The sequence below is a fragment of the Platichthys flesus genome, chromosome 21 (genome assembly GCF_949316205.1).
Source record: "Platichthys flesus chromosome 21, fPlaFle2.1, whole genome shotgun sequence".
NCBI lineage: Eukaryota > Metazoa > Chordata > Actinopteri > Pleuronectiformes > Pleuronectidae > Platichthys > Platichthys flesus.
The window spans coordinates 11,298,638-11,572,479 of NC_084965.1; the positions used below are offsets into that span (position 1 = coordinate 11,298,638).

At 43.6% G+C, this 273,842-nt stretch overlaps 4 protein-coding genes across 7 annotated transcripts; all 4 read right to left on the minus strand.

Annotated features, from left to right (window-relative positions):
* Positions 1–2,907: 2,907 nt before the first annotated feature.
* Positions 2,908–125,505, minus strand: sema5a (sema domain, seven thrombospondin repeats (type 1 and type 1-like), transmembrane domain (TM) and short cytoplasmic domain, (semaphorin) 5A). Of its 2 annotated transcripts, XR_009912012.1 has the most exons (23): positions 125,116–125,505; positions 92,022–92,234; positions 81,240–81,339; positions 77,836–77,881; positions 68,456–68,518; positions 65,288–65,386; positions 60,799–61,012; positions 58,923–59,208; positions 57,501–57,636; positions 53,210–53,414; positions 49,246–49,453; positions 47,330–47,447; positions 44,488–44,669; positions 43,167–43,310; positions 39,155–39,302; positions 29,300–29,525; positions 15,531–15,740; positions 13,169–13,339; positions 12,754–12,909; positions 10,339–10,383; positions 8,403–8,614; positions 4,785–5,026; positions 3,154–3,288 (listed from the first exon to the last, which is right to left on the minus strand). XR_009912012.1 is itself a non-coding variant. In XM_062379912.1 (22 exons), exons 2-22 carry the CDS (start codon positions 92,167–92,169, stop codon positions 3,169–3,171), a joined length of 3,237 nt encoding a protein of 1,078 aa, XP_062235896.1. In that variant the 5' UTR covers positions 92,170–92,234; positions 125,116–125,503; the 3' UTR covers positions 2,908–3,168. The 2 variants fall into 2 exon arrangements, 1 of the variants encoding a protein (XP_062235896.1); XM_062379912.1 differs by lacking the exon at positions 4,785–5,026 and having other exon boundaries at positions 2,908–3,288; positions 125,116–125,503.
* Positions 125,506–144,076: 18,571 nt separating this feature from the next.
* si:dkey-118j18.2 (uncharacterized) lies at positions 144,077–154,563 on the minus strand. 2 transcript variants are annotated; one of them, XM_062379242.1, is made up of 5 exons: positions 154,184–154,563; positions 153,834–153,910; positions 153,552–153,711; positions 149,350–149,482; positions 144,077–146,787 (listed from the first exon to the last, which is right to left on the minus strand). In XM_062379242.1, exons 2-5 carry the CDS (start codon positions 153,851–153,853, stop codon positions 146,567–146,569), a joined length of 534 nt encoding a protein of 177 aa, XP_062235226.1. In that variant the 5' UTR covers positions 153,854–153,910; positions 154,184–154,563; the 3' UTR covers positions 144,077–146,566. The 2 variants fall into 2 exon arrangements, with proteins under 2 accessions (XP_062235226.1, XP_062235225.1); XM_062379241.1 differs by having other exon boundaries at positions 153,834–153,934.
* A 1,221-nt stretch (positions 154,564–155,784) lies between these two features.
* On the minus strand, positions 155,785–158,098 carry timm21 (translocase of inner mitochondrial membrane 21). The gene is made up of 6 exons (XM_062379766.1): positions 157,549–158,098; positions 156,998–157,060; positions 156,649–156,746; positions 156,468–156,541; positions 156,165–156,270; positions 155,785–155,999 (listed from the first exon to the last, which is right to left on the minus strand). The coding sequence occupies exons 1-6, from the start codon at positions 157,850–157,852 to the stop codon at positions 155,907–155,909; spliced, it is 738 nt and encodes a 245-aa protein (XP_062235750.1). The 5' UTR covers positions 157,853–158,098; the 3' UTR covers positions 155,785–155,906.
* Positions 158,099–159,234: 1,136 nt separating this feature from the next.
* Positions 159,235–224,823, minus strand: neto1l (neuropilin (NRP) and tolloid (TLL)-like 1, like). 2 transcript variants are annotated; one of them, XM_062379767.1, is made up of 12 exons: positions 224,661–224,823; positions 223,883–223,939; positions 223,633–223,767; positions 222,967–223,215; positions 182,335–182,376; positions 181,968–182,095; positions 174,582–174,664; positions 173,760–173,905; positions 167,363–167,476; positions 163,390–164,011; positions 162,456–162,530; positions 159,235–159,466 (listed from the first exon to the last, which is right to left on the minus strand). In XM_062379767.1, the coding sequence occupies exons 1-11, from the start codon at positions 224,686–224,688 to the stop codon at positions 162,470–162,472; spliced, it is 1,665 nt and encodes a 554-aa protein (XP_062235751.1). In that variant the 5' UTR covers positions 224,689–224,823; the 3' UTR covers positions 159,235–159,466; positions 162,456–162,469. The 2 variants fall into 2 exon arrangements, with proteins under 2 accessions (XP_062235751.1, XP_062235752.1); XM_062379768.1 differs by lacking the exons at positions 159,235–159,466; positions 162,456–162,530 and adding an exon at positions 160,742–161,462.
* Between the last annotated feature and the right edge of the window lie 49,019 nt (positions 224,824–273,842).

Here is a 273,842-nt window from a genome sequence, read left to right on the forward strand (position 1 = left end):
AGACATGCAAAGGCACACTCATGCAGGTAGGGAAATTGAATCTCTGCTTTTGACCCATTTTTGGGGAGTAAGGTGCCTTGCTCAGGGGCACTAGACAGGGTAGGGAGACTCTTGGACAGATCAATCCAGGTTCGTCTTTTGTTGTCTCTCCGTGGAGTCGAACCAGAGACGAACCAGAGACCTTCTCTGCCCATAGTCCAAGTTTCTGCCACTAGACCACCGCCTCTCCTCATTGTGGCCAAATCATCTAGTGGTTGAGTTCTGAAGATTATAATAAAAAAAATCTGTTGATCAGTCGTTATGTTAATCCTAAATGTACAGCAGTCCTTGACTCCTGACAATATCCTGGATTACAGCATCATTATTATTATTATTATTAATATGATGATTATATTTATTTTTGCAGATTATAGGACAGATTAAAAAGGTTTCCATATCAAGGTATATGAAAAATTATGGGCACACCCAGATTTGTCATCTGTTCCTGAGGAGGCGAATATTTGTAATTTACTATATCTCATTCAGATATGCTGAGACCTTTGTTCAATTCATTACGACAACACAACGAAAGGCCTCACTTTCGGGGGGCAGTCATGTCGCCTGTCTTGACATAAAGTGCATTGTTTGGACTCAGGTGTCAGACCAACACTGTCTTTGCTCTTCTGCAAAAAAAAAAATTCAACACACACTTACATAAAAAACCTGTTCCCGTCCTGCGAGATCACATCTCATGACACTTTGACGTCTTTGCAAACAAGCTCTCGCCCTGTCCATGTCTTTGAGGGCCCCGCTCTTGTGACCTTTAGCTGTGACCTTTAACAGGCCCCAAAAGGCCACTTTTGGAAAGTCATTTATTGTCCTCAGTCCTGCTGTCAAATCCGAATGTCACGTGTCTGTGCGACACCGAGCTGCTGAGCTCATGTTGCTGGAGAATTCGCAGAACGATGAAAAGTGCTGACGAGAGCTCATTTGCTGATAGTAGATGGAAATTTACTGTATGAATATTATATAGGCCTCCGGTAACGATTCATCAATCAGCATTTGGTGGGATCATTATGGCGCAAAGGGCTGTTTTATATGTCATACGTGTCGTTTGAAAATGCATTATGAGCACTTTCACACCACTTTCCCAACAACCGACCATCCACCCGCTGTCCCTATAGCCCCTGCACAAAACCGTGTGTGCATGCTGCCGCCTCGCTTTCCAAAATAAAGTCAAGGTAAAGAGAGATTGATTTTGCCGAGTCGGACATAGCTCGGGCTGCGCATCGAGCTGGATCAGCAGCCCCCTCCTGCCCCCCCCCCCCCCCCCCCCCCCGGCCTCAACTGACCAAACGGCGGGGGTGATTAATAACTCCCCCCTCCGCTGCCCTGTGCACACAGATGGGACACGTCAGGTTGAAGGTTGATGGAGAACAGCGGCGCTACCCCCCCCCCCCCCCGTAATACAGATTAGAGATTGGACATCAGACGGCACCTTTACCCTGCTGCCTCATGCGATTTGTATCCTTCAGGTATCCTTCCACCATTTGTCACTGCAGGGCCCCGCTGAAGACTCCTTTAGAAATGGGTGGAGACTGGAGGGAGTGTTCTACTCTGCTTCTGAGTGATTTATGAAGTGCTGCTGCTGCGGCTGTGTATGTCTGTGTGTGTGATTGTTTTTTTCTGTGCTGTGCTCGAGGAAATTCAGAGTCTCCAAAGTTGTCAGAGTAAGCCACACTGGACAGAGGTGCGTTATCACTGTCTCCTCTCATTCAACCTGAAGCCATCTTTAGGCCTTTGAGAGGAAAATAAAAGTTTACCACCTCAAAAATGTGGAAATCAGTGCAACTCACACTCTGACAAGTCGTTTGTGTACGAAGCAGTTTTTAATTTATGCACAGAAACACAAGCAAACATGTAAAAAGAGTTAGTTACAACTGAACCATTGAATAACCCTTATATTCGGTTATACACTCGGGAAATATCTCAACTTGATGAATGGAAATATCTCAACTTGATGAATGGATTCCATCTTCTGGTATATGGGTAGCACTCCGGTCGGGGGTCCAGGAAAATAATGTTTGCTATGTTTCACCTGTACAGTTAATGCCGTCAACATCCTGCTCTCACAAATACATATTGAACTTAGAAGCCAAAGGAATTGCGAACACTATCAAAATTCAAAAACATTTCTTTTCTTTTTTTTTTTTACAAAAAATATAAAAAGGTACGGTGACAGAGACTGAACGTGATGCAGGTTGACATGGATACCCGCGGTTACTTGCCAGAATTCACATAAACAGTTATTTTTTCTTTCCAAAAGAAACATCTTTAAACACTTAAGAAAAACTAAAGAAAATAAGGTTTGATCTTAACCTCCTGTACAAAAAAACATGTCTTTCAAAGCAAAAAACGGAAAAAACATAAAGCTTTTACACAGATTTCGCTAACTGCTAGACCCCGAAAGAAAATCAAAGACAAAAAGAAAGAGAAAGACAAACTTGACCAAAATAAATCAAATATCTACATCCTGATTCAGGGACTGGGTTGGATATTGATCTGTCTGCAGCAGTAAATGGTCGACGCCACCAGACATCCCCGCAGCCTTTGTTTTTCCATGACTTCCGATACCGGCCCTGAACCTAAGACCAGCGAAGAGTCCCCCAACACCCTGGAATGCGCTCAATCATGCAAAACAAAACAGAACAGCAGAGAAAAACACGCCCGGGATGAAATCATGCAAAGCCAGTTTTGTGGTTAATTCCCTCATTACAAATACAAGTCAGTTGGCGCCACAGGAAAGTTAAAAGGGAATCACGTTTCCCACAGTCACTTCAGAGTTTTTACTTTTCCCGTCTTGTCCATGTTGGGAAATCCAGCTGTCCGTTTCCCAGCGAGGGGCAAGGGCAAGATTTGCCCCCCCCCCCCCCCCCCCCCCCCTCCACAAAAAAAAAAAGAGCTTTTCAATTGTACCCCAAGGCACCTGAGAGAAGGTGGGTTTCCCTCTGTGGGCAACAACGTGTGTCTGTGTTTTCATTACATACCAGCTGCCATAGAGTCTCAGAGTGGGACCGTCCCACGCAATGGTGTCACGAATCTCAATACAAAGCACAAAGAAAAGAATACAGTCGAAATGGATGATGAGGTCGGTGTCCCCCCCCAGAGTCTGAACTGCAGAATCTAAAGTTAATAGTCGTCGTAGGTGTTGAGGTCGGCGAAGTATGCGTTGGTGTAGGTCTTCCCGGCAAGCTGTGGGTTGAAGTACTTATTTCTTTCCTCCAGGATCAGGTTGTTTTTGTTGAGGGCCTGTGGTGAGAAACGGGCAGAAGAGCAGGAGAGAAGAGAAGTCAGTGTCGGGTTGTTCGTGACATGGGGATGAAGTGATTATTCAGCCCGGATGCCAAGGTAAAAGCAAATCCATCTACCCACCCCCGGCGAAACAAAGGGAAAAACAGGTGCAACACAAATCAATGGGAGGCCAACCTCGGTGAATGAAACACACATTTCACAGAGCAAGGTCAAAGCATTTGTGAACAGGCCGGGGAAAATAAATGATAAGCCATCACAGGGGCGAAATTATTTCGATGCAAGTCTGTATGTCCAGCTCTGTCATCTCTGATACGTGGCATCAGCAGTTTTGATGGCCCCCCCGATCGTTGGCCCCTTGAGGACAAATCGGAGCCGTAAAAATCGATCGGAGCCGAGTTGCTTTTCTGTTAAACAATAAGGAAGAGCCACGGGGGTGTCTTCTCTGTCCCCCTGTGCCATGGTAAACATGGAATGAGCTTCTGAACTGCTGCTCAATACAACATCAGCAATTTGGCAAATGGATGTGTTCATATCCCGTGTGGTGCATATAGTGTGTGTGTGTGTGTGTGTGTGTGTGTGTGTTTGTGTGTGCCGGGAGTCCCTCGGGGCAACGTAATTGAACGCTTGATGATGCTGCTTTTGCGGTTGATGGATGTTTCCATCTGACACTGATAGGGAGCGACTGTGCTCGACAAAAAAAAACAACAACAACTCATATTCACTCATTTCCCGTTATGTGATTTGCACACAAAGGGAATGTAATGAACGCTCCCATGGCCCCGGAGACGGTTATGTGTCTCTGCAGGTGGCTGCTTTTTAAACAGCTGTGCTACAATACTTGTTCCCGTCATTTGCTTTGTCTCCTTGTCTTGAAAAAACCTCTTTAACTGGCTGAGGAATGATCCCATTTGAGTTTTTTTTCGGAGCTGTAAACAAAATTTGCCTGAACTGCAAAGAGCAATAAGTGATTGAGAGGTAACAGAGGAGCATAAACAAAGAGGGTCATTATGAATTTGTTCTCTAAAACGCATTAAATCAAGGAAAAATATATATAATGCCCCCCCCCCCCTCATCTGTATTCAAGAGCATGGTCTTCCAGTTTGAGAACAGGGCTCTAACGTACGCACTTACAAGGGCTGGGCAATTTGATTTGTTAGTGCTAAAGAGAAAATGCCAGAGCAGATGTGATGTAATCCAGTGTGATCGCAAGAGGAACTTAAGCTGGAGCGCAGGAAATCAAAGCACCAACAGGGTAAATTTGAGTGAAAGCGTTACAAAGATCCGCTCTCAAACTGGAAGACACACTCTTCAATAAAGGATAGGACAAAACAAACCCATAAAACACAGGACGAAACAAGTAAGACATAAAAAACATGCAAATGGAGAAACTTGTGAAAGAGAAAAATAAAGAAGGGATACACTGCCTTCTCACAAGTCAGAGCAGGGGGGTGAAGGGGTGAAGGGATGACGGGGCAGAGAAAGAGAACGCCAACCTGCCACACACAGGAAGTGCCACAGGAAGCGGAAGGGCAGGGCACGGTGAGGGAAGAGGAAGTAGTGGCGGTGGGGATCAAAGAGTTGTTGTGTAGGGGGGGAAGGTCAAGAGGCGGGATGTTGAAGAGAGGTTCAGAGGTTAGTAGAAAATCTCCAGGCCGCGCATGGACACCCCCATGTTAGCAGAGAGAGGCTGGTGCATGGCGGGGTCGTCCAAGGGCAAGAGTACCGACACGTCGGGCTGCAAGGGGGGGAGAGGAACGGGCAAAAGGTCATCCTCAAAGAAACCCTCAACCATTCGCTGTCTCACAGGAAGTCTGGAAATGTAAAGACGAGCACGTGAATCTGCAGCCGCACGGCGACTTCCTGGAAAACTGCATTGAAATACTCCATTTGATGCTAAATAATAACACTGACAAATGTGACATCAGGGTTTCAGCCACAAAGAGTAAAATATGGTGTCAGGCGTTCATCACTCCATCTATAAACACACAACTCAGGCATAATGGGCTTCTGCAAACTCAATTCAGCGCCACGTCTGAGGCTCTCGGGCTCGGTGAGTGACGCTCGGAGGCACGAGGCAACGGCCATTCGTCATGCGGCTTCTTTTTGTGTTTCCACGTGCTCTGTCTTTATTCACACCCGCCGCTATTTGCAACCGAACTTAACTGAATTATGCTTGATGCTCCCGACTCTAATTGCGTGAAGGATGAACGGTCCTCGCACCTTTAATCTGCAATTAAACTGCATTTGGAGACGGAGGATCCGTTCTCACTCTGTGGCCCTTTTAAAAAAACACTTCTGTGAAGGGGTTTATGCTTTTATAATGTGCAGGCGTCCAAAGTTTAATAAGTCCACATTGAAAATCAAAATATTTTCACATAAACCTGGAAGTGGTCAGAAAGTTGGAAGATTCAGGAACATTTGAAAACATTTGAAACTGCAGTTGTGTGCCTCCGCCAACCAGTGTTGTTTCACTCCCGCCATGTGGTCCTCACATTTTGCCTTCACGATAATAGGGTCGCTATGACCCTTGACCTTTGACCACCCAAATCAAATCAGTTCATCCCTGAGTCTAAGTGAAGTTATTTTCAAGCTAACGTGTTTACAAGGCGCAGTGACCTTGACCTTTGAGCTCAAAATTCGTATCAGGTTATCCTTGAGTCCAAGTTAATGTTATTACCAGATGCAATTTCATCATGTCACCCCATGTTCACAGGAACATGCGTCACCTTGAGCTTGGCCTTTGAGCACCAAAATCAAATCAGTTCATGTGATACATAAATTAGTTAAATTCTGGATTATTTCATGACCAACATTTAAATTTAAGCAAATTTTGCGAACTGACGTATTGAAAAGGTTTTTACAAAAGGTGTGATCACCTTGTATCTCACAGCCACATCATCATCATGTGCATTAACTCATCTGAGGCTTGTTCAAGTTACTCAACTCAAATGGCATCAGATCTTCTTATTGTCAGTATTGAATCATGGCTAAAATAAAGGTTTCTCAGGGGGAAGTGAGCGAAACTCTAACACTCTGCAGAATGTGGATCAGTTGTAACCAAAAGCACGACGAGGCATTTCAAAGGGGATGATTGGAAAACGTTCTCTTTGCTGGTGAATCCAGGTTAGAGATGTATGGTGGTAACAGAAGGGTGTGTGGAAGGAGAGGAGCAGATTGATGGTCAGAATATTCAACTCTGGGTGTGTTTTGTCTACACCTGCACTGGATTGATCGAGGAGAAGAACCAGTAGATTCTTCAGAGACATGTTAAAAAATCTCTGGACACTTCACAACTTTGTAAGAGCTGCATGAAGCCAGGAAAAGATGAAGGAGTCCTGACTGGCATGGCTTCTCCTCTAAAGTCACCTGACCTTAACTCCACTGAACATTTAAGGGAAAGAGAAAGACGAGTGTTCTGCGTTTAAATCCTTAAGTTAAGGAGTTAACATCAGGCTCTACACAGATGCCAGCTTGAGTGCAGGCTGTCATTACAAGCCAAAGGGATATCAAATCTGAAGATATTCAAATATCAAACTAAATAGATAAATAGAATGATGTTTTGATTCCACTGCTTGATGTGCACACGTTAAAACAAACAGAAAACCGACCTAAAGAAACATTTTTTTTCTCTGCAGTACAATAAAGCTGAGTGTGTGTTTTGGCCCAAGACTTGGAAGACGACCAGCTGACTATGTGTCAAAATCCTGCCCAGAGCAAAAGTGTAAGGAGCGGTCTTAACGGTGAGTTTATTTTCTCTCTTTACAAAAGCAAAGGCCACACCATCATTCTATTATATACACATTTCATTTAACAATTTTACACATTTCTTTCTTTATTAGAACTATGTTTAAATGTTTTACTTCTTTTACCTTTTTTAATCCCTTTCCCTTTTTTCCCTCTGCTTTTTGAAATCTCTTTTATTTGCTTCTAACAGCTGTTTTGAACTATGCTTTTTGATGTTAAATTGATTTCTTTTAATTTGGTCTCTGTGTTGTTTTTTAGTCTCTGTGCAGCACCTGGAATCTTCCTCTGTGCACGAAACGTGTAAAACAAAACTGTCCTGCCTGAAGTGTGTATAAGTACAAAAACACCTTAACTGCATCACCTTCATACTGTGACATCCCCTGTGTAGTACTGCACAGAGTTGAGGGAATCAGTACAGGTACGCTATGCAATACCTTTCTGCAAAACTGTGCTATGGATAAAAAAAAAAATTGAAATTTGATTCAATCAAAAATATCAAAAGACACCACTTCAGTACCGGATTTACATAATTCCATGAAGTTGAAATGAAAAAAACGTTCAAATAGCTCTAGCTCGGGTCATATGAGCGAATCACAGACATTCGGATCACTGTATTCCTCTGTATTATGCGCCAGTGGGATAACAAATTGATGGGTTGGTTAAAGTGGTTGAAACACTGTTTAATACAGAGCACTGGGAATCCTTGTAAAAAGCCCAGCTGGAGCAGTGGACAAGTGCTAATCAGCTGCTCGGCCTGGTACTAAAGCTGCGATGTATCAGTGGATAAGAGGCTGTTTGTGGCGTGAGTGGAGCCAGATCGCCACCGCTGGCTCTGCCGCGTCCAACTGTTTGCACTGAGGGATTCAACAATAACACAAAGCCCCCCCCCCCCCCCCCCCCCCCCCTCCGCCGGGAGATATGCAGATTTCGGAAACCCTCTTCGCTGATTACCTGCCCACGTGCCCGAGGAGTAAATTGCATTAGCGTGTTATGAGAAAGCAGTGTATGACCACTGACACAGAACAAAGTCACACACTCCAGGACACACAGCAGAGGGAGCACACAGAGAGAAAGGGAGAGAGAGAGAGAGAGAGGGTGTGCGGCACATCTGCCTATCTGTTACACGGCTGGAGAGTGTCAGTGCATGACAGGAGGTGGCGTGACAGTGAGACTCATGCAGTAAGAAGTGTATTTAATCACAACTGACACCGGAGGAAGAGGCACAGCGCTGCTCACCGACTTCTGTGTGTGTGTGTGTGTCTGTGTGTGTGTGTGTGTGTGTGTGTGTGACATCAATTGATTAAGGTCAAAGAGTGAAGAAATGTTAGAAACCGCTGCTTTGCCTCTACGCGTCTTGAACCACAGACCTTGATGGCTTCCACGGAGTCGTATTTGTCCAGCTTGTTGATGTGGTTGGTGATGCTGGTGTTGAGGGGGGCGGCCGAGATGGGGTGGATGACGGTGGCGTCGTGCGACTGCTGCTGGTAGCGCTGGCAGTACGAGTAGACGAGCAGCGTGACCAGGCAGCCGAGGACGGAGCTGCTGAGCCCCACGGCGATCATGTGGAAGAGGTTGAAGTCTGCGAGAGGAGAGAAGGAGGGATGAGGGAGAGAAAGAGAGAGAGGGGTTTGGGGGGTAATTCTCTTGTCAATTCACACAAGTGGATGTGGTAATTAAAACTGCAATTCATATGGTAATGATGGGGGTGTTCTGCACTGGAAAAAACACCTCTGGACTGATGAGGAAAATAAAGAATATATTTGTCTCCTCTAATTTCTGTCTCCTTTCTTCTTCTGTCTCCTCTGTTTTCTTTGTTTTCCAAAACCAGTGTAAAACAAAACTTCTGTGCGCGTTTTTTTTGCATCTGGTATCAATATGCAAGTTTTTTATTGAGATAGCATTCGCCTGCAGTTACTGTAAGAATGTTTTTTCAGCTCTCAAATATTCAGCAATGATCCAGTTCGTTCACTTTCATTATCTTTAAAAAAAAAAGCAGTGGATTTGCATTAAAGCTCCGGTCACTTTATTCAGAAGGAGGCAAAAATAAATCAATTAAATTAAAAATGAAAACAGAGAATGTTATTGCTCAACTCAAACAGAATCCTTACAACGCATTGAGCAATAATTATATCAATTAACACAATATACTTTAATTGCTATTGTATTTTTCCACTACAATAACACTTGACATTCTGCATTCATCAAACCTATGTTCTTTTTTAATGACTATAAGAATAAGATAAAATTGAAAGTTGAGGCTTAAACCAAAGGCTGTATATGGTTTGTTCAGCTGGTAACAATTAATTACTGTTCTGTATCAGGAGCATTGTTCTCCCCTGAATAAGCTTCAAACACATGTACAGGAGAGAGTGATAATTTGGCTGTTATTTCTCTGAGCAGTGTGTGCACGCAGCAGAGTTATTAGCAGACTGTAGAGTTATTTGCGGAGTGCATGTAGCCTGCTGCATAATGATAATGCGTTCGCTCCATAGCCTGGATAGGAGGCAAGCACAGGACAGAAAAGGTCCCCCACGCCTTGCTTCTCTCTTATTGCTTTGAGTGCAGCACACCAGTCAAAGTGATTTACTGTAGATGAGTCTATCTGCATTTTTATCAACTCAGGGCATTCTTACTGTATATCAGCGTCTAGCTGCAGCCGGGCAATGAGGGGAGGCTGTGGAAAGCGATTTTATTGATTCACTCAAACTCAAACTGGAACTGTTTCACTGCATTACAGTCATTCACCTTGGTCGTTTTTTCCCAGGTTTCAGATATTTCTGCATAGGTGAAGCGAGTGAAGAGTTGGACATAAATCATGTGCAGCACTGCTCACGGTTTATAAGGTGGAAAAATAAGCTGAGCTGCGATGAATTTCAGACGGCATTATTTCTGAAACAAGAGCGGATATTTATCGCTTGGAAAAATAAAACGTTTACGCAATGGATCATAGATATCCTCCAGGTATGAGGCACTGAGTCACAGCCACAGTCACCCTAACCTTGAATAACCCTAACCCTGAATAACCCTAACTAACCCTCAACCCTAACCTCCTAACCCTGAATAACCCTAACCCTGAATAACCCTAACTAACCCTCAACCCTAACCTCCTTAACCTGAATAACCCTAACCCTCGCCAACCCTTACACATATCCCTAATCAGTACCTCAGAAATTAACTTTTGCCTCATTAGGACAGAGCTTTGGTCCCCACGAGGCCTACTGGTCCTTACAAGGTCACTGTTTATGCTGTACAAGTAAAGCACGCACGCACGCATGCACACACTCACACACACACACACATTACCTCCGCAGCGCCTCTCTTCCTGACTGGAGTGTGCAATGGAGACTTCTGACAAAGGAAACAGGGAAAAGCAGCAGCATTAGGACCAAACAACAGACACCCTCCTGTTAGCATGACTAATTGCATCCTTGAAGGCGAGTGTGAAGATGAAGCTCTACTCAATACAAACCAGATTAATCGTTAAAAAAAAAAAAAACGTATCTCTGCTGTGCCACCTGGAGTGGTTTATGAAAAGTATCAGTTCTCATTATAGGAAATGAAGAACAAGACGTTGCTAATGAGCCTTAATGGACTACCTTTCCCATTTAAGCGGATGGATGACAAGGTATAAAGGCAATTGGGTAATTTCTACAAAGACCTGTGAATGTTTTTCCGGAGTATTATGTCCCGGCTAATTCAGACAAAAGGTTACAAATTAATATTTGGTTCATGATGATTGATTCCTGAAGTTTAAAAAGTGCAGGGCTCCTACTATGTTTATACTGTTTCTAAACACGCTGAATATACAAACCTCTTCTAGCAGCAGCTGCGGCAGTGTTTGCTGAGATACAATGTGAATAACAAAGCGTCCTCAACGGTTTTAATGATCTCTATGTAGCACTGATCAATGCTCCTGGGTGTCTCACATTACCGGCTGTCAATAGGGAGATGCCTGTCTAAGCAGGATATCAATACTAATGGTGTGTGTTTGTGTGTGTGTGTGTGTGTAGGGGGGGCGTGTGTGTACAGTATAGATGAAGGTTTTAGCAGGACTTTCTCAACTTTCAATTTTTTATTCCAAAAGGTTCTCAAGATGTAATTCTCCAATTTTTGAGCGTATCAGTCATAAAAGATGAAGATGCTTCAGTGGCAAACATGAGGCTGGAGGAAGATCAATTCAAGGGCGTTGAAAGCTGATGTCAATTTCTTACTTTCCTAAATCCAGACCAACCACATAAGTTAAGGTGTAAAGTAGTCAATAAAAGAAGTTTGTAAATAGTGTGTTAGTTCTTAAAAGCAAACTTCAATTCAGTATGCCCGACTATCGCAGGGGTGATGTCAATTTAAAGCTATTCGAGAAGGTAATCCGGCCAAATAATCCTGTGGTGCGAGGGGTTGCAATAGGAGCCCCCTCCATTTCATGATGTTTGATATCTACGATTCACAATCTGAGATGCCCATGAAAGGAACAGCATTTAAGTTAGTGATGAGAAACCTAGCCAATGAGAGCGAGCTGACGGGAAAGTGTCATGAACCAGATGTTGCGTGATCGGGTTTCGACCTGAAACAACGTGAATAAGACTGGATCGTCTAGTTTTAAAAATCCTTTGATTGTTGGGGTTATGTTGAAAATAAAGCCAAACCTACGAGTAGCGCATCCACTGATATTTTACCACCGATGGTGAAAACTCATAGCGTTAGCAAGAACATACATAAATTCTCCTCATGATTCTCAATTCCCAATTTCTTTCACCAGTTTCTTCATTGAGCTTTACATATTTCCTTCATCTATCTATCATTTGACTCTTAGCCTGGGGCATGTAGCTGTAGCCTTCGTCTTTGATCATGTTTGTAGCCATGACTGCATATTTAAGACCCTGTTTCAAGGATCTCAGTTTAATAACTACAGTCAGCCTGTAAAAGCTAAAATTAGACGTGGCCTAATGAGTTTGATAGCATGAGGCTCTGCCTGCCACAGATGTCCTTTTAATCTGGCAACATTGAAGGTTACTGGCTAAAAATGTGAAGTCTGCTGACATTTAGGGCTTTTTCCTTTTGATTTGCACTGTTAACACCATAAGGGCTCCCACACACTCTGTCTATTTAACACTACCATCAATCAAATCAGGAACAAATTGTAATTAAAGTGCAAATCATACTTGAGACACAGATGCCAGAAAATACGAGCACTTGACTGTCCAGAGAACAGAATTTAAAAGCCACGTTCTCCTCCAACTTTTGAAAGAAGTAAAAGTGCTGCTGTAAGAGCTTTCGCGCGGCCTGACAAGACACAGAGGCTCATAATGAAACTAATATAGCAGCAGGTTTATTGGAATGAGCAGACAGGCTGCCCTTAAGTGTGGCATCCGGGTTCACGCCCCCATGTAATCACCTGCCACACTCAGGAGTCCTTGAGCAAGACACGAACACCGACCATCCCCAAAAGTGCTGTCCTGTTGCTGAACCTGACCCCTGACCTGAGATCAGTCCCTCCCAGGGATCAATAGAGCATTTCATTATCGCAGGGTTCTTTGAAATGAAATGAATTACCGCTGTGGGCATACGGCGGTGGGTGGAGCAGAACGTGTTTGTGTTTTTAAACTACATGCATGAGTCGCCAAGATATTACTAACGAGAAGAATCAAGTGTGGGCTCATATGGGCAGCTCCATACTCTAAGTGTGTGTGTGTGTGTGTGTGTGTGTGTGTGTGTGATCACCTGGTATAAAATTGGAGTCAGGAGGGCATGGCCTTGTTTCGCTGGTGTTTCCCGAGCACTGGTTTCCAGTGGGAAACAGGACATCGCAGTGACGCACACGCAGCTGGGCTCCGTTGGAGTCGCAGTGGGACCACTCGGACCAGCTGGACCAGCTCTCTGGAAATGGCAAAGACAGCATATCTCACAGCCTGTTTGGTGTGTATCCATATGTTCGTGTCAGTATGTGTGTGTGTGCGTGTACTGCATATGTTTGTGTGCCCTCACCTGCATATTAGTCATGCATGAGGGCGGACAGAGAGTAAAGAAAATAAGCAGTGGACCTGTGATGGATTGGTGGCCGAGTTGGGGCTCTAAGCTGCTTAACACTGAGGTGTGTGTGCTCTCTGTGTGTGTCTGTGTGTTTGTGTGTAAATACCTGGACAGGCTTGTGTGCTGCAGAGTGCCTCCTCAGTGTGCAGGCCCAGGCAGATGTCGCCTCCATGAGCCGGCGGGGGGTTGCTGCAGGTTCGAGTCCGCATGTAGTGTCCCCCTCCACACGTCACGGAGCACTTGGACCATGAAGACCAGCACGACCAGCTGCCATCCACTAGACCCAGAACATCAAGAGTTCAACTGTTTATCGTACTTAAGGATGTGATGAAAGACGGGAGGAAAAAGTTCCTCGGGCTTTCATGTTTTCCAAGACTCGGGTTGCATCTCAATTCAAAAGACGCATTTCTTCTAAACATCAAGTGATTGGACGTCATTTAAAAATATTTTAACTATGGATGTGTGGCTTCTTAAGCGTCCTCCCTCCGTGTTGTGCAAAGTGGCAAAGTGGCAGATAAAAACAGGAGAAATCCAGGACAATATCAGCTCAAACACACACACACAAAACATACAAATACATGACTAAAAGGAGAAAGGGGAGAAATAAAAGGCAAGGGGAAAAGAGAGCAATAAAATGGTGGCAATCTGTGTCCATGAATCAGGACCGACGTAAATATCCCCCACCAATCACCTGAATAAAAACCTCACTTCATTGTGGCAGAGAGAAATTTCCTTTTCGGCACCACTTGAGATTTGCTTTTAAAGACCCGAGGATGGCTGGCAGCGCCGCGCAAGGTAATTGAAGTTGCCGATGCTCTTTGTCATCTCAGCGTAATTTCTCTATCACAAAGCGACACGCAAGTCGATACCTGGCCCTCGATGACGGATCGTCTCATCCCAGGCACAGATGCATGAAAAAACACCGATTCATTTGTTTCCCAAGCAGATGGATGGCGGGCACAACACCTTTTTTTTTCTCGCTCTCCTTCACAGTATGCTAATGAATTTAAACACAGCTGTGGATTAGCCATAGGAGGATTACAATTGGTCTGCCGGCACGGCCTGCACGCCTCGAAATAATATCTCACTTTCAGAGGGGTGCTAATTGAGTATGTATTAGCATTCATTGCTACTCAGGCTGGGTTAAGTCGGTTCCTTTGGGGGACAGCAGAGTTGCTGTAGTGTTAACACAACCTACGTCCCAGTATGGGTACTTGTGTTAGCATAGTGATGCGGCGCAGGAAAAAATCAAAGTGCATTGGCTCAACATTTTAAGAGGAGCCCTTGTGGCGACCATGCAGGCAGAGCGCCGCTGGATAGAGCAAATCTGATCCATCCCGAGTCTTGGTCTGAGCTCACAGCTGATAGCAGCTCTACCCTATTAGCCGCGGCGCTCATAGGCTGCTGGCGAGCGGAACGCCGTGCACCACTGCTGAATGAATTAACAGGCTGTAAAAATAGTATTGATGATCGCTCAGTCCTGTCTCTTTCGCTTGCTCACAGCATGGCACCGTTTATGAAGACGGATCTCAGGGGGGGGGGGGGGGGATACCTCAGCCCTTCTCCGGGGGGCCCGATTAATAATCATCTGAGGCAACGTCCTGCTTGTCTGCATGGCGCCCGGCGCTGGATACCGGGGTTTTTACTTTATGCCAAACTAAGCACTGGATTTCCATTTAGACAGCTTACTCCCCTTGTCAGACAGCGTATTCTTTTAATTAGAAAAAGGTTCCTCTTGCTGTCTTCCACCGGAGCAGCGTTGAAAATGCATTGTCTCAGAGCTCTCCACAACAGAATAACGCCTCCCATAGCTGGCAGCGTAATTACCCAGCGATGTAATTACACACTGAAGCACCACAGGGATTTTCTCTTTGATTCCTGGTGTAAATTGGGGTCTTCGTCGTACCTCTTATCTGCCGCTGAATTCTTTTGTTATTCCTGGTGATGCGGTGGGTTATTTTGCCAGTGTAATTCTTTATCTATTAATCAAGTAAAACATGGCTGGAGTTTGGCTTGGAGCAGTGGGTAGAGAGCAGGTGGAGTAATCGACTCCTGGTCATGGAGATGTTTTCCTCTTGCAGAGAATAAGTGTCCTACATTGTGTGTAGCTGGTTTCAGAAATGCCCCTTAACTCTGGATAATCTCCTGAAACTATCCAGGCGACTTTATGTGAGAACGCATTGTCGGAACCAGATGCTCCGGACATTCTTCTGTGTATATCCAACAGATAATGTCTGATTTTCTGAAGGATTCACACAAAAAAAAAAAAAAAAAAGCATAAAATCTCTCCAAAACAGAAAGAATATAGAAGACACCAACAAAAATGTGAATTTAGTTTTTTTTTGTGGTGATGAGGGCCACCTGCTGCATTCTTCCAATGTGACAAGCAAACTCCAGATAAATGTCAACACCCTATAACTGTCCGTACCCCATAACCTCTGAAAACGTCTACAGTGTGCGTTTCTTACCTGGACAGGGGTTGATGTTACACTCCTGATACTCCTGCGCCGCCCCAAGGCAGGTCTGACCTCCATACTTTGGCTCTGGGCTGCTGCAGGTCCTCTTCCGGCTGCGGATCCCCCGGCTGCAGTCCCGGCTGCACTGGGACCAGGAACCCCATAGGGACCATCCGCCGTTCAACGTGTGGCCCGACATCCTCCCGAGACGGAGCACCTCACCTATTAGGTACAAGAAGATCCGACAAAACCATTAATGACACTATGGTCAAGACAACAGGTGCCACAGTTTCTCCCGTGAACAGTATCTCAACATTATAACTACATTTCCTTTTGTTTTCTGCAACATGGATGATACTGGTCCCTGTTTCTCGACTTCACTGTGTGCATTTGTTGGACAGAGAGTCGATAACAGATCTTGGTGAGAGCGAATGCCTGCAGCTGGGAGATGCTTCTAAAAGCTTCAACTTGATTTGTGCTGAAAGAACAAGAACATACTGTATCTTAGTAGATAGATAGATGGATGGATGGATGGAATTTAGATAGATAGATAGATAGATAGATGGATGATGGATTCAGTAGAGAGTGTCCTGCCAACACGCTCGCTCATCGAACTACATCAGCTGACTAATCTGTGTACTCTCACTTGAATGAGTCGAGCAGAAGATTCCTAATGAAATATGAAACCCTAATTTCTATTAAACTCTAATTACTGCGTGCATTAATCTGCGCTGTGGAAATTTGCCTCGTGGTGAGAAGACAGAGAGATGAACGAAGAGACAGAGAAGAAGAGATAGAGCGAGAAAGCCCTTGGCCCTTTTTGCAGGAAAAGCGGGAGCTCGTCTGTTTGGGAGAATAATATCCAAATCCAGGGGAATTACAGTCACCGTCCAGGCACTTCTCTGATGGTTCACTCGTTCAACACACTGGGCTGTGTGGCTTTTTTAGCAGATAATGCAGGACCTTTGTGTCCGTGCCGTTTCGGCTTTGCGTCATTCTCTTCCCACACTCGCTCTGCACTTTGCCAGGGAGGGAGAGAGGCTAGAGTACGGAGGCACATATGGACGGCTGAGGCTTCACCACCCAACCATTCTGCAGTGAATTTTCTCTTTTGTCCGATCTTCCATTGAATGTCTTATGTATACGTGTGTAGACGTTTGTGCTGCACTTAATAGCCTTGTATAACTTAGAGTGATAATAATTTTGTCTTCCTTCGCATTCATCTCCTCCTTTCTTTCTTTCTTTCTTTCTTCCTTTCACATAAACATTCCTATGTTTTTTTTGCCTCGTTCTGTCTCTCACCGTCCTCCAGCCTGGCCTTGTTGTTTTGTCAGCGCGCTCTTTTCACTGACAGTAATCGTGACGCGGCTGCTTTGTATTCTCAGGGTGAGGACGGTGTGTTTACCTGACACAAATCCTCGACCTGCTCATAACCATGGGCCGACCTTGGCCGTGCGCGGGGCCGACTCGCGGCTGCATCGAGCCAGCCCGAGAACTGACAGGCCCCCTGCTCTTTATCGATTCTGAGTAGTCAGTGGCACGGACAGCCCCGCCTGCAGCTGTGACCCGTGCTCTTTATCAATCCATCTGTAGCCCAAGAGACTGCACTTCTGCCCCGAAGGCAATGGATCACTTCCTAATCATGCTTCTCACACATGCACACTTAAACTCACGTGATAAGAACCTCACAGGGACACAGGCACAGGCGCTCAAACGACAATGCACAGCCCAAAACAGGGATATACCAGTGCCAACATCTACACATCATTATGCTAATTCCCACAATACACACACCGTGCTTGGCTCCCTTTGTTTGCACAAGCTTTGGCCAGAGACTTCTTTAATACTCTGTGGGTATTGTTAATTTCGACTTCGCAGGGGCTGCCATCCCATCACCAAAACAAACAGCGGGGTACCCTCCCTGTTAAATAGGTAGCGACTGAATCTATCGATCCGCACATTGCCGGGGAGAATTAATCCTCCGTCTCCCGACGCGCCGGGCTGAGCCAAAACACAGAGGGGCAGAGCGCCGACATCCAGCGTCTTCCCCACTGCCCAAAGAAACTAGGACACGGAAAAAAAAAGTTTCCCTCCCTCCCTCCCTCCGTCCCTGTGCTCAACCTCACACCCTGCTCAACGGCAACACACACTGTAAACAAACTTGTGAACTTTCGTGTGCGTGTGAAAGGAGAAAGAGCGGTGAAAAAGACGAATCGGGACTCATAGACACGCAACGCTGTGCAATCTAACGGGGGGGGGGGGGGGGTGCATGCTCACAGTGAAAGACGTGAGAAGAGAGGGGAGAGATAGAAGCAGAGACGGTGATAAGATGATATCTGCAAACCGGGGAGAGATAACGCCGCTGGAAGAAGAACAGACGTGGTAAGACCCTGGGTTGTGTTTGTGTTTTATCATGGCCGATGTCTCCCCCCCCCCACATCGGTGTCCGTTTATTTTTATATATGTATTTGATGATCATGGACTGTATATAATGATGGACAACATGACAGATCCGAAGAGTGAAGCCAAAGATCCCCAGCCCATGAAATCCTATGTCCTCCATGTTAAAAGGTTTGTTTTAATGAGTTGTTTGAAGACATAAAAACAGGATGACACTTCATGACTGACAGCTGAGACTGACTCTGAATTGGTCGAGGTGGTGTATCGGCGAGACCTCACTCCTGCCGCCTCCATCTCCAAATCGCTACTGCGTTGAATCTGGCTCCAAATGTACAATATGGCAGCGTTCGGCGTTTTCAACTCTGCGTCTCCTTTACCTCTCCCCCAGTTCAGCCCCCACAAAAGTTTTGCAATATGCATGTTCGGTTTAAACAAATTACAACTAATCTGACAGCAGACACACTAGATAGATGAAGAAGCGCTGATCTGATCTTGATACTTTGATACGTCACTTAACTCCAAATAAAAAGGAGATAAAAGCCGAATGAAACAGGATTTTAACTTTTTTGTGTGGAGCCAGGTGATTTGCCGGCTGTTCTCGCTGCCACTTCAAAACCCTCCCAGGTCCAAGCTGGCATGACAGAACAGAGCTCAAGATACGGAGATGTGGAGAAATCGCTAACCCTCAGCCGTGAAAGGGAGACACACTGTCATGTGTGAACAGAGATTTATCGACACAAGATTGAACGCTGGACCACACCGAGAGAAAGTGGAGAAGCGCTTCCTCCGGCTTGTCCTAGATTCTCAAGGACACATTACTCTTCCTCCCTCTACCTCCTCATTTACTCTCCTCCCCGTGGAGGAAAACAATTTCTTTGGATGTTGAATGTCCATATTTGTGTCTCAAAATGTGCGGCTGTTTTTCGCATACTTTACGTCATGGGTTATAAAACCACACAGCAGCTGTAGGTGCTTGCAGTGTCACAGCAGTATTATCTGAGCCGCCCGGAGATCTGCCAAGAAACCCGCGACTCAGAAAAACCCTGTCGAGCCAACGAAAAGTTTTGTAAATGTGCAATTAAAAACTTGAAGAACGTCACTGCTCGGTGCTCGTGCATGCGCAGCAACACAGATGCACAAATAGTCAAGGGTACACATGCAAACCTACACTTTTCAAGCTGTTATTGGACTGAAGAGGTTTTTATTCACCGTCTCTCTGTAATGTAAGAATTCAAGGACAGAAAGCGGAATCTCTGACCTTCGGCAACAATGAGCTCTATGCGTTGACTCTGTGATGTTTACTGGTTGAATTATAGTGTGTTGCCTTGGTTAAACACCATTTAAGTTGTGTTTCTACACCATTAACCTCGAAGCACACACTGTTTTCATCACTGCCAACACCTGAATGAGAACTAACCCGCTCTCCTGCAGATACGTTTTTTAAACTGATATTTTAACCTCCGTTTAAAACAAGAGCTGCCTTTTTCAAAACATCTTCTTTCAGGTGAGAAACACAAACACGACTACAGACGCTCAAACAAGCGTATCGGGCCAGTAGGTGGCGATAAAGTAAAGAAGGAGTATCTGTTCACCATATCTATGATTGTGAATTCCTTTGTGTTTGAGTTTGTGTTTAACAATATGACACACGATGGAGGAGAGTGGAAAATTGCCCATCCTGCACCAAACTGCTCCAGTAACACAACTTTGACCAGGACGTGAAAGCAACTGCATGTTTGTGGATGACCTTCCACGTGCAAGTTCTCTGCCAGCTCATATTTATACTGTGGTGAAATGGAGTGAGAGCAGCAGCTGGTTGGAGGGTGGAATATCAGTTTATAAGTTAATGGTGTGCTTTAGAAAATTGTTGGGAACACTGTGAATAAGCTGCAGATGAATGTTAACGGGTTTAAATAAGCAAACGACTGGGGCTCTGTATTTTGTTTCACGCAATATTCTGCCAGTAGGAACTGGCCGATGTCGAACTTGACCTCGGTTCACGTTTACTCTTGTGACCGGCTTTGTGGAACAAGCAGAATTAGGAAATATATAAATGCTTAAAAGAAAGCTTCTCTCCATCTATCCCTCTTGCCAACACAATCACAGGTATAACACGTGGTCGGCTTTAGGTGCATATTTGTTATTAAGTGCAGGTGCTATCAAAAGAATGATTCAACTTCAACGACCCGAAAATTGCCGACAAACAATAATAACGAGATCGATTTTTTATTTTTCTGCCAAAGGAAAACTTGCTTCCATCAATAAAACAGCATCCGGTCGACCTCAGAGGAAAGACAACCAGGGTTAGAAAGGAGACAGGCAAGAACAGCTCATGATGAGTTTTAGCACATCACCAAATCCTGACGTGTGAGAACAGAAACTTTCCTTTAGATTGGTTAATCTTCATTGTTCGGAGATGCCATGAAAACCTTCTGCTGTAATGTTTTCGAAAGAGCTCAGAGACAGGATTTCTTGCAGGAACCCGCTGAGTGACTTTGTGCCAACAAAGTGGATTTATATTTTCTGACAGGCAGTGTTGCTTTAACAGAAAACGAAATCGCCTACGCTGGGCTGCAAATGTGTTGACGCGATGTCACCAAAATCTGTGCCACTGAATGCTTTAGTGGGGGCGCAGGTGAGAGAGGCAGCGGCTTATTGCATTCCAGTTGTATCCAACAAATGTGATGTCGAGGATAATTGTAACAAGGTTTTGAACTCTGTCTGACAGTAATCTCAGAGAGGGCAGGGGTTATGTACACAACAGGCAGAGAGGATCTTGTCAACAACACCTAAAACACCAGATTAGGTGACCTGGTAGTGTTTGGACAAGGCAGAGGATCACCGATGTATGACCTACAGGACTATCACATACCACAACGTATTTTGTTGTGTTATTCCGTGTGTGGTTATTGTGCACATTTCTGTTTTATAAAGTAAAAACACACCCACACATTGTATTCTGTGGCAATGACGATTTGGCAGAATTTCAACGAGGAAGATGTTTCTTGGTTCTAAAATCCGTCTTTTGTCCGTCTGTGAGTGAGTCTTTCAGACTTCAAACTCTGCCCCTGCCCCCCCCCCCCCCCCCCCCCCCATCTCGGCAATCCTCTGATTTTTGGGGAGATTTAGCTGAAAGCTTCCATTTTCCACCTGCTGGCTTCACTCCACCATCACCAGCCTTGAATCATCATGTCCTCCTGTCTACAGGGTCTGTGCAGGTTTCAACAAGTCGAATGTAAAACTTTTAACGACCTTATAAAGATCATAATTGAAAAAATCGAGACCCATTGTCGAGTATGACATGTGAAGGCATATCAAAGTCCAAGAGTTACATACACTTTACCATAATTGAAGATAAGGTGAAGTAGCCTAGTAGAGAATAACGCTTGATTCGCCACTTTATCATGCAAACTTCAGGCAGAGACAGTATCTGTAATCATTTTAACAGCCAGCCGAGTTCAATGAATTCTGACCAGGATGAAAGTTATAAGTTCCACTTTGTTTTTTTTTGCTTTATGACAGTGAGCATTCATTTGTGAGAAAAAGAACGACTGCACACGGGGACATTACAAACTATGCATGCCGCTGAAACAGAAATCTAATTTCTTAGCGATATGGAAGAACCATTGGATGAATGTTAATATGATTACAACCTAAACATATGCAAGACTTAATAACTAATTATTGAATTTAATAATTTAAGACTTGGAGTAATTGAGTCAAACCCCAAAGGCCCTTTACTATATCAAGAAATATATATTTGTATATTGTTAGGTACCTTTATAGTTGGTCTCCTCTCATGAAATACATGTGTGCTAATGCAGTTACCTGACTTCAAAAGTTAGGAGAATCTGTCATTCTCTTGTTAATGGTCATCTAAACCTGCCAACACATGTGTTATTCTGGCATGGTTTCCTATGGGCACCATGCAATGTAAACCTAAACTTATTCATTTGTTAGCTCCAGAAGTTCTGCTTGTTTTTTGGATACCAGTGCGGCCACTGTAAACGAGAAAGTGTCGACTATAGGGAGAGAAAGGGAAACCGAAGGAACAATAAGAATACTGGAATGGCTGTCATCCGTCAGAGACATCCCTCAGCACCGTCCTGTGTCTACTGTGTCTGCTCATGACATCCGTGCAGAAGAAACTAATCTGTGGCCCATGAGGAAACGCTGGCCTTGATACCAGATCAGCTGAAGTGAAACACATCAGGCTGCTGACACGCCACCATTTCTCCCTGGGAGAAAAATAAAGCCATCACTCACCGACACAAGCCAGTAAAATTACAAACCCACAACCTTCTGCAGAAACGTCTCTTCATCTCTCTGCTGCTCTCTTTTCTCCCGGAAGGCCGGCGTCTTTTTAAGCTCAATTTGCACGACTGAACTATTAACTCTTCACATCATGTAGAGATTTCGATTGAATAAGACGGGAATATCTGTTTCACTGATCTGCAGCTTTGAAGAAAATATCAATGCAATGGTCAATGGGTGCAGAGAGCTGGCTTATGGCAACAGAGGGAGAGACTAATAACAGAAGTTTTATGTTGCCGGCTGACTCATGATGGACAGGCAGCTGGGGTGAGGCCTCGGACAAGAGCAAACTCCATCTGCTGTAATTTTCGATTACAGCGGGATGGCTACTTCAACAGAGACCTATGATGCTTTTTCCATTTTATACCCTATAGTGAGTTCTCTAGGGTTTTGTGTAAGTAAAAGTTCAGGTCCAGGGTAAAGGGAACCTGGATGAGGAGAATGTGTCTCCTTTAAGGTTCCCTATAAAAACTAAACAACAAGTATTTTCTGGTGATAGCATTGCAGTGATGTAATGGTGTATAGGAAGGTAGGAATACTGGAGCTTTGATAGATTAAAAGCACACCCACTCTCCCTGGTCATTACTGACTTAATTTGAATGCCACGTGAAACTATGTAGATGAAGTAGAGTGAAGGTTAAGGGTACTTTTACTTTATACTGAATTAGCCAACTTTGTATCTCTACTTCATTAAAATACAGTTTTATATTGACTATTATGATAATTATTGTCACACATTTGACTATTTGTTATAGTTTCTTTTAAGAGCTGCAACTTTCAGGATCTAACTCCTTCCTCCAGCACTGATGAACACACTCCTTCTGTGGGTTTGCAGTGTCTAACTTCATGTTTGCCTTATCATCTCCTTCTGCAGATGTTTTCCCCTCCAGCTCTTAATTGTTGTCGGTGGGTTTATTGTTAGACGACATTCGCTTGTTCGCCTCATAGCTGCGTGAGCTGCGTGAGCTGCGTGAGCTTGTGGATTATGGAACATCAGGAGACAAGTTCTTTGTTCTCCTGTGTTTGTCCTTCAGGCAACGCTTTTCCTTAGGATTGGTGCAGATTTAGCGGGCTGCTTATGTCGCCCGTGGGGAGGCACTGCCCTCGAGGCTAAAGTTGGTGAACAAAAGACTCCTGTTTGCAGCAAATTACTCAAATTACTGCATGAGTACCTGTAGTACAAGAGAAGTCTACTGATACGCATCTTTAGCTATTTAGGGGAAGGTATATAGTTTAACCCCTCGCCCAGAGGAGGGTAAATGCCTTATTATTGCATAAGCGCACCACTACACAAATGCAGCACACAAAGCAGGCCTGTCAAACCTTGGGTTTCTCAAGCTAAACATTTGTATTGTAGAAAGAGTAATTCATTGTTTTAGTTTTAAGCTTTTCAAAACCCCTAACACAAGAGCAAAAGTTCAAGCAAGGGATGAATTATTCTGACAATCCCTGCAAGAGCAATCTTCTCAACTTATACTTAACTTAAATAAAAGTTCTTTCCAAGTCAATCAATCAATCAAATTTGATTTGTATAGCCCATATTCACAAATCGAAATTTATCTCATAGGGCTTAACAAGGTGCGACATCCTATGAACTTAACCGTCAACAAGAATAAGGAAGAAATACCTAAAAAAAGAAACAGTATGTCAATGTTTAAAGTTTTTATACATAATACAAAATATCAGATAGAGACGAAGGGAGAAGCACTGCAAATATTGTGTATTGTATATCAAGCAATCTTGATAAACATCATAGTCCATGATCAGCTGCCAATACACTCACGATCAACCATCCTGTCTAAGGCTAGGATTATTGATGAGCTGATATTACATTATATACACGAGCATGAGGGCATAAAGGTTCATGTCAAACCAACAATGGTCTCATTTGTGACTTGTGCTGATAATTCATGGCCAACTGTGGAACAGAATTTAGCCCAATGTCAACTTTTTACCGGCTACGGGGATGTTTAGATACCTTATTGATCCCAAGGGAAATTAAGGATTCCGAGGGTTTATAGGGTTTATTGAGTTTATGCTCAAACAACCCCAGCTAACACTTCTTAAGATAGCAAAATGTTTGCCAGACACATGAGACAGTCCTCATCCTAAACTTAATCCTCGTAACATTGCAACTTAAAAGATATATGTGAAAACACAAAGTCACGTGTAAGCTAGCGGCCAAGCAGGCTCATTCTTCAGAGCTCTGCTCCCTTTGAAAATCAAGGATGAAATGATGACTAAGACTTTCCAGTAGTACATCTGTTACCATCATCATTTCAAACTGCATATGTGCCACATTTAATTTAAATGCTTGACAGGGATGACAGGCGTCGGCATCTATGACAATTCTTAATTCTAGCGAGGACTCTATGAGCAAGACATCGATCTTCTGCAATGCTATACTACTGCACCATCTATGAAGAAAGACAGAACGTTATGGAGGATTGTGCAGGATGTAGAATGTGCAAACTTCAATTGCCCTGTGTAAACCACCTTGTATTATTCATTGTGTATTAATTCATAAATATTATATGAAAATGTATTATATCAATGGAGTGAGTCAGGAGATAGTCACGTAATGCGCAGAAAAAAAAGAAAAAGGTTCAGGTTTTATGAATTGTCTTTTGCTATACGGTCATTCAAAAATACATGAAGGTACAGGCAATTATGTAAATGATGAAATGTTTGGTTTTTCATTCAGGCATGTGATTTATGATGAAAAGTAAAAAAAATGGCTATCACAGGAACGAGACTAATCGCTGGGCGTACACGACAAGAGAGGTTTTTAAATCACTACAGATCTTAAGTAATTAACTCATCGCTATCATTAAGCCATGCTCACTGAAACGAAACAAGTCAGTATGTTACACTGTATAAAAGCTCATTGTAAATGCTTGGTTAAATCATATACTTATAATTTATCTCTCCTAATAAAGACAGATAGAGATCTTAAACGCAAAGGGAGAGAGAGGCTGGGGAGGGGTTTGGAAAATCACTAGCGGATCTCGCACATCTATTTATTCTCCCTATGGATGGGGGATTCATTCTGTGCGTCACAGATTGGACCTCCAGGTGCATGTCACCAACACGCAGTGCGTCTCTGAGTACAATTCACAGTATCAAATGTCAGGTCTACCCGAGAGCTCTGATCCTCAAAGCTCCAAACACAAGGACTTTCTGCCCGAGTCGAGAGAGACGAAGAAGATCTGAGACTACGTGGCAGGATGAGCTTTTGTTATTGAGTGGCTGAGAGGAGACATCGGTGGGACGTGAAGAGACTATGAAAGATTCTGTCCCAGGTCGATTTCAACAGAGAAAAATAAAGTGACTGTAACTAGCACCTTCTAATCCATTATATAGGTCTTAAATGTTGATTACAATTAATTTAAAATTTGAATTTCTCTTAATGTCCAGTTATTAATTTATATTCTTATACCCACTCATGTGATTATTATCTATGTTATATTATTAAAAATACATGTAATTGACTCTGCCACTGTAACTTTAATTATTTAAACAGCCAATCAGGAAGCATCTTTTTTACTTGTTCCGATATAAAACGAGAGCCAACAAGTTGGAGGTACAGTAAAGAACGGAGAGATTTACGTTAACCTTAAAAGAAAGTCAATTGCTGTGAATGTTGTTGCGAGTCTTGTGTATGGTGGTTCTCGGCCAGTTTCATCATTACAGGTTGCTGAGGAGTTAGGATCTGTAAAGAAGCATTTTGTGCCATTGCATCATTGTCAAGCCGAACCAAGCTGTCTCTGCCCTGCTGTCACTCTCTCTCCGCCTCTCTCACAAACACGCTGACAACAGACTCATCTGTCACAGTCGCACTGGCCATCAGGAGCAACAGGAGGATTCTTGCCGCATCCTCGGCCCAGTGGACCGCCAAAAAAACCCATAAAGTTTTTATTGTCCTCAGCAGACGGCCAGAACTCTGCATTTCTGCTTTAGCTGTCGGCTTTAGCTACGACGAGTTGTTCTCTTTGCCAAGAGAACAACATAAACACTGTTGGATCAATAAACACAAACCCACAAATATAACTGTAACACACTTCAAACAAGAGACCAGGATATTCGATTAACATGCTACACTAGTAAATAAAGACCAACATACTTTAACTGGTACGATTTAAACATGTCCTCATGGTTATCAGCACTTTTGACTGGGCTTCTGTTCATTTTTCCAGGCAGATGGGCACTGTATAAAGAGTTGGAGTGTCATAAAATATTTCTAGAGCCAGTACTAAAATGTAAAGCACAATGATACAGTATCCAACGTCTTTATGCACTGGTCAGGTCAGTTCATAAAGAACAGATCGCCGTGATTCAATAAAGGTACAAGAGCTGCCATAATCGAGTGTTTCATTGCCTTGAGTCAGAAACAGGAATAAGTCCTCAAGAACAAGTATTTTATTTTGAGATTTGAATGACAATTTCTGAGGAACGTATTCATCTCAATACATATTCTGAGTATTTCACTTGAGATCTTGGCCAATAAGATGTTACAACCCTGCCCTTTGAAAACAGCATGAATTTGGATTTGTTTGAATTTATCACCTGATGAATGGGACTGAAAGACAAAGGCACACTGCAGTTTGTACAACTAAAGGGGCACGAAGAACAGATAATGGAATATCTGCATACAAATATGAATTATATATAAATGGTGATTATAATAATATCACAAATATGCAGACAAAGAAATAGTAATATTATGGAACCCTGGGGCAGTTCATTAAATGAGTTTTTCACTAACAAATTCCAGGTTGGATTGTTCACAATAATCAATCCAACCTGAGCTGAGTGGTCCCTGTCCTGTGATGGCCTCCTGCTTTAAGAAAAGTGAACTGCTGGCTCAGGCCCACCATGCATCTGTGAGAGGTGGATGGTAGGAGGAGGACAAATTGGAAAAATGGCATGTACACACACACACACACACACACACACGGACACACAAAATGAAACGCACATTTTCAACCAACAGAAAAACTGGCCAACAGGAACATAAACTCTGCCCGCCCACACACGCACACACACACACACACACACACACACACACACACACACACCACTGCTTTCCAGATGGATGACAGGTTTGATAATGGCTGAAATGAAGAAGTGGATCACCGGACTCAGTCCTCTTTCCTACAGTTATGACTTAAAACTCCTCGGAGAAGTGAATCATATTGAAGTCTGGACATGAACAATCAACCTGGGACAAGAGCAGAGTCACACCCAGAGGCCACACACCACACCAGGATAGGGTCTTGTTTTCCTTCAAACTCTACAGCTGGAGCCAAGCTGTCGTTTCTTTTCCCCGAGAATGAAATTGTTTCATATTTTCGATCAAAGTTTCTTCCTTCAAATACTGTTGAGGTTTAGACGAAATGAAAAACCCCTATCTTTGAGTAAACAAGGTCTGATGTTGAAAAGCTATTTGCTTCACTGAAAATGTACAAATAGGGGAATTGAATAATAGACATTTGATTTTCCTTTTATAAATCTAACAAGGCCATGCTTTGAGGGAATGTAGAACAGCGATTCAGCCTTGGGTGTTTTTATATCATTACTTATCGAGTTAAAATGCCAAAATGAGCGGAATGTAAAATGCAACAGCGTCATGACTGATTCCAACTGTTGATAATCTTTGGCACTGAGTGCATAATGAAGTCTGCTTCTATTAACACTGTCATTACCAGTTTCCAAGTTTCACCTGCAGCCCCGCTGGCGCATAATTAGCACATCAATGAGCTCCGTTAACTCCGAGTTTCCAATGTTTCCTGTGAGCAGATGTGAGAAAAACAAAACCCATGTGTGTACGCTGGTTATCGAGTGGATTTAAAGTGTGTACTGGTGCTGTCTTACATCACTGTCTGTCTGCAGCAAACTATAGGCTGCTCACATTCTGCGATAACGGGCGAACACATTGTCAAAAGTGACGGCTCAAATCCCAGCCTTGGCTTTTCAATTGGTGTAATTAACACTGAAACTAATCTGATTTCAGGGCTTCTGGTGAAAACCTCCAATCAAACGCGTCGTGTCTGTTACTTCCTCTCGCTAATCGGGGAACGAGGCAGACCTATTAAAGCTCAAGTCTTTGTTTCCTAATGACTCGGATGTGTGGCTGTCACAGTCGTAAGGGCTTCCAGTCTGCAGTGAGGTTTTCTTCCTCCGTGCCTGCCGGGGCTTCAAAGGACGAAGAGAACGGAGATTAGCAATCACAGATGAGGAAGAGGAGGGAGATCAGAGGGGAGAAAATCCCGCTGTTAGTGCGCATTAAGGCTGACCTGTGTGATTACGGCGCCACGTGGTAGCGACAGACCACCCGGAGACATGAGTGAACTCAAAGTGATGGGAGGTGGCCGCAGCTCAGCCAGGCGCTAACCATAAAACAATATATATGCTTCCCCCCTCGGAAGGCAGGGAGCAATATAGACGCACTGAGTGATCTCTGGTCGTGTTTACTGTGGTGTGGTGCCGCCCCGCCTGTCTCCCCCTCTAATATGGATCCTTCCACTTGACAACATAAACAACTTGTCAATTAGCGGCCTGTGTGTGCAGAAGGGAAAGGGTTTAATTCAGCAGGGGCGTGGCCGAGGGAGACCGTGTGGTGCATTAACTCGAGTAAGAAGAAAGAACAGAAGTATTGGATAAAGAGTGTGCGCTTGGGCTCCTGCAATTGAGCTTTTCGCAAGCATCTGTGTGTTTGTGTGATGGCATGGAGGAGCTAAAATTAGTTGTAAACTGCTGATCGGCTTTGTGGATTGGAAGTTCATTAACATGTCTGATGCTCTGATGAGAAACGGACCAAAAGCACGGGAGCCGATTAAGATTGTGCTCTTTAAACCTCCTCGCAGGACGGAGAGAGGAAAAGTTTGAGGAGGCAAAAAAAATCGAACAAACAACAGACACGCAGAAAGAAGGAAAGACTTGAGGGCGAGAGGCCAGTAACTAGCCTGCAGAGACGCAGAGAGCCAGTTGGAGCCAGATAACAGAGACGTCCAGAGGCTGAGCTAGCTGGAGAGAGAAACCATCTGTCTCTTCCACTCTGCACTCACCGTCGGTGGAGCAGCCGGTGGATCCGTCACTGGAGCAGTAGCGCATCTCGATCCGCTGCCTCCCCACCTCCAGGAGGCTGGGGTCCGGGATGCGAGCTTTGCACGTGTAGCGGAAGCGCTGCTCGTAGTGCCCGCCGTTGTCGGAGATGTTGACGGGCGTCCAGGGAGTCCACGGCGTGGTCTTCTTCAGGTCGGGACACGGCAGGGTGTTGCACGACTGGTGCTCCTGCAGCCAAAGAGACACACACACATTTCAGGGCGTCATTGGGGAGCTTCTTGTCTATTCCCCTGCGGGTGCTTTTGCCAATTTTTTGGTAAATTAGCGTGAATTGGCGTGGGAAGAGATAATCACAAATCATTAAAGCAATAATTAACCATGACAAGCTAAGACAGACATTTCTGGTGCATTTCCCAGGCAAAATAATGGATGGGACAATGCCTTCTGAAATTCACAGCAGTGACAAATGAAATGAAACTGGGTGTTTTATGAGGAAATAAAAAGCCTTTTCAAAGCTTTCATCCTCGAAAAGCCTCTTGATTCCGGTTCAGACGGGTTTGCTGTATGTTGCTGGGTCCAGTACCACTCAGCCCTCAAAAATAAAATCAACACAGGCATGTTCAGCTGTTCTCAACACAGCCTGCCACTCTGCCAGCACGCACCCACTAAGGATAGAGTCCCATTGGGCTATACTTGCTGAACATGGCGAGAGGCAAACAAGCCGGGCAGAAAAAAGGTCATTGGTCAAGTTTCATTTATTACCAAGGGGGGAAGGATGGAGGAGGAGGAGAGAGGGTGAGGACAAGTTAATAAAGAGACACGAGGAAGTGGAGGGGAAAGAAAGAGGAAGGCAATAATGGCAACTCTCTTTCCCATCTGCATTTGGCTTTGGGAGCTAGGTAATAAAAATGAAAACATGGCACTGAAGCTCCAACAATATATATGTGATTCTCATCCCGTATATATATATATATATATATGTTTTCCCAGAGCCAATTTGAGCAACAGGCCCAAAAATCCTTTTCTGTGGTGCGATATTTGATGATATGATTCTCAGAGATAAAAGATGGGTAATAGGCAGTCCAGACCCTTTTATGCCCAGATAAATAAATAAGGAGGTGGTGATATGCCTGGAGAAAATGACACCACAGAGGAGAAGGTGAGATGACTGCTGCTTGTTTATTTATGCTGAATAGGCCTTGAGTGACTGCCAGACCTTGACAAAATAAGATAAGAGCTCCTTTCTGCACATCCGTCAGCCCGTCACATGGGATGGGCTGACAGGTCAGCTGAGGAGAGCGCTATACATCATACAGTATCCAGCTCCACTTTTCTTCCTATTCCCTCCTCTTCTCATCTCTCTGTTTCTATTCATATATTTATCTTTTCATTTATATGTCGGTCCTTCCTCTTCTTCACACGGTGTTCATAACTCGCTTTGCCTCGGCCCGTCTTTCTCCCTTCTCCTCGTTTCTTTTTCTCCTTGTGTCGCTGCTTCATCTCTTGCTCCATCTCTCCCTATGTGCCACCCTTTCTATCTCCTCCTCTGTCCCTCGCTCTTCCCAGGGTTATCAAGGTTAAAAACACTGAACGGATTTAGATTCTGTTAGGGCCCCCGTGATGAATGACGGTGTCACCGCCACCGCACTTCCTTCCTCCCCCCATCCAGCCCTGTAATCGTCCTCAGGCATTAATATTTAACATGATCACGCACCGCAGACCGTCCCACCATCCAGGATTATCAGCCAATAACAAAAAAGGAAGGGGGATGAAAAAAAAAGCCTAGGTGTCTCACCACCGCCCACAGAGACAGAGAAGTGACAAAATGGCATGAATGGGGGTGTGGGGGGGGGGGGGGGGGAGCAGGCAAACGATCTGTGGGTGTTTGTTGTGTGAGTTGTTGATGGTGGCCAAACACAATAAATATTTAACGAGGCTTGTCTAGTAAGCGTTTTTCCCTGTGCTCTCTGAGGATTAGTGTCGATGCAGAGGGTTAAGGAGATAATTACTGGGTTTAAAGCTAAACCTCAGTCAAGGTCTCAGAGGGCATCCACATCAAATACAGCTAAAGTGCACGCAGCGCCGTGGTCAACGTGCGAGTGTGATGAAAATGTCCAGCTGGTACAATGTTTTTAATCCAATATTCTGATTTGATTAATTAACAGATTGCTGTTTTTTTCATTCGATGAACAAGCAACAAGTGCAGAGATGGAGGAGTTACGGACGGGCTCTCGCAAGCCGTTAATCCCAAAAAAGCTGACACTGTAGTTTCTCCGGTTCTCTGCGAAACAACTTTAAAGTTTGAGATCGATGAGCTGCGAAGTTGAAAATCAAAAGGATCAGAGAAGAGACGGAGTGGAGATTTCTGTTTTATGTGTTGGATAGAAAAAGAGATAATAATGTAAAATCTGTGGACAACCTGAAGAACAGAATTTATCTGTGGCTCCCGATCATATCTCGAGATCCGTTCATCTAGATGTTTAAATCAAGGAATGGAAGGAGAAGAAAGAGGCGACTGCCTGGGGGGGGGGGGAGAAAATCTGAGGAAACGTGTTGAGAAACGAAAACGGACGACCTTAAACAAAGCAGAACTAACTCTCTTGTCCTCCATTATAATCATTAAGCACACAATAGGTGGATCATTATCCCTTAGTTAATCATTTGTGTGGACAGGAATAGACTCATGACCGTGTGATGGATGAAATTGCTTATGTGAATGATTTATGGGACTTTTATTTTGAAAATGAAATACACAAACAAAAATAGTACTTTAACCAGGTGCTGAGCTAATAAACTTAATGTATGAGGCTGAAGACCTTGAGTCTTAAGTATACTACATCCACTAACTATGTTGAATGATGGTGGACAGTTTATTGCCTTTTACTGCAATGAAAAAGAGCCTCTTTATGGCAACAACACGTGAATACAACGATTTTCAAAATAATAAAAACAGTGTCTCCTCTTCTGCCTGAAGAGTGCCAACTTTTATAACGTGTTTGAATAATGCATTCAAACGTAGATGGGAAATAAACATCGGTCCAGCTCGTCTCTTACAAATCCATAAACTCGACATATACATACTCCAACAAGCAAATTCCATAATTCCATTCAAATGACATTCAGCAGAGCCAGGGCAGAGCGGAGGTTGTGTTAGGCATACAGTGCATACTGTTCATGCAAATGTGGGTGTTTGAACCAAAAGGAACGAGCCAAGTTTGAATCTAACTTTGATTCGCTGCCGGAAAACATATAAGCAGAGGAGGCTGAGCGTAATGATTTAAATGTTTCATCTCGTTCTTTCCAGTTGATGTGGCCGAATGATGAAACTGCACAAACAAGAACCACACGGACACGTTTGTCTTCACGCGGCCACAGTCAACATTTCACTCCATTTCAGGGAAATTAAGCAAAAGTGAAAACACGGCAAAACGCAGTCGGATGTGACAAGTGGCATGTGGAACACAATATTGGATTCAATTAGTCCACTGATGTCAACTCGCATCCCGGTCTCCCCCCCCTTCAGGCTCCAACAGTGATATGCGTTATGGGCAAATGGAGAGCAGTGATTTTATGCCGTGCAACACCTTAAACGGGCAGCTGCTCTCAGACTGGCACAGCGGTGTGTGTCTGGCTGGAGCTCAGGAGAGCTGGGTGGGTGGGGGGGGGGGCGACGACTGATAGCATCTATACTGCGGCACGTACACAAGCTGCCTGGTGGGTCAGTGTGGACGTGGTGGTCTAAATCTGGCACTTTGGCATTGAATTTTGTGTGTGAGTGTGAAGAGTGAAGCCGTTGCGTGTTTATAAGTGTATGCACGGCTGAGTTATGGATTCGGGCTGTTCCTATATCATTCTTTTCACATCCACACACCTTTCTGCAGATTTTTGTCCCGGTGTTATATGCTGAGGGGATCCAGGCGGCGGAGGATGGAGAGAGAGAGAGAGAGAGAGACAGAGAGAGAGAGAGGTATAGACCCTCATCCTCTCTTCTTATTTTTTATTTGGAGAATGTATGACTGTGTAGTGGAGGGTGATATACGTTGTGTGTCATTGTACTTCTGTGTGTGTGTGTGTGTGTGTGGGGGGGGGTACACAAGGCTCTCTGTTGTATACAGCTGCGAGGTGAATAATAGGGAGTCATGCCTCTCCAGCCTCCTACCATCATTATACTCATTATACTTCATACTGGACCGGCTGACTGTGTGTTTGTGTGTATGTGTGTGTATGTGTGTGTGTGTGTGTGTGTGTGCGTGTGTGTCTGTGGTCTAGGTATTACTGGTGTTGGGAGGACCTAAATCCATTAACACAGTCAGATTATGGGGACTTGCTTTCCTAATGGGAATAAAAGCAAGTCCCAATAATATAAATTACATTTCAAGGTGAAGACATGTTTTACAGTTAAGGGTAAGGTTAAGGTAAGGTTAAGGTTGGGCAAGTAGTAACTATGGTTAATGTTACAGAGTAAGTTTCCAGGAAATCCATGTCATGAAGACACGTCTGTATGTGTGTATGTGTGCATGTGTGTGTGTGTGTGTGTGTGTGTGTGTGTGTGTATAACAGAGAGCCTATGTGTTGGTGTATATACAGGAGACTCCACACACCACTACCCTGACATTTAAGTGAATGGTCCTGATGTGAGACGTGCCAGTGACTAATCCTCTTCAGCTCCTACATCTCTATCTATTGTGGTTGGAGTCGGTGGAAATCAACGCCTAATGTTCCTCCAGTCTCCATGACACATCAGTTCAATTAGCAGCGCCGACCAAAACACACTTAGTCAAACACTGACTCCTCTCTGTCCTCTCTCTCTCTCTCGCTCTCTCTCTCTCTCTCTTTCTCTCTCTCCCCCACCAGCCTAACCCTAACACACACACACACACACACAATACTTTATACTTTGCAACACAAAAACACACGAGTACCTTCACGCATCAATCTGCCTACACAAGGCACCGGCTACTTAACTTTCCTTTCACAGCCCGGCCGCACGTCTCAACTCCTCGCAGGTAAATAGAACAGCTCTCGATATCATTTAGCAGCTCCGTGCATCGGCGGCTGTGCATGGCCCGTGTTTGACTTTTACTCAACTCTGACAGACAGAGTCAAGATGTGGCGCTCAGCCGAGAAGAATGGATGCGAGAGACGCCTGGATTCAAGAGATATTTGATGTGCTTAGCTTTGTGAGGCAGGAAATACCACAGTGAATCATATCTTCCTGAAGACTTCACACTACTGAAAGTCGTCTTATTATCTAGAACAGGAATTTAAAAATGAACTGCAGGGCACAATTTATAGATCAGGAGCAATTCAAATTTTTCTCTCATATTTTGTGGGGAGTATATACTTTATTTTCTAATGCATCAACTGCAAACTAATTGCTTAAACTGGCATGCCAAACATTCGGAAGTTATGTATGCGACACAAAATTCATGTGGTATTAATCTTAAATTGCTTGAGAAACCCCCACCCCCCCCCAAAAAAAAATAATGCTTCTGTCCAAACTCTGCAGTCTGGCTGTGAGGAGAATACAATTACGCGAAGCTGGAACAAGCTGCCAGATTATGTTTTATATTAAAATCCAAACAAACACTATGAGTTATTGTATTATAGTGAAAGCGCATCATTAAAAACTTTTTTCAAACGTGTGATTTTGTAAACGTTTAATTTCAGCCAGGAAATCAGGCAAGAGCACCTCGGGGGGGGGGGGGGGGGGGGGGGGCAGCTCAGATGAGAACGGTGGATTTAAACTTCAAATTAAAACTTCAAATCTAATCTAATCTAATTCACTGATGTCGGCAGCTGCTCTGTAGGTGCTGTTGTGTCTGGCTTGGCTCACACGTATTGGCGATGTTTGCTTTTCTACTTTTCACTCATTCTGCTGTAGAGAGAGATTTTGATCTCTTTGATATCACCTGATTAGATCAGTTTTACATACAAGGGCCGGTCTCCTCCGGCTGATAATCATCATTGTGTCATCAGCCTCTTTAATGAATAGTGACTCATTGCTTCAGTGTTTTTTCGGGGAAAGGAAAAGTTTCCCAGTTCATCCCAGGTCGTCTGCCTGTGTCGCCACGCAGGGAAACAGCAGCGTAAGTACTGCGCTCAGGGTACGGCGAAGTACGTCACCGCTGGGCCACCGGAGCCCGGCTTGTTTATTTCCAGCCCAGATTTTGTCGTCTTCTGTGGGGGATTGAAACCTGCAGATTTAATGAAAGCGGAGAGATGGAGCGCCGCTGCATGGACCAGGACTCAGACTGATGAACTTGCAGTCACGGGCCTTTTATATCAGCAAAATGAGGCACCGAGCACCTCAGGACTAAGTACTTCCCCGATGATAAGAGTGTCGAGGCTTAAGGCAATGACACACAGGGCAACACTATGGCAGGTTTGATTGAAATAGGGCACCTGGAGAGTCGGCTCCTTCTAATCATGTATGTTGCAACTTTTTCAGGGCAGCAGAGTTGCTTAGTAAGGAGAGATTGCTTGTGTTTAAATTAAGGTGTCCTTGACCTGAATCTCTACTGGCTTCACTTCAGCTACTTTGTCCCTGACTCTGCATTGTGTTTCATGGGGGGGAGGGGGGGGGGGGCAGTCAGGCATGAGGATCCCTCCTGCCTCTGGACCCTAAAAATACCAACGTACATGTGTACCTGTCTTCGCTGACATGCATCACGGTAACCATCAATTAAAAAAAAAAAATAGATTCAGAATTTCACATTTTCCAAGAGAAACTGAGAAACTGTGTTTTCCGGTCTGAATGGCCCACAAGCAGCTTTCACAGGATTGCATTATGACAGCGTCATGCAGGAAAGTTTGGCAGTGACCAGGCGACCAGCTAAGCAGCTACAACGTCATTCTGAAGGAGAATTAGTGACGGAGCCTTGTTGCTGGTGTGGAGCTGCAGGAGAGAACCACTGCAAAACATATTACCGATCTGAAACAAGATACGTACAAAAAAACAATATTCCAGCCTTGCGATCTGTCCTATAGTGAAACAACTAACATAGGATTAAAGTTTGTTTGTCTGTTATTTGGCAGGATTTAGCAAAACCTACTGAGTGGATTATTACCACAAAACAAAGTGGAAGGATACGGTTTGGATCAGGCTAGAGCGCATTACATTTTGGTGTGGATCCGGATCAGGGGGCTGATCCAGGATTTGTATTCACTTCTTAAACACGGTGAGAACATGGCATTTTTCCAACACTTTGGTTGGTTTCTGATATATTTAGGGGACTGATCTCTATAAGTGTGTGAAGTTTGGCGCAGCTCATAGACCATATGGTTGATTGCAGCTTGACTGATTTAATGGGACTGTTGGGCCTTGGCAGTTGTTTGCGCTTTACCATTATAGTTTTGCATTGGATCGTGGCAGAGTTTGATTTTAGGGAGGAACTATCTTGATGTTACCGGAACTGCTTAATGTGCATGTAAAACAGTTCCAGTGTTCATATACTAAAGAGGTCAGATAGACATGTTGTGAAAATTGAAATGGCTTTTGATAAGAAATGAAATTAGGGTTCAATATCACAACAAAAGTACAGCTACATAATTTTTTTAATGACTTTTCTCACTTTCTTAGCACATTGAGAATGCTGAATATCTACATCATATTGAAGGTCAGTGTCACCAGCTTCATTCCCTCTCTACTCTTTTTCAAATTTCCAAAAGTTAGTATTTCTCGTGAATTACCGACTGGTCTCTCATTCCTGTAAAAACAACCAAGCAGATGTTAGCCAGTCGCTGTTGATTTCTGTCTGGAAAAATGCCTGGATCTGACCACAGGTGGCCGCAGCAATATCAATCTTACAGGTAAATCTTACAGGTAAACACTGTGTAGGCGCCAACACCTACACGGTGCTGGTCTCATCAGTTCTCAGTGGGGGTTGTCTCGGCTAAAAAAGTAGCTGATGACAAAAACCTTAGTGTGTGTGTGCGTGTGTGGTCTCCGTCTGTTTAATTAAACATGGATCTGTCCGGGGGAAGTGGAAACAGACAGATGGCGCATAAAAAACAAACTCTATCACACTTATTACTTTTTTCATGGGGGGGGGGCCTCGATGAAATTGTAAGAACATATTCCCATCACCCTTGATCTTTAAGTGTGAAAGACGAAAATATTTTGTCGCTGTTTTTCCATCGGATGTTATTTGGAGTTTTAAAGTTCCCCGGGCCGAACTGTAAAGCTGCAGCGCTTTAGTGGCTTTAAGTGCATTGAGGCAGTTGTTATACATTAACAGCTGTGAGATTAAGCACCTTATCAGAGCTGTAAATGAAAGGCAGCAAATGTTTATGCTATCTGAGTAAATGTGCAGCTATAATACGAGCCGAGCTGTCGGAGTAAAGCCTTCGCCGGGACAGAGAAGGTGTCGGTGGAAACCTGCATGTAATTACCGCGCTTGTGCCTGAGATGGCCCCAATTAAGTCCGTGTCACAAATGGGGACGACAAGACGCAGCAGAGTAAACAAAACAAAGTTAAAGTCCACGACTGATGGTGAAGGGAGGAGTGTAAAAGAGATTAAGTGGGTGAAAGTGACAGCGACAGTGGCGCTCACGTGACCTTTCCCGCTGACCCGTCTCAGCTCTCACTAGTGTGTCCACCTCCGTGTCTGTAATCATGTCCCTTCCCCTGACACGATAAGGACCATCTCTAACATCGCCCGCTCACTCAGCCGTAGATCGTCTCCGAGCTGAGGATGAACACAAAAAAATACCACTGTCTCTCTTTGAGGAAGCGACGAGATTCCCTCGCGCTCGCCGTCAGTTTCTCTTTTTGTGAACCGAGCTCCACCAGGGAGCTGCAGCATTCCCAGGATGCTTCGGTGAGGATAATGGTGGCCATGCAATGACAGGAGTAAGACAGCTGTCATCTGGCGGGGATGTGCGTGTGTGTGTGAGAGAGAGAGTATGTGGGGAGGTACAAATAGCATCAGAGAGTAGGGTGTGACTAAATGGTTTCTAAACGGAAGGTCAATCTTTTCATTTGGGCGTTCTGCGGCCACTGATGTGTCATGGACAATTATCAGACACTATGATGTGTCTGCTCTTGAGCCTGAAAGGCCTCGTGTGGGATGTTTTATACAACTGCTTGTGTATTATTTATATTTACAACGGGCCATTACAAAATATGTAGGTTGGGCTTTTTAGCTCAATATTATTTGTTTGCTGAATCCTTTTTTCAGATTTTGTTTTCATAGCAAAATCCAAACATCTTTAAATCTAAATCCTAGGGGGTTGTTTAACGTTCAGCTGGGCTTTGTCTTTTACCATCAGAAACTCAGATTATACGTCAGAATAGTGAAGAAAAAACCAGAATAATCACAGGAACACACATTTCAAGGGTCCACATGCATTCACAAGCCCCTGACCCATATTCTTTAATCCTTTTCCAAGAGGGACACAAGAAGCTGCAGCTCTCATGTACATTCCCTTTTATTTTTGTACCAGGCCCGTGGATGAGGAAGTGTGAGAATGTGTGTGCGTGCGTGTGTGTGTGAACCACATATAACACGAGCATCACATCATTCTGTCAACAAGGCGAACGCTTGTATTTCAACACTTCCTTGCATCATCCGCGCTTTGGAGAAAGCTTTGTGGCAGAAAATAAGCCCATTCATACGGGGGGGTGATTACTGTATGTGTGTATGGTATTAAATAGGTCTCGGTAATAAATCTGATGGCTGCTGCCACCGTATAAATATAGCCCGGGGATTTAGTCATGTTAGATGTTCCAGTTTCATCACGACTGACTGTTCCTTGCATCGAGTGACTTCCCCAACAATTGAATGGATGGAGAGAAAGACGTAGACAGAAAGATGGAGCATGTGAGAGCTGCTGTTTGGGGCCAACTACATACCTGACCACACCCGGGGCAGTCGTTGCCGTTCTCGCAGGTTCTGCGTCGTGATTGGACGCCTCCGCCACAGGGCACGTTGCAGCGGTCCCATGCCGACCAGGCCGACCAGTAGACATGAGGCGGGCAGGGCAGGTGTTCGTTACAGTACCTGGGAGGGAAGAGGAACAAGCACGAGGGATGAGCGTGGGACTTCATTTGATCGGATCGTCTCATTGGGATCAGGGGAACAAAGACCTGGGAACCAGCAATTGAATCTTATCTTAAACCAGCAGATAAGATAATAGCTGGTTCACTGGTTTCGTGTAAGAAAAGGCGTTACATGCGTAGACACACCCACTGAACTGAAACATGGGCAAATGGTTTATATCCCTCTGTATGCCAGGCTTCCAGAAACACGCCAGGAGCCGCCCACGCAACCAGGTGAGGGCCAGTGAGTGTGGTGCGGAGGATTGAGTCCTGCCACGGTGGTCGATGGTTCGGTTACAGCCTGGCTCTTTGCTGCATGCCTTCCCCCCCTCCCTCTCCCTCTCTGTGTTTCACACTTTTAAACTTTGTCATTAAAGGCAAAAAATAAAAAATCGTCCAAGTTTCCCTGCTCAATATCAGAGATAAACTCTTGTGAATTTGAATGACTTCTAAGTTTCTTCACTGATCTACAGTTCAACAGCACGTCTGAGCGAACTGGAGGATCTGTCTCCATCATTTAGTCAGGATCTTCTCAGGAGACATCACGCCCACTCACCAAAGATACACGGTGCAAGAACAAACAGTCAGGGCGCTGAGTGGGAATGAAAGAGACACGGTTGTATCCCTGTATGGAGTCTCCGCACCATCAAATAACTCTGCATTTAAACTTCATCTGACTGCAAATCCCATGTCATGTGAAGGGCACCGACAATGTCGCCACACCGCCAGCCCTCGCCACCGAAACCGAAATAGCTACGAGGAGTCTGCGCCGCAAGAAAAGGACGTCTGCGGAAAAAAAACGCGTAAACTTCCCTTGAAACTAACTTTTACAAAACCCAGCACATGTCTCTGATGTGGCCGCGGAGTGCAGGGAACACGGAAAACATCTGATGGCGCGTGTGTGCGCGTGGAGTAATGGTCAATGTTGCATAAAAAGAACATCTAATAAAAAGTCCACCTCAAACCGTAATGAACATACATATGCACTTTGCACAATTTATTGACACAGCCTATTAAAAAAGCCCCACAGATGCATGCATCATCTCTAATTGCATCGTTTTACAAGACAGGATTACAGCGATGTCTAAAATACTTAATTACTTAGTCCTCATTATAACATAACGATAGACGATTGCCAGCCTTATTAGAGCCATATAATTTATTTTATAACTTTTACACACGCTATTAAATTGCTTTAACAGCTATTTTGTTGTGTTTTGGCAAATGACTTTTGAGGAAAACCGAGTCTCCTCGCGCTCAAACAGCTTTAACGTTAAATCCTTCCTCAGGAGGCTCAGGGTGGATGTTTCCATTATGCTTTTTTCCCAAATACTCTGCTATTGTTGGTGGTAAATCAAAAGCTTCATTCTGCATACCCTGGTAGAAAAGGACCTTGGAGGAGTGCGCTCTTTCCCCACTTTTACTAATCCATGCGCTTGCAGTGGGATGAGACCGTGGGGAGGAGAAGTGAGGAAGAGTGTGGATTACAATCGGGTCTGAGAGAAAGAGACGCACACACACACACACAAAATACCACTGCTGCAACACAGTAGAGAATAAAAAACCGCTGCGATCAATATGAAGCAGATTAGAGCTTCGGAATCCTCATCGTACACAGTGTAATCATTTCAGACAAGTCGGCGGCTTTGCTCCATCTTATCTTATCCCCTCTTCTCTCCTCACGAAGAAAAAAAAACACACAGAGCCGATTGGACTGAGGAAACGCTGCTAATTACTCACTATAGGCTGAGTAAGCAGTGTGGACCGTGTCAGAGTGCTGGGAGGAAAAACCAACAGAAGGTTTCTAAATGCAGGCATTAAGCAGCCAGATTTAAGCCCGCAGCACTGCTGTGCACGGCCGGTCTCAGAACATTGGCTTCATCTTTTAAAAGGGCCTGCTGCAAACAATCAGGGGCAGAGCTCGTGGGAAGGCTGCCGGCTGAAAGGGAAGCGGACCAGAGGTGAGAGGCCGAGGTTTGGTCTGGTCTTGTGGTCTTTTTTAATTGTTGCGAAGATGTGTGATCACAAGACCATACGCACGCGTGTTGAAACAGAAGGGCCGGTGCATTCGTCCGAAGAGGTGACTTGAGGCAGTGGAGAGTCAGACTCACTGCAGACACCGCTGAGAGGACGACTGTGCTCCGTATCATAAAAGCCTGTTGTGGTATTAAATAATTATTCCGGGTGCAAAAGCTGAAAAATAAATTTGTACCACAAAACAAAAAAACAACTTTCATTTCAAGTGTTTCTTTTGTTCTTTCTTTTTGGTTTTTGGATTTTAATGGAAATACAGCAAATTCCCTGAAAGAACCCAGACCCCCTTTCTCTCATGCCATTTGGATTCAAGTTTGCAGAGTGGATTTATTTTTCACACATGGGCAAATATAAACAACAGATGTAGTGGAATTCTTTGGCCACGGCTACGCGGGCCAAACATCCAGTGAGAGGTTTGCCCTACTTTCTTCATTGGGATACACATTTCTGTCACATCTGGATACGCTCATATGAAACCCACACTCCCCAGAAAAAAAGTAGCATCTTCATCTTACCTGTCACCCCCTGAGGCAGATGCAAACTGACTCTGCGTAATTCATCTGTTAACACACTCTGTCTCTATGTCTGCTCATTTGTTGGACTCACACACACAGACACACACACACACACAACCCCAAAGATCCTCACAGCTGGTCCCTGCACTGGCCTAAGGTGTTTCAAATAGCTGAACAGAGCGAGCGCGGAGAGCCCGAAAGAGGGAAGATGGAAACAAAGGAGATTCAAACTCGGGGAGGAGCAGAAGAGAGCGGGGTGTGAATACCTGCCCCCGGTCTCCCACGGCACCAGCCAGTGGTTTGTCTGGTGAGTAACTGGGCTGTGTCGGTCACTCCATATAAACTTTCCCTGCTCGTGAAGCAGACCCTTTTTCAAGGAGCACTCCACCGGGAGCATTAGTGAGTAAAAGGAAGGGGACGGTGGGAGGTTAGAGGAGGGAGAGAGGAAATGAAAAAGTGCAGAGCGAGGGGGTTCATCCTTGAAGGCCGTATTCAATTACTTGTCCATTGCAATGCTGTTTCTGTTGCTGTGGTGATGATTGGTAACCTCTCCCCCCCCCCCCCCCCCCCCCCCCCCCCCCGCACTATCAGCACTGTATCAGTTTTGCACTTTAGCGCAATGGGCTCAATCACAGACACTGGTAGGGGACAAAGGGGGCCAGTCTGAGCCAGGGAGGCGGAAATAATGTGATTTAACCACTGCAGTCAAACATTTTCAAACACAATGATATTTTGCTGATTTGGCAAACCCCCCCCCTCGAGAGAAATTTTAAGATAACCGGCAGATACAACTTTAACTTTTAGCCGGCTAGACTCGAGACCTTTTCTACCTGGGCTGCTTCGTGTATCTCTTTGTGCGTCGTCACACCCTTTGTCCTTGAGGGGAACAAAATGTGTTTTTCCGGCCTAGAAGGTTGCTAAGGAACACAATAAACATCTTTAAAAAGGCTATTATTCTACACCAAAGCCCCCGAAGCTTCAAAACGGAGACTCGGCCTGTGTTTCAAAGCCAGATAATTACCCCAGCACAGGCCTATCCCAGTCGTTCCTAATTGGCTGTCACAAAGTTAGACAGAGTATGAGGAAAAACAAGAAAAGAAAAAATCACAGGCAAAGTCGTCCCTCCTAATTGTAGGTTGCACATCATGGAGCCAAACAGCTTCTGTCTGGTATCTCTTACTCACGGACAGAATTCCTAGCATGTAGAAGATGCATTTGCTTTAATCAGCACACGTGTTTGAATGTAGATGGCGTGTGGGGGCGCGTGTGATGCGTACCTCTCCTCGCGGTTCTGGCCCACACACACTCGCCCTCCGTGGCGAGGGGTCGGGTTGCTGCAGGAGCGCTGGCGGACCTGGAAGCCGATGCCGCAGCTGGTGCTGCAGGGGGACCAGAGAGTCCAGGGAGTCCACGCGCCGTTTCTATGGAGGCGCAACATCAGAGTGAGTCACTGAAGCCGTTAATGGTGAGGGGGCCAGATCATCACAGCATCACGATGAGAGGATCACCGCTGCATGTTACATCTTTCTTCTGCCATCTTTGTTGTTTGGGAATAAAGGCGTGGACTGGATTGGACACAATTGGACCTTAATGTCTCCGGTGCTTAACGGTCAATGGAAGGAAGTTTATTAATGTGCACTGAAGTTAATATACTGAGAATTGTATCTGTAAAACAAGTATTTATTAAAAATCTACTGCAGTTCTTGTCCGAAATGTCGATTTTTTTGAGAGAATCACCCAAACAAATTCATACTAAATATCTGTTACAGAAACATACTGAGTGTGAAGAGGTTTCAAGCTTCCTTATGCCAACAAAGTGACGTTTTTTTAAAGAACCGTTCATCCATGAACTTCACAGTCAATGTTTCTTGGGTCCCCATCAACACTGCCGCTAAGTTTGAAGTCAACGGGATGAGTGGTTGTCAAGAAAATCGAAATACAGATACACATGCAGGCAGAAATAGATTCCTCTCTTTGTAGTTAGATGACTACTGTTTGAATGCTGCAGTATATATGAGCAGGTGTAAAGTCTATATGAGGTGACACTGTCAGAACTAATGTCCTATGAGTTGAGTCCATGTGATTCTCATTACAGCTAGTGTTTAAAACAGGGAGTTTATTAATTAGACAGTGAATAGAAAAGGAATCAAAGGCTAATTTGACAGACTGTTAATAATTAAAAGAATATGTCATATTTCTGTGTTACAGCCTCTCATATGTGAGTATGTGCTGCTTTTGAGTTTTGACAGTGAGCACGGGGGAAAACATGAATTTATTATAAAAAAAAGGATAATATAACGATGAGAATCCTATTATCAGTTGCTTTCCCTTTACTTAACAAAATTGTTTCTTTCATGAGAGAAAACATTCATGTGCTCTGTTAAATAAGCAGATTGAAGCGCAGCAGCATCATCACAGTTAACTCTGTAGTACGTCAGCTGAGAGCCGACAATCGAATCTCTGATGAACTTGTGAGGACGCATAGAATGAGTCCAAGTATGTTTCTCTCTCTGTCTTTATCCAGATGTGGAGATGTTCAGAGAAGACTGATAAAGGCGGCTGGATGATTTGCAGACGTGTTTCACTGAGACATTTTACCTGGAGCAATTTGCAACCTCCACACTGATCCCGTGGCAGTGCTGGCCCCCGCACTGAGGGGCCGGGTGATCACAGGCTCGCGTCCGACACAGACAGGCCCCCGCGCTCCCCCCGTCAGTGTGGCTGCACATGGACCAGCCGGACCAGGCTCCGAAGCCTCCATCGATCGTCACATTACGGACCTGTTGGGAACACAACAAAAAGGAGCAGAAATAAAACATTTGAGGGTGATAGCTTTTCTCTGAAACCGGTTGCTGCATTAGACCCCGATGCTCTCGGTGATGTGTTGCTGTGGGAAACACAGCCGATGGCTCCGGGGGATAAAAACAGAAATCAATTTCCGCTCAAACAGATGCAAAAAATAACTGCACTGCGCCGTTTATAGCCCATTCAACACGGGGCGGTTACAGGAGCACAAATGTGCCTTAAACACGGGGAAGACGTATGGAAACTGTCTGAGGTTATGATGCGATTCCAGCAAAGCAAAAAAGGAGCGATTCAGAAAGGCAAACGAAAGCCGGTGAATGGACAAAATTCTCACAAGGTAAAAATATGAGGAAATAAAACGTGGCCACATAAATAAATATTTGAGGCGAAACAAGAATAATATAACAGGGGAGGTGAATTACGAGTGATGTCCCGGGCTGATACGAGCTAAATACAAAAACATCGCTGGTGTGAAATTCGGGCGGGGTGGGGTTGGGGGGGGGGGAGGGTGCAGATGATGATATTTCAGGGTGATTTAAAAAATGCAAAATGGGACACTTTCCCGCAAGGAGAAGAGACAGCCTCATCATCAGCTGCTTTGGCGGAGGCAGGAGCAACATCTCGCCCGCGCTCTCGCTGGTAATTGAACTCTGCTGCTGTGAGCCTAAACGGCCGACGCTCGGCTGAGACAGAGCACATTTGCATCGCAGAGAGTAAACAGCCCCTGAAAGGCACGTCACATTTCTGTCGACAATCATTTGTAGCAGGGGCTAAAAATTATACGGTACATGCATCCGATCTTCTTTGAATTATGTGTTTTCTTTGTAAATAAATATATCTTTCAAGGGATGAGAAAAAATGCCCAATTTCTTTAATTAAAAAGGGAGGATAGAAAGGAGAGGAAACCAGAGACGGGATTACAGATCATTTCTGAAGGATGATGTTTTCTGTGGATGTATATAATTTCTCTTTTTTCCCAGCCAAAATTACAATACCTGTCTCCTTTCTGTTCTCTAACATCATGTTTTTGGACTGGATGCTGATTAAAAAGTACTTTAAGGAAGTTTTGCCCGTCACTTTGACTTCCAGCCGGTTTGGCTTTGTGCAAACTGTTGACGGACTCATCACAAGCAAAACTTTAACTGTTTTTTAAGAGCGACAAAAATCTTCCTGTCCCGGTTTCATGACTTGAATTTAATTGCGGCGAGCAGACCACATTTGTCGGCTTCAGCCATTCATCTCTGTCAGCGTACAACGTTATTACTGCCGGAGCTAATTCATGCTCCCTCTGAATGGATGGACCTGGTTTAAAAAAGGTTAACTGAATTAATAAGGATTCCATCAGAGGTATAGGCACCGGCAGCCGCCTGCAAATACAAATCAACAGAAGGATTAGTGGCTGCACGGCTGCTGCAGGAATAATGTTTATCATCTTTGATCAGTTGCTGCATTTAAAGTAATTATCTGGCATTTTATGGAGATTCATTTTTTTTTTAAAGAAGATTGACATCTCATGTTTGTGTGTAATTCGATGTCAGAGCGAGGAGACAGTGAGATATAAAGAACAAGTTGTACCAATATGAAAATGTGCCAGACTATTTCCTGGCGAGGAGCAGCAACTCCCTGTTCACTACTAGACACACAACTTGATCATTAGCGAGCTATAGAGGGGCTGGTAGTTGGAAATCGTTTCTGCTCCATATTTTCTTTACAAACACGAGTAGCATAAGCGTTATCATTTAAATGTGGCAATGGAATGGATTAAATGAAAGTATGGCTTCAACTACGCTGCCCCTTTTTCAAGAAGCTCCCTCAAATATGAAAAATGTGGAATTTCATCCCCGACCAACAAAAGCTTGAATGGATGAATCCCTCTCAGGGCCAACCTTACCCAGCACCTGAAGGAGTGTGTGTGTGTGTGTGTGTGTGTGTGGGGGGGGGGGGGGGGGGGGGTTTGAATTTGGACACAGCTGAAGCCGAGAGCGACCCGCTGAATCTAGAATCTGCCTGTTTATGCACATGTGCGTCCACAATTGTCTGTGTCCATATGCCTGTGTGGTCGCAGTAAATTTCCGCCCGGCCGACAGACGCCACTGGGTGCTCGGTGGCTTCGGTGCCAAACATTCCTCTGAACAAGAAGCCAAAACCAAAGGGTACGGAGGCACACAGCCCCCCCTCTGCTGTAACCGGCTTGAAAATGATGTGCGAAAACACCGAAAAGAAGCCGAACCAGGCTGACACCGGGAGGCCTCGCCACTCCCCTTGCACCGCTCCCCAATTTGGTGCACATTAAACTACACGGTGGAGCTGTATGGCTCGTGAACAAGTGGTCAGAGGTGAACGGTTGAGGAGGAACTCTTGATCATTCTCTGGGATCAAGTGGCTCAGTCCCAATGTACTTTTTCTCCGACACTGAGGATATGTTTCCGTAGCTGCTTTGAGGAGCTGCTGCTTGTAACTTGTGGGAGCAGATGAGAGGATTAAATCTATATGTCAAGTGAGCATGGATATTTTTTTTTTATACCAACTTCAAGGTGTGAAAGTACGGATAAAAGAAGGAGCAAGAGCAGCAAAAAGGAAAGTGAACTACAATAAAGAGGGTGAGGATTGGGGAGCGGCACGCGGTGACACTCACGGGGCATTTGGTGATGCTCTGCTCCCATTGGCTCATCCGGACGCTTTCCTCCAGGGTGGTGCATTTCTTCAGCAACAGATCCCAGCCACAGTACGGGTCCCTGGCCCCAACACATGCTCTGGAGAGAGAGAGGGAGATAAAGAAAGAGAGAGTCGTCATTTGCTTTTAATGGACTTAGGGGAATGTTAACCTGTCATGCATGAATAGAAACGGGGGAAAGACATGAAATCTGCCATCAGACTGCGGAAGGAGATATGAAAGGTAAAAAGACGAAGTGGGACAAAGGGAGAGACAAGATGGGAGAGGAGAAAAGACGTCATAGTAGAAAGAAGAGAAGCAACTCAAGTGAGAGGGAAGAATAGATAGATAAAAAAAAACAGAAAAGGCATGAGAAGAGAAATGTACATTTTGTTTACTTTTGAATGTGGAGCACTGGGATGCTCTAGCATTGTAAAATGATGTCTAAACACAATGTGCCGACTGGTTTTTCAGGTAATCTTCTGCCGACGACCAGGATTACAATTGTTAATTTGCAAACACACACACACACACACACACACACTCACACAAACACACACAAACACAGACCTACACACACACACAAACACACACACACACGCACACACACACCCACACACACACACGTTCCTTTCTGACTCAAATACCCTATCAGCCCTACAAATAGCAGTGATAGCTGTATCTGTCTTAGTCGTATCTGCTTCAGGTGCTTCATTGAGTGCAATAAAAAGGGGATGTTACTTCTTTTTTTTTCGTGCAAATCTGCAGCGACAGCCCACTGACATATTCTCTGAGCCACAGGCGTCAATGCAGCCTGACATGCCCTCCTGTGAAATGTTACCAAAATTGTCTGCGGGTCTCGACCGCACACACAGACACAAGTGCACCGCATTCATGGCGAACCCTCGTGCCCGTCTGCACACGGGGGGGGGGGGGGGGGGCTGACGTAGCGTCTGGGTGGTGATCACAGAGCGGAGACTTAAGGTGTGCATCTGCGCGGGGGGAGGGATATCAGGGGTGACGACGGTGGTGTTCAATGACAGGGAAGAAGGAACAAGCCATTACCCGTCTTTCAGAGGGCCTGGAGGGCCTCGCAGATTGAACAGCGCCCATCGGTGAGCTGCACAGACAGCCGTCTAATATTTCAAACAAGTACACCTCAAAGAAATGTCAGTGATGAACCCAGTAACTCTCTTTGTAGCTGCCGGTCCCTTCGCATGGTTTTATTTATTTTTATCTGTTGTTGCTGTTGTTTTGTTTTTTTTGCTCTCTCTCAAAAAGAAGAAGAAGAAGAAGAAGAAGAAGAAGAAGAAAAAGAAGAAGAGAATGTCACAGAGGTGATTAATTGCCGTAATGGCTGCCGTGTAAACCATAGAGTCACGGCAGTAATATGAAGCCTCAACTCTTTTGTGTATTCCAATAACGGCTCAATGTGTGTGGAGCAAGCAATGCAAGGTGTGAGCCCGTGTCCCTGCGAGTGATGATGGATGGGATCCCAATTTTGTGGTGAGCCTTCACAGCTCGGCCTGTGTCTTGGGTTTTCTTGGGCAATATTTATGCCTTGACGGAGCGTCTTCCTCACAGACGGAAACTCAATATATCTGATAAAAACACGCACGGCTGCAGCAGAGCTGTGCGCGAGACGGAAAAATGCACATTTTCCGAGACGACTCGGGGAAGACAGTGAGACGGACGGACATGGGGGCGGCTGTGGACACCTCCAGTGGCTCAGACCAAAGCTGATTTACAGGGTTTTAAATCTCAGCAAAGGCCCCTGACCAACAACACAGGCCTGGCCCTCCCAGATAAAGAGCATCTTATGAGAGAGGGGGCTTTAAAATTGGCTTTTTGGGCAATTTCCATTGAGATTAATGGCGCCTGCGTGTGAATGCACTCACTCCCTGCTCTTGTGGTAGCTGCATCTCTTCAGCGGGATCTTGATGACCTGGTCCCTCACACCCACGTAGAGCTCGCTGCGGCTGTGGAGGATCAGCAGGCTTCGGATGGGCTGCCTCTTCCTGGGCGGGAACAGCTCGATCTCCTCCAGCAGGCAGCTCCCCGTGGACTGATTGAGAGGGGACAGCACTTTCCTGATAGTACCGTAATCTGGAAGAATAGAAAAGGATTTGGTCACAAAGAAGAAGGAGGGTGTTTATCTGCACGAGGGAAGGTGATGCGGCGAAGGAGAGGGAGGGTTTTTAAGAGGAGAAAAACAACAACAACAAAAACATCTTGGATAAGCAAAACTGAACAAAGCCTGGTTACGCCATCAACATACAGCCCTGTCAATGTAACCAGTGAGGTGCATCCAGCAAATGAATACATGATTTCCGGCCCCACATTTCTTTAAGGAGATATTCCGAAGAAAGAAACCATTAAGTATTTCTGAAAGAGAAGCGTGTGTAAATCACCGTCACTGTGAATGTGTCCTGACCTTTATTTTATGTGAGGTCGGCCCCTGTGAGATAAAGTTGGTGGCAGATCTTCTTTTGGGGGAGAGCTAAAACAAACATCATCTATTATACATGAAATCCCCTGCGTGCAGAAACAAGTAATTCGGTGCACGGCGATGCCAAAGGAGAGAAGGGTGAATTTGCTAATAGGTGGGAGGATGTGAAAGTTAAGCAGTGCCGCGGGCGGGTGTTGGGCAGTAACATATGACTCACATGTTGTGTGTGCGTAGCGGTTTGCTAATGTTATTCACTGCAAAGAAGCCTTAAGGTATCTGCCCTGCAGCAGCCTGCAGCCTCACTGTGAGGACGGCACATCTGGAGAGCTGTGTGCTAACTGCTGATGTGCAGTAAACACAGCCAAGGCATCGGATGCTTGTTAACTTAAACCATATAGTGAGTTATTTATTTTACAATGACACATTGATACAATATTACGTTACAGAGACAAAACGCTGAATTGTAAATGAGGTTTAATCTCTGATCCTTTTTCATAACTGCATGGAGCCGTGGAGCCCACATTCTCAATGATGTATGATATGGACTGAAATACAATGTGATGTAAAACTTTTCTGCCTATAATAACCTAGTGGTTTATTTACATTACTCTGAGAAATGAATATACACTAATCACTATACTATACGCTAATCCCACCACACTATTCCACTTGCTTCAAGATGGCACTGCAATACTTTTATTATCGTTAGTATTATTGTGCCACTGATTTTAGATACTATGTATTTGTCTGGCATTGGTATAAGTACTATTCTTTTGATTCACTATTTCTATGTTTTTATATCTTAGCTTTACTTGTCAGTAAAGCACCCCCTATTCTAATTGTTCTTTTTCATATACGTGTTAAAATAAAATGTGACATGTCAGTATGGCCACTTCCGTTAATTGAAGGCACCTTTGTATTACGTGTTCTGTGAAGTTATTACTAAAGTAACAACCTTTTTCAGTGAACAATATTAAGTAGTGTTAAAATGATATTTTTAGCAGATGGAAATCTACCTGATGCAACTCAGGTGCAACTCTTGCTCACGGTTGAGGTCACGTAATAAAGTTTTATTCACGTTACACAGCGAACGGCACTGAATCACCGTGATACATTATGAGTGACCAATACAAACAGTGGAAGAGAATAAACAGCAAACTGGTTAACAGCGTGTCTCTCCTCTGTCAGACATGACTAGACGAGCAAAGCCACAGGCAAAGGGGATATGACGCAATTAAAAGGAAACCAAAAGGAAACTCTCTTTCCTTTAGAATCAAAATCAAATAACATAGGTCTCAACGTTTTTTTTGACATTTAAATGAAGATTTGTTACATATTATATCTCGAGCTGAGCTCTGTTCATGCTGACTGAAGGAGTAAAGAGTGGCTTGAGGGTGGAATTTGCTAACGAGTGCCGAATAACAATTTAGATGAAATCCTGACTTCTTTGGCCCCTAACTTAGATCTATCGGGTTCTCCGCAGTGGCCCCAATCAGCAGAGTGCGTTTGAGCATTAATAATGGCACATGATTAGGTACAGTGTGTACGCTACCCGATGGCCCTGGCAGCGATTCAGATGTTTTCATTAGTGTCTGGTTTGTGTCTGGGGAACCTGCAGTGTGGGCAGCTCCGGCTCTGACGCTACATTGATCACGGCCCCGTGCAAACAATGAGAGGGGAGTTTTTGAGGGAGATGCCAAGCACGGAGGCAGCGAACTGGAACAGGTTGTGTGTCTGTGTGTTTGAGCCTGTGTGTCTGTACTGCCAGCGATACATCCTAAAATAACACTTCTACAGTAAGATCATGTTGACATTTCCCACCGGGCCTATGCTACATTATCACAGCGAAATGGGTCACTGTGTTCAAATTCTGTCCTGTACGTCCGTCTGTTATCCATACACTGTGTTGTGTCATAACACAGAACAGACACTGGAGTGAATCTGCCATCGTGCTGATACAGTTTTCAGCTCTTTGCCAAGTCTAGCATCAAACACTGTCTCACCAGGATGATTAAACAGTGTGCTGATATCAGGCTGGCTCATGCAGCTCATGCAGTATGAGGGTTAAATTGGAGCCGTGTGTGTTTGTGTGTGTATTATTAATTACCCGCCTGTTTTCTTTTGACACGTCTCATGCTTACTTTGCGCTCTTGGTGCGGGAGAGCAAAGGAGTTATATGTTTTTTTATGTGTGTGTTTGTTCTGTCAGTGCATATGGAGAACACATGGAGGTGAAAAGTGATTCAACTTGTGTCAGCAGACCGAGCTTTGATGTCTCCTCAGAACCGAAGATCTATTGGCTACTTCATTCTTGTTGCAGGCCTGTTTTTCTCCTGCAAACATGAACCTCAAAGGCCTTAAGGAACTGACTTTTTAAGTATTTATCTAGAGAGATCAATGTTCATTAGTGTAGAAGCAACAATTATTGCATAGATTATGTGCATCTTGGTGATAATGCCAGAAATCTCTGTCTGCCTGTCTGTCTGTGAGTGAGACACATGCCCCGAGATACGTTATCAGCTCAACACTTGGATTGTGTATTATTAAGGTCACAGGAAAGTGCAGTGTCAAATTTGGTGCGATCTGAAGATGTGACACGCACTATTAATAAACTCTGAAGGGAAAAGGTGACAAGCCGTCTGGAGCTCTGGGAACAAACAGAGGTGACACTGTCGCTCTTGACAACAACGGATTCTCCAGTTCAGGCTTCTGCTTTGCCGAACTCTATATAAACAGGGGAACAGCTCTCAGGGCAGCAGCGGTGGTGCAGCTTTAGGGTTCTGTGGACTGAGACCAGCAGTCGGTCTTTACTTGCTGCGGGGTCACTACTTCAAAAAGAAATCCGCAAACCAGTTTTTCCACACGCCAAACAGGAGGGTTTAGAACAGGGGTGGCCAAACCTTTTGACTCGCGGGCTACAATGGGTTCTCTATTTAAAAAAACATTTTTTTTTTAATGTTTGGAAAAGTTCGGCGGGCCGGACTATAGAGCCCAAGGGGCCGTATACGGCCAGCGGGCCGTACTTTGCCCATGTCTGGTTTAGAACATGCACTAGAAAGCAGCCTTATGTTTTAAACCACTTGTCTGATTGGTGCATATGTTTGCATGCAATCCCTATCTAAACCGTACAGACAAACATAAAAGACTAGACAAAACCACATGTGAAATAACCAAAACTCCTAACTTTGATAGTAAAGTGTGTGTTTATATAGTAACCTACTGCTCATATTAAAAAGCCCATTGAGAACATTTGCTTTCAGGGACTTCAAGAACACATAGACGCTACACATGGTTGAAAACAAACCAATTTTTTGCAAAACATTTAGCCATGCAAGGGATAAAAATCTAGTAGCAAACACACAAATGCAGGACACATGTGGAGACACACAAACACACAATGCTACCAGTACCTACCAGTGGCCAGGTAGATGATGTGAAACAGCATGTCTTTCCCCTGCACCACATCCACGGCCACATGAGAGAAGCGCACATTATCCTCCATGAAGTAGGGCACGTGAACCACGGGTTGGACCACCTCGTGCATCAGCAAGAACTTCTGGGCGTCCTGCAGGTTTCTTTCGGTCAGGTTCACGTAGGTGCCCGAGTCGATGGTGCCGCACTGTGGGACAGGAAAAGCTTTGAGTGAGGACATCGCTGAAAGCCGATGATGATGCAAGCCACGTTAATAAGCCGGCGAAGTCACATCCAGAAATCCAGAAATTCTACAGGAAAACGTGAGGGATTGAATGATTAAATGAACGAGGCTTTAAAGTCAATTGCTTCCTCATTGCAATGGTTTGCTGTCCTCACAACCTTAAGGCCTTGTAGTCAATACACTGCGGCTGATGGAAGCAGAGTAAATTAATGTTTAACTGAGCAAGGAGTTATCCATTTTATTAGATTCCTCCTCATATGCATATATATTGCTGGCGAGGTTTATTGGTAGCCCAGTGATAATGTGTTTTTCAGAAATATGCCTTTTAAGAATTGTTTCCTCTTTACAGCTTCATAACTGATACTCGAATTTCATAAATTAAAATTTTACATATACGAGTCCCAGAGGGTTTTCTTACAATTTTTTCGAGGCCTCAAGTATCAAAATTACTCACAACTGATATTTCAGGAGCCGAGAAAACATTGCAGTTCCAAACAGAGTGGTAGCGCACATTAATAAAGTGAATTGAAATAGATTTTAATTTTCCCGCATTTGGTTTGGTTATTGTTGACTCCACATTCACTCTCAATGTCCCGGTGGAGTTATGCTGCAAATATCTGGTAAGGAAGATATTTCCCACAGTTCATTCTTGAGAAAGAGTTCAACAAAGGGAACTGCTTGTATTTGATAGGAAATTGTATATTACGTAAGACACTGTGATCAGAGGCACTTCTAAACGTCACTTTCCAATGACAATACCCAGGGTTTTCATGTTGTTATTTTCATATGGTGTGACGGTGACAATGATCTTCTTGGGGGTGTAAATGAAGTGTGTTCTCCACCAAACGGAGCAGGGCGAGGTGACGCTCAGAGCCGAGCTGAGGCAGAGCTGGAGCAGTAGAGCTAACCATGCATGTCCTCTTCGGTAAAAGAGGTCCCAGGATGGGGATCAGGATTGTGGATTGAGAACAAATTCACGCCCGCGCTCCACCATTACACACACCCAAACGACTGTGCTGTTCGTTTGGAACACAGCAACTCAGCCGGGCTCTGCGGGAAGTTGCTCCGGGCGAATCACACACGGCCTCGTCGAGCAAGAATGAGAACGGGGCCTTGGGTGGCGATTCGTTCCCGCTGACCAGCTACAGCAGCGGCAGCACCGAGACTTCACACAGATCAATCCCCGGCCTTCTCCGGGAACGACAGACGAGGAACGCGGAGGGCTTCCCCCTGAATGGGAAACGGATCAGCGACCTCGCTACATCAGGAGATGGGGAAATTAAAGCCCCGAAGGACGAGGGGAATGCGACACTGTTGTGTGTGTTTGTGTTTGTGTGCCGCGTATATGCCTCCTGCTTATGGCGAAAATGTATTCCACTCGTCTCAGGTTTCCTTTTGTGGTTTGTCCTTGCATTGCGTGCGTGTGTGTGTGTGTGTGTGTGTGTATTAAATCCTAAAGAGTCCGCGTGGTCGTGTTCCTGCCACAGTGAGACAAAGCATCGGCGCTGACCATTGAGTGAATGCACAGGGAGATGGATGCTGATGGTTTCCGCGGTGGAGTCAAGGTGAGGGGCATCATTTGGCTGACGGCCCGTACAACACCCAGCTGTCCGGCTCATCATCAGCGAGGGGCCGCTCTGCCAGAATGATGAGGGCCGCGGAGATGTATGGCGGGTGTACGACATGTATCTGCAGAATGGGCTTTTGTTTAAAATGAGATCCTGAGATATATAAAGTCCCATCATCCCAAACATGATTCCAATATTTTGTTGGCTCTCAATCTAAACAAATCATTCGGATGTAAAGCCAAGAAATCTGACGGCTCACACAACTTTCGATCAGCATTTGGCTCCGAGTTCAACTTCACATATTTTCCTATATATATTGAGCTTAGTAATGAAGGGTTTTTCCTTTTTTTTACAGTAAATAATTACAGATGGACAGAAAACCTATACAACCCAGAGACGCTATTAGCTCCTAATGCACAACGAACATGACTCATTGCCCGAATAAACCAAGCGGGATCAATGATGTGCGGTTCAAATAAATAGGGGGATTTTCTCTGCGGACAGACGGGGAATTAAGCTCTCAATCAATGACCGGTGTGTGATGAGTTCACAGTCATAATTATCCCTATTTGGCAGCAGTCTATAACCCTGTCTTATGTGTATGTGTGTGGGTTTGTGAGTGTGTATTTGTCTATAAGATGTGTTAGTGGTCAGTGGCTCTCTCCAGGTATATATCCCTGCAGGTGAATGTGTGTAGGTGTGTGCGCGCGGACGGATGAGAACAGACAGGCCATAAATCCCGAGCTCGTAAATCTAATCCCCCAACATTGACAAATGCTTGATTAAGATGTCACTGAAACCTAGATAAAGTGCGCATCAGTCGGGCGCTGAGGAGAAGCTATTGTACCGGGGCTTAAATGGAGAGATGGGGATAGAGAGGAAGAGCTGATCCTTGTTTATCCTGGAGGAACACAGCCTCATGAAAGCCTATGGCACATGGAAACCCTTCTATTATGTACCTGAAGTTTGCTGTACTGGATAAATCTGTGGTCAGCGTTGACCAGATAGTGAAAATTGGTTTTCTTGAAGCCAAGCAAAATTTGTACAGTTAGCGGCTGACATGCAGAGATATGTGCATGGGTGAACGCAGGCAGACACTTCATGTGTCACAGATTTGTGGGTGTGTGCATGTGCAGTTTTTTTGTAAACTGTCACAGCTAGCACTTTTCCTGCACGAGCGTGTCATTATAGATAACGTACGTGTGTGTGTAACTTCCCGATAGCAGGCGCCTTGCCTCCGCCCGGGTTTGACGGTAACATGACGGAAGGGCCGTGATGGGAAACACGTGTGGAAGTGAGACGTGTGTCATCCGCTGGCAGCCGGGCGTCAGAGGGAATTCAATCCTTCATGGAGAGCCGCGTGGATTAGCTCCCTCAATCTCTGCTAAGCCTGTTACAACTGAGAGCCACTTCTGCCGCTAATAAAACATTCCCCCCCCCGTGTCATCGGGATCGAACGGCGCCTCATATCGGGATGAAGTGCCCCGGCGTCGCTTGGGGATTGCCCCCCCCCCCCCCCCCCCCGTCACTTGTTTCAGCACAGAGTACAAACATAAAGTGGCATTTGTGCCAAACAACAACAGTTTATTAGGACAGAGTACAGCCGAAAAAGACGAGGGCATCTTAAAGGAGCGACCGCGCGATTGTTAAAGTCACCGAAATTTAATAAGGAGCGGTCGCGATGTGTGTTCACGAGCGGCGAGAGGGCTGATTCAAAGAGAGAGAGAGGGAATTAGCGAGAGTGACGCCCTCATTGGGTCTCAGAGGCATCGGGATGAACTCGTACATTCCATCCGCATACATTTCCTCAGGCGTGCAGCCAGCTGTGCACATATAAATAGTATAAATTTCCTCGCCATTAGCTGTGGATTTAAATTCACGCAGGGAGTTTACAAACCGTCTCAATAAACGAGGTCTCAGCCCTTCTAGCAACATGGCTTTAGAGATGGAAGTGTCCTGTTGTTTCGTCGGCTGTTATCTGCACCAAATTGCCAGCATGCCTGATTGTTTTCATCAAGATCCATAAATTAATTTCTGAGAAATAGGCTAGAATGTTAAAAAAACATCCAACATTGCCATGTAAATAAAGTGAAAAAATGAATATGGATCTGCACCAAAATGTAATGGATTATTTCCCTGATGAATTCTGCATCGTTCCACCAAGTGACGGTAATCGGTAAGTTCTTTTGTTTTTTGCGTAATCTTTCTCGCAAAAACAAACAAACCAAGAAACAAAAAGACAGTGATGAAAACAAAACCTCCTTAACCATGGTTCCAAATGTATCATAGAACCTGGCACTAATCCTCTAGCGCCAAACAATTAAAGATTTTATCCTATTTATATCCTATTAAATATCCTAACATCAGTTAAATATTGATGGATTGGAGCCACATTAGGTTCTGAAACTCAAGTCATCACTTTGTGGATGGAGACTCTTTGTCTTCCCTCACCAACACAAACCCACCTGTACTGCTCTGTTACCTGAAAGTCTGGGTTGGGGTTGGGGTACGGCAGCCAGGCCGACCGCGAGTTCTCCTGGTACTTGAAGGGCCCGTTGAAAGCCTGTGTGATGGCACTGAGGTTGAAGGCACACACCGCAGAGGCAGCAATGCTGTTCCTGAATGTCGGAGAAAAAAAGGGGAAGAGGAATCCAACGGATGAGACGATGGAGGGGGGGTGGTGGTGGTGGGGGAGAGAGGGAGACGCAGAGGGAGCTTTGTGAGTCAAGACATTTTGAAAGGGCGCAGCAGAGCAGCAGCAGCAGGAAACTGTGGCGATTGTGTTGCTATTTGTAAAGCTGACCTCGCTATGTTTACTACGTTCACCCAAAAATACAAATCAAACCCAGAGGAGACGGAGGCAGACGTTAGTGTAAGTGATTGTCATTATTGGACTGTAAATCAGGCGAGAGGACACAATTAAACTGTGCAGCTTGTCTGATGAACTGTTCAGATCTCAGGCCCTGAAATACAGCTTTGACTTTTTAAGCTGTCAGTTTCAACAAGTACCATCTCTCCCCACTGAAGAGAAAGTAAAGAATGAGCGTATTAACTCTCAACTCATACTGTGAGACTTGGGCGATGTGAATTATAATCCATTGCGGCTGTTCATTAAAGTCTGTGCCTGCAGGGGGAAATGTTTCCAATACCCTTCAAAAGACTCCTTTTTCCGCGCTTGCGAAGGCATTGACCATAAAGAATAGATTACTCAGCTTTTAGTAAATGTGCGTGTGTGTGTGTGTGTGTGTGTGTGTGTGTTTGTGTGTGTGTGTGTGTCTGTGTGATTGAGTGTGTTGTGAGTATGAGAAAGCTAAAAAACACGGCGAGACAAAAAGAGGAAAGGTTGATCTGTTTGTGAAATAAAAAACTATAGTTTACAATCCTTCTCTTCCAGGCTCTGTTTGCATGATACAGTGTAATAATAACCTTCTTTTATTAGATTTAAAATTTCAGATGGCGGCCACATTATGCAACCATGTTTGTAGATGGTTTGGGAGTTTAGGAGAGGGTTTATATTATATTAACATTTTCATATGTCTTTCAGTTTATGTTCAGTATTTATGGTACAATAAGGTCACATTCCAGGTTCATGCCCTATAATGGCAACATTTCGCTGACTAAACTGAAGGTTACCAGGTTGAAACAAGAAGAAATTTGATTTCATCTATTCGTCTGAAATGTATGACAGATTGTTTGGACAACTATTACACATTTTTTCAACATTTGTAATCTTCTTAAGTTAATTCAACTTTCCATGTGCAAGAACAAAAGGCGAAACCAGAGACGGGGAGCTTGACTTAACCATCAATACACTGTGGATTTGAAATCTGATGGAACAACGTCCCATTTTATTAGAATGAAGAAAGTAAATTATTTATATATATCTATATCTCATGTTACTCACACGTTGGTGGTAAAAATGCCGTAGAGCAGCTCCAGCTCTGGCAGGTAGAAGGTTCCCTGCAGCTCGTTGTAGTTGAAGGGGATCTCTCCGGGTCGGGAGCAGTTCAGCCTCGCCTTCATGAAGGTCGTCCACGTGTCCTCCAGGAGGAAGCGTCCGCCGATGTCGTTCTTACAGACTCGGCCAGCGCGGGAAAACACCGTGCGGCCGCAGTCGTGCTCCACCGCGTTTTCCCGGAAGAAGAAGTAGGTGAAGTTGCCGATGTCGTAGGAGGAGACGAAGTTGGGTTCTGTCGACGTGGCAGAAATAAGATGAGTGGGAGGACGACGGAGAAAAAAAACTGTATTAAAAAACTGAAGACAGCCGAGAGGAAGATGGAGTATATGGAGAGAGAAGGAGGGAAATACCACAAGAAAAATATTTAAGGTTGCGGCGGTGAGAGGGGAGGGGAGAGTGAGCGGGGTTATGCCATGACTGATTGACTCGGTGTGTGTGAGCGTGCGGCCCCCCCACACAACAGCAGGTGAAGAGGATTAATAACTACGGACCTTGTTATTAATGGCGCTGTGTTGTAATAAGAAAACTAATTTTTCACTCCCCCCCCACACCTAAAGGTGGGAATGAGAAATGGCCCAAACAGGTGTAGCGTAATAACTCTCGCCGTATCTGAAACACGTGACCTGCACAACCCTGTCCCCACGAGGCGTTCGTCTTTATGTTTGACACTATTGGTTCTAAACTGCACACTTTATTCTTGTGCCATTGATTTAATCCACCTTTAAATGAAAGCATGTCTCCCCCCCCCCCGACCCCTCATGTCAATCCCCTTCTCCTCGGCCCCCTCAGAGAGCAGGGGGGGGGGGGGAGACGGAGGGGGAAAAAAATCAATTTGCCATCAAATTAGTGATTAAACCTTTTCTCAGAAGGTTGATTATTTTTTTCAATTTATCTTAAATGTGAATCAGATAAAAGTCACTGGCTGACAAGGTACTGATTCACCTGCTCCGCTGCGGGCCCCATCACTTAAGACGTGTGAAGTTCTCCGACCCGCTCTGAGGAGGTCGGTGTCTGAAGTGGGTCCGAGCTCTCAGGGAAGAGGACATTGATTTTGGATAAAATATTACAGCTGTCACAGAAAAGCCGAGATGAATACAGAGATTTCTTTTTAGTTGCTTAGTAACTTTAGAGATAATTGCTTTTTGCAGACAAAAGGCAAATCAAACAGTTAGGGAGACAGAGTCTTGTTGCCTTGCTGCACCGCTCTGCTCAGCCTGGTGGTGATTGGAGAAGCAGCACAAACCTTTCACCAAGAGGGCGGCCGATTCAAACTCCCATGTTGGATAACCATCTGCCAGGCTTAACTATGCTTGTGCAACCCACTGAATCCCCACCAGCTGGAGTGTTGATGTCACTTTGGTCCATTATTGTGTTGCTTTATGTTAAATATCCATCTTGTTTTAATGTAGCATGTTTTACACCATAGTGCCCACTCTGAATCGACCAGATTCTGTTGTTTTGCATAAATTATTATGTATATATTTTACATAGACTGAAAGTAACTTTGCTTTATCACTGTTTTTATGTGTTTATATAGAAGATTGACTTTGGGGTGTTTTTTCTTATATTACATTTCAGCCATCGCAGAGGTCTGTTAATCAATCGACAAATCTTGCTTTTCAAAATAAAAGCTCTGTAATTCAACTGAATATTAAACATTGCAGCAACAAATTATTTGTGGCGCTTTTATATTGTAGAAAATTGCTTAAGAGGAATAAGAGTTTATATCAATGTTGCTTCGATGATTTTGCTGCAGGGTAAACTCTAACCCGCGGGGTCGCAGGATTCCCACTGCCGCTGTCGTATAAATTATCACATTTACCATTGAGCCACTTGGAGTTGTACTGGGCCGTGCGCAGCGGGGGGAGGCCGCCCAGGCTGCGGTAGATGGCGGGATCTCGCCCGGAGAAGTCCATGGCAGTGGCGGCATAAAGCTCCCCGCTGGAGGTGATGAGGGCGGTGGAGTTGTGCAGCGGGTTGTAGGGACACCGCGCCATCCCACTGATCTGATCGTGGATCTCTGTCAGATTCGTCAACTGAAACACAGAGAGGGAAGCGGCAGGGAAGAAACGTTTAAAATGGAATAACAAATTGTTTTCAGGACACAGATATCAGCCCTAAAAGAATAGCAGTATACCTTAAGTTGAGACCGTAAAATACTGAGATCCAAATTCTGTGGGAGCAAGGTGCATTTTGGTGTTATTTCTAAATAATGGATGATTGTAGAAAACCTTCATGAAAATATAGGGGAGGGTAGGAAAGGGCGGCAATAAAATCCAAATAGGAGACGTCTGGTAATATTTAGTTTGTTCCTGCCAAACACACACTGAGATATATAAGAGAAAAACCTCCAGGAGTAGGAAACATAATCAGCAAACAAATTAAGAATCATTAGCGGTGTAAAACTCACAATCAGAGCAGCTGCCTCAAGTCTTAATGTTAAGAAACCACCTGTTAAGAAAACAATAAAACTCCTACAACAGGCGTCTTAAATCATGTTAACTCTTGAATGTAGCGTTTCCCTGGTTTGGCTTCTGATGCCTGCACCACACAGCCAGCTGTTGGCCTGGTTATAACATTATTATACCGTAGCCCATCTTTAAAAAGGCCGTGTGAATTCAAAAGAGCATTGATGTAGGATACAGTCTTCTCTTTGCATTCTGCCTTTGAATATGAAGCCAAATCCGACTCCACGCTTTTTAAATCATACTTTACAGCATGACGCTGGCTTAGTCCTGACACACTGCACTGGTTCCTACTTAAAAGAAAATACAGGCCATAGCTCGGTGACTCAGCCTCGAATACCAAAAAAAGGGCCGAAGCCTTTTTTTTCTTAAATCCAAGATGTAATTACAGTTTGTGGCGCACAAGTAAACACGGTATATGAGGATTAGCTCATGGTTTGTACTTCCATCCAAGGCCAAGCTAAGTGTGGGCTAAAAGTAAAAAAAAAAAGAAGATTGCACTCTCCTTATCTCCTGTTTTGAAATGTGCAAAAGGCAATTCAAATTGTTCTACTCGCAATTTTTGGTCAATCAGTCAGGTTCCACTTATTTGACTCGGGCGGCGGGAAGACCTCGGGGGAACAGGGAGGGAAAGCTGTCGCCTCGAGTTCCATCTCACCTCGCTCCTCGCACTTATAGATTTCCACCGACTGAATAATCTGTGGGCAGCTCTTCCACACGGGAGGTCACACTCCATGCAGGGCAAGTGTTGAGGGGGGGGGACTTCTTTAGCCAATTTCCTGGAGCCTGTCAATTTAGATGAAGGGGTTTCTGTTAACTCCCGCCACCTCTGCTCCATCCCAAACCACAACAACAACAACAGAGCGGCCCTGTCTGAGCAACGGCCTCCGATGAAAGCCCGGCATTGACCGGGCTTGTTCCGTGGGCTGGAATAGCCACACTGAGGTCAATTGGGTAATTTAAAAAAAAAAAAAGAAGCCGGGAGATAAATAGATGGACTGCAGCGCATCCGTTGCATTTTGAGGAAGCGGAGTGAAAGTGGTCTCTGTAGTGGAGCCAGCAGCTGGAGGATTCTGCTCTTACAATGCCTCGGATAGAGACTTGTTTTTTGGAGAGAGACAGCTCACAGTTTAGAAGACAGACTCCTGTGAGAGCCGGTCTGGGGGCCAGGTCTGGTTTCTACTGACACATTCTCAAGGCTGTGGAGAGGATTTTCAGTTAGCCTCAATGACAGGGAGCGTAGCCACAAGCATTACATGTGTTCTGAGATCTATTAGTGGATAGGACTTTCACTGATACTCCGCTGCGGATTACTGGGTTGTGAACATAGTGTCAGATGCAACATTTTTATCTGGAGGCCGCTCATTCTGAACGTGGACCAGACAAAATATTTATCTAAACAGGGGATAAGGGGAATAGCCAAGGCTGCATCCAAATGCAATTCTTAAACTCAATTTCCAGATAAATGGCAAAAAGAAATGCAAATGAATCTGTGTGCGTCTCCTACCGCTGTGCAAATATAAGGAGTTTGTTCACCGAGTTTAACAGTGGCTTCATAACAATTCTTCAGTCGCCTTTAATTATGGCACCGCAGACACAACAAAATGAAGTTATTGAGAGAGCGCCAGTCAAACTTCAAATGACGGAAAAGCAGCGTCGAGAAAACAAAGCCGCGATACGGAATGAGTTTGTTTCATGTGCTAATTGGACGAGCTCCTCATCACCTGTCAGTTTCCACGGCACTTTGCTAAGGGATTCATCAAGACGCGAACTTTCCCACCTCAGCCGAGTGTAAAATGAATTAATGATATGTCTGCAAATGCAAGTGGTTGATAGAAACAAGTTTGACAGACGGGGACGCTTTCCCGAAAGTCTCACTTAAACAAAACTGTTTAAAACACCCTCTATAGGAGGTTACTTACTTGAACAACTTACTAATGAGAGTTACTGATATAGACCTTATGACTGGAGCAGTGTCACTGTATTAGAGCCAACATGAGCATGTTGTAAATGCAATGTTTGATTTATAGAAGTACATTTAATTGGCGTTGGTATTTTTTAATGTGGGTGGAGACAGCTAATGAGAACTCAAAAAATAATAAACACTGTTATCAGCTCTGTGGTCATAAGGTCCACAAATCACTGTGTAACACCTGCCATTATTATCTTAACATCTGCAATCTGTGTTATTGGCAGATTATCTTGATTGTTTACAATTAAAACTTATGTTTAAACAACAAGATGACAAGGAAAATAATTAGTATTTTGGTGCTTATTCTGAATTATAATGTAGAAAAAACATGACAGTAACTGACATCATAGATTCTCCAAAATATACAGAGAATTTGAATTTTGTTTTATGTTTGTACAGGGACCTTCTGACTGAGACCTCCCCGAATGACTTGTCATCCAAAGAAACTTTTCTCATCACTCATCACTCTTTCATCACGATTATGCTTGTACACAACAAATGGCTAAAAGTCAGAGGAAGCAGTTTAATCTATAACCAGAGCTCTGATTAAACTAATAGAATTTTCTGCGGCCCCTGTTCATCCATCACAGCTGATAGTAAATCTTCCTGGGCGTGATTCCCTGGCCGTTCCTGTGGCCGTCCAGTGTTTCCCATTAGCGGACGCTCAGTGGATAAATATGACAGTGCCTGATGAAATACTGCGATAATAATGTCATGACATTTTCTACTATATGTATTTCGACAGTGGTAAACAGCCATTATGAGTCAGTGACCTTTGTATGCAGTGCTTTTGGACAAAAACAAATGTCATTCTAATGGTAAACCCCATGCTTCCCCCTCCTCTGTAATCCCACTGACGCAGGTATTTGATTTGGCCCATGAATTTTTAAATGTTGTTCTCAACTTAACTTCAGTCGGCCTCTGTCACCAATAGGTCTCTCAGCTGATACTTATGCAGAGAAACATGGTTTTTAGCACAGACCAGTGGTTAATTATATAAGAAAGTAATGCTCTTACTGTGTCAAGACCCTGCTGTGTCAGCATGGGATTTAAGAAAGAGAAGTAAAATAAACCACACAGAACTACAATTAAATGTAGAGGAAAAGACAACATGATTATAAAGAGAATATAGAGGTAAATAATTGCAGTGATTCATGAAGGGCAAAGCAGCACAATGAGACAAGGACTGTGTTTACTCATAAACATGATTATTGGCAGTAATGAGCCTCAGACAATATTTTGATTGCTGTGTTTCGACAAGTTTGAGGTGACGCGACTTCTGAAATAATCAAGCTTGATAAGACTGATCAAATAATTAGTCTATGTCACTGACTGCATCGCAGGACCTTCAAGGAGAGTAAAGCCTGCGATGTGAAGAGCACGACTCAAACGCACCTCGATTAAACGCGTTGATCATCTTTGACCTTTCCTTTCTGACATCGTCGGTTCAATCAATGGCACTTCGGTCTTACTTGCAGTGTTAACAGACTTATTCTTTATGAAATAGCACTGTTATTCAAGGATAATGGCTTATGAAGGGCTGTTTCTCAGGTGGTCACTTATGGATTTTCAGTGCACAGTGACTTATAAATGTCACACATGCAGTATTAAGGAAATATATAAAAGACTGGAGCCCCTGCAGCTGCTGTTCACATCCATATGCTACCACTGCAGAGTGTCAAAAGGCTTTTAGAAGCTTCTCTCACTGGTCTCAAACACCATTCATATATGAAAGTGACATTTGGCCTATAAGTTAAGACACTTTGGCTACACTTTAGGGGAACAGTCATGTCGTCCATCTTTACATATCTAGGTCAACGGTACGAGCCAACAACAAGGATCATGGATGGAGGAGAGGATGCTCTTGTTCATACCGTTCGGTTGGTGCAGATGGGGGTGAAGGCGTTGGTTCCACAGGTAAACAGCCTGTTCCCGTTCACCAGCAGCACCCTGATGTAGTTCTGGCATTCCTCCTGCGGAAACACACCGGGAAACACACACATCACAGTAAGCAGTTAGCAGCAGCCACCGTTATCCGTCTATTGATGGGCAGCAGCGTTAGGCGGGTGGGGGGCGAAATTACACTTTATGCCAATAAATGAGACAAAAACCTACAACCGCGAGGGAAGGCTATACTCTCAAACGTGGCCAAGCCTGACAGAGTTAAATCAAGGCTAATGCCTGCAACGCTTAGCTGTGTCACATCTTAATTCAACAGGCACCAGATGTGGAGAGGGATCTGAACACGGTGGAGGACAGCGGGCGTGGGAGAGGACCACTCAGGATTAGTTTAGAGAAATCCCCGCGGCTGTTGTTGACCGGTCAAAAAGTGAATCGGAAGTGTAGCCTCTAATATTCATCATTCAATCATGTTTCTTTTTAGCCTCGCTCCCTGCATTAATCAATTCAAACCACTTGTATCTAATTGATGGCGAAGTACATGCTCACCCCTCTTGTCTTGGCCCGCTCCCTGCTTTGAGGTTTCGGCCTGACTTTTGACGAACAAACCACTTGGTTAAAAGCGCTGGGCGAATACAAAGCAGGGCTGGTGGAGAGAATGATTGACGGGATGATTGATTGGCGTGAACTCCTTCACGCAGGTTTTCTGGGGGATTAGCATCGAGGAAAACTCACAGTAAATGTAACAACAGCGAGTCGGTAATCATGACAGAGGGGGGGGGGGGCGGCGTTTGTTTTGTCCTGGGACGAGGTAATAAATGGGAAAGGGGCCGCGGCTGGGTTGAAGAGGGGTCCTCGTAGAAATTTAAAGCCTTGTAAATCTGCTATGGTCTGAGCCACTCAAGGTGCTCAGGGCGGCACCCCCCCACCCCCCTCCCCCCAAAATAGTCTGATTTAGGAGCGGGGGGCACCGCGGCAGAGATGGGGGGAAGCAGGAGAGGAGCAGGGGTTTTATTTCTCCCTATCAAGACAGAGGTTGACTCGTAAAACAACTCGTTTCCTGGTGCTCAGCACAGCTTAAGCGCGTGTGCATGTGTTTATGCGTGTGCCTGTTCATAACAAATGACAGGTGAGTGTGAGTGTGTGTGTGTGTGTGCGGTTAAACTTTTGATGTGTGCCTATATATCTGTTCTATTTGTACATCTTGTTATGTGCTGCATGCCTGTGTGTGTGTGTGTGTGTGTGTGTGTGTGTGTGTGTGTGCGTGGAGAGCTGATGTTGAAGGACTCCACGTAATTCAATTCCTCTTTGTTTCCACGGTAAATACCGGCATATTTAATATTTGCACAGCCTCACCGTGTTGACTTGTTTATGAAAACTTCCTGACAAATGTTCCACGTCTGAACCGCAATACCGAGCTTCGGTGCTGTTGGCTCTCGCATTATAAAACAAAACAGAGGCGGCAATCAAGTCCTGTCAAGTCAATTTAACTCTCCTTTCTTCTCCCGGTGCGAATAAATCAAACACATAAGAGGAGAGCGGCCGTGTGCATTAGGAGAGGGTAAAAAACACAATCGCTTGTAAAGTCAGTGAAAACAGAGGCGAGGTATCTGTGTAATGGCCTAAGCGATGGTATATTGGTGCGCACTGAGGTAGGTAATAAACCATCGAGAGCCCTGTCAGCGGCAGGAGGATGAAGACTTTTAATGCGGTTCTTAGTGAACAGGAGCCGATCCTCACTGAGCAAAACAATTGGACTCCAGCAGACAGCAGCGACTCTCAAGGAGCGAGTTGGGCTTTGGTCTGTAATTCACAATCTTGTGCTGGCCAGTGTGCCTATTATGGGTCTCTAACCACCTTTCACAGGGGGGATAAATACACAGCGGTGCACACACACACACACACACACTCTCACACACTCTCACAGACTCACACAGTGAACAGGGCTGGGCAGTTCACCCACAAGTCAAGTTCAGCTCCAAACCAGCTGTTTGGTAGAGAGCCCCTGCCAGCTATAACCACAAAAACATGCAATCGAGAACAAAGAAGAAACTACAAAAACAATGGGAACTCCCTCTCCGCGACGCCTATAAATAAGAGTTAAGGTGTGGTCGGGAACCTTTTAACTTCACAACAACTTGATTTAACGCCTTTTTGAGCTTGATCACACGTACAAAGCCGGAATTCCCAGCGAGTCCAAACGTTTACGGCTGAACAGAGCGCTCCATGTTACTCTCAAGTTTCATCATAACTTGACAATTTTGGGTTCAAATCTGTGATATCTGTCTTTAGAGGTTTAACTTTCTGCTTTTTTACCCAAAACTATCAAACAGTACTGATGCTCCGGAGGCAAATTCATCCATGTGCTGTTTTCTTGTAAGAACCAAACAATCAGCTGACTTGGATGCTGTCTAGAAGATTGTTGTAGTTGAATATCTTATAGTTATACTAGTAACGGGACTTTTCATAAATTTGACATGTAGATATCAGTTCATCAGTCGCCTCCTGAGGCTCTGGAGGGCGCTTTGTCAAAATGTGGTAAAATAGCCTGTGTGATGTCATCAGATTAGTCTCGGGTGACGCTGAGTCATCACATTTTTAGTCACAATAGTGGCCTCGCTCAATGCATGGCCATGTCACCGCAGGGCCAACATACTTTAAGACCGGCTGCAATGTCTAAGTGCTTCTCGCTTTCGAGCAGGATGAGACATGTGAGTCTATTCAATCATTCAATCAATCGTCCCGAGACAAGTAACAGATCTGTCCACCTCCACATGTGATCACATCGAATAGAGGACGCATTCAAGAGCGTTCAGACCTGAATTTAGCGCTAACGACTTGTGATCTGATCATCCAGGACGGATGTTGATACCAGGTCTGAACGGGGGCGGATGACGTTTGAGATTTGTTTGGCGTTTATGAGACATGTTGTGTTTAGTGGTGAGTTGTTATTAGGATGCATCTAACAACAGCTTCAAATAACAGCAAGGAAGCACCCGAGCCAAATTCATGAAATACACTTTACAGCGGACAAGGACTTTATTTTTTTACGACACCAGAACTGAGCCTTGTTTTCCTCAGCATCGTGATGAAGCAATATACCGGTGTGACATTTCTGATGCTCCGGCGTCACTTAAACTCACCTCAGATTTTCCGCGGCTGAAGCAGGCTCCCTTGGTGAACTCGTCGCAGTGCCACTCAGCCTCCTAGAGACAGAGAGAGAGAGGAGAATCAGTGTCAGGCTCCCAATAAACCATCAAGGAGAAGCACACATCATAAACATTTCGGCGCCATGTCACCACGGACCACTCTGAAAACCACTCTGGGAAACAAAACAATGCTTGGCTCTCCGCTGTGGCGATTTCCCACCTATCTGAAGTCGATTTAACGTCTGGGGACTTTGTGTGAGATAGTGCGGCTATAAAAAATTGCCGCAGACGACATGAACACACGGAAAACAAAAAAGATGATGAGCTTCATACGCCGGCTGCAGCACTGACGGTTCTGTGACTTTGGTTGGACGAGAAGATTACGGCAGGAACGGGGAAATTATTTGACCTTGTATCTTTACTGAACTCCAATTTGTACGTGTTTTATATTTTTCGCACCTGAATACAGTCAATGAAAGCTTTCACATCTTCAATAAAACTCCCTCAGCGACAGTGTGTGTTTAAGTGTTTCGGATATGGTCAATACTTCTTTCTCCATGGACACATCGGTCCCATCAGAATGTGTGTTTTCGACATCCTGATCCAGTAGTTGAAGTAGAAGAAAAATGTCATCCTCTATCTGGTCTGATGTAAAGTTTATATATCGATATATTTAAAATATGCTGCTTTAACCACTGCTAACAGTTGGTTTTGTCGTCATGGATATTGTACAAACTAATTGAAGCTAACATCAAGCAACAGGCGACACGACTCCCGTCCATCTTTCTTTTCCCGAGGAGCAATCTTTTTAAAAATAAACACACGTAAAACATATTGATCCAAAAATAGTTTTAGATGTATAAAAATAAAGAAAATATTTCCTAAGATAAGTTATCTGAACTATGCAATTCTTTTTAGTTTTTAAGATTTGGCCATTTTTCTCTGCTCCTCTCTCACGACTCTCTGGTGCCACGGCCCGATATAATCACGTGTTTCCCCGCAAGTAACGAAATGAATGATCTCATCACAAGTGTACAACATGTTGTCGAAGAAAAACAATATCTACAAAAGGATTGAATGATCTACCCATTATGCTTTTAGTTTGAAAGCAATTTGAACCCGACCATGCAAACAACAACTCCGCTATGAGGTGGAAGACAGAGGCCTGAGCTTTCCGGTCCAAAAAGGAAAGGTTCTTATTATTAAATGTGTTTTATCCACATGATGTATTCGCTACATCGTGTCACACTTAATGTGAGGAGACACCTTAAGCACATTTTCTGTTTTGTGCCCTTTATTTGCGTCGCCGTTGATGTGCACGGGCCCTTAGTCTACCACTCGCACATGCACATGCACATGCACACTCACAACACAGCACAAGTTGATAAGCCATGTTAAACACAGACACAGAATCCAATTAAGGTGCGTATCAAGCGGAGGCCTCAGAAAGCGACAGGGAAGCGAGCGCCGAGCTGAATGCCAGTTTGATTTATGTGTGAGGGAAAAGGAGGGTTCGGTAGACCTAACAGGCGAATCCCTGGAGAAGGATGTCAATGTAATTTACATGTGAGCGAGAAACAGAGCTTTTACATTTTTTACTACAGGAGGGAGAGGGAATGAGAAGATACTAAACCCTTGTCTCACCTCCTCCTCAGGTGGAAGGCACCGCTGCGCTCCAGTTTCTACAGTTTAATTTCATTGTGACCTCTGGGGAGGAAGGGGGGGGGGGGGGGGGTTCCTCGTTGAAAAAAAGGTTTCCTATTTATGAAATGAATGTTGGCCTCTGGACGGCACTCAAGCTTGTGACAGGCAGAAGAAGCAGCTGTGCTCCCGCCAGCTCCAGTGTGAGTGGCAATGACAAGTTTAACACCAAGTCACAAAAAGTCTCCCAAAGTAGAAACTGTTCAACTTCTGAGAGATACGACTTTCTGGCAGTAATAAGCTGGTTAGCGGCCAGAGCCTCAGGACCGCACTCACTGGGAATACAGTAAATATCGCTAACTGAGGGAGAGATTTTAGATTTCACCTTGGCATCGGGGCTGTTTAATGCCAGGACAAAAGCCGAAGCCCCTTCAGTACTAAGCAGAACTTCTTTCATTTCCTCTTCCAGAAGGCTCTGGGAGTTTCCTCTGTGTTTTATGACAAGAACTTTGCCTTTTTCGCCTCAGTGGCCTCTCCACTGGGAGGCATAGAAACTGCCGTATGTACACACACACACACATAAATGTAGTGGCAGGGGGGAGCTTAGAAAGAAGCAAGAGCTGAGGGTGTGTGGTGCTATTCATTGAGGATAAGACATGGAGTACTAATGGAAGCGGGATTCTCTCTTCCTTGGTGTGTGTGTGTGTGTGTTTGTTGTGTGTCAGTTCACATTCCAGGCCCAAGCAGGCTATTCTGGGGCCACGCTGCCACCACAGTACCAAACCACACACATCAGCACAAAGCAGGGCACCACACACACGGGCACGTCGAGTTGAATGCAGCCGCTGTAAAGTGCTCTCACTTATCCCATTGGGGGAGAAATCCTGGTAATGGCCAGAAACCTGACTTGTGTAAAACAAATCAATCACAACACAATGCAAAATTACAACTAGATATCCCATTAACGTGAGAGAAGTGGTTGCTTTTGTCGGCGCGGGCCGATTGTGTCATTCGTCGTCATTCAACATAGTTAAAAACAGATTTTCGGATCGCTTCATCTCGCTGACATCAAGTTTATGGCCGGTGAGGAAGTTTACGCTCGTAAGCCTGTAATTCGGGGGATGTGCCGGCATCATTGACCGCTACAGCCGCACTCTGTGACTGTGCACTGTGTCTCCAATGGTCCGGATTAAAGAACAGAATCACAGCCATGAAAAGCCAAGCACCAAGTGTCGTTAAGACGCATTAAAAGCTCATTAACATGCTATTGTTCGGCCAATGTGCTCCTCAGATAAATCTGCCAAGAACTGAAATTTAAAAAAAAAAGATCTCGTTAAATAATCATTCTTAGCACTCAGCGTTACAAAAGCCTTTCTCCGAGACTTGGGGAAGCAGCGAAGAAGAAGATGAGAGAGGGGGATCACATTCAGGGAGCGAGGTGAGGTGGTGTGAGTCTTGAATAGGCCCCATATAAAAAAATTCTTAACGCTCAAACTATTATGGTATTTCTTTTATTCATATCGACAATCTCCTAATACCAGTTCAGGACGACCCACCGTCTGTTTTCAGAGGATTGGAATTAGAATCAAGTTAGGAAAACATTATAGTCACCAAAGAAATACTAAGATCTGGCACAAGAGCCATTTTCCCTTCACATCTGTTCAAGGGTCACTTGCAAGGTTGAACTCTAAACTGTGACTTATTGACATTTAACGTGGCAGAACCAGCAGAGATAAATATTTGATGTGCATCCTGTTGGCCTTATTAAGATCTCTTTGATAAGTTTGTCCAGTAAATGTGATGTTTCCTGCACAAGAAAACTATAAAAATCAGTTTAATAAAACTATGAATGTCTGAATGAGCCAGCACTACAATGTTCGGGAGCCTGTTCTCATGTCAGATCATTTCATGTCTATAAAAATCATTTTCCGTGACTGCCAGACTTAATAAAGTGCGCAGTAAAAATCGCTGCCTAATAAATGATGGAACAGATGAGAACATTTATTTGAGGATCTACTAGAGAGACGTGGGGAGGCGGGGCGGGGGTGAGGGCGGACGGTAATTTGTGCCTGAAATAGGTGGTTGGAGGATTAGACACATGAAAAGCCAAATATTTGTTGGTAAAACTAAAAAATACGAATTTTCAAAATGACGATAATAAATGAGCATACAGCCGCGGCAAGTCCAGTAGGTCAAGGTAGAATCCGAGAATCTATTATTCTGCTGTGACAGGGTGGGGAATGAATAGAAAGGCTCTTTCAAATCCTGCTGGTTAACCTGGGGTGTTGTTTGGTGGAATGTCCAATTGATCATCTTGTTTTTGCCACGCTAGACTACCTTTGAGTGATGGAGGATAAGGCGTGATTGAGGTGCAGAAATTCAAAAAGAGGCAGAGGGAATTCACAGTCGATAGCAGACATTTGTTGCTTCAGGGACGCTGAAGAGGAGAATAAAAAATGCCGAGATTTGTTATGCGTCTCTCTCTCTCTCTGTCTCTCAGTGCCATGTAAAGGGCACAATCCTCAGAGATGAACCATTGTGCTCGAGCCTCTCCTCAAACCCTCACACTGAGAGACTATTGTCACCGGGAGGTGGGTGAAGGAGAGATACCAGGGGAGCCGGTGGCGAGGCAGAAGGCGAAAAGACAGAAAAGGGGGGGGGGGGGGAATTAGAGACAAACAGGCAGAAAGAACCACAAAGAGAAAACAGAGTCCAACTTAGGAGTCAGCCACAGCGAGGGAGACAGTGTGGGCAGAGTCAGTGAGACGGAGGGTGGAGTGAGGAGCTGAATTCCAAAACAGCGCTGTTTCCAGACATGATATCGAATACATTAATATATTTTGCATAAAGAGGGTCCAGAGAACACACCCGCTGCTGACAGCTGTCGAGCTTCGTGAGACGACTGGCTCCGTGTCTCATTACAAGAGGACGGTCGGCGTTGAGAGCGGGAGCCGGACAAATCCAGCCGGGGAAATCTAATCTGTTTTATGAATAGTTGATATTAGCTCTTGATGTACTGGTGCAATATTTACAATGTAGACTGATGTCTGCTGATGTAAGCTGTCGAAAGATTTAACGCATTAAGATCTGTCTTGACGTCGTGTCGGAGTACGCGTGCAGGTCTGAGTCGCCACACATCATCGCCACCCCATGAAATGATCAGTCAGCGTTGATGCCACCCCCTGCTATGATTCCTATTGCTTAATATCGCCGCCCACTCGCTTAAAGAGGCCATCAAACTCAATGATATCACAGAACGAGCTGCTATCTGTATCTACAACCCCATTGATGCTTTTTATTCCATGCATTTAAATGGCCAAGTTAGTGGATTCCAGTAATTGAATTAGCGAAGCTGCCAGAGCTATGGAGGATAGCTTCTGTTAGGGACTGATTAGCAGGGCTAATTGTCTGCCTGACGAGGTGTAATTGCAAGAGACAGGGCCGGCGAAATACAACAGGTGACACAGCAGAGGGACGTTTGTTTTCTTTGGAGTCTCCTGTCCTTCTTTACGACATGACAATACGAGGGGACAGCGAAGAACGGAGGGGGGGGGAAACACGGAGGCACAATATACAACTCAACACGGTGTCTGCTGCCAAGGGGAGCTGTTATGGATAGTGTTTTCATGTGACAGTGGAGGAAGAGAGAAAGAGAGAGAGATAGAGAGAGAGGCTGGAGTGAATATCCACTATTTTCTCCTCTGGTGCTGTATTGAATGGTGAACAATGGCGCTGATCCTCCTCATCCCAGCGCTTATTGACTAGCGCCGGGCCACACTGTTTCTGTTGAAGCTCGGCCTTATAGTCTGCATCCTGTTTCGATTTAGCGCGGTAACAGCAGGCTAATATCGGATTCTTAAAGGGATGTTGTAGTTTTATTTATTTTCATTTCTTTGCCTAACTTGTACTTGCAAATTAAACACGTTCATGATCAGCATAAAAGTGCCGTCTTTTATTAGACTAGGTGAGAAAAGGATAATGATGGTGCTACAGTGAAAGGACGGAGGGGGATCACAGTATTCAGCATCATGAAAGGACAATTTTTCGAGAGGCACACCGGTTGAAGGAAACGCTGAGAGGTTCATGGAGCAGGCGTGGCCATTCATCAGCCCCGGCTACACAATGGGAAATGAAGCACAATGCAAATGCAGTAGGTCCCAATTCATCAGTGTTTGTCCCCCTGTTCGCAGCCGGCCATGGACGGTGCATAATGGCGATGCCAGCCTTGAGTCTCCTGCCCAAGGTTGGCATCAGCGGAGGGCAGGGAGCTGAATGAGGGACGGAGGGGGCAGAAGGACAATACTGAGCAGATGGGGGATATGAAGTGGGATTCACCTGTAGATGGAGGAAGGATATTTTTCCTCTGTGTTTTTACAGCTGATCTTTTGCCTGTGGTTGCACTGAATGTCTCATTAGCTGTAAATGCAGCAGAGTTAAGCCCTTGTTTTCTGTTTTTTAGTTGAGCTGCACAAAATTTGAAAGTGGAGCAAGGAGAAAAGCTCCCACCTTTCCCTCTCAACAGTGTCCAGATCAGAGAGGACAAGGGTAAAAGGTGGACAGGTAGAGGAGGGCCTCTTCAGGCTGTTGAGACACCGCGGAAATAAAACTTTAAGTACCGGATATTAACTCCAATCAGGGCTATTGGGATGAATGAGTCATGTTTCAAGGTCTGACTCTCCCCACTTCAACCCCAAATTACTATTCGCTCTGAGTACGTGCAAACTAGTTCATGTAATATGGAGGATTTTCTGCTTGCACTCTAACAGTGCAGTGCGGCGTTGTCCTGCACTTCGATAAGTCCCAGCCGCTGCTGCTGCTACACAGCGTTGCTCGCCTGTTTATTCAAAGTGTATGAATATTACCCATATTGAATGTCCATATCGCACACCTAATTCAATACAGCACTTCCTTGGACTGGGCAGCACGGTGGTTAGCACTGTTTCCTAACATCAAGAAGGTTCACGGATTGAATCCTGGTTTGACTGGGACTAATTGGAGAATCTCAATTGTCCATAGGTGAGTGTTTGAAGTCAGCTTCTTGAAACGCTGGCGGCCTGTCCAGGATGTACCCGCTTCTCCAACAATGTGAGCTTAGATCGGCTCCTGCTCCCACCACCACCCTCAAAAGGTTTATCGATGAGATGTATCGTTTTCGAGCTATGTGTTCCACATACAGACAGACAGACAGACTGAGGGAGGTCTCCTGGAATTATTGGATAGATGATCCCGAAAATGTCGCCATGTTGGGTAAACCCTTCCTCAGACAAACCTTTCGTAATTCTCCTAAGTGACCAAAGGGTTGGCACACAGACAATGAAAGAAATACAAGTTCTCAACATCAACTCTTTTAACAAAGGTCCTCTTTATCTCAGACTCCAGATGTTCTTTGGTTCCTCTCTTCTTTGTATTATTACCTCCTAGCAGGGAGGGCATTTACTGAGGAGATTATGGTTGCCGGGGCTCAGACTGAATCGATCGTGGAGTCTTAACTCGATGTGCGAAATAGACCAGCGGTGTTCAGCTACCACCCTAAGTGTCACTACTCTCATAATACAACAGCAAGACTTCCAGGTATTCAGAATACACCTTCTGCCTCGCCGAATTCTTGAAAATAAGTGGGTGGAATCACTTTACTTTTACGCGGCAGAAGATCATGTCCTCGTTTTTTTTTTTAAACAAATGTTTCATGCATGTCCATTCCAGATGAGGTCAGCCCATCATCAATCATATGGTAATTACAACCACCTCCTTAGTGTATTACAGGCTGTTTGTATTCCACTGCCTCGAAGCCTTGTGCTCCGTCAAACCATACACAGCCTCCCTCTTAGCGCTGCCAGCCATGCGAGAACAAATCACTGCCATCGAGCATTATCCGACAGGGCTGATGCATGGGGATGGGGTGAAATCACAAAGACAAACGTGGGTGTAGCTTTTTAGCTTTTTCCTTTCTCCCCCCTTCTGCAGAAACAGAGAAAGAAGAACCTCATGCAACTCCTTTTGAACATCTGTGCAACCAAAATGAAATGCGCTGGACGACTGAGACAGTTTGAGCTCAGACTTTCTTTGTTTGCTCTGGCTCCCGCCGCAAGTCTTTCATGTCCAACAACAATAACACTGACAAATATATGTAAACCCAGCCACAGAGGCAAGCGGATCTCCGTGCAATTAAATCTCCCCTATTCCATGCTAGAGTGAAAAAGAAGCAAGGAGAGAAAGAGATTCCAGAGGGGGGGGTGAATAGAAAAAACACTCAAGTGCTCCTCACACTTCAGCAGTTGAACTACACCTTCCCCTTGACCCTATAGCTTGGTTCCAGTCAAATGCAAAGCAGGGACTAGCGCACAGGTAATCTGAAATTGGCCCTGGGCCTTGGCAAGGGATTACCAGGTCCGGTACTCTCAAGAGAAGACATCTTGATCGGGTTGTTTGAATCTCCTCGCTGATTATGCAGCGCCAGCCGAGCGCAGGACGAGGTAAAAGAAAGGGGGATGATTGGTTGAGTGGATGGCAAAGAGCATCTTTAAAAAGCATGTGTGTGCACTGAGCGGTCCACAAAAGACGTGCTCGGCATGCGTCCTCATCTCGCTCAGTGGGAGGGGGTTCCTCTGCTTTCTTCCCTCAGTGTGTGAGCTGTTCCACTGCTCCTTGAATCCTTTGAGTGTGCCGCCCCCCCCCCCCCCCCCCCCCATCCCCGCCCCTGCTCCCTTCTATCCAACAAACTCTGCCTTGCTGCTTATTAAGTTGGACCGTTTTTCTCATTTATGCTTTCCAGGCGGATTTATATCAACACCGATTCCCTTTATTCTCCACGTTTGTTCCTTCCACTCATCCTCACTCACAGAGTTTCTCTTTCACTCCCTCCTTATCCTCTCCCCTGGTTTTCCAGGGTGTAAATGGCCTCGACCAAGAGTTTCCTAGCCATGGAAGAAGCCTCGCTGCTACCACCTAGAAGTGAAACCTCTTAGTGCGTCTGTGTTCGTACGGTAACTCAGAGGGTAGCACAATGCTCAGCTCTTTGGGGGGATGTGGGAAAAAAAAGAAGAAATATGAGAAGCTGCAGAAAAAAAAAATACAATGACACCATTTGAGAGAGAGAGAGAGAGAGATGAAAGACGGAAAGTAGAATAATTGCCACCTTGAGTTTGCTGGTATTTTTGTGCAAATTTTAAAACGTGTCACCACAGGCAGAAGTCAGTTCCCTGCAAAATTTATATTTAGCATTTCCAAACATTGTTTTCCCTCTGTGCGAATTGTTGTTGTCCTTTCCACCTTGAGAAGAGCAGAGGAATTTATATCAAATATATAGGCATCATATTAAAGAAAATACACAATGTGCCAACACCCTGTGGTAAAGCAAGAACGGAGTGAAGCTGCAGGGCATTTCATAGAGTCTCAAACTGGATTTAAACACCAAGGGTATTAACACTGACTCGACTTCACATCAACACTTTCTCTGCGTCAACCCACGGTGCAGTCGACCAAACCCGCCGTCACTCCACCGGATGGGAAGCTGTTGTGACACGTGAAATGCTAAACCATTTTACTGTAACAGCTTTAAGTTGTGGGAGCTGGCAGCACCGTGCTACAACTCTATAGAGCTGTGTTTACCGGAGACAGGCAGCGGTGTGGACGCCCGTGTGTCTCGGCAGACAGGGCGAGTACATATTCACCCAGAAAACGTGTGTGAGTCAGACTGATGGAGAATCAGAGAGACAGGCGGAGGAAACACTCACCTGGATCAGTGTCAGGTCTTCCAGATTGAGCCTGAACAGGTGATTTCTGTGAAAAGAAGGAAACATGTTAGCTGATGGAGACATTTCCTGCAAACAAACTAAGAAAAGTGGGGGTGTTGAAGCATACTCCGTCAACTGTACGGTATTTATCTGTGTTTCTCTTTATAGCTATTTCATCTTCCCTGTGCCTGTAGCCATAAAACCAGCAGTACAAAAGGATCTCCAACTGAAAAAATGAAGCTTAAATAACCCTATTAAGATGTGAAAGTGGCGCCTAACATGGAACAAGTGTCTATTTAGCTATCATTTCTCCATCCAGCGCACATGGTGTTGAAATGCTATGCATTTGAGTGTGTTAATCTTAAAGACCCCTCCAGTGAAAATCAGGTTAATATGTCCCCCAAGAGCCTTTTATATGATAAAAGACGTATTTTCAGCAAAACAAGCAGTCAACAACATGACTGAGTATTTCAACCTGAACACTGCAGTTTGTGATGTCACAAATCAAAGAAACCAATCCTGTCAGCCTGTGGGTGGAGCTAAGCAGCTGGAAAAGGCCCACTGACAGCAGGTGAGCTGTGAGGGTGGGGAGATGTGGAGCAGGGGAGCAGGGACCCTACTAGCATATTCAGAGAAGGTGAAGATTTACATTTAAGCCGTTGAGGGGATTTTGTTTTTCATGTCAAACCTTTAGAATTTCTTGAGGAGGAACTATGAGGAGTTTTAGGAGGTTTAATAAGCTAAGCCACTGGAGAGGGACTTAAAAATTAGTTGTGGTTCAGTAATCGTTGGCACATTGCTTTCTTGAGGCAGTGGAAAGAACTTGAACTTTAGGCCAGCAAACACCTGGTCTGAAGTCCCAGTCTTTTCATCATCCATGTTGAAAGATGGCACCTACATTATCCACAATGGAACTCAACCACCACCAGTTCAGTCAGGGTTTTAACGGTTAATGTAGCCTTGAGCTGCCATTGCTTTAAGCAGACTACAAAGATCTCTAAGAATTAACTTGACAATCCAAGATTTCTTTGATTTTCAAACTTGTCGACTTCAGCTGCAGCAAATGTAAACAAGTAAAGTCAGCAGTTTTCCGCAGCATCATATGGAGCCAAAGAATTCTTTATACAATGTTTTCCACATATGCAGTAGTGCTCTTTTTAGAAAAAAACGGTATCTTTCCAATTTAAAACTGTGAAATCTTCAGCTTCTAAAGTTTTCCCACTTAGCAGTTAAAACGAACATTTCCATTGGTGACCTGAGAAGTGGAAAGAGTTAAGTCAGGGCGTGAACAGCTGGATTCAGCAACCATAGCAAATGAAGGACCTCTGAGTTTCTCCAGACCATAATTAGAAGGTGAAATAGACGTGATAAAGCAAACGCGTCAATAAAATGATTTATCCTCATACCTCCTGGTTTCCTGTGTACGAGGAACAGTGAGAGTGGGAGAGGCTGAGAGAAACATTAGAGCCTGGTGGTGAGACCTCACTCTAATAAGTGTCTGGCCTGAAGCGTTTCCAATTTGCAAGGCACAAACAAAACACCTCCATATTTATTTTCAACTCGTCAAGAAATATCTAATGAAAGCCCTCGCAAGAGCAATATGCTGCAGCTTAATGTCGGAGGATGTCTGGTAAAACCATTATGGACCAAAAAGGGAGAACACATGAAACCTGATGAATCCTGACAATTAGAGGTGTTATTTATTCTTCATTTTACCTTTGAGATTTCTGTATTATCCATTTTTGGTAAGTTTGCTCTATGAGCAAATCACAGCTTACGAATTTGGGTCCTTGCACAAAACTCTTAAATAATAATAACTTTTGTGAGATTTACCTGAAAGATGTTTAAAAATCTATCATTTTTAAAGAGCAGGCACTTTTTTTTTCATCAAGCAGATATCTCATTTTGAAGTTAAACTCTTCATCACACACACACAGACACACACAAACACATGCATGCAAACACTGCCGAGATCCATAAATCTCCTGAAGAGTGGCTATCAGCCAGATCTCAGCACAGCCGCGGCCTCCTGTTTTACAGTATTGATATTTGAATCGATCCCTCATTCCTTCCATTATCACTCATCCTTCGAACTGGGCCTGCAGCCATCCATCCAGCCACATCATCTTTCCCAGTTGGACTCAGGAGACGCCGCGCCGGCACAAACAATTCAACCGAATCTCTTGTTTGATCTTTTGAGTGCTGCAGATATCAGGTGTTGATAGGACTGACTGAGCTGTAGCTAAAAATAAGCAAGGACACAAAAACATTGTGAATCATATTAAATTACATTATATTAAATTATATTATATTATATTATATTATATTATATTATATTATATTATATTATATACTATTATATTATATTATATTATAGATTGTGCAATTGACTCCAAAGGGAATTTACTCACCTTTTCAACCTTTGCTTTTAATCTGTTCACACACACAAACACCCATTCCCTCTGATTAGACCTTACCATCTAAGTATCTGCAGTACATTAGTGAATTCCCTGGGCTCACTTGTTTTCTGTTTATTTCGCTGCCCTCCTTCCTGCTGTTATCTCCTGTGCCTGTTGTAGTGAGTTGCTCTCTATTGACAACTAAAGCCATTAAGAGAAGTGCACAGCACACTTCATCTGGAATCAGCCAGCGTGAATGCATATACTCCTGTTCCTCTCACACACAAGCACACATACACACACACAAAAACAAACACACACAAAAAAACACACACTTGGCTGGGTTTGAAAAAAACTATGTACAACGAAACAATCTCCGAAGCCATTGTTGTCTGACTTTTGACATCTATAGAGAAACTGATCATTGCTCATGCAATGCACCAGCAAACATTGGGGAAAAAAGGACAATGAATGACAAGACAACAAAAGAAGGAGGCAGGAGAGACGAATGAAGTTGTGTATCTAGACATTATTCCCAGGAGCTTTATGCGGGAATGCAAATGTCCAAATCAGTTGGAACAGATTCTACCCTGAAAGCTCCCTCACACAAAGTGTGTGTGTAATTTCCAAATGAGTCCATGTGTGAACAGAACAATTGATTATCCAGAGGATTTCCACCAAGCGTGTTGATGACATTTCAATGTCCGACTGGCTGTGAAACTAAGAATACAAACATCTGACAGGGAAGAGGATGGAACATTTACATAAAAATGGCTACAAAAATGTCAAACCAGTGAGGCGATGAGATTCGAAAGCTTCTGTTGACCAAAGCTGTCAGACACATTTAAGGTTTGATGTCAGCAAAACACTGTGACTTTAGTTTTTGCGTCACATCCAGTCTCCTGCACGCTCCACTCATGCGTCGACCCTCAAACCAAACAGACCTATTTTGCAGTAGGTGAGAATCAGCTTGAGAGAAGAAAGAAACCTGAGGATGTGTCTTACCTGGCGCCGACGATCAGTTCGTTCTGGCCGGGGTCAAAGGTCAGCTGAGAGTAATCCACCGTGCCCTCCGCCTTGAACCTGAAGATCCACGGCTCCATCTCTGCCAATGACACGACAGGAGAAAAACAACGGTGAGCCAATCGGAGCGGAGTGTGTTTATTGCAGGAGACAGCTGCGGTGATGAATGAGCTGCTGTGGACTTTACACAAGACACTTGAAGAGAGAAGGGATTTTTAAAAAGGCCAGAATGACAACTCGCTCCACTGCTGCTGTTATCAAGACCTTCACTTCTTCAACTGCAGGTGCATTAGTTTAAGGCTTTGTTTACAACTGGTGAGAGTTCACTCAGACTGGCTGAAATACGTGTGCGGCATAAAATGCTCAAATTAATGAGGCAAGAAGCAGCAGACGTGCCGCAGACTGTGAATGAGACTTTGCTCAGTGGTTACAGGTCATTAGTGCTAATCGCTGCTGACATGTGCGACTGGCTGTTGCCACACCACACACCGACCTGCAGCAACACTCTGCAGAGGTGGAGGCTACTTAAAAATAATTAGCTGCGTGGGACGGCTGTGTACCTGCCGTCGTCAGTGAGTTATCACAGCTTGACATCATTTCAGATCAGCGAGGCTTCAGTTCAGCCTCCTTCAGACTGAACAAATCCCACTTCAGACGCCTCCTGCTCGATAACGTGCCGAGGAAACGCCGGGGCCAACAGTGGCGGAATGCAACTCGGGTCATTTACTCAAGTGGTTAAGTTTAAGTTGAGAATAATTGCATTTCTATTTTACACTACTTAATAATTCTCATCTATATTTCAGAGGTGGGAAATTGGACCGCATTTTTTATAGCTGTGGTGCATTGCAGATTAAGATTTACATATTAAATATTATAAATACCTAAAACATAATAAAATGTGATGCATAGTTAAAAGTTTAAACTACCTAACAGTATGCAAAGCATTTGAAATGGGCTCCACGACAAATGGCAAAAACGTGAAGCTGCTGCATATAAATGCATCAGTAACAATTATCTATTAATATGATTTGAATACAGCCCTCACACGAGCATTTCTCTGCATCGCGACTGCAGAAACTCATGATCTAATATCAACTGTTTAAGTAACAAGAACATTGTGTGCAGACCAAGTTAATTTCACAAGTTAAAATGTGAGAAAAATGTGTAAAGCCTGGATGTTTCCATGTCCAATAAACGGGATTACATGTGATCACACGTGTCCAGATTGTTTCCTACATGTGTCCGTCACCATAACATGATATGATATCTTGTTCAGTCAGACAACTCACGTTTGATCATGTAATATATTTATTACAACAGATTTAGTGTTTGGCGTCTAGGCTCCAATTTAATCACTCCCCTATATGATTACACAGGAATAATGGAGGCGGTGGTCTAGTGGTAGAAACTTGGACTATGGGCAGAAAAGGTCTCTGGTTCGTCTCTGGTTCGACTCCACGGAGAGACAACAAAAGACGAACCTGGATTGTTCTGTCCAAAAATCCAAGTGTCTCCCTACCCTGTCTAGTGCCCCTGAGCAAGGCACCTTACTCCCCCAACATCTGCTCCCCGGGCGCTGTACATGGCTGCTCTGTGTGTCCTGCACCAGATGGGTTAAATGCAGAGGATAAATTGACCTACCATTGCTTGAGTGTGTTGTGCATGTCTGTGCATGTGTTTGGTATAAATAAACAAATATTAATCTTAATCTTAATAATGGGAGTGATGAGCAAATACTTGAAACCCCCCGTTGGAGCCTACAGGTGGATGTTGGGGTGGTGGAGGGGCTGAAGCAACTGGTGGTAATACTGCAGCAGCCGTGCGAGCAGGAGGGGTTGATGGGAAATGTCTCTCTGGGTAAATAGACCACCTGATAAGGTGGGTGTGTATTATAAATGGTTGTGGAGAGTGAGGTATGTCACATGATGTATGTCACATGATGTATGTAACATGATTGGCGCAGCTCGCGTTGCCGGCCAGAACTAGCTCGCCAGTGTCGCCATATTTTCTATTACTGAAACTTGATCTGATCTCAAAGGTGAAGAAACTGTCATTTCCTTTTGCCATAGGCCATAAATCTAGATTATTATATTTCTTTGTGTAGACTGCACATTTATCATTGTTGGATAATGCCAAAGTTCAGATTTTCTTTTTCCTCTCTATCACAACGCATTCACAAAATTGCTCAGGTCAAACTCTAAATTCTTACCAGCGCTCTCCTATACTGGAGGAAATGAAGAGGAGAATGAATAAGGAATAAAAAAAAAAATGAGGTTAAGAGCTGTCCTCGGTTGATAAGGTCACTCGTTCAAAAAATCATTTGACATGGATCAGAGTGCTCAGACATTAGTGCTCCTCTGGCTACATGTCTTAAAACCGCATGTCCAGAGCCGAGACGCAAGAGGGAGAAAAGGGTGAAATTCAGTTTTCCTGTGATATGACTCAGTGGGAACCTCTTTGATTTTAAAATTCCATTAAAAACTGTACTGTTGAGTGAGTGGTTTCAAGGATGAAACGTACACCCTGTGTGAACCGTGAAGACTGATGAGATTCCAAACGTCTCCCCCACTTTGCCGAACATACACCTACACCTCCACACATAAAGAGCAAGAGACAGAGAAAGCCAGAGATAATCCCAGACAGTCACTGACATCTTATCCACAACATGCCTGTTCTCATGGCGCCCAACCCATTAACCCCTGTCCAATCGAATCTCAGGCCCGGGGTGGTTGCTGAGCGATGAGGACGGCCTGTCTTTCATCTGGTCACCTGATAGGTCAGTTACGGGTGGTCAATCAGTCATTTCGGTGACGTGTGCTCTCCATCGCTCGTCACATGCCTGATCCACTGTCTTAGTAACTTTTCCCGTCAGTGCTGTACACACAGATCGGATTTCACTTGACGAAAAACGTCTCCATATTTGGGACATTTTCTGCAGATAGCGATTAATTTGGATTTTTTTCTCTTTTTTAAAGTAACTTTACAGATCTCCTGCAAGTCTGAAGCTATTAGGGACGGTTGCTAAAGTGTTTTTAAAATCACTCATCACTACATCTGTTAGATAATTCCAGACGAAAACATTTCAAAGGGACTTTTTTCAAATTACCGGGAAGCCTTGCAACAGGGCCGATCAGAGAGAGAGAGAGAGAGAGAGGACGGCTTGAATACACTCCTCAAAACACATTATCTACATCTGCGCACACCTGTCAGACGGCATTTCAAATGAAAGCGTGTTCTCTCCCATGACTGCATCACAAGCGCGTGCTCCGGGTCCCTGCGACAAACACGGGATTTCGGAGCAATTTCCCCCCCAAAAGAAGGAGACAGACAAACAGAGCGAGAAAAACGGGAGCTTCCGAAGAACGTCCTGCAGCTCAGGTAGAGGGACCGAACTCTGTCTCCCCTCACAAAACAACGTCATCTGCTGGGAGACAGTCGTTCCCTCTCAAGTCGCCAGTGTTGAACACAAGAGAGCGTCCTGCGTCTGGTTTTGAGCCGTCGATTCATTTCCATTAGTAGTCGTCAAATAAATATATGGGAGATCACGATCCGACTTCACCCCAAAGTTTCATTTTTTCGAAAATCTTTGAATATGCCAACCCTTCGGCACCCATGGAATTGTTTTTTTTTTTTTATGCCATCGAGCGGATCTCTGGCATACTAATGGAGCTGTGGCACCCCTCGGGGGGGAAGACGCCGCATGACGAACTTCTCCCCATAAATCTCCCCGACTCACCGGGGGAGGCTCGCTAACGTAGTTATGGAGTGTTTGTGTGTCTGAGACAGCTAGAGAGGATACTTGTTGGGGCGTGCAAAAAGGGGGCAAAAGGTTTTAATCGAACCGCACTCAAGGGATTGATGGCTCTTTGTGACGAGGCCAAGGGACTATTCATAAACATTCATATCCGGCGTGGATGGGCCCTCCCAAGGCTCCGCGGTGAAATATATACGGAGCTTCCAAAAGTCAAACTGGCGGGGGTATAAGCAGATCGTGGTTTGATGATGCAAAACTGTGACACACTTGAGAAGACTTTCAAAAACAACGCTGCGGGACACCGGCTCGGCTCCGCCACAGACACTAATCACAGTGATTTGATCTCTGATCTATTTATTTGTCTTCAGACGGGTGGTAATAATTTTAGGGGGCACCCTCAGGGGGTTTATGATCCCATATAGAGCCAGCAAATCACCCTTATTGTTAACCTAGAAGAAAAGGAAACAGTAGGGCAGCCCTCAGCTAATAAATATCCTCTAACCCCCCCCCCTCCACAGTCCTATTCATTATCCCGCTTCCTCGAGTTCAGCGCTGCTCTTACATAGCTTCATGTCAGCTGCACTTTAAAAGCATGTGATAATGTAATCACATCAGCACCAGTCATGTTTTTACAGGAGACGGCTGCCGTTTATACGAAGGCGTAATCACACACACTAACACACACACACACACATGCTCACACACAGAAACGCACATCCCTCGCCCCCTCCTTCTGCTCGGCCCCCATCTTATCCTCTTAACCCCTGTCTTCCTCCTCCTCCTCAAAATAGACCAGTCCATCACTCACGTCCTATTTGTTATTCCCCCGCTCTGACACGTCGAAGTTGACACAAAGACAAAATGACAGGGATGTATAAATATTTACACCCGGCATCAGAGGCCACACCAGTCTTCAAGTCTGCCAGCGCTCAGAGTTACAGCTCTTTAGCATTGACGCGCCGGCAGCCACGGCCACATGTGGAACCAATTCTGAAACGCGAATGTTTTTTTTTTCTTTCCCTCAGTGGTGTAAATAGAGGGTGGCAGTAGGCACTTTGATGAATGGGGAGTAACTCGACGCTAAACGTTGCCCCATGGAAATGGGAAGGAGAAGAATGCCAACTAATTGGGGAAGTTGGTGAGAGCAGAAAAAACAAACACCTGCCGATTTTTGGTGAAAATCGTAAGAGCGAGGAAAGGTCGGCGAGGACCTTCACACGTGGCTCTGCGCTCTGCGGTTTCTCTCCATTGTGTTATTTGCAGTAAAAGACAGGGAGCACATTTCAGAGCTGAAAGTCCTAAAAGCCAAATTAGTGTGGCTGTGCTGTGGCCTGAGGGAAACAAGTGAATCATGCAAAACAAAACCCCTGCGATAGAAAAGTGCGGTAGAAAAATATTTAATCTAATGTGTATTTGGGAGATTTTGCCTGTGGGGCTTTCTACAAGTCCAAAAATATGAGCAGACCCGTGCCGGCTTTTGAAGTAAAACCACGGCTCGGATACTGCTGACCTTGAACGTGAGTAGAGCTAAAATTAACGTTGGGGAATTTTTTCAACTTTAAAGACCTATGATGGTTTTAAATCTAAAGCAATCATGCCCAGATGACCGATTGGAGGATCCTGGTTTGTAGCTTGTTGTGTTTATGAATGCTGTGAGGCCATTTGTTTATTTTCCTGTTTCGCCCCCCCTTCCTCTCTCTTAACGATTTGTTGGCCGCTCAGGGACGATAAAAAGCAGAGTTCGGTCCGTGGTTGTAAAACAAGGCTGCCGGTTCTGCTCCTCGGAGACACGGCCCTCGGCTTGGCCTGTGAAGCCATTGTTTACACTTTAGTTTATACTCTTTAAAAGCCTTCAAGCCTTCACATGGGAAAACTAAAATACAATGCTTTATCAATAAAGTAGATTCCCGCCTTGAGCAACAATAACATTGCAAGAGCTTGATTATAAGACTTGTTATAACATATCTTTAAGAAATGGGGATTAAATCTCTCAACGCCCCTCAAAGAATTATCATTTGAATGAAACATATTTACATTAGAGCTCTGCTGAGGCTGTTTTCAGGGCGCACCTTTTGGGTAAACATTTGGAGCACGGCTGCTGAACTTTCTTTCTGAAACCCCACATTTCTGAAACCACCATAGAAAGCAGAAAAGCAGCCCTTGGACTACAGCATCCTTGCACCACAGTAGCAGTTCTGTCAGCCAAGTGTTGTGCCAAGTCAGAAAACCACCGTTCCCTCGCGGGGTCAGACCGTCGCGGGACACGCCCTTCCACAGTCAGGCCACAATCACATAGAGAGAAAAGGAACACTCTCGGTAAACCCTTGACCTTGGCTTCTCACGACGAGTCACGACCTCTCTTTGGGTTCTGCATTGTTTCACTTTATTTTTACCGGCCCAGCTGAGGCTGTGAGCTGTTCCAGTGAGTCTAGGAATCTCATTGGAGTCGGTTCAGATTCAGCGGCGAGCGCTACCAATTAAAGGTGAAGCCGAATATCACCCTTTTGCTTCCAATTACCCTACTGTCAGCTCCAGCCTTATACTTGAATATAGGGCTGTCTAGACTGTCTTTGAACAGAGCAAGGGTTGCTGTCTCTCTGTACTTTATGCTAAGCTAAGCAGCTGCTGGCTGTAGTTTCAGCTTCAAGCAGTTTTCAGACATGAACTCCAGAAAAGGTCTAGAAAATGAGGTCCTGACATATTCTGTAGTTTGTCTTTCACATATAAAGAATGCAGCAGGAGGTCGTCGTGGTCAGACACTTTCACAACAACAGGAAAATACAATTTATAATAAATATAGTAATGTTCAGGCAAGGCGTGGTGTCAGAGGAAGGCACGCAGGAGGCAGGACATGAGGTATAATTTAAGCTGCGGCAATCACATGTTTTTGTTTAAACCACATTGAGACAAGCGGTGAATCATATCGCCAAAAGCTCTCGAATATCGTCTTCCCAAGTTGGCTCCTCTTTTTCCTCCTGAGATATCGGTATTCTCTTTTTTCAGTTTAGCGTCCCTCACATTACATCCACACGTCCTTGCCCTGCTGTATTTTCACGTGGGCTCACCCGGACTCAGACATTTGCGTTCTCATATACAGCCCCTATGGAAAAAAGTCCGTACTTCATTTCTGAAAACAGCTTTAATGAACAGACACACTTCTATCATAGTTTCTGATAACAAAATGCAAAACTACACCGTTAAACAGCTGTACAACTGAACACTGGCCGTACAGCTCTAAATGTATGTGTGTGTATGTCCGAGGTTTACCCTGAGTGGAGCGGGACTGTTGTGTTGTTGTGATCCACAAGGGGAAATCGAATGTGTTTGTAGTTCTCCCAGCTTGGCTGAAGATGACACGTTCACATTCTCAACGACCAGGGATTACACAACATTACATGGCGCACAATGACTCACAAAGGAGATTGAAAATAGGTCTAACGAGAGGTTTCTCTCCCCTTACACACGGTTTGTGCGGATGTGTATGCGACTGTATGTTCCATTTATGACTAACACTTCTTCTGTGTTTATTGCGAAAAAAAAGCAAAGGCCTATAATTTGGCAGTCTTTAAAAGCTATGTGTACTGTACAGCTCGGAACAATGAGATGCGTTTGAAGTGCACAAAGACTATCATCAGGCCATGAAAGAGAAGTTATCGGGAGTGAAAAGCTCTTTGGGAGACTAGGGGATTCAGCAGCTGCTCTGCAAAGGTGCTGATTCTGGCAGATTAGGGTAACTGGGTAAACAAAGTGCAATGATGAAACTTGTGAAACTTCCTGTCCCCACACGACAGCAAGAAAGCATCTAGTCTTGCAAAGTCTGCGGTGCTTTGGAACTCTTACGACCACGGCAACAAAACTGATGTGCGCGTAGTTAACAAGCTCGTAAGAAAACTTTGGATGAACTTTTAGGGATCAACACCGTTAACAGGCCAATGAAACCCACACGCATACCTGTTTCTGGATCAGTGCAGTTTAATTTTAGGAAAAATAATTCCACCTTTTTACGGTTTGCATAGACTCCATCTGGTTTAACACGTAATCCAACACTCCCCAAAGAGCACGAAAAGTGAAGTCAAACGCTGAAGGCGCGACTGGCTGTAATTCACTGCGAGGTGCACCGTGAAATTTCATCCAGGTGCCAGCCACCGTGAGTCGAGACTCAAAAGTTGCATGTCAGCGTGATCTGGGGATGTGGAGAACAGATCGTCTCCCCCTGACATGATGGGAGAGAACCAAATGACGAATAATCACACTTATTTCGAATTCCCGTGGGAAAGCTACACGAAAGCTGATAACACGCTGATCCACAGCTTCCCATTTCTAACATTAGCAAGGGAACAACACTTTATTAAGAAACATGACGGACAGAAACACATTGCTCTGAAAAAGGGTGGGTGATAAGGTAAAGATACTGCAAGGTGGAATTACAGAAAACACAGACAGTCATTATCTCAGATGTTGAATTAATGTTCTTAAACCTCATTAGGATCTGCTAAGACCCTTCCAGAGAATCAACATGTATATCATTTTTCCACAGTGTAAAGTAATCCAGCTATGGTACATAAGAGGAAATTGCTTCCAGCTTATTTGCAGTGTCAGACTTTGAAAGCCTGTACTCCAGGAAATGAACTACTCTGTCAAGTGTTGGTATAGCAGCGATAGGAGATGTAAATTACAATGTAAATGCTCAGCTCAATTCTGAACGTGTCCTCGAGCTTCAGGCTTCCGGAGGAGGAGGACCTTAATGAAGACTCTCCCAATGTGCTACTTAATAACGTACTTAACACAGTACGACTACAATATGTCTCCATTGAAGCTGCAGAGCCTCTAATCCACCTCGCCGCAGGAAGAAACCATTGTTTCATCGCTGCTGATCACTCAGCCCTAAAGACACTGATCCGCAGACAGCCAGTTCCTCTCTCGTCCTTTTCCCTGTGCAGTTGCCTCTGTGTTAGTGAACCATGTCTGATTGCTTACCGAAACGTCGACCCCCCTTTATCAATGCGCCCATAATTCAGCCCAAGCATTAAGCCACCGGAGCTTAATGGGCCATCGTGGTACATTAGAGAACACAAACGCATTGACCACGGATGACCCGCCGGCTGGTGTGTGGTTCCTCCGCACGCAGAAAGCACAGGGCGAGAACGTATCGCGTTAGCCGGGCAGTTAGTCATCATCCCTGCACTCAACTGGCACAGAGGGAGGACGGCCACCTCAGCTGAGAATGAAGTGACAAGGACTGGGGAAGAAGGACGGAGTGAGAGCCTGTGCCGGGTGTTGGAGAGGAGTTTGTACCTGCATGGATCTTAGTACACGCCGTGACCTTGGTCCTTCAGTAAACATAATCCACAACAGATACGATGTGATTATCTGACTGGGAGTCTGCCGGACTATAAAAACAGCACGTTGACATTCTGCTATTGTGTAGAGAGAACGGAGAACTGCAAAGATCACGACTGATAATTCCCTTAAATCCCATTTCACAGCTTTTCATACATTTAGTGAACAATGTAAGAAAGAGTGTCAAGACAATGAACTGTATCTAAAAACTGCAGAGCCTTGTAGTTAAAGTACACAACAAAGGTAATTGCACAGCCTGCTATGCACATCTTCATTTAAGAACAACAGAGAAGGGAAAAAGGCAAAATTAAAGTAAAGAAGGAGAAAGTTTTCTTTCACAGCCTAAAAACTGAATATGAATTTAAGTGGTCTGATGATAAAGCAGAAACCAGTAAAAGCAAGAAACTCTTGTATATATATGTCTGTCTAAATTATCACTTTTTTATTCGACTTTGATTTCATGCAGAGGTAGACATAAGCAGGGTTTTCATTTCTACTCGACTACAGGACTGAAACTATGCCGTCTTCCAGAAATAGTTGTAGTTGGCAAACCAACTGTGCTAATGACGTTTGAAAAAGAGAATTACATGCAGGGGCACTTAAATATGGACTTTTTGACAACATACATGTTATCGTGCTGAAAGACTGAAGGAAAAATAAGTTTGTGTTTATTATGATACTACAAAGTATCCCTACTACCATACTATACTATAGTGCATCAAGCTAGTGAGCTAGACTTGCTAACCTTAGCAGCTTACTTGAATATAGTAACATTGTTGAATCTATCCCTGACATTATTGCTGGTGATTTGGAAAGGCCAATAAAAACTAAAATACCCTTAAAACCGTGTCAATTGTAAAGTATTACTCAATTGTACTATTTCAATAGACAGCGGGAAACACTGCTCGGGAGTTAACAAAGCTATGATTAGACAATAATTGTCTGAGATTAACCGACTGTCAATTCACATTAAATCAACTTATTTTGAATTAAACTGTGAATTCTTGTCTTTCAATAATCTAATCAAAGTTTCAGGCTCATTCTTTTCAGGTTCTTTTAACCTAAATTATTTTGGTAAGTGTTTATACTAATTCCCATGTGGATTTGATGTTGTTACGACAATTCCAGAGGTTGACTATTTTACTCCAGATTACTTTGGGTACTTTCAACAAAATAGGCCAATGATAATAATCATTTTTTTTCGAGAACGTGCAGTGGCGCTTTCTTGTTTTGTCGCCGTTGCTTGAGGAAATTACCTTAACAATCGGGCTCTGTTAACTAGCTGCCCGATAAAAAAGTCAATGTCTTCTGTTCTTTTACCTTCGGTCGTAAATTTGCTTCGAAAAGAGGATTGGCAATGTCTCCCTGTGCGTTTATGTCTCCTAGCAACAGTAAAAACGTCCCGATGAAAAGGTGCAGAAAGCTTCAACATGTGGTCTGCAAATCTAACGTGGTGTAAAGTGGAGGTAGAGGATGATGGAGGTAAAGGTTGGGGTGAAAGACTGAAGGGAGGGAGAAATGGATGGAGAAGGAAAGGATATAAATTACTGGGTACAGAATACTGGGAAGTTCACAAAACCAAGGAGGGAAATAAAAACTTAATGAGCCGCAGCGATAGTCTCACCCCGGTGTTTGTGTGTGTGTGTGTTTGTGTGTCAGTGTGTGTTTACCTGAGTGTGGGACGAGTGGGTGCTCCATCTTGTGACAGGGTGACTCCGGCAGCAGCACTGGCCCTCTCCGACAGGCCACGCTTGCAGGCCGCAAGACCAGCATGCACTGCAGCAAGAGCAGTGCATGCTGGGTAAAAGGGCGTCCCATGGGGGCCTGAGCTTGGCTCACTTTTCCTCAGGCCTCAGGGGGCCAAGACCATTGGAAAGACACACCTGGAGAGACGGGAAGAGAAACAGAGTCAGGTTGGGATTTGAACAAAGGCTGATGTCTCAAGCGCTGAAAAGCATTAAACTCTATATCGCCCCTCTGTATCACCACAATCTCAAAGTATAACGGGGGGGAAGGTGAAAAGAAGAGCTGGTGATGGGGGGTGTTGGGAGTTGTCGTTGGGAGCAGCTCGTGCTCCTCACAGGCACCCGGAGACCTCACCTCTCTCACCCCTGACACATGCTGCATGAATCACAAGTGGCTCTGCATGAACTCCCAACACCTAATGAGTGTGTCTCTGCGAGTGCGGTGACTCATATCTCACATTGCATCCTTTTGTGCGTGTCTTTGTTCCCACTGCAGAAGAGCTATCTTGTACTTAATGATGAAAGGCAGCCATTTTTACATGTGCGCTGTGTGCCTTTGTGTGTTTTCCATTATTCCAGAGACTGTTTCGCCTCCTCGTGGGTCAATTAAACCCTATGGCTGCTGCAGATCTGATTTGTTTGTATTCCCACACCCGTATCCTCAAATTGCTGGATATTATACTATAACACTTACAGCATACTCATTCGTCCTGGGAAAGCCATTTGCTGCAAGAAAAACAAAGCCGTTTGCGCGACTCAATTGTTTATAATTTCTTTCTTTTATGTGTGGGGGGATGCATTGATAAGTGGTCTGGACCATCTACAGCATTGCTTTTTAATCATTCATGTCATTCGGTTACAAGGAATGATTCACGCCGAGCACAACAGAAGAATAAGCCTCCCCGAATGCATCCCACATTATGAGTGAATATCTTAGCTATAAAAGGGCGAGTAATGGCACTTTGGCTTTGCTAAAATGTGTCATATTTGAAAATGTATTCTGTAGCCGAGACTGCGGAGTGGAAATGGGCTTTTCATTTGTTGTCCACTAACTCGGGAGGGGTTTGGGGGGGGGGGGGGGGGGGGGAATGGGTTTCGTACAGGAGGAACAGAACAATCCCCCGTCCATGACAGATCTGATAAAGTGGTGAATAAGCAAAACTATTTTTTGGCATATAAAAAAAGAAGAAAAAGAAGAGAGAAGCCAAACAGAGCGGTGGTGGTGAACATTGGCTCTCTGCAGACAGACCTCGTCTCGGCTACTCTCTGAGGTATGAATCGTCCTCAGAAAGCTTAGGATGGCTCTGGGGTAACATAACACACCTAGAATGGAAAGTTTACTCTGCCTTAAAGTGGATGAATAGGCTATGTGACCTTGGGGCATTTATGGAATTCATTTAAAGTCCAATGTATCACTGCACGCTGCAGCGGGCATATGCGGTTTGCCTTGAACCCACGGAGTAATGTAAAACACCTGTCATCCACGGCGGGGGGGAAAGCAAGTGACAGCCACAGCCACTTGCCTCTCTCTGTTCCTCTCCCTGTACGTCTGGATGATTCACTCGTCTGCCTCTGTACTCTTTCGCGTAACCACTTTAGTCGCTCTGTCATCTTACATGTCACTTTTCTTTGTCTGCCACTTTCCTTGACAGCTCCTACCTATTCTTTTTCTTTTCCTCCTCCACCACCGGAGAGCCATTTTACCTGTTGGAGCTGACGGTGAGCGATTGGTTTTCAGCGGGTCGTCTTTTAGCTGGAACGTTCCTCTTGTCATTTTTCATTGAGTCTTATAAACTTTAATTTCTGCATTCAGCAAGCGAAATATATTTCATAATCTGCTGGGCACAGAGGTGAACTCGACACGGGAAATGAGATTATTGCTGTTTTTGCAGTCGTGTTTGTAATTTAAAAGGGCCGCGGGTATTCACACACTCCGACACACACGGACTATGACAGGAGCCGGAGCCGAGGTCAGAGGGTTTGTTGACCTTGCTCCCTCCGCTCCATGGACACGACCTCCTGTCGGCATGTACACGTCTCCGCGCACGTGCAAACACATGTGGGTGTTCCACCATGTTGTACATGTATAATATCTACTGCTAGTGCAAGCTATCATGTGGCTTAATTTGTGTTCTGTAGTCTTGTGGGGAGTGTATGAGATTTTAAAAGTCTTTTAATTGTGTTTGAATATAATGTTAAAGGTGCCCTGTGTAGTTTTTTGTAAACAAACATAACTTTTGTTACCTAAATGCCTTGTGTGGTTCCTTGAAGTCCAACACATGTGTGCTAGATTGTTGTCTTCTTCTCCTTTGCCTTTCTTGGCTTTCTTGTTTTTTTTGCACATCACCACCACCAACTGGATGTCAAGGAATAGCGTGAAAATGGTTTGTGCATCCTAAATCGATGTATATAAAGATGTACAACACATCTACCACGTTCTCCCACTACCCATAACTAAAGCCAAAACAGTTTGGACGCGAATGCCGCCATCTTGCACATTTTGTCTGTGCAGTTGTGATCAGGGGGTGGAGCTGGTAGGGGCGTCCCGCTGATACATATGCTCAACCAATCGCGAGTCAGTCTCAGCTGTCAATCACGACATTTCAACTCATTTATAAAATAACTACTAAAAAACAAACCTATTAGGAAAAGACAGTGTGATAAGAACTACATAAAATGAGAGAATCCATCTTTGAAAAGAAAATATTTGATGTGTAATTGTAATTTGACTTTTTAGTTTGTAGCACCAGGTTCTGTCTGCTAACATGAACGAGGCAGGACATGACCGGTACTGCAGCCGGCCATCAGGTGACGATTAAAATGCTTCGGCTTCACTTTTTGGGAGCCATAATGTCGTCCATCTTTATATTCAGTCTGTGCATTATACATAAAGGGACCCACTAAAAAAACCATTCCTCAACCAAGTCTCTTGAATTTAACCAAAGAATTATTAAACAAAATATGTAAAATAGCAGGTTTGATTCAGAGGGAATTAAATTATGTTCATTGGGACTTTTATTTGAATTTCAATTTAATTCATAATTCTATTCAGCAGTGACAGCAAAAATAGCATTTTGCATTTTTAATGTCAGAGTCGAATTGCATATAAGCCCTCATTGTGTTTGCTTTATACTTCCAACATCTGGTTTGAATGAAGCTCCACATGCTTCCATTGCTGCATTAGCATGAAGATGAACCCTAATGAAAACCTGCCATCACGCAGTGACACACAGGAGACCTCTAAACTCTGACATACTGTAAATATTTATTAGCCATAAATAAGAAAATGCACATGTCACCTTAAGGCCCTTGGATAACCTGATTTACACCACACGTCATTTGCATCATGCCTTTTTATTTAAGTAAGAGTCAGCCAGGAGTTGATTTAAAACCAAACCATTTGAGCTGTTTTTTCATTCCCCTGAAGTGATCTCTGGTGGATCCTATTCTCTATTTAACTCACAACAAGCCACGCACTGACAGGTCCTGTGGGAGAGAACTGGAAGAGCTTTCTGAGCTGTTCGGTGGTCTAAACCCTAAATCATCTCCAGGGCATCAGCACAAGCCTCCTCCACCACCACCACCTCCACCTCCCCCTCCTCCTGCTGCTGCTCCTGCTGCTCCCACTCCTACTCCTTTCTCCATCTCTCTCACACTTCTACAAATATGGACACACAAGAGCGCTCGTGCAGCGCCTGAGCATTTACAGCACACACACACACACTGAAATCACCTTGGGACCAGGTGATGGATAACAGCAGAGTACATTCAGGGCACGGAGCAGAGGGAACCCGAGCAACACAAAAACGTAGCATGGGGTAAACGATGTTGTCATTAGAAATGCATGTACCGAGCAGATAATAATGTATAAAACATCATGCAAGCCGAGATAGTGTGACACTTTGATGTTCTATTGATGTTGTTTTGGGTTTTAATTGGGTTCTGCTTGTGTACTTGTATTCATAACAACTGTAAGAAAGGTTAGTACTCGATCTAACCAAACAGAGTATGTTTCTATACTGATATGCAATGTTTGGCTCTTTCAAACCTAGAAGGGCACTTACAGCACAGACCTCCACCCAAGCTGGACTTCACCCCCATATTGCATATACCCTAGATGTATTGAGATCAGATACAATGTACAAAGAACATTTCTGCAACCTCTGTACAATTTATCATACAAATCTTATATAATAAAACCTGCATGAAAGAAATCCCCAAAACATTGAAAAGCCCCTGATATCACAATATTAAAGACAGTGAAAAAAGAATCTCCTGGAATCGCCTAGTTAATTAAATCCACGTCCGAAAGTATCCGGCAAGTTTCAAGACAATTGGTTCAGTAGTTTTTGTGAAATGCTGCTAAAATACAGAGAACCAGCAATGAAAACATAACCTTTTCGGCGGAGGCAATAAAAAAAGTAAGGAAACACATTTACAGACCATCATTAGAACTTTGCTTTATTGCCCACACAGTTTCTGGCTATTTTAAACTCAATCCGGGTTTCATCCGAGGTCGTTTCTGCCTCCAGAGCAAACAGTCATCCAGGAAAAAGATCGTAAATACAATCAGACATCAATCAGTGATGTGGCTTTGCATGAAAAATATATAAGTGAGTTAGCAGGAGCATTTTAAGGGACTTTTGGGACCCAGGCACTAAATCTTCATTCTCTTCATTATAGTTTTCAACCAAACCTCTAAAACTGCAAAGCCTTCAGTAGAAAGCTTGTGGCATGGGGCCTCCTGGACATGGCCGATCATACAGTTTAAGGAGGTTCTCACAAAATAATTGCTGCCCTGGACTAACGTGATCTGCCGCTCTCGGGGGCCCTCTCTGAACTCGGGGCCCCCAGGCGATTGCCGTTCAATACAACATTATTACCATCTTTTCAAGTTTAAAAACAAATACCTATCAAAATCTACATCCATTAGAGTCTGGGAAAAAGAGTGAAATGTAAATTTCATGATCTGCAGACCCGTACTTTAACCTTAGCCTCTACAACTAAATGACAAACTATAACTAACACCACCCTGAACTCTAAAACCAAGTCTCATTTGCAGACATGTAAAGTCAATGCCCAAGATGTCCTCAACTTCCCCAAATGCCTTTATGCCAAAGGTAAAAAAACTCACCCTGGTCCTCAAATTGTGCAACCACACATACACACACACACACACATACTCTACATCTTTGCATTTCGGCCGTTGAGGTGTCGGCTCACTAATCAATTGAAGTCTTCCTGCAGTAACGAGCGGAGAGAGGATCATATTAACACCCATATTGATTTTGTCTGGGGGCGACTTCATGGTGCTTACATTACACCATACATAATGAATGGACTCCCAAATGATCGCCGGCTTTGTGATCGCCACGTGCATACACGCCCGCACGTAAACAAGTTTGTCAAACACGAATGGTACAGATGATCCATCTGTCCAAACACAGTCAGGGTAGTGTGAGATTGGGGTCACACCAGATTGCTGATGGATGCCCCTCTCTCTCTCCCTCTCTCTCTCTCTCTCTCTCTCTCTCTCTCTCTCTGTCTCTCTCTGTCTCTCTCTGTCTCTCTCTTACTGGCCAGACAGGACACACACCAGTAAAACCAGTGCCGACTTTGCTTTACACCAAAGCACACACACCCGGAGCTGCTTTACTGTATATATACGTGGCTGTTTACGAGTTGTGAGGCAGAACGCTTGGATGCACCCGTCTGGGTGTTTGGCTGTTTATCGCTCTGTCTATCAGGCGAAGTTCTTGCCAGCTTTTGTTTGTTGTTCTGCGTCTCTGTCTGCCAACTGGTAGCTACGATGTTGGCGTCTTGTGTTTGGACCAAAGCAAACAAACACAAACACACACAGAGAAGTGACAGAGATGTTTGCTTTTTACTTTGCTGTCTGACAGGGACAGCTGTCTACTGGATGGTCTGACTGATTAGTCTGCGATTGAGCAAAATTATTGATTGATAAAAAAAAAAAAAAAAAAAGCAATGACGGAAATGACAAATGTCTACACATGTCCCAGCTCGGCAAACGGCCGGCTGACGGGCCAAACGTAGGACTGATTCCCTGGCTGAGTGAGTGACAAACTAGACGACCGGGCGGGCAGACTGAATGACAAGTGATCTGCCAAGATAACATAATATAGACGAGTGACTGACAGAGACTGATGACAGAGTGAGCGGCTGCTGCGTAAAACACAACATGATTGACAGATGAAGAGACCGGCTGACTGACCTCTATTCTTTCTTGGCTGTAATGAGGATTTTTTTTCTTTTTTTACTGACATCTGTCAAATTATTCAAACTTCTATCGTCCCTGTCCCCTGCCCCTCTACGTTTCTACCTTTCATTGACCTTTTCCCTCCGTGTTTATGCTTTCAGTCAACCTCAGTCCACTGGGTGTCTCATGGAGTCAGCGGAGGATGAAACAGCGAATGATGGAGAGATGATATCGACTTCAATTGGGTTCATTTCCGCACAGCAGGCTCCTCTCCGCTCGGTGACCTCGCAGATCAGGGGACGGATTAATTCCGTGTGAAGAAATGTCCATCTCCCTCCAAGAGTGGGATTGGAAAGCAAACATGGACGAGATGCCTTGTTTGTTTCTGAACCTTATCTGTGGCGAACAGCGTGGGCTGTTTGAAGCGCAAATCAAATGTGCACATGTGCGCTTTGTCTTTTCCAGTCTCTCACCCACTGACACCGAGTAAACAGCTCCCTCAGTTCTCTCTCCAGCCCAGTTTGCATTTCACACTCCACCTTCCTCATTCTGAAGCCACTTCTTTCTGCTGTTGGATTCAATATAAGTCATCATCAAGTCTCATTTACGCTGCCTTTACATACAAATAGAGACACAAAGTCACTGCCCCCATGCTTCCATGCATCCTTTATATTGACATGGGGGGGGGCAAGCTTTACATCCACTGGAGGGCAGCGCAGTGTTGAGGGTTTCTGACAACGACAAATATGGCGACAATGGAGGAAGTTGTGATAATTCACCTCTGAAGAAAGACGCCATGATGAACACACAGTGGAGGTCCAACTTACTAACTCGCAAAAAAATCTCTCCTCTAAGTTACGCCATTGTTGACATTTCTTGCTCGTGTTCTATTGTGTACTATAAGCTACTATTGGCAATCCTGCTCCCCCGACTGATTTTCGGGGTGGTACTGCACTGTTTTATTGGTTTCGTCTTTACCCATTAGCTTTCAGAAGATGTGAACAAATTCAGACAAAATGAAGTCAGATTACGGACGGAAGGCTCTATCAGTTTCCATAGTCATATCTAACGTTGAGCATAAATGAGCCTTAAAAAATGTGCAAGAATAGAAATGTTTTTGTGTCCACGTTGTTTCCTCTTCACCCCCAAAAAAACTCATGAACTTTCTAGTAAACAGACATAACGTGAGACTTACACAACTTTCCCCTCCCCCCCTCCACTCCTGGATGTTGGCAGCCTTGGCTCAGCAGCCAATTGTACACGACTCATCTGGAACTATCGACCCAACTGCACTCATCATACTTGTGTGTGCATGAGCAAAAAATTTGACACATATCGGAGTTTGTGTCAATGTATTTTATGTGCTACATATTATATCTATTATTTTTCTATTTGAATCCTGAATACAAAGTTTTATTTTTCCTCCACTCCACACCATAAAGTAAATCAATTCTGAGGCCACGGGAACACCTGAGCAATGCATGTTTGTAGTGAGAGGACCTTGTATAGATGTCTGTCTGAACGCATCAATAGATAATGTGGTCATCTCACTTTTTCTCTTTTCAATTTTTCCATTACTGTACAAAACAGCACAGCTTCACCGATTGAGCCTTCAACTGAGTTAGGTGAAAGGCATCAATTGTGCAGTAAAAGCAGTTTGAGCATTTATGGCTGATAACTCATGCGCCACAGAAGAAAACAGGATCTTGGATCTCCTTGAAATTATAAACATAGGTTACATGCATTCTTTTCAAAATAGATTTTTACAATCCTCTCCCTGCAATAGCGTTGGTACACACGTATCTTCACAACTGAGTGGTGCCGTGACAGCTACCACGGCTCAGCAACATGCAAGCAAAAGATTGCTGTGGTTTTGGCATTTTAGAAAATGCTAAAAAAAATAATTTTTTTCTAGAATTTTAAAGAAAGTCACACTTGACTTTAGACTCTGGAAACAGTTTCTAGTTGATAGTGACAGGGGATTGTGATGCTTGGCTGCTCATGTGTATTTCTTCAGTGTGATACTGTATTTTTTTCAGTCTTGACTTCAAACTGTTCCACAAACAGCTCTAACTTGGAATAAACTCCTCACCAAACAAATAGTGGGTTTGCTAAAAGACGTGGAAAAACAGATACTTGTGCTTTGTTGTGTTGAGGAAACACAGCTGAGGAAACAGCTGCTGCTTCCTGGTGCAGCTTCTTCGGTGCTGTGCTGAAAAATCGCAGGTACTCAGCTTAGTTCAAAGATTGTTTACAGAAACTTCTGTTCAAACTTTTACTGTGGGTTGTGTCGGGGTCAATTTAAGATAATGTCACACACCCTGCTGCTGAGTAATGGTTGTACATATCTAGACCGCTGCAATTTATTTGTATTCATTGCACAAACAGAATGAATTTTAAACATGACTAAGTTTGTATACTGTGTCCATTGGGGCGTTATGTACATCACACATATTTGCAGACAATCACTGAGTCAGAGAAAGACTCACATGGGCCGACAGACACAAACACACTCCAACTCTCTCTCTTTTGCTCGAAAACACACCCGGCAATTTCATCTGCGTCCCACCCTAACTCTCCAGAGGTTCCCAAATCCTGCTGTTATTTTTACTCATCGGGCGCCTACTGGGTGTGCATGTGTGTGTGTCGATGCAGCACAACCTCCAGACAAGGGACGGCTGCAACAACATGCAGTGTGTGGCAGGAAAAAAACGCGACATCATGCCTGATAGGAGAGAAACATCTGCGTGAAAAGCTCTCACACGCCACCAGACAGCAATTACCAGCATGACCTGGCCCAGTCTCCCTGCTTCCATGATTGCTGGAGGTAGTTCAATCTGACCTGTGACTAAAAAGCATTACGGAACGCCTGGCAGGGTAACACTTTGAATACAGAGCAGGGCTTTCGAAACTGTGCACTTCTAAATTTAGGTCAAGGTAAGGCAGAGTCAGGACTTGCAGCCACCTCTATAATTACAGAAAATGAATCATCTCCCAGGTTGCTTGGTTGCTTTCCTTTCGGCTTTTGGCAACGGTGCTATGCAAAAAGATACAGGGAGAACGTGCTTTAAGATACTGTATTATTAAAGCTTGGACAATTTGGCTTTTTCCCTGAGATTTCGCTATGAAGATTGATACCAGCTAACTTAGCTCATGGTTTACAAGGGCTCGGTAGCCTGCTTTTGCCAGGGTTAATAAAATCCAAACATCATATCCAAAACTCACTATTGAACACATTCAAATCACAAATTACCGTTCGTGCATTAGCATCACAATTTACCTACAGACAAATTTGCAACAAAAAAAACTGATAATTTCTCAAAAACATGTGGATTTAACATCTTGTCTGATGATTGCTCTAAAGATCACAAATTAACACAAAATACACATTTCCCATTTATTAAATCCGTATACTTACCTGAGTGTTACATTTATAGGCCGGACTATTTCTTGACTCTGAGCAGTTTCCAGGCAACCGGAGTAGACTCCAGGAAGTGATTGTTCCCGACCAAGTAATTAACTGACAAGTAAATTGGCACTTTGCCATTTTAACAAACAAACAACACACAATGTGTTAATTGCTCAGCTTCAGAGGTGATGTTCAGGGCTTCGAGTTGTTATGCTTCGCTAACTTATTCGGCTCCTGGCAAAAGTTTTACATTCACATACGGAGATGAGGACGATATCAGTCGTCTCGTTTAAATCTCAGGAAATAAGCGAATAAGTGTTTTTCCCCCCCAAAAAAACCCTGACGAATTTCAAAATTTAAAAAAACAGGAGATGCAGAACAGGAAATGAAATCGGCTTCATCAGAGATTCTATTTTAGCAATCTAGGCCTAGTGCTTGTGCAGTTAGAGCATGTCCAAATATAACAGGTGCACAGTTCAGGATAGTCGGAATTAATGTATTTATACTCATTCCCTTTGAGAGCCAGGCGGATGTCTTGTATAATGACTAATCTGCCAGTTAGTTGAGAGAAAGCTTCTCTCCAGAGGAAACAGTTTTCTGCACCAATGACTTCAGATCAGTGTTTTTTTGGTGTAAAAGTCAATCGCCTCAAACGCTTTCCTCTGCCTCATTTTAAGACCATGGGCCTCAAATTGGCCCAAATACATTTGCTATTTAAACAACGTGGGCGGAGAACAGGAAGTTGACCACTGTGCGGTTCTAAAACCAGCTAAGACACTTACATCAGGCTTGCTGTTGCTTTGTATCAAGTTTAAGATGGGGTCCTAGGAGCTATGGACATCACACAGCTGCCTTCAAGTGCCAGTAAACATTTCGCTACAAGTTTGACCTCTACCGGTACACAGGCTTGTGCTGCTGCTGCTGAGAGGTAGCTGTGCAATACATCATCAACTTGTATAAAAAATGGAGTGGTTGACCCAGGCACTGATCAGCTATTGAAACGGCAATGCTGACACATAACCCGAACCCTCAGGCTGTGCTGTCTGAGCTGCTCTCAATGTCAAGGAAGTGCTGTTCACAGGGAGCAGCTTGTCACAACATCCTTGAAGCGCTCGGAGAGGCTTAAATCTCCGAGAAGAAACCACTGTCCCAAAAAAACGACATCTCACTGAGAGATGATGTTTCTAGAGCAAGGTTTTACAGAGATACTTCACTGACAGCAAAGCCAGTGCTCGCTCGCTGCCAGCCACCTGAAATAAAGTTTCAGGGTTCTTTTTCCAGTTTCGAAGTCACTGATTACTTTTAATCAACAGCTAAAACTGAAGATTAACACAGATCCCAGAAACGCAAAACTGATTTGCAATCATAAGACAGGTTTGTTGTCACCCTGGAGATGATCAAAACAATCCTTTTCGCGGATTGTTTGAAGAATATACATAATGTGTCGGCATCAAGATTTCTTCCAGTTCAAAGCTTTTGTTCTCTCGCGGTGCATCGGCAGAGACCCGTCCCCCGAACGTGGAGAGGTGTCTCCTCACGCCTGATCAAGGCTGCGGATCGAAAAGGGCTCAAGACTTAACAACAAAATAACTCACCGCACATAAAGGGGAACACAAACATTACACTGGTGCGCTCCAGCAGACACGTACACACTCACCTGGGAATGCAGCGATAAGGAACATAAAGCCCGGCTTGCTGAGGAATGGTGACATTTTTAAAGCTTTAATTACATGCTTGGCTAACGGGTAGCCGACTGCCTCACCGGGAGCAAAATTACACTATCACTGTCCACAGCTGTGCATAGATTGGAGTCTAAAGCAGCCATTCGCACAAACACACCTGCTTTCTGCACCTCGGAGGCAAAGTGGGGCCACCCCGCCGCTCAGCTGAAAATCAAAGGCAACAACCAACTACGGGAACAGCTCATTGATCGAGACTTTCAGGAAAACAGCACAGGCGTGACTCAAAGAAGAAGGAAATACTACCTTAATTCAGGAATGGTGCTAAGTCAAATCTAAATGAAAAGATAATTACAGTCATCCGAGGGTAAATTCCTCTTATTGCGCTGACAACGTGAAATTAGTCAATGGAGACTCTTTCTTTTTTTTTTGTTCAGCACAGAGCGCTGCGGTTTTGAATCATCCAATTACTCACATTGTAATCAATCATATCAGCTTTGGTGGTGACAGGATGTGACTCTGGGAATGATGGATGGAATCTCTTACAGATATGATTTCTCTGCAGGAGAGGTCGAGCCCCTGAGCTGCAAACTTACAACTGTACAGTATGTTCTGTTAAATCTTCCACGGCAGAGGTGGAAAAAGTTAAAACTGTACATTTATCCAGATACTGCACTTCAGCCTTAATCAGATTTTTAGGTTTTACACTCAACTACATTCAGAGGTTAGCTTAATACTGTACTTTGAACTATTGTACCCTCTGCTATACAGAGCAGTTTCTGTGAAGCTCCTTGAGAGGCGGTTGTGGCTTGGGAGGTAGAGACAGTCATCTATTAACCAGAAGGTTGGCGGTTTGAACCCGGCTGCTCCAGTCTGCATCCTGAAGTGTCCTTGGGCAAGTTACCGAACCCAAAATTGACCCTGACGGCCATGCTGACCGTGTGTGAAGGAAAAAGTGTTGCATATAGAACTATGTGGTCCATGTGGATCCATCGTGGATTGTGGATTTATAACTTCAGATCTGCTTAAGGTGTCGATTCATTTCTGAACTCGAAGCCTTGATCTACTGGTTTTCTCATCACTTCATGCATGACAACATGGAACACTAAAGAAAACACTTCATCACTTTTGTTGAGGTCTTTTAAAAATCAGATCCGTCACTGACAACAGTCCGATCCAGTTAGAGTCAAAGGGAGGCTGGGACCAGGGAAGTGTGCCGTAATCAATCTTCCTACGTTCCGTGCAATCAACACATGCAGGATAACAAGCCTAACAGCCTGCCAACTTCCACAGCCCGGTAATTGTATGCCTGAAAAACAACAACAGCCAACTCTTTGGCAGGAAAAAAAAATCACAGGCACGTTTACTTCAGCACAGGCAGAGGATCTGATGGGGAAGGAGCCATAAGGAAGCTGCCTAAGGATGACTCGTCTTACTGTATCTGAAGAAATGTGGCAGGAGGGATAGTAAATTAGCTCTCGGCTCCACTGGAACCAATTAATTACCGGGGCGTGTGCGCGTCAGTGTGTGTGTCCGTTGAGTGTCTGGCCTTTGTAATTTTCTCCCATTAACACCAGAGACCGGCACAACAGTAGAAAGTTATTGCATTAATGAGAGGGTGAGAGGAGTTTGGTTAGCGGCAGCTGCTTTAACATCCAGCAGAAGTGGTCTTGTGTGTGTGCGTGGGGGAGTGTGCGCGTGTGCAAGCGCGTGTCTCTCTGTGTCTCCGTCTCCCCGAACATGTCTCCCAAGGGTAAGGTGGAACAACAGAGGAGCAGAGTCGGATGCGGCGCCTGCAGGCAACCCGATGTGATCGTGTCTCTGCTAAACCAAGCAAACAGATGTCCTCTCCCTCCGTCTCGCCTCTGTCTGTCTGCCCCCCCCCCGTCTTTCATGCGCAGTGGTTAGGAGTGGGAAGGATTGTGTTTCACCAGGAGCTGAATGCACGTGTCCAGGTAACCTCCTCGAAAATAGAGACACCAGAGAGTTGGAGCTACTTTCAGAACCAACCTGAAGTCCTTAGCCCCGGGCATCTTGTGTCTCCGTATCTATTAAAGCCATGTTGAAGCGAAAGGCTGCTGTCGAAAACCACGGAACTACAACTTCAGTAACTTTTCATCTGCAGTCGAAGTCGCGAGGAGGACTTTATTAGTCTGCGGCGCAATTAAGGAGGTGCGGCAATTGAAACATGTTGGTTCTGCATTTATGCATATCACACACACACACTGGTACGGCCTGTAATTTGTGCACAGTAGCAGAAACTGAACTATAGCAGACATTAAAAGCTCATTAATGCCTTAGAAACAGAAACAGACAGAGCTTTATTTTAATACCCATTGTACATTTTGTTCTATGAAAGCTTACGGATATGAATAAAACAGACAAATCAGAGCAGTACCACAGGAAATTGTGTGTGTGTGTGGGGGGGGGGGCGGTGTAGCCAATAGTTGAGGCAAGGTGAACCTAGGTCAGTTGGTAAGAAATTAGGCATCTATGTCGTTACTTCCTCTGCCCTCTAGTGGACGTATCTCTTTCGTATGTAAAGGCAGCATAAAATGAGCAGACACAAACCAACCGAATATTTCAGGTTTACTAAATAGAGTTTTACTGTGTATAAATGTATCAACTGTATATACATTAATTGGAAGTCCTCCAAGACCTTTTTTTTTTTTAAACAAGTCTCTCCTCTTGAGGTCATGGGAATGCACAAAATAAGAACGGCTGATTAATAAGCTCCTTTTACATCCTGTGAAGATGTGAGTAAGCGAATCAAATGATTATTTTGCCGTGTCTTTGAAATCCAAACATTAAAGAGGGTAACTTTGACCATCAGTGCCTCGGTGATTAGGAGCATGCGGGGAGGTGGTAATTGCGTTTCCTCCTGTGATCCAGTGTATCTTCCCCCACGAGGGAGGCCGGGCTGTTTGTGGAGCAGCGAACAACAAACACAAACGCGTCTCTCGCCAAACACACTCTCTCTTTAATAGATGATAGACATAGAGATGTCCATCATTACAGAGCTGCATATGAAAGCCTGTGTAATTAGGTTTTCTGTTGAGAATCAAAACCACAGTTTGCCTCAGCACCGTCCCTAATGATGTCTTACAAAATGGTGGAGACGTCAATCAGACAGCACATTTTGTTCATCACATCAGAAAATCACACAAAATTAGAGTTGTATTTAGCTTAATGTCTTCCTCCTGCTAATGGCATCAACAACCAATATTAGTGTAACTTCACCCTCAGCTAGGAGCCTGAAAAAAAACTGCTTAAAACTGGGCAGGGGACTGAGAGGGTGAAGGCAGCGGGGCTGGATGTGAGAGGGTCACTGTCGGGACACTTTCAGGCCCCCCCAAAAAAGAGAGGGACACAGAATCGCGAGACACCTCTGCCACACAGGAAGTGGAGGATGTTACAGAATCCAGAATCCCCTGAAGTAGACATTATACGGGGGGAACATGGCAGTCCCAAGCCACATCAGTTCATTGGCTCCAGCTCTGTTACGCCCAAAGCCAGAGGTCTCAGGGTTGAGACAATGCAAATGCAAGAGAGGGTGGAGGCAACGCATCGTTTGTTAGAGGGCTAATGCAAGTGAACGCTCAAATAAGTTGTAGAGCTATGTGATTACCATTCCACAGAATGTCCAATAAATCAAGAGCGACATACTGCCATCCCTACCAATAATGTCTCTTAGCCAGGTGAGTGTGCGGGAGCGAGACCGGATCACAGTTTGTCTCTAAACACCATTTCCCCAGTCTGACGATGAAGTTGTCCACACTAGATTAGAGATTAGATCTCGTTCATTCAAGACAACTGTGTTACTTGAAGGTTAAAAAAAGAAAGTAAGACCACAGCACACATACCCTCCCCCACATCATGCTGTGTACATTCGTAGGGCCACTGGCTTAATGGCCGAGTTGTCCTTTAGCATGTGCTCATTAACCGCTGTGACGAAATGCCAGTTGGAAGTTCACGACTATTGTCCAGAGCACGCGTTGACAGCGAGCCATGGGTGAACCAGTGGGTTGCCTTAATGTAAAGACGTCATATAGGTAAAAGTAGCACACGTTAACCACCTAAAGGTGAGCTACTAACATCAGTGTAGCTGTCGGGTCGATAATTGACTTTGCAGCGTTTACATGGAACAGGAATCCATAAAGTTCAGATTGTACGAAGCACTCTCACACGCCACCCTCTGCATACAAGGACAGGAGAGGACGCATCAGGCTTCTGAGGGAAGTACAAAAACCGAGGCTCGTGCAGAATTTTCTCCCGGTGCCATTATTGATGTTGATCCCTCGGCGCGTCACGCTGCACTCTTACTAATCAGGTCCCACTGTAATGTTTCCACACTGTCTCCCTCTCGCTGATCAATGACACTCTGCCCTCACTCAGAAGCACCAAACTTCAGAGAGGGAGCGTGGCCTGCACAGTTAATCCACTCCGCCGGTGTACCGCTAAATCATCAAACCCGCCACATTAGACAGAGGGAGGGTGGAGAAGAATGCCAAAGAGGGGAAATTAGATCACGGGGGTGCAGACCACACACACACACACACACACATACACACACACAGAGAAAACACACGCAAACACAATCTACAGTTTGAGCAATCGCCTTTAGACATGGTGGTCCCCAGGTCCGTTTCACAGGATAAGTATTTTGCCGACGTGTTAAGCAGATCAGGTGTCGGCTTGAAACGACAGATTCCTGTTACGGTAAATACAGTTACAGCAAATCATCACTTCCCAAATGGGCTTCACAATAAAAGCATTTTAATGTGAAGGTCACGCTACGCCCTTTCCTTGAAATGCTGTTTGCAGCAGCTAATGTAACAAAGGATTGATTTTTGTATTGGGTGTAATTATGGCCAGAAACAGTGCATGCATGGACAAAGTAAACACAAAGTGAAAGCTCTGATGTGCAGGTGGTGCCACAGGAAATGTCAGGGAGAACAGGGAAGTCAATAAGATTCATCCTTTGGGGCACCGTGCATATCTGGAGCCAATTGTACGATAAACCTTGAGATATTTGTGGAGATTTTTCGACCAAAGTGGTGGAACTGCCAACCCTAAAGGCAGCAACATGGCTGAAAGAAAGAAACGCTTGATATTATCAGGTCGCTTTTGATTTGTTAGAAGACCTGCAGAAACACGCAAATAAGACCCAAATACAATTTCTCACACTTTACCAGATACTGTGAGTGGTAGCACACAGGGCTCTGTTCTGAATATGTGTTCACCCTCAGGTCAGGCTTTCTTAAAAATGAATCCAGGGTTGTGGTATTATCTTATAAGAGAATTATCCAAGGGGGTTTCATGCTGTGTGGACAGAGGATTATTCAGATTCTAGTATTGTGACAAAGAGATATCAATGGAACTGGAACTGATGGTGGATTCTGCTTAAAAAATAAATATATTCTATATTTCTATCAAGTAACATATGTTAATATCATAGACTGTGTCTAAAGATGGACGATTCCCCAAAACCTTGCCTCCTCCAGGTCAGTGGATGGGACATGGAACAATCAAAAAGGTAGAAGAACACATCAAAATAATTTTTGCACAATTCTTATCACCGATGCAAAATTGTTACGGTAAAGCATGATTGACAGCTGAGACTGACTCGGGATTGGTCGAAGGCATGTATCAGTGGAACATGACTCTATCTATCTATCTATCTATCTATCTATCTATCTATCTATCTATCTATCTATCTATCCAACCATCCACCTATCTAAGCGTTGTACTAACAGCAAAATTACTACTCATAAGGGGCTCGTATTATGAAGTGCTTTTACTTAGTGACACACACAGACAAACACACACACACACACACACACACACACAGACAGACAGACAGACACACACACACACACACTACACCAGCCACTCTCATCACTCTTCAAAACAACAATGTTCTTTTCATTTCATGTCATAACTGCCTCCGAGCAACATCGCAGCCTTTCAAGACCTTTTATGACAAACATTTGTGAATATTTGAAGACGTCAGGCTCCGACAGCTAATTCTGAGTCCTTGGGGTTCGGTGCCACGTTGCCCCATAAAAACACAGACAACACAAAGCGAGTTTCCTCTAATTGACCCAAATGAGCCGCGCAACAAATAGAAATCACTTTGATAATGTGTCATCACTCCAAAACGAGAAAGAGAGAGAGAGAGAGAAGCATTAGAGACTGCAAAGAGTGAGTGTGTCTGTCTCTGAGTGTTCGTGACCACAAACACGATCAGTCAGAGGAGATGAAGCGTATGTTTAACATTTTTTTTTTCGTCCGGGGCAAAACTATTAAGACGGAATCATCAAAACCTCACCTCGCCATTTGGCTCGGAGGCAGGAGAGCATGTGTGTAATTGTTGTAAGAATGCCTGTGTCAGCAGGTTTACAGCAGGAGAGCAGGTGTGTGTGTGTGAAGGCACGGTGCGGCTTCGGGGTTTCGTGTGGCTGTTCAATACACGTTTTGTGTGTAGGGTGGTGGTTGGGGGGAACTCCAAGGGTTCAGGGATAAAAGTGGGAAGCTGCAGTCTCTATTTGAGCCAGTGTTAACTCCGGACGCCCTCGTAGCTGCAGGCTCCTCCGCTAACTTGACTGGACAGGCACGGGCCAGGTGCCTGTGCCCTTCTCCGTGCTGAAATGAGGGCTCGGGCAAGGACAAGCCGACACACACACAAACTTTAAAGGGACAAACACACACTCACAATCTTTAAACGTTCCCCCCCCTTTTTTTTATCTTTCCATGAATTCATACTTGGTGCCACATCGTCTTCCTAATGCCACCCAGCAGCTATAACAATACCGCCTAATAATCTGCAGCTTCCCCGGCCGATGAGGAAGACACACACACACGAGCCGGTATGGCATGTGTGTACAGCTGTGACAAGTCTAATTTGAGCTCACAGCTAAATATACAGTGGAGTGCAACGCTGCCCCTCTGAACCGTGTAGCTTCACGAGGCCTTTGATGGCTCGACATCAAAGCTGGATATCATCGCTTTTAACTATAATATATTAATTCACGTTCTATGTTTAGGTTCGGTCTTATATTGCTGCGGAGGTGAAAAAAAAAAAAGAAGGGAAAAAAGTTAACTTGCCCTCTCGATGTATATTCATGAGGCGTTACGGTACCTCGGAGCCGCACAAGACACCGAGCTCCTCCGATTTTTGGTCGACTGACCTACATTCACGCCGAAATGATGGCACGCATTAATCCGGAGATACCTTCCTGTGTCATTACGATAATAATTACAGGTTCGGGTCCTGATTAAAAGCCCCGGCACCTCCTCCAAATCCCCGGGAGTCAGTCACGAGAACACCGGGTGTATTTAATGTGTGGTCTCCGCTGTTGTTGACACACCGGTGCCGGGGTCCATCTGGGCCTGATTGTAGGCCAAGAACAGATGTTCCTGCCTGCCTGTATTTATTTTGTTTGTTTTTCTGTGTGTAAGTGAACGCTTTCTATTCTACCTTGACACATGTGTGTGTGTGTGTGTGTGTGCACAGCTGTCTACGTGACCCAAATGTATCTATTACCGCTGAAATGCTTCTTTGTCTGTGTGAGTGTACCTGACCCACTTGTAACTGTTTGTTTGCTTGTTTGTTCCTCAGCGAGTGGTTTACGACGACGGCAGTGTTGTCGTATGTTAACACTTGTGTGTCTGTTGTTCGCAGAGGTTTAATCCCGTCATATTTCTTATATTTAGTGGTCTCCTCCTTTAAGTGTTGCCGTAGTGTGTGTTGTTTTGCTTTTGAGTCTCCCCGCTTATAGAGCTGAAATAACGACATGATTTATGAGCTAGTCGACTAAACACAAAAAAACAGAAAGATGAGAGCGCTTGTGTTTTCCGCGCGAGGTATCCGTGAAATTCCCCAGGTAGTAGCTGCTGGAACTACTGGAATAACTGTGGGAAATCCATCCGGCTAAAAAACAAAAGTAGGAGCCTCGTTGTCGGTAGAGGCATGAGAGGGAAAGACAGAGTGATACACACCCTAAGGGTAAAACAACGGTGAACCTCCAACACTACATGCACACCCCTAATTATCATCTGGCACAAAGAGCGAGTCGCTACATGGATTGACGGGGAGGGTTCTCCAAGTTTGGCCAATCAGAGGACAGCGGGCTTTTAAGGAGATCTGAGCTGAACTGACAAACAAATAAGAACTTTTTTTGAACTGTGATTTTCTTTTTGAACTGTGATTTTTATAAAAAGCTTCTCTTTGGGGCGTCCCAGAATAAAAACACAGACCAAGAAATTGTGTTTCCCCTTTAAAACCAGTTGGAATTCTTTCTCCTCCTTAGTGCTTTTAAGACAAATTTATTTTGCCATGTTTTGCTACAACGTCACTGGAGATGCATTGCTGTGATTTGGGAGGTGTGTGCGGCTCCTCTGAGACTTAAACATTAGTGTGTGTGTCTTTGCAGAAGCATGCCTCCAGCTCGAGGTAGCCTTGTGTATTATATTCATCCTATACAGTGACTTATTTAGATTTAATTTAATCTCATTGGATTTAAAGGTGAAAAGTTCAAAAATAGTCTTAAAAGTCTATTTTAAGACTAGGCTTGTCTAGGCTTTAAATTTTTAACACAACTGCAGAGTAATAACCCTTCTTCCTTACAATGTCAACTAGAGTAACAGATAAGCAGCAATTTGGCCTCATTTTATTACATTACATTACATGTCATTTAGCTGACGCTTTTTATCCAAAGCGACTTACATTTTTAGAACACTCATCATTTTTTTTTATGAGGGGCCATCTAGGGGTTCAGTATCTTGCCAAGGACACTTAGGCATGCAGATGGGATAGAGTGGGATTCGAACCGGCGACCTTCTTGTTGCAGAGCACCCACTCTATCCCCTAGGCCACGCTCTCCCCACGCCGATATGCTAATTTTACAGATGCGGAGAAAACAGCTCAGACGGAGCAGTATCAAGGGAAATCTGGAGGTGGCCGTGTAGCCACTATTTAAAATTAGATGGCCGTGAAACACAAGGAAGAAATGTCAACAATTCTGAGACTTTTCAAGGACGGATAAGTAAGGTAGGTTGGAACTCGCGGCCTTTACTACACTGTCACGACACGGCCGCTGTGTTTGTTGTTGCAAGAAACCGACTCTGCGCTGCCCTCTAGTGGATGTATTGCATAGGAAACATGCCAACGATGAGGTCGTGTTGAAGTTTGTGGGCAGTGATGGTTACATCGTTTGAAAACAGATCTCTTCTTGTACATGGAGGCAGCATAATTAGCCCTTTCAATGAAAATGTTAGAGGGTAAATGGTATCATTTGAGATGGGTAGATATAATGGTTGGGACATTGATATGGATCATATCCCAACTGTCAACACCTAAATTATTACAACGTAGGCCCATTGCGTCTGCCCATGAATTCTTGAAGGCTCCAGGCTGCTCAGCTGTCTGACGAGACTGAAACACGATGAAGTAACAGATTTCATTCTCACACCGAACTGCTCATCAAAACGTCAAGAGCAGAGCAAAAGACTGGAGCGACAGAGGAGGTGAGAAAGTCACTTGAGATAGATTAACGCAGAGAGGTTGGCGATAATGAGAGGAATACAGGAACAAAAGGATTGAAGGAGATGGAGGACAGGATGAGGAGAAGAGGTCGGATGAGACGAAATTAGGGTAACGGGGCAAGGATGAAGGAGGTGGGAAGGGGTTTAAAGAGGTTAGGCAGGAACAAAAGGAGCAGTGAGCGAGGAGGAGAATGGGTAGGATTAATAGAAGCCGAAATCAGATGGAAAGAAGGTAAAGGAGAGAGGGGAGTTTAAAGGCACTTCAGAGGAGTGAAAGGAGGATCGGAAAGCGCGGCTTTGCAGGGAAGAGTGGGATCTCCATAAATAACGCACACCACATGCCGTAAAAAGGGGCCGTCCCTCACATCTCTCCGGCCCCGAGTCCGGTATGTCATGTGTCAGGAGGGCAAGTCCCGCGGAGGTAATTGAATCAGGACATGAAAACAACAGGGTAACAGGCGCCGGGTGAGGTGGTCAGGCACAGCTGGAAAAGCAACAGGTCGCCCGTTTTAAACTGAAAGGAAAGGAAACACCGGGGGGAGCGGCAGTGTAACAGCAGAGTATCTGGGACCGCGGCGCCTGGAGAGCCGGCTCCGCGCAGCCTTTCGCGAGAACCACAGCTCCAGGTGCACCACGGAGAGGATCTGTTTAACATCCAACTCTTTCCTGAGACCACCTCTGCCTCATAATGTTTCTGAAGGAAACCAGTGCACACGCAAAAAATACCAGTAATGACCCAGCTGCTTTTTCATAGCCCATTTTCAGACATGAACTCCGGAGAGTGTCAGCGTAATTGAGTGTGGGCGAAGTCTTAAATCTCCGAAGGCTTCGGGAGAGGGGTGGAGCAGCAGGCGGAGGCACAAAGTAACATATTTATTCTACGTATATGGTTTACGGCTTTTATCAATTAAAGGTCTCTTGATAACTTTGTCTGCGTCTTCTACGTGGGAGGCGTCTTTCATTCGCTAAGTCTGTGAATCCTGTGGAGGATTTCCTGCTCTCGCATCGGCTCATTCGGGCCTTCTCCGGAGATTTTCAAGGCCGCTGGTTGGAGAAACTCCAGAGAAAGTCTGGAGCCTCTCACTCAAACATTTGCCTTCACACATCCAACCCCTGCGTAGACTGCCTGGACATTATCTGGAGTTCATTGCAAGTCTTAAAGCAGCTTAACATAGGGAATGTTGCGGGTGCAAGCAACTAAAATGGGCCCAGTCAGCTCTAAGTGGTGTGTTTGTGTTCCTGTCTGGGCTCAACAAGCAAACTCCTGTCGGCGTAAAGCGGAAATCACCAATGAAACCTTCCTTTGCTCCCTCATCCCTCAAAGTGAGGAAAACCTGGACGTGAAGGTTCAGTCTGGAGGCAGCCGGTGAATCAACGCAAACACAACTAGGTGTAAACCAGCCTAACAAGGGGGGAAAAAAAATGTCTTAGTCATGTCTGCCACCAGGCCAGACTGTTAATGTCTGCACTTTTTCTATTGGACGGGCCCCCCCCTGGTCCGCCTCATACAATTATGTTATTCCCCCGGGGCTGTGCGGGTGGGTGTCTGCATTGTGAGACTGGGTCTGGAGGTGATAAAACAGCAGCGAGCACATAAATAATGACTTAATGATCCCTCCCCTCCGCCCTTAGTTGAGAATGATGACGCTGGAGGTTTTCTCCGACCCAGGGCGCTTGGCGAAATCCACATGTGGCCTCCAGGTGTGCTGAACTGCAACTCGCTCACTTCTCAACCTCCACACTCAGCCATGTGTGCGTCCACTTGTGCTTTGGTCCATTTTTTTTATGATCCCCGCCATTCGCTGACTATCCAACCATAAATCTGTTCTTTCCCTGCGCGAGCCTTCGTCTCCTTGCAAATGTATCGTGCATGTGAGAGATGTGTTGTGTTCTCAGGAGAGTGATGCGGCCCTGATGATCCGCATCACTCAAGTTGCGTTTCTCTGTTTATACACAAATGTGTGAAGGTTGCTGTGAGTGCATGTGGATGTGTTGCAGAGGAGAACAGGTGTTTTGATTGACAGACTGCGGGGGACCAGACGCTGAATCAGACTATGGGCAGAAACAACAGTATGATTCCTGTAGTTGTTTCCTACGGCTACTACCAGTGCTATCTAACAATAGCAGTATAGTCACATGACTCAAGCACTGCATTAGCAGCCTTTATCTCCTGCACTGTAAACACACTCTGCAGCTGAATGTGGATGTCGGAAATATTTGTGCGCCGTTTCCCGCAGAAGATATTTTTATTTTATTATTCGCCAGCACCTTGAAACCTTTCGCCCGCCCCTGAAAAGCGATAATTTCGAGGAGGAAAACGACGACTAAGAAGCAAAGTGTCTGTGACCTGCAAATTGCTTTAATTGCATCAGTTAAAACCGATGAACCCTGGATCTACGAGAGAGGGAGAGGAAGCACACTCGGAGCATGCGTGCGCTCACACATCTCTGTGCAATTATTAAAAAAAAACAGGTCACATTGGTTTTTTTTAAGCAGGCAAGAGGGAGCATATTTGGAATGAGAAAGTGTTAATTAGGATAAATGGGGATCAGGGAGGGAGTCGGCGTGGGTGTGGAGCTCTGCTGATGACAATGATAGTTTACAGTGGGATCTCATGAGACCTGCCGCTGCCTGTGGCCTGATCACTGCACCGGGAAGCCGCGAAGCGCTGTTGCTACATGGCCGCTAACACACAACACGAGGATGGCTGGTCTCCCACTGCATCCGGGGCCCTGCACTATACGACCTTCCACATCAGGAGGAGGGCGACTGGAGGAGATTATTTCCGTCTGGGGATGAATAAAGTGTTGTATAATATTATGGTTTTCACTGCAGGGTGAGAAAGCAAAGGAGGAGATAACGTTTCCCTTTGTCTGAAAACAGTTGTGAATGGTTTGTAGATCTACAACTACATATTCGGGGCTTCTTGTAACCAGCAGCGGAGGCATTAAAAGAACCTCATCCACCTTGACTCGCACAATTACCTCCTGAGTATCAGCAGCCTGATGGGCCCTCGCAACGGCTTCCACTTCGCAAACTGCTTTTTGTGTGCTCTGCTAAAGTCAACAGAAAAAAGAAGATGTTGTCCCTGCAGGGAAGAATCCCCCCCCCCCCCCCCCCCTTTTTTTTTTGCCCTCAGCTGATGTTGTGGAAGGAGAACCTTTCCACGGAAAGAGCCTTCGGGGAACGGCGTGCAGCACAAAATAGATCTGAACGCCACGGGGCCCTCGCCTCGGAAGGGCAGAGGTCTATTTTTTAATGTCAAGAAGAGCGCGGCAACAAAGCGTTGCGTTGCGGCAAGTCCAGAGGAAATGTATCGCCTGCGTAGGAGTTCCCTCCCGCGCTGGCCCCCCCTCCAAGTTCTGCAACAAGCTTAAGTCCAAAAAAAAAGAACGCACAGGTTTTTTTTCCTGCAGCGAAATCCACTTTATCCACCGTTTACATTGATTTCACTGAGATGATCTGCGGCTTATCCTCATTAAGGGAAATGCTAATTTCTCCTCCAAATCCCCCCGCTGCGATGATGAGCGCTGAAAAGTGCGTGTGCGTTTTCACACCTTTCGCCCACAGCTGCATGTATGTTTCTTTAAAAGTGGCGGCAAGGAGGTCGGGGGTCGCGTCTGGTCAAGCTGAGGTCGGTCGACAGGAGCAGACTCGTCCCTGAGTGAAGCCGGAGCGAAACCTTTTTCTTCCAGTAGCTCGGAGTCGCCCTGCCGACCTCCAGAGGTCGACCACAAGCACCTGAGCACGTGAAGTAAACAACTTCACATTCTCCATGTCTCGTACACGGGAATCTTTTTTTTCTTACGGCCGCTGCCTTCTCACTCTTTTCTGCTTCTTCTCGGGGATTCTTTACCTTGTTGATTTCACCTTTCTCTCCGTCTCTCTCGCTCCCTTTGCTCTGTCAAAGCTCGGCCTACGCTGGGAAGACGCTGCAGGGTCTAACACTCGGCTCTTCTGTTCAGACAACACAGCCGAGCGCAACACAACACCTTCACTGACATGTGTGTTTTCAGGCGCTCTTTGTGTTTGTGTTCGTGTCCTCCTTCTCTTCTGCATGCAAGCGCGAGGAGGGAGGGAAAAAAAAACCCCAGCACACTTCATCCTGCAGAATCTTTTTAACAATCCACTCCGGTCCCAACAGGGCAGTGTGCAGAAGAGGAAGCACAGGCAGCGAGTCAGCACAACTCTTGAACGTAACTCAGCTCTCGGGGGAGTTCGGCAACACAATAGAGCCACAGCGGGAGAAGGGAAACACTCTCTCGTTTCATGAACAGCATAATCAGACCACTGCGACCGACCAACTCGCTTTTTGGGAGGAAAAGAAAAAACACTCCTGGCGATAACCTCTCGAATTACTGCATTATCATCTGCTGCAACTGATAGTCTTATCGCTGAAGTCCAGCACCTGGCTAGACTTGTAATGTTCCATAGCTAAATATTCCGTGAAACCAAACTCCTACTTTTGAACAAAGGTACTCGACTCCAAACGACCACTTCTTCTCATGCACGCAGGTGAAAAAGCCTCACACGCAGTAACTGCGCAGTCAACAAAACGAGGTGTTCCCAGCTGGCAGACAGACGAGCTCCTAACTGAGAGCTCATTCTTCCTAATGGCTTATTCATGGACGAATGAAATGTTATTCAGGAGGAGAAATGAGTGGTTTGTTATTCACTGCCGGCGGTTGAGTTTAGACCACACATCCTCCGTGCGGTTTCCACCTTCAGAACTGAGGCCCTCTTTGTTTCTGCGACCGGGGTAGACTACACAGGTCAGACCACGAAAAGGCCACGGCTCCCGGGAGTCTCGTGTCGGGGGGTGTGTGGAGAGAGAAGCGTTCGCAGGCCAGAGGTTGGAAGACAATGCAGAAGGTGTGTGTGTGTGAGTGAGCGTGTGTGAAAACCAGAGCGCTGTTTTGCAGACTTTTTACCGCATCTTTCTTTCAAGGGCATCGGTTCGCTTTCAGACAAACAAAGAGGCCAGAGCTCCGTCAGTGCATCACTATGTAAATTGCCGCATTAATAACGCACTGAGCCCACTGTAAATCAAGTTGAGTTGCCTTGACGCAGAACTGATACTTTGCAATAATGTGACTGCACCTCTGCTCCTCGTGACTGATACTCACTTCTGTTGGTTTTATATTGTAAATGTTATTTTACATGAAAATGTAAGAGGGGTTTTTCTTTCCAGCTCTGAGCAATCCCCCCCCCCCCCCCCCCCCAGAGCCAGATTAACTCATCTCTATGCAGAACTCAGATTGTACTTAAGCAATACTACATTACTCTGTTACAAGTAAAAGTCCTGAGTATTCAAAACTTAGAGTGAAAGTATTGTGTTAAAGCGTTATCAATATACATCCATAAAGATTTAAATTCAAATAAAATCACATGATAATGTTCAGACTCTACACAACTAGACACTTGGTTTTCTCAAAAGTTTGTGGAATCCCTATTCTTTTTCACAGCCTGTCATAACTTTTTTTTTAAGTAAATCTTTTATATAATAAGAAATGAAATGAAACGACAACACGATTGTGAATTGGAAGAGCAGCACTTAAAGAAACACTGCAAAGGCACAAGTACTTTAAAGTAGCACGTAAACGCAGCACTTGAGTGAATGTGTTGGGGAATGGCTGCTCCCCATTGTTGTTTGTAGCCTAAGAGGAGGAAACCCCCCCAAATCACCTGAGTGAAAGGTTGTGATTGAACGTAACTCATGTGAGCGTGTCGCCAATTCTGGACTTGAGTAGTAACCACATTGGGATTCCACTGCAGGAGGAAGCTGTGGGGGGGTTTCAAACAGAGACCATGGGTGAGGAGAGTCTGAGGGTTTTGAGCAGTGATGAAGGGCACGTCTCCTTCCTTCGTCAGCTCTGCCTCCTTTCCTCTTACCTCACCTTGCTGTCAGATCTCCTGTCTCTGTCCCATCCCTCCTTCTCTTGCTCCCTGCTCCCGCCTGTTTCTCTCAGACCCGTTCCGTAAACTCTCTTAACGCGTCTTCTATCTCTTCATGATTCCTCTTCTCTTTTTTTTTTCTTTTGCCCTTTCTCTTGCTCCATTCAAAAAGCGGACATCTCCGCGTCTTTGTCTTGGAAGCTTCACTTCTTTTCTTTCCGCATCATATCTGCTCCGTCCAATCTCCCTTTCTCTGTTTATATCTCTCCCCTAATCTCCCTCTTCATCTCTCCTTCCGCTTCCATTTCTCCCGCATGACTGAACTACAAGTAGTGGGCCGCGTTATCTCTCAGATGCTATCACATAATTTCATATAAGGTCGGATAAAAAGAATATGGCCCGCTCGGTAATTTTCTCTCTCTCATTCATCCGCTGAGGGAAAGACCCTCTCGCAACTTGGATATTTTTTTTTTTTGTGAGGATGCTGCTCTGATTACCCCTTCGTAATGATTTCAAAGTAGAGATAAATGTTTTCATTTGCCGGAGATTAAAGGATTTTCCGTATTTATATCCTCTCACTGATCAAATTAGAGCTTCACTGGTTGTTTGCAGTGCAGCGAGGCGGCCCAGAGAGTCCCAAGCACATCACATCAAAAGAGATTCTTATCTGGTAATGATATGCTCCGCGGAGATGAGACACAGTCATGCACGTCCCACGAGGAGGGAAAAAACTCGCGAAAGACTCGGGCTGCGAGGCCTCTACTCGCTGATGGGAAAAACATATGGCAAACACATCACGTGACGTATAAATAAATACATAGAGAGCACTTACCCCTCCCTCCTTCAGCAATAAGTGCACTGGCTGCTCATTTGGCTGCGACTCTAGATAGCGGAGAGTGTCAGAGTCTCGCAGGAGCCAGTCCACTTTCACTCTCGCCTCAGAGGTTCAAGCCGCAGCCTGAGAAAAAAAGAAGACGCTCCCATAAAGAGAGAAATATACGAGCTGAGCGCTGCTATCAAATGATCCTCTCATTCATGCTTCACACTCATTCATCTTGGGGAGAAATACAGCTTGGTGACGGCCCAGAGACAAAAAAGAACCCGTGTATGTGTGTGTGTGTGTGTCTCTGTGTGAGTCTGCCGACAACTCATGACTCATTTCACCCTTCAAATGGGCCCCGTGGCGCTCGATCAGTCAATAAACAAAGACCTGCGAGGCCTCCTCACTCGTCCTTTTCCTCGATCGCTTATTTTAAAATCCTCTTTTCACCTCCTCTCCCCCCGACTCATTACACCTCGACACACGCTCCCCTCTTACGCTCATACTCCAGCAAACCTCAAACTTAAAAGGAGTTTACAACAATAGCATCTCCTGTTGTCAAGGAAGTTTGGACCCGTCTCTCTTTAACCTTTCAAACATCCTCTCGCCTTCATCCCCGGTGAAAAAGAGGCTTTGGGGATTATTTAATCGTGACCCAAATAGAGTCTCTCCCGTCTTCCTGTGCATCGCGGTTGAAAAAGACAGTTGCCTCTGCTGCCTGAGTGGTGTTTGAGGTTGTAGTGGAGAGAGGGACGGAGCTAATGTAGTGGATCAGCTTGGCCGGTTTGGCTAGTGCTAATTCCCTCTGACGTAAAGACGTGAAACTGGATGTTTCACTCAATCCGCAGACGGTCCCCTCTCAGATCCGAGCAGCAGAAATAATGGTGCATCCAGGATCCCATATGGTTTGCCGCACCGCAAACTCAAATTATTCCCTACACCTGCGCCTGTGCTGTTTTTCTGCTGTTTAGCATGCGGTGTGAAATTACCATGGCTTCCCTTTCCTGTTTTACAAGGATGTGAGAGCTGATGTGTTTGTTTCCACACAAGCACACAACACTTGTCCCCATTTGTTAACTCAGGACGGTGGTTGTCTCCTCACAGCAGGAAGGTTCCGGGTTTGAATCCCGGTTCGGCCAGGGGTCTTTCTGTGTGGCGCTCTGCATGGTCGCCCTGCATCTGCGGGGGGGGGGATTTTTCTCAGGATACTCCAGCTCTCTCCCTCAGTCCAAAGACGTGCGGATTGGGCTTACGTTTACAGGTGCTATGAAACTGTTCATCGGTGTGTACGTGTCAGACGTGCACTGAACTCCAAAGACTCCCCCCCCCCCCCCCCCCCGACATCCTGCTAAGGGGCTGTGTGGAAAATGTTAATATCCGAGTGAGAGACTCCGGACTTTTAGTGTTTTTACGAATGAGCCGTTACGAGAACACAGCAGGAGATCGTCTGTAGGATACATCGCGAGCATGTGGGCGTGTTGATGCCGTCTCTAACACACAACAGATACAAAATTAATGAATACAAATGTCGTTGCCACACGATGATGATGTCTAGAGAGGTTTCGGGCCGACAGCAGATGTGCGTGTGTGTGTCTCTGTATGTTGGCCCTGGGATTTGCTCCGGCCCCCAACGGCCCCTCATAGGATCAGCAGCATAGATTATGAATGGGATGGATGGATAACTATAACTCACACAATACTCCACCTGTGTTACAACCTCGTTGAACCTTATAAAGCACAACATTTGTGATACAACCCTATTCTTTACAGAAAATAAAGTCACAATATGTTTCGACGTAAGGGCACCGAACCTGTTTCACCTCACACCAGACAACAGATGCTGTGGGGTTGCATTGTGCGTCCCTCTAGAAAGCTTCCTCACAATCTCTTTGGCAACCCAACATTACACTTTGCCCTTTACAGAACACAAGTAGCAGGGAAGATAAACTTTTCTTGCTCTTCTGTGAAGGGAAACCTTGAGGTAGCCATAGCAACATCCCACCATCTCGCCGCATGAGCGAGGCGGAGCGGTCCAAGAAGAAAAGAGAGGGCTGTTGACTCCCCCCCCCCCCCCCCCCCCCCCCCCCCCCCCCGACAACACTCTCTCTCTTCTGAGGGGCCAGGTCGGCAATGTATCCGAACGGGCCGCTGCAGTCACGAGAAATAAAACCCCAAACCTTTGAATGAGAGTCCTGGAACATCTGCAATCCTCAAATCACAAGTGGCAGTGGGAACAAGGGAAGGAATGAGATAATGGTAAAGTGGTTGTGATGTATAAATAGCCCGCGGTGGTGAGAGGAGCGGGGAAGTACAGCAAACAACCTCGTGCCATTGTTCGAGTCTCGCTGTTTGCTTGCGTAAAAAAGCGATAAATCATCCGCTGAGGAGAATTTGTAAAATCAGGGCTTCTGGGTTATTTACAGCCAATAAAGCCGGATCTTTTGTGAGGCAGCGTGTACTTCAACAAACTCTCCCAGCGCCCCATCTGACTGGTGTCGGATAAATGAGTAACCAAAGGGCCTTAAAGAGCACAGGGGGGCCACAGGGTAAAGGCTGTTTGGTTTACACGTGCATGACAATGCCTTTCACTTTCGCTCCCGGACAGGGATCGACCCCCGAGGGGACGCCGAATCACAAAGGTCAACGACAATGGGTCTGTCATTCTGTGGGTCTCTATAGCGACCACAGAGCCCGCCAAGGCCACCGGGGTCGGTGTCACCGCGGAGTTCTCCTTGGTCCGGACTAATTGCCGTGTTTGTGCCGGTGTTCGGTGTCAGCTCTTGGGCAAATTCCCAACACAGCGCAAATATCAATCACACTAATCATATGCCGCTCCGCCATGTGGCGCTGGCTGCCGGATTGCGGGCTCATCTGGATCCGCTGCACCTCTCTGTGATGAATCCACCAGGAGTTTAAGTGTTAATGCTCTTCACGGCCGCAACTAACGCTTATAGCCGTTGTTGATTAGGTTATCGATTATTTCTGTCTAGGAAATGTCAGCAAATACAGATCACTGATTTCTCCTTCTTCTTTCTCTTGCTCTCAAAGCTGGCAGATTACGTTCTTTGTTTTATCCAACCAGTAGCCCAAAACCAAAGGATGGTAAATTCACTACGAATAACTTATAGGAGGAAATCCACATATATTTACATTTACATTAAACATGGTATTCTTGATTTGACTTAAAGAATTGGATGATTAATCAGTTATAAAGATAGTTGGAGATAAATTAACAACAAATGTCAATCTTAGTTTAACACAATGCAATGTGTTGTTTTTAAATATGTTGATTATTAACAATTTAAGGCCGAAAACCCAAATACATTCAGTTTACAGTGAATTACGATACGGCCGAGAAAAGCAGCACTCACACCGAAGAAGCTGCACTCGAAGTGATTGAAGTACCTTAAAATGACTTCATTAATTCATCAAAATAATTAAAGTGTTTGCAGATTCATCTTTTTGATCAAGTAATCCAATTGAAACCCTAACGCCTCGAACGCTACAGCTGGGATATAAATTGCCAACCGTTGCCAAAAGGCAGAATGTCACACGAGTTCCTCTTGATTCAACCCCATCGTTCTCCCCTTCATTTACTTCTTCTTTCTCATCTCTTTTCCTCCCCAGGAATTGCAGCACCCGACATCTAATAAAGGCCCGGACAATGTGAGTCGAAAATGATTCTCCCCCGTGGATCACAAGGGGCACTTTTCCCCCCCCCATCCATCGGAGAGCACAGTGTGACTTGTCGGGACGAGGCCACGCGATCAGAGAGAGCTGACTGCCTTCATCAAGACAGCGGCTTTCAAATCCCAAAAGCTAGCAGGGGCAAAAAAAAACACGGACACGTGTGAATACCAATGGAATGGAAAAGAGTTTGCTCGGTGCTTGATAATCTGGACACATCTGAGGACACATTTGCATGTTTTCTAAAAAGATGCATGCCCCAGGCTTTTAAGAAGAGAATAAAAAAAAAAAGCACAAGCGTGAGTAAGTGAGCTGGTCGACGCTTATGTTCCTTTAATTGTGCAGTAATCAGCGTGATGAGGAGCGGAGGTAAGCGTTCAAACAAACCTGCTGCAGGGACGGTGAGAGTCAGGGACAGAGCCGTGAGCCAACTGCGGGGGCCGAGACTTCACTGAGCACCTGAGCCACATTTATTATCTCCTTCCCAGTCACGTTTTCACCTCCAGCACACATGAAGCTTTTTTACAATCATGAAGTTCACTCGTTTAATCTTCTAGGATCCAGGGGGGGGGAAAAAACACACATTTTGATACTGGTTCAGTGTGACTTTTGTGTGAGACCAACGCTACATGAAGTTTAATTCGAAAATCTTGAGTAGAAGAAAAGCTCAAGTGATTCTCTTTGTGCAAATAACGTCAGGAGCCATGCAGGTTGAAAAACCTTCAAGGACTTGGCTGTGGCTCTGGCATTGTGTGGAGACGCCTGGAGTGTGATGAGTACGGCTGGAAGGTCGGAGAACCTCAAGTAGGAGGGTGCAGAATATAAGAAGCTTTGCAAATCTATATGGCCATTAAATGTAAAATTCTTGTATTGTACAGAACACAATCCATGTCTCGTGAAGGGCATGGAGCTACTCCGTGCACGTCCATTGAGCATTGAAAACTGGCATAATGACTCCACAGCAAACGGAATGAAAATCTTTGGTTTGAAACATAATGCAGGTTTGAGAGGGAATAGAAAACACTTTAGAAGTCACATATAAAAGCAGGGACAATGCTTCACAGCCGCTAATAAAACACAGCTTTGTTGGGGGAATGACAAATGACCCGATACAAAACACAACAACTAACCAGAAAACACTGGAGTGTGAATTTATATGTGGCTTGTCAAGGCCCTGACTGATTCTCAAGACCGTTTTCTTTTCATGAACCCAAACACAGCTGTAATTTCCAACCTTCTCTCATTGTGCACTTGCTGCAGTGAATGTAGGAGGATTTGTGCTACAGAGGCCAGACACTGATCAATTATCACAAAAGAAGACAGACAAGAGAGGAGGCAGTGTTTGTGGTTTGAATTTGCTGAATAGAAAGATTTGATGGAAGCTCTCAGGCAGACAGGGACCTGGTGGAGGTTGCACTCTGCCAGCACCACCAAGTGGTCATAAGTTGCACAAAAAATAAGAAATGCAAAACTTCTGAAAACTGATTATTTACAGTTGAGGTGTTTGGGGTCTGTGGGGTTGGTGCGTGGTTCCTGCAAGATGCTCCAATTTCCTTCATTACGCGTGATACGTTTTTAAGCTCTTTAAACAATTTGTGTGAAAATACCCCAAATGACAAGGAAGAGAAGTGTCTGGGTTGTTTTCAGGAGGAAACAAATGCCTTCTTGCGTTTTGGAGACTGGAAACCTGCAGCAGAAGCCTGAGTCACATCTATAAATAAATGCTGGTGCACAGTCCGTAATACAAAAACGCATCGTCTTACCAAATGAGGTGCCCAACTCCGGTTCATCTAGCAGGGAGCGAAGCTGCGTGTCTTGTCCCGGTGAGAAGAGTGGTGTGTGGTGGGGGACTCGCAAAATCAAAGATGAAATATCCTCCGTCCTGGTGTTTCACTGGCTAGAATGAATCAGAGCTTTGTAAAAACTCCTTCTGGCTCCGCAGCGATTCCCCTGCGCTCTCTCCGATGTCCCTGCGCTATTTTCTGCCCCACGGAGGAGCGCTCTGTGCCGGCGGCTCCACGGCGCACGGTGTGTAATCGGACACCCGCACTGCCGCGCTGCGCCACAGACAATATGCCTCCGCTCTGTGGAGGAGGAGGAGGAGGAGGAGGACGCGGGTGCGTAAAAGCGACGGCTCGGAGGAAGAAGAAAAAAAAAACACTCGCACACAAAACTTCCCTTTCAGCTGGAACACTCGGTGCTTGTGCGTAAAAAAGAAGAAGCCAGAGAGCAGTGGAGGTGGATGTGTCCCAGAAAAGCTGCTCTCAGTCACAGCTGCGCATCTCCCGGGCTGCGTTCTGATGGCTGAGCAGTGCACCCCCCACTTTGCGCGTCCACTCACACAGCGAGGAGGGACGTGGCAGCGGCGCACAGCTGTCCTGCAGGTGGAGGAGAGGAGTACAGCCCCGCTAACCTGCAGCCACAAGTGGGATGAGGGAGGACTGGGCTGGTTCTGGGCTATTTTGACATTTTCAATCTGAAGGCGAATTGGGGCAACATCCAATCAAGGAGCAGTTTAACCTCTTGTCACCTGCGTAACTCCCCCACGAACCCGAGTGATTCCAGTGGCAGGCAGGTGAAGAGTCAGTTCCAAGGACACTTCAGCAGAGAGGAAGTGTTTAAGTGTTTTTTTTTACTGCAGTGCATCCAAAAAAGTGTTTTTTAATCAAGACAAAGTTTAAAAGAAGGTTCAACAACAGCAGATTTGACATTTTAGGAAGCAAACATTTTTACATTATGCAGATATTTGAAATACCAAAAGTTGTTATGTCCTCATTACAATGTCCTCGCAAGTCAAAATGTCATCAGTCTGTCAAAATGTCCTCACAACATCAATATGTTTAAGGATATTTTGATGTTAGGGAAAAAGTTGACCTTGCGAGAACATTTTGATATTTTGACATTTCAACCACATTTGGATGTTATGAGGACATTTTAATGTTATGAGGACATTCTGACATTGTCATCATTATGGGTTACACAAAGAACTGGTTCAAGGTACTGGCTCCTAACTGGTCCTGGAACTCACTTGGTCGAAAAGGCCACTATGTCTTCTATTCAGTAGACTCAGTAGAATGCACGTGGAGCACACGGATCATCAAGATAAAAAAAAGGAACGCCTCGCTAGAACCTGAAATCTGGATCCCCTGATCTGGATCCACATCAAAATTGACCCAACACCCTTCCAACCATCTTGTAGTTTCTGCATAATCTTGCTTACAAGCAAACAAAAAATCAAACAAACGGGGATGAATAAAGAACCTCCCTGGTGTCCTCACAACTACAGAGAGACCAGAATGTGTGGAGTGGGGGGGGGGCTTAATAGAGACTGGCAGTGTGTTAGTGAGCCTTTGTGTATTTTAGTGACATCCCCAGTGCAATTACCTAGTTATCCCCCGGTGAATGAACGCAGCCTCTATCAAGCACCAAAAGCCCTGAGAGTGCCGTACACAGCTCCGGGGCTGCGACACAAAGTGTGTGTCTGTCTTCTTGACAGACACGCAGCAGAGGCAACAGCAGCCTGTTAATACGCCTCCTCGGTACACAGGAACGTGCCTCAGTTAATGCCTCGGCTCCCGTGTACCCACATATCTAAATTCAAATCAGGTAATTTTCATAAAAATGTAGCAACCCACGATGGGGGGGGGGGGGGGGGGAGGCATAAAGCTGAGATTTACATTTCAAGTGGCCTCCGTGCAACTCTGGGAAACGCGGTGGGTAACCTCTTCCTTTCTCTTGCTGCGCAGGGAGACACGGCGGGAGCAGATCTGTTTTCTTAAATTATGGGAGCAGATTGGGTGGAGGTATGTCATGGCCATAGGCGCTGTTGGTGCAAACTGAGGAAACTAAAAGAAACAATAAACTAAGTTGCGATACAGCAAACGAATCTGTTTTTCGGAAAAAATCGGCAATCAAATGTAGTTCCTTCCCCCGGAAGTGCTGTGACCTTCACAAAATTTCCCTGGTCGCTCGAGGAGTTTAAGACTCTCTCTCTCCCTCTGCATGGTTTGCTCTCCTGTTGGCCGACAATCAAGGTATTACTCGCTCTAGGCCAAATGCTCAACCCAAAGAACTGCACCGCAAGTTCCTCCAGTGAAAAGCAGATGCAGCGTCTTTGAGTGAGCCATCAGTGTGTGTGATGGATTATTGTGAGTGTGCATTAGCTGATGGGAGGCCTGAGACAGATGAATTAAACCGACACTAGTATTCAAGTTTCCTACGGCTTGTGTGTGTGTCGTCCAGGTGTTACTCATGTTGTAGGGACCGAAATCTGTTTACATTACTGGACGTGGTTTGTGTGTGGAGATAAAAAGCATTTCCCATTTAAAGTTAAAGATGGTGAAGTTAGGGTCAAGCAGAATTTATGGTTAATGGAAGAGTCAGTCTGTTGGGAAATGATTGTAAATCAATGAAATTTCCTCTGAAGTCCTCTCAACTGTAGCTGTGTCCTGTGTGTGTGTGTGTGTGTGTGTGTGTGTGTGTGTGTGTGTGTGTGTGTGCGTGTGTTTGTGCGTGTGTGTGTCCACCTTTGTTGTTCAGCCTTCCTGTTTTGTTGTCGAAGTAACAAACTCAAGTTGCCAGGCAACCACAAAATTCTGTTTCCGAAAAAGCCTGCTATGTTTCACCTGGATGTTTATGATCTCAGCAGGGTGTGTGTTTGTGTGTGTGCGCTTCCTGATGTGTTTCACTGAGTGTGTGTGTGTTTGTTGCAGTGTTTTGATTTCTTCTTTTTGAAGAACCTCAAATGTTATATCATTCTTTTACTCTAGCAATGCAGTGACAAAATATAAAAGTAAAACCCAGCTTTACTCATACTGTAAGGCAAAATGGGTTTAAAGTTACATTTTTACTTCCGCCTGCTTTGATTTGATTGGTTTCACTGTTGAATTTGGGCGGGGTTAAATGTCAACTAATGGGTTGTAACCCTAGACTGTATACAATATGATAGCTCCACAAAAGTGAAGCCAAGATGTCTCAACCTCCCCCTGGTGGCTGGCTGGTGTACACGTCATAAACCCTACCTCCTCCGTGTTAGCAGATGAGACATGGACCAAACTAAAAGTCAAAATACACATCAAACGCATTTTAGGCAGTTCCTTCCACCACTGAGTGTGTCCAAGTGATAATATTTCGGAAGTTTGGATTTGATTGCTTATTCGATGCAATGAAAATGAGTCATGAGTCAATGCTCACAGCTGGCACCCAATCAATCTGTGTTAAACCCCGCCCACATTCAACAATTAAAACGATCAATCAACAGTGGGTGGGCATAGGCTGCCAGACAAAGGCCTAGGAGACAAGACAAAATATTGATTCAAGAATATTCCCTGGCGTTTATTGTGTTTCCCTCATAATGAAAATGTGCATGTGCAGTGGTTTGTGTCTGTCTTATGTGTGTCTGTGCACAGTGATCGAAGGAAGGGAAACACTAACAACAGGCCAAATCACGGTTGACCATTGCTAAACCTCCAAATCTCTCCTTCAAGCACACCATCTGTCATCCAGTTTCTCTGCCGCTTCGAGCCCCAGGTCAGCGCACACCTCACAAACACAGCCAGCAAAGCGGAAATCACTGGGACAGGCACACACACTTACTCTCTGTCATATATAGGCAACATTTTCACACGTGGAGGTCGACACCCGGACACGCATGCGCGATTGTGCCGGAGGGACTGCCGGCTTGACTGACTCAGTGAAGTGAGAGTACAGGTGAGCGAGCGGAGGGTGTTTTGGTCATTTCCCAGAAGAAGAGAAGCTGGGGAATTAAACGGGGGGGGGGGGGCAGTCATGGGGAGATGGAGGAATAGACTGAAAAGATGGGGAGAGAGCGAGAAGCTGTCCAGCTGTGAAAGACTGCAGTCATTCCTCACTCTGATCCATACCTGCAGACTCAATGAGCCGTCCAAACGCTGCAGCAGGGCCAAAGTCGTGCGATTTCTCAGGCTTACTCAGCCTTACTGCGCCCCTGCAGCAGCAGCAGCAGCAGCAGCAGCAGCAGCAGCACCACCCAAGGCCTCACAGTGCCAGGACTCCACAGCATCTACTTTCACTGCCTCACTCCACCGGAGGAGGGATTGGTCAACGATGCCTTAAGTGTCACAGTGTCAGAGGAAGTGTGTCTGCGACAGGAGGGCCAGCACTTCTAAAGGAGATGAACTCAATAAAATGATTTAGAGGTACTAATTTACCACAACATTTGAGATGAAACTTATAACGTCCTTCATGGTAGTTGTGTTTTCATCTTTGTGTGTTTGTTAGTTAGCAAAAACTATTGAAATTAGTACCATGACTTTCTTTCTTTGCAACCTTTCCCGCAGCACATGGATGCACAACTGCATAAAGGTAGTGTATCACCTGCAACAGGTTCAGAGTGACAGCTACAAAGACTAAAGAGTGAAGGTGCGTGTAACGATCATTGAGATAATGTATGTTGGATTTGGTGCTATACAAATAAAATGTATTCCAATTCAACCTGTGGGTGGGTGAACAACTGTAGCTGAAACTCTAAGGTCTGACTGTCTGCGTGGATGGTAAAAATATCATGGACGAGAGTGTGACATAGTACTTTTCTCACCATAATATAGATTTATCAGAGTAACTGATGGATCTTGATGAAATGTTTAGGGGACTGGTATTTCTGATATTCATGTCCAGGTTGGTTTGTGACCTGAGCACTTTCTTTTTGTGTCAGTTAGCAACACGTAATCTTAACAAGATCTACAAACACTGTGAACACGGAAAAACAACTGACTGCCAAGCATAGGTAAGTTAGCATTGTCGTCGATATACCCCCCCCCCCCCTCTCTCACTTGTGGCATCATCACATATGTTTTCTTCATCTCTTCTTTGTGGGTTTGTCCACATCAGTCCCAGCACTGTCCAGCATGACAGAGTGTTCCTGGAGCTCAGTTCATCCAGAGGTAGTAAATGAATGGACTGCGTGAGATAATGAAATGCAGCAGAGGTCCAGCGGGGTCATCTTTCTCGCGTTCTGCCCAGATTCTGCCGCCTGTATTTGTCTTTGTCCTCCCCTCTACGGCCGGTGATGGATAGCAAAAAGAATACGGCTGATGGGGAGAATTTTTCTCTACTCTTTTTGTAACTCCTGTTCTTTAGTGTCTTATATTTATTTATTTATTTTTTCGATTAACGTTAGCAAAGTGGCTAAAGATAAGGGCCGGAGAGATGAACCCTCTGAATTCAGCTGTGGGAAGTTGGAGTGTTGGAGGCGTGAGGTCTTGGCCCAGTGGGCAGTTTCAGGGCTTCAGATTAATTAATGTCAAACTGGAGAGGGTGAGGCTGAGGAGGACAATTATGAATGTGACTCCTGGGCATGGCGTTCACCGGTCACAGTGAGGAAGTGCCGTCTGCTGATTTCCTTTGGAGTTAAGAAGATGTTTTATTCCCCGACGGTAATTTTCGGCAGCCCAAAAAGCAATTTAAGTGGAGACAGAGCAGGCAAAAGCTACCCATGGCTAAATGGATAGAAAAATAAAGCCACTTATGTAAGTACTCAAGGCACGTATAATCCAGAGGAGCTGCGGAGGGGAGAACTACCCCCATCTCCTGTGTGCTGTAATCTTCTGAAGGCAGACCACGAAATGAAATTATATTTAACTTTTTAAAAGGTTGAAATTGTCCAGCACATCCACGTGGCACCTACACAGCCCCCCCCCCCCCCCCCCCCCCCCAATTCATCCCTAGCGGAGGTTTACGTCGATGCAACATCACAGATTAATCAGACAAATGGAGTTTCGCACCGTTCTCCTCGTGGCCACAGGGGACGACGCTGACCAGACCATCACAGGAACCCGGAATAAATCCTCCAATTTCGAACTCAGCAGAAGCAATTTGTTTTCTTTTGACACCATCTCATGTTTCAGGGTGACTCCGCCGGCCTCTCCCCATCCGCACAGAACCGTCTGTTCTCTCAAGTCTAACCGAGGGCACGGGTATCACATACACACAAACACATGCCAATGTTGCATTCACAAACACCAGGCTGATTAATGCGCACAAGTGCACGACTGTGCAAACACTTTGTGGCTTTGTCTCCGTCCCTCTCGGGCTCTCGTGCAGACCGAAAAACACACCTTCACCCCTCAGACCCAGGGTGTTGGTGTTTGCCTGAACTGCCGTGCACAGAGTTTTGGCAAACGTTGCTTTTTTTTCTTCTTGCTTCTTGGGTTTGTCTGCGATGGAGAAATTGTCAAAATATCTCAGAACCTTTTTTCTCAGTCAGTCAATCTAACAGGAACACACACACACACACACACACACACACTGAAGAGACAGAGCAGATTCAGAGGAAATGTTTAACTCATATTAAACTAAGTCTGCTCTCTGGTAAACGTAGAGCGTCACATCTTTGTATATCACGGAGCTGAATCTTGTATCCGTCATATATCACTGACTTTCACAGAAACCGCTGAATTACACCAAGGACAACAGCAAACAAAGTTCACAACAGTCACCAAAACTTGCATTAACTGATACTAATCACACTCATTAGCAGGGTATTATCATTTCTTATTATTCTCAAGGAAAGCCGATCCCGCTTTATCATAACGAGGCTGCAATAAGGCAGAGGAACTCATTAAAAAGGAGGCACCGATTGGAAATACAGACATCCATCATGTGTGCACGTCTCCTGCAGGAGCCAAGTGCGGGGGACTGGAACACGCCGCCCATTCCTCTCCTCGGGAACGAGCTGTTGTTGACAAGCGAGATGGAGCCTGGGTAATTGTTTTTTTTTTGCCTCACTTTGGACAAGTTAATTAATTTCAATTACCGGCGGCTCTCCTGTCTGGAGGTGAGAAGTCAGCGGCGGCCTATTCGGCGCGGAGGAGGTAGAGTCTGATGTTTACGTTTCCATTTATCAAAGACGACATAACTGCAGACCTGGGTGATGACGAGTGAGAATGTTTGGACAGAGGTTTCTCTGAAGTTTTTAGTGAAGAGCTGCCCTGACTGCTGATGGACGCCGTGGGCTGAGGAAAGTGTCCCCCGTCCTCTCGCGGCACAACGGGCACCGTGAAGATGGCATCATGAGATGGAAGCCCCCGCTCGCTTCTGGTTAGGCCACTCGCCTTAAAAGGAAGAGGCTCTTTTTGCTTGAGCTTTGAACATCCCTTTTTCCACCCCCCCCTGGGAGTGGCGTCGACCTCTTCCCATCTTTGAGGCGTACCTTTGGACGAGATGAAAGCCAACGTCTGATCACTTCAGTCAGGGCGTGCGAGACAAACTGGGCGAGGACGGCTTATGTGAAGTAAAGTGCCTCTAAAAGCCGGAATTTAGAGGAGAACAAGGGGCTGCCGACGGTTTATAATGGATGTGGCCAGATTGAGAGATGTTGCACTTAAAAGAAAAAGAATCATCAGAGGCTGGAAGAAAATGTGTAAAAAGGCAATTCCCTAGGAGCAGAGGAGTGAGACTGTGTTAGGTTTAAATTAATCAAGGCCGATGACTGGTAAGTGAAGTCATTAGCAATCAGGTTAAAAGTGCGACAATCATTTTTTTTACTTTATTTCTAAAGTCAAAATAATTTTCATTGCCATAACATAAACTTGGATTACAATTCATTATCCTGGAGGGTCCAATATTTTTCTATTAAGCTATATTAACAATATCGGTAATGCGATTTGAGCTAAATGCTAAGATCAGCTGCTAAACTTTTTAGAAGGGGCCATGAATGCCTGAACGAAATTTCATGGAAACTCTTCCCACAGTTGTGCAGATATTAAAATGAAAGCCAAAAATGTCGACCTGCAGATGACACTAGAGTCTTAACGTCACCATGGTCGTTAGAATATGGAAAACATGCATGACATCATTATGCACCAAACCAGATAAATTATTAGGATTCATTTTTTAAGATATTTCAACAAGAACCATTACGTTTCATCCTCTGGGGACCATGAATGTCCCAGCAAATTCTCAAAGACAAGCCATCCATGGAGCCACATTACTTACATGGCTAGATATTCATATTGGATTTGGAAATGTAACACTAGTGTCTCTACAGTATAATTATTGAATATGGCTACTAACCAGAAAAGAGCCGTTTCAATCCACAGTCTGGAATATTATAAAAGCGAAACCAGCTTGCTTTGGACTCCATGAACCAAATTTCCTTTTTAAAGGCTTTATATTTCTGTGTGAGTCATGCACACGATGGATCTGTGAATATTACGAGCTGTTTGCAACAGACTTAGAGGAATTAAATATTTATTTCCTCGTGATCCATTATTAATTCAGGCGTTCATCAGATGTCTGGGGGAGTCAACACCAGTAATGGAGGATTTCTAGAGACACTCAAACCAGTCATGTTCACAAACGCTCATTTGATTTTATGAGTTGTAGGACTCTCCGTGGTGATATTAGCTGAATTTCTTTGTGCCCTGCTCCACATGTTAAGCCGCAATATGCAAATCATTTCTTAATTGTGGACTTGAACGATTTCCCGCAGGATTGGCCGCTGATTTCCCAAGTGCGACCTCTTGGTTGGAACGGGCAACCGAATGAATAAACAACCAGATTTTGGCGCTTTGTGGAGCCAAGCGCACACATCTCACATCACACGGCACATGTAATACCACAACGGCTTCCGCGGGAGCCCGATCAAAACCCTTAATTGATTGGCTAATTGCTCAGAATCCCTTTACCCCGATGACCGAGCGGCGTCGCCTTAGGGATTGCGGGGATTGGTGTCAACACTTCCCCGTGCCACCTCGTTCACTCGCTCTCTTTTTTGCCACTCTTCCGCGGCGCGTGAAGCATGAGATTGGATTTACTGTGTAATGGAATAAAGCACATTGTTTCTCATCTGTGAGAGAGGAGGATAGAGCCGATGAAGCCCCCCCATCCCCCAGCCCGACTGGAAAGTTGATCAAAAGGTTTGCATACAGGAAAGGAAGATTTGCGCTGTTCTTGCTCGCTCGTTAAGTTTATTCCCCCCCCCCTGAAAACATAATAACAGCAGTTTTTTTTCTTTTTGCTCCAGGAGGCTGTTGCTATCGATTTGCTCCTCCGTCTTATTCCGGCTTCTGGAGGAGGAGTAGGAGTGAATAAAAGAGGTCATCATCGCGAGATCAAAGCTTGCGGTGTGACAGGTGCAGTGTTTTCCTGCGAGAGGCTTGTCATGTAATTTGTATAGAAACAGACGTGAGGAAATTCATCCTCCTCGTTGTGGGTCATTGTTGTGGCAGCTGTGTTAAAGATTACTCAGCATTCTTGGCGTTTACGCCCTCTCGACGTGAAACTCAATCAGGGGGAATAAAAGGATCTACTTTTCCTTGAGATCTACAGAACGTCCATATTTCCTTTCTTTTCTATCCCCTGACTTTCATCTGAGTGAATGGAGTACCACCATCAGTTAATTAGCCCTTATCAGCGCTACAATTACAACGATAACACTTCCAGTGTCCCGCCAAAGCAGAAGTTACAATGTCGCCGCCACAATTTATTACCACAACTTTACTTCCCCTTCCCGCAGGCGGAGAGCAGAACATGTATTGGCTCGGGTTGGAGCAATGAGAGGGGAAGGTCAGACTTGATGCAATAAGTCTGGATCCTAATGGCTTCTTTGAGAAACTGGCTCTGATGGTCTGTCGCTCAATTCGCGCGCTTGACTTTTCAGTTCGGTTTCGTCTGCAGCAGTCAATCACTATCTCGTCACGACGTACAGCGCTGACACGGAGTCTGCAGGTGCCACCGTCTGGAAATAATTTTATAATAACCATTGAAATTAGTTTTTTAAATTGAGCCGTAATGGGTTCAGCCTCCATCCATACGAGTGCAAATGAGACGGAGTAAATAAAGTCCTTTATCTGGTTCCTGCTATTAAAGTCACAAACAAATACAAGTACCTCTAAGAAAGAGGGAAAGATCAAATGAGAAAAGTTAACATTCATTCTCAACCGGAGGAGTCTCACTTGATTCGGTCTTCGAAGATCAATGGTGAAGTGTCCAGCAGCTTTATTCACACGATTTCATCTTTCAAAAATGTGAAATTAGCCAATATTTTACCAATCAGGGTAAAATTGTTTTTGCCAAGATGGGGCCCACACTGTCATCCCGCCCACACATGGCAAGGGATGACATGGCAGTTGGGCGGTCTGCTCCTGTGTAGGTGGCCTGATTTTTTTCTTTCTCACTGTTTTGTCCATATTCCCCCTTTATTACATGAGCCAATTTTTGCTCCCATCCAGACTACACCTTGCCTAAAGCATTGTTTGCCAAAAAATGGCCCACATTTATTTTGGGATATTTGGCCCACATTTGCTAGTGGGTCACTTTAGGCTCACGACCATTTTGTCCGGGCCACAAATAGGCCAGAAGTGAGTGTGTGTTCTCTGGGTAAGGACTGAAAGGATTTTGTTTAAAGTGAATATTACAACTAATGTTATGCACAACTTTTTACAGTCTGGACCAAAGTTTATTGACAGTGAGAGCTATTTGCGACGAGCACTGCAGAAAAAGATATGGTCAACAACTTTAACAATTTAATATTTGACAAATCATTCCAATTATATATACTTTTTTTTAAATGCCATAAATGAACAGTTTCATGCTTCTTAAATGTAACAAATTTGCACTTTTCAGAAATTACGATAAAATGAAGAACCTTGAGTAAGTTGGAAAAAATCTATATTTTAAAGAACAAACAAGAAAGTGAGGGTAATCGATAAGATCAACATAAAAAAAAAAAAAGTTGCATCTCTTAGACTTCCTACACTTTCCAGAGACAAAAAGCTAAAAATGAATGGGTATATTTAATATCCAGTTTGAGAAAAAATTGAAATAAAAACATGTAGGAACTTTACGACCTAGAATAAGTTATTATTTGGGTCATTATTAATAACGACCCAAATCTCTGTTTATATAAGTACAACACAGTAAACAGCATAAAAACCACAAGTCTTTGCAAAATTAGCTTTAGGATTCGGCCTCATATTGTCTGATTTAATATTCTAAATTGATGTAATAGGTGGACGAGACAAAGGCAGGAGCTGCTGACGAATCATTTTACCAAATCTTTTTATCTCAAATCTTATCAGACAGACTCTCAGAGGAGTCGGCCAACGTGACACATCAAAGACACTGGAGGTGTGGACGCGTCCATCCTCATTAGTATGAGAGAGCACTGAGCTGTGAGTGATGTGAGAACACAGACACACACACACACCTTGAGCACGACTCCAATTCCCTGCTGTCTTCACACACACACACACAAACACACACACATGCGCCAAGTACATCTCTGGCAATTGAAGCATGAAAAACCTTGGCACGTTCAAAGTCATGAAAACACAAACAACTGGTGTGTAAACACGCACACGTCCAGCCCAGCTGTAGCTTTGTGATATTTCTGCACACCCAAAATCGAAAAGAAAAAAAGGAGAGTATTCCCGGTGATGACAGCGTGAGCAGTCCTGGCACATGATGTTGAATTCTGCATCGTCAACGTGAGCGGCTCTGACTGGCTGTCATCTTCAGACTCGCACTTCAAGCCCGCAAGGTGCTTCTCTTAAGGGGGCTCCGCCGAGCCGCAGCAGGCACAGTTTAGCTCAAACATCACGATTCAATTAAAATGTGAAGTCTCACTGAGCTGATAAACAGGGAGCAGCCGTCCTCTCAGGTCGTCGGGCCCCAGACAGGAGGCGGCTTTTCACAAAGAGACCTGGAAGAGGATGTTCGGTAGAGCAGGTGAGCATCGGGGCCCCGCGGGTTGCTGGGGGGGAAATACACACCAGGGTCAAAGGTCGGCAGGATTTCAGGCCATTCAGAGGGATTTACAGACTCGCCCTTTCTCTGCCGACTCCCTCACTTCTCCAGCAAGGCTCCAATCTTCTGTGGATTGCAGGTCTTTGTCTGCTATTGACAGCTCCCGAGAAAAAAACTCAATCTGCTCAGCGCCAGCACCTTTGAAGGGTTTTTTGACAAACCCCGAAAAAAGTGGCGAGACGCCGTTGACACATTTCATCCGACTCTGAAAAGCTCGGTAGAACGAGATGCACGTCACGTCAAGCCCAACCCACCGAAGGGGAAACGCAACACATCGGAACGCTGAATCAAGATAAGACTTACGACATCTCTCTGAGTGAGATGTTCTACTTCCAGACTGTTTTCGCAGCACGTCTCAGCTGATTTGTTTTTTGACAGTGCAGTGGGAGCAGCAGAGGGATGGATGGATAGATGGATAGATAGATGAATGCTTTTGTTCATAGACCAGTGCTGAGGAGAGCTGCAGGTCCTCCAGGAGGTGAGGTGTTTTTTTTTTTGTATCTCTACCCTCCGTCATTCAGACGAAGCCACTGGTGGATGCGAGTCCCAGACACATGCTCGGATGACAACTTTCCATTTGCAGAACTTGTTTTTTCTGTGATTAGACAGGCGAGACATTTCCAAACCGAGTTACCAGCAGATTCAAGACAGTGCGGGAGAAACTCTGCTTCTTTTAGCCAAGACTCGTACAAGTGCTGGAGCCATCAACACTGAGTCTTTAAGAAAATGAATGATGATTATATCCAGAAACGTTATTAAAACAAAATTGAATAACCCCTCTATCTTGGCTGCAGCGTCATTATGCCCAGTCTGCACCAGATGCTCATCCTGCACTCAGACTTCCCCACTTAGCCTGTCATCACAAAGACAGAGCAGACCCCTGCCCCTTAGATGATATCTGCAGCGGTGGGCCCAGGCTGAACCTGCTTCTCATGCCTTCAACGCCTGATGTGAACCAAAGCAAGAGAGTGGACGACAGTGTTTTAGAAGTGAGGGAAACAGTCAGTGCTTCTCTGATAGTCTTGTTTTTCTTTCCTCATCACTTATCAAAGCCTTTTAAATAAAAAGGCTCTGATCCCACATGAAATAACTAATGCATGTCGGCTGCTGACACCAGTGCCCTTTAGAAAAACCCAAGATGGATAATAAAGGAAAACAGATCAGACAACCCGGCAAGATTATTTGTTTATCGGTGGTGGAAGATGTTCTCAGATCCTTAATAAAACAATGTGAATATACTTCATTACAAATTAAAGGTCTTGAAATAAATCTTTTAAGTAAATGTTCAAATGTAGCGTCAGCGAGATGTATTCAACCGATTTGAGAAATAATGAAATGTCAGTAAAAGTAAGTATAGTTATACTGGATTTTATATTAAATTATGAAGTTATCAATGCTGACCTTTAACTCTGTAGCTGGGCGAAGTGGAGCTATTTTAGATCTGGCTGTTCCTAGCCAAAGAATTTGGCCCCTCCCAGGGGAGCCGAGACGAATCTGAGGGGTCGTGACTTGATTCATGGGGAAGAAGAAAAGAACAAAGAAAAACAAAGGTGTGCTTCAGAAATCTGTATTTTAAAACTGCGTTTTCTTTTTTTACCGGGCGGGAGGGGGGGAAACATCGGAGACGTGCCTCTTTGCAGATCACTTCCACATGTAAATATCTTTCAATGTTTTCCACGCTTTGACACCATATTCCAAAAAGCAATTGACTGGATATTTGGTTGAATAAAAATGAACCAAGTTAACAAGCAAAGAAGGAAATTAGAGCAAGAAGAGCTGGTGCGGAGGCAGAGAAATGAAGAAAATCTGTTGAGTTAATGACCTGCAAAACTCATTTAGGTTCCTTGATGATAGAATTTGAAGCATAATAAAAATAACGATGAAAAAAACAAATCTTTAGTCACATTAGTGGTGGGTATTCCGGTCTGAAATGACTGAGGCCAACAGAAGCATTAGTAGCAGTGTTTCTGACATCGTATCCATCCTCACCCATTTCTGGAATGTGCTTTCCTGCTGAATTCAAACGGTGAGGTGCTCGTTTTTCTTTTTGTGTCATGGCCACTGCAGGCATACCAGCCTCTGAATACTTGTCATTTGATAGGTAACGCACCTTAATGCAAGGCTGGGATGTGCAACACGTCTTTTGACAGACAACAGAGACCTCAGTGATTCTGAGGAAGCTTCGGTGCAAATCCTCGAGGAGTGTTTTGTACTGTGTGAATTATATACAGCTGTTTTTATAGACATGTAATGATACGTGAGGTGGTTCAAATGACGCATTGTTAGCTGTATACAAATAAGCTCATTAAGATTAAGATTAAGATGCATTTATTAGTCCCAAACACATGCACAGACATGCAAAGGCACATTCATGCAGGTAGGGAAATGTAATCTCTGCTTTTGACCCATCTGTTGCAGGACACACAGAGCATGTACGGCGCTCGGGGAGCAGATGTTGGGGGAGTAAGGTGCCTTGCTCAGGGGCACTAGACAGGGTAGGGAGACTCTTGGATTTTTGGACAGATCCATCCAGGTTCATCTTTTGTTGTCTCTCCGTGGAGTCGAACCAGAGACGAACCAGAGACAAACCAGAGACCTTCTCTGCCCATAGTCCAAGTTTCTGCCACTAGACCACCGCCTGAAGCATAATACAATGTATATAGAATCATTTATATTATATTTAACAGACAGATGAACACACGGGTCACTGAATTAAATGTTAAAGGTGATTTAAATAACCGTGTGCAAACATAGAATAATATCACATTAAGCAGATATAATATTGTTTCTAATATTCACATTAATGTCCATTTTATTTCCAATAACCACACGAGAGCTTCACATCCCATATTGTTTCGGACCATAAAGCTCTATATGGCCGTTGAGTTGCCCGTGCTCAGCTTATTTGTATGCAGCTTAGTGATGCAGCAGCTGAGAGGCTGAGATATGACAAATGAATGTCCTTGAGTATGTACGCCACTGCTCGTTCTACATAGGGCTGCTGCACAATTGATCTTGATGGTGCCCAATTATTTTTTCCATCTAAAGCATAAAGTTTTGGAGCAAAAGTCAATGCCATTTTTTTTGTTATTTCTGTCAGTAAAACGTGTAATAAAAGACATCAATCTACACTGCAGCACTTTTTGGTGTCACCATGATTTGGAGCAACAAGTGCAGGCAGCTGACAAACGTAGGGATGGAACCTTCAGTGGTGCAACACTGCTCTCTAGTGGCGCATCGGGGGGAAAATGTGAACCTGTCGCTCAGAAATATCGACGCAACAATATGTACATTTCAGCTCTGAGGTCCCTGTAATCATCCTTCATGTCCACAGTGACTGGGAAGTGACAAGGGATCAACGTTCATTCTCATAGAAGGCTTCAGTCGTTCTGTTATACATATCAAGTGGAAATATAGAAAAGGACACACACATAAGAATAATAAAAGAACACAAAAAAAAACGGTATAAACTGAAATGTAAAGAATAAGGATAGGGGGAGTTAGCCCTTGTGTTTCTTCCATTATTCACTTTAGCTTTGGATGGAAAAGGAACAACCACAGCAGCCACAATCTGGTTAAATGTTGATTTTGGCATTTGACTGTTGTTGCACTTTGTTTCATTTATTTCTCAACACTGAGTAAACTCAACACAGCAGAGTTCGATTTGGATTAAAGTGAAGAAACTCCACTTGTTTGGAAACTCGATTCAGCAAAAGGTCACCTTTAATTCCCGAAATAAGAGAAAACTTTTCTGCAATCTGCCGCGGCTGCAGCTCAATTGAAACAAAGAGAGAAAGAAAGCAGAGAAGATGTGGGTGTTGGGCATTGATGGATCATGGAATGGATGCATGAAGTCAATTAATTGCAAAAAAAAAAAAATGTATAGATTGACTTCAAAGACTTGCAAAACACCAACAAAGAGATGAAGAAAAGGACGATGAAGTGAGTGAAAATGACCAGAGGAACTCAAAACCACCACATAGCAACTTCCAACACCCACAGAGATACACAGCAACCACAAAATACTCAAAAACAACTACAAACAGATGCACACCGGCTACAGAGATACTTTTCTGTATTCAGGGGCCCATTGTCTCATCGTCCATCCACACGGTTGGCAGGCAGACGCCGTCAGTCGTCTCACGGTACCGACTTCACCCTGAGAAGAAGTATGAAGTGTTTTGGCAGCAGTTGGTACGTTTTTTGGACGAGGGATCAACTGTTGAGTCGCAGATTGAGAGCAGATTTGCCCTGCTGCCCCCCTCCCCCCGAACCCTGGTTTCACCCGTCCGATGACACGGATCACCTCTCATCCTCACACAGCAGTTAGCCGATTGTTTCCGAGAGCTAAAAGGCTGCAGGGGGAAAGTTAACTCTGCATGTGGGTAACTTTGACATAAAAGATGTAAAAGGCGCGAGCGATGAGAATACTCAAAAACGCTGCCGCTTTTCCCAAGGAGACGGTGACGTGACAGAAATAATTCAATTATGGAAGACATCAAATATCACCAAACCAATGACATTGCTAAATGAGATGACAGGATGAGTGAAAAGAGACTTGACAGATCTATCGAATCGCTCAGCTCCTTGAATACTGAGGCGTTCAGCTGACAATCCAAACCTGCATCTCCTCCACCCACTACGCTTTATTGATCCATTTGGAAGCAGATGTCTTTTTTAGGGGTGAGTGAAATGTATCTACCAAAGTCACCCCCCCCTGCATCTCCTCCCTCTGCCCAGGACGGGAGACAAGACGCAGCGTGTCAGAGACCCTGAAGGAGCCTCAGTCTGAAGACAGAGACAAAACCCCAGGGACATCAGAGCAAAGCGAAACCATCTATACCACCTAGGAGTATTTGCTTTTTACCGTCCCGCTGCACCCAGCCAAGTTCTGAGGCAAAACAGACCCAGTGGAGGAAAGAGCGGTGACCCGGGCTGCCCCAGTTTGTCAGACAGTAATTTAGACTTCGAGGAGAGCGACAGTTGTTATGACCTGACAAAAAAGAAAGCGTTTTTACAACTCCAGCCCGTTTTCCTTTACTTCTTCTGTTCTCTCGGTTAGAAAGCACTGAACAATCTCAAGTATGTATTGGATCTTTGTTAATAATGTATAATATAAACAAACTTGAACAGGTCTTTAGGAGTTGTTGTCTCCCAGTGTTTGGCCCACACTGTCACACTTTCATCCGGCCCATTTACGGCTCGGGAATGATAACACTTCAAATCTGTATTGTACAATCTGGGAATGTTCTGTTTGGAACCTCCAGTCATAACCAAACAGGGTGAAACTATCATCAGCTGGATGCTGCACAAAACTTCCTGATGATGACAAATGCTCCCAAACTCCAGCCCCCCCCCCCCCCCCCCCCTCACATTTAAATTAGAAACTCTGCCGTTATTCTGTGCTATTGATTAATTACTTTGTCTTCAGAGATTTTATTACGTTTGTTGAATTCGGTTCAACTACAGACACATTGAACTGTAACTGTACTTCTGTGCTTTTATTTTATTGTTTACTATACCTCTGCCAAAGAGGTTATGCTTTCTTTGGCGTTTCTGTCTTTCAGCAGAAGCCATTTTCTTGAAACTTGGTGGGGGGACAGCACAAGTTAATAATAAAGATAAAAGATGTGAAATGTAGGAATCAGTGTTCCTGGAACTTGACCAATCAGGGAGCTGAAAAATCTCGATTCCTGCTTTTACATCCGTCTTTTTCTGAATTGAGTCAAATTGCTTTTGTATCCCTTTAAGGTTTGAGCACCTTAACATAGTTTACCAAGATATACAGTGGTGGCCAACATTATTAGAACACCTTTAGGATCTGACAAAATTGACCTTTTTTTTTGCCTACAAAATTTAATTTCATAATGTTCATGAACCATGCAGATGGTTGCTCTGGGCACAAACAAATAACCGATGAAGTGAGTCCTTCCGTTTCTATCCACTTCTAACTTGAATATTTGGTATGTCCACCTTTTGCAGCAATTACAGCAGCACATCTCTCTGGCATAGTGTCAATATGTTTCCTGAGAACTTCAACTCTAATTTTATCCCATGCCTTCTGCATCTCAAGCCAAAGGCTTTCCTTTGAATGTACAATAGATCTGTCCAGTTTATTTCCCGACTCGCCTCAAATTGTTCGAGTTCAGGTCCGGACTTTGAGGTGGCCAGCCCATCATTTTCAAATATCCAGCAGATTCCTTCTGTCGCAGAAGTTCCGGCAATCGTTAGAATAATTTTTAGGGTCGTTGTCCTCTTGGAAAATAAATCCAGGCCCAATAAGACGACTCCATGATGGTACTCCGTGCCTCACCAGAATGTTGTGGTATACTTTCTTATCCATTGTGCCATCAATTTTCACTAAGTCACCTGTTCCTGTGGCTTAAATGGCACCCCACTCCATAATATTACACCCTCCGTATTTAACTGTTGGCAACAGACACTCATTTTTATATCTTTCCCCCACCCTCTATCGAACATACACTCTTCGCTTGTTGCCAAACTGTTCAAACTTGGACTCATCAGTCCACAACACTTTATACCAATCTTCCTTTGTCCTACAGTGCTTGGATTGCATCTCAAGTCCTTGGCTATGTGGCGGTTACTCCAGCCAGCATCAAAAAGGGCCTTGTTATCCTTGTTTTTTGTAATGACCTAAATCTCCTTATGATGGCTCTAATCTATGGTTTAGAGAGCATAATTGATGACTTTGTAGATATTTCAATCGTTTAATTGGTATTTTAACGGCCAATTCAACAAAAATAAATGAAACCTCTTAAATATGCTGTGTTCTAATAATTTTGGCCACCACTGTATACGACCAAGATAAACATAAAGTGTGCCTGGGGAAGCCAAACAAGTGAAGTCAGTAAATAATGCATAACCACATTGTCCTGAGGAGACTCCGTCCACGAGTAAAGAAAAATAACACTAGCGATATTATGAACAACAGTTTAATACAGACGACACAATTCCCCAAAAATCAGACAAAAAAGAAAATCCCCTCAACTCACGAAGCTACTCACTGAAGAGATTGGACAGGTCACCCACCACAGTAATGGACGTGAAGTGGACAAACAGGTCATGGGTTTACAGTGGACGCCTGTAACACTTAAGTTTGGGTGGTCAGTCTTCATCATGCTGCTGCTATAGTGATGTCAACCGAGTTCAAGGCCATGTGCTTGTACGAGCTGTGTCGTATAAACACAGCTTCTCAGTCGCATCGTCCAGATTGTATAACCACAGGAGGGATTGTGGCTGCTCCACGATTTGTCATCACAATACGGCGGATTATCATTGTAACACATTGCGTTGTGACATTTTCAGATTATTTTTGTATACATATATATATATATATATAGTTTCCCACAGGCCCAAAAGTATGTTTATACAGCATTTAATTGCTTTTCTTTTTCGATCAGAAACTGTACACAGATTATATTTTTGCGGGAACAAAACATGGAGGTGGAGCATCTTCATTATACAGACTTATCTGAAATGCAGTGACACATAAAAAGCAAAGAGCACAGTAATAACCTTTTCCAAAAGCAATACTATAAACAGAGAACACAGGAGAGGAAACACACACACAGTTGGCCGACTGACCTCTACCAGCCTGTGGTAGATTCACATGAAAAAGACAAAGAACAGAAGCTGATGGCTTCATTTTCTTAGGAGAAAAAAGTGATAACTGAGTTTTGACTTTAGAGCATAAGCAGGAAGCTGTGCGGTTTTTTTTGTTTCAGGATTGTAACACATCATCCAAACTGAATATTACAATTCACAACATCAAATCTGATCTGACAACTGGGTGAACAACTCCAGAAAATGTGTCGTTGTGTGTTCAAGGACTGAAACTGTTCTGACCTGGAATCTGTCACATCTGTAATGGCTGATCATGACCTCTAAATACAGATGTGAGTGCATACAGAAGCATTGAGGTCACATTTGAGATCCGATCACATTTGGATGTGATCTGGTACGCATGTGGCAGTTGTTAGAATCAGATTGATTTGTAAAGATGCGCAGGTATCCTTATTAGGACAACGCATTGACTTTCAATCATTGTGGGCAGCCAAACCAAAGCCTATATAACTAAATTTAACCTTGAATAATTCATACCAAACCCTAACCACAAAGTACATGATAAACCAAACCTTAACCAGGACCTCAGATATGACATTCGGCCTCATTAGGACCAGGCTTTGGTCTCCATGAGGTCAAGTCTGAAAAGGGTCCTAAAGATGTAACATAAACAAGTAGACAGATATTTACATGATTTGAACAACGTGATTTGGTCTTTGCGAACAGAAATTACATGATTATTTGCATAAAGAGCGGGGAGGTGAGATCATATCACAAGTGGTCACAGGAGACGCTTTCAGGACGTTATTTAAAGTCAGGCGTGAAGAGACGACCTTCACAGGACTCACAGGACGGATGTTGATACCAGGGCTGAACTTAAAGGGACCCTATAAGAAAGACCAAAATAGATGTTTGGACAGAACCTTGCATCCTGGCACGTAGGTGTTAATGGAGAGCAGGAACAGGAACAGAAACAAAACGGTGACAATCAACAGAGAACAATCTCTTGTCTACTGCCACAATGTGTTCCGTTTATTTCATCAATGTGTTCCCCTTTCCTGCTCGCCCTCGCTCACTTCCATTCACAGACGTAACAAGCACTGGGGACGCCTGATTATGTCCCAGAGTGATAATCGCGACGATGTATTAAACAACAGCAGTGACGCTAAAGAGGTCAATCTTTAAGTTTGGGCAGTGCAATCGTTAGTAAATACTTCTTTGTCTGCACATTAACAAATGTGCAGACGGCTTGAAGAAGTTGAGACTGTTCATTTATCACCATAGACTGTTGTTGAGTTCTTGTTTTGAGAACAGTGTCAACACACGAGCATGAAGTAATGTGTAGCACAGCAGCATGTACTAACAACTGTCGAGCCTCTGATTTCGCCAACCTCCCCCCCGCTTTAAAAGTGAATTAATCTGTGAAAGGAAGTGGCCTCAAACTAACAGAAAACTTGGGAGAAAGAAATATAAAAAATAAAACAAAACACACTTTAAAGTCTCTTCTCTCTCTGCTTATCTGTACCCTGGCCACTTCCTGGGAGCTTTGAGTCGAGGGTGTTACCCTCATCCATGCTGGGAGGCAGGTTCTGCGGTCCTGACTGAGGAACACAGGCTTGCTGTTGTCATCTGTTTTCGCCACGCTCGTCAGATGACCACTTTTTTGATGACAACAATGCAAAGTAGAAAAACAAGTTGTCTCTGAAAACCACCAAACACACACGCACACACTTGCGTCCAAATAAACTTCTGCACTCATGTGATGAGAGTTAGGCTGGCGACGATCACTGAGGTTGAAGATAGGAAGGCAGTGCATGGAAAAGGCAAACTGGCGTCGGGGATCGATTAAGCGGACCTGCTCGCCGACTCGCACTCACTTAGGCTAATAGGGCCGTCTTGTAGACTGACTTGTGTGAAGGGGGACGCTGTGTAGGGAGGCGGGGCTTCATTTATGCTGGACGAGTCTCCTTCCTCAGGAATGAGAGGAGTGCAATGGGAGGGACAGGGGGCGTCGGTCTCGTCGACTAGAGCACACTCGCTGTAGGGAGGCGGCTTGAGGTCGTCCTCTGAAAGGAAGAGGAGGAGAAAAGTAAATCAGAGAAAATTAATAAACAAGGACAAATAAGTGATAACATCAGGGCTGCAAGATTAAACAAAATACGATGACAATCTAATCTAAAGTTTATGTGACGAAGATTTTGCTGCGTTTGCACTAAAACGATCGATTGCATCAAAACAAATACGCCCAATCACAGCAAGAGGGAGACAAGGCAACACTGTGAATACGTCACTAAGATACCGTGAAATAAAAGTTGATTACTTTTTCCTTGAAGCTGAGGAATACAACAACAAAAATCCACCATTTCAAAATAACAACTTGGTCAGTGGCAGTGAAATCACCTGAATATGTCGACGCTCTCGTCTAAAACCACTTGCTGCACTTCCTCAGTTTTGCAGCGTCTTCTCGTCGTTCAGTTTGTATCGTTTCCCATGCAATTCATTTCGATCACAGACATGCACCATCATTAAGAAGGCATGCAAAATGGTGTCAGTGCAGACACATTTGGAAATAAAGGCCTTCCTACAGTACTGATACCTTGATGAATCAGTAAGATGAAAACAGATCTATAAGAGCAAACCCTAAAACCCCCTGAAGCAAGTGATAGGAAAAAAGCTTCACTTGTGACGTGTTACAATCAGTGGTGAAATGACACCATTTCCGACCATATATGCACACGACCTGCTGAACGAGCAAAAGTAGAGACTAAAGCTTGAGCGGCGGTTAGTGATGTGAAAGTGGCTTGGTTATAATGGAAACACTATGACTGTCTTTCCTCTCCTTTAAACCTTCCTGTTAAGAATAAGGGAGACCAAGTATAGCAATTCATTGAAAAAAATATAAATGGATGAGGGTGACGTAGCGGGAACAGTAGGAAGTGGCCAAGATATGAACAGAAGATACTGTTTTCTCTATAACTAGATTTGAAATGAGTTGACTCTAGATTGCACTGGCACAGGAGCAGTACACAAAAGGCATAGCATGGTGTCTATAAAAAAAACTGTGGGTATCATTCTGTTTAGACTTGGTGTACTTTGTCTTTTTGAAGCAGAAAAACTATTACTGTCAGTTTACAGAAGTGCAGTGGCTTTGTGCTTTAGACTCCATCTGGTGTCAGTTTCCTGGTTGTGGTAATGACCTCTAAATATGCAGGTATGTGGGTTAATAATATGTTCTCTCTGTGTAGTTAAGGGTGAAGCAGGTACCCACTCATTTCTAGCGAGATCGTTTTTCAGGACATTTTCAGTGTTGATCTATGACAGACACCACACACTTATAAGTCTCTTTGGGAGTTTGATTGAAAAGATGTGTCCTCTCTGGTTATTATTCATCTATGAAATCCACTCTTACGTCATGAGTGAGTGAGTACAGACATAACCTTTAAATGTTTTAAAGTCACAACTTACTTCTCTCTCCCATCCAACAGTTTGTTATTCAACTTCTTGATGGTTATACATTTTTTGTTTATGAATTATATTTCAATCTGAACACCAATAACAGATCTAAATTTTATAGATTATGTACTGCCACTGACTTTGATCAGCTTATCACACTAAACTTTAGCCCCTTTACTACTCACAATATCTGAAGTCTCCAATAAGAGTGGCTGCGACAGAAGTTATATTGTCATGTTGTTTATTTTACCTAAACCCTGCAGCAGGGTATTTAAAGAGACAATGCTAGCAGAGTGAAAAGGTGCTGTTAGCCAATGTTTAGCCAGTGTTTTGACTCACACACTCAAATTCATTGCTTAACCATTGCTCCTAGTCAGGGTTGAATTCCAAACCTTAAACTTGCAGGTAAAACAAGCTAGCAAGCATGTGAGGGCTGAGCAGCCGAATCAAACATGCAGACAAATTGAATAATGTGAAACTGTTCAAAACAGGTTTGGATGAAAGCAATGATTTATGAACTACCACCTACCACAGCCTGCAGTGACCAATGGGTAAATATTAAGAATGATGGAACTTGCATTTTTCTACTAACTTGCAGTTTTGGCCACTTAAGTTGTAAATTCATTTGAAGCTATATGTGCCATGACATGAGGGATGTGTTTACAGCATTTCCATAACATTAGAAGACGATGATCTATGAGCCTAGTCACAAAACTCGTATCCATAAACTGGAATTTGATCGCTATAGGCGCACGTGTTTCTAGTCTGTCACCAAATGTGGGTTTCTTTCTCCAGTGCAAACCCTCTGCTCACAGTGACCTCAACTTCGGAGTAAATAAAACAGTGTAAATACAGCGGCCGTATAGTCAACACAGACTATTCCACTCTTACTTACACCATGAAGAGAAGGAAAAAATTTAAACAGTTATTATGGGAAATGTAACTAAAACATGATGGTGCTGGATCATTAATTATATAAGTTTGGTGTTTAATGTAAACCTGTGCCATGGAGTCTTTGCCATGGGTCAGTCAGGGCAGTGGAAGACTGTGGCTTGCAGGAAGTTATGGGTTAAAAAACTAAGAATGTAGAAGTTTTTCTGGTTCAACTTTAATGTTCTGGATGAATGAGGAAGGAGCAGATGCAGATTATGTGTGTGTTTAGATGAGTGCGCTACCTCCAGAGACTGCCTCATATGGTGGCGGCATGTCGAGGTGGGAGACGGACGATGTGGGCGGCAGCGTTGTGGAGGGCTCCTCTATTGACAGTTCATCCTGAACGCCATACCAGCTCGGCCACACAGATGTTTGCTACAGAGGGAAGGGAAACACACGTAGTTAATGATACACACAGAAATGCGGAAGTGCACACAAGCACACATAGAGCAAATACACACACATCTGCTGCTACACATGCAGCAGCAGTTTACACAGTCAGATCCATGAGCTGGAGGGAACAGTTTGTACACCTCTGGCACTATCTTGATTCTAAGCGAGCTGGTTTTTCTGCACACAGCTCTGGAGAGGACAGTGCTTCTCAAATCGTTTTATTAATATGCTCTTCCTGTGAGTCTCCCTTCAAATATTTTGCTTCAGGACACCTGTACACAGGGAAGTACAAACATCACTTAACAAATAGCCAACAATATTCGCAGAGAAGAGCGAGATACTGTCCGTCTTCCAACTCTTTGCTGTGTTGTTTTCCAGCACCCGGATGACCAGCAGGTTACACTTTCACCTCAAACCTGCAGGACAATTTTGAACCCCATAAAGTTGTTTACACACACACTGCAGGTTTAGAGGCCTGCCAGTTCATCACACGAATAGGCAGTGGCTGTATACATTACAACCACTGCCCATGAACCAGTCAAGGCTCAGAATGAAGGAGAGCCTGCAGCTTCTGTCATTCGTCACAGTCAGTTTTATCAGATGATCTTTGAAGCTGCTCTCAGACACGCATTGAACTCCAGACAATCTGAAATTATCCAGCGGGGTCAGTTGCTGTAGACATTCTCTATTTTTACTTCGAAAAAGCTAGAGAACAAAAAAAAAAAGAAAAAAGAATGCAAATACTTCAGGGTGAAAAAGCCATGCATGTGGAACAGACTGAGGATGTTAACTTTGGGTTGACTACGGTGCTGATGTGATGTAAACAAGAACATTGAGCTCTCTGCAGTGGAATTTAAACGTCATGTCCTGCCCGCTCTACCCAGGCGCCACACATCTTCTGATGGCTACGGAGATTTTCCAGTTGTTACCCAGACAATCTCATGCTGTGTTCTTCATATGTGAAAGACAAAGTCTCATCAAAATTGCTTTAGCGAGATCGGCAAGCATTACAGCAGCAGTTAGCTCTTATGTCCTCGATCTCCTTTGAGGAAGTTCTCACAGCTATTTACTTTCGTTAGTGGGCTAACTGCGATGGGAACAGGAAGCAAACACATGCAGATCGGGCAGGAAGGTCACCGATGATAGACTGATAACTATTTTTGAACTATTTAAGATTGCCACCCTGTTGTTTTTGCGGTGACGGGGGAAGATGCAGCACAGACAGACCATCATGTTAAAAAGAACGAACATTTATTTTCTATAGAATAAGACAAAAAGATGAAAAGAAACTAATAAAACGGGGCCTTATAATCTAAGTACTATAAATCTCTCGATCTCTATCTCCAGCTGGAATGTATCAACGTTTTTTTTCTTCACCACTCTTCTGGGTTCACTTTGTCTCTTCAGGTAGCCACGAAGAAGATTGTCCAAGAGGCTTAGTGAGTGATACTACATCAAGACTTTTACCCCCACTGTGTGTGATTCATTTAAGTCCAAGACTCGAGTCGTCTTGGCGTCCACCCAGAGAACATTCAGGGTTCGGAGTAATGGATGACTGTGGGGCCTCCCTGCTGCACATTCCATTAAAATCTAAACAGGGAACATTATACACCAGAAACAGCGGAGAGAACAAGAGGGAGCGGAAGAAAGGTAGTAGCAAAGAAGAAAAACAGAGGATGAGAAAGGAGATGGCTGCAGGAGCAAACTGGGGAGTTGCTGAATGAGAAAATATTACGACCTGGTAGATGCTCAAGAGGAAAAGGATGATTGCAAGAAGGAAATTGGAGACCTTCTGTTACTGGACATGAAGCCAGTATATGTCAGATAATAAGATACCAAGAATTGCAATCTCCTTTTTGGAGGGACATTTTTTGAAAATCAAACATTTCCAATAACAAACAGGATGTCACAACGGGAAATCTAAGGCCAAAAACAGTTCAACTCTCCAGTGAATTGGTTATTTCCTGTTTCACAAATATTCAATGAAAGCGAGAAATATCTTTGCCTGTGCCTCTTGCATTTGACTGAAGCCGAGTGATGATAGAAAAGGGCTTAATGAATTTTGATGCAGAATTGGATTTAATTGAATCTGCCCTCAGAAAAAAATGCATTCACAAGTTAGCCTCTTTTATTTGTTAAATAATCTTTTGCAAAATCTACCAGCAACTGTGCAAAGTGGGCAAGCATTAGAATTGGACACAAGAGAAACCTGTTTGCTATACGATTCACCGAGCATATTTTAAGAAGGTTGTGAATCATGGCGATTGCTTCCAGGTGTTCGGGAGAGGCAGTAAAGCACAAAGGCCCTGGAGGAAGCACGGACATGATGACTGTTTAAACCTGTGCCGTAGCCGTAAGAACTGATGTTGTGGAAAGGCTTTACAGTTCTGGAGCTCTTGGAGAACACAAACACAGATAAAGCTACAGTCAAGGGGGGCAATAAAAAGAGAACCCGGCATTTTGAAGTCGTTTTTTCAAAACATAAGATAAATGAAGAACACAAGTTGCAAAGATAAAGAGAGGCTACAAGAAAACTGTGGCGGTTATTTCAATGAGCGTGTGACATTTAAAGAGCAGCCCGAACAAAACACTATTCACTATGTCAAGCCAATTAAACATTAGAAGAGACTTATTTTTTTCCATCCATCTAACCGTTTACCAACAAGAACAGGAAGCAACAATAATACTTGGAAACAGTCCTATCCTGTGATCGGTGACTTTTGTGATATTTGCACACACACACACAAAAATCTCATGCATGGTTCAAGTTTTACAAACATGCTTAAAAAGTGGCACTCACGCACACACTTCTTTGTAAGTGTAGAACTGTCAAAGCTGGGACCTGCCCGACCTCTCGTGTCAACGAGGTCAAACAAACTTCACAGAAAAAATGTCAACATGCGTGCACCTTCTGAGCATACTTCACTGAGTAGGTAACTGAAAGTGAAATGCAGCCTGTGATGTCGTTCGAGGTGAAAGCGACAGACTGAGAATCACATGCCCGAGAGAGAGAGAGAGAGAGAGAGAGAGAGAGAGAGAGAGAGAGAGAGAGAGAGAGAGAGAGAGAGCAAACAACTCTTCCACAAAAGATTTAACACAGCTGTGGCTTTTATTAGAATTTCTCTTGCTTAGTCCTTGTATTTCTGTGTGTGATGCTCAAGTCTCTCAGCTTACATCGATTCTTTCTGTTTTACAAGAACCTACAATTCAAGTACAATCTTTATAAAGACAGTGTGTGAATGCACTGATACATTGTTAGGGCAGGTCTGCACTGCAAGCAGTAGTGGGATTTTGTATATTGTAATGGTGAAAGAGGAAGACAGACTGGTTGGTCAGGGGTTCATCCTACACCAAGATATTGGCCCAAAAAACAGACAGTATGTTTCAAATTATGGAAGAGCAGCAGAGTCCTGTCAACCACTCACAGCACGAACCCATTCACACACTTTCGTATAGCCCTACTTTCTGCAAAGCTTTTTCTACTGAACACCACAGATATAGCCCTTAGAAGGAGAAGGGAACGAAATCGACATGCTTCCGTTAAGGGGATCTACCTCCTGAGTCACGTCCGCCATCATGAAGGTGGAAGTGATTCAAAACTACCAGAGCAACACACTTGTCTTGTCAAGTTTCATTTCCTTTAAAGAAGGAATTTGAATGAGAAATCACATGATTTCAAACACTTCTATTGAATTTACATATTTTGAGATTGTGAACACTGTTCTATAAAATATGAGCATAGAACGAATAAATAGACAAAAAGTAATTGAATCTTATACACGACATTTTATCAAATTATTCATTCAACATCGTGTATAAGATTCAATTACTTTTTGTCTATTTATTCTTTCTATGCTCATATTTTATAGAACAGTGTTCACAATCTCAAAATATGTAAATTCAATAGAAGTGTTTGAAATCATGTGATCCCAAGTGTGTTTAATTAGACCCCACCACAATAAATGTACATCCTGAGGGCAGGAAACCACTTCGGAGGTTGACAAGTAGCTCATGTGATTAAAATGGAAGACAAACTGAGAGCACAACTTACACTCTGTCGCTCACACATCTGATGGAGGTACGCTCTTCCTCCGACTATGACTATCTGGGCATTGCGTGGGTTGCTCAGGTAGGCCGCCAGCTGCCTCTGTCTGGATCGGTACCAGCACACATAGAAGAATATCTTGATGATGATGAATATGATGACAACTCTGTGGAGGAGAGAAGATTGGGTTGGATAGGAAAATGGGTAGATAAATGTTTGCAAACATGTATATACTGTGTGTGTGTGTATATATATATAAATAAATGGAAATACACAAGTTAAACTCACATGTACCAGTACAGCTCCATGTTTGTGTGATGTCACTGAGCTGAGGCTCTCATAGTTGGTGAATAACTCGCTGATCCCTGGTCAAAAAGACACAAGTTGTCCTGAAAACAAACAGATTTTGTATCGTTTAAATAACCTAAGAGGAGGAAATCACTACCACGTTTTAGTTTTATTTAATACTTAAATGGTTATTCGCAAACACGTTCACACACATCTAAAACCTTAAAGATCACACGCGTTAAACCCGCAGGCACTTTTACTAAACGTTAACAGATGATAACTTTTATCGCGACGACTCCGGCGTAAACTTTGTTACCACAAACCCATAAGTGTGATTTTTTTCAACTTACTTCCTGGCGACACTCCGGCTGTGTGAAGTTATCCGCTGCCGAGGTTTGTCATTTCCCCCTCGCCCTTTGTGGGACGTGATGAGCTCCGGGAACCAGCGGAAGCTAGGCGCTACTTAAGCTAGGCTAACGTGAAGCAGGCCTAACAACAACAGACATTAACCCAGGAGGAGAACAAAACAACAGCTGGAACTGACCCGTGTTATACACATGGCTTCCTGCTGTTACACACAGAGTCACCGGCTAGTTACCCGGGAAGCTGGTGCTTCACTCCGCATGTGATAAACAACAAGACTAGTCTTAGCTCGGGTTAAAGTGAGTTAGCACTGTTAGCTCATCTCTGCGCGTTCAACGCTGCGTTTCGTATCACAGTGGGAGGTGTTCTCAAGAGTGGTGCGTTCAGGGTTTCCCGTAAAACGTCCACCACTCAACACTTCCGTTGTAATGAACAGGATATGGATAGAGGTGATGTTGTTGTTGTTGTTGTCGTCTGATATTACTTTCTAACTAACATATGGCTGCTGGGTGTAAATACCTTAAAATTACATCTGATGAATGACTGTGAAAAGTAATAAATGTTATCGACCATCAGAGGAGCATTGGTGAAGAGTTGACCTATCCTAGTGATTGTACCGAATTGGGCCTTAAATGGTTATATTTCCGAGGGTCTGTAAAGGTAGCACATGATTCTTCAGTCAACCTGGATATTATGTGACAAAATGTGCAGATACATGTAATGTCTATGTGTAATATAACAGTATCATACATGTAGAAACACACACATATATATATAACATGAACACGGTATTCAAAGAATTCAAAGAATACCGTGTTCATGTTATATATATATGTCTTTACTCAAATTGAGTCTGAGGAAGTCTGTCTCCTCTGTAAAATCTTTCAATATCTATTGAAGAATCATCAAAACATCCATTAAAATGAGTAGAAACATATAAGTGAGTGAGAAATGAGGAAACAATCATCATAGGTCATACCAGGTTGTTCCGTCTCTCAATTCTATGCCTCCATCTAGTGGACAAAGCTCCAGAGAGCAGTCTAACAGTTCAGAGAAACTGCAGAATAATGCAAAATAAATAAATGATGAAATAAACAATTGTGAATGTCTTAACAGAGCAGACGAATCAGAATAAAGAGCACGTCTATTTGACTGTGTTAATTTCAAAGCAAAAACAAATGTATATGCAATATCAAAAAATTATTTAACTCCTTGTATTTTTAACTCTTCTATTAAATTAGCCTCCAAAGGTCCAACTTAAACCAAACGTACTATTTGATACAGACAAAAGACCAATCAGACAGTCAGAAAAATATAAGCACACATTGTATTTGTGTCTCTGTGAAAAGAAGAACCTTTTTATTACAATTTAAAATCATTTTGATTACATGTTACTTAACAATTCATTCGTCTAATAGTCAAAATAAAATACAAAACAAGAAAATATTGTTTTTGGGGTATTCTTTTAAATTACATTAACACAAAAGAGCCAACATCATGTTAAATTGGTCAAGACACTTTGCTTAGCAAAGCTCTTCATCAAATTCAAACCAGTAGATTGTTGCAACAAAGTTTCAATCAACTACGATTGTTGACACAAGGCGTTTTATTCATGAATCACAGTTTACACTCATAGCTATTTGTCCAATAACACAAACCTGCTTTAGAAACACATTATCCACATTTATTCAGCGAGTTCCACATCTTCTCTTATCGGTTATCTTCCACAATGATCGACCGTCTTGGGTAGGTGTCCACTTCCACAAATATGTATCGAAACTCGTATTTTCCTGTTTCATTGTTCTGTAAAATGACAGCAAGTTATAAGTCCGTTGAATTTTAACCTTCACTTTAAATGTATCATTTTTAGGTATCATAGTTAAACAAGAACTGTACTGCTTTTACTGTCCTCTATGTCACATGTATTTCGAAAGATGATTTCAAACAGTGAATTAAAATAATACCAACCTCTTTTGACTCTGAATGTACAGTTCCTTTGAGTCCTGGTTCAATGCCTTCGATGTAAAACTTAAGTTGCAGATGCTTCAGTCCGTCCTTCAGGTACTCTGTGTGACTGAGATGGAAACAAACACACACATCTGAGATAATACCTTGGTACTACCACTACACAGATGTTTACATAAGGGCTGTACAACTTATTTAAAAATGAAAAACCAAAACATAGGAGGGATTGTTATTCACTGACATATTAAAACACACCCAATAGTAAGACTAATCAACCCATTGTTGAAAAATCTATTCAATTCCTACCGGACTTGCTGTCTCCTTCCTCGACGTGTGGTCTCACCATAACATTTGATTGGCTCCCCGAATGCTCCGATCACCTACACAAGCAACAAGCAGGTAAATAAATCCATGCATACAGTGAAGTGATGACCAGTTTAGAAGTCTGATACTGTTTGACCTAAGCAGTCCGTGATCTCATTCTTACCTCAGGGTGTGACTTGACTTTGTCAAAGGCTTTCCCATAGATTTTATTTGGACTGGAGGAAGAAAACAGCTCCTGGAACACCACAAATAAGAGGCCACCTGAGACACACACACACACACACACAGACACACACACACACACACACACACACACACACACACACACACACACACACACACACACACACACACACACACACACACACACACACACACACACACACACACACACACACACACACACACACACACACACACACACACACACACACACAGGACAAAACATTTCAACTTTATAAATCTGTTTCTGATGAAAATTAGATGGAAACATTTAATAATGTTACATTAACCTGTCACTCCAAGTCCTATTAGTACAACAATCAAGTAGGTGAAGTCTCTGCCAGCCTCCTTCACTGTAAAAGATTGGAGATGGAAATGGTTACAACTGTGGCCATGATAACAATGATAATAAAAATAACAACAACAACGGCTAAATATCGTTACTAATTTTTTAGATAAAACATTTTCATATCAGTTCATATCTCTAATTATCATGTTTAATGTTAAATGAATGTAATATTATATTATATCACATGCAATTAGATTATGTTATTATAACACTTTTCTGATTTGTTTTTTAATGAAACTTAGCAAACTCGTTTACGTGAATTACCGCCCCCTACAGGCGGTAGTATCGCGTTACTAACAGGTGCTGTTAAAACACTGGCATCTGTATTTCCAAGTTGTATAAATAATAAAGTTAACTGTGATTCAATTAATATTCAAACATCACAACCCTTCACTCACAATAGACGTTTCAACATGTGAAACCAGTTGATCATTTTAAAAACGATAGTTAAGGCACCGAGGACACGTGTCTGTCTCTGAGGGTCTTGTTTACCTTTCTGTGCGCCTGAAGGCGTCTGGCTCTGAAACCTGGACACAGATCTTTCCCTGTCCTCGGGGCTGCTCCGGTTTCTGGCCGGGACGTCAACATAGAGACTCCGCCGGGAGAGGCAGCATAGAGCGGGCAGAGCGGGCGGAGCAGCCCCGGCTCGGCTGTGGAGGCTCGGGGTCCACACGGTCCGGTGGGTGTGGACGAACAAGCTGACCTGCGTGAGTTTACACGCGTGCACCGTGTAGTGATGCGTGGCCGAGGACTGGAACCCCCGATGCAGGGCTCTCAGTATCTGTGTGTAAGCCATGATTGTCCTTCCAATGTAATCAGTGCAACCAGCTAGCAACTTCTGGTGCTATATTATTTAACAGCGTGACAGCAAGCTAAAGCTAAAGCTTAAGCTAAGGAAGTAACCTAACGCAGCCAATATGGATGTAATGTTATTATAGAGATCAACATATAAACATCTACTACTAACCTACTCGAATACTGTACATGATCCTGTGGCACAGGGGTGGTGTGTGTCAAACCAATCCTGGCGCATAGTTGTGTCGTCACACATCGTCCAGAGGATTCATGGGATATTGAGTTTGTATGAGGAACAGAAGCTGCCACACCCCCTCACAGACAAAAAGCTGTGAACACCTGTTTACAGCCTGGAGAGGGTTCGATATTTATTGTGTTAAAGGGGGAAATATGTCTCAGCTGTAGATTGTTCTTAAAGATAGGCTCATTCTCCCCCTGGTGGCTAGCTGCAGTAGTCATAATACCAAGTTCCATTATACCCAAGACACACTGATTTGATCCACTGTATACAAAATATACATTATAGCATATTTAGATGCTGGGATATTCACGTTTTATGAACTTTCAAACTAAAGTTCCAAACATAATTCAGAATTCTGGTGAAAAAACACAATCTTTTATTCTGTTGTATGATGAGCTAAACGCAGTCACATTTACAATAAGTACAGCTAAAAGAATATCCTAATCTATTCTAATATTTGTCTAAAAATACTGGAATCGACCTGTGTCATAATAGGTCTTAACCATGTATTGTTCAATAGCTGAAATTCCCTAAAAAGGTTCTACCAGGCTGGAAAAACCTATACATTTCCAATAAAGAACAAAATTGGAAAAAAGTCAGGACCGGTAAAATAACTCATCACAATAAAATCAGTAAACAATAGTTTATTGAAAACGTTCTGTGTTATTAAATAAATCAGCAATGTTTTTTTTTTAATTGACGAAGACAGAAACATAAATTAGGAATGCTCAGATATCAGTAAAGATGGAATAAATGAAGGTTAGTTGATGGGTCAGTAGTCATTGATCAAAGATTCACATCACTTTATTTAATACATCCTGTTCTTTTCTCTTCTTCTTCTTCTTCACAGGGCTTTAAGTTATTAGTTAAAAACAACCTGATACTCTACTAGAAAGGCATGACATCGACATAAGATCAAATAGAACTCAAACTCAGCAGTGGAAATATGCAGTTTCATATTTTAATGCTTACATGAATATGATCTAAAAAAAACCTGATTGTGTTGTTCTTCCTCCACGCACAGTTTTACATTAAAGGTTCTCGATTTCTCAGAAAAAAACAAAACAACTTTCAGACACGTATCTGAAAGGATCAGTGTTCCATGGCTCGTCATTGTGGAGCACAGGTCGGGGGGGGGGGGGGGGGGGTAAGCACCTCAGCGGTCCAAAGCAAAGACATAAAACCCGATGCATACTAGCACAATCCTTTTTTTTTTTCTTTCTTTAAAATTAAATTTTCTCATCACAACACTCTACATTGGTAAGGTTGCTCGCTGCAACAGTTCGCTCGAGATGCATAAAGGTGAGAAACCTTAGCTCCGAATGCAGTCAAACCTGGCAAGATGCAGCGGAATGATGCATCTGTCTGATGTATCTGCAGAGAAATGAAAACACTATTACTCGAGGTCTCTCCCGGGCGCCACACGTTTCTCATCCGCCGCCTCGGCCGCTTCGCATCGTTTCGGCTCAGACTTAATTACCGAGGTGTCTTCCTCCATCTACGTGGTGGCGGGTGATTTGTGTGTTTGTTTGTAAGAGAGTGAAAAACGGTGCCAGAGAAAGAGGAGTAAATGTACGTGTGCAAAATATTTTTTTTTTAACAGTTTCTTCTTTTTCGTAAGAGACGTGTTGACGCAGCTGTGAACCAGACACAACACAGAGAACCACAAAGTTTGTGTAGAAAAGAAAAGAACGATTTTTATTCAGAATCTGCAGGAACAAGAGTCCGTGTACGATCGTGGGTTAATGGAAGGAAAACAAAGTGGAATGGGTGGACGTAAAGAAAGTATACTTTACACTGAATACAGAAAATAACGTGCACATAATGGAAAATACAACATTTACACAGTGAGAAGAAAAAGAGCAGGTACTTTGACAATGACAGCAGAAGAAAAAGAAATGTGTCATATGCATGTGTGAATGAATCACATGTTTTTATGTCACTCTGTTCAAAGCTGATCTACTTTTCTAACTTTTCACAAAATGCAGTTTGTTTTTTAAAACTTTTCCTTCCTACAAAACCAGCCTCCAAACATTGAGTATTAATTGAAAAATAGAGCTAATTCTTCCCCTTTGCAGTAAATATATGGCGTTAAGATCATCAGGACATACAGAAAATGTAATTTAACTTGTCTCAGTAACCTGGGATTATTTAATTTGACTAGGATTAAATGTATTGTCCTGTATCATGACCCTCATCCTTTTGGTTTGGTTCTGTTCTTCCTCTAAAGCAAATCAGCCACAATAATTAGACCAACATCTGAGGAAAGCCTGACTGGGAGACTTGGATGGCGTGTTGCTGACAGTTTGAGGACACGCTAATGGGACAGTGAAACTTCTGACCAAAAGCCAATAACACAGAGGAAAAAGATGAAGCTTTATTGTTATTTATTTTTTTACAAAGCATCAATAAAATCAGCCCTGAAAGATAGTTTGAGTACCTGTAAAAAGTCTGCCCTAGTATAAAAGTCTGTTTCAATACAAAGATATTAAGCTCTAACAGTAGAAGAGTTAGATGACAAAGGAAATAACAAAAATCTGTTCTTTGCCAAAATGAAGCTGCTGTCAGAGAGTTAGTCAACATACTAAAAGGGAATTTGAATTAAAATGAAAACAATGATATTTATTTGCTCAATTAGCTTATTGATTTAGCAAAGCGACTGCATGCAATGTAATTAATACATTTTTTAAGACGCTTTATTTTAACCACTTCTAATGCCCATATGATTTTAGTATTAGAGGATGGGGGCCTTTCATATGTTATTCTTAGTATGTTATTGTTTAAATGGATATAAAAGAGGCATGCACAAGCCGTCCAACTGGACCTCACATAATTATTCAAATTAAACAGCTTCTGGTTATTCAAATAAAATTAAAATCTAATTAGGTTAGTCATTTATTTAGTTTAACTCCAATTTTCTCTTATGATGTAAATCTTCCCTCTATAATTTGCTATCAAAATCAAAACATGTATGCTACTCATTTGAAAAAGACATGCATCGAAATGATGTTGAAGATGTTTAACCACATTAACTTTGCTATCAGCGAGGACGATGACAGATATGATCCTGACTAACGTCCCAAATTTAAATGTCAATAATCACGTTCATTGTAAAGGTCCATATTGTACCAGCAGCACAAAAGAATCTGGACTGCCTACAGTTTGTAGAGCACAGAGCTGAGTTTAACATTGTCGTAACTGTCCTTTGTGTTGGTCTTTGCACATGGACACACATTCAGTCGTCACAGTGTCCCTTCATCTTCATCATCACCATCAGCATCATCATGCTGGTGTAAATCTCCTCTCCGCTCTTTCATATGTCAGTGACGCCCGTTCGTATTGATCCAGGATCTCACTATTCTCAAGAAGTCTACATGATGGAGACAACGCAACATAATGTAGAACATAAGCAGACATACCAGACACAGACACACACACACACACGTACACACACACACACACACACACACACACACACAACAGGACAGCACACGAAAAAACAGAAAATGGGTAGCACCTCATGTGACTGCTCCACCATATGCAGACATTAAGTTTTCTTAATTAAACTTTAAGTAGCTCTTTATACTAAAGAGCTACTTATCAATTCATATTCATGCAACATTTTTTATATTATTTTATCAAGTCGTGCTAACAACAACCTCAGCAAAGCACAATTGTGGAGCGTGCACGTGAAATGTTACACACAAGCGCAAATATTATGCTTCACAATTAACCAAAAACTAAAATCAAACACTAAAAGTGGCATAAATCATGCAGAGATACAGAGAAGGTCTGGATACGTGTGTGATTAGTACAGATTTGTAAACTACAAAGAGATTAATGAGATATTTAAATGATCTCAGTGTGCTTTTTTTTCAATGTGTGCAAAAAATCAATCCCACTGGTATATTGCCATGAAAACACCTGGGATCATGTTTTCTTTCAAATTTGTGCTTTTACTTTTACATTTTTCGAAATGAATGATTTGCTGTCTGGGATAAAAAAAGAGGTTAGACACATTCATTGATTGAACAGCTTCAATTAAAGGTCAAACAAAGGTCCATGCTGATGAGATATCCACTGAGTGATAAAAATGTATGTCCTCGGGCAAAGAGGACATACAGTGTAAACTGGAGCATCACAAAGACGTCAAACAAACTCACTAGGAGGACAAGATGGCTGCAAGCAAGAAAACCATCTTGGTTGGGAATAAAACAATAAAAAAAACATTTAAATAAAATATAAACTTGTGCAAATAATCACAGAAAAAGGAAAAGAAAATACAGAAAGTATATATTGACTGGGTAAATGATGACTACACAACAACATATAGAGATGTTGATTTTTTGATAAGGGTGCTTACCTTGAGATTGTCTCTTAGACCCTAGTTGTGTTGTACTCTGATTCATGTTTGCTCAAAGAGCCAATGAGGCAGAACCTGAAATGTCATGGCTCTTTCATTTAATATCAAATTTTGCATAGAGAGGTCAGAAACTCATATTGTGCTACACAACAGCAATACACTTCATTAGGGCTCGGTTAGGTTTCATGGGAGCCTCGCATGCAGATAAACAGTCAAGAACACTCGCATAGAAAAGGGCATGCAGGAGAAAGTTGCAAAGTGTTTTCTCCTTCACATTGGGTTTTTGTACACAGTTACTTTTCAAGCAGTGCACTTACAAAGTAAATTACTTTTTTCTAAATAGGAAAATCCCTCATGCCAAATTGTGATGCTATATATATAATGTAATGTAATGTAATGTAATGTAATGTAATATAAGTGTTATATTTTCAGAAAAAATATGAATGCATGTTGTGTGATAATTTGCATTCATGTCAGTGAAATTTGTAATTTCTATGACTTACAGGCACCGATTCAAGCCCTTGTGTTTAACAGTCAAAATTTGACTTATTATATCTCTTAAATTGAGGTTTGTATTTTATAGCTTTCGGACAAACCTCAAAGTAGAGTGGAGTTTTATGAATATAACTTATAAATCCCTGTTTTTAAGGAAAGCTAACAGGGAGTGCTTGACATGTTCAAGGAGGAGCATGCAATAGGTAGTGTTATTTAGCCCTTTGTGGAAAAAATTGAAAATTGAAAGGGGACAAATAACAGGGATTAATGCAAACAGAGAAGCTTATCCTAATTCTACAAAAGCAATGAGAGGAAGAGGGAGAAAGCTAAAGTAATGAAAACAAAATAAATGTAGTTTATCCAACATTCATTTCAAACACCCCCATAGTTAACTATTCTGTTGTTGTTCTTCCCTCATCAGAAATCTATGGATACTGACCGCTGTACTGCCTTTTCGTGGCGTGAAAGCCGGTGGCTGGTGGTGGGAACTTCTTCCATGTCATCATCCAGGTCACATCCATTGTCCGCCGCCTCCTGTGAGTAGCTGTGCTTCATGACCAAGATGCTCCTGCGGTTTGACGTGGCCGGCAGCAATGGCCGCACTGCCATGGGCGGCTGTGGAAGGTCCGTGAGCAGGGTGCCTCCGTCTCGGCCGCTCAAGTTCCCGCGGCTTCCTCGTCCGCTCAGTGACAGCTGGGATAAGTGGGCGGAGCCGGGGTTGGAGGCGGACCCACAGTGGTGGTCGTGGATGCAGCGTGAGGAGGCACGGCGAAGGGCGTGGTAGTTCTCAAAGTCTTCCGCCAGGTCGACTAAGTCTGCCGATGCCGCTGCGGCTGCGGTGGCACTCCGTAATGTACACAGCTCGTAGTGAGGCGGCTCAAACACCTCCTGGAACATGGTGGGGTCAAAGTCCTCACGCCGCAGGATGTACTTCTTACGGGGCTGCTTGATCTGGACAATGACGGAGACGATGAGGAGGATGAGGACGATGCAGCAGGTGACACCGATGATGGTCCCGTTTGTGTTGTTCAGGTTGTCGAGGATGTTGGCTTTCCTTTTCTCTGTACAGTTTTAGAGAGAGAGAGCAGGGCGGAGACAGAACACATGAGAATATTACCTATATGCCCCATAGCATAGCTGAAAAACTTGAACAGATTACCAATTGTTTGCCCAGTTACTGACCATTAGTATTTCCTTGGTTACCAACTAAGACTAGGTATGGTCCTATTTCTGCAAGTTTATGAAGTGCGCACGGGGCTCTAGTAAGTTAAATACTCTGTATATAAAGAGTTTAGATTAGGGGTCTTCAACGTTTTTCAGGCAAAGGACCCCCAAACTGGTGGAGAGATGGAGCAGGGACCCCCTACTATATATTGTATAAAATTGTTTTTTATATTAAACTGGGCCTAGTGCGATATATAAACATAGCTACCCTGTTATTGCGCAATCAATACTAAGCTATTCAAATATAACACGGGTGCATATTTTCATGTTTTTAATTTAAACATGTGCAAGGTACAGGTAGGCTTGCATACAACACTGAGCTTTTAAAGTAATTCACAGATTCATGTTTTATTTTTATTAAACACATGTAGAAGAGACAGTGAATCCTCAAGCCATCTGTGGATGCCACACATACTCCCACATCAGTGAGATGTCGGACCCTGATGGGTAGCACACAACTTATTCACACAAACCTTGGACAGATGGAGGTTGTCAGACAGAGGGTCAAATCAGCCTCTCAATATGTTGGATGAATGTTAATGTGTATTTAAAGACATTTAAATTTGTGGAAAAAATTGGTTAGAAAATAAATAAAAAATTATAAAAAATATAAAAAATTGTCTAATCAACAAAACATTTAACGACCCCCCTGCAGTATCTCCGTGGACCCCCTAGGGGTCGCGGACCCCCTGTTGAAGGCCTCTGGTTTAGATGATGGGATATTTTTTTCATTTTCTCAAAACCAAAAATGCATGAGTTCAATGAGATGATTAAACTGTGTGTCTATCACTGCTAATGTAAGGGATGGTACCATGCTAGGTCAAACAAATACCTTAAGTAGTAAACAATCAAAGCATTACCTCCAAGGATGGGGGAATTTGATCTTACTTTATTTTATGGGGTTGTGTTGAAAAATAAACCCTGTTCACAACCAGCACAGTACCTGTGTTGTACTTCTTAACTGTGTGGAAGAAACAGAACCTATAGCTCACATGTAAAGATATCTCCCTACAGCCCGAACCTGTCATGTCCAAGGTTAAGGCTGTTACTTTTATCAGGTATCAAGCAGAACAAGAAGGTTGTATAAATCACAGCTGTGCTCTCTTTATCACACGGGAAACTACACAGAGGAGCACAAACTAACAGAGACAGCACAAGGACTTGTAAGGACACGTGGGGCTAATCTGTGGGGAGACGTGTGACATTTTAATACTGGATGAACTTGTAGCACAGCGACAGTAAATGGATACATTCAGAGGCGTAAAGCAGAAAGGAATAAAGCCTGACATTTTACCACTAATGAGGACAAATGTGGGCCATGTGGTGAACCTATGCATTACTTGAGCAGGGTAAACCGCTGAGGAACATGGCCGCCTCCTTGCTGAGTTGCAGGATCTACTTAATTGATGCGATTTGTCATTGGTTTGGCTTACAGAGAGAGATAGTTACAGAATATACAGAATACACAGACATCATCTCCGTACAACTGTTTTCTTTGATTCAAAGGCATGAGGGGAACGCTGAGGCTGAAGTTTACTGTGGGAAAGTAGATTGAGACTTCATGCAAGGTCAGACAGTTGGTGTTTTGTGAGTTTGACAAGAGCTAATTTTAACCATACGTTAATGATGATCAAAATCACGTATTTAATTGATGTGGGAGTTGGGATGCATGAGGGATCAGGGGAGCTGCAGTATAGATCTCATCTTATATGTATTGGAATGAGGTGATGGGTCGGTAAAGGTCAAGGACTAGAAAACTGGTTAATTGGAAATATATAGTAGCTCATCCCAAGAGTCTTGACATATTGGATTAGAATCATAAATGTCGATGCTGCAAAAAGGAAAAATCTCAAATCAGAGGTGCAGATTATCCAGCTGCCAGCATTATCTCTCTAACACAGAGATTTGACTTGGGTGTGCGACCCGCTTACATTAACGTAATTTCAGCAAAGCTTGTATCCGACCAAGGGAATAATGCCATTCACAATCGATTAATTAGTGTAAAATCTCGCCTGGCTTTAACCCTTCTGTACCGGTTTATTCTGCTAGTGCAGGAGCACACTGCTGATGATTGCACAATGTGCCAGTACTGTATAAAGGTATGGATCCACTAGCTTTAAAATTCTGTGTGTATGAGAAGAATTTGATAGTATCACACACTCAGGAAGTTCACAGAACCTCGCTCAGCTTGAGCCACCTTCAAAGAACAAAAACAAAGACATGGGAGCAGTTCTTATACATCAACCTGGACCCAGATGAATTGAGTTTGTGATGAGCTTCATGAAGCCAGTTTGAGTTTTATAACTTGTTCATCTTCGTTATATATAAACTAGAATGACTGCTCTGTGGTTTGTTTGGTGCTGGTCTCATTGAATCAGCAGTGACTACAGATTTTCTAAAGTACACCCAGTTTAAACCAAAGACTATATACAAGGAGATGATATATTCTATATTCAGAAATGAAGGCCAAATATCTCAAACACTAACGCTGCCATATTTTGCATGTACAGCCAGAGTCCTCTGACTCTGACTTTTTAGAGAGGTCCATCTTCCATCTACTAACATGGAGGAGGTGGGGTTCATGGCCTCTACAGTAGCTGATATAGCTTTGGCTTCAGTGCTGGGGAGCAGAGTTGTGTCGTCCATCTTTAAATGCAGCCTGTGGTTCAAGTTCTAACGCTCTGCCACTGTCCATGGTGCTGAAACGTTCAAAAGTACTGGATGTCTCAACTCTGATACTTCCAACTGTACTCTTACGAGTAGTACACTATGAACATGAATATTCTCTGGCATAGAATTTCTACAGGACAATATCTACTGGCTGCTTTGCTCCTGATTTACATATTTTACACATTATGTGTCCTCTTTTCTCAGCCCCATTTTCAAAAGAAAAAAGAAAATGTTGCTGCATAGCCAAGTTGGCAACTGCTGAGGGTGATGAGTGTCATGAGTAGCATTTCAAACTTGACTATTATGAGTGCACCATCTGGGCAGGGATAATGCTCTGCATATTGTTATAACTGTCAGTGTGCACACCTTTAAGCACTCCAGATAGCAAGTGTAAGAATGGGATGATTGATACATAGCAGAAGTCTCTTCCCAGGGTGCTGCAACTTTCTCTCAAACCCTTAAAACAATTGGTTCATGTGAGACAAAAGGGTCAAATGAGCTGAAATGTAAAATCTCACCTTTACACTGGTTCTCATCCCAGGGGTAGACACAGTTCTGCATGCCGTTACACACCAGTGTGCTGTTTATGCACATGTTGCTGTGACAGAAGAAGGCATCAGCATCACAAGGAGCTGGAAAAGAAGAAAGCAAATCAACGCGATAGTCCTGAAAGCTTATTATGTATTGATTACCAGGTAAAGAAGCCATAAAAACCGTTTGGCAAAAACTGCTCAACTACTTTTTAGTGAATATCCCTTGGAGCACTAGTTGAATATGAAGTACAGCTGTAGAGAAGTTCCAGTGTGCCAGATTTTGACGAAATAAATTTGAATGGGAATTACTCAAATCAGACCTGTTCCCCATGAACCCATCTGTTCTTCATGAATTTTCATCCTCAAGCCCCTCTTCAAACATTTGCAGAGGCAACTCGAGGATGTGACTGAATTCCTTGGAAAATGTGTGTGTGTGTGTGTGTGTGTGTGTTATTGTGGCATTTGCAGAGATTGCAATGACATTTCAGAATCATCCGCACAAATAACAAACCCACAACAAATCCTTCCTATTTATGCGAGATGATGTTTATTTGTCCTCGGTGCGCAGCCCTTGTCGGCACGTAACCAGGTAATAAACATGAGCATGTCCTCAAACACACCATCCATCATGACACCTGCCCTTGCCATGAGGCCTGTTGGAGACATAAAGCTGCCATTGTCTCCGCCTCCGTGAGTCACACATCAGCAGAACATGGTCGTAAAAATCGGAGTGATAATGTTTCGGGCTCCATCATCATATGGCAACATAATAATTTAGACCCAAGGTGCCCTTTCCTCTCAGCAACCAATCAGATAAATGCATAAACCACCTGATCGGTCAATTCATAGAGTAGCACCCCCCTGTTAATCTCAGTAGAGCATTGTGAGTGAACCATAGGGTAAAATAGCTTGTCCCATTAACTCTACAGCGTCATTTCACAGGTAGCGGTCATGTTTGTGTCTACATTTTTCAGTTTTTCTCAAATAAGAATATAAATGTGGATTCATGAGGGGACTGTTGGGCCTTTCTAGTTATAGGATTTATAAAGCTGGAATTACTGCTTTGAAATATTCAGTTCTACTGCAGTAGTGATAACATGACAGTCTTGGATGCATATATTTGCAGAAACTGAATTTTTTCGTTCTGGTTATATTTATCTTTAAAGTTTGCTAAATTGAATTGCAAGTGAACCTTTTCTTTTCCTTTCTTCTTTCCTTCTATCTATATTCGTTAAAATAATAATTGTAATAGGGGAAAAAGCAACATTTTTAATGTGAAGCTGATTGGGGGAGGAGGAGGTAATTGCAATTGGGTTAGGAACAGTAGCATGAAGTAGAAATTGTGTTTAGTGCTGTATTTAAGCAAATTTATTTAGCCAGATTCCACCACTGCAGATGTATAGAATAAACAACGTACCATTGGCCCAGGGGGGTAAGTATGAAACCACCTCCAATTTGCACATTTGCCAAGAGTTACCAGTTTTGCCACTGACATGAATGTAATGGATAACTCTATCCTGTTGATAGTTGTTTGATACTGGAGGAGACGTCCTCTCCCCTCTCACTCTCTTTCTATTAATCTCTCTCTCTCTCTCTCTTTATCTCCCGCTCTCCCCTCTCTCCTGCACAGCACTGGCACTGTGCACTAAAGCAGCTTGCCAGAGGTATGGCAGAGCTGGGGACTATCTGACAGTGTTACCACCGTGATGTATGGCTGTTTTCAGCCCAGCACTCATCCCAAGTGAATAATAACACACCAAATTAGAGTGACTTATCTCTATCTCCCTCTGTGTCCCATCCTGGGACTTTGCCAGAATTTCTTGGGCTATATGAGCGCTCGCTGTGCGTTCTGATACTCCTCTTCTCATTTTCTCGCCACTATCACAGTTTTTTCATCTTTTCATCCTCTGTTTTTTTCTTTTTCTACAGGATATGCCAAAAACTGCAACATTTGTTTGCTCACAACCACCAGAGGGAGCTCACTGCTTCTCATTCTGCAGTGATACACCCCCCCCCCTCCTCTGAACACCACAGGGTGAGACCCGACGTTACAAAGAGCGTGATCCACACTAATCTCCTGCAAAATTAATTTCAAGACTTTGTAATAAAAGTGCCCTTTTGCCCGCACAGAGACATTCACAGTCACTGCTGGCAGCACAAATTAACTCCTTAATGAGTGGCTGATGAAAATAGTCTCAGTGTCTCTGCAGAGCGGAGGGGAGGGGGGGGGGGGGCTTCTGCAGTGAAGCGCTGGAAGCTTCACATGGGTATAATGAATTTTTCTACTCAAATAATCACCATAGATTTGTTTTGTGTTATTGTTTTGTAGCCGTGCAGTTAGACTATTTCTACTCTGATGTCATCAATATAGTTTTCTGCGAGCACTGTAATCTCTCATTTCATCTACATGATATGTTTTTGGTTTTCTTGCCAACATTGATCTCCCTTCATCTGTCACCAGTGAAATATACTGTAGAATGGATTTAAAGATTATTTTATTTGTTTTTACAGCACAGCATGGACCAGCACCCGCTTATATCTCAAATCTCCATAGACCTTCAATATCCACACGCCCCAGAGGGGAGTGAGCCTTTTACTTGCTTCCATGTATTTGCACCTTTAAATTAACCACCTTTTTCACAACTGTCTCATAAAGGCAATTAATCATTAATATTAAATTAAGATTGTCTGCTAGTGTGACTTACTTATATCTCCATCCATCCATCCATCCATTAGCCCAGCGCTTATCTGAGAGGTGGGGTGGACCTTGGAAAGATCTTACTCAGCATTTTTAAAATCTTAAATTCTATTTTTTTATTAATTGTGTTACAATCTTCTGTTGACTAATAACTAGTTCACATTATACTTCTCCATCCTAACGCAACCAAGATAACAGGTGTGCAGAGATGATGTTATCTGATCTGAGACAAGAGCAAAGATCCATCCATGAGCAAATATCAGCACGGTATGTTGTTCTCCAATGCTTCCGTGCATACAATTAAGAAGCTTGACAAGAGACGGGATGTGATGTGTGTATCGGGGCCAGAGTCAAATTTCTATCTGCAGCTCCTGAGACAGGTATCCGTCGATGAGGCGTAACGATTCTGACAGCCGAGACGTCTCACAAGCAAATATATCACCCGGGACATAATTGCTTCTTGAGTAAAGATAGGTTTCGCTTTCTTCTACCCCGTGTATAGTTGTGTGTGTTTGTGAAAATGAGCTCCGAACTAAAGTGAGATGAGCAGGTGTGAACTGCGTGAACGATAAAAAAACGGAAGTTTGCGTTCGGGAATGTTGCTCTCCCACCGTAGCGACTCTCTGGGAGTCAGCAGCTTTGAATGGTCCTCTAAAAGCTGCTGGTCCCACTGGGAACCAGCAGCTGGGAAAAAATATAGAAAGGCTCAGGAGCTACTGTGGCAGGGGAACACTTATTGTAAGAAGTGCCCTGTAAGCTGCAAATCCAGTTAGTGCACCTCTAACACACACACACACACAGACACACACAGACACACGCACACACACACGCACACACACATGCACATGCACACGCACACGCACACACACACACACACACACACACACAACACACAGGCAGTGGTTACAGAATTTCCTTTCACGTGGGTGAACCGAATGTAGTAATTTCTTACAATGCTTTTGTAGTACACATCATAGCATTGGACACATCTGCACCACCTGCAGTGATATATATTATTAAGACAAACATAACCCAAGGTCTTCTTACGAGCTTCTTCAACAACGGCTCTGGAACGCCTACTATTCAAACACACTATAATGATGACTGTGGCTTTCTGAGAGAATATCTGCTGATAAAACTGTCATAGAGAGCTTTCTCCCAAATTAATTACGTACTTTTAGAATGGCAATAGACTCCGGTGCAATGAGTGGCTTTAAATCTTCCTATTACTGTTTGCATTAAAGTTTGTACACTCGTAAATATCCGTCCTCTTGTCATGCCAGATGTTTCGCATCAAGATCCATGAATGGACCTTTTTTCGTGCTCTGTCTAACAATGTTGAAGAATATTCCTGAATCTGCCCTGTGATCCAGATCTGCACCAAAATCAAATTCCATGCTCTCGGTTTCAAAGCACAAAACTTTTCCGCGAGCAGATGAGGAAAAAAATCTGTAAAATCATACATAAATATGGATAAGTGTACATACATACATTTATATGAAGATGTACATAATATTTCAAAGGATCAGCCACAACATACAGGTTGTTTTCACCCAGGTAACTTGTTTTAATGCTGTGGCTGATCGGTGTATATGTAATCACTCCTTGTACACAAGTCCTTTAATATAGCTTTGTCTCTTAAAATACCTCAAACATACAAAATGTAATCGCACGTAGTACACACATGTATATTTAGTTTCACTGGGATTTTCTCCAAACTAATCCCTCTGCATACTCCCATAAGCTGCATCGCTCCACATGTACCCATGCACAGTGCTGTGTGCTACTTTTTACAGTATTCTTAAAAAAAACAACCAAGAAACAAAAAAAAAAACAATCTGCCATGACAACGTGGTGAGAGCGCACACCAGACGGGAGTTACTTGTGTTACGGTGGGTGCTCTCCGGAGCGCTCACACACCTGCTTCATTGACAGCCCTGACAGGTTTGGTGCAGTGCTGCTGAGCGGTGGTGGAGGCTGCTCTAGAGTCTAAAGGCTGAGGTCTGGCCGGGGGATCGGCTGAGTGACTTAGGCAGAGGCGTTGCCCCGGCAACAACACATCCTGGCTCCGCTTGGCGAGAAAAAAAAAGAAAAAAGAGACGGCCTTTCAAAGGGGGACAGTGACTCCGCAAACCCAAACCACTCAGCTGCTGCTGTCAGCCGCTCGGTAGATAGTCACACGACCGTCATATCTTTAACCCACAGACATGTAGGTTGATATATATCCAGGACTGGGTGAGGAGCATCGGGCCGATCGTCCTTCAGGGTTTCATGATTTCTCATTGGCGTGGCTGCACTTTGTGGCGTTCAATAAATCCAATCAGCTGCTTATGAAGGAAAAACAAACTGAAAGCACTTTGAAATAACCGGTCTAGGAACATGACTTTATCTTAGATGCATTTTCTCTGCTTCTCAACAGCCTTAATCCCAAAGTGACGCACTGTGGAATAAATAGAGCCTTCTGAGAGGAAGCATCTGGCATTGGGTTTGGTTTCACCACAGTAAAAAGACCGAATCACATCTTAGAATAAAGACAGTGCAATTCTTATAATTAAATAAGTTAATAGCATTTTTTTTAGCAGCCTGTTTACTTATATTTTGAATCTAACAGAGTTTGATTTGAGAGAAAGATAGATAGATATGATATATATATATATATATAAATAGATAGATAGATAGATAGATAGATAGATAGATAGATAGATAGATAGATAGATAGATAGATAGATAGATAGATAGATAGATAGATAGATAGATAGATAGATTGATTGATGGGCATATGGTTAATTGGACAGATGGTTAATTGGACAGATGGATAGATGGATAATGTATTCATCCCAGAAGGGAAATTACAATGTTCCAGTAGCAATTAAAAACATAAAAACACTTTTACTCTTTATTTTCAAGCTCCAAAAGTGCAGATACAATGTTCAGTGTGTGTGTGTGTGTGTGTGTGTGTGTGTGTGTCTGTGGGTGTGTTGGGGTTGTGTACTTACTACGTTTTTGTATCTGTGACGTTGACATGATGTACAGGCCATACTCATAAGCCTCAGACCATCGGCATTCACCTCACTAGTACATAGAATGCCCTCTGCAACCCCTGTCAGAACTACACGCTCTATCACTGAGAAGCATGTGAATGAGAGGACAACCTTGTGTGTGTGTGTTAGTCTGTGTGTGTGTCTGAATTTTAATCTCTCCCAGGTGTTTGGCTCAAAGAGGTAGATGTGAGCATATTGTAGCTATTTCTATTATTCCTTTGTCTCGGTTTCTGTTTCTCTCTCTTGATCCTTCTTTATCCCAATCGCTTTACCTTTTTGAAAATACGGGGAATAGCACACCTGTGGTTCTTCGGCAGTTCAACTCCAATCCAACCATTGTGTCATGTCCACAATCACCCAGCGCCGATATCCATTATAGTGGAAATCGTGTCCCCTGCTTTCCTGCTTGGTGCTGTTTAAATGGTCATAAAACTGAATGGAAACCTCTGACAGCATTTCAATGAATGACATATAGCTGGGCTTCCATCAAGGGCAGCCCTCTTTTCTTTTCAACGTCCCTGTCATGGTGTCGTGAAGTGATGGACAAAGCTAATCCGATTATCTCATTAGGTTGCTGTTGGCGTCTTTATAATAGCCAGTACATGTGCACGTGCGGGTGTTTGCGCTGCGAGTGCTGCCTTACGTTCTTGGTAGGTTGTGAAAAGGATGCGGAAGCGACTCTTGCGGCTGTTCTCGTCCGCCCACATGCGGATGACGCCCAGCGTGGAAACCAGCATGATGTCGTTGGCCACCGTGGAGCAGTACTTGCTCTTGAGGTCTTCCACCGAGCTGAGGCGAGACGGGACGAGAAAGAAACACATGGTTTAGTATCGAATAATAACAGCCCACGCGTGCTGTGCTTTTCAATAATTCACATCAATTAACAGGATGTCAAAGCGGCCGTGGTCGTTACGCATATTCCAGTCCCGTTATCAGTGATCGCAAGTGAATGTTGTCGTTATCAGATTGTTGAGGAGCTCATATTTTGTTTTAAGAACACTGCAGCTCACTACTTCATTATATCCTTATCTCCACACACCAACTATGTTATCAATGATCATAATTTCAAGATAGGAGTCTCAAGAAGTTGTATTCTTACTATTTTAGTAAAGAAATACAGCAGTCCAATGTTTTGGGGAATATGCTTATTTGCTTGCTTGCTGAGCTGTTGATGCAGTAGTAGCTGGTTAGCTTAGCATAACAAAGACTGGCAACCGCTAGCAGCTTTATCAGTTAACACATTATACACAGCAGGATAATCCCCACTGCCGATTCAATGCACGTGTGTTTCTGGAATGACACGGGCCCCTGACACACGGGGAGAGAAATGAAAATAAACTATGTGAGCTAAATCCTCCCCAAAATATAGACCACCGTGATTGGCATGCCAATTGTCCCTCACTGTCAGTCACACACATGCATAACGCAATAGTCCAATCTTCATTGAAATGTCAGAACGTCCCACCTGCCGCCGTCGTACACTGCCACAAAGTTGCGCTTGCACTCGTTGGAGTTGGCCATCTCATAGTCGAGGAAACGCAGGTAGATCTGTGCAGGAGGCGGAGAGGAGAGGAAACACAAGGAGGAGAAGAAGAGATTAATTGAGGGGGAAATTGAAGGACGGGACAACACAGTGGAAAGACATGAACAAAACGAAAGAGAGAGAAGAAGAGAGGGATTTCAGCTCCTTCCTATTATGGCCTGTGCATCTCACTCATTATCCCAGTGCCTGATACAGCAGCTCTTTAATGGAATAAGACTGACAGACTGCAGCTTGTACAAAGTCATTACATACGCATATCAAATGTGAACTCGTAGGCAGACAGAGTCTATTAGCTTTGAAGTCATTATCCATATTTGTTGAGATTACACATTACACAAAAAACCTACACCCTCGTTAAACTTCACGTAGACGTAGGACATTTTCACCACATGCTTTGGATATTCGGGGGACAAAATGTTCATGGACCCAAACAGCCCCCTTGTCCATTCACTTTGACCCTCAATGTCCCAGTGGCCTCGGCATCCTTGCTTGTCACTCATTCATCAGGCCGAGATCACCCAATCACAGCTACGGTTCCGGTCGGCTGCGCACAGCGCTCGCCGTCATTACGGTTAATGAGCGGACCACTCCCGAAGTGTGACTGGGAAATGTGGCGCTTTAAATGCCCAAAGACAAGAGCTGCAGATGGAGCACGATAATGGACCGCGCAACGTCGACTCCAAAATGACGGGGCGAAATGGATCGAAGGGTGAGAACAACCTCGCCAATCCAACCGAGGTCTCCTCCTGGTGTCACTTCTGTTCCATGTAATTAAAAAATGTGTCTTATTCTGCCACTATGTCGGCTAAATTTGCTCCATCACAGGAAACAGCGCATTTTGTTTGGTCTCGCTAAGATAGTGGATTGAAATTCTGTTCCATGTCATTGCAGAGATAGAAGCACACATGTTTAAACTGTTCACAGGGAAAATCTGCCTTTCAGAAACTTAATTTGTGCCCCAGAAGTCATGGGCTTGTATCGATATCACTGTTCTGATCCCTGCAGGGAGGGCCAGAAGATTGAAGAGGCTCAGCGGACATTTTTCAGCTCATGTCACCGGGGAGTGCTTGGGGTTCCAGTACTGCGCCTTTAAATGTGATGGAGATTTCGAGACGGCGCATCCTTAAGTGTCCAAAATCATTTTTCTTAGTAAAGTGGATTAAGTCAAAGAAACAGAGATTAAAGTGGAATTGTCACAATGGCAAAATTATGACTTAGATATGATCCCTGACTAAATATCTCAATACCAATACTGAAATGATACCCCGGCTTGAAGGAATTGAATTATACGCAACAGATAGAATCTAAACGACTTTACAGGGCGAAGTGTTATTAATGTGCAGACCAAGGATTTGCATTGAAATTGAAAATAATTGGATCGAGGTCATAATGTTATTAAATGGTTTGATTCTTTATTTAAGCTACGAGAAATTAAATCTTATTACACCTCAAGGGCTGAGATTTTAATTTTATTCATATTTCATGTCAATAGAAATAATTCAAATATCAGAAAGAGTTATTGACAAAGCTGTGGATGCAGTGGTTATCATTGACAGTAATGATTGAGTTTAATTTGATGATTCATGAGGAGAGTTATTGATCTGTATAGATGTGAATGTTACAGCTTGTAAGTCATGGTCAAGATAGTCTGAACATGTTATTTATTTGGATTCCTTTAAAGGTCAGAATATCTGCCTGCAAGATGCTTTGCCGAGATGGAGGTGTTGCCTCACTCGGTTTACTTTCAAACATCTTATCCAAGCTTTGTCGTGTATTAGGATTTAGCAAAAAGTAGCTGCTGTGGGTGAATGCTGTTTGAAAATGGCACATGACCAAAGAAGTTAATGTGAAATTATAAAAGGTCATTAATCAAGGTTAAGGTTGTGGTTAGGTGCTCTCCACCGAAATTCCCTCCATTTGTGTTAAAGTTCAAGAAGCAAGTAATTGGAAAAAGTACCAATGATTATGTTAATTAGGACACTTGGCCCCATCATTCCATTGAAGCCAAATTAGACATGGAGTTTTGTACCAAGAGTGCATTAAATGCAGTAGTCTGTAACCAATAAAAGCGAATTCAATCAGGGGGGACTAATTACAAATAGAAAAACATTGTTGATAAAACACTTTTTTTAATAGACTTCATTCGGTGCTAATGGCTGATAAAAGTAATGAAATTACCTTTATTACTGAGCACAATCCCCCATCATGACCATCATAACTGAATGTAGCAGGAGTCATGAAGCGGAAGGTGTACAGACATTCATGGTCCTCTGTGTAGGAATAGTACTGACATTCTGTTCTGCCAACATCAGGTCAAAACAGATTTGTTTGTGCATTCATGGTACAATTATGACAATTATGACATAGCTGATCACTTTACTAATTATCAGGTTAACATTAAATTCTGCAGTGGCTGGTGGCCTGGTGGCTGGCTGCAGTACAGCTCATAAACCCGGCCTCCTCAATGTTCTGAATAAGGTATGGGCCAAAGTAAAAAGTAAAAGTACACGTTAGATGATGTTTTCTCACAGATTGTTTCTGTCATTCAAAGGGAGTTGTTGTAACGTTGCTGTTTCGGTAAATTTGGTTTTAATTAAGTATTTGGACCTCGATACCGTCTAACCATCACTACGCTGGCAATAAACAGTCAAGATGGCAGTGCTCGTATGCCAGATCTTCATTTCTGGAAAGTGAGAGGAAGCGGAGTGCTAATAGTTGCAGGCTATAGAACAAAGTAAAAAGAGCGATTTCAATTATCGCTACATCGGCAGAGTAACACAGATAAAAGAAAAAAGCCTTTCCATCAAGTTGCCACCTACACACACCTTTTTATGCTTTAAAATCACATCCCTATTAATAACTACAATTTTTTCATCCCTGTGATATCTCTTCCATTCACTTAAGCAAAACTCAAACACGTGACTGTGCAGGTGTTAGAGAAAGCTTTGTAACTCTCCGTGAGTTAGAGCAACAGATACAAAAGCTTTGGAGGTTTTTCTTTCTTTTTACAGCTTCCATAGATGAAGTCCTCCAACTGAACGGCGATGAAGAAAAATCAGGAGTGCAGATGGCATCTCAAAGCCACGTGACGGCAATGGATCAGATAGATACAATCACCAATTTGTAAGGCGTGAGATTGGCCACAGCAGGAAAAGAGCCCGTTTCGTCATTGATTCCACGGCGTCTAATTACGGCACAGAATCCATCACTGACTGCCAGAGAATATGTTCTCACTGTTCTCTGTTAAAAAAGGGGCATGTAACGGCATCAGTGCTTGTTCATTACGGTCAGAATGAAGGTCCATATTGGGGCCATTATCGCCGGGGGGGTTAAGAAACGGGAGGTGTCAGGCGGTGCAGGAAGCGGTGTGTGGTGGGGGGGTGCTGACCGTTATGAGTCCAAATGAGGGAGGTTAAAAAATATTGCTCTCCAGCTAACAACCGTCAGCTGGACTCGGACAGCTGTCCAACCAGGACAGAGGAGGAACACTACGAGAAAAACAGAGTTCAGTTGACACGAGGTGTAATTATGACAAACTTAGAACCCAATTATATTTGTTAAAGCATCAATTATGCCTTTATCTTCCCTGATGTACTCACAAGTTATCTTTAAAAGGGGAAATTGCTGCCGACGGCTGCATGTTGTTTTTTTTGCTTTACTTACAAACCGGTAAATCTATTTTTATTCTTTCTGAGAAATCTATCTGTAAAGCTGTCATCACAACATAACATGTGGAAATGTAAAGCGATCACGTTATGGCATTATAATTGGTGCAGTGCCGTCACTTCTGGCAACAACACATGGCCATTATTGCTTACTTGCAGGTACACATTTCACTCAGTCCTCAACCCTCATGCCACCCCTTCTCTGCCATCTGCCGCCTCACCCCTTAACTCCCTCTCTATACATTCAGACCTCCAATAAAATGCATTATTAAATATATCTTTTCCCATTTTGCCTCCTCCTCTGTCCCCCTCTCCTCAGCTCTTCCTCTCCGGAGCTCTCCGATGCAGTCTAATTAGAGCCTCCGGTATAGGATGTCATTATCTCTCTGCTGTTTCTGGCACACTGGGTACAGTGCAGCACTGTATCAGCATCGGGAAATGAAAGCCTTGCCCTGCATGCATGCACACGCAGTGATGGAGAGATGGTGGCGGTGGCGGTGGCGGGGGGGAGGGGGGGGGGTATCATGTGCATCTCCTTCACTGCAGTAACATGTGAGCGGAAACGTCTTCGACAGAGAGAAGACGTGAGGAGCCAGAGGAGACAAAGGGAGATACTGTAAGTTTTATATATTTTATGTGTAACTGGGTGTGAGCGCTTGTGACGGGGGTATAAGAGCTCCGGGCCGCTGTGTAATAGATAAAAATGTATTTGCTGCCTTGTCCATCAGTGTCAATGACTGTCAGCCTTTGCCCCACCACTCGCCTTGTGAGGCGCTCCTGCAGGGCCAAATGTGACACTGATTCAGTCCAGGTGAAATACATCATCACCCTGCTGGGCTCAGTCACTCTTTTGCTCTTTCATGCACGGACCCCGGCCTCGGCTTCACACGCATGGATTCAAGAATGTGCCACAAAACTGACTTATGGCCCCCTTTGGCACAGAAGCATCAATGCATTGGCTGACTTGTTCACTTTACTTCTACTGAGCTCAGACAGCAGGAGTTTCGGGCTGATTTAAACCCCATCGGAGGAGGAATGTGGTCTGGAACCTTGGTCAGTGCTGATGCTCGGCCCAGATTATCTGGTGGTGTGACGGGCTACAGAGCCATTCTCCAACCTCCTGAGCTGCCAGCAGAATCGTCTGGGCCACACCGGAAGAATAGATACAACCTGTGTTGACCCAGTCTTTCAGAACATATCCTCATCACCCTTTTGCTTTTTGCTTATTGATGCTAGACCAAGTTGTCCCCTCCACACCACTCTCCATTCTGTTTACGTCTGCTTCCCCATGAGGTCACTTGAGAGACGTTAGGCGGTGCATCGCTGCCTATGGAGCAATAATCGTAGTTATATACTGTAGTGTGTAAATGTGCCATTACTTTCTAATCTTGTATTGTGGGTGTGTTTACATTTACAGCAAAGACTATCGGTGAAAACTCTCCTTATGTTTAGAATGCCACTTGGGGGACTCGGGAACCTGTTCAGCTTTTTGGTGGTCAATAATTGAAGTGGATATTACCTGTTCAATAGTAAACTTATTGTGCAGCTTCACATGAGTGCTAATCATAATGTTTGTAGGTGGGTGACGGAGTCGTACAGTTCATGTGGCCTTGGGGCTTAAAGCGGCTGAATCTGAAGGTCATTTCTGAGTAATAACAGGTGAAATAGACCTTTTATTCTATGGGCTTCAGCAGGAAATATGCAACCCAAGAATATGCCAGATAAGAGCAACTGCCATGGCCATGAATCACAGGCCTCTCGAATATTATCAGCCGGTCATATCATAAACCAGTGTGTGTGTGTGTGTGTGTGTGTGTGTGTGTGTGTGTGTGTGTGTGAGTGTGTGTGTGTGTGTGTAAAGTAAAAGAGCTTGCAGCACAATATGAAAAAACAGCGTGAAAACGTACTGCCAACCAAATAAATGCTTCCATTTGGGACAGAACACAGTTCAACGGCTTTGCTAATGTGTAATGAGTTTAAAGATATCTCCATGGTGGCCACAAATAGGAAAGGATAACATCTTGTAGCATTAACAGGCGCTGAATTAGTGAAACAAATTGTGACACGGTTCAGCTGCACAGCTTTATCTCATACTTGGGAGTAATGGCACGATGCATACATTTAGACAAATAGGTCCCATTATGAAAAACTATACACAAGTCAATATTTGATATGGATTGACGTCAGCTTTTGCAATAACGCATAGCATGTTCTGTCCTCACTGCTGGAACCACTTGATTTGTAAAGTGTACCATTGGCTGTTTGGTTGATTGAAGCCTGATACTCAAGCATCTGACGTCATGTTGCCTGCAACGCCATAGGATGACCCTAGAAGGATCTGGCCTTTTGAAGCTCTCATTCTTCTGGGATGGAACAATGCATTGGTCTGCTGCATTTGTCAGAGCCTTTGAAATGGGACAGCCTAGTCGTGCTGAAATGAAGCAACCGGCCTTCGAAGGCCGCTTCCAAACGATACGGCTTCAGACTTCTGGAATTAGTGGATAGGTATTCAAACTTTATGCTAAAAAATATCTAAGTAAGAGGCCTAGGATACCTCCACATTTACTGGCACAGTATCATGAATGTGGCCAAACCTTTTAAATCCTCGGATAAGAGCTTCATAATACCTCCTGTCCTTGGAAGAATTGTTCGAACCATAAAAGTCAAAGTAAAAATGTGGTCTTATTTTGTTAAATTAAATGCACCCAGAAGACGGCTAATAGCATTTAACCACTGGATTTACTGCAGCCCTGTACTGCACTGTGTGTGTGTGCACGTATATGATGGAGTCGTACAGTATAGACTCATGGAAAGTTATGGCATTTAAAAAGTTGCCTTTTCCTGCTCTGCTGCTCTACCCTTGGGAAACTTTTAATCCCGTTGAGTTAATGCAGCACAGGTACCTCCAGTAGATAAGGAAGAGTGTCTAATATGTAGAATATGTAGGGGAGGTGTGTGTGTGTGTGTGCGTGTATGTGTGGGCTTGCATGTCTGTATTAGTATATGCATGCAGGGCAGCATGGCCAACACTGGCAAAGAAAACAAATACGGGTGGTGGAAGGCCTTAGGGTCAAACTGCATGGCAACACTATTTCATCAGCACAGCCTCCCTCTCTCCGTCTGCCTGGTGTACAACCACTCCCTCTCCTCTCTCTCCCTCTATCTTCCATCCCTCCATTCCTCTTGGCAACAGCTTGCTGATTAAAAAAATGGACCTGACTCCAAGTAAACCCTTCTGCATATCTGTCTGACCCAACAGGGGAACAAGTCTCCTCACAGCCACAAGGACTCACATTGGGACCCTGCTGACAGCTAGAGACAAACCATGCAATATCAAAGCTTCCTGTTGCAACCCGTGATCTCCCTGCATGTGTGGATGGATGCAGGATGGAAACAGCAAATTAATGAGAGAAAAAAACACCCGTCCTCCATAGAAGAGGATGGTGATTGTCAAAACGAACAAAAGACTTACAGCCTCTATTTTCTTTCTTGATTTTCTTTCTGACGTAACTGCGCTCTGCTGTCATCAACCCAGCTTGATGGGAGCACACAATTTCATTTCCATTTTATTTTATTTGACATTTCAACGTCCGCCTTTAAATCGAATACACAGTGGGACGCGAGCGGAGCTTATGTCACTAACCTTGGAGCGTGGCGGAGCACGGATGTACCATTTGCAGTCGACGGCCTCGGTAGGGCCAGCCTTCCCATCTCTGGTGATCTGATGAGACTCCACGATACCTTCTGGACCGACCATGTCATACTGACAGGCTGGAACAAACACAGAAAAACAAATAAACACACACTGTCTCACAAATCTGACACACACAATATATATATATATATATATATATATATATATATATATATATATATATATATATATATAACTGGTGTAAACAGTGTATAACCTTTATTGAGATGGTAAGAGTGTTGAGATAGAGAGTGAATGTGGAAGACAAAGAGAAAGGACGAAGCAGAGACAGAAAGAGAGAGAGGAGTATACCTACAGGGCAGAGGTGGGGGAACTCCCAAGTCTGCAAAGTCTGGATCTGAGGAGAGAGCAGAGGAGGGGATATTCATTTTTAATACACGATTACAAAATCAGGATTCTTCCACAGCGACAAAAACAACCAGGTGTAACATGGTGCTGAGGAACTTCCCACAAAGAGCTGCTCTTCCTCCGGAATTGTTTTGGGACCCTTGAACGCTTTGCTACTCTTCTCTGGCACCGCCCAAACAAAAGCTGTTACACAAACCAGCTGTCGTGCCCACAAGTTCAAAAAACGTGTGCTCATAGGACACAAGCTCCTGAGAGGGAGATGCTTTATTTCAGGCTTGCGACACATGATTGTTGAACTCTTTGGAGAATGCAGACTTCCCCAAACCACCCTATTAATGTAATAGTGTAGTTATCTAAAACTTAAACGGAGAATTGCTAATTTTCTATTGTAAAACAAATTAAGAGAATGAAAATCAGCACTCTTAAAACACGTAAAATGACCCTCATTAGAGCCACAGTGGAGTCGACCAAATTTACCGGCAATTAAGACTTTGCAAGCAAATTTGGAGGACGAAGGTCAGACCTTAACGCTGCAGATGTTCTCTTGGGGTTGGATTCCACAGGGTAATCAGTAAAATGTTCGACCGCGTGTCAGAGCAACTTTGACAGTGATTTGGTTTAATTGGCGTCAGTAGATTGAAGACATGAGGACCCAGAAGCGGTCAAAATCACTGGTATGAAATCAAAACCGTGTAAACCAGCTGAACACAGTTGTGGAGGAATCATATATCAAAGATGGAGGCGTGAGTCTGACAGTAAGGTCGATGTCACGTTGTAGCTGACTTGCTGATTTAGGGTACACATGATACTCTTCAGTCGCATTTAGAATAGAAAAAGGGCAATGTCACATTTCGATATAGGGGAGAGGGGCGAAACAGCCGATGTGAAAAATGTGTTTCTGATTTGAATTACAATAGTGTAATAATCATTTCCTCTTCATTAAAAGTGTGTTTATATTTATGTATTTGTGTGATAAAGGTTTTTTGCATTTTACTTGTATTTCCCTTTAATTTTCAATATGTTTTAACTCATGGCAATTTTAGTATTTGGCATATTTATAAACTGTATTCTCCGTACTTTATTTTTGGTATTTGTAAATGTTATGATTATGCGTAGAATGACACAGCTGAAGGGGGCCTCACCCGGGGCACCATACAGGCTGCCATATCACCATACACTGCAAGTTCTATCTTTGTTCTGTTTAACAGCGTCACAACAACCCAGAACTCAAGCTTAACAGAGATTGAAGAAAGAGCAGAATTATTAAAACGTCCTCAACAAAAGGTTTCAGAGAATTTTTGCAGACGGCTTGGGACTATGAATCTAATCCTCAACCAAACACACAGAGAACAAAAAACGGAAGTTGAACAAAGCGGCGTTAAGTTGGTGTGTTTTGTCGAGTGATTCGGATACAGGAAGCACATAAAGTTTTGAAAGTCAGCTTGAAGCGGAAAAGTTTAAAAGCAGTCGTTCTGTCTAATGTTGCAATAAATTACATCAACAAGCCTGGGCCTTTCTGAGGTGTGTTCCCTCTGCTCTCTTGTGCGGCATCACAGTCTCCTCTCACATCTCCAGAGATTCACTATCACTGCAGAGACGACAGAAAATGAGTCTTGATCTGTCTCCGCTGCTCTTTCACGACCATTTCCGCACATGTGCTTTGTAGGGAGGCTTGTGCGTGTCTGAGCCCCAGCTGAATTTTAAACCACCTTTGAAATGGAGGAATATTGCCATCAGAATTCACCTCAAGACTGCAAATAGCTCTGCCACATTTTCCAATACGATTATAAGAAAGAAAAATAATGAAAATCAATGAAGTCGCCACAGGATAATTGATCTTTGTCTTTGAAATAATAAAAACCCCGGGCCTCCATTTGACTCCAACCTACGAGCGGGTGTGCTTTCAAAGATACGCCATTAGCCAAGAGCTCCGGGACTGCATCCATTTGAGGATAGACCCCGAGGAAATAGGAAACACAAAAAAAAAGGCCTTGCCTTAAATCTGATTGTTCCTCGCCAAATCGAGACATGGCCGCCGCTGACTGAGCTCAGTGTGGAAAATGAGCTCTGATTGCGTGAACACCTTGTCTAAATGTCACTGTTTTTCTTTTCTTTTCTGTCTGCGTGTATGCCCTAATTTTCCCGTCTAGACATGAGTCAGAGCTCTGCTGTGTGTGCAATGGACAAGAGGAGCAAATCCCATGTACCTTGCAACGTTGCGTGAACATCATATAAAAAAAAGAAAAAAAGAAGAATGAAACAGTGGTGGGGGGGGGGGGGGGCGAGATGGAGGAAGGAGTACTCAGTGAGTTTGATGATGACATTCACTGGATAAAAACCAATAATCAAAGCAGAAAGATTCTTGGCCTGATTTCGGTTGTGTTGTCGTGGGGCTTCGGAGGAGATGAACCTCCACCGTACAGTGAAGAGAAAAATACCTGTGGCAAATCGAGCCTGGCTGCAGGAACACATTCCTCTGTCCTCTGTGCTGTCAACACCAAGCGGCACGTAGTAAAACATCTGTGTGAACTCAGAAACAGTGTCAACGAGCTTACGGCCTTACTCCGTTTCCCGCCTCATTCACTGTTGCTTTCAACTAAGGCCCAAACGATCCGATCAGTGAAGAGCTGAATGTCATCTCGTGACTCCTCTGGTCTTGAACTTTTTTCTCTCTTTTGTGTGAAGTAATGCTTTGTTCAAACAAATCCAGCCCTCTCTGCCTCGCGATGATCTTTTCTCTGCAACTATTCTAACTAAAATAAAAATATTTTTTTCGTCATCTAAACTACAACTTAAACGACACATTAATTAATCAACAAATCATTTCAGCTGTATGTCTTTTTAAGCAATAGAAGCAATACTTTGGAAATTCTCCACGATCCCTGTATGGTCTTGCGCCGGTACACATGTCTCATATGATCAGAGTGTATGAACCAGTTCAGCTCCTCAGGCCCTCTGGTTTTCGTACCAGTAAGCTGTTCCAAAGTGCAGGAGCAGAAACCTTTGGTGAGGCAACCTTTTGCTTTAGTTCTCCAAGCTGCTTGAAGTGTGGGAATCTTTAAACACAAGCTTAAAACCTTCAATATCTCTTTTACCTGGCTTTCAGTTTGTCTAGACATTATCTTACTGCATCTGCTATGTTGTGTTTTTCAACTGCCAGTTAATATCAGTTTGTTTTGATGATATATCATTAAGTTTTATTTATTCTATTTATTGTACTGTTTGAAGTTTTTATGGCATTTGATATTTTGGGAAATCTACAAATTTGCCCTTTTATCGTCAGCATTTTCATTTGTTTTGTCTTGGCATTGCCTCGTCAGTCTGTTGTGAAGCACTTTGCGCTGCACTAACCTATATGCACGGTGCTAAAGCAAATACAGTTTGATTGATTGATCTGTCCAAAGCTTAGCTTAGCATTAAGATTAGTTGCTTACTTTTATTTTTGTAACCTCTGTGCAGAACCATGCTCGCTTCTCACTCATGGATTTCTTTGTATTTTCCTTGATCCATGTCTAGGAATGTTGCCTTTATCGGAATGTAAACACGCGTGTCGTGGGCAGGTAGTCGGGCGGGGGAGCAGTCAGGCACGAGGGATGAGATTCATGAGAAAATCAAAGTGGAAGAGACTTAATGAAACGGTGACCTTCAGGTCATCTGTGCTGGTTGCGCTAGAGATTTATGCTTTGGCATCTTTTACCCCCCACTGTCACAAGGCCAAGCAACCTCTGAGGAATGGCGACAGGTGCATGCACACACACACACACAATCACACACACACACACACGTGCATCTTTTGATAAAGGCTATTATTAACATTGGAACAAAGTTCCCACTAAGAGGCTGCTCTGCCTGTAAATGGCACTCCAGTGACCCTTGACCTTTTTAGTCTCAGGCTCCTGAATTTCAATCAGGCCGACTCCATCGCATCCGCCATCAATCACCGTCCTCTCCCTCTCTGACCTCCTTGATTATTCGATTCAATCAATTACATGGATTGATAAAATGATTGATGAACTGTATAAAGTGCATGTACTCTTTCCACAGCAGGTGATTTCACCCTGTTATTAAGCCGGAATTCGCAATTCAAAAGGATGAATAACAACAATCATGCAAAATACTCCAACGCAGTAAACAGGTATAGAAATGTAACCCCTGCTGTGGTTGGTGAAAATGTGTTGTTTTCCTTATGTTCTGCAGCTTCTCTGTGGTGCCCGCATGGCTTCACTCCGTTGCATTGTGTAAACGCCTCTGCCAGAGCGAGTTGAATTCAGAGCACATCCACACATGGCCACACCCTCTCCCCTTTTCATAAAGCCCCACTAAGAGTGTAATCTTCTGGGGCTTACTGTATTTACCCTGCATGTGCAACATAGAAAATGCTCACTTTAAAGCACAAGACACAGACTTTAAGCTCCCCACCAGCAGCGCTGTTCATGCACATATAGAGCCGCTTGAGGAGCATCATTCTCCATAACGTAATTCTGACACAAAAAGGAAAACTATATAGGCTCACATCAAGTGCATTATGTATACAACCTTATTATTAAAGCATTGCCGGCAAAACTGCAGAGATTCTCAGCGAGAGAACACCATTCAGACAAATTTAGTAAAAGTGAAAACACAAGCAGCTTGTAAGTGCAAGCTCAAATTTTTTTTGCTTCAAAAACATGTTAATGAAACCAGCAGTGGTGATTCACTTTGGCAGACAGACCGAAAAATAGTCATTAAAAATAAATAGTGGCAAAAAAACTGAATCAGATGATGAGTAAGAGCCAATTAGCTCAGTGTGGTTTTATTGATGACGCACACACTGTAATCTGTAGTAATAACTGCCTGGTCACATAAGGCCCATTCAGACCTTCTATTAACATCAGTTGCAGGTCATCGGATCACCAGTGGACAGATCTGAGTTCAGTTGTGAAAACACCCAAAAGTTAGAAAAAATATGTTTCCATATTGTGTCCCTGAAAATGTCTGGTAAAATTGTACTGCTGGTTTACTCCACTGACAGCAGTGAATGTTTATATACATAAAATACACATAAATAGTACATCAAAATATACAATATATATATATATATATATATATACCTATCATATATATATACATATATATATATATATATATGATATCTAAATCATACATTTTAACATTACTTTTTAATGTTCATTTAGTGAGCATCAGCTTTTTTGAATAAACATAAAATCTTATAAAAAGTTCATAGTCGAGCTGCACAGAGCACAGTGATTCTCTCGGCCTCTCATGACTCTCCTCTCTCTCTCTCTCTCTCTCTCTTACACACACAAACACATTGACAACCAACCCCTTTGTCATAGTCAGACCGGCTAAAAACAAAACAACCTGGTCTTTGCGAACACAAACGTTGCACACGTTTATTTGCATATAGAGCGAGGAAGTGAGATCCGATCGCAAGTGGTCATAGGAGACGGATGTGGAGACGCATTCTAATGTCAGGTGTGAACTGACGTACTTAGAGCTGTCCCCCTGTGATTGGATCACTGGAGACGGAGGTTAACGCCGGGTCCCGGAAAGGGCCTGAGTAATGTATCGCTCTTTAGAATTCAAACACAGCAATGTTTTATTAATGAGACTCAATGCAGCTCATTTGGAAATGAACATTAGGCTTCACTGCCACATCTCTTTCACGTGAATACGGCTCATGGTAATCATTATGTGGCAGCTCTCCAGGAAGCAAATGACGCAAGCATGTGGAGTGCATGCACGCACACACATAAGTGGCCCTCTACACAGAAAACAACTGAATTTACCAATGGCCTTGTTTCCTTTCCGCTGCTCGGCAGTGACATTTAAATAAGCATCTGATTAATAATCTCCGCTAAAGTGGTTGATCAAGCCAATGAATGGCTGCCATTAATCACTGGGACCCCGGCTGTGGAAGGAAGCTGAGAGACAGACAGCGGAAGAGGTGGATAGAGAGGCAGAGAAGGGAAAGATACAATTTATCTCAGTTTGATGACTTCCAGCCATTTCAATCACAGCGAAAGAACACTTCTGGTAGAGGTGATTGTCGCTGTCATACTCTCACAGTTTTTTTTATTGACTGTGTTGTGTAGCTGCGGCTTTCAATCAAGCCGTTAACCCGGCTTTCAGTTGCCAAAGCAAACATACACATTACATAGTGGACTATTCAGAGAACATTGCCAGAGAAAAAATGAAAAGGCCATTGTGAAAATCCTTTTTGATCAAACGGCGCCGTGAGAGATTAGCCGTTTAGTTAATACCCGCTCGCCGGTGCTTTGTTGACCCCGCGGATGACAGCACTGCTCCACGGGACAGTGCCTGTGAAGAGAGGAGGCCACAGGATCTGCCGTCGGCTGATAGGATTCACCACGCCCTGCATGGGTGTCACGGCCAGTGAGCTGGGCCCGTGCCCTGCACAGCGATTAGCAGCGACGTGTACCCCCGATGCCACGCCACAGGCAACACCAGCTACACACCAACGAGCCCGGCTAACAACTGCACCGAACGCGTCACCACGGGGGAAAAGAGAGGGAACAAAAGGAGCGCGCCTTGTGTTTATGGTGCAAAAAAGTGATAAATCCAGGCAAGGTCAACTCTGCTTTACATTCCAACACACAACCCATCCTTGACCTCTATTCATCACAAAAGCCACCAATAATGAACACACTGAATTCAAAGTGCCGTCTGTGATTCAGTGAGGCGAGCCTTTCGAATGGGAAATTATCAGCGGGGGGGAAATAAAAAGCTGCTGAATAATCGTCACCTTTACGTCAGCTGCCATTGTCCTTGAGGAAAGCACTTAACCCCAGTGTGTTCTAGAGGAGGTGTACAGTATCCCGAAACATTGGTATAAGAAGAGGGATCGTTTGTCAGGTGCGTCAGCATTGGGAGGACGGACTGTTACAGCAACTCAGAGGCATATACGTTACAAAACCTGTGATCTCTGCCCTTGTGTGCGGGCTAATGATGTGATACAGTATTGATCTCCATAAGGAAGGCAGTTATAGAAAAGCTCTCGAAGCGGATAGGGCTACAGTGTGGGACTCAAGGACACCTCAGCAGATAACACGCGTGACTCTCAGGGTCATCTGGTTCATTTGTAAGCTCCACACACTGCAGCAGCCCTTCATCAACACATTACGTTCTAAATGTGATTACCTGAACTGATTTTAAACTGTTTATCCATTGTCTGCAGCTTGTAGTTTGAACTGTACAATCAATACCATTTAGCTATCTACCTTCTGTTGCTTAGGCGCTACAACTGACTCAGTACGTAGATATAGTTCTACTTTCAATGATACATAGGTATATTTATTATATATTTACCAATTTCTACTCTTGCTAACAATTTGAGTATCGTCATGTTGTGGAAAAATGGATGTCCATAGATGGACGACATCACTGCTCCTCAAAAAGTAAATCCAAAGCGTCTTTATTAACTATTTAGCGGCTGCTATAGAGGTCAAAAATCTCAACTCCTCCATATCCGTGAATGGAAGATTGATCAAAATAAATAAAACAGTACACGTCGAATAGATTGTTCTGCAGTTCTGAGACTGGTGGAATAGAGATGTTAGTGTCTGGGATATTTTTGGTTTTAGGTACTTGATAACTAACTGTCTCTAATGCGCTTTCCATTGCTCAGGTGTTCCAGCTGACTCAGAATGTGGATATATTTGTATATTAAGTTGATGAGCTACTCTGCCCGTCTATACCCTAGGGCACAAATACCCCTTGTTGGCAATCGCTGCTCTAATCCAGTGTAATCACTTTATAATACATTGTATTAGGCAATTGTACTGATGCAATGTGATGGTGTATATTATGTGTGTTTTGGTCAATTACTTCCTTCATTAGTTTTGATTACAGTGAATAATATTTCACCCATGTTTCCAGCCCATTAAGTATATTGGTGTTGAAAGAGAAAACCTCTTAATTGTTAAATAATCTGTTGATTTGTCCGTTCATCATCCTCTGTCCACTCCCCCCCCCCCCCCCCCCCTTGTGGTGTGCTCTCATGTCGATAACACAGAAGCTCGGTTCATTCTGCAGTAAGCTACTGCACATGCCACATCGACTACAAGCGTCCATGACGATTCCTGCTTTGGGAGGACGGCAGGGAATTTGGTCTCTGGGATGGAGTTTCACTTCATTTTGCACATTTATTCACAGTGATGGATTTGAGAAATCTGTTTATGGCTTTGTGACTGTGTGCATCCACATGTGTGTGTGCGTCTGTGCGTGAGAGTGTGTTTTCTTCCAGCGCTTCCATTGATCAAGCTGTTAACTGCTCTCCTCCTTCTCTCCTCCTCTCTTCCTCCCAGAATGCCCCAGGGAAACAATTACAAGGGCACAAAGCTGATACTGAAACTACTCTACTATAGCACCTTGTGAACATTGTCCCCAGTCCTGTGTGTATCTATGGTTAAGCACTGTGTTGATGTAGGTGAGATGTGGAGGTTTCACTGCTTCATAGTTGTGTTGATGTAGTAACACCTTAAATCTGTTGTAAGACGATCATACCGTTTGCTTTGAAAAGCATTTGTCTGCAATAACTTAAATCTGTCACTGCTCAATGAGTTACCCGAAGAATGTAATCATGTACTCATTGCACGTCACTGATTGAAAAAGTAATTTGATTACAATTTATTCTGCAGCACATGCAGACCAAAGCATTACATTGTTCTAATCTTTGCTTTCATTATTCAGCCAAAGGCAAAAGTTTCCGTGAAACAACTCCAACTCCTCCAAAACCACACATAACATCTTTTTTAATCTAACACCAAACAGAAAGACTTTATGGTCCAACAAAAACCTACTCAAAGAAACAGAGCATCACTCAAATGACTAACTATAATTCAATTAGTGACTTTTTAACTGTAAAGTACTGAGGCAAGACAATGATATAACAAAGTGAAGTAAGTTCCTCAAAATTATAATTAATTACAGTACTTGAATATTTCCCATGACCGACAAATAAACATGAATACATTTGTGTGGGCGCCAACGAAGCTCAGTCAAAACTAAGTTCATATTCACCCTTCACACTATTCAAAGCTGTATCCACTGATCTTATGCTGAGTCCTGCCTGCCTGCAGAGGACGGTAAAACATTCATGGATGTTTTGATGGCTCACTACCAAGGTTGGGATTTTTCCTTGTGCTGCCGATGGTTAGTGTGGCTGTGACAAGACAGGTCAATGTGTTTGTGTGAGTATATGTGAATGAGCGAGAGACGGTCAGGAAAACAGTGCCTGATTGTGGTACAAGTTGTACTCAGGGCATGCATCGTCCCACTGAGGCGTTCCTTCCTTTCTTTACTGCCTGTGCTTGCAACTGTGTGTCCGTGTGCGCACTTGACTGTGTCATTGTGCACGCGTGTACGACACGTTGACGGCTCCAGCGAGCGCCGATTCCTGATGGAGCAGTTAGTTCGTCCCCAGGCATCACAGGTGTTTCTTTTCTAAGTGACGCCCACTGACAGACACATTCCATCCAGGTTCCATTTGGGCAACCATGCGATAAATCAACACAACATCCCGCTCTGCCACTCATTACTGCACACAGTGTCTGAAGGGGCAAAGGGGCTGAGAGAGAGAGAGATAAAGGGACGTAAAGGGACAAAGCGACAGTTCTTCTGATTATCCAACAGTGCCCCTCCCCCAGCCTCCCCCCCCAAAGAAAGGGTAATTTGATAGGCTGATTGCTTTCTTGAGATAGTGTTTCATTTCCCTGTAATAGAATTATGACGTGCAGCAAAACCCTGTCTCTTTTTTGACGGCCGCTCCGCATCAGTTGCAGGGGGCCCGGGGGGGGAATCAACGACTCACACACTTTTCTAAGCCAACAATTGGCAACAATTTTATGATTTGACCCAGTGGGGGGATAAACCGCAGCCAAACACTCTTAAACTAACAAACAACTTGCCCATGCTAGCTTGGTAACAATTTTGGTGTTGGGTTTACACGGTTTAAGATTAGGGAATAATTTGATTTCAAAGTGAAATTGTGTTTCAGTATTAGCCTTAAAATAAACTCTCAATCAGCAAGCAGAGGAAAAATAAGAAAGGGGGGAAACATCACTTGTGGAGAGCGACTGGCAGGCAGAGAGAGATTATGACGGAGAGATTAAGAAACAGAGAGAAAGATTTGGAGAAAGATTTCGGCATCTGAGCTCCACAGTCTCCTTTACTTTCGCAGCACCAGAGTGAGTGACAAATTGTTGAAAAGCACCGTAATAGGATTTGCACTGCATTAAGCATATTACACCACCAGTGCAGCTGTGCAGCACAACAACAGCCTTGAAGGGACATGGTCATTACACCGGAGGCTGAGCAAACCTAAAAAGTACAACGGTTAACTGTCAGCTGTACTGGATACATTTCTAATTTTCATGTTCCTTTGAGAACATAATCCCTACAACACGTGGACGACTTCACACGCATTGCTAATATATTTTACTAGAAACTAAGCCGGCAGCATGAACTGCAGTTCACCGGGTGATATTTAAAGAATGACACATTTTATTTGGGGATTAATCTAAAGAGATTTACAACACTGAATACATGAGAGTCAAGAATGAACATTTTTGTATAGTAGAGAATGATATGAAACAATTTAATTAGACAGTGGCTCTGAAGAATGGCTTTTGAAAATACATCTTTATTACTTTAAAGACGGTATCGCCTTAAATGTTGTGCACCAGTGGTGAATAAAAAGATGAGTATTATAAGTTAATCATTGAGACCACGAGCAGAATTCAACTGCACATGGTCCCAAAATGTACAGTCAGCATTTACGGGGGCGCTCAACAGAATATACACTTGGTGCCTCCTAAAGGAGCTTCATTATGTCAACAAAATAAATAAAATTCCAATCGTTCTTTCTGCTCAGATTTGAAGTCTAATCAATTTTACCCGAAAGCCTGCAAACAAAATTGTGAGTTGAGGTTAGACAGATAAAGCATTTGGCCGGACAGGGAAGGTCTGTGGAAAATGTGCTTATAGTTTATGAGATCTGCAGGATTCATGGTTTTTGGAGCTAAATGTCAGGATACAGTATATTGGCATCTCCTGCACCAATTTTAAACATTTAAAGCCGTCTCTTGCAATTCAAAGTGCAATGCAAAAGCACTTCTTTCGTACTAAAACATCCACCTGGAAAAAGCTGGTTTATGGAGTTTGACACCATATCCAATTGGGACTAACTTCCTGCCTGTGGTTTGCAGCCTTGCAGGTCAACTAACAGTTCCCCTCTGGAGAAGATATAGTGGCCTCGCTGTTTGAAAGTGCCATGAGCTATAATATCACTCTGACCTCTCCCTACGGCTTCTCTCCTCCTGATTCGATGGTAAGCTGTGACAAGACTTCAGCTAAACCTCTAATGGCTCAAAACTAATAACCGCCACACTCGCTCTTTACAAATGTCGGCAAGTCGCTGCCTTCTGTTGACACCGCTGAGATGCAGCTCCTTTTCATGCCCCAGCACTGGCCCCAGTGACCACACAAACACCACGGGCAGCCGGGCCGAGCGAGCATGAACAGGGGGAAAGATGAAGTGAAGCTGTTGGACCTTGATATGTACAAACCCACAAGCTTCGATCTTCTGTCTCCTTTATTTTGACCCCTGCCTGTTGGGATACAACAGGTTAAATTGGCCGAATCCCACTGGAAATATTCAGTGTGTTGTGTTACCCGTGTTCGGTCCGACTGAGTCTCACTCTCCACTGAACCAAGAAGAAAAATCAAATCCATGCTGCTGCACTGGGACCGATTCTTTTCCTTCTTGTTAATTCAATCTGCTGTTTAAATCTGATCAAACTAAGCCGATTTAATTTGCTGTTTTACGTAATATTTTTTACATAATCATTGCTTCATGAATGGTAAAAGTAGGTCTGATCAGTTTGAATTGGATTCAGTTGGATTCATTTCCTCTCTATAATATCATAAGCTTGTAAAATCAGTTATATACCATACCCATTGTTCAAGGACTAAACCATCTGGCATCGCTGGCGCTGCTCTCCGTCTTGCTCTAACCCTCCCTGACTCTCGCTGCTCAGTTTATTTCCAAAACACTTAAGCCTGCTAAATTTAGTCAACCAATGCATTAAGGCCATATCAAGCAGAAAAAATATACATACACACAAGTCCGCAAATTATTCTTGGGGATAATACCGGATAGAGTCACTGGCAGATAACCAGCGCATCTGGTTTTCATATTCACCGGAACATTCATTTCATTGCATGATATTCCGATTTTTTAAAAATATTTCACCGTATACATTTAAGTTTTTGTCAATTCTCCCAAAATGTCAGTTTGAGTATGAAATCGGATGAAATTGCCAGGTAAGTAATCATCCAGTGTGGTTAAACGTAATGATGGCAGATATCCAGCCTGAGGGCTTTTCCCTGCAGCATACAGTAGCATATTTTTCACGCCTTGGCCATTACATCCAAATAAGTAAACGCAATCAACTGAGGAAGAGAGATGGGATGGGTGGGGGCTGGAGGAGGGAGGGGTCATACTGCAGTCACATACTAATAGAAATTAAAGCGGTATCTGCACACTGAAGACTACGTTTACACTCGCAAACTCAGGTTTTACTTTTCCAAACAACTCCCAGCGGAGCAGACGAGGAGGTAATGGAGGATGACCACAGTGTCGGATTGCATTATGCCAGTTATTGGGGAACAATTAAACAGCCAAGATGCCTGAACAGTGAAGTGAAATGAGACTTGCTTTAGAAATTCACACACTTAAGTGTTTTGTTAATTTGAACTCTGTGATTATTTCCGTTTTATTCCCTTTTAAAGGGCAATAGTGTCGACGCGTGGACAAATGAAGTCAGAACGCAATGAAAGGAAAAGAACGTTTATAGTTTTCTTCCCTGATCCGGTGAAGAAGGTTCAAAACAACAGCACTCGAGCATTAAACAATGACATGACACTTGTAATAATACTGTATATGTACTAACGGTCCACTGAGGGCTAACTCAGCTTACTTACAGTCTGTTCCTTCATCCTCAAGGATCTCTCTGACGAATCCTACATTTGTATCTCAAGGTAGAATAAGTGCAGAGAGCTGAAAGGCTGCCTTAAAGCACTTATTACCTGAACTCACTCGACCAGAGAAGGTCAGAATGTTTGAGTACCTGTCAATCCAAAAGCTCAGCACTTCTTCTGTACTCTTACAGTCACGGTTGCTCTGCTTTCATCAACAGCGACTGCAGATTCACTTATTGATGGTGGTGGAGGTCAGCGCACACCCACGTGCACACAAGCTTATAGAGATACCTTTACTTGACAGCTCTAAATGTCTGGGGTTTTATGCAAGATGTGAATGAGGATGTTATTTGCTTTGTTAGCACCCAGAATGTAAAAGGGTAAATTTGTTTTTGCCATGAAGTGAGATAGGCAGACGGTAGATGTTGTTAAAAGCACAGCAGTTTAGGGACAACTGCTGTGTCGTTTTTTTCTGCAGGAGTCAGAGGAACAGATCAATACCTTCCTCATACACTGTGAGGCCAGTAAATATTAACTACTGCCTGCAGCGACTTAGCCTATACCTTAACATGAAGACTGGAATGTGTGAGCCGGGTTCTGTCAAAGCTAATAGGGTGCAAACGTTTTCTGTAGGTTGCATTTTACGTATGAAGAAGGCAGCAGGAAAAGTCTGAAGCATTTAGGTGAGGGGACATAGGGTATAAATTCCCACTGCGGGAACCACACATATTTGTTTTCAGCACATCACCACCGTCGTCATCTTCTTCTCTCTTGTATGGCACCTAATTTTCATAATGAGATATTCGTATTCTTCTATTTTGTTTTCTGTTTCACGTTGGTTCGTGTGTTAGAAATTTGATCAACACCCCCACTTGCTCGGTGTGAATGCACCACACACTGTCCTGCTGTATTCTCAAGTGAGACATTCAGCCATTCTCTGGACATTGCACTAGGGGTCAGGTAGGAAAAACTCTGCAGATTGTCCAGAGCAACTGACACAGGCTTTTGCTTTCTCTCATGCAGCCTCTGTGGAAAATTTCGGGGGGAGAATGTCTGGAGACCAGTGCATGTCTGCAAGCTGCATGAGTGAGCGTCAGAGGTGCTGGTTCTTTGATTCAGCCAGCGCTGCACACAGCCAGGCGAGGTTTCCTTCCATTTCTAATCTTTAGCTTATTATTTACCATCAGACACGAGAGTGATATTGACTTCTGCTCACTGTCAGCAAGAAAGCAAACAAACACATTTCCCCAAATGTCGAACTGTTCCTTTAAATCAACAGCCTCCCAGTAGAGAAGACGAGAGATGTGTTCGCCGCAACTAAAACAAGACAGGGAATCGAACCACTGTCTCACACGGACACAAATAGATTCCGCACACGTAAATATCCTTCCACTCACCGCAGTGACATGTATGATGAAGTAGTTGTTGGCACAGCAACAAATATCAGCATGCACACAACTATCAGCTTAAAACTACCTACACACCACTGGGTCTATCTTTCCCTATACTCACACACCAGTCTCCCCATCATCAGGCTGCAAGGGGAAGAGATGCCTCTCACACATCAGATTTCATTACACCCTCATCCCGGCATATGACTGATCACTGTCAGTACAGACAGATTTCATTGAGAGGTGGGGGAGCTATGCGGCTCAATCAAACCCTAGGTATGATCCCGCAGGACGAGGATGAAGGACGATGTCTTTATTTATATAGGCTGATCTGTGCGTATGTGATGGAAACAAGCGTGCATATATTAGTCCCCGCATCTAATTATGTGGATGAATGTGTGCATTTCCACGCATGCCTGGCTGTAAGTGCCCAGATGTTCCATTTTGTCTCACTGTGTGCTGTTGATTGCTTTTATGACTGCTCTGACATAAAAACCATATGTCAATCGGACACGTCCTTATTGAAGGACTCATCGTTTCAGTCAGCCCCGGAAATGCCTCCTAATAGGAGGGCACTGCTGCCAGGCACAGCGCTGATGGACGACCACATGCGAGCTCTGTTTAGTGTTTTCAGTCCTACAATATGAGCACATAAAAAGCAAAGCCACCTCGTAAGATAATGAAATGGTTGCTCCTTTTTCCTCAAGCAGTAAGAGATTGCGAGCGTAATGCATTGCATTCATACAGATAATGAATAGGTTACAGATATAGGCAGGGGTTCAAGGTCTCATTTCTGAAAAAACAAAGCCATTGATTTGAGTTTCTAAAGGTCCTCTGTTCTGTTAAGAATATATATCAGATATTAGAAGCCTAGCAGTGCAATTTTCATGAAGATCTGTTCTAAAATGTTCTCTTAACAATAAGGGTGTTAATTTCCAATCTACACCACGGTCTTCAATGAAGGGAAATACCGTGAGCAGATGATATCTCTAGCAATATAACACCATTGTCTTGTGTTATTGTGTGAAGGTAACACTTGAGGTGTCCTGGTCTCTTGGTGGCTCAGTTCACCACCAAAGTCCAGAAGTTTCTCTACAGCCTTTTGCTGGTTCACTAATTACATGGAGATATTCATGGTGCCTAAACTTTGGACATACTCTTTTCTTGTAGCGCCACCACAAGGTTGATAGTTAAGTGAATTGTCTCTACAGCTATTGGGTGGATTTAATTATTGCAAAACTAATGACGTGTGCATTAGCTGTGTTTGTAGCAAAATGTTAGCATACCAAATAGGTGTAGATTATTGTCATGTTTCCATATGGGATGACATGAATAAAATAAAAGTTGCTAGTGGACTACAGGTTAGAGAAGCTAACACCCTCTCCACTCCACCAACTGCCGGCAGCAAGAAAACCGATAACTGCCTTTGAATGTAAAATAAATTGTAACTAGCAAAAGAAAACCTTTTGACAAACTGTCTGACTTGTGAAGGTAAGACAATCGTGACATCATTTGGTGAAATATTTACCAACACACTTGACTGTGACTTTAGGAAACCAGGTATCAAGTGTCATTGAGAATTGTCTCCTTTTCATCGTCAGCGGTAGCGGGAGCAGAACAGTCGGACTGAATCTATAATCAGTCAGAACCAAGGGCTCAGTGTGAGACTGCCCTTGAGGACTAATCTTTATGTGTCCCTGGTGCTGAGGATGTCCCTGGGATGTGGCATCGCAGAGTCTGCATACTCAGAGGACCTAGGGGCTTGAGAGTTAGGGGCAAAGGTCTAACGACTGAATTGATGTGCTGCTTCTTCCGGATCTCATTCACATCCTGTTTGTCTTTGCCTTGATCTACCTCTTTATCAGTATCCTTTTATAGGCAATATGCCAGCCTGGAAGCCTTTTTCACGTCAGACCATTGTTAACTGTTAACATTAGCAATGGGCTCTGTCTTTGTTACGTTGTTGACATTTGATCCAGATTGCGTTGGTTTCATAATAGGGACACCTTCATTGGCTGCGTCTGCTGACATCGTGTGATGTGAAGGGCGTGTTTCTAAAGTCAATTCTTAATGTTTTAGACTTTATTTGAGTGGAGTAAATGAATAAACGGGTTCATTGGTTCATCTCTTCATCATCTTTTTGTAATGATGAAAGGGAAAAAAAGAGTTGGATATGGTTATTAATTAAGTCATCTAGATTTCAGCTTTTTTACTGCAGCCTACACTGCAATTTATATTAGAGAAATACACACACAATTTTTTTTATGCTTTGGGGTTCTTTAAAACCTCTCTGTCATCCATTCTCAGTTTGATTTTAATCTGGAAAACAATGAAAAAAAGAAAAGACTATAATGATTCCTGCCATATCCTCTCTGGGCAGTTTTGATAGCTTTGTCCTCTATCAGCTCCTGCGGTACACTTTTAATATTATCTCTCTAAAATATGTTCCCACTGCTCTTCGGGGAGCTGCTGGCACACTTTTGCTTCCTAAAACCTAACTTTAATGTTCACTTTCAAGGGGGTAGTGCTCATCCAGGCTACTTTTTAAACCACTACACGCATCAACTCTGAAAAGAGTTAGATGGTACAAATTGAGTAAGGGTGCATACATCTATTCCTTTAAAAGTAGCCCCTATTCTGCCTATGTTTTTATACTGCACTTACATATGTGTGTGTGTGTGTGTGTGTGTGTTTGTGATGGAGAAAGAGAGCGAGTGAGAGATTGCAGCTGTCAACATGCCTCTCTTTCTCTCTCCTGTGCTGTCAACCTCTCTCTACTTGTGCTCTCCATCCCATGGTGCAGAACAGAGAGGGGTTAGAAAAGCCTCCCTCGTCCTCTTTCATCTCTCTGCCTTTGCCCATCATTCTCGAGATGGAAATGTCAAACAGACAGTCATTGTACCACTGTATGTCACGCTGTCAACATTGTCACCCGTCAAATGCACTGCCCCGATGCATGCATTCCACTGCTTTCTGTTTAACATCCAAGCTCCAAATGCTGGAGTTCAACGTGTCTGACATAAGAAGTTTCAGCGTATGTGTCAGGGGCTGTGGTCTCTGCGCTCCGCTGTCACTGGCAGGGTCTAAGGTCACCAGCCTTAAGGACTCGTGAGAGCGGCCCACAAACATAGACACCATGCACGGGCCCTGAGGTTTGCATCATCTCAACATGTCACACACATTTCGAGCATCACTGTGCATCAGGGATGTCGAGCGTCGTGCTGTTAGTAATGTGACAACTGCGTCAAGACGCCCAACATGATGGTCAGCAGTGTCAGTGTGATGCACAGGGGTGCAAAAGCACAGTCACACTATCACTCACACATCAGATGTTATATGCACCAGAGCCTGGGCAAATGTACAGTGTAAATAACTGCAATGTCCCTTTTTTGCATATTAAACATTATAATCATTAAAAGAACGATATAATAATAAACATTATTTGTATAGCATACCGTGTAGCAAATAGATTTAGCCACAAACTGAAGTTAAGTGTTCTAAAAGTTGGTTCGCAATTTTTTGCCTTATCATAGAATTGTCCTTTTCATCCTAAATACTTTCCCATTCCAAAACTATTTCTCTTTTCCAAAGTAATAAACGAAAAACTCTAACTCCAGATGTATGACTTAAGCTACCTTGTCAACAAACAAAGGTTATATTTTTTTAGTCAGTGTTACTCACCAAAACTCATTTGCTGTGTCCTTGAGCTCATAAAAACATCTCGACAGCATTTCCCTTCTTAATGAATTATTTGCAAAGCAGATTTTTCTGCATATTTAAACTGTGCAAAGTTATTCTTTTAGTAGCATTCTTCTTGTGTACAGCCTTTGTTAACACATCAGCACATTTGATGCCAAGTTACTGTCACAAACTCTGGCAGTGGCTGAATTTGAGTCAAACTAAAATCCACATGATAACTTCACTTAAATCATGCCAGTCAGTTAAAATTGTTTCATTATGGCAGACGGATGAATCTTAGGCCTTTGTTTGTGACAAAATGTCAAAATACATCTAAAAATAACTAATATCTGGAAACTATTTACATTCAAATGCATTTGCTTACAGCGTACAGCGTTAGGGTGTATAGAGCCAATAGTGCAGCTCCAAATGAGTCTCACAGACCAATAAAGTCCAACAAGTCATGCAAATGTGACAAAGATGTGAGTGCACTTTGATTTCATAAAATTTTCATCACAGTGCCGAGTGTAGGCCAACAACTTTATATTAGTCTTAGTTTATGAGTTTACATCAAGAGCTTTATGAGGGCGCATGTGAAAGCATATGGAGCTTGTTTCTCTACTCGAGAGCGTGGTCTTTCATTTTGAGAGCATTATTTCTTCATTTCATGTTCGGATTTTGTAAAGCGTTCCCCCAAAGCTCTGCCCTCTCGTTCAAACGACCTCTGCTGGAGCACCAACAGAAGCTCCGATATCACCACAAAAATGTCCTGAGCTTCTGTTTGAGACGGTCAGACTCGCTCTTTTAGACTTTGTGAAATTACCCTGTGGAAATTACCCAGCCAATAGAATATCATGAGAAACATGGACCGATGAAAGCGTCACTGTCTTATCGTGGGTGTATTCACGTTTCTTATTCACGCTTCCCTCACTGGAGTTCACAGTTGATCCAGATTCAGCCAAACACCCACCAGCATGGATCACCCAAACTTGATGCTAATCCTTCTCCGAACATCAAATCTATATGCTACTTTGCTGTCTACGATGTTTAATTCAAAACTCAAGCTTCAGATGCTTCAGTGTCTTACTTGCTAGCGTCTTCCTTTTTCTTAGCTAGATAACTCGACTGACTTACATTACCAATTGGTCGAGAAGGCACAAAATAGGTCAAACTCATAGTTACCGCCCTCTGCTGGGTTACGAGGCAAACCACTTCAGATGGTCCTATGCGCTTCTACAGTTTGAACAGGAGCTTTCCCCCTCACATTTAAATTTAAATAAAGACTGACAACCCTAATCAGTAATGTTGACTAGGCTGTTTATTAAACTAATTTTGTGAATACTAGTGCTAGGCAAAAATCCATCTGTTTCTCTGCTATCTGCCTTTCAGTGGTAATGAATGAGAGAACCAATAGAAGAGTTGAACATTACAATCTCATGAAACTAAGGAAACGCTTACATTGTGTCAAAAATATGCTTGATGGACTGCATACTCCTAATTTAAAGCTACAGCAATATTACAGGAGATTACTATTCAAACTCTTCCTCTGTCTGCCTTTTGAAAGTCAGGATTTTGGAGGTTGAAGGAGTTAAACTTGCTCCATCCTCATTTAAAGCAGTGATGGTGCTTTTTTCCCACGTAATACTTGCAGCTTTTAGTCAGGATAAGGCCAAATTGGCGGCGGGACCCTCGCCTGCACCCACTACAATAAGCAGGAATAAGGACGCTAGCCAACGCAGTAGCTCACAGCACTAGCTGTAGGGGTCTAAGCAGCAGGGAGGCTGTCGCACAACATAGCTTTTGCTACATGTCTGCCAGATTTGGGCATGAATAAATAAACAGAGCAAGATCTGTCCAATTTCCCCCCCAGCCCTTAGGCTTTAAACGAGAATACTTCTGACACCTGCTATGATCATTCATTATCCTCCCCTCGCATGCATTATTTCACGGGTGCCAAGTTAAAAATAGTCTATATCTATTTTTGATGGGTGCCAACGAATAAGTGAGAGAAAGCCCACTTGTGCTTGACACAGCAGATGAGGAGATTAGTGCTGGTTAATCTGTTCCAACTGTGATTCCCACAACCAAATTACTCAAATAGGAAGCTTTCTGGGGACAAGGCGGACGCCTCCGACATCATCTCCTGCTGCATAACTGGTCAGAGTTTTATTCGAAAGCACCGACTTTGAAACAACTTTATAGCATCAAATAGTAGTTTGTGAAGGACAGTGGTCAAGCTGCCAAATTCAATATTAATTTGAGTCGATTACGTAGTCCCCACTGCCTCCCCTGTTTATTTCTCTGAAAGCAAAATTAAATGGTGAATAGACTGGGTTATCGACCACACAAAGTCACATTCGGCCATTCACACACCTTCAAGCAGGGTTACTTTATGCTCCCAGAGGCAATTTGGGGTTCAGTGTCTCCAAGGACAATCATGGAGCTGCTCTGATCAGTGGACGACCCACTCGGTCTCCTGAGCCACAGCCACGTGTGTGGATAAAAAGATTGTACTTGAAGTCAAACACTAACGCAGCCTGGACTGTGTCGAGGATGGACAAAATATAACTGCTCCCAAAAATCAAGCCCCTACTCAATAGCCCCCTGGTGGCTGGCAGCAATATGGGTAATAAATTAGACCCAACACCCCAAATAACTACTCGGAAAAGCTACATATGCCATATAGCTGCCTTAACTCACAGGGCTGGTTGAGTTAACTGTTAACAGGGGATGTGTCAAAGACACAGCAGTGCTCTGTAACCCCCGTGCTGAACCAAGTGAGAGCTGCAGCTAGGTCTGGATATGCCTGTCACAAGCAATCAGCGATTCACATGCTGGTGGAGTAACTCTCCAGGAAAGATACTAAGCCGGGAACTACTGTGACATACAGTATGTGAAGATGTTCTCACTGTAACTTTGGATTAGAAAAGAAGTTGTATCCTTCAGTACAAAAGACGGATTGCATTCTGTACAGTGCCATGGTCCGTGACAGGGATAAAGCTCAATGTAATTATTTCAATCCAAAATCATACGAGAATATGTTTTTAATACTGAGAAAAACAATTTGTCTGACTATAGCGGATGCACTTGGAAGAACACTTATGTGAAGTCTTTATACTGACCTAGTTTTTTGCATTCATTTTGTATAAAATGATCTCAAGTACAAACAAACATAAAGTGTTTATGCTAATAACACACATAATTACAGTATTTCTTCTCTATGAACTCACCCATTAAATATTGGTTAATTAATCTGGGTGCTGGTGGAAAAGGTAAGGGAAACTTGGATTCAATTACTGCTCAAATCCTTATTTGGTGGCAGTAGATAAAACATGTGTTATTAGCTAAACATAGACTGTGGTTGTTCATACGTGTAACTTAAGTGAATGACAAAGTTTAAACATAAGATAATTACAAGGGATCTATGTACGTAATAATTGGATTTATTTGTTTGATCAATAGGAAGAAATATACAAATTGAAAAGAGTTGATTTATTTGTATTAATGTGTTACTTAATATCAAGTAAAAATTATTGGGAAAAACTTTGTGAGTTTAATTCATTTGATAGGTAAAAAAATGCCCAAAAGTCCATTATTCAAATGTGTCTGAGTGAGGATTTTCTCCTGCTTCTGTTATATATGTTATAAACTGAATGTAATTGGATTTTAGACAGAAGTCAGACAGTTTAATGTATCACTTAAATTTAGGAATTTAGACAGAACAACCGATTCCTCATTAAAGAAGATGATGTCCCTAGAAGCCATAACATAATAACGACTACATAACTGTCATGAAGATCGGCAATGAAGCAATTAAAAAAAAGAAGACACTCTGTGCATCAGCGTAGTGAATCATCTGGAGTGACAGACGGTGACAAAGGAAGGTGAGTGTAGCCGAGAACATGTCCAGCATCTTGAGGCAGGTTACAACATATCCACTGACATATGCCAGGAACAGGGGTGAAACAGAGACTGACGTGGGAAACAGAAAACTGGCCCTGAGTGTCGAAAAGGTGAGAGAAGGAGAGACGCAGAGAGGTTCTGGAGAGGTTTAAAGGAAGGAAGGAGGGAAGTGAAAGAATACATAATGTTAAAGGGTGGTGATAAATGGGAAAAGCAAGTGATGAGTGGGTCAAAACCGAGCCTGACAGACGCAGACAAGGATGGGAAAAAAGACAAGCGGAGAGGACTGCGAGTCAGAGGCAAGTGTAGTGGCGTCTCAGGGTAATGTGTGTGTTTGTGTGTGTGTGCGAGTGGCCGGGAGTGTGTGGTGATGAAGGATAGCTATCTAGCGAGAGAGGGGGAGAGTGAGCCAAGTGGTCCAGCACCATCCTCGAAGGAACAGCATCGGTCTCAGCAAAAGAGAGAGAAGCAATCAATAACTACACAGTTGAGGCGTGTGTGTCTGCTTGTGTGCATGTGTGTGTGATACTGGTGCATTGGACATTGCGGCTTTCTTGCACTGCATCTATGTGGAAGAGGGAACAAATATATAGTATTTGAATACTGGGAGGGTCTGTGCAGCAGGAGGTTTGTTTGTAACCTTTAGCGACGCTAGCTGCACGTCTCCGTGGATCGTAAATGTTGTGTGACTTTGGTGGAGATCGGCATGTTACAGACACCGACATGATTCGGGAATTTTTATAAAATTGATCTTGTTATTGATCACAATCTTTAGAGACATATGAGGCTTTGATGCCATGCTTACTATCCGAATATATTGAGTTGTAAACACTATATATATATCATAGAATGTTTATAAAGATGGTCGATGCTATCATGACATTTATTGTTTTCATTGCGTCAAATAACTAATTACAACCAAACTTGCCTGAAAAAAAAAGCAACTGAACAGGAGCTACCTGACACGATAGATAACATCTTTGAGAAAAATGCATTTGATGTAATCCACTAACATGGAGGAGGCAGGAATGATGACTAATAGCAGCCATCCACGAGGGGGCGATCAAGACGCTTTGGCTTTACTTTTGGGGAGCAGTCATGTCGTCCATCTTTATATTCAATGCAATTGCTTAGCTGATTGTTTCAATTGGGCAAATGCAGGTTAAAAAAACCTCACGTATCCATCAACAAACACTTAGCAGACGTCCATGTTTATATACAGTCTATGACTGAAAATAGTGCAGCTTCCTGTTGAACTCGGCAGCTACAAACTGAAGCACAAGGTCAATATATTCCCTTTATCTCACATCTAACTTCTCCTTTCACAATATCACAGCCACAAATACACCAAAGACGAGGGACTGTAATCTCACTCGGCAGCGGCACGATACCGACAGCCTTTGTTATTTGGTGCCTGGACTTAACGAGAGAGCTCCATTCAAGACTGGGGAAATATGGCTGCTCAGAGGATGATCTGTCACCGTGCAGTTCAAAGTGAAGCATGATCAGCTTTATGCAAATATATCTGCCTCTGTGACGCGTGGAGGATGCAAAGTGCAATTCACATAATGAATTTTCATCCCCAACATGGGTTTACCGTGCAAAGCGCCAACGCTCCATTAAAATTAGCATTATTAAAATAGAGCTTTATTCATCACTGCCAGGAAAGTATAGAAACAATACTCTGCATCCGAACGGACACAGATGCATGAGGGATTTAAGTGTGTCCGCAGCTATCTAAAAAAATATGACTTTATATACTGTATATACACTGCATTTATTTCTGCGTGTAACCTTTGAAGTCTAATAAAAATGGGCGAAACACTCTGATCTCCCAGTGAGAATAACCCTGTTGGTCAGATTCACTGCAATCAAAAAGACAGTCTGTTTCTTCGATGCGTATCAGGGGGAATTAAGACTAAGAATGAGAAATAAAATCACACAGCATTTCCTTTCATCTTCTCTCGAATCGATAGCATGTCAAGTATGTTGGAGCGGACCTCGCAGCGCTCTGGCATAATCTACCAGTGAGGACGACTACTGCCTCTTCGCTTTTTCTTCTTTTCTTTCTTTCATGTGACACCTTCGAGTTCAACTCCCCATAACGTCAGCTTCGTTCAGTCACTCTGCCACGCGCGGGATTAGACCTTCATCAGAGTATCGGTCTTTACAATACAAACATTTCCCTCGTCCAATTTAGTCTATTTAGGCTCTCGAACCCTGCGCGGGGGGTTGATGGATGTCCGGAGTAGCTGGCAGTGGAGTGGAGAGGAGGCTTTGAAGTCCAGCCTGACACTGTGAGACAATTCAGGTTGACTTTGATAAACCCCAATTACAGTGTCACTATCTCTCCACTTCTCTCTTTTCTTTCCTTCTCTTTCCCCTCTTCCCTCGGGTGCGAGGACGAGCGTCACAGGAGTGGGAGTGAGGAGAACACAAGGCGGCTCGGACGCTGCCGGGCGAGTCAGTGAGCGAGTGAGGAAGTAGACGACGGAGGAGAGGAGTAACCACAGTGTGCCTCTTGAAGGCAAATTGATTGCGGTGACTGCGACTGGGTGAAAAAGAAGAAAAAAAATCAAGATGGCGGAACAGGGTGGTGTTACAAAAGATTCAGATATTGCAATTTCAGGCTTTAGTCACCGGAGCAGATTGAGAGATGAGTATCTGGGTCTCGGGGACGTGCAGCAGTAGGTGAGTATCAGCGTGATCACCAAAGAATGAATGATTCGTCAAGAAGTCCGCGGAGGTCGGCACTCTACATGCACGCCGCCGCAACGCCCCATTCACCACTCGCCACTATCTAAATTGAAAAGAGTATTTATACCAACTGAGGGATCAGGAGTTAATGGAGGCAGTCATGCATCAATTGAGTTACATAAAAATGTCCATTGGAAAAAGGGCGAGATAACTACGTCCTTTTAAAAGACTTTTAATTTTCTCAAATTGGCTTTTTGTGCCTGATGGAGGGGATATGTGTGTGTGAGTGTGTGTCTGTGTGTGTGTGTGTGTGTGTGTGTGTGTGGGGGGGGGGGGTGTTGTAGGCATGTGAGAGCTTTAATCAGACATCAGAAGGGGTATTAACAGGGAAATGTGCTACAGGAGTAGGATCAAATAAAGATCTCTCTCCAATGGAATGAAACGCCGCTCTATGTTTTGCCAGCTAATCACGTTGGCCAAGTTACGGTACAGTATTGCTCAAAGAAAAAAAAATTAAAAAGGTGTGATGACGGCACTGGGAAAGTCATTAAGAACTCACTGTTATAACACATGTAGGTCGCTCAGTGTCTAAAGCTCCATAATCTGTTAGTTTAGAGGAAAGTACGATCATCTGTGTTGCTTCGCAAATCTGAACCCCAGGCAAACTTCTGCCTCAAGCTGATGAAATCCTTCTCCCATTTAATGAAATGAATAAATCCAATCCCAATCAGGATTGCACTGCAAACACCCCAAAAGAGATTCTGGAGCTTGGAGTTGAAATTAACATTACACTCACTGATGAAAAAAAGCAATGTCCCACAATAACCGGTATCTGGAATGTTGGTTAATGAGAACGTCCTGTGAAAGAAAAACAATCCCAAAGGGCGTCTGGACCAACGTTTTATTACGACACACAGTGAGGTTTTATTTTTAGACGACTTCTAGCAGCCGTAGTAATTTAGATGAGGAATAATGACAGAGTCTGCACTGGGAGAAGGTCAGGACGGCCCAGTGAGCTGACAGAACACAGGACTTCGACATGGGAGAGCGTTTGATTCCCGCGTTATACCGCTCTACACCCGTATCATGACAAAGGTTCTAAAACTTTAAGGAAGTACTCATCCTGACCCGAATGCCCTGGCTGCACTATTTGTGCAACGTAGAACATTTGGACTTGATTTAGACAGCCACGTTATATATCTGTGCACAGTAGAGTAGACATTGAAAATTGTGTCTCACCAGATTCAATGGCGATCTGTCAAATATGCAGCAAACACAAATATAACACCAAAAAAAAAGCAAACACTTCCTGTCCCTGTTTCAAAGTATAAAGGCCTCCAGGGTTTCTGTCCACTAAATCCCTTCATTTGTTTTGCAAGGTTTTTGTTTTTATTGCAGGCCTGGAAGATCTATGTCCTCATTAGAGCCCTGGCATCTAAGTACACAGTCCTACTTTTATTAGAGGAAATACAGTGATCATACCAGAAAACCTCATCAATCACATCTGCAGCAGAGACACAGCAGACACAAGATGCAGCAGATCGGCGAAGCGGCCGTCACGCCCTGCACATGCACATGCACCCGGTGTGGCCGGGGCGTGTGACTTCAGGGCGATTAGTGTTGCCATAGCGATGGAAGTGCCGTACACCTGCCACTCCTACAGGTTTCATCTGAGGGACAAACCTCCACATACAGGATTAGGCAGGACAACTTCAACTTGTGTGATGAAGAAGCAGGAAGCTCCGAGTGCATTTCCTCTGCGGTGCTAAGAATAGTTGGAACACACTTCCCTCGCTGGCACATTCTCCATGTGACGCCTGAAGTAGTAAACCATAGCAAAACCTCACTGGCTATCACAACGACTGCACAGCATCACCGCAATTACCCCCCCGCTGCCGAACACAGCAGCAATGACTGGGAAGTTATGGGTTTCACCTCTAAATAAAGCTTTATAAGGGCTGCATGTACAGGAAAAGGTTATTACCTCCACTACAGAGCCTGAGACAAACTGTAATTCAGTCATGGTTTCGCATTTAAACAAAGACGACTGGAAGTGCTCACAGGTCGGGGAGCCAGCGAGGGATCCTTGAGATTGTACGTGTGATTTCAAGTGGTTTAGTTGAGGTCTTTCCTTGTAGTAGAGGCTGGTTAGTGTAAAGCTACCATGCATTAACCCTCGTTACTTGTTTGACAGGGACATAGACAAGACGGGAGAGGCGGTGGTCTAGTGGACTCTGGTTCGTCTCGGGTTCGACTCCACGGAGAGACAACAAAAGGCGAACCTGGATTGATCTGTCCAAAAATCCAAGAGTCTCCCTACCCTGTCTAGTGCCCCTGAGCAAGTCACCTTACTCCCCCAACATCTGCTACATATAAAATGTATTTGTTAACCTTGTGCAGCAGTACAACTAACCGGAATACACACATGTACACACACAATCAAACGTATCCATTCACAGAAACACATATTCACATATAAGGTCATGTACATTTTATCACCAATAACCACCACTGCTTCAGGATAAGGGCAGAAGCCTTGAATCCTCCCTGCTCACTCCCTCGCTGACCTACGCTCATATTGCATTCAACCAATAAATACCGACACTCTCACTCGTAACTCTGTCTGCATGTCAACAAAGACCTCAAAATGGTGGCTCCTAATGGTTTAAGTGAGCTGTCAATCTAAACTTGACCCAATCGGAGCTGACATGGGCTGGCATGGGCTGTCCACAGCCGGCAAAAGCCAACGAGGCACCTCGTTGTTGGAAAGAGCCTGCCCCTCTTCTGACGTGTAAAGGCTGAGCCAATTACAACCGATTGTTCTGAAGACTGGCGTATCGTTTAGCCAATGAAATTCCCCAACTAATGATATGCAGTTTGACGGGGAAAAAATAGGAGACTCTGAGCAAGTCACTGCGCAACAGTGTCCGCATGGTCCAAGTGCACCGTGCGTCAGTGTTTCGTCCCCGTAGTGACTGCTACATGTTGCTAAAATATATGAAAGATGTTTATTTGTATACATTTTAAACCATATGACCGGTTTTGTCTCCTTTATATAAAAGTATGATTTTAAGTGAAAAATTTGACTTTTTACTCTGGTTGGTTACCATGGTTACAAAAGGGTCCTATGGATTCTCCAAATGGCCTTTGTGGAAAACACCTAGACATGCGCTCAGGGAAAAATCTGTCAAATATTCATTTTCGGTGGTATTGTTATCAAATTTGAACTTGGGCCAGTCAAGGCTTCATGCTAGGGTCCCATTGTGTTTTCAAGCTCATAAGTCCCAGCTAGAGTCATCTGCAGGCATCTGTTTATTAAAAATATTCAGGCGGAAATAAAAACCTTCTACTTCACTGTGTGCCAACTGCTATTACTCAGTAGCAGTTTGAGAGAGAGATTGTGAAACCAAGCTCATGCATGTACTCCAAATGGTTCAAGCACAGATTTCAATTTAATTTGGGTGTCCTCAAACAGGCGTTTTGGGCAAATCTCACCCGCCTCTTAATCAGAAGTTGTTACGACCCGCTCAGTACTTGAAGCTCACTTTACGTTTGTTTGATTCACTGTAGAATCTGCGAGGCGTGCATTTTCCATAAACACAAATTGGCACATACTACACCAGCCAGCACACATGCAGATGGAGCGACAAGATGCCATCCACTGTGTACGGAACTGTCAAATAAAGTCCTCTGGTGCGACATGGAGAAGGTGGCAGCTAATCGTACTTGTTTTTACATCCCCAGCTGTTTTCGTTGCATCTCAATGTAAAAGCGTTTTTTTAAACAAGATACGAAAAAGACAGTCCACAGCTTACCCATTCAGTATTCTGTAAACAGAACTATACTGAGCGCCCGTGACTTGAATGTAATGAATGAAAATGCATCACCGGGGAAATAAACTACTTGAATTACTGTCCACTCAGAACTGAGTATATAAACAACGTGCTCGACTAAACAGGCTCCTTATGGCCTCTCACAAACTTCAGGCTCGTGAGAGGCAATAGAGAAAAATGTTGCGTGTGTTTCAGTTCTCCCTCGGAGCGTGGCAGCAGCGGCACAGTCCTCGTTCTTCACAGGAAAACACTAACACTAAACTGTCAAATTATTTTTATAACAGCTTTGTTTGGGGCCAAAGAACCACAGATGTTTCACAAGTTTTGTGTCAAAAGAGCTCGGAGCTAAAACCTCACTCCAGAGCGAGCGCCGCCATCAAATTAATATTTAAGCCTCACCAAAGCCCTTCCTCTACAACCCCCCCCCCCCCCCCCACACACACACACACACACACTCGGTTTAAGCATTTCCACTGAGCTCCTCAGCCACAATCTAAGTTCCCGCACGATAAAAATCAATGAGTCAGACTCCGCTCATGATCAGTCAATCTCTCCTATAAACTCCAAACACACAATGAGTTTTTTTTAAAAGGGGTTTTAAACTTAATCGTGCAACAGCATCACCCACCTCCCACTTGTCTTTATTCCCCTGTCTGATGTTTGTCTGGACATTAACTCACAGATGTGTGATTAGAAACACAGGGAAGTATAAAAAAATAAAAAAAAAAAAATCCCCGGGTATATGAATCAGTCCACTTCCCACTTTGCCTGTTCTATAACAAAGAGACGGAGGGTCGGAGAGAGACTGTGAAATACGGACTTAATCAGAAGGTGAAGTTGGAAGACTTTGGAATACTAGAAAATAAAGTGTTACCCAGAGGGCGACAGAATTCTCAGCCCAGCCTCCCAGATTCAACCTAATCTTTTCTAATTTAAGAAAAAGAAAATTATGTCCCCCGTGGCACACGGCTATCGAGGGAAGGGATGGTGATTTTAATCTCACTTGAATTCTACATCTCACCAGAAGAGGCCCAGAAGGATTAAGCCTGAATATGTAAGATTGCTGTACATGGTGCGGGTGGTTATGAATATGAAGTATGTGCAGTGAATTTTTCAACATGAAGTGTGGAAAGTTGACGTTATTTCTCTCCCCTCTACTGACAGGCCTGTTTTAACTTCTGCCACACAAACTGGAGAACAAGCGTGACCCCTGCAAACAAACCGGAGAACAAAACGAAACAGATTTTTTGATGTGAGGGTTCAGATGCAGCCGCTGGAGGTGCAGTGTGTACGTCTGTGTTTGTGCGCAGGGATTAGGAGAAAACATACACATGTGAGTGTTTTTCCACAAATCCAGCTTGACTGGCGCTTTGTGTGTTTGCATGTTTGCTGCTCGCTGTATGTGAACAGTGAGCATGCATTAAACAAAACTAATCCCCCCCCACACATACACAACTGTTAGCTCTCTTGTTTACAAACACTCTCAGTATGCGCGATCATTGAGGGATGTTTAATTTGAAGATGTTTACAGAAAACAGATTCGGCCTCAGTTGTCTGTGCAATATAATAATTTTCAGTTACTTTACTGTAAAACCTGACAATCCACAACATCAGTAAATGCAAATTATATAAAATGTGCTAATAATAATCAGCTTTATGTCAAACAGGAGGATTTTTCTAAACAAGTTTCTTCCCCTGCAGCAGATCAGATATTTCATTATACGGAATGAATAAACAATCACGGTGCATGCACGGAAGGAGATAAAGTCAGGAAGTCTAAATTTCAGTCCTGAAGATATGAAGCCAAACAACTGTCACCGAAAAAACTGTTATCTCGTAACGTAAGGTGTTTTTCATGCACAATTTCAACATACAGAAAGCAAACAGCTGAAGCTCTTTAAGCTTTTTTAAGGCTGTTTATATAGAAGCGCAAGAAGCACTCAGCGCATCTGGGTATTATGAGGAGTCGTTTGTATGCATGTTAGGCACAGCGGCTTATTAGAAGCCACAAGGTAAGAGCCAATTGGCGTCCTTTTTACAGACGGTGGGGAGAAAAGCCGGTGTCAGCTCGCTGAATATTCAGATCGAAGCCGAGCCTTGAGGGGACATGGAACAGTCCCAATATTTTATCAGTCTTCCTCACAGCATGGCCATAACCTACTCACAGCAATCCAAATCTGTTTCTCCATTTCCGAATCCTGTGTTCTTTTCGTCAGTCTTTGCCTCTCATTCATTTCTTCATGTCACATTCATTGCTCATAAAAGTAGATGCAGTAATGTAGCAGTGTGATGCTCCTCTTGCCCTGCCTCACTTTCCCCTTGCTGTACAGTTCCCTGCATAGGGGAATAATGAGAGCCAGCACCAGTGGGTGGCCATGTGCGTCGCATTGTATAGGAGCGCTGTGATTAATCAAGCTTGCCAAGTGGAAAATGAAATGCCAGCGAGGCCACGCTGTCCAGCAGCCTGTTGGTGTTGGTTTGAGATGAACACACATGATCGACTTTCTAACTTTTCCAGGTCAGTGCTATTGGCAATCTAACAAGCAAGACTTCGGTCCAACAGGAGTAGATGGTCCTGATTGACTCGCTGGACTTCACTGGTGTACAGTCAATGGTTTGAGTGGGAAATTAAAGTTGTCCTCTCGCACCCTCCTTTCCTTTCATAAGCACAGATGGATGAGCGATTTGAGTTTTGACAAGCTGGACAGATAAAAAAAAAAAAGAGAAAAAGCTGTTGGAAACCAACACCTCGCTAAGAGTGTGTTTATGTCAGTTGTGCCGTTGTCCTGACATTTTCAGCCTTTGAGTCTCATGGTCTCGGGGCCAAGAAAATGGGCAATCGACACCTCCAGCGAAATGGCTCAACTTGTACTGAAACGAGTGCACAACCTGTTTCACACCTCCAGGACACCAAATGTCACACACAACATTAGGACGTTGAACAGTAAACATTCACATTTGACTCTTTAGAAACAGTTTAGCAGCGTGCACGCTCACCTAATGGATCCTCTGGGTGTGGTGGAGCTCGTTTACACACATAGAGGGGAAATTAAGACGAACCAAGAAGGCCTTTATGTGCAAAATTAGGGCCTTGGTCGGTCTACATGGAGATTCTGCTGTTATTGTCATAAATAAGCTGCAAAATAAGGCATCACTACAAATCCAGCACAGATACAGACCCATATTGGCCATTTTGTTCTGCTCTGTACACAATGTTGGTTCCATTATTATTACATTGGATATTTCTTCCTCCGTTGAACCTGGGGAACCCTTGAATAAATAAAATATGATGGACTGAGGGAAGCTGGAGAATTACAGTCAGCTGCAAACCATAAACCACTTGTCTTGGTGATCCCATAAGCCTATAAAATTGTAATGATATGCATTAACCCTCCAACACGGTCCCAGCAGTATATATGAAGGGACAGGGCGTTATATGACCCCGGCTGCACTTTCGTTGCATGAAATACCTTATCAACCAATTTCGCTGTCGGTTCGTAAAAGGGAGTATTATAGATTGTTGTGGGTGTCGGCTTAAATTCACGACTGTTTTATCATTCCGAGATGTCGGAAGGATTACTCAAACTTTCGCATTTCATAATCCCATCATCGTCCTGCCCGGCTTCATTGCTGAACGTTGACATCACTCTCCCAGCGGCAAAACAAAAGAAACTGCCATTACCTGTTGGATAACCATGATGCCGACTGTGATTTGGATTCTTGTGGAATCATTCGCTCTGAGATGATAAGAAGATAAGAGCCCAATCCGAGGCCACAAAGGATGTAAGTAAACGGGGGGAGCGACGTGTGGGTAATGAAAACACGACATTCATCATTTGTACTCCTTTTGCAGACTTTTCATCCCGGTATGTTAATACGCCAACCCCCCCCCCCCCCCCGCAGGAAGTATCCCACTGATGGGATGATGAAAACAAAAACAAAACTCGTCAAGCATGGCGAGCAATCTGCTCTGTGATGTCCTTCAAAATCAGACGAACACAGATCAGCAGCGACTCGCAAAAACAAACTCATTCACCTTCCAAAAAATACAAAGAGACCTTTTCAATCAACCCTGCAGAGAATAATTCTCTAAGACACTTTCAATGGGTTTAGGCTTTAATGTGTGTGGAGATAACGCACACAGCTCAATCCCATCGCTGCCTAATACAGCGTAATGGAGAGAGTCAGGCGCTCGGCATGACAGCCAAGGATCCACCATGATGATACGCTAATGAAACAAAGAGCCCAGGGCGAGCTGTGTGCACGCAGAGAACGGGAGCTGCGGGGAAAAACAGTGCAGTTGCAACAGCCCAGCTAATTTTCAATGCAGTTCAGAGAGCGTAGACCCTATGCATCATGTGTGCACTAAACACTGTGAATACACAATGGGTCGATCTGTGTTTGTGTGTGTGTGTGTGTGCAGCGCAGGAAAGGACTCCGAGGTTTGAATAGGAAAGCAGCCAAGATGATGTAGACAAACCCATGCACAGATGTACCAGCCACTTGCATGCACACATATGGTGCGTGTATACAGTCGACACACATTCACAATCCCCAAAACAGGCAACAAAAATAACCCCACACCCAACACGGTTTACATTACTGCAGACTTGCAGCTGCGGCAGAGAGGTACCCTGACCTGCGCAGCATCTGTAGCTGAACAGCAGGCCTGGCTAACAAACCGCCACGGAGGATGGAAGCAGGAGGCAGACTGAGCCTCTGATTGATCTGCAGGGTAATTGGCTAGGAGCGGCTGAGTCAACCAACGGACGTAAATATCAGCCATCCTGCTGAATAGTGAGTTAAGTTGCACCGGACGATAAACTCTGACTGGGTGTCCCCTGAGCGAAGGCTCTTCGTCTGATAAGCTGGAGAACATTTTGTGCCGAGCGGGAGGGAGAAAGGTGGAGGGAGAGAGGTGCGTTGATGGGAGGAGTGGAGTACAAGTGGGACCGAAAGAGTCAGAGAGGGGGACGTCAGTCACACAAGCTGGTGGCACAACAAAAACCAACAAAAAGCTTCCATGTTTTAGGGATGTGTGTGTACCTGGAAACTTAATGTACTGACTATAGTGGACAAATTGACAGCTTGACATGCTCCAAAGATTGAAGCCAAAACATCTCATCCTCTCGTGGCTGGCTGATGTGTAAGCAGATGGGACATGGACCAAACTAAAAATTCAAAGTACACGTTAAATACATTTTTCTCAAATATGGTTTCTGTCTTCTCTAAGTAGTTCTTATCACACAGTACTTTCAAGAGATTTGTGTCTGTTTTTGTGTTGGATGTGGAAGGTTTGGGGTTTCGGTAACAATAACTATGCAGTTATCTTTGTTTGTCTAAAACCTGTGTGATCATCTGATTGGTTGTGTTTCTTGCCTTTTTGGTACATGTCATTATTCCCAATAGAATCTATGACTAGGTTGTAAAAAAAAACTGGGTTATCTAAGGGAAGCAAATGACACCTCCATATAGATCGGGTGTGACACACACAGGAAGCATGCACTCGGCAACGGCGGCGAGAGAGGGGAGCAGAGAAGAAAAGCGGTAGTGTTAGATGAAGACAGAGAGAGACGGGGAGATGGGCGAGGAGAGCGAGGGTGTGACCGACCTCTTCCACAGCTGCAAGTGGTGTGCCTGCAATGCTAACTCGCTTCATCCATCTCGTTTTGCTAAAACAGAGGCAGAGTGAGGGGAAGGGTGCCGCCTGAGCTCAAACGCAGCAACTGTTATTCTTCCTCACCGCGTACGAGCAAAAGAATTCTCTCTGAAAGGAGATTGGTGCGGGCAGTCGGATCTCAAACCCACCGGGCAAGGTGAGGGACTCCAAAAGAGACGACTAGCTCTCTTAACACATGTCTGATTTCTCTAGTCTAAACGATGACCTTTTGTAACATTGAAATGAGTGATCTGAAAAATAAACACAAGCAGAGATTCAGCTTTTTTCCCCCTGTGCCAAAGTAATTCAATTGATAGCGTCACACTGGGGAAATTGCATAAAACCACCCCTATGCTGTGAGAAATGTGCCCCTACACATCTTCCCCGGTGAAAAAAAGAAAAGAGAGACCCATAACAATCACACAAACAGAAGGCAAGTGCTAACAATCAGGGAGAAAACGCCCAGGGAATGTCACCGGCACTAAAAGGAGCACTAATGACAAGAAGCATTAGAGCAAAACATTGGAAAGAAAATCTCTTTTGTCCTTTTAAGATTTATTATGATTGACTACATGCAAGTCGCTCATTCCGGGCAAACAAACTCCTCACAGAGATCTGGGGAGAGTACAAGAAAACGCACCATGGGAGAAATCGCTCTCCATGTCTGCCCGTGAATTTCATCTTCTCTCTGTGCTCCGCGTTGAATCCGAGCCCCTACCAGTGGTGGGGCGCAAGAAAATGAATTTTTACTCCCAGTGCCTTAGGTGTGATCGCAGCATGGGACAATGCTTTGACGGTGTTTTTATTGGATTTGAGTTGAAAGGTAACGCAATAGAAATAAATCCAGATCGAATCTCGTGAGCTTTGTTGTGTCTACGAACAGGAAATCTCATTGAACTGCGTGTCATGACTTTTGCAGCCGCATGGCATTTTTCACACTTAAAGATCATTAAGATTCGGCTGTTTGCATGCTGTATGAATGTCAGTGATTTGTGGATGCAAACAGCAATCCAACAATTAAATGTCGGGCTGCAGCCGGGGACAGGCTTTGGAGACGGAGGTGAAACCGGGGAGTCACTGCACTTTCTGTCCAGTTCCCTCCAAGAGCGACGAGTCAATCTCTTTCGGTTCAATTTTCAATTTTCCAGTTTTAGCCCATCTGGATTCAATCGCGTGCCTCTGCCTGCTTTATGAAAGGCCCATATATCCTATTCAAGCCATAATCATAAACACCATTTGACTCATTTCATTGCAAAACGATTCTCAATGCGCTTGGAGCTTGGAGCGGCGAAATGGCGTTTAGGACAATCAGAGTCGTCTTCATTATAGATTCATTAGTCATGGCCTAAATTCTTGGAGTAAAAAACATACAGTCGCCTTATCGCATTAGTCTTATCTGTGTTACTGTTCCAGGGATCCATCTTTCCATAGCAGTAAATATAACTTTGAATTTAGGAAAAATCCGCATTTAAACTAAATACACAAGAGGTATAAATCGACACATATCTAATATAGGATTTTTTTTTTTTTTCATGTGAGAACATCTGCCTCAGGACCAGGTCTTGGCTTGGCAAACAGCATGTTCAATGATCAGAGTGCAGGGAACAAGATGGGGGGGAGAACTTGCAGCTTCTATTTGCTCTGGCTTTTGGCTTAAGGTGCTGAAACACCACTTAATCTACCAGTCCACAGGGTTCCTGAGGTCACGGCGCCCGAGGACAACCTGAACACCACAAGTCTGCTCAAACAGCCTTGAACTGAAATGAACACACCGTGGATCTCTACTCTATATGTTTCCCTGCTGTGCATATACATTATCCAAGTGAAATAACACTTGCTATTTTATATCGTGTCATTACTACGGTGCATGGCTGCATATGTCACAGTCCAACTGTTCTGCTTTGCTGCTGACCTCCAGAGATGAGGTGAATCTAGGGCAGGCAACTTTTTATGTGTGTCTATATATATATATATATAGTATATACATGTATTTATGGAGCTTTGGGCTGTTAACACATCACACCACCACACAGCGTAATGTCACACCTTCGCGCACTGCAACAAATTCAAAACACAATTCTTGCTTCACTGTGAATATATTTGCGCAAAAATAACCAGGAAGCTAGAGAGGATGAAACAAAGACAAAAAAAAAAAACGATATAAAAATGATCTAAGGAATTCTTCTGCAAACACAGTCTTTCCTCTGTGGCCCGGGGCTCACAGTCAACACTGCTGTCGTGGGTGGTTTACAGCTTTACTCCTCTGTCTCAGGCTTCCCTGTCTTAATGAAGAATGACTGAACTGCCTTTTTATTTGCGGACACAAAAGTTGAGCAGTAGAACGTGATGACTTGTGGAATACACTCACAGTAGAGCTCTGCATGCTATTCAAAGTTGTTCAAGGATATTATGTCAAGATTAAATCTAGAGCACCTTACACCCATAATGCTGGTTTCTATTTGGATAGAAACCAGTTTCCAGTTAGACCAGTTAGATCAGAAGACGAAACATGGGAGGCTCCTGCGAGCACAACCGCCTGCCGGTTAGCTTAGCACAAATACTGGAAACAGGCTTAAACAATTAGCCCAGCTCTGTTGAAAGGGTCCCTATTTAAAACCATATACTTTCTTGGTTTAATAGATACAAAGAATATTAAAAAGACATGTTTGGGTAAAGCTACTTCTAGACCTGGTTTCAAGCCATTGTGACATTGCCATGGCATGGAGAAATAACCCTCCTCTGACGTTCTTTTTTTACTCTGAGTTTTTTTTTAGGGATTGAATATATTACATAAAACTTGCTGTTTTGTGAGATTTTGAGTTGCTGCTGGCTGACATTCTTACCTTCAGTCAAAGTGAGGTTAGCTTTTCCCTCATTTCCAGTCTTTTGGCTAAGCTAAGCTAAGCTAGTGGCTGATGGCTGTACCTTCAGATTCACCGTAAAGGCAAATCGAAAGTGATGTTGACCTTTGAATAACTTTATTCCCCAGAATGTAGAACTGAATACTATAAATTAATATTGAGTCAGGATCTACAGTATAAAATAGGGTTTGTTAGCCACAGACAAAAATAGAGCAGCACCGGAAATCACTGGGGGCACGGGAGGAAGAAATTTCAACAAGTGAAACAATTTTAAGAAAAGACTTTGGAGTGGGTAAGAAACTAAAGGCATCTATAGGACACATTTACTTAATTTGCCAAAGCACAAGGGCAACCTGTTCCCGCAGAACAGCTGGACTGAGAGTGCATAGGGATTGAATGCCAGTTGGAAGCTAGTGATGAAAAGTGGAGAACCGGGCGAGACTGCTGCATGAGCACTGCCCCCCTCTATTGGACGAGCAGATCTTTTTTCATACGTGAAAGCTGCATTGAAGAACCTTGAGGTGGGCAGAGGTGCTTCCTGTTCATTCAGTAGGTTAACTAAAGAGTCACACCTGCAGCTTATCACATGGGCTCCACGGCCTGGTTAGCTTGTGTTTACTGATCTCTATCCAGGTGCTACACATGTCTCATCGCTGGCAGTGTGACTTTGTAGCTGAGTTAATTAAACAGGAAATTATACATATCATTCTCAGTGTTTTGTCACACTCCTCTTACTTTCTATACCCTCAAAAAAAACTATAGCTGCAATGTATTTTGCAGTGCCGGAAAAAGACTGCTGTCTTTGTGCTTTGACGTAAGAGGAGACCTTGCACGAGGCATCTGGGTGTAATTAGTTTGACAAATAAATTGGCATCACATCACTGTGGCAGCTAAATTCATTTAGTCACTTTTCTGAGTGAATCTCGAGTGTCTGTTACACCCACAGACTCCTACTTCCTCCCCCACATATAAACTGAATACGTAGCACCTGCAGACTTTAAGCGCTTCCCTGAAGTACCTCAACGTATAATATGGCACTAGATGTTGCGAGATTCCAGTTACTGCTGCTTCATTCACTAATGCTACTCGCGTTAGTCATCAAGGGCTGTGAGCGAACAGTGTCAGAATGCGAGGGAGAGACGTAAGAGTTTTTATCACTTGGCTTCGAAAACGACTGAGGAGGGAAAGTGAAAGAAGCTCATTCACGTCAGCCTCATATGCCTCTTCTCCATCACTCTCATTCATCAGTGGAGGACTGTGTGAATTAGCTCGGTTCACAGAGCAGATGCAAATGTGAGACCCTATTCATACTGTCAGATTTCACATTATCAAGTCGAGTGAATTCAGGACTTTTATCCTCTTTAATTATGCAAATCATACGCCGCAGATATTTCCTATCGAGTCAAGAGACTTGAGTTTTTTTTTCTTTTCTCGCAGCAAAATGTCAATGAAGCTCCAAAGAGAAGCAGGAGGAAGAAAATTAGAAATTTACATATTTGAGACGATATAGTCTTGGTTTTTACCTTTACAAGTATAATAGCTGGAAACATATATTTTCTTTCCAGTGTGTTATTCTAGATGTAGATTTTAAGGTGTTTTGTGCTCTACCTTATCCAGTAGAGAGGACTATTTTGTAGACTCAGGAAAAGAAGGCTCAATTGGTATCAAACCTTGACAAGCTGGACTTCAATGTTTGCAGCAAAATGCAACCACTATTAGCTTAGCCCAGTTCTGGTACCCCTGTGTATCTAAACCGTGCACAAGGTCATGAAATCCCCCCCAAAACATTTGAGGGGAAATTAATGTATATGGAAAGACGTTAAGGGCAAAATTACCCTGTCACGTGCAATGGAAATGTTTTCCTTTGACCAAAACATTTTGTACTTACTGAGGTCTACTTCATGATCTGACATTAATGAGAAGAAAGAGAACAGAAACTGGAGTTAAATACCAAAATCAACTGGAGTTCTGAGTTCAGGCTGAGCTAACATACAGACAGTGTCATGCTAATGTGTAGCTAACAGCTTCAAGCCAAGATCTGTGTACTTTTTACATGACTCTCAAAAAACCCCCGACATGAACTGTCAAATGGTCAAATATGTACGAATAATTTAAGGCAAAACTATCGGGGGGGGGGGGGGGGAGCAAATACATAATTTCCCTATGCTAACTATCGAAGAAATGGTTCATTCCTTTGATAGCTAGCATTGTTAACATTGAGCTGAATGCCATCTTGTGACTCATAAAAGTTAAGTTTCTCAACTAGCCTTACTGAAATACACACTTCCGGTATCACGAGTGCATTTCTGAAGAGTGAAACTTCTATCAAATCTGACAGAACAATTGATGTGTAAAACTCAGCTGCAGGTTACGAGCCTCACATCTCAGCTGAAAGCAATCCCTGCAGCAAAGAACGCAACAGCGCCTGACGCTCTTCACTTTTGTGTCTCGTCTTCCACTTTTTTCCCCTTTCCAAGTTCTTTTTTAGAACTGTATAACCCAAATCATATTTGACACTGTAACTTTCAATGTGATTAGAAGGAAATGCATTTGAGCTACAGCAGATGTCTCTTGTTTTTTTCAGTACATTTTTACGTCCCAGAAATCTTCTGCAGCAGCCCTACAGCTTAACAGCCCTTGGTTTCAAATCCTTTGGTCTATCGCTCAGTACATTTCCTTGCTTTTTCTTTTACCATAATTTCCAATGAACGGCTTTATCGTTCGGATTTCTTGATAACAGCTCAAACACAGACAGCGCAGCTAAATCTGTGACCCCTCTTGACCTCAATTCCTTTGTTTTCAAACGCCTGTAGCTAATAGCCTTAGTTTTTCAGGGGAAATGTACTGCATAAGTGTTTATTGTCTAAACAATGACACTCTTACTGTGTTTCTCCAATGGTAAAATGGCCCTGAAGGTCCATGGGTTGTGGAAACAAACTGGCATAGTATTCGGACCTCCTGGCACGGTGCCTTTCAAGCCTCAAACACACTAAAGAAGTTGACAGTGTTATTAAACCCAGTCAAGTGTAGGTGAAGGAATATTAAATCATGGTTATGCTCTGATTCCTTGTCATCAACCCTCACAGAGCTCCAGTAATGGGATCTCAACCGAAGATGAGGCAAATTAAGAAAGCCAAGGTTTTACACATGACCATAATTGCCCTGATTGTGTTCGACAATACAGATTACTTTGCCACGCTCTCTCTGCTTCTCTCGGCTTCTCCCAGCCCTGTAAACCGAGGAGAGGTGCCACTGAGGAGAATTAAAATCTGACACTGTTCCACATCACTCCGGATACAGGGGGAGAAGAAATAACAACCAGTCACAAGAGTGGCCCAGCCAGTGACAGTATATCACCAATGGAAATGCTGAGTGTTTGCAGACAGACAATCAATAAAACTGCAAGAGGCTCCCTCAAGGCCGAGTTCCCTGGATGACGTTTGCTATTCATTTGGAGCCCCGCTGTTGGAGCTATAAAGCATAGATAGACATGCTTACAAAGAAAGAAATGCTTTGACCAATGCAGTAAGACAAAACAATTCCAAGAAAATGTACCTGGAGTGAAGTTGTAACTTGCTGAAAATCCCACCGCTTCCAGTTCTCCATCTGTAACAAATTTTATCCACAGATATCGGCCGCTACTCCTGATATCGGGCGGGCTGTTCTGACCGCAGTAGCGTCCGAGTATTGGGGAGAAGCCAAAGGGTCCATCCCGAACCTCGATGTTGTCAAATTTACATTCCCAAGAGGACTCGATGGAGTAATTCTCCTCAAAATGCAGATCGATACACTGCCTCGGGGGTGCTGGAAGACACAATGAAAATAATTACCACTGAGCACAAAGCCGGGAGTAAAATACTAGCCATGCTTTCGCTGATGAATGTTCGCCGTGTTTCAATTTAAGCACACCCACACGCTCAATACACCCCAGCAGTCCTGGCTGCTGGTCAATTAATCTCTAAAGCAGTGGAGCTGTATCTTCAGTTCCCGTGTTCACTTTGCTAATATTCTAACCTGATTAGCTTTGGCGATAAATCGAGCATCATCTCTGTATGTGGTAAAAAATAACAGCCTGAAATAGCCACTTGCTGTTTAATAAACCATCTCATCATTGTTTGAGCTGTTACTGGGATCCACCCCCCTCACCCCCACCAAGGATGACCACAGGAATAATTGGCTTGATCCCTTTTTTCTCCTATACTGATTCAATAGAATATTTACCTTCAAGGATGTAAACACACTCGGTGTCTGGGGGGTACTTGTTCGGGTAGTTGGGAGAAGTGAAGATCCCTCCGTCTGGTTCTTTCACCCAAGTTCCACATTGACCTGCAGGCTTCACTCCAGAATTGTTCTTTGCTAAGTAACACGAAGCAAAAGAGGGGGAAAAAAAGAGAAGAGTCAGGGATTAAAGCGTGGAGGAAAAGCCATATCTGTGCAGAGAAGACGAGGCGGTTGTGGGGATGGAGATTACCTGCTGTATCCTTCTTTGTTGCCCCAGACAACCCAAGTATGAGAAGACTTGCAACTACTGGAAGAGCAGAAGGAGACACAAACACATCCTGGGTTGAAGACTCTGGCATGGAAAAGATTATCTTCGTTGCACAGCTTGACTTCAGCTGAGTCAGCGAGGGACACATTTCAGGTTTTGGATGTCATGCACTGTACAACAGCATTGTGCTATTATGCTAAAACCTGACCTGTGTGCAACCTTATAACCTTAAGAATCTCAAAACAGCAAATAACACAGGAAATAAAGATTGTAACAAGCAATTGGGATCAAATATTCTGCAATTTAAAGAACAAATGAAAACCGGCATGGCTGTGAATAGAGAACTTTGTGCAAGCACATACTTTGGTGTATCAGCCATAAATCTTCACCACACCCTTTATAACAATAAATCTTGAAAAAAAAGAACTAAACAATAACATTCAAATTATTTAAAATGCATTTTAAAGACACAGGCAAGATGTTTTTAAATCACTTTCCAAAAACAGAGAGATGAAGAATTCAAAGAAAAACTAAGAACTCGCAGTGTGACCTTCAAGGATGAGTTTACAGGTTGCAGTGTTTCTACATCGCCTCGTGATCCTTTTTATTTTTACCCCAATAAATCCCTGATTAATCTGTTGCTCTGATATTTAAGAGTCTGATTCAAGGATTACCATACTTCTTCCTCGATAATGCATGAGCATACGCAATAAGAGGCTGTGACCATGTGTGCTTCAGCTGATGAATACGGATGACTTACCGTGATGGAAACTGTGCCCATGTACCATGTCTGTTCCTTTCACAAACGGCTTCAGGCTCAACTAATTCCATTTAGATTTAGGAATACTGGAAAAGAGAAAAAATAAATAAAGATTGAGATGAGTTTCTGGAAAATCACAGCGGGGAGCCGCTCATACCATGAAAACCAATCGGTGGAAGAGGACAAAAACAAAAGAGGCAGTAAGAATTAAAAAAAAAAAAAATCCTTGCAGATGTGCCACAACAATAAATCACCAGTTTCATATAAAACCAGAAACAGTTCTAAACACTCGCCCGATTTCCATCCAAACGATTCCAATACCCGTTGGTGCTTTGGATGCACTGAAAGGATTAATAGTCCCGTCATCAGTCCTTCTCTAATCGCTCCACCTTTGCGTTCTTCTTTTGGGGAATGTCATGGGCAGCCTTGTTTCGTCCTCTTTGGTCCCTGTATCAGGAGAGGGGATCCTTCAGGAGCATGTAAAACCACGCGACACTCATCTCCGCAGCGTTTGCTTCCCACTCTCTTTGCGCTGCGTAAAACAAACAATCCCCCTGGAAAACAAGAAGAAGCCACAAGAAGAGAATTAAGTGAGATCTCCGCTGCGATTCATTTGTTTGGTTCCCCCGTGTTGTTCTGAGAGCATCCTCTCCGCGTTGCCTTCTATCAAGTGGAGAGTCCCCCGCAGCCAGCAGGAGTTAATGTATGATCCCCCTCCTCCTCCTCCTCCTCCTCCTCCTCCTCTTGCCGCGCATCCAGCTCTGCTACTGGCGTCCAATGCGCCACTGTCCTGACGCACGCATCGGAAACTTCTCCAGGACGCGACTTCATCCACTCACCATTACGCACCGGCAAAGAACAAAGAAAAGTAGAGAAAGGAAGCGCTAATATGCACGTGTATGCGCGTGCTCTGGCGTGTTTGAGCAATAAGCACGTCCTGCAGAATCCATCTCAGCACGCGCATCCGCCGAGCAGAGGAAATGGAAAGGTAAGCAGAAACAGGCAATGAGATACGAAACGGAATAAACCAGCAATAAATAAACGCAGAGAGTGACTGCGGAATTAAATAGGCTGGAGAATCGCACCATAACCATCACATCATGCCTTTCATTAGGCGTTTGGTCATCAGGCACAACTTTGTTCCACGAAAAACGTGGTTTTAGGTTTTAAAAATATCCTTTATATCGTCCTACAGTAAAAACTCCACAAGATTTGCCCCATGCATCTCTCTGTCTCCAATTTCTACGAAGCCAACATTGAAAACATGCATAGTAAAATGGAGAGTTACGACACTGTTATGCATAAACACCAATAACCATTAAATCATGCTTTCCACGGGGTATATGATGCTGTTGGTTGAATACATCTAAAACACTTTCACTCATTGAAGAACATTGAGGATGTTCCTTTAGTGATGGGGATATAGCCAATGGCCTGCAGCCTAAGGTTATCATGAATTTTCTCCTTGTTTCCAATTTCAAATAGGAAGCAAACATGGAAAACATGTTCAAGTACAATATAGGCTGGGGAGTAACTTCCGCATCACACCATGCTTTATTAGACTTTAGAGCATCCATTGTTCGTGGTTAATCACATAAACCTTCCTCATGTTATTATAGTGATAGAGATGCCACAGTAAAGTCTCGATACCTGCCGTCTACTTCAAGGTTATCATTAATGGCATCTGCAGGTTTTTCTCCTTACCACTTTTTGTTTCCAACCTCTACAGGAATTGAAGAAGTTAAAGTCGGCAGAGAGGCTTGCTTATTATTTTTTCTTTGCTCTTGTCACTATCTTTTTTCCCTAACAGAGAACTGACAGAGACCCATTCGTTTCTGAGGTGTGAGCGTCGGGATGCATCCAGGGAGTGTGTGTAGCTGCTGTCACACCTGATGACAAAGCTGATCAGAGGGTGCTCAGGGACAAGTCAGGGGCTCCCAAAATAGTCTTGGCACCCACAAGACAATATCCATCTTCAGATGCTCGCGCTGCAGAGGCAAACTTGGACCGGGTCCGTGTGCATGCGTAAGTAAATGTCGCAAGTTCGAGTCCACTGGACGCTTGCGAAACAGCTTGAAATAACCTGGTCCTGATAGCAGAGCAGTGACAGACTCGATACACAATGACTGCCTGTTCTCTCTCGTCTGTGTCTCGCAGAGGGAACTCTGTGTGTTCAGTGCACGAGCCCTCTGGAGATGTCAAAGATTTACTCAAAGACTTACTGTCGTCCCTCACAACCTCCTCTTAATTACATCCTGTCCCACAGACTGGGCTGTAACTCAGGACTCGAGAAGTGTGTGGTTTCCTATCAGGTGATTCCAACAACTTTGAAGGTGCCACGCTGACTCTGGGAGCACATGTGGGAGTAGGAAATCTCAGAACTCTTTTCAACTAATAGGCTCCTGCTAATCTGTTGTACAGTGATTTAATGGACTTGGGATTTAGACCCCCTCCTCCCCATCCACATCCCAACCGAAGGACTGAAGCTTAGGCAGTCACTTTCTCGCCACTGTACACACACAACTCCCATGAAGCCTGAAACACACAGCGGTGGCCTGCCTCTCGCTCGGCTTTCTCCCCCCCAGAAATTTCACAAACACAACAAAGACATGGGCTGAAAAGAAATTCAAAATGTCAATTTCCCTGCATAAGCAAAGCCTATTATAGATCTCAAAGTCTGAGGGGGATGTCAATAGCATCGGAGCCAAAACGGTATGTAGTGCTCAGAGCTTGTTATTGATCAACAGTGGTGCTGCGTTCCTCTGACCACTTTATAAGCACAGCACCGCACATTTCTGATGGGTAAACTCCGAGATAAAGCGGCACGGCTGTATGGGAATTATTCAAATGAGTCTTATCTAGCCCACGGTATGCAACAGTAGCCCTGGTGAATTTAACAGCAGCCTCTAGTTGAGCTCCCTGGCATGTTCAAACTGTCTGACTGAATAGCACCGAGGCGGTGGGAGCATCGCAGGGAAATAATTCATTCAACAGCAGCCTCCTGGTCTGCCATTTGCAATTAAGGAAGCCTATCGTTTGGCCGTAGATAACTATTGTGCCGCGTTGGCCTCACTTGAATTTGTAATTGTAATCAGTTTAGGGAAATGGGACGTGCAGCCAGAGAACCATGCATTTTACATACATAACTATACACCACACACAGAGAGGAGGATATCCACTACTACTACTACTACATCTGCGTGTGTATTCTCCAGCCGCTCTTCTCAAACACGGATGCTCTAGACTTTAACTTGCATGTACGAAGCAACGAGTAATTAATGAATGAATCTTGTTCATTTGGCTCAAACCCGATGGGTAAATTGGGCATTCACCTTCTACTTAGTGCCATTGTAATGACACCGCAAGCACTGTTCCTGTTTGTCAGTCTAACAGGGGACAGCGCTCCGGCGGATAAACACTTAGGCTAATGCCTCATGTCCACTGGGACTCAAATTAACCTTATTAGTGATGCATTGAGCATTTCATTGGCCTAAAAAATAAAAGCAAAAAACATTTATTTGTCATTCATGGCGCCTTGTAGTTCATTAAGCGAGACCCAGTTACCAGAATGTCTTTCTCTGACCACAGGCACATTTTGAGCTGCTCTTTCTGCTACATTAGGTGTCTGGGTCTCCGAGGCTGCCTGCATCCTGGCCCCTTGCTCCTGCAGCCAGCGGGAAAACAATTCCGTCAAATGAGAGACACATGTGGTATCATTTCTTCACCCAGGTGCCTCAGTTAGTTTGCAATGCAGCTTGTGCTTTTTAAGCCCTGTGGTCTTAGAGAGAATACTCGACCATGCAAATGGGGGGGAAACAGAGAAATCAGATACACACCTCAATGAGGAAAGTGACACAAAAAAAGGAATCACAGTAGGTGATAAAATATAGTAGCCACTTGTGGAACGATTATGTACAGGGAAATCCATTATATAGGGTAATTGCATAGACGTGATCCATATTTTACCATCCAGATTACAACTGATTACTAAACGCCATAAAATTATCGTACAGCATGGAAATGTTGGCATTATTGATCAAACATCCCACAGATAAATATCTCCAATATATCTGCAAAGACTAGTTTGAAATTCATTCCTGCTACTAATGCCTAATACAAAATAGAACAAATACCTTATTATCACTAATCTTTCCTTTAAAAAGATTGACTATTCAAGTCATCAAACACTTTCTTCAGATAAACTTAGATGTAAAAGTTAGAGCATAAGGTCAATAGAATATTTAAAAGGGCATGAATGAAAAGCTATCTGTTTCCGTTTGAAGCGGCGACAGTCACGACATGACACATTTCTCTATGTTTGGTTATTGATGTCTACAGTTTGAGAAAAAGGCCTGAGCACCTGTGACATCCATAACTCGCCCCGTGATGTCGGTCGACTTCTCAGGAGCTGAAGAAAAATCAACATTTTCATCAGCAAACTTTCTTTTGAGGAAATCCAAAAGCACTCAACAGCACTGCTGTTTCCACTTTGAACTGCTGCACATTCATCTGTCAATCACTGTGGCTTTATCCATCCAGCAATTAATCTCGGCCCAAGAGAGGCAGCTGCACTGTCTATGAACCTGAACGTCTGCTGAATCGCGACGCCTGGTCTGCCCATTTCTGCCACAGTTGTAGCATAGAGACACAGAGAGAGAGGTTACGTTAGAGGTCTATTTTTTCCCTCCAGCATTTTCCAGCTGCTCTTTTGTTTTCATGTTTTTCCTCCGCAGGCCTGTCACTCTGCCTTCCTGTCCACGCGATCTACTGCATCACAGGTGCCCTGGATATCAGCGAACAGAGCAATCTGTTCTGTACCTGCAGTCCCAAGCCTCTGGGTTAAACTGACTGTGTAATTTGTCATTTGACCTCATTAGCCACTTGGTGCGTGGGTGTGGGGGGGGGGGAGGGATGTGCCCCGGACACCACGGAGTGACACTCTGCGGGCCATGACACCCCTAGATGGGGGAGTTTGTCGCCAATGTCACAGTGCCACTGAAACCCAGTTTTGTAATAGATAGAGCCTGTGTTTATTCGGGGGCGTCCAAGAAAATACGGCTCAAATCAGATGCAGTAGGAAACAATGGTGAGAATGCTGCATGCATTTTATTTGCATTCATTAGAAATATCTGCGTCTACAGCAAATGTCCAATACTTCACCAGCAGTAACTGTAGGCGTGTCCGGTCTGTCAAGCTTTGGACTTCACCGTGAGCTGTGACTGTTTGCGTGGAGCTTAAAGAGGATTAATGGTCTTCATTTAAAGAGTTTTAAGCTGTGCAAAATTGATTTAAATGGGAGTTTGGCTGTTGTAACGTAAGCTGTAAACCAGGCTAACTAGATTATTATGTATATCTATAGTGTCGGGTTCCAGGTTGTATTTGGAAAATACTGGTTCAGGACCAGTCTACCCACCAGAGGGAAGCTGAGACGTTACTGAACCAGAATCTGGAGCCCCATCAATAATTCTTCATTCTGATCAATCTCTGCTTGTAATATTGAAGCATAGAGTTTAGGAATATTAATGTTTCAGCATTTGAGTATGTTTTTCTAGGCCAAGTTTCCCCGTCGTTTGCATTTTCGCCATCTGGTGAGGATGCATGAGAGCAAAGGAATCTTTGACCTTACACCGTGTCCACACGAGCAGTTTAGGGGAAGCAGCACGTTGAGAGAGCTCGGGGGGGGAAGAATAGTGCCAGCCGTTACATGACCTGTGTCCTATTTACATATTGATTAACATTATCTGTTCAGACTAGACATGAAACAGTTGACTTAGAAACCTTCACACCTCCTTTGCAGAAACACGATTAATGATTTAGTGTCGTGTTGTAGCCAAAAAGGGCCTATTTAAAATCCTTCCACTAGATTGATTTATTTTAAATTAAGCATTTGATGATTAAATAATTAGAAAAAACATTATTTGGAGATGCATAGAATCAGAGATAGTACAGATTTCAGGAGCCAAATTTCAGTAAATAGTGTTCTTTCTTATAGTGCATTTAAATAGTTTTAACATATTAAGAAAATAAGAGTTCCTGACAATCTGCTCTAAATTGTAGCTTTTAACGTGAATTTTCAAGCTGCATGCAAATCTCGCACAAACCATGATAAAAATATTAAAAAAGACGCATCAGAATGTAGTTCAGATGCTATACCTTCACGTGTATGTGGTGCTGTGGCTTAGCTGGTTAAAGCGACTGTCTCGTAAACAGGAAATCCTGGGTTTGAATCCCAGTGGTCCCCATTGAGAGGCTCAACCGAAGTCTGTAAATAATGAAAACCCTTAAGAACTTTAGGCACTGTTTTCTGTGGCCCGGGGAATTGAGCGATTTGTCCACCAATCAGAAGGTCAAGCTCCTCTAGTCTTAAGTACCCTTCGTCAAGACTCTAAACCCCAATGTCAAAAAAACCTGAAGTACTGGGAAATTACAAAATCAAAACAAAATCTTGAGGTCATTACATTAATAATATATTTTACGTTCGCATCCCTTTTTTAAGTTGTAAAAATTCTATTCCCCCTTGTCCCGTTCCCAAAGATCCACTGCTGGCTACACCGCCAGGGAGGGAGGGGATTTCTGTTGAAATGTCAGGTGGGCTCCTTGTTGTGTGTGTGTGTGTGGGGGGGGGGGGGGGGGGGGGGGGCGACCCTTTAAAGTGCCACCGATGTTTGAAGACAGAGCCTCTCAACCTGAAACATCCCCGCTGTGCCTCCGCGTTGTCCGACACCTCCATGTTTGTCCACGGTCCATTTCATTCAATTGAACCGCAGTCTCTGATGTTGCTTTGGAAAATGTCACAGTGTTTGTCCACCTTGGGTAAATGCGCTCAGATTAAATAGGTGATTTTTTGAAGAATAAAAGTAGCATAAAATAAGACAATAGAGTGTGGTTGATTTCTAACATACACACTATATTTCGTATTTTTTTTACTAATCTAATACAACTTGATTTTTCAACCAGAGCTTTTCTCCGGAAAACTGCTGCAGTAGAAGCTCCATAATTTGAAAATGTCCAAAACCTAATTCAGGCCGTCGATGTTTGACAAATTGGTCTTTCTGGGGCAGAGGGTGGCAGCTAATTTTTCTAATGGAAGAAGAGGATGAAACATGAAAACATAATCTCTTTGAAGGAGGTGATGAATAGACAGTTGCTAGCAAGTGGCTAAATGAGACTTTATTTTGTCAAGGACATTAAACCCCGTTTTGTCCAAACATCCAATCAGTGTCCACTTCCTGGACACAGTTGTATTATCTGGTTCATTTTGGAGTTTTTGACGTTTGCAAATGTTTCCACTTCTTAGAATGCAGTTATTAAAAAAAAGAAAAAAAAAAGGACTCACAGCATATGGATTCAGAGTCCTGCCCAAAAGCTACAATATGGCGGATCAATAATTAATCTGGGTGGTGGGCTCGTGCCATATTGCCCTGATCTCATACCACCAACACTTCCAGAGATCCTGTTCAAATCGTTTCTCTGCGACCTCTCCTTTGAATGAGCTTTTTCCATTTCCCTGTCCAGTAGCGCGACGTTTGTTCAGGGTGCATAATGGCCTGTGAAGGTTTTAAGGATGATTCATCTGATCAGTGTGATGTCATAAAGAGTAGACGGTGAATTGCTCATAATATTTTGTCTAAAGGTTTTCAGGCAGAGGCTGACCTCGACAGCTGAAGACCATTAAATGAGAAAAACCATTGTACTGTATGTTGGTGAATAATAAAAAGGGTGGGGACTGGTGGAGACTGTATGTGTTCCGCTCAACATTCAGTCTGTAGCACATTTTTAACAGCCCGCACGATAAAAATGATACAAAATAAGATTTATATTCTGGCTATAGATGGTTTATAGCACTTTCTAGTCGCACAGTGTTCCACAACAGTGAGGCACAACATTATCTGTATATTTTTTGATGTACTAGCTTCTTGCATTCTTGCCATTAGGCCTGCTGGTGTTATCTCATCACTGCAGCTCTTGCACACACATAGTGGAGCACCAGGCAGCAGAGGAGGGGAGGAAAATACTGGAGGAGAGGAAAATAAACGAGAGGATGTGGGGGAAGGGACGAGAGGAGAGGAGAGATGATTAATGATGACTGGAGAGAAGATGGCCAAGGTGGTTAGTGAAATTAACAGAGGCTTAGCCAGCAGCAGACCACGGGGAGCAGCAGGCGCTACACAGACCCGCACCAACTCAGATCCAACTACTGTTTGTGTGAGTGAGTGAGGGAGTGAGTGTGTATGTGTGTGTGTGTATGTGTGTGTGGAAACAGCATATGCATGTGGTTTTGACACACATGCTGTTGGATGCAAAAACGCACAGAAAAATAGCTTCATTGTGTAAAATATGGCAAAATGAACAGCGACACAATCACACAAAACATATGCAGTTTACATTTGAAGGAGTTTCATATGTTCTTTACAGATGTTTTGAGTCGTCTATTTACCCCTTACATGCATTCATATAATTCAATGTGAAATAGTTACCTTATTAGGACAATCATTGAGCCAATTTCAGCCACTAGGGGCCTCTCAACCGAAACTGACTTGGTCCGACAGACTCTCAGACATTTTTCGAATTGAGCTGAAGCAACGAACATTGACGACTTCTTTCTTTTCAACGTTGCAGTTCTTTAGCAAAAAGTAATTGCTCTTCAACATCTATCAGCTCCAGCTCCAAGCAGTGTTCTGAAGTAAACAAAAGGAATTGGCCCTTAGGCGTGAATCATTTTCCCCGCTGAGGTATTATTCACATTAAGCAGCAAATGGCAAAGAATGATCGCGATCCATTACGCGTGACCAGTATAAACAATGGTAGGACAAAAACAAACTGGCTGACAGTGTGTTTTTCCCTCATCATATATCGTTTGCCCTAAAAGTTATAGCAGAGATGGACAAAGCCACGGGTAAAGAGGATAGAATTCAATTAAAGGGCGACCAAAATTACCCCGAATAAAATTTGGGTTTTCCTAAGTCTGAATATTATTGAAAGCATTTGGATATGTTATTTTCCACCAGTGCATTTTTAGCTTATACATTACAGCAGAAAAAATGACAGATTCTTCCATTCCATTTATCACCATCATCCTACAAAATCCCCCAATGAAGTTCCTCATGTGAATATTTGATGAGCCTAATGCACAAACCGCACTTCTCTTTGCTGAGGTGTCATTACACCAAAGCTTCAAATCAATTGAAATAATCGACAAATTGGAACGGACAAACAGTCAATGAGGACAGAAATCCCTTTTAGCGGCCGTCAGGAAAATCAATGTTTTTAATTGTGCTCTGGGACAAACAATTCAGCTGTTTACGTAAATCTCTCTTCGGCAACGGGTGAGAGCTCATCGTAAATGGACTGGAGGAGGAAGCTGTTGTCTCAGTGACCGACACAAGAGATTAGCTCACAGAGAGGAGACATTCAGTTGGTCAGAGGTTTGTGCTCAAATGAACGATAATCGACATCTGCTTAGTTCAGTGAAATTAAAAACATCTCATTATACAAATGTCTTTCTTTCCTTCATTACTATACTGATGATCCAACGATTGTAGGAGGAGATTTCAGTACTTGCTGCGAGTAACAGTAATGTTCACACATAAAGAAATAGGTTGTGTTAGGTGTTTACTATTTGTTAATTACTGTTTGGGCTCACTGCTGCTGTTTCTATGGGTACAGCCCAGGACCCAGGAGACAACAGAGGAGGTCTTGGTGGTCCCTGCGGTGACGCCTGTCTGTAATAAATTGGTGTCACTTCAGACTGAATGTTTCCGATGGCTGAATACTGATAGACAGGTCAGGACACTGATCTGGCCAGAGGGGGGGTTAGGGAGACATTGGGAGATTAATTGGAAGCATTGAGTCATAAGTTTCTAATATTGTGTTTAGGCAAAGACAAACAACCTGTTGACTTCTTCATTCATTACTGTCAGTGCGGTACAATCACATTACATTGTGTGGTGCTACTCTTGGTTCCACTCCTTTTCTTATTTTATTGGATATTGTCAATGTGTGACTTTGTTGGCCCTGAACTGAATCAAGCTAATCGGGTAATTCATGTTTCCAGACTTTGTGCTGCTCCCAATAATCTCTATAAATAAAAAATAGGGGAGTTTACGATGTTAGTCTGGAGTTACGGTGTAGGTATTTTGGGCAAACATTTAATTTTCAGACATTTTAATTGCGGGGAGCTTGCTTGGGGTGAGTAAACACAGCAAGAGGCCTGCTGTCTGAGAAATTAAGAAGTGAATTTGACTACAACGCCGGGAAGTTGGTTTGTTGACGTCACCATTGACGTCATTTGACCTGAGCTCCTTGTGGCGGTGTTGCATTTGGTTATTTTATGTATAGGGCCTCTGTAATAGGTAAAATCTTCCGAACAACGTGAGCGCGTCTCAGTAACATTTCAAGGAGAGGGTAAAACTTCAAACTTTCCACACAGTGCAGCCCTCGGGTCGACATGATGACAAATTGAGGGTTTTAGGGTGGTGCTGTTGAAGACTATTACACGGGAGAGAAAATGAAAAAGGAGAGACGAAGAGCAAGACTTGACTGTTTGTGTATCATGATTGATTTTAAGATTTGTTATGGATTGAGCAAGTTTCACAACATTTTCTTATTTTCTTCACGTCAGACTTTCCACCTTTTACCTCTCTCCATGCAGGAGCAGGTTAATCTGCAGACCAAAGGCGATCAGACCTTCTGCGGCTACAGAAGGAGCCCGGGTCTGTTTCCGGCTCAGATATGTTTATTCAGTTCTGGAGACTCTTTGGCTGTAATCAGCTTGCATAAATCTCTTTGATGATAGCCTCTGCAACATCTGCTGGAGCAATACAAAAAAAAAAAAAAATCCAGGCAGGCAATAAAAAGTCAATTTCAAGTAATGTGAGTTGTTCTGGAAGGTTTGTCCCCAAAGAAGTTGCCATGGTGTGACTATCACCCTGAAAGTATGATGAAGTTACCTATAGTCATTGGAGCTACAGTGCTGAGCAAGCTTTGTCCTTCACCGCGTAAACTTCTTTCCCTCTCCTCCAACACTTCCTCCTCCTTTCACGCTGTTCTACCCTTACCTGCAAAATCAGAGTTGAAAGGTGCAGCCGTGCGTCACAGGGAACTTTGTGTCCGTGGATGGGTGTGCGCATTCTCCCTATTTACTCTCTGAAAAAGCAAAAACACCTTTTGTCAGGCGATAATTTAATATATAGTAATTTCCTGAAGTAAAAGTGTTTCCAGAGAATATTTTAACACGTCTGAGGAAAAATGTAATTTCTTTCTGTCATGCCTTTTGCGTTTGCTGCTGAGCAATGCCACCCTGAACTAAATCATTTCATAGCATCGTGCTCTGATGACTCAATCACATACATGCAGAGCACACTGTGTACACAACTCCCCCGTTGTGCAACCACAAGCTCACAAGTTACATTTGAAGGCAGCTTATAAACCAGCAGTCAGCATTCATTCGGCCCAGGTCAGGTGAATTCGTCCCTGAGCTCTGAACAAACTCCTGAAGGAAGGCGGACAGGTGAGCAAACACACAACAAACAGTAGAATGACAACAACTTCAAAGTTAATGCAGGTGTTTCGGCTCTTTTGGTCGAGGATAGCTGCTGAAAAAAGTGCATGACTATGTATTATTTTACAGAAGGTTTCTAAATACTTGCTGAATCAGCTGTTGTTTCTATTTCTAAATATGTGAAGTACAGAGTATGTGATGTGCATGTAAAGGATTTAAAATGTTTGAAGCCAAGTAACAAAGCTATACTAGAATATGCTGATCATGCTTTTCTGTTTGCCTACCTGAAACCCTCGTGTGAACACAGTTTAACTCCAAGCAGGACAAGTTCAACGTGTCACACATTTTTACACAGAGCATTGATCTATGAAATCTCTCCCCACCTGCCTCAGCGTGTCCTCTGCCTCTCAGCGCAGAACAAAACAGCAATTAAAGCAACATCGTGTTCTCTGTCAACCACATGAGAAGAACCACAGGGGGCATTCGCATTCGGAGCATTTATAATGAATATGACTTTGGCAATTGGGTCATCGCTGGAGACTGTGCAAACAACTGTGCTTCTCAGTCTTGGAGCTTTACTCACGTCTAATTAAGTCCAAACAGTTTGGCTGTCAAACTGCTACATACGCCAGAGTTAAGAGAGCGCTCCCCGCACTGTTAAAACACGAGGCCGTCACAGATGGACTCTGTTGTGATGGAAGGGGAGTGCGAGTAAAGCCGAAAATAAAAAGTCAGTTTTGGCGTTTTGTCAGTAAACACACAGAGAGGGTGTGCATTTAGATAGTTTGTCACGGCTGAAGAATCATGCGGTCCTCTTGTCATGTGTCGGGCGGAGTTAATTGTGCATGAGTGCTGTGGGTGGGTGTCTGTGACTGGGTAATTTACCCATTTTGTGGGTGTGAAAGCCACTCGCCGAGCAGGGTGAGGATTCACAATGCTGTAATCTCCCCCACTGCTCGCCACGCTGCAGCGCAGGGCTCTGGACTTTTTATTTTCGCCGTGTAGCTGCAGAAGCCCCGCTGAGGGCTGAGGGACAATTAGGAGGCCTTGCTTCCAATTGCAGCCCGAGGTCTCTCACAGGGAACTGCCTTTGTATCCCCGTACCAGACCCCCACCAAAAAAAGAAGCTGGTTCCATTATTAACTGACATTTTACGACATGTTTTGCTTCTGTGCGATTTACGAAATCGCTTTTTTATTTCACGAACGCTGTGTGATCACATGCTGAGGGAGGCTACTGAATGTGCAGTGTGTTTTTTTTGCTGGAACATATCTTTTTGAATTTCATCTGGGCTCTCATCAAAGAGCGGAGCTGCAGACAGTGTTGTGTCAGTCCGCCCTGCCTCAAACGGGATAGTTTGTTTCCGTGTGTTTAATGTCTCCACCAGAGCGAGCTCCCCCCCGGTGCCTGTGGACGCTGCTGAGAGAGAAAGTGTGCATTTTGTTACCGAGCTGTGTGAGAGACAAACTTATTTGATGATGTCCAGAAGCAGTGTGGGGTCATGGAGGGGTGTCTTCACCCCCATTTCTTGTGTCATACTTAGGTCACTGAAGCAAAAGGCAAATCGGAATCCATTGGAGTGACCAATTTAAAAAAGAAAAAAGCCAATTCGCTAACTGGCTAGCCTTGTGTTTTTAATTTTTCATTCATCATTTGCCCTGGAGAGAATTTAAGAGATTAATTAATAATTAAATAATCCTATAACACAGGTCTAATCTTTTTAAATCTGCTGTTTGGATATCACTCGCTGACATATGTTAATAACGTGACACAATCTTGACAATTTCATCAATTAAGTCATTGTGTTAATTTCATTTATGGGCTTGTGTTGTATTTTTTCTGCTGTCTCTGCATATGTGCGATGCAAACCTACGCACCACTATCTCAAATTTCCACCATGCTGATTTGCTAAAGGGTTTCCACAGACTGATTCAAACTCAGCCAGAATTTGGTGTCGTGTGTTTTACTTACTTGTGTGTGTGTGCGTGTGTGGGAAAACGAAAAAATGTGTGTGTGTGTGTGTGTGTGTGTGCATGTTTATTTGAGCCCATTCCTCTCAAGGCCACATCATTAGAGTAAGGGGGCTGTAATTAGTGAGTCCATGCATATTAAACAGCACCCTGCATCTCCAGACCCACCAGCCTTTAAAGAAAAGCAGAAAGCAGCACTCTGCTGTCCCCTGCAGCCATTACGAGCCGCTGGTCATGTCCAGAATGTTTCACAGAGCGCCGCGCGTGATTAGCCACCCCCGAGTCGGTCGTCAGGGATTCTTCCATTTGCCCTCCACCCTTTATGTGGGGTGTGGAATATCCGATTACAGGCAGATTAAAAGAGAAGGGAACAGAGGCCTTTGATAGCAGCGTCGAGGGCTACCTGAGCAAAAGCGGAGATATGGCGGCTCAGACAGGAATCAGAAGGCGGCTGTCAGGTTGCGACGGAGGTACATCCATCTGTTTTTCCCGTCTGCAGCTTCACTAAACACAACAGGGACAGAGAGGCTCCACTTTTGATTTGCTGTCTCTCAAATGACAAAGTGACAAGTGGCTCACCATTTAAAAAGGTGCTTGACTACAGGAGAGAAAGGAAAGGATTAAAGAAATGCTTTGTGCGATAGCTGTGTACATGCCGGAGACAAATTAAAGCTGACCGAGCTGCTGAGTGGCTCCCCCTTCCACATTTCCTCTCCATATTTATTACCCCTGCAGACCTCTGTGTTGAGTGAAGCAGCCGCACAATCAAACTCAAATTATTGGGGCCAAAGGACCCAGAGTGGGGGCAGTTGTAAATTACATGTACTTATAACACACATGTACACACACACACACACATACACGGTCTTATCTCATACATATTAACTGACACATTAAACTGCGTTGGGGTTGTCGAGGACTTAACATAGATTTTAAGAGCAGTAATTGCTTTTCTCTGCTTCCATTTGCACTCCATGTTTGCTTTACTTTAGCATGTTTACTAAAATAAAATGATTCATATTTACTGTAAGGTGTTACTGCAGCTCAGCTGCGCTACATTATCATATGGTGGCTACCTGGAGAAGAAAAAGAATGTTACACATGCTACAAGCACTATGGTAATATACAGAATATCATATATTATAGATATATGGGTAAAACATGACAACTGGATTTGTATTTTTAGGAATAGTAAAAGTAGATTTAATTTTCTGTTCATCTTTTAAGAGCAATGCAAGCAAAAAAAACATCTTGAGGATCATCATATGGGAAATCAATGAGTTGCCTTAACTGTGTTTCTGGTTTGAGGTAAACTACCATTATTGCAAATAATAAGCTTATAGTTCATACAGGATTTGTTCAAACTAATTAAAACAACGCAGTGTTTACTCCTTACCAACTTGTAGAGTTATCGTGACATTGATCATTTACTACATACAACGGACTGAGGATGGTTTTCTTCTTGTGGACTCTGAACTGTTTTCTTGTATTGCTCACACATGTTTTTTTATGTGTTTGGAGTTTCAAAATAGTTAAATGCCAGATTTCCCGAGAAGTGCGCCCACAGACCGAACACAGATGAATGGTGCTTTGAATTTCCCCTGACAGTGCAACAATGTTTGTCTTTTTCTTAGTAAGCCATTCGGCTCTTTAAGACAAACAACACTCTCCATGGCTCCTTTAGTAACTAGGTTACAGAGCAAACCACCTCTGAGCAGTGGAGGATTGAACGTCTGAAATCATTATGAGGGCTGAGTCATGGCTGATGCTGGACCTGTCCGCTAAACACAAGACACAAATATCTGTGTCTGGCTACCGTCAACATCTTCTTCCTGTCAGCCCTCTGTCAACTACTTACTTCCTCCTCAACACGCACGCACACACACACACACACACACACACACACACACACACACACACACACACACATACACACATGATCAGCAGCGAATGCAGATGTACATCTTTTCCTGGTGAGTCACCATCGTGCCCTGAAGTTGGAGCTCATTACGAACCAAACTCCCCAGAGAATATCAGACTGCAAACCAAGAGAATGAGAAAACAATGTGGAAGCACTATAATTTAATGTCTAATGAGAAATCAATGGGGTAAATAGGTTGCACAGAAAGAGCTCCTAAACAGATGGCCAGAAGAGATGGGTTTTGCCGATACTTGCACGATGAATCCCAGTCCCCTCCCACCTCGTACGACACCACATTATAACAACAGAATTTACCTACTCAATCCATCTTTTGACCACAGCCACCTCGTTGTCGAAACAGCCGTCAAACTGGAGACAGCAGGGGTGGTGGCAGGTCTGGAGTGGGCCGGACACGATCCTATTCCTCTGCGAGTTTCGAGATGAATGGGTATTTTCATTATTACCTGCAGAGCCGTTGTAGCTCTAAATGATGAATAGCTCTCTAGACTTTATGCCGTTCATTCAAATGTTCCTGTAATTGACTTACTAATAGAAGTCATCAGTCAATAGGCTCACAGCATCAAGCCACTCGCTCTAAACCACACTTTAAACTTTAAACCACCCCCCCACCCCCCCCCCCCCCCACCCGTTACTTCCCCACTAATCCTGTTGTGATCCTGTCTCACGGCTAATGAGGTTTCTGGTTGCTGAAAATAGTCTGAGATGAGGCGCACATCAATTCTGGAAATATGACGATTGTTTTCTCCGATTGCTAAAAATGGCCTTGGAAGAAAGGACACAATTATTTTTATTTGGACATTTTCAATTTAAAATGTAATTTGTAAGCCTCTAATGACCTTTTTAATATAGTTCACTTTCAAATGATTTCCAATTACGTAGGTTTTATTCCTTCGTCCATTTATTTGCAGCACACACAAACTAGTGCACGGACAACAAGAATCTTAGTGGCAGGATGGGTTTGATAGATTTAATATGTTCTAACATTTCCCAGAGAATGATGCCTTATTTATAAAATGCTTGTAATTTAGTGGAAGGTTTGCCCTCTACTGAATAGCATTCGGATTATATATGGCCTCAAAGAAAGTGCAGCATCCATGAAAATGTTTTTCTGCAGACTTCTGAAAATGTATGTTGAGTTTTGAGTGTTAAAGTTAGTGAGAGCGTAAAGCTTCTTGCCACAGTGACATGTCGTTCATGAACCTTCTGGGAGGGGGAAGCTAAGAGGAGAAACCTGATCCATATCCCTGACAATGTTGGTTGATGTAGTTAAGAAGCTCTCTGGCCTACAAACATCTCAGAACCCTTGATTTCCACATTACAAGGTGATGTCCGTCTTGTGCAACCTTATTTTCAGTGCCTCCGACAAAAATACTTTGCAGGTTTACAGAATAAAAGACCAAAAACATATATATATTATTATATATATGTTGAGATGGAGAGGCGGTGGTCTAGTGGCAGAAACTTGGACTATGGGCAGAGAAGGTATTTGGTTCGACTCTGGTTCGACTCCACGGAGAGACAACAAAAGACGAACCTGGATTGATCTGTCCAAAAATCCAAGAGTCTCTCTACCCTGTCAAGCAGCCACAGTTATAGAGCAGATGAAGTCATCTAGCAGATGCTTTTATTCACAGCTGAGAGATAACACTCAGGCGTCAGTGCAGCAGGAGTAAACCTTGGACTTAATACTACATAATAGAAAAAGAGACGAGAGGCTATTTGCAGAAGAGACATAGAAAACCAAGGCTTTATGCCTCGTAACTGCCCCCCCCGCCTGTCCTTTCCCGTCCCTGCTAATAAAAACTTGATGTTGTCACTGTGACCCTCATGTATCTGTATCCCCCTCAGAGTCGAGCACATGCTGCACAGTCACACACCACACACTGGCAATAAGGGTGAGGCGGAAGGAGGTCGAGCTGAAGCTACACCCCTCGTCAGCCCACACACTGATGTTAACTTTCTTTGCTTTACTCCAGAGTCTCTGTTAATGTCCCATCTCGGGGCTGTCACACTGCTCTGAGTCCGCGCAGGGGATGGGAGTTGTAAGCGCTGAAAGTGATTTGGTTCAGGAGACATGGAAGAGAGTCACAAAGGAGAAGTTCAATCGATTAGTCTTGGAAGTTCAGAAATAAATTGGTTTTGATATGAGGAGTGTGGAGACTTAATTTAGATACAGAGGTTCTTTTTTTTTCTTCGTTTTTTAAAGTGGACACTGGATCTTGGATGGAAATGTGATGTTTCGGAGTAAAAGTCTTATCCCATAGGGTCTCTGTGGGGGAGGCAGACCCACATAACACAGACATTTGGAAATCCCTGCTAGTTTGCTTGTTCTCACTTCATTTGTGCAGCATAAATGATGCATTGGGAAAAACGCTTCATGATGGGTAACAACGGGCGCCGACTGTCCTGCCGGAGACAACGTTAATAACACAAGACATTATTCATTGCCCACAGTAGGAGTGATTAATAGGTCACCTCAAACGGCAAGAAACATGCTGTCATGGGACCTTAAACAGGATTGATTAAGTTATACTTGCAGAGGGTGACACGTGAATTCTGTCCATATTGTTCGGTGGGTAAACCTCTGGACACTTTGTTTCTGGGATGATGGATCATTTTGAACTCTGGACCTTTTAGTAAACCCAGTTCGATGAGGAAACTGGCAGCATCGCTCTCTCCTCGGTTCTGAGCGTCTCTCTTATCAATGGGTTTAATTGTTTGCTCCTCTTCCTCACTGCGAAAACAAAATATTTGAACCTCTGGGCCAAATCCCTGATGTTGCGCTGGAGAGCTTGACTCAGCTAGAGAAGGGGCAGAAGAAATGAGAGAAAGAAGATGAGTCCAATGACTTGTGACATGATCGTTGCCCCGTTCTTCTCTCTCTCTCTCTGTCAGTGGGCGAACTTGTGTATCGCAGACTCAGCTGTCTGTGATCACTCAGTATCAAACGGTATCAAGCCGACGAACAAACGACCACAAAGCAGATGGAGCAATAAAAACTATCTGACAGGCGAGGTTTAGCATTTAACTGAGATCAGCCTCCTGGATAATGAATTTTTAATTGAAAAAGGTTGATATAATTGGAGCCATCCCCTGTGAGACAGGTAGTAATCATGGGCCTGTGATAAAATAACAAAATGGAGTAAAATCAGGTACGATGATGAGAAATCAATCAACAAGGCTTATGTCGGAGCCCAAAGACCTGAGACTCATTCCTCAAACTATTACCTATCTATTTATCTAGCTATTTATCTATCTGTCCATCCAATAATTCCAGAAATCTGTCTGCGGCTCGCATATCCAAGAATTGTTCATCTCGTCGGCTTCACGCTTGGCATGTGTCATTAACCTTTGAATTAACAGGCGACCGGGGCTTTGTAGCATCAACAAAAGGGACATTGTCTGTCAGGAGAAAGACTGATTCCCCAGGTCAGAGCTCTGCGTACTGAGTCGAGCTTTTACTGAACTCTGAATAAACAGGTGAACTGATATTTGTTCAGTGGTGGTGGTGCAGCTTTAAGGTTCTCAGGACCGAGTCCTGCAGATGGTCTTTTGTTGCCGGGGCTCAATTTCTGCAGGTCACTTTTTTTCAGTTGCTGAGCTGCAATCAGCGTCGCCACAGGCCAAACAAACAGCCCATTCCACACAGTGTTTAGAACAGGCTTTTCTTATTTAGTTTAGAGCATATTATATCAAGCACCAAATTTCCATGAAAGTATTTAATGGTCTATGGTTATATGATCCACAGTTGATGCTCACCTGGAAATGAGTGGACAACAATATTTACATGACATTCAGTTTTAGATTGGACTGAGACAATGGTCAGTAGTTGGCTGCAAAAAATTCAAAGTTTTGTTGTTCATGGTGTTTCTTGAATTCTTTTCTCCAAACACGTTGTAGCATCTGTGGATATTCATTTATTCATGGATGCAGTTGACAGGGATTCAAGTTTGGAGATAGAGGAAGGGAGACAAACAGTCTCACTATGACCGAGTTCGTACAAGAGAATCTGACAAATCTGACATGATGCAAAAAAATAGCTTCTGAGACAATCATTGCAATGATCTGTGTAGGGGAACAAGAGGTGTGTTTCATTTCTGTCTTTGTAACCTTGCGCTGGTTCGGTTCAACACTCAACGTTCTGGGAAATCATAATGAAACGTTATGAGGTTTGACCTGGTATCATTGCCGCTGTGACTTTTAATGTAAAAGTGTCTCAGGTACTTATTTCAGACAGGAGACCTACAGAAAAATAAATGTCCATCTCATTTACATAATGAGATGCATGACTGAAAGAGACCAGAGGTACATTTACATATTTCAGAACTGATGATGAGTTTCTATTATGACGCTAGAGTTTTTAAACAGAGCAATGAAAAGAGACTGAAGCCAGTTCATGTCCATTCATTCCTATTAAACACGACAACACAGAAAACACATTTTTTAACTCGTCCAATGAAGTCAGCTTTGAACAGCCGGCTGCCAATTGTGCTTCACATGGTTGAATTCAAATACCAAAGTTTGGCTCCAAAACGAATTTGAAACTTCCACTTCACAAATTGTGAAATTTATTCAGAGCTCAAAGCCAGATTAATGAATAATTGATTGACTGGTTAATTAATTGACCTTTTTTCTCATTTGTTTATTAACCGCTTTATTGATTGTGCTACATAAATATGCTCTTAATCACATTGTAAACTTATAATGCCTATTAATCTGTTTTAATTAACCCGCTGAGGAAGTCGTTAATTATGTGGCGGGCACACTCGACCCTGCACACTCTGTGAAGGCAGTGGTCTGCAGATGTAAAACAGCGACTGAACGTGAGAAATGAGCAAAAGCTCCCATCACACTGGAAATGTCAACGCTCCCGAGGTCATGGAGATGAGGACTGACTGACGGGCTCCACCGGCGATCATAGTGTTTGCACTTGGAACACAACACAAAACATTTTTCGAGGCCCGGCTCAAGATGTTCTTTCTTCTCCTCACCCTCCTCTCACTGCAAGAGAAAAATCCCCCACCACATTTTATTTGAATGGCTGTGACCGTTGTTGGCCGTCGGCCTGTGTTTGGTGTCAAAACGAGCAGAAAGAGAGCAAGGATTCCTTTGAAACCTCTTTCATCTGGAAAAAAAACGCCTCTTTGACACAGCAGCCATCTCCGGTGCATTAGTGTCAACAGAGCCACCTACGAGTCCAACAGCAGCACTCAACCTCATGAACCAGCAGCTCTTAGACACTAAACCTCCAAACCCTGCAGAGGAGAGAGCCACTCTCTACGTGACACACACACACACACACACACACACACACACACACACACACACACACTTTTGTCCATTCTCAGTGTAGCGCTCATGTCAAAAACCTGATCACAACCCTACAACTCAATATAGGTACAAATTCAGTGTGGGTAGTCGGGTACATACCATCATTCCAACTCTTTCCTGTTTATCAAGGCATTTTGAAATTCCGGAGATAAACTTGCCTTCGGGGGGGCAGAGGACCAGCTGCATCGTGAGCATACTTACTTCATTAACTCCCTATTACTGGAGTATTCTCGATTCAGGTTAGCCAATGGTTAATTCTGAGATCACGGCACTGACAGCAGTAATTGCAGGAACGATGGTATGTGTGGCCCTTTCATCATGTCATGACAATGGCGAGCATCTGCCCTTTCATCCACGTGCAGCAAATGGACACAGGATACACGAGGCAGCTTTGAAGCGTACGACTGTCAAACATTGAATAACAGGAAAAGGAGAATGGCACAGGGACAAACTCTTTCTTACCAGGTACGTTAACACAACATCCTCCACCATTGTTGTGTTTGTTGTCAGATACTCTGGACTGCCCTTCATACAACATGAAGGACACATCGAAGTACCAGTGCTTTGTTACACTGGTTACATCACATGAAGCGGCCACATCTCTGTTTGTATGTGAAGGCAGCGTAAATGAGCCTTTAAAAGGTGTCAGCCAACAAAAGGCAAGACAGAGTTGTGGCCAAAAGTTTTGCAGTGATTCTCTGAGAGCAATCTCTCCTTTTAAACATGAGCCATTTCTTACTATGAGCCTTTGACATCACAAACAAACAGTGTTGGACATGTAACATCCCATAAAAATCCCCTAATGTGGCTACTTCATACTTTTGTGTGCTGTTCCTGGAATAACATTTATTATCACGGCTCGGATACCAAATTAAATAAACTGTATAAACTGCTATTCATCTGAGAATAACTGCCATATTTCTCCAGTGAAGACAAAAGTGACACAAAAAAAGAAGAGAAAAAAAACAGATTTCAACCTAAAAGAGTGATTTTCTGGTGTAATACGGGAAAATCCACCTCTATCCGCCCCGTACCCCCCCTGCTAAGGGAGGAAAGCCTGCTGCGAAATGAAAGAATCTTTTCTTTAATCCAGGCACCGAGCCAAGCACAATGTCTGTTGGCACTGCCAGCCCTAAGGATTCTACTTATTTATTTTTCCTTCTTTTTTTATGGTTTGGCACACAGGAGACACGGAAAGGATTCAGTCAAAAGAGGTTGACTTTTCAAACGCGGCAATTAACCTACGGCAAAATATTTTTTTCCTTTTTTGTTAGGGTGGGGGGGGGGACTTGTCCAAAAAGAAAAGCTGAACTCCTTAGCTGCTTAGCTGCTTTGTTTTCTTTGACGGCGAAAAGGCAGAAAAAACAATTATAGAGCAGATAAAAAAATGGCTTTAATGACACAGACGGCTGAAATGACGTCAAACAACACATTAGCACAAGAGGGAGGGTTATGCTGAGCGGTAACGGTAAATCAAAAAAGGGATACCAATTCATTTGAAAGATATATCAAGAGCCGCTCCTAGGTCATATACTCTTCTGTCACTGCGTACTTAACAGCCACTTGATTTTCATCATCTTTACAGGCAAATATCACGACTAACATCGTAAAAAAAAAGAAAAAAAGTGAGGTACAATCCTGGAGTGTGTTCACCTGAGCGTGAGATTGTGTTGTAAATTACAGTGGAGCAAGATGTTCTGTTTTAAAAACAACCCAGAGTCGGCCCGTCTCTCCTCGACTGCCGCAGCTAATTCTACTGTACGACAACTGCTTGCTGCGCATTACTGTAATAAACAACCCTCGCCCAGCATGGAGGTGAAAAGCAAACTATAAGGACACTTTTACCTGCCATGATTAACGAGGTCGTTGCTGTTTAGCATCGAGCATCTGCCAGCGCCTTTTCCCCCCCCACACGTGCACCCGCGGCGGAGTCGGCACCCAGATCATGAGACGGGTGACGGCGGGTCAGGGGGGCACATGTATGTAGCGGGGGGGTGGGGGGGGGGGCGTCACGCTTGGCGAGCCCCCCTCTGCACCCCGACTTCCCCACTGAACAACACTGTCATTAACCTTCAGTCACGGCTATCTGATGGCAAAGCCCGCCGGAGCAGCAACTCATTTGCTTAATAACAGACTCTATCTGGGAAGGAAGGACGGAAAGAGGAAGCCAATCAGCGGAGAACAGAAGAGAGAGAGAGAGAGCGTATCCTTGTCTAATTAACACAGGGGATGGTGTGTGGTGAAGGGGGCTGGCAGCACCTGCGAATTTATGGCAATAGATGCATCAAATGTTTAGGAACAGTTTTGAAGAGGAGTGGTTGGAAGTTTGGGTGAAGTTCACACAGAGAAGCCCAAACTTTAAGACTCTGATCCGAGCTACTTTGACTTCCTATAAGTGTCATAAGTGTTTGGCACTTCAAACTGCTTCGTTCCCTTTTATATGGTTATTTCCGAGAGGCTGGACTGTCAGCTCACTAATAAGCCAGATTTGCGAGTGGCACGCTGTCGGGGCTCCGAAACAAGAAAGCCCATGAAGCTGTGGCTTGTCACAGACAGACGCAGACCCAATCCAATCTGCCTGGGATGCCTGATGAATTGGCGGGCCGCGGTGAGGACGGCAGACGGGGCGGCCACAGTACAGCAATTATCAATCACACACGCTGCTGGGCCGCGCTCATTTTTCACGCCGCCATTGTCAAACGGGATGGATGTCAGGCAGGTTGGATTGATATGCAGTGAAAAACCTGCGCTGATTGTCCTATTCATCTTCAGACATAAATCTCTGCCGTCAGTTTTTTCATTTAAAACAACCTCATCTGGGTGTTTAAAATCTGGGTGGTTCGTTTAAGTATGATAGCATCAGGTATATTGACCACCGCCCGCCAGACAATTTATCAACCAGCCACTTCACTGGACCAACGCTTAGTCTTCCCAAGGAACTCTGACTGCAGAAAGGTACTCAATGTCCTTTTTCTCTGCCCGGCTCCAAACGTTAAGTCTGGCAGCCAGAGGATAACTACGTTACAGTACAATACAAGCAGTGAGAGGGGGCAATATTTGGGGGTAAATTGCAGCCTTCACTTAGGGTAATCCGAGCCTCGTTTCAGTTAGTTTCATGTCGGTGTGCATGGGAGAATAAAGATAAAGTGACTTTAACACACATAATGAATGCAGAGTGAGCGATCAGAGGGGACGTTGGAAAAACGGTTCAAAGTATAAATGACGTCAAACGAGAGAGCGAGATGGAGCGGGTACAGGGGGGAGGGGAGGGAGGGCTGTTACTACGTGTCATAGAGAAAAGTGGCTCCAAAGGCAAAGTTGGAAATCTAGTATGAACTACATACGGAGATCTATAAAAAAGAAGCCAATACTTAAGTCATGGTCACAGGATTGAGACGTACAACAGCAACATCAGCCAGTGGAAAATTCATGACAGTAGACAGCATTTCAGAAATACCAAGTACAACCGAGGTTGCTAGAGGGATACAGGGCCACGGACACGAATTACATACGAGCATTGCAAGATGTGAAGGGTACAAAGATTGTATGGCAACCTCAAACCAGGTCAATGAGAAGTAGCATACTGTTACCTTTCAAGCTCTAATGCATTAAAACCAGACTTTGATCTGTAACTACAGACCACAACCTTTTCTTAATTTCACTGTTGTGTTTGATTGTGGATGTGATTTGTAGATTTTTCAAACATAAGCAAAATATGTTTTATACAATACCATTTTATGCCACTCTTATGCTAGATTTGGGTTTGTTATATTGGCCCATTATAATAACCAGAGGGTAATTATGCCTATCCTGGGCACATTGGACAGCGCCTGCTACTCCTCTTTTATCTCCATCATCATCGTCGTCTCTCTCTCCTTCTATCTCACCCTCCACATCTTGTCTCATACGTCTTTCCCTCACAACACTGAGCTTTGATTGATGCAGTCTTTTCATTCTCGTCTGCATCAGTGAAGAATGTAAACAACGGGTCAGATGGTAACGACGTGCAAAATGTTTCCAGCCTCTGCTTGGAGGATCTCAGAATGAAAACAGAAAAGGCTAAGGGTGCCTGATTTTGACATGAATTTAAACCCTTTGCACAAACTGAACTGAACACAAAAACATTTCTGTTTTCGTTGAAAGTTTTCCAGTCTGACATTAAATGTTTGCAATTAAAGTTGGCTAACGAGCGACACCATATAGCAGGCATCATAATGGACGTCCACTGATTGTCAGATGACAGGTGGAAATGAAATGCACGGAAATACAAGCGCATTGTTTCTATGCTTTGGCAGAATCAGCTGCCTGTCTGCTTTGTGGACATAATCAAAGAATCCGTGCTGAGCAAAGAGTTCACTCCACTGAGCCAAACACAAACAATGATGCTGCTGATCGGATGAGAAAGTTGTTGATCTTACTCTAGTACGACCATAGTAGAGTTATTTCGAGGAAATGATTCCACCACCTAAATACACACACCTCATGCTGTGGTGTGTGCATACGACTTCATAGCTGGTAGCGGGGGGGTTGAGGTGGATAGATGACAACAGACCACGCCAGGTTCCCCTCCTGTCGGCTAATGCCAAGAATGTGAGGCTGCAGTGTACACAGGCTCAACAAAACTAGACAATTAAAGACAGAAGACAGATGAATCCAGATCTCCTCTGAGGATGCAGATGGCCGGGGCAGAATGTGGTGTCAACAGCATGAATGCATTGACCTAACCAGCCTTTTGTAAACAGTCCAAGCTGCTGCTGGTGGAGTACTAATAGCGTGAGGAGTTGTTTTTTTTTGGCTCCTTTTTGGTCCCTTAATACCAATTAATATGCCTTTCTAAATGATCTGCATGGACACACTGCTTACTTCCCACTGGCTAAACCTCCAGCAGAATAATGTCACCAAGCAAAAATGGTCCCAACCTGGTTTCACGAAATCACCACGTCTAGATCCAGTCATGAACGTTCATCTTCCAAAAACTGCAGAAATTAGAGAGATCAAGAAGTGTACCAGCATCTTGTAGAATCCATGACCGGAGAATTGAGGCTCTTTGAGATGAATAAAGGGTCTCACCTGTTATGTCCAGAGGAAGAAGCTTAGATAACACAATTGAGAACAGATACAAAAATAAGCTTAAATGAGACAAAGAAGGTTTGGTGCATGGACAGGCTGAGGCATCCACAAACATTGAAGGAAGGAAAGGTCAATAAACAAAGCTCGGACGGAAAATTACCGGGGAAAACACAAGGAAAACGCTGTAACCCTGACAAGAGTGAGGAGCACAGGGTTTAAATAGAGGAGGTAACAAGGCACAGGTGGAAAACAATCAAAGCAAGAAAGGGATTCAGTGAAGGAGGGAGAACACACAGGAAGTAAAGTGCACTGGAATGAAACAACAGGAAATAACTGAATATGAGAAATTAAACATAAAGACCATACAATGGATTCAAATCCACAAAAAACAAATGCAAGGAAGGCAACTTTATTAACTGAGCATGTTTCATGACATAGAAATCCAATGAGTTTTACAATAAAGGAGACAGGAAAATAAAGCATGTCACACAGTGGCATATTAATAACGATAATAAAAAAGCAGCAAAAAGTATAGTCACATATCCATCAAACAACAACACACACACACTCCTACTACCATTGCTCAAAAGCTCTGCAAAACAGAGAGGTGATTTAAAGGAGCATGCATTAGCCCCTCATCTTTTTCTTGGTAAAATCAAGAAGTCAATGTCCGAACAGGAGTTAAAACAAACAGAGCCACAAAGAGATCAATCGACCGAAAAGATAAATCAATTATTATAAATCAATAAATAGTAAATAAGTCCCTAAAAAGCAAAAAGACATAGGCCGCCGAGTAAAATTGTGTTCCTAATAAAGTGATCAGTGAGTGTAGAGTTACAAAGGAGTCACCGCAGCTTTAATAGCCCTTTTAGATTTACATCTATCTATATCTCCTCCTGTTCTTACTTCACATTGAACAAACCAAATATAGACAGAGCAGGCAACCTGGTTATTGCTGGAGTGATAGATATGGGCACCAGGTATAGTGTCAGCAGCCATCATAAAACAAAGCATAAGAACAGGATGGTTGTGAACTGAAAATAACTCACAAATAGTCGCTCTCCTTCTTATGCTGGTGTGGGAATAAAACTCGTAGATATTCGTAGGGTTATCCAAACAAGTGCACAGGCAAATAGAAACAAATCCTGCCTGAGGTTTAGTTTGTTAAATACAGGTGAAGTTATTTAACTGTAATAATCAGCACCATTCAGTTTTTCATCAGACTAAATGCAGGCACTCTGAAAATGTCAGAGATGGAGATCCTCTGTGATTTTTGCTCCGTTTATAATTTTAACTCCTTTATTTCTATCTCAATGGAGCCTGAGTACATTTTGTCATAATTGTTTTTGTATGATGATGATTAACAGATTGAATGTGTTACAGAAAAGTGATCAAGAAGTCAATAGATTCAGGGCACTTCTCATCCATACTGAGGGAAACATGGAACTTTTTGTCTTCACCTCAGCATTGTAGAGTCTCATTTGAGCCCGTGCCGGAGTTGTATCATTTCTTACTCTGCAGGGAGAATTCAGATCTGCTCCTCGCACAATGACATCAAAGCACCGCTGCTCTAATGGTTGTAGAATCAAAGAAGAGCCAGTCAGCCAAAGACGACATGCAGAGCACTTGTGTCATGCTCCCGTCCTCATGAGTAAAACCTTGACAATTAACGATGTGACGCGGCAAAGCAAATGAAATCAAACACTCTAAGGCACAATGATCATGTAATCCTCTCCTTTGGATTCCATGAGGAATTATTTAGTCATTTATGTTAAAACTGAGAATTTTAATTATATTTTTTTTTAGCAATCGCCATTTGATGCTTTTGATCACAGGTGAGGGCAGGAACAGGAATGAAAGATCCCAAACAGAGCAGAGAGGGAGATTGATAGCAGACATGATACCTGGATAAATAATACAGGGAAACCAGACTCTGCATATGTATAGACTGTAAATAAAATTGAACATAACCTGCGGGTCCAGAAAGTGGTCATGGTCTCAATCATGGGTTTCAAGTCTTCCTCAGTTTCTTTTAGAGTTAAATAGATGGTAAAGCACAGGGGCATGGATACCCTGTCATCAACAGCTAGTGCCGTCCAATGGGAGCATTTACAGCGTTATAGTGTCTAGATTACCTTGGAGATTTAGTCCTCCTATCATTGTTGTTCTCTGAAGCTCCTCTCCCCTCCCTCAATCAGTGGCACTGCTTCATCGCTAAGATAATTTGAAATAGCACTGGGCCATCTTTCACATTAGGGTTAAATCTTCCATTGGATTGCGACCGACACGAGTGTAGATGATTCCAATAATGTCTTTCCAAAATTGCAAATTAAGAGCAGCGAAGCCACGGGAAACTCCAGAGAAAAGAAAATCAGGAGGAAGGCAGAGAAAATGATGAGGGGGAGAAGGAGAGAGAAAGAGAAGAGAAAGCTTTTCACAGGGCCAGCCAAGCAGCAATTGCTCTGCACAGTTGAGCAGTAGAGATAAGCCACAAAGCTGATGCCTGCATATCAAGTGCTTGCCTTAGTTGCCACTTTTCCAATAGCTGACTCACAGCTCTGATTCGCCGGAGGACAGGGGCGTGTGCTCGTGAATGCACTGCATTTCTCTCCCGTGCGTGTTTGCAGCTGTCATTGTGTTGCAGCCTGAGTGTTTGTGGGATTAGGAGGTGTTCAAGACAAAGGGAAACGTCTTTGAGGGTCATGGACTGGTTATTACCTTTGCTCAGCCCCCGCGACAGGCACAGAGCGGGAGGCATCGATCATGTGGAGCTCCGTGAAGGCAGGAGCCATTCGAGATGCTCTGGCAGACAGATGAGTGGTCGTCTGCTAACTTCGATGATGATTAAGAGCTGATTGAAAACTGAACTCCAGTGGCTCCTGGCGTTGAAAGGCTTGATGCTGATCAGAAGACGTTGATATACATACGAATGGATCAGCGTGCAAAAATGCAAATCATACTTCACGAGGTAACTCACAGATGTGTCAGTGCCGGTGTAACGTTTTCCAGACTCAGCCGCACAGACACTTCCTGCAGAATCACTCTCGATAATTTGTGTTTGTTTTACTGTCTGCGGCATTGATGCTTCCAATCATGTTTCCATCATTGTTCAATTTCCCCGCTCGTCAACAAGTCCCGGTGAAGATGGCTCCTCTGATACTTCCCCCTAAAAATTCAAGCTGGAGCTGCATCGACGACAAGCACGAGGGAAAATTAAGAACAAGATTTGTCTTCTGTATTATACTGAATGGAAGTATGTTTCAACTGCACTTCTCATACATTTCACAAAGTAATTTTCAAATACATGACTTGAGCCCAATGGAGGTAAATAATATTTTTATATTAACTAAATATGTACCAAAATATAACTAGCATGGGAATTAGTAAAGTCCATACCTCCGCAAGGGCCCAAAGGTGAACCCCAATTAAATTCCCCAAAAAAGCAATTGCACACACTCATGTTTTTCCCCTAAACAAAGCTGTAGTTTTAAATAGCAGACATCAGCACAAGGTAACAGATTAGCATTAGTACACAGCGTTACTACTGAAAGGGGCCTGTGAGGGTTGAGAAGTGTGTCAGTGATTTTTCTAGTGCTGATTAGGCAAACACCAAGATGAATGTTGTGCGAGAACCGGTTATTGATTTGGCCCATCACGAGAGACGCTCTCAGAGCGGCTATCGAGCCACCCGGAGACGCAGGAGGATTTGTCTTCAAAGGTCAATGAAGATGACGCCTGCTTAATTGAGTCCGAATTGAGGCATTTCAAAGAGTTATTCCAAAGTTTGGAGGAAGTTAAGACATCATGGAAAAGAGCAAGAGATTATTAAACAGGAAGAGGATTGAAATGGTGGCAACATGTTAGTCAGTTATATATCTATAGCTTGCCTGGTTTTTCTTCCTGCTCCATCTATATGAAGTTAAACGTTAAATCTTCACCAAATCTCTTTAATATGTTTGATACGGTTGAAATTGAGACTATCAATTTCTTTATGGATTGAGAAGATTTGTGAAGGAGACATTAGGATTTATAAATTTTTACCTTATATATAATATAGGTTTTGCATGTTAAATGTATGCAAAGTGAATAATCCTAAACGTGAAAGGACCTTCTCTCCTTCACAAACGCTCCTGAAACACCTTGTCAGCAGTCCGACCGATACCTCTGGGGGGGGTCACTATGTCATATTACATCACGATCACGCCTGGCATGCATTTGTCTCCTTCAATCATCAGTGCATCAGTGCATCAGAGCTGGGAGATGCTCCTTCGTCCATGATGTTCCAGTAATGAAAGCTGGTACCTGTTCAGAGCTCTGTACATATCTTTTGCCAATTAAAGCCTGCCCTTTCACTAACGTATGCATGGAACTTAAATTTAAGAAAGCTCATTTAAATACAAATCTGTCCACGGCAAAACAAATGCCAGGTGTAATAACTGAGCTTCAACTTGAATCTTTCGGACGCCTCTTTCAATTACTTGATATATATTAAGCTCTTCATTTCAACCTTTCACGCCAGCTCGAGGTCTTTTCCCGTTGTCAGCCTGAAGAGCAACGTGGTTTTGTTCTGATGTAGAAAACATTGATCTGAGATTTTATCCATCCAATGGATAGGAAAATCATGTTCAGCCCAAAAAAGTGAAAAGCCTCTTGTAACAGTTGGATTTGATGGTTTTGTCAACGTGGAAATTGATGGGTTTGGAAAGAGCTTTTTTTTTTCAAAACCTGTTATGTTATTCTTCAGAACTTTTAGTTAAGCAGCGAGTTAATCTCAGTGTGAAGGACATCACAATGACAAAAAATACCAAACACAAGCCATACACTGACTTAAATTCTTTCACTTTATGGGATAAGTGGACAGACATTTTGTTGTGCTTCCTTGACCCACGCTGCTGTAAAGACGCATCACTTCCTCATACTACCTGTGTCCTTTTCTAATCTGAATGGTGAATTAACAAGTTTCAAAGAAGTATCGAGCAGAGCGCCGCGCACATCACTTTGACATTATCTCTCACTTTGATTTATTTCCACATCCACAAGCAGGGGATTTGTAAACATGTCAAGGTGGCGTGGGTTTAGCCTTTTGATCTGACACATCATTAAATATGTGACTTTGAGCAGACTTTGTGCACAGGTTATGGACGGGTCAATAAACTAAGGCGATGTTGGGTGGAGCCCTCGTTCAAAAAGGGAAAAACAGACATTTTGCATTGTACTGTAAGCACAGCAAGTTTTTCATATCAACGATTTTTGCAGCCATTTCAGGCTAGAGTTCAGTTTTTATCACGATCTAATTTATTAAATAGAAATAAAAACACCTATATAGACAGTAAATCAAGTTAACAACAAACAATATAGCAAAAGATTTTTTTCTTATGGTCATAGCACAAATGATTTAATGTTTCCACAGTTCCAATCGCTGCCAGAATCACATTTGCATATGCACAGGGCTTGTTAGCGTTCTATTGGCAATGCAATACAACACAATATGCGAATGAGCGGCCACGGACTGATGTCAGCGGAATCCATTTTGAAATTGATCTTTTAGTTAGATGAACGATCGACACGATAATCAGGCGAAACCTCGATCACATAACATCCGGTGTTTATTGAGGGGCAGGAACCCGCTCTGTCTGAGTTATGACTCAACTTTCTGCTTCTTTTCCTTCCTCGAGACCAACTTTTGGATATCATACTAAATAAATTAACTCTTTCTAAAGATCTGAGTAGAACTGACTGATATAATTCCCGTAATGCTGCTCCCTAAATTATTTATAAATACATTTTACCCCCTCCCACCCCTTTTTAATCTCTCAGCTACCACAAAAAAACAATTACGGTCCCAGATGACGGACCATTTCCGTATATCTTTAGTCTCAGATGGCTGTGCCCGTTCGATTCGGGGACATTTTGTGGCTTCCCGTCAGACTGTGTGAGTGACAGCAGCAGGAATCAGGGAGGATTAATTCAGTCTTTAATGTTTCCACCCTGCATGCAAAACAAAAACAGTCGAGCTTGTCAGTTAAGATAAGCACAAACCTCTACGAGGGAGGTCATGAGAGAGAGATCAGTGGATTTAAAGCATGGGGGGGGCATGTGAAACCTCTTTACATGAATTGTAGTGGTAATGTTGTCATGTTGTAAATATTGCAGAAACGTTTGATGCATAACGTGCCTGTCAGACTAAACTCGGCATCATGCAGAGCTTTGAGGGAGAAAAGACACAATTATTCACTTATTTGTTTTTTCCGTGTTGAACCAGATAAATTGTAACAACAGACGAGCAGACGAGTGACAGCAGTGAATCATCATGTTTAGTCACCGACCGGAAAAGCAAATACACAAATAAAGCCTGGCTTAGACACAAAGTCCTCGCTGAATGCTGAATCTCCAGAAGAGTTTCGAGGAGGAAGCGTCTCCTCCACTGGAGATTCAGCTCCACTGAACCAAGAGAAGGCTCAGCGGGCCGGTGCTGCTCAGCCCCCTTCTGTTGAGAGGGAGAGTGCAATACAGGGAAAAGTTGTGCGGCTTTGTTTTGAAGAAAATCTGATATTTGGGCATCACCCTTAGGACAAGAGGATGAAACGTGCTTGAAGATCGTGAATGGCACTTAGTTATAACTTTTAAATTCACTAGATCATTATTTTTGTTTAGATCTTCACCAGATGTCTGTTAGATAGCAGGATTATGCAGAAACTACTGGATGGATTAACATGAAACTTGCTGGAAGGATGTAATATGGGTCAGGGAAGATCCCACAATATCTTGGTGCAGATCCTGGATCAGAGGGTTACATTTTTTTTCACTTTCTCTCACACTGCAAGATTTCCGTTGATGCAGGATACAGCACGAGGACTCCAGGGGAAGAAGTCCAGTTAGCTCCATGTGTCCCCAGACACTCTGGGCCTTTAGCTGGTCCATCAAAGACATGAGATGGCTCTACACACGCTTCATCAAAAAGGACGATTTAAGGCGACTCTTAAGGGAGACTGCAGAACTCAAACTGGAGTCTGATCGGTGAAGCTCAGGCTCCGCTCTCTACTTTCGGAGACTTCAGGAACGTTAAGTCAGCCTGAATTCTGGGAGCGCCGTGCTTTACTGGGGTGATATTGTACTTTGAGCTTCAACATGATTTTCTGTGTATAAGTTCTTGATAGAGAAACCCCAGCCTGTAGCGCGTATAATTCAGACTGCTAGAAAATGCATCATCCTGTAGATTTTAAATACTAATCTGTCATATTGTGCTTTCATGCGCAGAGTGTGATCAAACGCTTGTAGCTGTATTTCCCATTTTTATTGAACCGATCTGCGGCTAAACTGATGGAATACAAATGGTCGTAGTCCTATCTGGTAAATTAACATTCATTAATTCAGGATCCGTTGAGGGTTTACTCATCACAAAAACTCATACTGACTCCATCATGAATTCACGATAGGGCCTGAATTAATTCGAACATTAAAACGCTCTGCGGCCCGCGATAGTTCAGCATTACTCACACATATTTTTGTGAGTATTATGATAAGAGTGCAGCATTAATCTTCATCTCTGGCCCCTTACCTTCACAATATTACAACTAAATAATTAATGAATAAACATTTTTATTCACTGTATCTTAAAAGAAAACTGCTTGTCCACTTTAACATTTAATTAACCTCTGATAAAGAGAGGATAAGCTATATTTAAAAAAAATAGAGATATAAATACAAATACACACATTCGGCAATATGTGTTCTTTAAAATTAAATATTCAATACCTTTTGGCAATTGAATAATCCTGTAAATAATATATGATTTTGATCATTAATGGATTGCATTTAATATTGTATGATCAATATTTTGTATAAAAGTAATAAATGTATTTTTGGGCATTTAATATTAATTTTGAAATAAGAAAAGCTGTCAAATAATTCAGTAGACTTTTTTTAACTTTATCACAGCGCATGCCCTCACCACATTATGAATTTCAACATAAAGAATGTATATTATGTATATTATATCTATTGCGTATTTTTTTTATATTTATTTTTACTCGCTTATCTATGATGCAAGGCCTGCGAGTTGCCCTCTTCATTTGAACCACGTCAGAACCGGCAAAGGTAACATTATTAAATCATCAGACCATCGACATCAATCACACTTTATCATTACAGAACCAGCAGAGGAGAATGGACAAGGGGGTTATCTGTGCTCTCCGTTTTGAAGAAGAGAAAAATCATCCAATCCTGTTTATGTTTTCAAACAGTTCAATTTCACCCTGAAATTCAAAGAGCGCCCCAGCGGTGCCGGCAAATGTTTGGGCCCATAGTTTAGTCAGGCGTTAAAGGTAACCAGTCGGCGAAGCGGCAGCAGCAGCACTCCTCTTTTAATACAAATCAACTTGGTCAGATTTCATGCGGGCGAAGCCGATCGAATATATGTTGTGTACATCCGGATTCCTTGTCAGGACTTTGCTGAGCATGCGCTGCTCTGAACTTCAGAAGAGCAGGAAGTCTCTCCACCGCCTTCTCTGCACTATTTGAATATCACCAACACTGCAGGCTGCATCCTTACAGAGGAAGCTGAAGGATTCAGAGCCGGCTGATTTTGCTGACTGGAATTCTCACAGCTTCACCAGCCTGCTGCTGTCAGGGAGGTGTCGGCAAACCATTCCATTTATTTGTTAGTGTATCACAAAAACGATCAAATATTCAGTCGGTGAAATGTTGAGCAAACCACTGCTGCTGCTGCACCACCAACCAACACACACACACATCGATACACACACGGTTGCAGGACGCAATAACCGTTACTGGACCATTTCAACCAGTTATGTTTGCTCTCTTCTTACTACAAGTACATTTTTATATCTGTGTATTTAAAAAAGCTCAGTTATATCCTGGAATTCAAGTACCTCCACCCAGTGTGACATAGCTGACTGCTTACTGGAACAATGAGGTGTAACACCATCAGTGGAATGTTTTTGCTTAACCTTTGGCATCGCGGATGTAATCTGATTTCTTTACTTTTCTGTATTTTGGGGATCTGAATTTGGCCTAATGTATTCAAGCACAATGAATTAATATTATTTGAATGTTGGAAACCTTATAACAAATTTTGTCACATTGAAAAATAAAAGAGAAAAGGGGTTGAATTTTGAGGGAATAAAATTCAATAAAATCTTCTTTAGAAACAACCCCTCCACCATGAGATGAAGATAAAGGTGAATGGCAGATTAACAAGAGGAAATCATCCCCATTGTCCTTTACAGATGCAAGAGTGAAACTGTTATAGGCTCAGTCTGCAGGATGTCCGCTCATTATAATCCAGTTGAAGTCAGGTTTAATGAGGTGACTCCTGCTTTTGATTGTTTAAATGTCCGTTAGTTCCCATCAACACTTATTCTCCGAAAATCGGACTCTCGTTCACCTCGCCTGACTGTGGAACTGAAGAACTGGACTTCAGGTCATTTCGTACCGAACGGAGGCCAATCTGAATAAATCAATAAAATAAGCTGGTAAACACGACAAATGTATTCATCATCAGTCACTAACCAACCTGCCTGCTTGATTTCACAAGTCAAGGAAGCAGATAGATGATGATGCCAGACTTGAGCAAGCGATTCATGGAAAAGTCGGCATCTAGAAGTTGTCATGCGGTGCACGCTCATAAGTTTTGGGTTCACGGCCGTGACGACATGGATGTGGTCTTGATGTATCTGTTGCATATTTTACATGCAGCCTGCTCTTGCTAGATGTGTCCAGGATCACCAACCCGAGCTTTAACCGCTGTTTCACCCGTTCTCTGGGCTTTTTCTTGTGTTTTCCTGCCTTTCTCCTTTATTCCTGTCAGACATTATTATTATGGAGTTATTATGGAATGCATTCATCATTGGAGGCAATCGCATTTGACTGATTTTATTTATGACTGAAGGTTAAAACACTTCATCACCTAATCCTGCTCGGCTGGCCCTCACAGGATGGAGCGAGAGTAATAGCTTCCCCTTCGGCACAGCTCACTCTTAATACTCCCCAAACAGCAGAAAATAAATAAAAAAAGACGTACACTAAATCTTGTTAATAATTCAGCTTTGGGGGAAGAAAACCGAGGCACAGCGTGTTCTACATTTCAAAGTGAAATATTTTATGGATTCAATTAACAGCAGGTTAAGCTAATGTACGTCTGTTGCGGCGGGAGGTGACACTGAGCATTTGTGCGGTGTCACGTAAAATGAAAACTTGTGCCTTTTCAGAGGCTGTTTGTCAAAGCTGTGTCGTCTTCTACCGCATGAATTCTCTGAGAAGCCGGTGGAAGTGGGATGATTTAAGCCCTAAATGTGGATTGTTTAAACAAGGTATCACTGTTACAGGCCATAATTTTTCCTCTATAGATGTAATGCATTGCAAACCCCTAAAGGTGGACAAAAAATATACTGGGTTTGAGTAAAGACCAGCGAACGCGCACAGGAATACAACTCTGCTGGTTAATTCCCTAAAATCTCCTGAGCTTGGTTGGCTGTAATTCAGAGACAGAGCCGGCTGGGTAGTTGCCAGTTTAGTCGCTCTGTTTTTAAAACCAACAGCAAACAGTAAATTCACCCAATACGGAGGCTGTTTGCTTTCATGGTTCAAAATAAAAAAAGAAACGTGTGAGAGAACATCACGTGTAACTGTTCTAAGCTATAATTCATTGAAAACTGTAATTGTTCATCAGTGGTCCCTGCCCTGTACTAACAATTTTTAATAATGCAGAAAAGGGCTGTTGTTGTGTTTTATAAACACATAATTTAGTGATCACAGTTTGTGCTCATCTCCTGTGACTGCTTTATGTGTCATGTGTTTGTCCAATCTGGAGGACAAGTACACAGTGAGGCAGATATCAGGTAAAAACAGTAATGCTGTACTGCACATGTGGATGGATGTGATGAATACCCGAACTGGGCGGGGTTTGCACAAAGATAAAGGTTAACACCAAACATCCATGTTAAAGCAGGTGTAAAATCCAGGATAAAATTTCTTGGACATTCTCTTTATTCATTTTTGAGTAATCCTGCTCAGAGACAAACAAACAACAATGAGAATATGATCTCCTTGGTGGAGGTAATAATAGGGTGACATTTAAAACGCCTGGAACTGCTGAATAAAATAAAATATGGAAAGTATCGCATACTGAAATCAATTTCATTATATTATCTTTAACAAAAACACATTGCACCTCTTCTTCAACCGCTCATATGACCAAGGATCTGTTTATTCTCAGAGATCCATTGTTGTTTTACTGTGTTGCTCTTCTCCTTTATTTCTCGTAACCTTCTTCCCTTCGTGTCTCAGGTGTTTCCATCCAAGGTCAGTATATTACACTGAGCCTGTCAACTTCCCTAAAGTCCAATTCATGGTCGTGACCTCGGCTCTGAGCGTGTCGTGAGGAGGCCTTGACAGACCCAACACAATCAAGCGGGGAGTCATTATCGTATATCAGACACATTGCAACATTAGTGACAGCGCTCGCGGCGAAAAGCTCCTTTTTATGAATGGTCGCCCTGAAAACTATGCTATTATCATAAACCCGAAGTTATATCTACTGAATGATTCTCTGTTTGCAAATGAGTTGAAATGGAACAATGGGAACGCCGTGTGTAGGAAAATTTTTTGTGCAAAATGACACAAACGTGCCATAAATGAGTGATAAAATAACCAAGCTATGAATGCCTCTCGATATCACCCAACGATACCATCTTAATTGTTTGCCTCATGCACTACATTTCAAATAGCCTTTAGTAAATGAGTCTTGTAAAGCGGATCTGAAACCTGGTTGCTTCCTTTTTCCTCTTGATTTCTTTAACGTATCAAAGAAGAATGAAAAACTGACCCATCCTGTATGATCAGGTAAAAAATGGATAACATTCCTTACAATCAATTTTTCACAATAAAATGAAAATATAATTTTGTTCAGGTTAATTAAACGCGTAAAACGACCACGTGCACTTCCCTCCAGCCTGCCCTCCCCTTGTATTCTCTCCAGGAGAAGAAAGCAAAGAGTGGGTGAACATACAGTAAAGTGTGAGATTTACATACTAAACTAGACGATGCTTCATGTCCTGAAGTGTTGATGCTACGTGATCCGAGCACAGAACAGAGGCACCTTCGAAAAAAGAAATGAAAATATGCTGAGTGGAGCAGATGCATTTGAATAAGAAAGGAGTTTTTTATTGCACAATATATAACATAGCTGTCAGAGTTTGCTGTTTGTTGATGCTGGGGATAGAAGTGACCTTGTCGTGTGTGTTATACTTGTCTACAGTAGCTGCCGGTAGATTTGTGGATATTTTTCTTTGAATATGTTGCTCAGGTTTTTTTTTTTTTAAACAGTACACTTCACCTTGTCAAGGACAGAATCGTCTAAAGACATAAACACTTACTGCTGGTGTACACACACACCCAGATATACACACACCCACGTTGACAATTGACATCTTATTCTGATCGGTTGAAATATCTATCTATCTATCTATCTATCTATCTATCTATCTATCTGACATGTATGTATGTATGTATGTATGTATGTATCTATCTATCTATCTATCTATCTATCTGTTCTATCTATCTTTCTATACATTGTGAATATCCAGTCAAGGTCATGCTTTGGGTTTACTTGCATTGGTAGTTAACATCTTAAAAGTGTTAAGCAGTGATCAGTGTATGATGTTTGCTGCTGTTGGGTGTGCTTCAGGGAAATCAACAGGAAGTGAAAGTTTTAACCAACTGGGCTTCAGGATGGATGATTTAGTGCTCGACTCTCTGCGCCCGGTCGTTATCACCAGAACCAAATTTAATAAAACAATTCTGCTGTTTTCGTCGAGGAGGGAAGCATCCTGACTCTTGTCCCCGGGGCTCCGTGAAATAAAGCAAACACTCCCAGTCTTACGTTTTCCAATAACTCTATGAGACACAAGAGGTCCTCAGGGCAACAGGTTGGAGGAGTACAGATGAGCGTGTGAGATTCGCAGCGTCGAGCATGTTGTCGAGTGTTTACTAAATGTTATCCCGGGAAGCTGGACAGGTATGTAGACTGTGATTACCCAGGGCTTTGGGGAAATGCTCCATTGATTTCTGTAATCACTTTGAGGTAATTATGCAGGAATACGCTGAACGAGCTCCTTGGGGGATGGCGCAGAATGCTTTCTGTAGTGTGTGCGACTGTGTGATCACAGCTCCCCAGAGGCGCCCGCTCCGTGCTCTGCAGCAACCCTCTGACATAGAGCAGCTCCAGCTCCACACATTAAATATGGGCATTGAGGGATGGATCTTTGTGCAACAGGGCAGCGTCAAGCAAAGAGGGGCTCGCGTACATAACTCTACTCTTTAAAGTTTACTTTGACGTCAGCACCGATAGTGCCCACTCAGCCTGAGGTTTCGGGAGGTGAACTGCCAGGCTCCAATTGTACATTGACAGATTTTCATTCAATGATCCAAGAACATAGAAATTCAATAAAGAGGGAGAGAGTTATTTGCAAAAGGGATTTCCCTTTGGTGGAGGAGGTGAGGCTAATGAAAAAGACGCATTCATCTAAGATACGGCATTAGCGGCAAGCCAGTTTCTCTAGGTGGACTCACTTCATGTCAATGTGCTCTCTAGAGGCTCAGGAGGTGTGGGGGAGTATGGAGGTTGTGCAGAAAATGTCCATTCAGGAACAAGGGGTTCTGTTTGAAGAGGGTGGGCCTAGTCCGCCACTAGAAGATGTATTGAATGGGGAATTAACAGTACTTAAAGTAATAGGTACAGAAATAAGACATGGATGCAAACGTGCAGAAGGAACTTTCCGGTTTGAGACACAGTATGGGTTAGGGTTAGTGGAGGGAATGGCTGAGATGAGAGTCGGCTAAATCACACGGAAGAATGTGCATGGATTTGTAAAATTCAATATAATGCAAATAATATGGCTGCAATAAATATAATGGATGTGTGATGACAGGGCTCCGGCATCTCAGGAATAGGAGACGAACATTTTCCACCCGGCGAGCAGGGGGTGATTTTCAGATGAGGACTGCGGCTGTTCCACTCAAGTTGTCACAGAAAGCTGGCAGCATCAGTTCCACTGACACATCTGAAATTGGCTTTGCTCTACCTGCATGTGTACACCGGGATGCAGGTCGACCCTTTTTTTTGCCGCACCGATCAGCCACAAGAAAGGGCAAAGTAGTCAAGGGTACAAAGGGAGTGGAGTTGTAGAGGGAGATCTCGTGCTTTTCAATGGTGGTTCACAGAACAGTCCTCCAATGAACACATATACACACACACACACAAGCACACATACAAAGCAAGGGCTTAAAAGAGCACATACATGCCAGCAAAACCAGGAACTGATTAAAAACCCTATCTCACCCATTTTCAGGACTTTCACCCCCTGCTCCACCAGCAGGGGGTCTCAGGCATTTGAAGTCTATTGGTTTTCACCTATATGACGACCCACTAATCAGATAAAACCACTGAACCCCCTCCCTGGGAAAAAGTGAAACGTCACCAAAAAAAGAAAGCAATCCCAGCTGCCCATGCACCTGCACAACAGAGGAAACTAATGAGCAAACACTTGAGACAGAATTATAAAAAAGACCTAAACTCTAAATAGCTTCAATCAGGAATAACAGAGGCATGTACCTCAGTATACGCATGCAATTTTAATAACTCCTTTTTTCCCATCCATTTGATTCTGAAATGAAAACGCAGCACTTGTTTATATATAAACACAATGCACTTAAAACATGCGTATCTTTATTTCAGAAGTTTTTCAAAAGAGCCAATGTAAATCATTTACATATGCTCCGAGAAATTGTTGTCGTACTTGGCCTCCCCGTGTTTATCATGGCCCACACACCTTCTTCCCCTTTTGTTCGGAAACCACTGACATTCCAGATTTACACCTACAGTGTTCAAAGCGCCAAGGACAAAGCTCACCAGTTGCATTTCAGGCGATAAATCACACGCGGGCGATTTGCACATGCACGCCCCCCTCCTCCTCTGCGGGGGGGGGGGCTCACGTTTATGCTTCTTAAATCACCAGGCTTTCTTGTGGCTAATGTGATTTTCCGTGTAGCTCTTACGTGACTCACTGCGATAGCGGGATCACTGTACATTCCCACAGTGTGTTTGTGTACTGCTGTTTCTTAAGAGCCTCTAAATAACATCGAGCTCCAGAGGCGCTCTCCTGCCGCGCCTGCCTACCAGCTGATACACTGGGCGACACAGCGCTCGTAAAGTCCGCTAGGTGGACTTTTCAAACTAAGTGGAACATTCGAAATCTATGATGACGTTACAGTTATTTGTCTCATGAACGCCAAATTCCCAACCTGCTTTTAAGAATGTTGTAAGTCGGACACGGTGACATTGAAGGTGTGGTCGATGCTGATTTTCCATCTGGAAAGAGGTGGTGTTTGCACCCATGTCTCAAAACTCCAGAAATAAGGACATCTTCGGCAGGGATTAGGGAATCACTGTAATTGGTGAGTAATTCCTTTAAGTAATCTGTAGATTTAGGGCTCTCAGACTAAATAAATAAGGATTTTCATTGTGTTAGATAATATCTATTTTCTCTATTTGCATGCAGGTCCAGCAGGTAACAGATCGTATCTGTAAGCAAAGCCTGCTGCTCAGCAGTTAAGGAAACCACTGGTGCCTTATTGAAGGTTGATGTTGTAGCCAACTCAGTGCCCTCCAGTTTCCTCATTTCATTATACCGGCCCATCAGCTCAATAAATGCTGACAGGACACTGGTGGAGCTGATTTACTCTTCATTATTTCACTATTGATTCTTTTTTTCTCACTTGGTAATTTACACTGAAAGTCCAACTGTGAATCCAGAGCAGAAGTTAAGGGAATTGTTTCATCACAACGGGACATTGTATGACTGGAGGAAGTCGTTCCCTTTAAGCAGAGTGGTTCACACAGACTTGTGTGTGACTAGGGTGCACAAATAAGAAAAGCAAAATAAAAAACCTTTAGATTTTCGTTTGACCTATTAAGTTTATTTATTGTAATAACCTTCAGTTACACAATAGGAGATAAAGCTGCGTCAAACTGATACAAGGACATGGAAGAATTTGGGAAATATAGGTCATATCAGGAGAATCTAAAAAAGAACCTTGAAAGAAATGCTGAGTGTGTGTGTGTGTGTGCGTATGTGTGTGCGTGTGTGTGTGCACGTGTCCTCCTGAAGTGGCACAGATCACACGAGGTACCCTGCGGTGCGGCTGGAACAACTGAAACGGACTTGGGGCAGCCGCAGAAAAGAAATGCACTGCTGGCAAAAGCCCTGCGACGTTGATGAATGTTGTCCTCCAAGTGTTAGGTAATATTCTCTGATGAGATGCAGTGTGCGGCTCTGGCCCACAAGGTTGCGAGGTACGGCGAAAAGTGATGACGTGTTGGTGCGGGATTCAGTGTATAGTGTTACGGGCTACGCAGCTACACAGCAAGGCCACGGGATGGAGGATGGAGGATGGAGGATGGAGGATGGAGGAGTCACGAGAGCGCCGGTAGAAATGATTTATGCCGTCACACCCGGACATCAGAGGGGTTGGAAAAAACAGTCACCTCCAGTGTTTGCTTACCTCCACTTCATCCTCCACCCAGGGGCGGACTGGGGGAAAAAAGTGGCCCGGGAGTTTCTGTCAGACCGGCCCACTCAATACACGGCGGTGCGCATGCGTATAACTGGGTGCCGCGTTGCGTGTATGTATGCAAATCCAAATTCTCTACACTTCGGCTGTGTAAGAACCAATTTAGAGGTGTTTATTAATAAGGTGGAGATCTTTTCTTACTTTGGACTTCCGAAGTCTGTAAAACACATATTAAAAGACACTTAAAAAAAAATCGAAAAATAGTCACCATGAGTGTGAAGACCGATTGCGAGTAGCAGTATAAAAGCAGTCAGTGCAAATAGATAGGTATAGCTCTTGGAGAAAATTACGCTTGTGCCGCTGTTTCAACCATTGCAGGGCTGATGCGATGATGGGCGTGGGCCGGTACATCATAGTGATGGGCCGTTGGATTTATATTTTCGGCCATCGGCCCACCGGGGATGTCCCCGGTATTCCCGATGGCCAGTCCGCCCCTGCCTCCACCCATGTGTTTCGAATGAGTACACCAACCAAGAGTAAATGCAGTATTTTCTAAAGCTGACTTCATCTCACTACAGAGTTGAACAGCAAACATTGAGATACTTTACAGTCTGGTTGCTTTTCCCCTATGAAAGCAGCAGTGCCTCTCTCTTAATGAATTCTCCATTCTGCTTTCTTGGGAGTTTTGTGCGAGTGAAATTTGACAAATCCATTGTGTTGCATTATGGACTGATTGAAACAACCGATGACAATAGATTAACCAGTATTATTCCCCCTAATCTGCATTTTGGCGCACACAATGTCAGAGCGAGAGCCGCATTCTTTACTCGAGATCTGCTACAAAAACAAGTAGGGCAGATGCAGAAATGACAAGATTAAACAGAGCTTTACTTGTTCCTGTCTCTGGCTTTAAGTCGCCTGGACATCAAAATGGTTTTCCCCAATGTTGAACTGCTGTATCAAACGTTTGTCTCACGCTCTGGGTTTTCACCAGCAAAGGAGTCAAAACCATTAGTGCAAAAACCATTTTAATCCCTAGTAGTGACTTCTACTGCATCTTTCATTTGTTAAATAGCCCTCTAAATATGGACAAAACAAGGTATTTTAACATTATTTGTAGAATGTGTTAATAGAGAAGAATATGGTTGCGAAATTATGTAGGATGCTGCCAAACGAAACTTGCCCACAAATGCAGCTGCCTTAACCGGTCGTCCTGACAAAGGACAGAGGCTTCAGCTCTGTGCTAGAAGTTGCTGAATTTATTTTGGTTTTAGGAGGTTGAGACAAGATGATCATTGTACACCCTCAGACGAGGGATGTGAAGCACAATGACACATCTGGTTTTAATGCACGTGCACAACAACACACTACACAAACTTGCCCTTGTAAAGAGCTTCATAAAAAACACACCTGAGCTTTTGGTCGGTTGCCGCAACGATACTGACCAACGATATGTTTGCTACAGCGCTGTTTAATACAAGTTTCAGATTAAGCTATAGAAATCTTCTATCAATATAAATGTGAGTGACTGGCACATATCCAGGACAGCCCCCCCCCCCCCCTCACTGAAAATACATGCCTTTCAAAGGCCAAATAAATACATCAACAAAAGTAGATTATCTGAATTGCTTCCAAAAGAACGAGTATTACTTGGACAATCCACAGAATCCTTTAGAAATTAATAAAAGTCAGTTCTTGGAATCATTCATTGGTTTTTATTCAGTACGTTTTTATACTGAAAATCCTTTTCCTCGCCCGCTAAGGTGGAAAACATAGAGAGTGTCAAGAGGAGCTTCAGTGCCTTCTTGTGGCCACTCCACATTTCTTGTATCACTGTCTGGGGCAACAAGACTAAAATGTAAAAGCATTGCGAAGATAGACTTGAGTAATACGGTTAAATGTTGTGATGTTGTAGATTATCCTATTGAAATGAGACGAGCGGACAACTGTTTGTATGAACTCAGGTTTATCTCCGGGATCTCCGATGCACGTCTGCCTCGTTCCAGCACTACGTCATGACCAACCAATATGCGGCAGTGTCGTAAACACTACAAATGTGATTTTCTTTTAGCTGAATAACCTAAAGGCAAATCCAGCGGGGTTTTTTTTATATCCACGACTTTCTCTGCGATCAAAGATAAAGCCTTTTATCTCAATGCTCAGCCTACCCACATCTTCGTAAGCTATGGGGTTTACGGAATGACAAGTTATGCAAACATGAAAAATTATCCCCACCATTTCCATCAACAGCTATTAAGCTGCGTTTCCTCTGTGTCATCTCTTTTTCCTTTTTTCTTCACTTTCATGTGAGCGTCAGAGAAAATTACCTCTCCGGCTCGAGACGAAGGGACCACAATTCATCTTACTCGTACCAGAGGTGAATGATCATGAGGTGTGGTGACTTCAATGAAAAAGTTGGGCCCCGATAGTATCAATCATCCTCTGCTGCCTGGAAATGGAAAGCGCTCATCACGCAGCACGTGAGGTAAGAGCCAGACAAACGGACGCCCTCGCCTCGGCCGCCACCAACTGCACTCATTAGTCAGATACGCTGGTCATTATTTAACATGGCAGCCGAGGAACTGTTGCTGCCGGAAAATAACACTCATCAATCCCATGCACATCTGACACCGTCCAAGTGACTCAAGGGGAGTGCATTTGATTAAGATGACAGCGTAATGAAGTGAGGTGCGCACACACACTTGACCTTTTCCCTCATTCATTCCACTTTGGTAGAGTGTGAGGTAGGATTGAATTAATCGAGGCGTCATGTAAAATGCTATTGGATTCAGTAATGCTGACTGGGCCCACTCACATTGCTTTACTGGCTGAATCCTTCTTTTATGCAACTAGATGATTAGTCTGCTCTATTGCTATAGCTGCTCTGGGAAACTGTACAAGGTTGAGATTTGAGCTAAATGCTAATGCGAAACATAAAGCTAATCTGTTGATGTGTAGTAGACTGAATCTTAAGATGCATGACATGACAGCTTCGAAGGTGAAGCCAAAAGAGCCAGATCGCCACCTGCTGGCAGGCTAAGGTATTGCTCAAAAGCCCTGCCTCCTTAATGTCCGTGTATGGGAATAGAACCAAACCATCATGTCACAGCACAAGGCAATTTGTGTCCAAAGATAGTTTTTACTATATAAGGACGATTGACAGCTGAGTCTGACTCGTGATTGGTCGACCATGAGTATCTGTGGCACCCTGATACTGCGGCTCCGGTCCCACCATCACCAGACTTTGCCTCCAAGATGGCCATACCCATGTGCAGGATATTTAAATTTTGTATGATCTTTACAGAGAGTCTATATATAGATATAATATACTGACAAGTTCACCAGCTTAGATTAGCATGCCCCATTATAACAAGTTGGTGATCACCATGGTTTAAACAGTTCATAGACAACAAGGGAGTGAGGGTAAAGAAAGTCCTTAGTCCTTCCACGAACTGAAAGTCCTTCCACGAACTGTTTATGTTCGTGGAAAATCTTGTGTCAATCCATCAGCTTAACAACATTTTAATTTGAGGTGGTGGACCGAATGATAGACAAACCTTTCCATCCGTAGAGCTGTGCCACTATTTTTCTTTCTGTCAACTGTTGAGCTATAATTTACACCAACGTCATGGCATTTATCATGTGAGGGGAGAGTGCATGTGCTTCATTTTGCTGTATCCCCCGATCTGTATTCTCCTGCCAGTGAGGTCAGGAACATTCAGTCAAGGGTCATTGCCATGGTAACATCAGAGGTGAATTTCATCCATTTAATATGCTCCATAAAACCAGGTCCTGGCAGCAGCATAAACCACAGAGACAGATGCTGGGGGAATCAGTAAAAGCGAAAAACAAACGATAAATACGATACTGCCATGCGTCAATGGAGATGTCGCACTGTACTATGCACAGACTGAGGTGATGAAAGCTTACAGTGGCTTTGGTACAAGCTGACGCAAAATATTATGACTCAGCGACATTGGGATGACTTGGCAGGTGTCCGGGAGAAGGCCCAGGTATAAACGTGGCACGATGCCTGAGGTATCCATCTTAATTTGCTTTTGTGACAAGTGCAAGTATGTGGAAATGTTATCTGAGCCACGCTGACGGCCATCATCGTTAATGTGTGCCACAAGGAGGTGGTAACCACCACAGAGACGTGATTAAAAGGCAATCATCCCCCCCACACACACACACCGCCCCCATTTGAATGTGCGTGTAATAGAAGAAGTAGTAGGGGCAACTTTATTGTACCTACAGGGAAATCTGAAATGGTGGTACATGACTAATTAAATGTTAGAATAACACAAACCTTACAAATTAATAGGAACAAATAAAAAAGTGATTACAGAGGAAGGTTGAGGTGTACAGACATCAGAATGGAGCTCATTCACGTCAAAAGGGACAGTGGAGGTGGTTTGGGCATCTAATCAGGATGCCTCCTGAATGTCTTCCATTGGAGGTTTACTGGGCATGTCCAACATGGAGGAGACTCTGGCTGGAGTGTGGAAGTGTGGCTGGGAAGAGGGTTGTCTGGAAGCCCTACTTGGCCGGCTACCTCCACGATCCGAGCCCAGACGAGCAGGAGACAATGGAAGGATGGACTTCTTTTGTGCAAGTCTCAAATTTGTCATCTCACTCAATGCTCCGCTGACTCGGCTACAGCCGTGACCTCACATGGCCCCCGAACTATCACTTTTTACATTCTCATTTAGTCAGAGCTGTGAGCCGGCAATGAAGAACTCTGTGTGGCACTTCACAGTAACAAGTGGAGACGCGAGGGATGAGTGGTGGTCCCGTGGGAGTTTCTCCAGTGTCAAAAGTGTAAACAGCACACGACTATGACACGGATGCAGCTAACCACAGGGTTTTTAATAATTCATGGCCTCGTAGAGAGTGTTTACAGAGGAAACAAACTGAGCCTGGTTGGGTGTAATTGACCAAATATATCACTGACACATCAGATGCATTCTGCACCAGAACACTGGATGCCAAACCGTAGTGCGCCAGTTCACACACAATGACTTGAGACTTTCTTTGTGTGTCTCTGCCTCTGTGTTCTCTCTTTCTTTTTGGTTCTTTCTCCTCGTTTCTCTCTCCCTCTCCGTCTATCCCTCTTAATAGTGGCTCAGATCAATGGAGTTAGCCTCGGGCACAGACCTTTGCACTAAAACCGATTGTGCGAGGGACAATGTCTAAGCAGAACCCGGGCTGTTTACTGCGAAACCTGCCTAATTTTTACAGCCCACAAAAGAAAACATGCTGCATTTGAAATCTTGCTGTATATGGAAAGAAAACTTGTTTATTTTATCTCTTAATCTTTCACGGATACATAGTTTGACTTTCGGGGATACACTTAAAGCTGGGGTTGGTCCTGATAATAGCTAGCAAGAGCAGGCTACCCGTTGAAAGAAATGCATCCATACATCCCGCCCTCTCGTCAAAGCTAAACTCGCACTGCCTGACAACTGCTAACTCGACTTTTCCATGACTCACTCGCTAAATTCTTGCCGTCGTCTCAGCTTCAGTGGGGTACGTTTCCCCGGCTTAAGACTGCGGTGAATGAGAGCACGGTCAATCCGGATGAAATGATTACTAAATGATTGGTGGTTTTTACTACAGTCCACTGAGCGCCACAGACACCAGCTTTTGGTCGTTTTTTTTTTTAGTTTTTCAGAAGCAAATCATTAACCCGCTTGATAAAACTTAACTTTACCTGACTCTCTTGCACGGAGATTGAAGAGAAGATTGATTGCATCCTCATGAGTATATATTGAATACCGGGCAGCAGCTAGCTGCTTCAGTTTTCTCCCTGCACCAAGTGTAAAACCACAACTTGTCATCTTTAAACCTCAGTTTTTGTGTCAAATATAAAGCTTTTGAGGTGCTGGCAGACAGGAGGATGTATCGATCCTCCCATTGAACTCTCAGCAAGACTGTGAGTAGCTGTATTTTCCCAAAATGTCAAATGTGTCCTTTCAATTTTAACCTCTGTAAATAGAGCTTAGATAACCAGACAACCCTTCCTGAACCCACAGTGAGCTGCAGCAGCATCAGAACAGAGTTTGGACTGCACTTGCCTTTGAAAACATCTGCTCTGAAACCAGGCAGCCACAGGATGTTGCAGTGAGAGTAATACAAACTAGTGAACCGTGTGAAATTTTAGAAAATGCTCCAACAATATACTGGATAATGTGCTGACTCATACTCACTCTCTGGCGCGAGCGCACACACACACTGACACACACACACACACACACACAGAGCGAGGAAGTGAGAGGGAGAGAGAGAATAGTGGTGAGTAATTTATTTTTTGACACAAAGGACATTCACCACCCTGTTATCCAAAATTACAGATAATTTAGACCCCTGGGAGTCAGACACTGTTCGAGGATGGATGCCAAGTATGTGACATTGAGTGGCCTCAAAATAAATTCTGTAAGCAGTGATGTGGGGAGTCCATTAACTTCAGAAATGTGTACTTTCTCTTAACATGGCGAATAGCCTTCTTAAGAAACGGTGGTAATAGATGGGGGGATGGAGCCGCGGTAGCATTGTCCCGCTGGTGCACATTTTGGAACAATCGAAGATCAGTCAGAAAAATTAACACTTGGAAGAAAACGTCAGTGTGATAAGAATTATCAAAAATGGCTGAAACATTGTTTTTAAGACTTTTTAGTTTGGTCCATGTCCCATCCAATAACATGGCGGAGGCAAGGTTTATGACCTATACTGCAGCCAGCCACCAGGGGGAGATCAATATGTTTTGGTTTCACGTTTAG

Coding starts and splice junctions, on each gene's coding strand:
- sema5a (XM_062379912.1), bottom strand. CDS start 92,169: ATGGGACGCCCTTTTACCCAGCATGCACTGCTCTTGCTGCAGTGCATG. Junction 81,340..92,021: donor CCCACTCGTCCCACACTCAG/GTAAACACACAC, acceptor TGTCATTGGCAG/AGATGGAGCCGTGGATCTTC. Junction 13,340..15,530: donor TAACATCAACCCCTGTCCAG/GTAAGAAACGCA, acceptor TTCTGGGTCTAG/TGGATGGCAGCTGGTCGTGC.
- si:dkey-118j18.2 (XM_062379242.1), bottom strand. CDS start 153,853: ATGGAGCTGTACTGGTACAT. Junction 149,483..153,551: donor AGATGTGTGAGCGACAGAGT/GTAAGTTGTGCT, acceptor TTCCCTCTGTAG/CAAACATCTGTGTGGCCGAG. Junction 146,788..149,349: donor ATATGAGGCAGTCTCTGGAG/GTAGCGCACTCA, acceptor TCTTCCTTTCAG/AGGACGACCTCAAGCCGCCT.
- timm21 (XM_062379766.1), bottom strand. CDS start 157,852: ATGGCTTACACACAGATACTGAGAGCCCTGCATCGGGGGTTCCAGTCC. Junction 157,061..157,548: donor GCCTTCAGGCGCACAGAAAG/GTAAACAAGACC, acceptor AATCTTTTACAG/TGAAGGAGGCTGGCAGAGAC. Junction 156,271..156,467: donor GGAAGGAGACAGCAAGTCCG/GTAGGAATTGAA, acceptor TTTCCATCTCAG/TCACACAGAGTACCTGAAGG.
- neto1l (XM_062379768.1), bottom strand. CDS start 224,688: ATGGTACATGGGCACAGTTTCCATCACG. Junction 173,906..174,581: donor GCAGTGTACGACGGCGGCAG/GTGGGACGTTCT, acceptor GTCTCGCCTCAG/CTCGGTGGAAGACCTCAAGA. Junction 164,012..167,362: donor GGATGAGAACCAGTGTAAAG/GTGAGATTTTAC, acceptor AAAACTGTACAG/AGAAAAGGAAAGCCAACATC.